The sequence below is a fragment of the Scaptodrosophila lebanonensis genome, unplaced genomic scaffold, assembly GCF_003285725.1.
Source record: "Scaptodrosophila lebanonensis strain 11010-0011.00,11010-0021.00 unplaced genomic scaffold, SlebRS2 tig00000089-arrow-pilon, whole genome shotgun sequence".
In the NCBI taxonomy this organism is placed as follows: Eukaryota; Metazoa; Arthropoda; class Insecta; order Diptera; family Drosophilidae; genus Scaptodrosophila; species Scaptodrosophila lebanonensis.
Genome location: NW_022060565.1, coordinates 1,947,612 through 2,228,565, shown reverse-complemented (window position 1 = coordinate 2,228,565; position 280,954 = coordinate 1,947,612). Strand labels below are relative to the sequence as shown.

At 37.1% G+C, this 280,954-nt stretch overlaps 21 protein-coding genes and 1 pseudogene across 46 annotated transcripts; 8 read left to right on the top strand and 14 right to left on the bottom strand.

Annotated features, from left to right (window-relative positions):
• The first annotated feature begins 20,765 nt into the window (after positions 1-20,765).
• LOC115626970 (putative odorant receptor 92a) lies at positions 20,766-22,104 on the top strand. Its single transcript, XM_030522485.1, has 3 exons — positions 20,766-21,571; positions 21,631-21,829; positions 21,892-22,104. The coding sequence occupies exons 1-3, from the start codon at positions 20,766-20,768 to the stop codon at positions 22,102-22,104; spliced, it is 1,218 nt and encodes a 405-aa protein (XP_030378345.1).
• A 38,818-nt stretch (positions 22,105-60,922) lies between these two features.
• On the bottom strand, positions 60,923-61,839 carry LOC115626850 (annotated as a pseudogene).
• A 3,293-nt stretch (positions 61,840-65,132) lies between these two features.
• On the bottom strand, positions 65,133-66,411 carry LOC115626729 (S-phase kinase-associated protein 1). The gene is made up of 2 exons (XM_030522175.1): positions 66,170-66,411; positions 65,133-65,849 (listed from the first exon to the last, which is right to left on the bottom strand). Exon 2 carries the CDS (start codon positions 65,833-65,835, stop codon positions 65,347-65,349), a length of 489 nt encoding a protein of 162 aa, XP_030378035.1. The 5' UTR covers positions 65,836-65,849; positions 66,170-66,411; the 3' UTR covers positions 65,133-65,346.
• A 285-nt stretch (positions 66,412-66,696) lies between these two features.
• LOC115627010 (histone-lysine N-methyltransferase Suv4-20) lies at positions 66,697-78,207 on the top strand. Of its 3 annotated transcripts, XM_030522532.1 has the most exons (4): positions 66,697-67,585; positions 69,902-70,658; positions 71,212-72,964; positions 76,509-78,207. In XM_030522532.1, exons 2-4 carry the CDS (start codon positions 69,915-69,917, stop codon positions 76,802-76,804), a joined length of 2,793 nt encoding a protein of 930 aa, XP_030378392.1. In that variant the 5' UTR covers positions 66,697-67,585; positions 69,902-69,914; the 3' UTR covers positions 76,805-78,207. The 3 variants fall into 3 exon arrangements, with proteins under 3 accessions (XP_030378392.1, XP_030378390.1, XP_030378391.1); XM_030522530.1 differs by lacking the exon at positions 76,509-78,207 and having other exon boundaries at positions 71,212-75,734; XM_030522531.1 differs by lacking the exons at positions 66,697-67,585; positions 76,509-78,207 and adding an exon at positions 68,681-68,800 and having other exon boundaries at positions 71,212-75,735.
• Positions 78,208-78,939: 732 nt separating this feature from the next.
• Positions 78,940-79,916, bottom strand: LOC115627012 (RING-box protein 1A). The gene is made up of 3 exons (XM_030522533.1): positions 79,758-79,916; positions 79,632-79,659; positions 78,940-79,518 (listed from the first exon to the last, which is right to left on the bottom strand). The coding sequence occupies exons 1-3, from the start codon at positions 79,836-79,838 to the stop codon at positions 79,298-79,300; spliced, it is 330 nt and encodes a 109-aa protein (XP_030378393.1). The 5' UTR covers positions 79,839-79,916; the 3' UTR covers positions 78,940-79,297.
• Positions 79,917-80,256: 340 nt separating this feature from the next.
• On the top strand, positions 80,257-81,972 carry LOC115626906 (60S ribosomal export protein NMD3). Its single transcript, XM_030522416.1, has one exon. The coding sequence runs from the start codon at positions 80,328-80,330 to the stop codon at positions 81,885-81,887; it is 1,560 nt and encodes a 519-aa protein (XP_030378276.1). The 5' UTR covers positions 80,257-80,327; the 3' UTR covers positions 81,888-81,972.
• Positions 81,973-82,262: 290 nt separating this feature from the next.
• On the bottom strand, positions 82,263-83,869 carry LOC115626909 (exopolyphosphatase PRUNE1). The gene is made up of 2 exons (XM_030522420.1): positions 83,709-83,869; positions 82,263-83,637 (listed from the first exon to the last, which is right to left on the bottom strand). Exons 1-2 carry the CDS (start codon positions 83,754-83,756, stop codon positions 82,450-82,452), a joined length of 1,236 nt encoding a protein of 411 aa, XP_030378280.1. The 5' UTR covers positions 83,757-83,869; the 3' UTR covers positions 82,263-82,449.
• Positions 83,870-84,043: 174 nt separating this feature from the next.
• On the bottom strand, positions 84,044-86,749 carry LOC115626908 (cytochrome P450 4ae1). 2 transcript variants are annotated; one of them, XM_030522418.1, is made up of 6 exons: positions 86,620-86,749; positions 86,193-86,262; positions 85,618-85,843; positions 85,098-85,554; positions 84,506-85,035; positions 84,044-84,419 (listed from the first exon to the last, which is right to left on the bottom strand). In XM_030522418.1, exons 3-6 carry the CDS (start codon positions 85,781-85,783, stop codon positions 84,076-84,078), a joined length of 1,497 nt encoding a protein of 498 aa, XP_030378278.1. In that variant the 5' UTR covers positions 85,784-85,843; positions 86,193-86,262; positions 86,620-86,749; the 3' UTR covers positions 84,044-84,075. The 2 variants fall into 2 exon arrangements, with proteins under 2 accessions (XP_030378278.1, XP_030378279.1); XM_030522419.1 differs by lacking the exon at positions 86,193-86,262 and having other exon boundaries at positions 85,618-85,799; positions 86,620-86,740.
• A 114-nt stretch (positions 86,750-86,863) lies between these two features.
• On the bottom strand, positions 86,864-88,845 carry LOC115626907 (cytochrome P450 4d2). The gene is made up of 5 exons (XM_030522417.1): positions 88,671-88,845; positions 88,215-88,601; positions 88,088-88,157; positions 87,461-88,020; positions 86,864-87,325 (listed from the first exon to the last, which is right to left on the bottom strand). The coding sequence occupies exons 1-5, from the start codon at positions 88,828-88,830 to the stop codon at positions 86,994-86,996; spliced, it is 1,509 nt and encodes a 502-aa protein (XP_030378277.1). The 5' UTR covers positions 88,831-88,845; the 3' UTR covers positions 86,864-86,993.
• Positions 88,846-93,068: 4,223 nt separating this feature from the next.
• Positions 93,069-94,883, top strand: LOC115626645 (cytochrome P450 4d2-like). Its single transcript, XM_030522050.1, has 3 exons — positions 93,069-93,258; positions 93,322-94,344; positions 94,420-94,883. Exons 1-3 carry the CDS (start codon positions 93,096-93,098, stop codon positions 94,761-94,763), a joined length of 1,530 nt encoding a protein of 509 aa, XP_030377910.1. The 5' UTR covers positions 93,069-93,095; the 3' UTR covers positions 94,764-94,883.
• A 3,383-nt stretch (positions 94,884-98,266) lies between these two features.
• On the top strand, positions 98,267-100,059 carry LOC115627007 (probable cytochrome P450 4d14). The gene is made up of 4 exons (XM_030522525.1): positions 98,267-98,437; positions 98,494-98,950; positions 99,012-99,583; positions 99,638-100,059. The coding sequence occupies exons 1-4, from the start codon at positions 98,275-98,277 to the stop codon at positions 99,973-99,975; spliced, it is 1,530 nt and encodes a 509-aa protein (XP_030378385.1). The 5' UTR covers positions 98,267-98,274; the 3' UTR covers positions 99,976-100,059.
• Positions 100,060-100,066: 7 nt separating this feature from the next.
• Positions 100,067-100,658, bottom strand: LOC115626720 (NADH dehydrogenase [ubiquinone] 1 alpha subcomplex subunit 7). Its single transcript, XM_030522164.1, has 2 exons — positions 100,508-100,658; positions 100,067-100,423 (listed from the first exon to the last, which is right to left on the bottom strand). Exons 1-2 carry the CDS (start codon positions 100,568-100,570, stop codon positions 100,175-100,177), a joined length of 312 nt encoding a protein of 103 aa, XP_030378024.1. The 5' UTR covers positions 100,571-100,658; the 3' UTR covers positions 100,067-100,174.
• A 131-nt stretch (positions 100,659-100,789) lies between these two features.
• Positions 100,790-101,699, top strand: LOC115626705 (ribosomal RNA small subunit methyltransferase NEP1). Its single transcript, XM_030522139.1, has 2 exons — positions 100,790-100,957; positions 101,024-101,699. Exons 1-2 carry the CDS (start codon positions 100,790-100,792, stop codon positions 101,612-101,614), a joined length of 759 nt encoding a protein of 252 aa, XP_030377999.1. The 3' UTR covers positions 101,615-101,699.
• Positions 101,700-102,106: 407 nt separating this feature from the next.
• On the bottom strand, positions 102,107-103,524 carry LOC115626707 (28 kDa heat- and acid-stable phosphoprotein). Of its 2 annotated transcripts, none has more exons than XM_030522141.1 (2): positions 103,431-103,524; positions 102,107-103,372 (listed from the first exon to the last, which is right to left on the bottom strand). In XM_030522141.1, the coding sequence occupies exon 2, from the start codon at positions 103,243-103,245 to the stop codon at positions 102,622-102,624; it is 624 nt and encodes a 207-aa protein (XP_030378001.1). In that variant the 5' UTR covers positions 103,246-103,372; positions 103,431-103,524; the 3' UTR covers positions 102,107-102,621. The 2 variants fall into 2 exon arrangements, with proteins under 2 accessions (XP_030378001.1, XP_030378000.1); XM_030522140.1 differs by having other exon boundaries at positions 102,107-103,349; positions 103,431-103,517.
• Positions 103,525-104,150: 626 nt separating this feature from the next.
• LOC115626934 (homeotic protein female sterile) lies at positions 104,151-130,259 on the top strand. Of its 8 annotated transcripts, none has more exons than XM_030522443.1 (13): positions 104,151-104,618; positions 105,448-105,790; positions 110,030-110,361; positions 110,454-112,318; positions 113,580-115,002; positions 115,100-115,258; positions 116,882-117,001; positions 117,110-117,241; positions 125,148-125,200; positions 126,191-126,326; positions 126,431-128,690; positions 128,751-128,916; positions 129,409-130,259. In XM_030522443.1, exons 4-13 carry the CDS (start codon positions 111,032-111,034, stop codon positions 129,472-129,474), a joined length of 5,802 nt encoding a protein of 1,933 aa, XP_030378303.1. In that variant the 5' UTR covers positions 104,151-104,618; positions 105,448-105,790; positions 110,030-110,361; positions 110,454-111,031; the 3' UTR covers positions 129,475-130,259. The 8 variants fall into 8 exon arrangements, with proteins under 8 accessions (XP_030378303.1, XP_030378307.1, XP_030378308.1 ...); XM_030522447.1 differs by having other exon boundaries at positions 110,454-112,333; positions 113,595-115,002; XM_030522448.1 differs by having other exon boundaries at positions 110,436-112,318.
• Positions 130,260-134,080: 3,821 nt separating this feature from the next.
• LOC115626969 (protein giant) lies at positions 134,081-135,625 on the bottom strand. The gene is made up of 3 exons (XM_030522484.1): positions 135,574-135,625; positions 134,400-135,498; positions 134,081-134,357 (listed from the first exon to the last, which is right to left on the bottom strand). The coding sequence occupies exons 1-3, from the start codon at positions 135,623-135,625 to the stop codon at positions 134,081-134,083; spliced, it is 1,428 nt and encodes a 475-aa protein (XP_030378344.1).
• A 23,560-nt stretch (positions 135,626-159,185) lies between these two features.
• On the bottom strand, positions 159,186-160,514 carry LOC115626920. Its single transcript, XM_030522429.1, has 4 exons — positions 160,356-160,514; positions 160,185-160,278; positions 159,922-160,127; positions 159,186-159,852 (listed from the first exon to the last, which is right to left on the bottom strand). The coding sequence occupies exons 1-4, from the start codon at positions 160,422-160,424 to the stop codon at positions 159,604-159,606; spliced, it is 618 nt and encodes a 205-aa protein (XP_030378289.1). The 5' UTR covers positions 160,425-160,514; the 3' UTR covers positions 159,186-159,603.
• A 3,058-nt stretch (positions 160,515-163,572) lies between these two features.
• Positions 163,573-165,573, bottom strand: LOC115626863 (40S ribosomal protein S12, mitochondrial). Its single transcript, XM_030522370.1, has 2 exons — positions 165,355-165,573; positions 163,573-164,036 (listed from the first exon to the last, which is right to left on the bottom strand). The coding sequence occupies exons 1-2, from the start codon at positions 165,404-165,406 to the stop codon at positions 163,669-163,671; spliced, it is 420 nt and encodes a 139-aa protein (XP_030378230.1). The 5' UTR covers positions 165,407-165,573; the 3' UTR covers positions 163,573-163,668.
• Positions 165,574-165,696: 123 nt separating this feature from the next.
• On the bottom strand, positions 165,697-167,053 carry LOC115626671 (transcription initiation factor TFIID subunit 8). The gene is made up of 4 exons (XM_030522097.1): positions 166,746-167,053; positions 166,251-166,685; positions 166,066-166,194; positions 165,697-165,996 (listed from the first exon to the last, which is right to left on the bottom strand). The coding sequence occupies exons 1-4, from the start codon at positions 166,891-166,893 to the stop codon at positions 165,728-165,730; spliced, it is 981 nt and encodes a 326-aa protein (XP_030377957.1). The 5' UTR covers positions 166,894-167,053; the 3' UTR covers positions 165,697-165,727.
• A 63-nt stretch (positions 167,054-167,116) lies between these two features.
• LOC115626670 (multivesicular body subunit 12A) lies at positions 167,117-172,499 on the top strand. Of its 4 annotated transcripts, XM_030522093.1 has the most exons (7): positions 167,117-167,462; positions 169,769-169,873; positions 169,938-170,234; positions 170,320-170,478; positions 170,553-170,913; positions 170,981-171,190; positions 171,570-172,499. In XM_030522093.1, the coding sequence occupies exons 3-7, from the start codon at positions 170,011-170,013 to the stop codon at positions 171,687-171,689; spliced, it is 1,074 nt and encodes a 357-aa protein (XP_030377953.1). In that variant the 5' UTR covers positions 167,117-167,462; positions 169,769-169,873; positions 169,938-170,010; the 3' UTR covers positions 171,690-172,499. The 4 variants fall into 4 exon arrangements, with proteins under 4 accessions (XP_030377953.1, XP_030377955.1, XP_030377954.1 ...); XM_030522095.1 differs by lacking the exon at positions 169,769-169,873; XM_030522094.1 differs by lacking the exon at positions 169,769-169,873 and having other exon boundaries at positions 167,118-167,462; positions 169,941-170,234.
• A 1,075-nt stretch (positions 172,500-173,574) lies between these two features.
• LOC115626853 (rho GTPase-activating protein 15) lies at positions 173,575-176,714 on the bottom strand. 3 transcript variants are annotated; one of them, XM_030522353.1, is made up of 5 exons: positions 176,590-176,714; positions 175,134-176,517; positions 174,220-174,325; positions 173,972-174,154; positions 173,575-173,804 (listed from the first exon to the last, which is right to left on the bottom strand). In XM_030522353.1, the coding sequence occupies exons 2-5, from the start codon at positions 176,338-176,340 to the stop codon at positions 173,711-173,713; spliced, it is 1,590 nt and encodes a 529-aa protein (XP_030378213.1). In that variant the 5' UTR covers positions 176,341-176,517; positions 176,590-176,714; the 3' UTR covers positions 173,575-173,710. The 3 variants fall into 3 exon arrangements, with proteins under 3 accessions (XP_030378213.1, XP_030378214.1, XP_030378215.1); XM_030522354.1 differs by lacking the exon at positions 176,590-176,714 and having other exon boundaries at positions 175,134-176,524; XM_030522355.1 differs by having other exon boundaries at positions 173,705-174,154.
• A 12,473-nt stretch (positions 176,715-189,187) lies between these two features.
• LOC115626846 (sodium channel protein para) lies at positions 189,188-262,236 on the bottom strand. 10 transcript variants are annotated; one of them, XM_030522344.1, is made up of 31 exons: positions 261,719-262,236; positions 258,040-258,128; positions 257,730-257,920; positions 253,590-253,622; positions 248,673-248,828; positions 248,356-248,561; positions 243,775-243,903; positions 240,012-240,103; positions 239,599-239,872; positions 239,127-239,436; positions 237,853-238,161; positions 232,409-232,471; positions 229,863-230,043; positions 228,992-229,203; positions 228,821-228,920; positions 228,687-228,755; positions 219,220-219,497; positions 218,946-219,119; positions 217,135-217,297; positions 215,931-216,118; positions 215,336-215,579; positions 212,337-212,518; positions 211,452-211,934; positions 210,159-210,332; positions 205,388-205,510; positions 203,196-203,318; positions 202,090-202,284; positions 201,209-201,454; positions 198,178-198,448; positions 192,678-192,982; positions 189,188-190,283 (listed from the first exon to the last, which is right to left on the bottom strand). In XM_030522344.1, the coding sequence occupies exons 3-31, from the start codon at positions 257,877-257,879 to the stop codon at positions 189,240-189,242; spliced, it is 6,477 nt and encodes a 2,158-aa protein (XP_030378204.1). In that variant the 5' UTR covers positions 257,880-257,920; positions 258,040-258,128; positions 261,719-262,236; the 3' UTR covers positions 189,188-189,239. The 10 variants fall into 10 exon arrangements, with proteins under 10 accessions (XP_030378204.1, XP_030378197.1, XP_030378196.1 ...); XM_030522337.1 differs by lacking the exons at positions 258,040-258,128; positions 261,719-262,236 and adding an exon at positions 234,846-234,863 and having other exon boundaries at positions 189,240-189,560; positions 189,651-190,283; positions 212,337-212,548; positions 257,733-257,879; XM_030522336.1 differs by lacking the exons at positions 205,388-205,510; positions 258,040-258,128; positions 261,719-262,236 and adding an exon at positions 209,357-209,479 and having other exon boundaries at positions 189,240-190,283; positions 211,452-211,859; positions 212,337-212,548; positions 257,730-257,879.
• Between the last annotated feature and the right edge of the window lie 18,718 nt (positions 262,237-280,954).

Here is a 280,954-nt window from a genome sequence, read left to right as displayed (position 1 = left end):
ACGATACAGAAAAATCAATATGTTTGCCAATCACTTTGGTTGGAATCAGTCTGCATGAATTATTAGCGACATGATGGCAGTGCAATAAGATTTAAATTGCTTGTTGCATTTTGAGAAACTCAAGGCTGGTGGCGTGCTTGCCGCATTGCGACAAGTTGCTTGACAGGCCTCCCAACCAGCCCATCCGGCAGCGACGTCCTGCTCATTATTGGCGATATCAACTGGTGTCCAATTTGTTATAGGCAGAGGAGTTAAAAATTGCGATACGCGGGCATCATAAATCAGAGCGTCTGTGGGTATCCTGTACGCGATGGCGGTGTCATTGTAACCGTTTGTCAATTATATTTCGCATGCAGTTAAAATGTAGCACTTCCGGCGCCAGGATACGGCGACCGTGCACCAGCACCAGCACCAGCTCGAGCTCGAGGACGACGATGGCAGAGACAGAGACGGAGGCAGGAACAGCGATGGCAATGGCAAACAATGGCGTGTTCTCCAAAACAAAGCATAAGCTTTCGCTCTCTCTCTCCCTCTGCCTCTGCCTCTATCTCTGTCGCTCTCTTACTGCCTCTGCCGCTGTCGCCAACACACATCACCACAGAACGCTCGCCTTGCTCCGCTTGGCCCACTTGGTCAGTGTAGTCTGGTTGCCGGAAGTTTGCGCTGACATTCATTACCATAATTCACAACAGCTTAAAACATTTATGTGGCCCAGTGCTGGCGTCCAACGAGCCAGGAGCAACACCAACAGCAGCAACAACAACAACATCAACTTGACTTCACGTTGCAGTCGGTGTTGTTGTAGCTGTTGGCCGTGTTGTTTGTGTGTTGGATTATATGCACAAGCATGCAAAAAGGTATAATAAGGAAACTTGAAAATTTGTTGCAATTATTTTAACTGCTTGGGAATTGTTTGACGCTCTTAGCCCGTCGGGTTGCCTGTAAGTGTAAGCTGAGTATATGTATCCTGGTGTCGATTTGTGTGTGTGTTTGTGTGCGTGTGTTGCACTTTACAAGCTGTGTGTTTTGGGCCAACTTGTGTTGCAAGCTAAGCCAAGCAGCCGCAATTTGTCAAAAAGGAGCAACAGCACACAAAAGTGAGCACTGAAAAGTTTTTAATGCCTTGCCCGTAAAGTTCATGTCAATTTTTGATGCCTCACTATTCAGTCAGTGATATGAACATGCACATTCAAGTGCAATTTATATAGATATGTATACACATGCACTCGTTACTTGCTAAAGTATTAACAAAGTAAGACACATGAAGATTTCTCTTGACGCCTTCTGTAGCCACAAGCCAAAGTTTTTCGTTAAATCTTTAATCTTTATCTTCTTTATTATAAAATCTCTATCAACAAGGTGAACCCCTTCCATGACATGTTTACAAAAACTAATTTTTTACTTAAAGTTATAGACATTTAAAGTAGTTGCCAAAAAACAAAAAAAGACCTCGTTATATTGAAGAATTTTGTATCCAATCTAATACCATAGTAGTGTGTTAAGCACTATTTTTCATTCACGAAACATATCTAAGAGTCTTCTTTTCTAAGAGATTTGTATTTTTAAAAATCATTTTTCTTACTACCAATGTGTTTGTCTCCTAAAAAAAAAAAAAAAACAAATTGGAAAATATAGTAAGTAAAGCCAGAGGGTAAGCGAGAAAAGGAAACACTGTTCCGTTTCAGAATTTTTTTGACGCTCATTGAATATTAGTTTCGAAATCAAAGTTCTTATTTCAATTCATTGGGTTCTTTTAGGTACAAGGCGATCAAGATCGATTCGCATTGTTCCAGAACTACTCCACCAGATATAGTACAGATCGTGCCTGTTATCTGGTATAGAGTATGCACCTTAAAAATTGAAGTATAGAGTTTAAAGACTCTTCGTTGCTTATCATTTTTTGAACAGCTGTGAAGGCTCTCAGTGGATTTGTAAATATGGGGAAAAAACTGATCATCTTTATGTGCAACAATACTTCTTTCAATTGAAAATTGTCGGATTCTGCTCAGATTCAAGTGTGCTCCTTTGTTGAGTGGCAGAGTTTATACGGGGTTTACCAAATGAGCCACAAGTGGTCAAGAAAATGACCGCCAACGGAAAATGCACCATATAGCAGAATTAAAGGGCATTTTAAAAGAGCGGTTCATCCCATATTGACAAACAATTGGGAGATCAGAAGGCTGTGCTGTCACAAGTGTTTTGGCCATTTTCGATTCATAACCATGAATATAATATGGGTTCATCAAGAAGGAACAATGGACGGAAATGGAAGAATTGTGCAAACTCTTATTGGGTGATACAATAAAGAAAACCCGGACGCACTTGGTAAACGAGAAGGTATTGTTTTATTGCAGTTTTATAGAATTGAAATTTTATGCTAATAAGCAGGTATACAAAAATGGATGTTTCTAATTTAATTTTTTGTTTTCTCTTTAATCAAAGCATTGAAGCCGTGCATTCAGATTAGCACCTTAACAATACATATTTACAAATATAAAATAGCCCAACCTCTACATAAGGCTGAGGGGAAGTTTGGTTATTCCAGCTCTTGTACTTCCTGAGATCCTTGCGCTCGTACAAACAAGCGGGCCTGTCTTCTCATACTGATCTAAAATATATATACACCTAATTCTTTTTTTACACGGTTTGAAAATTTAATTTTTTTTTATATGGTTACACGACATTATTCCATTTAGGACGATTTAAAATAACATGATCAATGTCTTTTTACAGGACTTTTTCTGGAACCATTCTATCGTGTAAAAACAGAATTAGGTGTAGTTTGTGGGGTCTGCCACGCCCCCTTCTGTCACATATAACTGCACTAAACTATACCCTTTGCTAAAAAACTAAAACTTTTCCTTTTGAGATCCTTACAGGGACAGGTCTATATAGACTGATCTCGTGCTGCTGATGAAGCAAACTACAAAGCGCGCTAAACTTTGCTGAAATTCTTGTTCGTTGCTGCCACAACAACGCTGCCCAGAATGTATTACAGCTTATTTATGTAGCATGGATCAGAGTGCCAAATTCGTTGAGAGGATCTATCCGTTCGTGTCCTTTAAGCATGGCCCACTTAACTGGCTAGCTGTCTTACACATACTCGTACACATTCATTTTGCAACATAATGTTGCATCCAAATTAACGGAACGCACTAAACAGCTCGCATTATGTCCTGTGGCTGCGAGCACAACACAGAGCACTTAATGGAAATGCTTCCTGCACCGACCCTCGAGTGACAAGGAATTAGAAGTAATCGCAGCAATATTCTGTGGCTCGTCATCAGCGTCAACATCATGATTGGGCTGCTTCCGTTTATTATGCACATGCCGCCTCAACAGTTGGCTAAAAGCGAAAATGCGCCGAGTGTTGGTGTTTGCCTGCTCGTCTGCCAAAGGCCAAAGGTTGCCGCCCATGGAGACAGGTGAGGCAGACAGGCATTGCAAGCGGCATTCCATTAGCAGTCTTGGAGCTGGTGGAGCTGCCAGCTGACGCCTCTATTTATGTACCACAACGACTTACTCAATACGATGCAGGCGACACAGTTCTCTGTCCACTGATTTACGAGCAGCTAATTCACTAAACTAATTTGTTTGAAATTTTAATACACCCCAGGAAGAAAACACCACTCTGTGGGTGTAAATCGATGTTTAGGCTGCCTGAAAATAATGACCGTGTTGGGGGTGTGGGCGTCAATTAAAATTGCTATGACAACTTGACACTAATGCTTTTAGTTTCTTTTATTCTATTTTATTTATGTTTTCTTCTTGGACAAATCGCATAAGTTATGACATTTAAAATGTAATTTAATTGGTGCTGTTGTTCGCTCGCCAGCTTTTCTTCTTTGCCTGCTGCGCCTGCCACGATTTATGTGCGTGAGTGTGTGTGCGTGTGCCGTATCTATGAATGGTAATGCGATTATACTACTCCCCATGGGTATGGGTAGGCACTGGTGAAGAGAAAATGCAACCGAATACGCAGCCATGTTCCAAGGGAAAACTTTGCAGCATTCCCGATGTTATTTTTATACTCCTAATACAAAAGGTCTCATAATATCTGTGTAGATGCTTGTGAACAATAGAATAAGTTTATTTTTGAAGCGCCTCAAGGGATATCAGACATGCCTCAGATACAAATAAAATATGCTCCTATTTATTTATTTATCAAGCCAACAAAGTGTCGTCGTATAATAACAATGATTATTTTCAATAACGACTTCTCTCCATCCACATATGAGTATAATATGTGTCCGTCCAGTTAGCCAAGCAGCCGATAGAAAATTAGAGAATGTATTAAGTATTATCAAAAATTGCTAACTAAGCTATAGGCGTATCATTCAATTAAGTAAGAAATAGTTTTTAATGTGGGACGAGTGCCGCTAAGAACAACCAAGAGCTACTTGTATTATTTTTTATATAATTGAAGCGTTAAACCTGAAGAGGACTATCGAAGTTTAGAAGTAGAATACAAACAAGATAGAACGCTACAGTCGAGCAAGCCCGACAGTAAAATAGCCTGTACTCTCCACAAAAAGGAAAAATTAAAAAAAAAAAATTAAAAAAAAATTAAATTATTAAAAAAAATGAATGAATTAATTAATTAAAATAATTAATTTAATTAAATTAGAATACATGTTTATGTTCAGTTTAAACAGCATACATTTACATCACGTACCTATGCGTGTTCATATGCGTGTATGTATGCAGCACAAAGTTGAACAAAAGCAGCAACAACAACAACAGCTGCGGGCAGCGCTGCCGACAGAGCTGCAGGCAGCGCATGAGCAGCGATTTTACTTATGGCTATAACTTTCTTCAGAATTGACCTATCATGATGAAATTTGGCACACGGACACATTAGTACTAACTGGATGTACCTACCAAAATTGATTTTTTATAAGAAAAAATACGAATTGCGGGGGAGTGGGGGGGTGTATCAGAAAAAATAAACAAACTCGTTCTGCCTAGGGCTTATAGGAACCTTGATACCAATTTTGGTTATCCTAGCTCTTGTACTTACTGAGATCCTTGCGCTCATACAGACAGACGGACAGACGGACATGGCTATATCGACTCGTCTTCTCATCCTGATCAAGAATATATATACTTTGTGGGGTTTGCCACGCCTCCTTCTGTGTGTTACATACACGCGCACAAAACTAGTATAGCCTTTCACCCTTTGGGTACAGGCTATAAAAATGCAGATGGATCTGTGTAGAAGCAACACAGAATTATATTTTTGTTATATCAGGCACAATACGGTTCCAGAAGTCCAAAGTGTTGTAAAAAAAAACTGTGTAAAAAAGATCAAATGTTATTTTGAATCGTGCTAAAGGGAATAATGTCGTGTAACCATATAAATAAAATGTTAATTTTCAAACCTTGTTAAATCAAAACTGTTCAAAAAAGATGGGTGTACATAAGTAAATTGTATGATCTTTGATTTGTTGGATTTGTCTCCCGGGATAGACAATAGCAGAATAACTTTTAAGACTTGGAAAAATGCTTGAAGCAAATAATTCAGATTAATGTTTCTTGTTTCTCTTTAAAATGTTTACCTTTTTATAGAATGATTGCAATTCTATTAAATTTTTGGTTTTTATTGTTTTTCTTTTTAATATCTGAATGAATATTTTTCGTTTATGTTATGACAGTTATTTGCTAGCTAAATAAACAAATAAATATAATAAATTTGTCAGAATAAATAAACAATTAAAGAAAGTATCGCATACTACCCCCACTAATGAGTTAGGCCATTTCAATAAACCAGAATAAATGCTTTTGAATGAAATTTGTTTCAGATTATGCAATATACCACATACTATCTAAATAACATGCAAGGATAATTGTGACGTAGCGGATGAAGTGGTCTGACGTTCCTTTAAAATGCATTTTCCCTTTCTTCTTTGTTGTTGTTGATTCATACAAGCAAATTGGTGAAGAGATGGAAAAAGAGATGTTGTTCAAAGTTGTGTGGAGGCAGCGTCCTGCTGCGAAGGCATCACAATCAGCGAATTTCCATGCAGGATTACGTTGCGTTGCTGCAAAAGAGAAGTCTACATACTTTTTGCCGGAAATTGCCGGTCACTATGCGGTCAAAAGCTTACGGTGCCTGCGCGATGACTATGAGGGCGTGCGGCGATGCCAAGAAGCTGTGACCGCATATCAAATTGTAAAGCATGCCTTCGACATCATCCATTAGCTGACTTTGAAGAGCCCGTTGCATGTGCTCGTCGATGCCATTATCAGCTCGAGTCCGCGTAAGGACTCAACCCGCATGGTGGGGCGCCAGGCTGTGGCTATAATGCCTCTGCATCGCATTAATGAGTCAGGATTATACCTTTAGCTGGTGTTGATAGTTTCGTAGTTTGTTAACTCATTTGGCCGATACTGGTGCGGTTGGGCATTCATTCGCAAAATTATTTTTGGTTCTCTAAAAATTTAATAATAAAATGCACAAATTAGACATTGTCCCCATTTTCAATTCGAGCAGCTTACTTAAAAATACGTACAATTTTCTGGCATTAATGTTCGACATATTTCACAGCCAAGGGCGTACGCAGGGGAGGGGGGGAAGGGGGGGTCGTTGCCCCGCCCCCCCCCCCTCCCCTAGAAAAAATTTTTCCATATAAAGTCGGCCACACGTTCATTAATATGACGCACTATTTCGCCTTAAGATGGATCTGCGTTGGATTTGTTGAAGTTTTTTCATCGATCATATGCATAAATTATTTTTTAAATGCATCGGGTATTATTTAATCAAAATTTTAATTTTTTGGCCCCCCCTTTGGTAAAAGCTGGCTACGCCCTTGTTCAACGCAGTGCGTTGCCAAATGACCGTTCAATGCAGACTGGTCCTAAAACCACACTTTTTGGCATAAGTACGAAATATTAAAATATTCCAAATTTAGTTTGTAAATCGGGCAAAGGAGACTTATTAATTATGAATCTGTGTACTTTTATTAAGAGGTTGAATACTCGACAAAACACAATTAATTTTGTTATACATTCATGCCAAATAGACAGACACAAATCGCTGGACAATACGAACACACATACAATGACGTCAAAATACGGCTTGGAAATTGATTCTACATACCTTGATCATAAGTTTTCATACTTACACTTTTATTTTTACTCAAATAGAACAATTTTTATGATAAGCGAAAGTTGGCAAAAAGTTTCATCCGAATTGCAAATGCCAGGGCTGTCACAGATCAGCTGAGTTAGTGAGTTATTGTTGCCAGGGTTGCAACAAAGCTCAAAGCAAGTTTTATTCTGATCGAAATTTTATTTCATAAACTTTTCAATTTTATGCTGCTGTGGTACCATTATGTATTGTTAACTATTAAGCAATGAGCAGTTTTGTGTTAAGTTATCCTGATTAGAATATTTTGTTGATCATTTAAGTACCATAATATTCATAATTTATTTTACTTTACTTTAAAACAAGACATTTTTTTGGTAATAGTTTGGGAAAGTTTAGCATTGTCTTAGTTAATGTTAAATAGAATGTAGCTTCCAGTGCCAGGGCAGTCGCATTCTTAATCTATTTTTTTTTTCGTCAGGACGCATCTAATTCTCCATGCAAATGACCAGAGCACTGCCAGTTATGCCATGACAGTTGGACACTACGAATTTGGAGCTCCAACTTGCGGCAGGGACTGGGAGTGTTGAGATGTTAGTGTTGGTTGGCCGGCGAGCTTATCTTCCGACAAGCTGCGACATTTTTACGTGCATTTAAAACAAAAGGGCAACCACAACGTTGCTGACCATGAAGCGGCAGAGGACAGTGGAAGAAGTGGAAGAGGTGAGGGTCTGCCAAAAGGACAGACGGACAGACGGACGGACGGACAGACAGGCGGTCATGGCGGTACAATGAAAATGTTTGCAAATCAAAAGGCTGAAGTTTCAGCCTCAGCATCAGCTTCACTCTCGGTCTCAGTGGTCTCGGCCCGTGTTGACATGCCCATGGGTACTGGCAGCGAGCTAGTGTTGGGAGCTGACGGTTCATGAGCAGCATAGTAAGGGAAGGGATGGGATGGGAAGGGGATGTGGACAATACGAGTAGTTACACGTATTCATTTCAAGCGTTTTATGCGTTGCTAGGCTTTGTGCGCTCCGTTTGTGTGCAAAACGGCACGACACGGCGTTTTTTGCCTTTGCAGCCAAAGCTACGTCCACACTGGCTGACACACTTTTTGCCGTAACGCCTGAATCAGCATACATGTATGTATGTGTACATACATATACATACATACATATATATAAGTACATATGGCCTGCCGTCTGGCTGGCATGCCTGCGCGCTGACAGTAAATGCTGAAAATTGAGTGCAACTTGTCGTAACTTTATTTCAAATATATGCGGAAAGGACTAACCAGACAATGCACAACAGGCACAAGCACAGGCACAGGCACCAGTAGGCAGACATGTACAGGAAGGCAGAGCACTCACATGGCTGCCAGTGCGAAATGTGGTGGCAGGCATTCCACGTCTATTTGATGCCCAGGCGACAAAGACAAAACGATGTCAGATGGGGCTCTCATTATCCATTATTAAGCCAATAAGTCAATACATAGGAGTGTGGTGTTGGAAATTAAGCTCGACCGGGCTCAACTCTTAAATACCCAGTACCCACTCCCACAAATAAGAACAAGAGAGAACGCTACAGTCGAGCAAGCCCGACAGTGTAATACCCTGTACCCAGGTAAACTTCCGCCACTGAGTTATATGCGCCCAAAGCAGCAAAAAGAGGAAGAAGAAGAGCGAACTTGTTGCTGCAGTTTGGGGGGGTTGTACTGGCGAGAATTTGTTTCGCTAATAACTTTTCTTAGAATTGACCGAATAGAATAAAATTTTGAACAACAGTAGACAATTATATAGAAATTATGTGTGCAAAGTTTGGTTTAGGTAGCATTTGAAATGTGGACGCTATTGACGAAATTCTGTAGCGGGGGAAGGGGGGGAAAATTCAAAAAAATAAAATAAACTCGTCCTTTCTCGGACCTAGGAGAATCTGGATGCCAACTTTGGTTATTCTAGCTTTTATAGTTTCTGAGATCCTCGCGTTCATCCAGACGGACAGACGGACAGACGGACAGACGGACGGACGGACGGACATGTCTAGATCGATTTCTCTCGTCATGCTGATTCAGAATATATATACTTTATGGGGTCGGAGATGCTTCCTTCTGTATGTTACATACTTTGCACAAACCTAATATACCCTTTTTACCCTACGGGTACAGGGTATAAAAAATGTAAACTTAAAAAATTATTCGAAAAAATTTAATTAATTAAAATATATAAAAACAAGAGAGAACGCTACAGTCGAGCAAGCCCGACAGTGTAATACCCTGTACCCAGGTAAACTTCCGTCACTGAGTTATATGCGCCCATAGCAGCAACAAAAAGAGGAAGAAGAAGAGCGAACTTGTTGCTGCAGTTTGTGGGGTTGTACTGGCGAGAATTTGTTTCGCTAATAACTTTTCTTAGAATTGACCGAATTAAATAAAATTTTGAACAACAGTAGACAATTATATATAAATTATGTGTGCAAAGTTTGGTTTAGGTAGCATTTGAAATGTGGACGCTATTGACGAAATTCTGTAGCGGGGGAAGGGGGGGGAAATTAAAAAAAAAAAAATAAACTCGTCCTTACTCGGACCTAGGAGAATCTGGATGCCAACTTTGGTTATTCTAGCTTTTATAGTTTCTGAGATCCTCGCGTTCATCCAGACGGACGGACAGACGGACAGACGGACGGACATGTCTAGATCGATTTCTCTCGTCATGCTGATCAAGAATATATATACTTTATGGGGTCGGAGATGCTTCCTTCTGTATGTTACATACTTTGCACAAACCTAATATACCCTGTTTACCCTACGGGTACAGGGTATAAAAATATTGCCATAAGTAGAGAGCTATGTGTGCAATGCAGAATTAAGTTAACAGGAACAGCAACAACAAATTTACTATACAGATACCTAATCACTAACTGGAATTGACTACCAAATTCGAGTTAAAAATTCCAAGAACTAGGAGAGTTATAGAAAATCGGAATAAATTAACAAACTTGCCCTTTCTCGGGCTAAGAAGAATCTGGATACCACGTTTGGTTATTCTAGCTCTCATACTTTCTGAGAGCCTTGCGTTCATGCAGACAGACAGACGGACATGGCTAAATCGACTCGTCTTGTCATGCTGATTAAGAAAATGTGTATATACTTTGTTGGGTCTATCACGCCTTCTTCTGCCTGTTACATTTTCGCGCAGGGTACAGGGTATAAAAAAAGAGGAAGCCTAGGAACTAGGGGAGTCTACATACCAATGGTCGATGTAGACTCAGCCGTTTCTGAAATCCAGTCCATTACATTATTATTTTATAAGTTCACCTAGCCCTCGCTAAACACGAACTCTTTTAATACGAATTCGGTCTAACACGATTTAAAAATGGCTACCTTTTAACACGGTGAAGAATCTCTTATACGTTTACCAAAATCGGTTATTGGTATTTTGTCGATTGATGCGTAAATGAGATGTGTGTAGAAAAAGGGAAGTCCCTCTTTCTACACCTTCAGTGTAAAAATAAGTACATTCATAGTTGTTAAGATGAGAAAAGGTTTACTTCTTCAGACGCGCACATAGTCAGATTAAAACTTTTGTAATAAGTGAAATGGCTTAACCATTGAATGATATAAAATGGTAAAAAGTGAATAATGCAAATTTTAGTTTCAATATCAGCAAATGAAAATAAATCATACAAGTATAAGGAGTGCTACTCTGAAGTTTTAAGAGCCTTTAAACAGTCAAAAATTACTGATTCTTTGTTTCGCAAGGGGAGCCACCATATAAACAAAATGTTGATTACGAAAACGGCTCTGATTATAAATAACACCAAATGAATTTCCATTTTATTTTAATGCATACATATAAATGTGTTATCTTTTTACTTTTCAAAACTTTTGCCATTTGAATAAACCTATTTACGGTTTTGAAACTAATAAATTTAAAGACTAACTATTTTTTATGCATTTTTCGCAGTCTAGGAACGTAATCCCTTATTTTGTATGGAGTGCATGTCTCGTTAAAAACGATTTCGCTTAACACGTTTTCAAGGAATGTAACGCCTGTGTTAAGTGAGGGCTAGGCGTATACTATTTTGTTTGTGAATAATGTCTTACTATATACTATATAAAGGTTCCATCGAAATATGATATAATATTTCATAACTGCACTCATTTATTTTGAGAGATATTATAAAAAAAGTCGGACTTGCGAGATTTTTTAACGATCTATAGTATTACTTAATATTGCAACTGTAAAAGGTGGACTTACTTTAGGTAGATACAGATATGATCTGGTTTAGTAGCTGCTTGATATGGAGAGGACTTCTTTATTTAGCATAGCTGGATGAGATTAGAAGTTGTTCTCTCTGTTCTTTTGATTTTTTTTTTTACCAAATTACATATTTATATCATAACATATATATTTACAAGGGGTTAGCCATATGAATGTTTGAATATTCAATTATATGTCAACTAAATTAAAAAATAACAGGCTAAATCGCAATTTCAAAAACTATTTTAATATTTCTTCTTCTTCCAGTTCAATTTCCTGCTCAAATCGAAGTGCACGTACTTTCTTATTGTTCATGTCTAGTATAATAATGTGAAATGTGTATCTCACTTTAATATAAAAAGTGTATCCTTTTTAGTTAAAGATTGGCTTCAGCCAGCTGCTTTGGACAATTTAGCACTGTCTGTCTGTATGAGCACCTAGATCTCACAGACTATACGAGCTAGAGACAGCAAATTTTGCAAACAGATGCGTTATATAAGTACAGATCATTGGTGTATTTCAAAACTTCACGCAAAGTAAATGTATTTTATTTAAAATAAAAAACTTTTTTTGAATTGCCCAACGTTCGATTGCTTCTCATTGGCCAGTTCAAAATATTTCCAAAAAAATTAATTAATGCGAGTTACTGATGGTTAAAATGAGATTATCGTTCAACTTAAAATCTCCCGATATTCGGGTCTTATGATCAACTATGCCATTGAAAGGCCCAACTTTAGCCGAGTTCATGCCAACCATTATGGATTTGTATAACGTATGCCGCTGATATACTTTCTCCTTTAAATATTATTTATATAGTTGAGAGATTATAATTGCTATTGACGTGCGTGTGGATCCCTTTTTCAATCGCTTGTTTTTGTTATTTTTTTTGTCTCCTGTACCTGCATTTGTGTGTGTCGGTGTGTTTGTTAAGTGTTTTGCAACAAAGTTTTTGCATGCTTTTTTGCTTGAAGAATGCGCCTCCTTCTGTGGTTTCTGCTGTTGTTTTTGTTGCTTGTGCCATAACCCGACTCACTGCTTTTCGCATTGTCGTCATCGTCGTCATGGTCGTCATCATTGTAGTTGCTACACTCGTAGTAGTTGTTGTGCTGCCTATCGGACCTGGGCCCGGCAACAATGTGAGCTAAGCTTCCGGCGCTATGGCCGCTGCCATAGTCTTGCTTTATAACAACACTATTGCATAGATATCTGTACGGGAGTGCGACTATACGTGTGCGTGTGTGTGTGTGCTTGTGTGTGTGCGGCAGTCATAAGTTAACTGCAAAATTACTTACATTTTATGCCGTCACAATATGGCCGGCCATATGTACATACTTGTACTTCTACTTCTGCTTGTATATTAAGGCGTTCGCTCCTGCAATTGGACGGACACGCTCAAGTGCCAGAATCGAGCCACTTGACTTTAACTTGCTGCAACTCTTGCGCTCTCCACATGCCTCAAGAACGACATTGAGATGGGAATAGTTGTGGCAGGGTGAACCACCCAACAATCAATTGGCAATCTATGACTGCTGCCGCTGCCGCTGCTGCTCCTGTCGAGCTACATTAGAATCAATGGCCACGTCGAACATGACGGCGAGAGCGAGAGCGAGACCGGATATCGTCATTGTGTAGTGACAATAAATTGCAAACATTTCCACTTTAGCCATTGACTTGAACGCCACTCCGCCCATGGATCTGGCACTGGTCTTGACTCTAGCTGTGGCCCCGGGCTGGAGATCGGGTGTTGGCGTTCACGCTGCCTGCTGGCGTTTAGTATCAATAACCAGTCACCGCTTGTCTATGACTGGAGTGGTCGCAAGTATGTGGGTGACGGTCTATTTGTGTGCGTGTCGGTGCTTGTTTGTGTGTGTGCGTCGGCAGGTCAGTTATGCTTCTAGCTGTACTTCTGCATCTGGCCCACGCCCTACTTCATCTGCAATGGAAACGGATATGTGCAGTCAGCCATTTGATTTCATTTGTGCCCTGTACTTGCTTACCTTTAAGCCTTCCCAGCTTGGTGGCTCATCTGTCATCATTGATAAGCAATTGCACAATTAACGCATGATTGCTCCCATTGTTGCCATCCCTGGCATTAGACGAAAGGTATCTTCGCTCTGCTACAGTTTATCGTGCACTTATAACGTGTCTCAGGGGAACAGGCCAGCGTCGATTATAAAGTACCCTACATACAGAAATCATTATATTGAAACAGTATTGAATATTGAAACTGGCTTAACAGATAGCACAAATTTTGAATACTACGAAACAACTATTTCTGCAAGAACTTTCTTTTTATATTTATTTTGTTTTTATTCATTATTTTTTCAGCAACAAACAAAGCTGTTGATGTAAAAAACAATCAATACAGAAGAGAACTTTAGCTAAATAAGACTAAAGAATTAAAAAACCAATATAAATTAACCAACCAATAGACCTAACAAAAAAGGAATAGAGATGAAACAAAAAACAATAACAAATCCAAAATAAGTAACTTTAAAATTATAGTAAATTAAAATTACAATTAAAAATATAATTAAAAGGTAATTCAATTTTGTTTGCCTTTTTAGTTTTAGACAAAATTGCATTTCAATGGAAACAACAAAATTATCTCAATAATAAAATTAAATTACAAATAAAAATAAACAAAAATTTAAGGTAAAAATTGTAGAATATAGGTATCATAATTCTGGATTTAAGTGTGATAATCACCGTGCGATTTTGTGGTATGTTTCTATAACTCTTCAATAAATTCGCCAAAACATTTTTTCTTATGATTTACTGACTATAATAAAGTTTGATTTAGGTAGAGTATGTCATGTAAATGACGTAGCTTAACCCTTTCGGCACTGAATTGTAAGCCGGAATACTTTTAAAAAAATTTCTATCTATACTACTCTGCATAAGGAACGCAGATATGAATATTTAACATAAGTTACAAGCTTGCTTCAAAATGAAGAAATATGCTTTTTGTTTGGATACATTAGGAAGCCAACTTGTGGTTCTCCATATATTTAACTTGATAAGGCAAATAAAATAACGTCTGTGTGAAAGAATTTATATTGAAATCGTAAAGCTTTGTAAGTCTTTGCTCGATTGTTATTTTTCTATTATTAATTCGTATTTTCATCATATGTTTAATATTTTGAAATGATTCAAGTCTACTAGCAAAGTTTGATAGTTTCTAGCTGAGATGGCTATTTCGATATATTCCCTCATGCTGATCATAAAAGGTCATTCAGTCTACGTCTGCACCTCACATACTATTTTAGAAACATATTTGAATATCGTTTCAGCCATCGAGAACTGGCTTTAAAACGTCGTCTGTCCGCATTTTACGGAACCAAAATCATGGACCCATATAGAGTCGTACTAGGGCTAACCGATTGTGATTTTTATCGTTTGTATCTGCGTATACTTTCTCAAAATCTGTTTATTCTATAAATTATTTACCAGCCAAAAAAAAAAAATTACATTTATTGTTGCAATTGATTGAAAGAAATCGTTGCTAGTTATCGAACACTAATTTAATATTTAATCCCTTAAAAACTCGGATGAACAATGGTCCCGGCAAAATGTCAGTCCTTAAGATTTTCAGCATATACGGAATCAGATTCTTCAAAACAGTTGTGTGCGTGTAAATAAAGATTTTGTTTACCAATTGGCAATTATTCAAGCTTTTGTGAGTTCATTTTATTTAATTGCGGCTTTTAACGAACTTAAGTATTTGATTTTTTTTTTGTTTTTTTTTTTGTTTTTTGATGTATTAGTACTTGCAATCAAGTATCTGTGAGGATTCTTTGTGTTACAAGCCCAAAGTCCTCATTTGAATACGTTAGAGATAAAAATCCTTTTACAAACGATGTTGCCTACGTTTTGCCTACACATTTCCTACCTTTTGCAAATCAAACGCTCTCATAGGAGCAGCAACAAAATATGAAATGAAGCTGACGACGAAGACGAAGAAGAAAGTCGTCTCAGGTTGGCTCGCATAAAAAATGAACATTTAGCTGAGGAGAAAGACTGCTTTGAGTTTGCATATCTTTGCTCGGCAACCAATTTGAATACCAACCAAAAACTAAGTGTCTACGGCCCATACAACAAAGACAAGCCAGGATAAAGGGGGCCGATGAGGCATCACGGTGCATGCCAGGGCTGCTCTAGGCGTCTTTGAGGCTGCTTTGAAATTTAACACAGTAAGCAGTTAGGTTGGCGCGTGAGTCGTGGGCCAACTGTCTGTCCGACATACTATCCCCCCTCTGGCCCCCGTCCCCTTCACGTCTCGTCCTCTTCCATGTTATCTTGCCCACTACGCTCGATACACTCGTACATACTCGTGCTTATGTACAAGCCTTTGATAGTTAGGCAAAAGGAATTTTGCGCAGGGTATCTACTTTGAAATTGCGCTTTAATATCCATAAGCAAAACATCAATGCAAAATAGTTTCACGTTGACCCCACGCTGATCAAAAAACTTCAAAATCCAAGAATTTGCCGGCCCGGCCCGACTGCCAGCCTGTCTGCCATGTTGCATTAAATTGCTTTTTGTTCGCAAAATAAGCTCGAACTGCTTTCGCGAGCGCAGCGAAAAAAAGTTGTTTGTTTCCAAGAAACATTACATTACAAGCCAGCAGGACCTGTTGCGCGCTTGAGTTGAAAGTCAAGTCACTCAAAACTCTTGACGCACCATCTTAGCCATTGACTGTTCCTTAACCAACAGCTTTCCGACTTCACGCAAACGAAACCAGTGAGAAAATTAAAACTAAAATCAGTGCTGTCACATCAATCATACGCAACGTTGTACAAATTTTATTTTATAGGACACGATGCACTAGAAGGCCGACTATTAAGGAAATAATTCATGACTAGCACTAAGAGTTTGTTGATTGAACACACATATTCCTGCTCTAATTAGAACATCACACTTATTTGCTTTAAGTGAGGAAGTAAGACATAAAAAACATTTAAAAACAGTATTTTAGTGAGTACGAAGGTTTTTTTACTGACGCCACTAAAACATCTCAATTAACGTCTGTTTAGACATTTTCAAAGGTATGGGATTCCTGGAGATGGTGATGGAGTATTCTTGCATGCTTTGTAGCTATATCCTTTCATGTGTCCTTTTTCCTGAAGGCTCTGATAGTGACTAACTCTCTCCCTAAGATATCGAGGGGCAGCGCCACGCTGATGCTTAGTTCCGCCGATCGTAGCGTGAGAGCGATTGGTTTTTTCAGCGCTGACTACCACACCAATGGATCGAATGATGGCCATATAGAACCATTACCCCACACTAGCTGAACCCTCATCTGGTGCTAACGGCTTCGTTAAAGAAGTAGAGAGCATTTTTGGCTTTCATAACTCTCAACTTGTCAGTACAGCTTCCTGTATGGGACAACTCCCAAGTAATTTGCTTTCTTGCTAAATGGGAGACCTTACGTTGCATTGAAATCATATAAATAAATAATATTATTTATGAACATCCAAGAAAAACGTTGAATCCAAGTTGAATCCACACTTTTTGCAGAAATTACTTAAAACAATAAAAAAAAAAACAACACAAACGAATAGATTTAATACATTTGTGGGATTGCAAAAATCCCACTCACCGTATTTATATACAAATTTCAAAAGTAATTTAAGTAAATGCCATAGATATAGTGCTATGCTGCTCAGCAAAATCAAGCAAGACTAAAAAGCCATTGAGCCGATGGAAAAACAATCAAATCTCAAACAGATATCGAGGGCACCCTTACCATTTAGAAGACCTTAGTATTTATTGATCTTATAAGCAATCATGGGTATAACGTTTGAAGATTGTCTGCATTTTATAGTTTTCCTTAATCAATCAATTAAGATGAGTTCAAAATTAAATTAAATTTAAATTCCAAAATTTCAGTTTCAATAGACCAATTATCATAAAAACAGAAAAGAAAAATATACCCTTTGAAAAACATACCTTTGGCGCATGCACATAAGCTGCTGCTCTACTTTAAGTGCAAGACTGTATCCAATATAATGTAGGAGAAAAGCTTACAATCACTGAGTCATTGCAATTTTATTCCAATAAGTATACAAATCTGAGCTCAGCGACCATAGGTATATGCTGTGTTAATGTTAACAAATCTTACAAATAATCTCTTAGCTTGCAAAAACAAAGCATACATATCTAAGTATATAGCTTGCTTGTTGATTTGTTACTTTTATACAAAAAAAAGGGGGCCAAATTTTATCCTTGTCCTTTTAAACAGCCAAAAGGATGCCTACTATCAGCTGAGCAACAGGTATTCTGGAGAATGCTTTGCCAACAGCCCGACAATTTTCGTGCTCATAATTAATGAATTGTGGAACGTCAGCGAAGGATGTGCTCGAATACTGAAGTTGAAAAGTTTCTTTATACAAGTATGATTCAACAATTTCTTTTGACCCTATCGTATACCCCGAGACTCTGCAATGTGCAATCAGTTGAGTACAGGTGTGCATGTATGTATATATATACAAGTATGTATGTATAGTATGTACGAGTATAACCATTACCACGAGCAGAAAAACACAGGCAAAAAGCGTACTTCAGGTTGAAACAGCTATCCAATCAACTAATTGATGCCAAAAAAGCCTGAAGAGACCAAATTCCTGGCCAGTGCGCGCTATTCAAAATCAGCAAATACTTTCAATTTTTTCTCATTTCTGTTTCTCTTTATGTGCGAGTATTTTCTGTCTGCACTACATGTCTATTAACAAAATAGAAATGCAATAGAAAGGCATTTGCCCAAGTTCTTACTGCGAGTTCCTAAACCGACGTGTAAGCACATATGTTTGTTTGTACATATACTATATAGTATATGCATGCATGTGTAAGTATGTATGTACATATGTATGTATAAGGCCGAAGGCAATCATCCTGTCTGTTTGTTGAACCAGTGTCAGTGCGTCTGGTACTCGTATCTACTTATAGTATTTAAGCTGTCATTGTCGCGGCTAAACTAAACTTTTGGGGCGCGTCAACTTCAGCGCCCACATCCCCACTCCACCCGACCTGGATTACCATAGTTACCCCGACAAGGTACACTTAATGCTCTCGAGCACCCACTAGCACGTGATTTCCAAATTATTCTTTGATGTAAGTAGCTGAAAATGTCATAAGCTGCGGCTGCCAAAAGTTAGATTTCACTCTTGCCATTCACAATCGCATTCCCATTCCCACTCCCATCAACAATCCTCAAAGAAAAGCAATTTTGAGTTGTTGCTAATGAAAATCTTACGATATTTAATTGAATTAATTTCTTGTGTATGTTACTACAATGTACAACGTGAACGATTTGTAATCAGGCTTCTGTCACTTCAACCTGTTCAAAACTATATATGGAATGATGAAATGACGTGACTAAGGCTGTGCAAAGCACTTTCAATTAGCACTTGAAGCTCAGAATGCATAACTCAGGGCGCTTGTCCCGATATCGGTTTCTACCTAGGATGTTTCCCTTCTTCGATGTGACTTTCTCCTTCCTGCTATCTGTCTGCACAGTCTGAGGTTTTGTTACCTACTTGTATATATACATACGTGTACATATGTAGCTGCATATGTACTTAGGTACATAAGAGAATACGAGTATATATGTCAGTGCGCGGTTTCTGTGGGCGCCTGCACCGCCCCACGCCCCCTCTTGAGTAATGGTTATTGGCGAGTAGATCAAATGATGGACAACTCTGAACTATGCTTGGAGAAGCGTTTGACATGACTGCGGTTTTATTAGAATCCTGACACAAACAATGCCAACATCAACATTGAGAGATTACATTGGCTTGCGTGACAATATTTAACTTAAGTTCTGCGTCTCAGTATATTTCAGAATTTCGTGTCAAAATGGTAATAGCGTTTATCGTTCGAATTATGAGCCTGCGCTCGCAAAACTTCACCCTCACTCTCAAAGGTTCCTGAGGGTTCCCCTGTAACATAGCAGTCGACAGTGACAGAGTAGATGCTATGGTGTGGCTGGTGGTAGGGGAAATTCCCCAAGTCTTGTATCAACTGTTAGTCTTTCACAGGTACTAGAGAGGGAGAGAGTTTGGGTAAACTATTGGATAAATCTTTTATAACCATTACATTTATAAACTCATCAAAAGCAACATTAATTCCAACTGCAAGCATCCCTTTTTTAAGCCTCCCCACATACAAGTAGCTGTCGTAATCTCTTAAAGATGGATGCCACAACTTGTATTTTCATTTATTTTCCATTTACCGTACAAATTTATGAAACTACTTGTATCTAGAATACACATTTGTATATGATTAGGTGATTGTTATTACCCAATTTTCTAACCTGCACAATATTTCTGTTTGCCGCAACGTTATGTGCTGTTTTAAAAGCTGAGCAGAGAAGTGTAATGGTGGGAATTATAGGGAGGATCAACTCTACCTGAAGCATGAACTTGAATATGAAGTTCAACCAATTATAATTCATCCACGAAAATGGCTAATCAGATCACTAAAGGACTCATTTAAGTTATATTTACCCTCATCAAAGAATTTGATATGCAAATCCACGGTAGAAAAACAGAAAGTGTAGATTGTCTTTTTTTTGTGACTAGTACTACATTAATTTATAAGAACTATTCTTGTAGTACTAGGAATTAATAAACAAATAAACAAACAATAAAGAGTACATATTGTAGTAAGCAACTCTTCTAAAAGCAAAGGTTCCACAGGCTCCAAAGGTTTCAGAAGAAACTATGAAAATATAAATGTAATACAGGTACCCTTAAACAAAACGATTAAAAAGCAGAAGAATGCTTCAGTTAGGTGGCAAACGATGAAGGGGTTTCCCGCTTAAGCCACGAAGAACAACAGGAATTTGTTGCCAAACCGATCCTAATTATTTTCATACAAGGTAGCCTAACAACAAGACTAGATTCGTAAAGAATCTCCTGGCATTTGATGTAGAAAAAATATGCAATTTCATAAAACTTTTCATCCTCAGCTTGAGTTCCTAAAAGACACAAGTAAACCTTGAATCTGGCATATCTTCAAATAAGTTGTAATAAACGGGCAACAAGGACGATGTGACCCGGAAGGGAATATTTTTGTCAGACCAATAGCTTTGTTAATAAAATTCAATGCTCACCTTAAAGCTTTGTATGGCTTTGGAATACCGTGGGCCAATGGAATCCATACCTTTCAGCGAACTACTTTAAGGTGAGAAACATCAAAATTTAAATTCTGTATTAGGTAACACGTGTCTATAATTATTTAATTGATTTAGTCATAGCTTGCATAGCTAGGCGGGCGAAAAGTGAGCAGCGAAGGAACAGCAACTGGCTTACTTCCCTAATAAGAATTTTATGCACTTATCCGCAATATATCCGTAGAGCCGATGTCTATATAAGCACGAGTGCATACACTGGTCAGCACAGAGAGAAAACGTTGCCATGTTCGGTCGGAAGAAGGAAAAACGCGAGCTGCGCACTTTTAAGGACCTGACGCGCTTCCCCCTGGTCTTCTACAAGACCATTGGGGAGGATTTGTATGCAGAACGGGACAAGAACCGATTGCGTCGCTATCTCTTCCGCATCTATCTGATTTGGGGCTTTCTCAACTTCAATGCGTATGTGGTGGGAGAGATCGCCTATTTTATAGTGCACATTACATCGACGACGACACTGTTGGAGGCTACGGCTGTGGCGCCCTGCATTGGCTTCAGTTTTATGGCCGATTTCAAGCAAATCGGCATGACCGTTAATCGGAAGACGCTGGTGAAGTTGTTGGATGATTTGTCGGAGATGTTCCCCCTGACGCTGGAAAAACAACGCTCCTACCATGTGACCTTCTATGAACGACACATGAATAGTGTGATGACCTTGTTCACCATTCTTTGCATGACCTATACGTCGTCGTTTAGTTTCTATCCGGCCATCAAATCAACCATTAAATATTATTTTATGGGCTCTGAGATATTTGAGCGCAACTACGGCTTTCACATTTACTTTCCCTATGATGCGGAGACAGATTTGACCGTCTATTGGTTCTCATACTGGGGCCTGGCGCATTGTGCCTATGTCGCTGGCGTTTCCTATGTCTGCGTGGACCTCCTGCTGATTACCACCATCACCCAACTGACTATGCACTTCAATTATATAGCCGACACGCTCGAGGCCTACAATGGCGATGACCACAGTGATGAGGAAAATGTGAAGTTCTTGCAGGATCTGGTCGTTTATCATTCTCGCGCCTTGGAGTAAGTTGCCAATTATCTCATATCGCTTCTCTCATTGAGCTTGATACCTCTTCTTGCAGTCTTAGCGAGGAGGTCAACAACATCTTTAGCTTTACCATACTCTGGAACTTTATTGCCGCCTCTTTTGTCATTTGCTTTGCCGGCTTTCAAATCACCGCCTCAAATGTGGAGGACATTGTGCTGTATTTCATTTTCTTCTCAGCCTCGTTGGTGCAAGTATTTGTGGTCTGCTACTATGGCGATGAGATGATATCTTCGGTATTCTCAGTATCCCATGACAATAGAACCTTGTCTAATCTTAAGAAATTTGTCTTCTGCAGAGCTCTCGCATTGGCCATGCCGCCTTCAATCACAATTGGCTGTCCTGCAGCACCGATTACAAACGTATCCTACAGTACATCATTATGCGAAGTCAAAAGCCGGCCTCTATCCGACCACCCACATTTCCACCAATATCGTTCCAAACGTTTATGAAGGTCATCAGCATGTCGTATCAGTTTTTTGCACTGCTTCGCACAACTTATTACGGTTGAGTTTTTCCTTTTTTATTTTTTGTACTCGTATACTAATCTACACGGTTCAATAAATATTATTCAAATGATTTGTTACTGAGGGGAGTCCATTAACTAACAAATATCGGCCTGAGGCGTTCGTAGTTATAACATCAGAATAAAAACAATTTTGAAAATTGGCTGTTAATGCACATTTGTGGTATGTATTTAAATGTTAAGACACAAAGCCCTACTTCCGTCGGCTTGACTTGGACAACATATATTTTGTATTTATTTTCACAATCGGCAAAAGGACTCGAACCATTTGTGGGAGATTTATTCACAACAATTCGGGAAGAGGCAACTAAAATTAAATAGCGAACAAATGACAAATAAAACGTATAATGAATCAAAATTCGTTGAGATATTGAACAACATTGAAGCAGAGGAACAGTTACTGGAGATAAGGTAGGAAGGCAGATATCAATGTATTTATAATACAGATGCAATAATGTCTGACCCTCTCGATTATGCTCCAATTTCACACAAAGTTGAAAGCATCATAGACTACCAATTGATCAGCAATACTCGTAAAAGCTGGATCGATTAACTCGAAGCCCCAACAGTCAAATTCTAACATTTTCAATATTATTACGTCACATATAATAAAAATGACGATACATTTTTAAAACTAGCTACAAATTTTGATTGAGATCAGGAAATTAATCTGGAATCGAAGGCCCAAATTAGGCGAATGCAGAGACGTAACCAAAACTAATATCACACTTTTTTATAAACAGACGACGTTAACAGTACAGTTTGGGATTTCATTTTTCAACACTATGCATTTATTTATTTATTATTATTATTTTTAATTTTAAATGCACAAAATTGCAACATCTTAAATATGATGAAAGAAGAAATATATATTAATACTATACTAAACTAATTTGTGATTTGATTGATTGATATAGTTTTCAGAACAGCAATAACAGTAACTTTTGTTATTATTATTTCGTAAACAACTATAAAAATCAATGTGGAACGAAATCTAATCACGATTACGAAATTATAATTAACCCTTCGTATGACATTTTGTCTGACTTCAATGCGGGTTTTTCCCATTAGGGAAGTAAAGGCAAAATAATAATATAGGTGTTTTTTTGTTTTTTGAAATTTTGTATATTTTTTTACTAGTTGTACTTTATATATTAAAAAAAAAAAATTTTATAAATCCGCTAATTTGCTTGCATCCCACGAATCACAAAATTGGCGCCAAAGGTGATAATAATTTCAATTCACTAGCTTATTTCAGTGTAACCAAATTAAACACACTTAAAATACCATGTGTAGAACTACAAAATAATTGAGTTTAAGCGGTATGTTGCAGATATGCGAAGGGTTAAAACATAAACTCTTACCGAACGATAAATTTGTGTACGTTCCAGTACCCGCAACAAAAAGCGATTCGCTTCGATCTTTCATCTCAGTTGTGATCTCGAATGGTTCGACCAAAAATACGTAACTTTCCTTTTATTTCCTGCCACTGTCAAGTCAGATTCAGAATGTTTGGACGAACTGTTGTCACAACACTAATAAGACAGACTTATGCCAGAATTTTATGTCAGTTGTAATGGAACGCAATGATAGTTGCATTCCAAACATGCACTTTTCAGCTTAATCAGTAAAGTTTTGGTCGGTAGCTTTGACAACTGAGGCATTATCGTTCCTAAGTACATACATATGTATGTATGTATAGGTAGTATCTACCGGCATTAACTTGAGTTGCCGTTGATGGTTACGTTGATTGCGTTGAGTAAATCAGCAAAGGCACGCCACTTAACACATTTTTACTTAACATAATAACTGGCAATTAAAATATGCAATTATTGTTTGCCACACATTATGTGCTCGCACACACACACACACACACACACATACAGACACATGTAAGTTTGAATGCAAAGGCATGCTTATATCAATGGCAATCGCAGGACAAATTCACATTTGCTGCAACACAGAAATGATGACGGCAATTTAAAAAGAGTTGCGATAAAACTTGACAAATGTAATGTTGGCGCAGCTTAAAGCCGCACACGCACATACATATATACATATGTATATACACATATTTATATGTATGTACATATGTACATGCATGCATATTTTGGTGTGCATATGTATATGCGAGCTGTCACAGGTTTTGTTGTCTGTATTGCTGTTGCTTTAATTTTTAATTGCATATCAACAATTTATAAATATTTACACAAAACCATCACATTGAGACAGACAGAGCTACACACACACACCCACACACACAAGAGCGGCTGTCAGCACAAACAAATACAATTATGCACACTCACATGCCTAGTAACATATATGCATGCCATCATATATATGTACATACATATGTATGCACATACCGCTGGATATAGTACACATATGTGGGTACGTAAGCAAATCAATAAATGTCAAAAGCAATCACAACCAATAAAATGCCTTTGTGTGCTCGTCCCCACGTGTATGTGTGTGTGTGTGGGTGCGTGTGTGGGTGTGAGACCAAAAGTGTCATAATAATGACCACTTAGATGGTGCGTTTGTTTTTTTTTATTTTTACCCTGTCTGGCTTTGTGTGTGCGTCGTAATAATAATACCTCGGGTCATGCTCTAGAAACTCAAATTTCTGCATACGTATAAACGAGGTGGGAGTGAACCTTTTGCGTATAATTCTTTAAAGAAATTCCAAATTTTAATTTGACTAAAATCGTTTTCTATGCATCAGAACTATGAACGTCAGGTGAGTTTAATACTGAAAGATTGCTAGAAATTTCAACTATATACACATATAAAAACATCGTAATTGTATAAATTTTCTCACTTTACACAGTTGCTTGTATTAAACAATTTATATTTCTCCATTTTGTATATTTCAGTAGAAAATGCAAAGTCGCCTACACTCTTAGCAGTAGGATATTTTTTTACCTCACTTGTAAATGCCTAATAAGAAGAATTGGAAGTGGATTGGCCACGCACTGCGGAAGGACCCACACAGCATTGTAAGGATGACGCTGTGCTGGAACCCCCAAGAAAGCAGACGGGTCGCCAGACCTAAGACCCTTCAGGAATGATCCCATTAGAACATCACATGGGACACAGCTAGACAGAAATAGAGTTAGATGGAAAGTACTTGTAGAAGCCCTAAGCTCCCAAGTGGAGTAAAAAGGAATAAAAAAAAAGCCTTATATTAAAAGCTAAATAATAAATTAAAATTGAAACATATAAACATATGCTACTTAGTACATAACTAATGCTTTTGGCAGTTTATTGCTAAAGCTTTGAAACTATGGAAATATTTAGGAATCTCTCATTAATGCTATTGTGATCCATCAATTTTAGTTTAAAGTGCTTAACTTTTTCCAAGGTTTGTATATAACATGATGTCTATATGCATTAAACATTTCCAATAATGGAAAACTATTATATAGCACAGCAAAATAAGAACTTGAATATTCTTCGACTGCTCAGGTAATAAAACAATTCTATCGCTAAGAAAATGCTCTTTTGTCAACATATATTTGGAAACTGTTTAATCCACCCTCGTACTATGTGTGCACGCATATTTGCCAGATTTGCAGATTTCTTATTATTGATTTAAAATTGAGAACATCAACTGACAAACATTTCTTTTCAAAGGCTCTTTATTACATGACAAATAAACAAAGAGATGCTCGTTATGTGGCTGGCATTTGACAGCTGAACATGTATGTGTTTGTCAGTCGTTTTATGTTTAACAAGTTTTCAGTTTCAATATATGTACATATATGTATATTACCCGACACAACGCCCCATCCCTCCACCACAACACACACGCACACCACTAAATGGGGAAAGTGTATGTAGTATGTACACATGAGCAAGAAATGCTAAAATATTTGAACCGAAGAAATCAGTCAGCCTTGGATTTCTTGCCCCAAATGGACAACCATAAAGCTGTGATAATGCCAAAAGCTGCTAAGGTCTTTACAATAATGGGCATCAAATTGACGGGCATCTCTGGTTCGAGGGGCCAGACCTCGTTGTCGGCAGGATTCGGAACCTCATCGGAGAGACAACAATTTAAGCGTCGTAGCCTTGGAGCCTCCGGTTGAGTTGGTGGCTTTACGACAACCTTCTCAATAGTAGTCTTTAGCTTCAGTTGCTCTCCCTCCATTTGTTGCTCCAATTGTTTAAGCTTCTGTTTCTGTTCCTGCTCCATTTGCAGTCTTTGCTGCCGCTTCTTGTGGCTTATCAGGCCCTTCCTCAAAGCAATTGGTATATCCTTCTGTTCGGCATGCAACTGACGCAACATGGTCGCAATTAAGGCAAACTTGGCACCATAACGTGGGAAACGGCTGACGAAAATAAAGGAACGTTTATACATTGTAATTGCCAGCGAGAATGAACACGAACGGGCTCTGTAAATAGATGAATGGATTTTTTAGAAAACTTTCTCAACTGATATGTACAACCGAAAAGGCTCTGCAAATTTCGATTGTCGACTCTATGTCCTAAGACAGTTACGAAGCACCTAGCCCCACTCTAGTGCCACAACTATCCAAAACCCCAACTAAAAACTTGAAATTATTAGCTGGAAATTTATGCACCCTGGCAAACAAAATGGGAAATGGAAATGGCTGCTCTTAAAACGAAAATGTAAGTAAAATGTTGGCAGCTTATTATACTATACTTGTACTCGTACTTTGGCGGCAGCTTTCAGTTTTCATAATAATGGCAACCGCACGTTGTGTGTGTTCCAGTGGATGTGTGGCTAATTATGAAGTCAACCCACACACACACACACTTATAGTTCAAATCCCAATGCGCCACTAATTTGTGGTCGTGTTAATGTACACAATGCTCTTAACTTTCTTGACGCTATCAAAGGGTTCTGGGAGTGTTTGCGGGAATAGTTGAAGATGCCATGAAAAACTACGTATGTATGTATGTACATAAATAACTGGGAAGTACAAGCATCTCTGCATTCACTAAAAGCATCCACTGCCAAGTGAGGCAGTTATGAGAGCTTGTGGCAACCACCATCTATGTACATACATACAGGTGAAATGCCAAGAACCCCTTTAGCCCTCCCTCAACATTCCAAGCAAAAATGTGTCTTTTCTAACTTACCAAAAAATTGATCGACAAAATCCGTTTTTCAGAAAATCTGTCCCGCTTGCTTCCTAAAATAGGACTGGAATTGTTGGAATAGAGTTGCAACGCATACTCCTCGTTCGGGTTTTTTTTTTTTCAAATGTCTCCTGGCTGTATACATTACACATTCCAACTTCCAATTGGGAAAGCAAAAACAAACACTTTCTCTATTCAGAATGTGCAAAAAATAGTTCACTACGTAGAGGCGTAGGTAGGGATGTAAAAAAACATCGATGTATCGAGCATCGACGATGTTTTTACCACGATGCATCGATGTTTTCCGATGTTTTTTTGCTAACGATGCATCGTCGATCCATCGATGTTTGTCCAAACATCGAAAATTATTCATGTTTTGTTTGACGGTCACATTTCTTTGTGTGGTTTACCGAAAATGGTATGTATATTTACATATATCATAAATTATTTGATGTTTTCGTTAAAATGTGTATTTTATAATATAAATTTTAGGTTGTTAAGTATTTGATCTTCTTTTTTTCGTATGTAATGTCACACTTAATATGCCAAAGAGGTGTAGCTGCAACGCGTCGTTATTTTAAAAACTGTTATAATAAGTTTTTTTAAGTAAGCCATACAAGTTCATCAAAAGTCAATATTACGAGTACTATTTTGATTAACAACATTAAGTAAAATGCTATGACAGTCTCTTTTGATATATAAACACTTTTTATTTCAAGCTCCTCTGCTGATTAGCTCCCTAATAATAGCTTTTTTTCTATGGAAAGTTAATTTTTTAAAACATCGATGCATCGATGTTTATAACGAGACATCGATGTACATCAACATCGATGTTTTCCCTTCGACTTACATCCCTAGGCGTAGGCTGAATAATTAATCACAATATATCGATAGTTCGATCATTTTTGGCGTTTGTCAACACAACGTAATGTAAAAGCAAGAGGAACGTTGCAATCGAACAAGCCAGACAGTAAAATACTCTGTATCCACTCAAAAAAAAATTTTAAAAATATTTTAAATAGTTAAAAAGTAAATTAATTTAATTAAATAAAAAATATTCAATACATACATGCGTACATAAATGGAGACCTTTCTTTATGTACAGTTTCAACAGCATAAATTTACACTAGAATCGCGTCCACAGTACAGAATTAAGTCAAAGTAGCAACAACAGCTGTGATCAGAGCTTGAACAGAGATGTATGGTTATATCTTTCTTCATAATGGACATATGATGAAACTTGGCATACGGACACATAATCACTAACTGTAATTACCAAATTTGACTATCCAAGAATTACATTAATTCGCACAAAAACAGGGTACAGGGTATAATAATTCAAAAGCTCAATATTCCATTGAAACGGTTTCAATTTCTGACCAACTACAAGATGGGCGACGGACACGGCTTCTTAGTTCTAATTTGAATAAAATAATATTTAATCATACTGATTATTATTATTAATTGTATTTCATTATTATTAATACACTACATGAACATTGCTTATCGATGTTGCATTTTTACTATACTATACTATAGATTATTTATCACAACAATCGAGGCACTTTGTTACCATAGCTTGTTTATAGATTTTACGCCGCTGCTGTAATATTTCCAATCATATTTCGCTTGACTAAGCTATCGCTATTTCACAGGAATTGTACTACAAGTATTTCCATTTCCAAGAAATCTTTGCCAAGCCTCGTGATCGATTCCATATTGATGTATGTACATACATATGTATTTATTGGGTCTGATCTGCAACAGAACTTCTATTCAATAGTATTTGCTACTATCGGTAAAGCTTGGAAGCTCAAGATTACATCATTTCTATAAACCCTAATACTTTGAAAACATTTCGAGCACAAAGTAATGCTCGTTTCTAAAGAAATAAGCGGAAATGGTGTGACGTTTGTAGTCGCATATGCGAGATGTGCACATGAAATAAAACAGTAATAGTTGAGTAAGGAGGTTGCTGAAGCAATTAGCTATGTATATTGTAATATAAATGTATAGTTATGTGCAATTACATCTTTCATTACTTTGGTGAGTTGAGACAATGTGTTGTTGCCGCCGGCGGCTGATGGTGATGGCCACAAAAGTTGATAAATAGCAAATTTGGTGACAGTGCGGTTAAAAGTAATAATACTTGTGCATATTAGTGCTTAATAACTTCACTTATACTATTTTAATTTGTGAATGTTGCAACACAGACACACATACACACACACACACACGAACACAAAATTATAGAATAATGCCAGTGTGGAAGCACGTGCTCGACTCAACTCGATGGAGGTGGAAGCGTCCTTGAGTGGATTCATGGCAACTGTGGCTATGACTATGGCAGTGGATTCTAGGCCAGCGCACGTTTGACTGCCACATCTGAGTGCCTTTGGGGTATTTTCACATTTTAACGGATTTAATATGAAAATTAACAGCCAACCGCACACACACACACACACACACACATGACATTTAATTGTGCGTGTGTGTTTATTATTTGCGCTCATTATAATGAATCCTCTCTTGGTATCTGGCCTCACTTCACTTGCCTTCCATGCAGCGCGTGCTGCCAACAGCTGCATATATGTACATACATACATACATATGTACATGCATACGTTCTTAAAATGTTTCCAAGCTGTTCCCTGTCTCCCCGGAATCCTTTAGCCGACCCACTGTCCCGTCGCCCATAAGTTAAACAATTATTCAAGACGTGACTTTTTGGCATTTAAATATTTATGCGCGCACGTTTCTTCAAAAAGCCAACACAAAATAGCAACAGCAGTGGCAACAACAGCAACAGCAATAACAACAACAACAACAACAATGTGCACAAATGTTACATTTATGTTAAGTTTAGTCGCACAACATTTTTGCGTTTATTTTGCTAACCCCATCTCCCATCTTAACACACACACACACTCACGCTCTTGCCTTGAATAAATATTTTGCAAAATTATTATGCAACAATTGTGAATGAGGTAGAAGAAGTGGAGCATAAGATTGGGGCTCGCAAAACATACGAGCGTTTCGCCCCCTTTCTTCCAGCCGTCAGGATTTTTTTTATTTAAATGATATGCCAATTGCGTCATAATGTGCTACATGCCTGTCTGTCTGAAAGTCTGTATTTCTCTACTCCTTTCTTTAGGCGCCAACAGTTGAAATTTTGAGCTGTGGAAAGGCTTTAATATTTGGAGTCAGCTTAGGCCTTATTAGCAGATGGAATCATCTTTAAGCATTGATTTAGACAAGTCCAATCTTCCACTTCTCTTTGAAGAAGTTACCCTTTTGTGCCAATTTGAATTTGAATATTTTTATAATTAATGAGCTTAGAATACTAGCTGATAAAAACAGAACTGCTTCGAAATAAAATACGAGTAGCCCTCTGATTCAACTCCAAAACACAGTGTTACGCATTATTTCAATCCAATTATATAGTATGATTCGAGCTGGTTAATTTATAAAATACGCTCACGCAGAAACCTTTGCAGTCAAACAGGAAGGCTTAATTCTTGTATTTACCAGCTTTGAACAGTGCTTAGTCATATAACCTGGAAAATGTTTCAAGTTGGAAATGTCTAGGTTGGAAATAATGTAGGAGTATATTCAAAGAATTATTCTCTATGTGAGGAAGGCTTAATTGTTTACCAGCTTTGAACAGTGCTTAGTCCTATGACCTGGAAAATGTTTGAAGTAGCGTTAAAATAAAGTGGCAATATTTTAAGCCATTTCTAAGCCATTGAATTTTATTTTCTAATATAAGTTTGCCTCAGATACTAATAGTCGATGTCCAATTAGACACTTTAATTAACTTAAGGCTTGTTAAATTTTAAAGACGTGTTCATTGTCTTGTAGTTGATAAATAAAATTTATTGTAGGAATGGGTGATAGTAGGAACACCCCTAATCACTAACAATAATTAAGTAGTGACCGAATAGCGAAGTAGTAATAAGTAATCGATAATCGATAATAACGAATGACAGGGAAGTAAGAGGTTAATTGATATTGACCAGTCAAAGTAGGAGGACGCTGAGTGAAATTTGAATTAAACGGATTTTGTAAAGATTGTTATTTGCAATAAGCATAAGTAACATCGTTAATTTAAATAAACGGAATTAATCCAACATTATATTAAACTTTTGTGTTAATTTCGAATCAGTAAAATAAATCCTATGTCTATAAGGTTACATATATGGTAGTTAAGTTTTTAGAAAATCGGTTTTGATGCCTCCTTAAGCTGAGTTATTTATCAATTTGTTTAACATAAAAATGAAGCCAATAAAGAACACGCTCCGAAATATATGTTTTAATTGAATTTAAAAGTAAACTAAACTCAAACAAGTAAAAAAGCTAAAGTCGGGTGTCCCGACTTTGAAATACTCTGTACATATGTTTACAATAATTATAGAAAATAAAAAAAAAAATAAATAAAAAAAAAATTGGATCGATTTTACCTCTCTCGGTATTCGAACTCACGTAAAGGGTGTATAATTGCACATTTACATAGCAATTGCGTCTGTGTGAGTGTATGTATGCCTATGCGCATCAATTCGTGTCTGTGTAAGCATTTTCGCAGTCAACCAAACAGCAACATCAACAACAGCCGTGGGCAGCGTTTGAGCAGCGCTGCAGCAGCGCTGCTGCAGCAAATATATTTATGGCTATAACTTCTTGGTAAATCGGTCTATCATAATGAAATTTGGCATACGGACACATAATAACTAACTGGGGGTATTTGCAAAATTTTAGTTCGAAATTCCAAGAATTACGGGAGTTAGAGAAAATCGCATTTGCGGTGGAGAGGGGGGAGGGAGGGAAATTCCAAAATATACATTTTCTGCGTATTCACACAAGGCATCTTGGACTAAAATTTGGTGTACCTAGGTCTTATAGTCTCCGAGATATAGGCGATTATACGAATGGAAAATCGGGAAAACCCCCATAGGGGGGAAGTGGGGGGGAAAATCAAAAAAATAAAACAAACTCGTATAGAATACACACATAACGCATCTTTGTGGAAAATTTGGTGTCTCTATCTCTTATAGTCTCTGAGATCCAGGTGTTCATACGGACGGACAGACGGACAGACGGACAGACAGACAGACAGGGCTAGATCGACTCGTCTTGTCACGCTGATCAATAATATATATACTTTGTGGGGTCTGCCACGCCTCCTTCTGCCTGTTACATTTTTCAGCTCCCGCAAACCTAATATACTCTTGTACATTTCATGTACAGAGTATAAAAACTTGATTTAAATGAAGCATAACGAAATTGAAAGTATAGTTTTGGGGACGTCTGTTGCTTTTAAAGATTGAAGAATCAGTATTTCAACTACTTAGATAAAAGCTAAAAGATTGTTACCTGCGGATATGTTTCTCCTTTTTATAATAAAAAGGGAGAAAAAAGAAATGTAATAAGTATTTCAACTACTTAGATAAAAGCTAAAAGATTGTTCCCTGCGGATATGTTTCTCCTTTTTATAATAAAAAGGGAGAAAAAAGAAATGTAATAAGTATTTCAACTACTTAGATACATAAAAGCTAAAAGATTGTTCCCTGCTGATAATTTTCTAATTTTTATAATAAAAAAGGAGAAAAAAGAAATGTAATAAGTACTTCAACTACTTAGATGAAGCAAAGCTAAGCCAGTCTCCATCCATACCGGCATTAGTTTGTGTAGACAAGCAACTATCATAATTATGTTTATCTGGGCGACACATTTTTGTTCTTGCCAAGTGCAATAAGTATCGCTAAAACTTTCCAAATAAGGTTTCAATTTTATACGCGTGTACTATCGTCAGATGCATGACCAGTTCAGCCAAATCGTTTCTTATTATCTTAATGCAGTTGCCCTCACTAAGTATGTACTTACTATATACATATGTATATATATATTCATACATATAAGTATGAAATATATGTGTATACATACACGTACGTAGAATAGAAGTTGGCAACACGGCAGCGATTGCAATGTCAACAGGGAAAAGTCCCCAAATGAAAATGCATTCTAATGGCAGCCGGAGCATATAAATAAACGTAATTTCTAATGTTCAACTACGTAAATTGCAGCACTTCATTTGCGTGGCAGTTACCACTCCCACGTCCAGATTCTCATGCAGTGAACTGCGACTGGTACTACGACGAGGAGGTAAAGACGACGACGACGATGACGACGACTAACATAATTTAAGCATTTCCCGAAACGAAAAACGGCGATTTTATCTACGCTTCCGGCAGCGGGCAGGCAAAAGTCGCACGCACGCTCACCTTTGGCAACCGGCAGCCGCCCTTCCTCCTACTCCTCCTCCTCAGTGACGCCCTGTTCCTGCCCCATGATCGGGGTCACCAAAAGCGAAGCGCCAAATACATTGTCTCAACATTGCAACGTTTGCCCAGAACGCTTTTGTGGCGCTTGTGGCGATGGGGCATTAAGTTCGTTGCACTCGACATGCGAGCCAAAACGTTTGACAGTGCAAGCGCTTGAGTGGTTTTCGGGCGATAGGTGAGGAGGCGTGGCGCTTCAGTGCTGGTTGAGCCGCCCCTCCCCCCATGTTCGATGTTCTTGTACGGCGCATTCACGCGAAACGTGCATTTAACGCGCACTCACTTGGCGGGTTTAGCGGGTCTAGCGGCTCGACCACATGGATGAAGATGACCCACGGCCAATTAATATGAAAGTAAAAGCTATGCAGAAACACATACGCACACACACACACCCAAATATACATATGTACGACCATCAACTCAAATCCCTGTGCGCGCACGACTACCTAATGGTCAGCATGGAATCAGATCCAGACAGGTGAGCAACGCATATAGACATATAAGGGGTGTCTTAATTCGGAGTTTTCTTGATCCCTTAAATTGGACAGTTCAAGCAATGATATCACCGAGAAAAAATCAGATATCTGCATTGATAAGCTAGATATATTTTAGTTAGCTTGCTATAGTTCACAAACTACAAGTAATACTGGAAATTAGTCCAATTGTTTAGTTTATATCTTTAAGCATAGGTTTAGCTATGCAAGTATATCGACATAATAGATATTGCACTTATTTTGAACAACATTTTTATCCTTTATTATACAGTTTGGTGAGATGTTTGTTTGCCACAGATCAAGGCAATTTTCATTGCCTTTTCCTTAAATGGTATTAAATAATTAAAAAGTAAGCAACATGAGATTTTAAAATTTGGATTTTACATTATTTACAATTCCTCAACTCCAAGGGGATCAGATGGAAGTCGCTAGAATTGAGACATATGTCTCTAAGTAGCCAGATAGCACTACATTGGTTTTATAAGAAGCTCAATAATGCTTCCAAGCATTATGTAAAAAAACATATCACCATAAACTTAGCAGCTTCCTAAATTGCATACATTACACTACTTGTATTTTCCTTATAATATGAAGTATTCCAACATATTGGGGAACAAAATTATTTTTTACAAATTGAATCGAAGTATGATTTCTAAGATTAAATACATTAACTTCGACATACACTTCGACTGCCCAAATCAAGTTTCCATAGTATCAACAATACTACAAGCTGAGTTTTATCTGTGGGCCAACTATTTTAGCCTAGTCGAAAGCTCGATTACGAGTAACATTAACTTATTTAATTATCATCAAGTTGGCAGTTGTTTTTATAACACCACATCTTCTCGATACATTAGGTGAGATAGAGTTTTCCATTAGTTATAATTAATTTTTTTAATAGACATCAACGCATTGCTTAAATGTTTTAAAATATATATTTGATTGGTTTACCTTAAAAAGCAGTTGTATGCGAAATCTTACAAAATGTTGTCGTCACAAAGGAGCAGGACGGCAATAGATAAAGTTTAGAATCTAGATGTATTTGTAAGGATAGTTAAGTGGATTTGGAAAATAGCGTGGGTTAGTTAATCAAGTGTTGAGTGGCAAAGAAGAAGGCTGCCTGCCTAAGCAACCCAAGTAAATCAATGCCCTCTTCTCTTCCAGAATAGAAAGACAGCATTTTTAAACGCATTTCCTGAAATACTGATATACTATGTATAGTACTTTAAACTACTATTACTACTACTGTGTGGTGGTCCTTGAATACGCAATTACTGATTAGAATTATTTATTGTTATTACAGAGAGACTCTGTTGCCGGATTTGGCAATGTCAAATGCAAAAGGCACCCTTTACATAGTTTATGATGTTATGGGCGCTTCGCAAAAACAACATTTACAAAAAGTGAACGCGCAAAGGCAACACGTGGGCGTCTTGGGTTGGAATCATTAAACCGTAAGCGTCGATGTAGAGCGCGGCAACATGAACAAAAAACAATAACGACAATGGGCAAGCACAAACGAGTTCAACGTTAAGGTAGTGTTAGTCCGACTCATGCATACTCTACAGGGTGCGCCATCTTTTATGTCGGTATGCAAGCATTGAATATCCTTGAAAATAAACCACCGATTTTCAAGTATGAGATATTTTTATTTAATTTGGTTCTGTACAATTTCTTGAACTGAGGTTTTCAACACTGGTCTACTCAAGTCAATCGGTTCACTAATGACAAAGTTATTATACCGACATAAAAGATGGCGCACCCTGTATATCCACCCTCTTGCCCCCCTCGCCTTCAAATAGAACTGAGTTGGATTTGTTGAAGTTTTTTCATTGATCATATGCATAAATTATTTTTGAAATGCATCTTGCATTATTTAATCAAAATTTTAATTTTTTGGCCCCCCCTTTAGTAAAAGCTGCTCATGCCCGCTAAAGCCATTCAAATAAAATCAACTTCGTTGTACCTATCATTCCGACTAATACTATATAGTTAGCCGACTAGGAAAAACTGGAAAATACCGAATTTTGTTGTATCGATATCAAGATAAACAGCAAAGATTTTTGTTTTATTTTACCGAACTTTGTCTACATTTTTTATTATAAACTAACTAATATATAGAATGTACATATTTAAAACTCTTTTTAGCGACAGAGTTCTTAAAGCGACTAGTGCTTTAACATATAAGTAACTCGACTCGTAAGTAATAAACAATAAATAAATAAAATAATAATTGGAGTTGTGAAAAGGCATTAAAAGCAATTAATTACGATATTGTAATAAACAAAAATATTATCCCCCGGACAAACAGACAGACTAGTCTATAGCAATCCGAAGCTGGTCACATCTGTAGATACCTTCTTCCGCCTGTAACATACGTACGGTGCTCAGGCTTTCTAGTATACCCTTCAACTCTTCGGTTACAGAGTATAAAAATTGGCACGACATGTGCCTTTATGTGTCGAACATGAGCTCCACGGCTACAACAATGGCAACAACAACATTGGCCAACAGGTGGCGTCAACGGCAGGCAATGGCGCCACAGGGAAATGGCCAACAAAAAACGCATAACAACAGCAATAACAAAGAGGACAAGTCGAACTGCGCCCAAATGTGCGGCATGAGTTTGGGGAGCTTTTTTTTATATTTGTATGACTACATACACACATATGTATGTAGAAGCACAATAGTGGTCAAATAAATATGTACACATGTACGTATCAGTTATCAGCATACCTCACAATCTTTGGCTTTCCCGATCTTTTATATGATCATTATATATACATATATATATATGATATAATGACCCGTGATTTGAAAGTCCATATTTTAACCATCAAGGCTACAGATAGTATCTTAACACTTCTATGTACATCAGTGTTGCCATTTCAGCCTTTTCCGGATAGATCTGTCCTTTTAAAAATTGCTTCAGCCTAAAAAAATATCAAACAGCCACTATCCGGAAATCTATCTTTTTTTGGGGCTGACTTAGGGTTTTGCAGCATTTTTTTTTTAAATAATATTTAATTCATCCACATAAATCAAAAAGTATTCCGCCCGATGTCAATTAGACATTTTTGCAGACGATTTTGAAATGCACATAAAAAGGGATGTATACTTAGGATAAGATCGATGATATCAGTGAAAATAATATCCGATTGAATTGCGCAGATTTTGTTACCGAATTAATTAATCAGCTGAAACAAAGGTATGGGAATTGCTGTTGTTTTGTACCTCAATATAACAATTATGTATTCTTAAATTTAAGGTTACCGGAAAACTTTGAAATTTTAAATACCATTGATAAGTTTTCGGTCGAAATGTATTACGAACAATCAAAGAGCCTATTCTTTTAATTTTAGAGTTGTTTAAAATCAACAACGATGATATAGAAAAAATCTTATTACAGTATAATAACATACATTTTATAAAATGGCAAAATGTTGACTGCACCGTTAAGTTTTGATCGGAAGTAAAATCATATATGGACTCAGGGGGCAATTATCAATTTGTAGAATTGGCACCATTTGCCCTTACTTTGTAATCATTGCCTTGGTCAAATGCGGAAGTTAAGCTTGTGTTCAATCAGGACAATTTGATAAAAACAAAGCTAAGAAACCGTCTGCAAATGTAGACGTTGAATGCAATCTTGTCCATCAGGTAACATTTAGATATTACTTCATAAGTATAAGTAGATATGTATTTCATTACATTTCACCATTTACTAGATTCAGGTTACGTCGGTATGGTGCATGCTGCAATACGTATAAGCTTCGAGCTTCCAGAAGCATCATACGACAATGACGTAGACATCAATGATGCTAAATTTCAGAAATTAATATTAATAATAATTTTCTGTAACGACGCCCTGACATTCCAAACAATAAAAGGCAAAATTAATATGAAAAAGCTAGCTGTCCTGATTTTCTTTTTTTTTAATTTTTCTATCCCTTTTTCCGCTTTTTTATGTTTTTTTGTCCTTATTTTGTGGCGAAGTGCTGGCAACACTGATGTACATATATTTCTTGTATGCAGCAGAAATAAAAGCAGCTTTGCATTTAAAAGAAAACTTAAAATATTTTTAAAGAAGGTCAACTGGAACAAATTAAAATAAACAACCAGAAGGTTATTCCATGATATAAAATTATTAACACTGTGATTGTTATTAATAAACATATTTTAATGTATGTTTTTGCGCTTCAGAGCTGTTTTGTTTTCTGAAATTTTACTGCAAATTTGTTGTCCTATTTCATTTTTAAACTGGTGCCAGTTTTGCGAGTATTTTCATTTTAATTTTTTTTACTAGGTATATAAAAGTCTGTCGATTACCGAAACGAAACGAAACACTTCAAATTATTTTTAAAAAAAATTAAAGTGTATTGTCCGTTTAATAAATCTGAGATTTTCAATTATTCGGTAAACTTAGCTTTCCGCTGCTGTTCGTATTGTAGGTTTCTGTGTAGGCCCGTGCGTGTCTTTGCATGCATATTTTATACATACATGTGTGTACATACATACATGCGTAGGTATGTATGTATATGGGCCAACAGGGCAATGGACGCGTCTGCATAGTTAGAGGACTCAAAGGGTTACGGGTTATGCATAATTAAATTTTACGACGACCGGCGGATGAATGGCCGCGATGACGAGAAGCAAATGGTAAAAATCAGTGGAGGGTACTATGTACCTATGTATGTCCTAGAAACTCGCTATGATATTACCAAATGCGAAATGAGCAAGCGAAATGTGAAATGGATGATTAATTAATGCGTTCGCAACTTATACGGGCATGATGGCGCCTAAAAACACGGCAATTGAAATGAATACACAGGCCTGGTGTTCATTAAGAAAAAAAAAGTATGTCTATATGTGCCTACACGTACAATGCATGAACAAAATATCGCATAATGCAGAATATCCTTCCCATTACACTATATATGTTTTTTTTTTTTTGGTATAATGCGCGGTCATAAATTTTTAATGTAGCGTTTTTTTGAAGGAAAAAGACAACAACTTTGTGACAGTTCTGTTTTACTGGCCCCCTTCTAAGCTAAGCTGATGGAACGGGTGGTGTCAATCATAGAATTGTTCAAAGCTATTATGGAATCGATTTGCGAAGGTATTTCGATCATATTTACACACATATAGTAAGTATATAGTCTGTGTCCCCACGTGTTGTATGGCAAGGGTATTAGTATGTCGTGGTAACAGTGGTTACTTAAAAAGGCAAGAATTTAACAAAAGTAAACAGACTGTATGTGGAGTTGTCAATCTTTTTTGCTCATTTTTGCCCTTTTTCGAAATATTTGCCTTTTTCAGTCAAATTTTAGTTTTCCCATTCAACACTGCTTGACGTTTCGGACAATAACAGCGATGATTGAGAAGCTTTCAATGTAGTAGATGTTTTCAATAAAGCACGGACTTCTCAAATCCACTCATATCAAGTCTCTGCCCAAGTAAGGTCATAACTTTTTCGAGTACATTGAATGTTGGCTCAAAAGTAAATAAAGATGCGGACACGACATAAAATAAATAAGAAGGAGGAGATACTATATATGATTTAGAGGACCATTTTTTAGATTCAAAACTTAATTACCACCAAAGTATATCCAATGATTTTAGCTATATGTATATCTATATTATATAGTATATATATGTTTTAGAAGGAACATATATTTTTAAATAATTTCAGAGCTATAGATTGATTAAATAAAATTAATTGAATATTATAATTAAATATATGTAAGTTGTGAAATTTGACAACACACCATATAATTTTATGGCAGGTAGGGATTTGTCTACCTGATTTCTACACTCACATGCATTTGCGAAAAGAATTGACTTTTTGGGCCATGGTGCAGTAACAGATATTCGTTATAATTTTCACTTTATTATTCATATTATTATGGGCCAGTATCGCAAATTATTTTTCTTTCATTTATTTTAATTGATTTTCACATCATTTATCAGCAATTACAACAATAACAACAACAGCAACAAAAACACAAATTCAATTCGTTTAAATGCCACGCAAATTCTTAATCATTGGCAATGAAAATTCATGTGCATGTGCAATTTTCTTAATTGGGACAACATAATAAGTTTCCTTATATGTATTTAATCTTACATAATCTAAACATAAACATAATTCATCGTCAAAACAAAAACATTGACAGATAAATGGATTACTTTAAAAAGTGTAAATAAACTTTTAATTAGGTTAACACGTAAAATATCCCAACTGTCGGCTGGTTAGATAAAATAATGACAACCAACAAACCTAATTAATAACTTACATTGAAAGTTCGTTAGTTAAGATCTCGCATTGGACTAGTTACCTTTATATCAACCATTATTCTTCGGTAATAGATGATTTGAACTCCTAAGAAGAAGAAGATGAATTACCAACAATTTAGAAAAAGTATTTAGACCTTCTTCCTCAATCAAATTATCTAGAGAATTATCTTAAGAAACCAATGCAAGTTTTTTTCTTCTTTAAATTTGAAGTGTTAAGCAGTGGAACAATGCGCTTATGATATTGGTAATAATTAATGCTACTTGGGCTCAAGTCTTTGAATAAGCAATCGATAATCATATTGAGTATTAAGTTCTAGAGTCGCATTCCGTCCGACACCTCAGTTATTTGCCTAAATACTATCGAAGATCAATACGTTCACACAAACGGACATATGTAGAACGACTCGACGGGATCAAGATTGCATATACTTTGTGCATTCTGAACAGGTTCGTATACAGGTACAGGGTATACAAAAAAAGGCCAGCCTATATTAATTATGTATGTTTGTACACATATACAAGTATTAAACGTAATAGGTTGTGCTTACTACTCACCTTTAATTAATACTTGTTATATGCACACAAATCCAATTAGTTCGCAATGAAATTAAATTCAATTTAGTTGCCGTCAGCTTTCTAATTCAATGTGAACTATTAGGTGTGTTCATCTTCACTGAAATTGCAAAAGTTTTTGTGGGATGTTGATTATTTTTTATTGCAAACACATTTTTTGCTTCATTTAGTTTATTTACTTCCATGCTTCTGATTTCACACTTCAGTTCGCATACAGTTAGTTGTGCAGTAAATGATAATGACAATGCCCATGTCCTGCCATACCTTATCTACCAACCCCTTCCCGCCCATTAGACAACGCGCTTTCTCAACAACCAGCCGCAAAAACCAAACACAGGCAACGACGAAATGGACTCAGATAGCAACTCTATACATAAATACTTATACACGAGTGAATATGTATGTATATATGAGTTACATATATGATGACTTAGGAACTTAACACTACCGTATCTACATATCTATGTACATACTTGTATGTATGTATATGTATATGGAGATGTTTGTCTGCAGTTGCTTGCAATGGAATTAAATGAAAATTGTATATATTCAGCCCGAATCAAGGTGTGGATGTTGGGGTGAACATTAACAGTAAAACCATAAAATAATGCACATTTGTTTTTATACCCAAAGGTCATGGTTGTAGCGTAGGACGACCCTCCCTAGAATCCTTACCAAACAAAAATATAAATTAACATTTTTAGATTTATTGTCTTTATTAATAAATAATTGTTGAACAATTTTTTGAATATTCCTGGAACTAAGTTAAGTAAATATTTGATATTAAAAAACCATTCCTTTTATGGGACAACACTTTCTATTTATTATACCCTGTACCCAAAGGGTTAATGAGTAGTTTAGTTTAAATATAAGTATAAATCAGTATGACATTACGAGCTGCATAGCCATGTCCTCCTGTCCGCAAGGATTTCTGAAAGTATAAAAGCTAGAATAACCAAACTTGGTTTCTATATTCTCCTGATTCCGAAAGAGTTCAATTTTTTTGCAAGACTCATATACACGCATAAAGAACGGCCACAGGGCATTTAAAAGTTGAGCCCATTCAACTCTAGACTTCCATTCTTGTTTTTAGTCTACCAAATGCTTAGAATCTTGAAAAATAGTTGCTTACAAATATATACAAGTATGAGACATATTTGAAGCACCTACATTAGCGAACTAAAGAGTATAGTTTAGTTTAAGATAAATCGAAACTGGTATGAAACACTAATGTCCATCTAGTCCATATGTTAATTGGCTTACTAATCTTCTGATGAAATCATGAATGTAATTATGATTGTGCTGAGACGCGCGCTCGCGGTTTGTTTGGTTGTTGGCGCTGAAAAGTGTGCTTCATATTTGTAGATAATTTGAGTAAAAATGTATGGCCTGAATTTGCCACTTTAATGGTAAGTTACGTACCCAACCTTAGTGCAACATTGTGGTGCTATTCATGCGCACACACAACACACTCACACTCACGCACACACATACACATGCACATGCACAGACACAGACACAGCGACAGGCGACACCTTAAAAAAAGAAAAGGGACATGATCAACCCAGTTTTGGAGTCGTTTTATCACGCCCGTTGCCTGCCCTGCTGCATAATGTTGCACTCCAATTCTATTGGTGACTGGGCGGCAGCCGCTGGTAGACGCATGTACTGTGGTGCAGGTGTTGTGGGCCGTTGCCGTTGCCGTTACCGCTGTCGTTTCCCTTTTGAAGTTTTTGTCGACCCATTTTGCTGCTTCATGAATTGCATGACACACATGTGCCGCGCTCTCCGCCTCGCCCACCTACGCCTGAGCCTCAACTTGCCCCAACCGGTCCCACTGCCCAGCCCACCTACACAGTGCGCCGCCCACCTGCCAGTCGTTTCCTTTAAACATTTTTGGTCGCACATTGTAGCTGCCTAATGAACACATGAATAAAATATGCGATTTGCTTAACTTTGCACGCCATGGCCCATGCTCAGGTTGAGGCTCAGTCGCGCAAACTTTTTGAGATTTAAGTGAGCAGCTTGGCAATCCTGACGACCTGACATTCTAGCTGCTGCTGCTGTTGGTGCTGGTGGTGGTGCTGGTTCTGGTGCTGCTGTTGCCGCCTAGCACCAGCCTGGCCTGGCAGTTGACTGCACATCACATTGAGTGCTAGCTGCTGCCGCCGATGATGACGATGACTGCCTGCAAAGTAAGAGCGCATACCTACATACATAGATATACTATATGTTCTATAAATGTGTGTACGTATATGTATGTTTGTATATAAAAAATGCTGCATTGACTGCAGCTTTATCTCCGACCGTCTGTTGCCTGCTGCTTCCTCTGCCTTCTGCTTCCTCTGCCTTCGCCCGCCGTCTGTCACCAGCATCATCACCAAATTCAAAAATCGTTGAAAGTCACTCCAGCAGTTTAACAAAATGGTGACATATATACATACATACATACATACATACGTACGCACATACACACACAAATATATGGTGACGGTATCGGCGAACAAAAGCAGAGCGCGCATTTTATGCAAGACATATGTATGTACGTATGAATGAATGTAAGTATATAGAATCGACTAGAAAGCTAAAGTCGCACGATATCTGACTTTTGTATACACTGAAGCCAACTGCTCTATTAACAAGTCACTGCTTAGTGGACGCCTATTCCCAAAAAAGAAAACGGGCTTTTCATTAAGGTCAGATGCAGGAAATGCAAAGATATAGAAGTAGTTGTACCGCTAAAAACTCTCTTACTGTTCCGCTTTTGGAATTTGTCAGAATTGCCTCGCTAAAGAAAAAGCAGCCACATACACTCCAAGTGCGTCCTTTAACCTTTGATATGGATTAATCATGCTCATGGGTAGAAAGGAGCCGTTACTTATGAGCAGATTGTGAGCACTAAGTATGCTCATGCGCATGAGCAACCCGTGAGCAAATTTGGAAATGGGTTACCCAATGAGCAATGAGCAATGTGAACAGTTCAGTCGATACGATGAGCAAGCTCATTGAGTATGGTCATCAAGAGTTCCAGAGCAAATTTCGAAATGAGTTGCCCAAGCTCATGGATAGAAAGTGAGCGATGAGCAGTCGTTACACATGAGCAGAATGTGAGAACTAGGCAGAAATTGAGCAGCTCATCGCGTATGCTCATGCACACGAGCAAGCCGTGAGTAAATTTTAAAATGGCTTGTCCATGCTATTGGGTAAAATGTGAGCAATGAGCAGTGCAATCGTTACGCATGAGCAGAATGTGAGCAAGAAATTGAGCAAGCTCTTTGGGTATGGTCATGAAGAGTTCATGAGCAGGGATAGAAAGTGAGCGATGAGCAGTCGTTACACATGAGCAGAATGTGAGAACTAGGCAGCAAATTGAGCAGCTCATCGCGTATGCTCATGCACACGAGCAAGCCGTGAGTAAATTTTAAAATGGCTTGTCCATGCTATTGGGTAAAATGTGAGCAATGAGCAGTGCAATCGTTACAGAATGTAAGCACTGAGCAGAAATTGAGCAGCTCATTAAGTATACACATTTCCAAATGTGAGCCCTGAGCAATGTGAGTAGGCCTACCCGCAAGCCCTTTCCTGACTAATGGCATGCGGCTCTGCGTTCCTTTGTAGTAGTCAGGCAGTTGTGTACATACATACAAACATATGTATGTTTGTTGTTCACAGGTATTTTGGTTCTAGAACTCTATGTTTGCTAATGGAGTCGGCCACGCCTACTTCTGCTTCTTATACACATTTGACACTTCGACTTTTAGGTACACCTTTCGGGTATAGGGTATAAAAATGAATGGCATCGCACCATAAGATGCGTTACTGATGCTGCCGCTGTGTTTGTGTATTTGCATAATGAATGGGTGATGCATCCTGAAGCCAAGGCTGCATTGAAGTGTGTGAGTACACCAATTGATATTGCATTAGAATCAGATCGGGATGCATTACCAGAGAAATCAATGAACCGAGCACAGCATGGCAGAATGTTATTGAAAAATTACAATAACAATTTGAAGAAGGATTAACTTGCCTTCCAGAAATATCAGCAGGCAGTCAACCTTGTAATGCAAAAGTTCATTATTTATAAAATTGTCGCGTTACCCCAGATTGCAAGTTTTCGACCAACACAGTTTGGAGGCCACAAAAAGGTATTTTGAAGAAATCGTAATTCATTCACCTGTGATCAGTGCATATATTTATTAGTTAAATACTTTAAGTGCTTCAATGTCAAATTAAATTTTTATTTTTAAATACCAATAATATATCAATATATCAATAAAAATATGAATAAATATCGCCAGTAGAAAATAACACTTTCAAAGCAATTCTTAATACAATCTGAGCCAACAAAATATAATAAATCTAAAGCCAATGCCTCAATATTAAAATTAACCAAGAATACAGAATAAATACAACCTTTTCTAAAAGTGGATAAAATGTACATATGTGTTCTTCTTTCAATACAATTTGTCACCAACATATCCATTAATACCTTTTCTATAGAGCCCCACAATACGTACATAGTCTGTCGAACTTCGATCTAATGGGAAATTGAAAGCTCTCCAACGTTTTGGATGCGTAATTTTTATAGTTTTTTATTTTTAGCTTTCATTTTATAAGATATGTACAAGTATATAGCTATTAAAATAATAATAGTATTTGTCTTATATATTTTCAAACATACAATACTATATGTATACATAAATCTTATATATATATTGGCAATCACTCTAGGGATTATCGCTCAAGTTTTTAGGTCTGCTTTCTTTATAGCTGTCTTATAACAAATTTCAGCTCATAGTAAAAGTTTTGCGTTAATTCGTTTGGGTTATGGGTTTTTATTCAAATATTTGAACCAAATTGATAATATTTGAGCATGTTTAGAATGATGTTGTGGGTGAGTTTATAAAAAGAGTAGTTGTTTGTATCTCTTAAGAAATAACCAATTTGATTATCTATTGCAGTCAACACAATAATGTAATATTCATAGCCGGCTTTTGCATTTATCCTGAAGCGATACTTGATATTTGACCACAATTTTGACTGCCATGCCTGCAAATGAATAGAGAAAGGTATTTGCTTTATGAGCTTACACACTAAACTTAAAATGCTTACTTACAAATTCCATATTTTCACTTCCCAATAGCCACAAGACAAAGCGTGTAAATGAACAGCAGTGAGAAAAAAAGTGGCGCCAAGCAGCCAAGCGAAGGCATTCAATGTGCACGTTTAAACTGGAAATGGATTTCTTATAGAATTAATATCAAACCACGACAAGTGGAAGGCAGTACAGCGCGCAGAAGAAAAAAATGTATAAATATATATATGGTATATGTGTATATATATCCAAAGCAGGCAAGCGCTGACTTTTTCTTGCAATGCCAACAAAAAGGATGCAATTGAATTGCCAAGTGAAAATTTGAAAGCATAGCGTCAGGGGTGCTCACATATATTTCTATACACACACATACACTCACACACACACACATGTATGGCACACACAAAGAGAGAAAGAGAGAGAGAGAGGGAGATATTTAGGATCCAGGACGGATGCTAGTAAAGACGTTGGCGATAGGAAACGACAACGACGACAAGCCAAAGCCAAAGCCATAGTCAAGCCATGGCCAATCGCACAGAACGAAAAAGGTTAAGTGGAAAGCTGAGCTGCTGCTGCCATTTTAGTGGCAAGCAGAATGCTGAGATTGACGCAGGATATTTCGGGATTTGTAACAGCAGCGGCAGTGCCAGCGCCTTCAATTACAACTATGCTTCAAATGGCACAGATATACAGGCGTTTATACCTACTTATGTATATACTATATGTGTATGTATATGTATATGCACGTAGCTCTATATATCCCTTCATACACACACACACATAATATATATAATACGACCATCTACAAATACTACAGACATGTGTAGCGAAGCCATGTGATCCAATGACAACATTGTAGTATGGCTAAAGCACATACGGGTCGTATGAGTGATTTATTTTATGGCCATGAGCTTGTATGTAGCTTCTTTTTTTTCTAGCTCCACTTCTGCATACTCTTCGAAATAGGGACTGCTATGTTTACCCAACAACTTAAAGCAAGTAATAACATACTAGATGTAGACTTTATAAGAGTGCCCAACAAAACATGAGCTTATAGTAAGGCAACACGAATTATTCAGCTTCATGCTTATATTAGTTTATATTAATTTCGAATGCACCCAATTCTGTTTTTACACGGTAGATTGGTTCCTAAAAAAGCTGTGTAAAAAAGACATTGATCATATACAAAATGAATCGTGCTAGATAGAATAAAGTCGTCTAAACATATATAATATATTTCATTTTCAAACAGTGTTAAATCAAAACCGTTTAAAAACAGAGCTTTAAAAATATACGAACACTATATTTTTGTAAGGCCTGAAAGTAATTCTTGAAATCTGGAGACTATTAAAATTACAGAATCCTAACCTCGTGATTTACAGATTATGGCTATTTCTCGAATGCTGTATTTATCGTTGATATACTCAGTCTGCCTCTCTAAGAATTGCATTTTATATGTTGGGGGAGTATCAGTATTTTTCAAATTTCCATTATGCGCTTCAAGAGTCAAATAATTCCGAAGAGATAAAGAATTGACTTGAATATATCTGCAGAAATGCTGTTATAATTTTCGGCAGTCTTGAATCTGGCACTAGCCTAGTTTTTTGAATCAATAATCCCGTTAATGGGTATTATTCGGTAATCTAAATATTTTTGTAATAAAGAAACGCTACAAATTTACGATTTTATCATCATGCGTGTGTCCTTAAATCTGGAGCGCACCGTAGCTCTCAAAAGTTTCACTTTCAAGTGCGTAGAGAAGTTTAGGTTTTGAGTTACCACAGCTCCTAGATACTCTTTAACTGTTGCTAGTAGCTTGATGACGTCTTGTAAACACAATACTTGTAGAGCATAAACATAAACGTTGTATATTAAGTTTATAAATTTGTAAATAAATTTATAAATAAATATAGAAATTCTTTGTATTATTCTTTACTAACTTTTTATCATTTGTTTGTAATAATGCATTTGTTATAAGAAGGGAACTTTAATACAAAAATATTGTTCAAATTTGCTAATCTTGTTGCAGTTTCTACAAATATGAATTATCATTAATTAAACACTTCTTTGTAACACATTTGTTGGTAAAATAAATGAAGTTACTTAGCAAGACAATCACATAAATACTTATTAATCCTATGGCATAAATGGATTGCATGCGAATACTATACATGGGTAGGGTATTTATAATTCGAATATGATTTTGGTATTTCTTTAAAATTGTAATTTTGCTTTTATGTAGCCTATGAAGTTAAGCGCGTGAGGCACGCAAAGGCCATTGTCCGCCAACGGCGGCATTATTGTTACTGGGGCACTGCAACGATGTTGCATGTTGCACCCTGGCGGTCGCCAGCGGCAGCAGCAGCAGCAGCAGCGACAGCGGCAGCTGTTAATGGCAATTGCTGTGCTGCATTGCCACTAATTGTGTGGCAGGCGGTGTAATAAACAGTAATCAACATTGTAATAATTAGTCGATGCGATGTACGTGTACGTGTAGGCCCAATCACTTGATCTGCTGAATGCGAGTGGCAACTTAAAGTGCCTCCAAATGCTAGTCGAAGGACTGAGAAGACTCGGAGGACCTTTCACTTGCCTTCTGGCTGACTGATGGCCACACACACACACACAGGCACACAGACTGCGTCAACAGCATTCGCAGCAGCTACAATAAAATGATGAAAAAACCATTGAAAATTGTTTGCAAATAAAATGCAAGTGAAATCTAGCGCATTCAGCTGCAACAAAAGCACTGCAAACAAACTCTAAACTATTGCATTTTGCTGTTGCCGCCTTTGTTGTTGTTGTTGTTGTTGCTGTTGTTGTTGCTGTTGCCATCGTCATGCTACTCGTTTTCGCTTTTTTCGTTTCTTGCCTTTTTCCGCTGCCTTTCTTGTAGTTTGCTGCTGCCGCTGCTGCTGCTGCTTTTACTTTTTAGCCAACAGGATATCCTTGCAGCTAACAACAGCAACAAGAACAACAACGACATACAAGGAGGAGGAACAGCGGCAACAGCAGAAGAAAAAATGAAATAAATTGTTCAATTTAACAAACAAGCGAGCAACGCAATTCTGCACATCCATCGACCAGGTGAACGGACAAGCAATTCTGAGGGGGCAGGTGTGCTGGTATTGTGGAGAGCAGCCAGCTAGCCAGCTAGCCAGCCCAAGAATGGAAGACGTGTTGAAAATTTGTGGGGCTGCTGTTTTCTTTAGCCCATTTTGTTTATTTTTTATTTTTGTTTTAGTTAGGCTTAAGCTTGTTTACTGCCAACGTCTGCTGCTGAATGTCTTCAGTTGCATAACTCAACTAAAGCGTGGGCAGGACAACATAAGCTGGGGCGCTGGTCAGTGAATGCTGAAGCCTCGCCGCAGCCATCAAGTATTCCTTAAGTAAAATGTAAACTTTGACTATAAAGCAGCCCCAGTGCAGACAAATTTGACGGCGAATTTTAGACAGGACCACCCTAAGCATTGACAAACACTAGATGGATTAAAAATGCGCTTGGCAATTAGTCCTTGCATTTATTTGAATGCATATATATTTTAATAAAGAGTGCAGGCCTCCAACAGTCAAAAATATTAAAAATCAGCCCAATTGAAAGCTAAATAAACTTTAATATATTAAGGCTAAATACGATTTAAGTTTGTATGAAAATAAAAAAAAAAACTTCCTAATATAGTTTTTAAACCATCTCAGAAAATCTTCAGTCTGGATATAAGATTCTTTATATCAAATTTTTTTAATCCAGTTAGATTTTAAGGTAAATACACATATAACCCGCGAAACTTCTGTTATTATTTTTTAAGTGTATTTCATTTGGTTACACTGAAATAAGCTAGAGAATTGAAATTATGATCACCTTTGGCGCCAATGTGGGGTCGTATTCTGATTTAATAAAAAGAATACATTTTTTTAAATTTTCATTTACAGAAACAACTTTAATGTAAAAATAATATATAAAATATACAAAATCACAAAATTTCAAACATATATTTTCTATCTAATAGAAAACCCACATTGAAATCAGAAAAAATAAAGAGGGATAAAATAGCGGCATTTTGATATAAGAACAGGGCTCCCAATATACGTTTTTATAACAATCCCCTTATATTCTTGTCATACAATAATAACTCAGACCAATTGTATCGAAACATTTTAGTTGTTTTTTTTTTAATCTTTATTCTTTATTTAAGATCTGTTCTAGGATGGACAATTATTAAATTGTATGATAACTTTGACATTTTTGTAATCATGCTCTTCTTGTCAGATTGCTGTTGAAATAGGCCAATTCTATAGCCATTTCTGTATTGGACAATCCGCGCACTAGAGATAAGGGATTTGCTGGACTCAGCCCAGCAGGCTGGTCTTAATGCTTTATTTGGTTTATATCGCCAAAATAGTAAGAAGAATGAGTTACAGAATTAAATTTGTCAATTGTTTTCACCAATATGCAATTCTTCTTTTTAATTTTACTTTAATATTGTTCATTTTTTTTAAATGTATATAATTATTCTACACTTTGGTGCAAAGTTGGGGCACCCGACTTTAGCTTTTCCACTTGTTTAGTTACTTAGACTAATGGGAACAATCTCTGCATATATGTTTTTTTAAATTATTTTTATAGCCTGTACCCAAAGGGTGAAAGGCTATACTAGTTTTGTGCGCATGTATGTAACACACAGAAGGAGGCGTGGCAGACCCCACAAAGTATATATATTCTTGATCAGGATGAGAAGCCGAGTCGATATAGCCTTGTCCGTCCGTCCGTCTGTCTGTCCGTCTGTCTGTCCGTCTGTCCGTATGAACGCAAGGATCTCAGAAAGTATAAGAGCTAGAATAACCAAACTTGGTTTCCATATTCTCCTAAGACGGAGAAAGTACGAGTTTGAGTTTTTTTCGATGCACCCCCCCACTCCCCCGCAATTCGTGTTTTTTCTTATAACTTCCGTAATTCTCGGAATTTTGAAATCAATTTTGGTAGGTACATCCAGTTAGTACTAATGTGTCCGTGCGCCAAATTTCATCATGATAGGTCAATTCTGAAGAAAGTTATAGCTATAAGTAAAATCGCTGCTCATGCGCTGCCTGCAGCTCTGTCGGCAGCGCTGCCCGCAGCTGTTGTTGTTGTTGCTGCTTTGGTTCAACTTTGTGCTGCATACATACACGCATATAAACACGCATAGGTACGTGATGTAAATGTATGCTGTTAAAACTAAACATAAACATATATTCTAATTTAATTTAATTAATTAATTCATTAATTTTTTTTAATAATTTAATTTTTTAAAAAAAAAATTTTTTTTTAATTTTTCTTTTTTGTTTTATTCCACTTGGAAGCTAAGGGCTTCCACAACAACTTTCCATTTCTAGCCGTCTGTCTAGCTGTGTCCTGTGTGATGTTGTTCTGGAATAATTCCTGAAGGGTGGTCCGCCGCCAGGTTGTCGTATTAAGTCTGCCAACTCGTCTGCTTCCATGGGGGTTACTCCGGTCTAGCGCCATCCGCAGAGGAGCCATTTGGATTCGTTTGTCTTGTATTAGTTTCAATAATCATGTAGTTGGCAGTCGACCTGGTGATTGGCCAAATGCGACTTATCCCAGTGGTGGGGCTGCCAGCTGTAGCCGTTGGGGGAGTTACTGTTGTGTTCTCCAGATAGCGTGGATGTGTTTTTTTGGTGGACGTTGAAGGCATGTATTTGGAAGAGTTTTTCCCCCAATTAAAATACATGTATTTTTTGCCAATTATGCTTTTGTGGCTATGCTTTACATTGTAACTGATAATATCCTGACTGTAATATAATTGGTATACTCTGGTATACATACAAGTATACGTAAATGCATTCGCACCCTTGACTTGTTGCTAATCGGCAGATGATGAGGTGGCAACAGCATCTATTATCTCCGAATGGTGGTTACCTGTCATTCCAGCCACTACAATCAGCCCCTCCTGCGCCCACAAACCACTTCACCAACCTTGTTACCACTTTAGCGCATTCAACTGTCAGAAGCCGCGTCAAACGTTACGGAAATTATGTGACAGCCACAGTTAATACGCTGTTGCTGCGACAATGACGTGTCATAATCTGAGCCACAACCAGTCAGCCCGCAGCAGCAGCAGCAGCAGCACCAGCAGCAGCATTAAGTCGGCCAAATCCCACACTCGAGCAAAGCCGAGCCCAACACCCATGCCAACCCCCAGGAGGCGGGTGTGCGCATAATTTTCACTTTTATGTCGTGAGTGCGTGAGTGCGTGAGTCACGATGGTGGTGGCTTAATGCAAACTTCTTGTGGCTTACCACTGCGCTACGTGCTAATTTTTAATACCTGCGGTGGCTTCGCTGTCAAAAACTTTACAATGCACACACACACACATACTTACAGGTAGGCATGTGTGTATATGCACATATATATATATGCATACTTGTATATATGTATGCGTGCAGGCGCTCGGTTGGCTTTACCCTCCCCTCTCTGGACAACAGGCACGGAGTGTGGGGCCAAAGGAAGGACGCGTGTGTGTCGCTCAGCGTGTGGGCAAAACTTTCACTTTATGGCTAAGCCGCTTTGCCGCTGCTCTGTCATTATCTGCCATTGGTTTATGAATGGCCCCGACCAGAATCTCCACGAACCACCACCACCACCACCACCAGCAGCCATTAACTCTCGTTATAGTACTTTCCCATGTGCATTATGAATATTTTGAATACAAGCCCAATAATATTATGTTCCCAACTTCATTCTAGAAACAAATTTGACGAGCAGCAAGCTAAAATCGCACATGCTCGACTCTTCTATACCCTATCGGCGACACTGCCCTTTAACTAAAATCAAATTTGTTGCGACAATCGTATACTTTGAATACTGTAAATAACATATACACATATGTATTTTTTTAAATTCGTGCCAGTCTTTGTTAAAAATCTGTCCTCAGTTGGACAACTATTACATTTTTGAAATGAAACCTTGACAGATCAACAACTTATAAACTATTTAAAAGAGGGTAAGTGCAGTTGATGGATCCCCTTAGGCGGCTGAGCTGCTGGCTGTTGTCTAGCAAGCCAAAATCTTATCGTGTGGGGGCATATAAACCTGGCTAATAAACGTTCCCCTACCGGGTCAGTGATTCCCCACCACTTAACTTTTAATTATATTTTATCTTTTACTATTTAGGTATTTAATTTCTTACTTGTTTTTGGATTGTGTATTGCTATTTCTTTCTTCCCATTTGTCCTGTGAATTAGACATTTTTATATTTATGTAGATATTTATTTATTAGATATTTTTTAATTTTTATAATATCTTTCATTTAGTATAAGTTCTCTATTGTTTTAACTATTTTTTACATCGACAGCTGTGTTTGTTAATAGAATAAAACAAAAAATAAATGAGATAGAGTTTGTAATTAACTTGATCTGCGCACGAATAAGCCAATTCTGTACAATTCTATGGCTACAAGTTCTCGTTGCCTAATCGAACAGGCAAGTGTAGATGTCTATATCTATGCTTCAGTTCTGCCATTCCTTCTTTTGTCTGTTATAGTATATTTGGATGTATATTAATTTCTCCCTTTATTTTCAAGGTATAAAACAAAAGTTTGTAAATGAATCTATACACACTCATATGTACTATCTCCTATTAAAATAAATATTACTCACTCACTCACTCATATTATTATTATTATAGCTATATTGTACGGAAATATATATTCTTAAATTTTAATTTCATAGCGCGTACGATGTATACCCGATTCGGTTTGATATTTAGATATTTTTATTTCTAACACAATTAAGTTATTTGCGGAACCGATCATTACCTGAGAAAATAAAAGTAACTATCTAATATCATGCCTATCATACAAGTACGTACTAATATACGAAGATTTGTTAGAAGTTTGTATTCTTTGTGTCTACAGGAATCGAAAAATGATCAAGTTTTATTTTATGAATTAACCAATGGCTGAGTTATTTTTTATAGTTTAGAGATAATTTTATTTTTTTGTTTACAATTTCTTTGATAAACATTAAAATATATATGAAATAAAATAAAACTCCCTTTTTTGAAAAAAATACCTATTAGTCTGTCCATGAGTGTACATCTGCAAATATTCGTTTGCTTGTGTGCCCGCCCTTAAGAATGCGCCGCCGCTACGCTTAACCCGTTGATTGCACATTATTAATTATAATTATTGTTATTGGAAGGCACTTTGTGTTGCTGCGAGTATTGGTGGCTCGATATGCTCTCCCTCTTAAATAGTGCCATATATATTTCTTATGGTGGCAATTAGAAGGCAAGTTGCTTGCTGCCGGCCAGCAAGTGTCCGCTGCTCGCTACCCCATGCAGCATTCAAGCATGCCACATTTGGGTGCAGCATGCAAATCGAGCAAATGCAACCAAAATGTGGAAATACCGGAACAGACTTCAGTGGAATTTACATAACAAAAAAGTAACAACAAAAAGTGAACAGAAAAAACTGAAAGTACAAGAATTTGAAAAGGAAACGAAGCGCACAGACAATGATGGCAAGTAAGTAACGAGACGTGAGAGAGAGAGAGGAGTGGATAGTGTGCCGGGGTTGTGGGGCATGAGGCAACATGTGCTGGCAACAGAAGCAGCTGCCTGTCCGGTCGCCATTCGAGCCAAGTGGACGCACATGCGAGTAAGTTAAGCGTTTAAAGAATTGCAGATAAGCGTAGAAAAGTATTTCAAAAATTTACAGCACACTCACACACACACACACACACACACTCTACTAACCGCAAATGTTTGCTTTGCCTAACACAGACACACACGCACACACACACACACACACCCGGAACAGGATCAATAGTAGGAGGAACAGTTAAATTTAATGCTGGCTGAACGAAGCTTGTCTTTGTGCAACAAATGAAGCGCAGCCGAAGCAACAATGCGGGCGACACTCAAAAAGTATGTTACGTTGCATGTTTAATTGGAAACACTGCCGGAGGCCGTGCGAGTGATGTGAATTGGATGGATGGCCGGATGATTGGGGCGATTGGGCCCAGGCGGCAGTGGGGTGGACCTTCCCTTCCTTGAGCACAGCAAAGTGCGTGCACCAATTATCGTTTACAGGCCGTAAGATGGTTTTAAGAACAAGGGAATTGAATTTCTTCAATTAATGCTGTGACACTTCTCACTGCCATAGCCAGACAAGCCCCAACCCCCCTCCCATACACAAACTACATTTTTGCATACAAAGTATATAGTAATAATTCCTTCCGGAAGCTTCAATCAAAGGACGTTCATTAAAATTTATTAAAATTAAAATGAATTAAAATTCCGAACTGGATTTATGTGAAATGTATAGCTCACCTTTTTCCATATTCATTGCTTAACTCGTGTTAATTTTAATTAATTTTTTTGTTTGTTTGTTTGTTTATTAATTTCTAGTTCGACAAGAAGATTTCTTATAAATTAATGTACTAGTCACACAGTATGCAATTTTCTTAGATAAAATTAAAAGTGGTTTTTATAACCTACTTAACCTATTTGTATAAGATTAATATTATTAATACATAAATTTAAGGTCTTTCCTTTTTTACTTTTTAATATTATTAATACATAAATTTAAGGTTTTTCTGATTTTTTCTCTTTGCTCTTATCATTACTTAGTACAAAAGTATTGTCTAATGAATGTAAATGTATAGTATAGGCTTAGTGCTTTTTTATTTTTGTTTATTAGTTATACTTTTGAAAATGTGCTTCAATTCTACAAGTAGTTCTAAAATGCGTTTCACTGCTGATTATTTTTAAGTTATGTGGGAGCTCGTTCCACAGACGAACAGCAAAGATGAAAGAGTGCCTTTCTGAACTGGATAACCTATATCTTTCGCAAACTATATTATTGGTTCTTCTTGATGAAATAAATGAGATTTTGTTATACAGATAATTCGGTTCTGGACGATTAATGGTTCTATGCAAGGAAATTAGAGTCCTAAGTTTAATCCACGAGTTAAGGATCAGGTTAAAAATTTTACTGCATTATTAACGTGATTATGCCAGGATAGAGTCTCATTGAGGGTTATCCCTAAATTATTTGCCTTCTTCAGTTTCTCTAGATTGAGTGGGTTAATTTTCTTTTTATATAATACCAGGCATTTCGATTTTTTCGGTTTTAACTGTAGACCATTATTCTCGCCCATTCACTGATTTTTAACAGATCGTCATTACAAACACTAACACATTCTTTTATTCTATTTAACGGACGACTAACATATAACCGGACATCATCTGCGTACAAGTGAATCTCGCAATTTAACACGAAACATGGAAGGTCTTGAACATACAAGTAAATAGAAAATAACAGAGGCCCTAACACTGATCCCTGTGGGACACCACGTTTTTTTGACATAAAAGATGAAAAACTACACGAGGTGAAACTAATAATGCTAAGAGGTACAATGGCTTTCAGCTTATTCCAACCAGTTGCTGCTTGAAAGCTCAAGGTTTTAACAAATAAATATAATATTTAAAAAAAAAAAAAACAAAAATTAGCTTTTTATATTTCAGCTTATTCCAATCTCCATGAGTCTTTCTCTCAATTCTATTACAGCCAGGTAGATTGAAATATTTCGCTGAATTTTTTCTAAAATGCTAGATTTTTCTCTTATTGTTCCTATTGTCGATTTCATATCGCATAGGAGCATTTAATAAATAAATAAAAAAGAAACCTTTTTTTCAATTTGTTCCTTTTGATTGAAATCTTTTTAGAAGCTGTTTGATTCATGATGACCTATTTTGTGGCAATATTTGGCGATTAGGAATAGGGGTGGGGGGAGGGGGGCCCGTTGCCACCCCTTTAAACAATTTTGCCATATAAAGTCCACAACACATTCATTTTTGTGGCGCATGAATGAAATGGAACTGAGTTGGATTTGTTGAAGTTTTTTCATTGATCATATGCATAAATTATTTTTTAAACGCGTCGTTCATCAAATTTTATTTTTTTTATTTAATAATTAATTAATTAGAGACGCCTTTAGGTGCTCACCAGCTTATTACCTGATTATTGGGAAACAGTACTGAAACCTGACTCCCGCCTCTGGTTAGTATAGAAGATGGTTTTAATTTGAACTAGAATTTATTTTTAAATGCCAAATAGACATTCAAAAGCCTACAGATCATAGAATTTGTCAATGATGGGAAGACATACGCCACCACTGCCTTCGTTTTTGCCTTCGTATTCCACAATACTATTACCTGGTAGTCTGATCAAAATGGAAATCATTCTCTAATATTAAGCTCTTGTGCTGTGCAAGTTACAATGCCAGCCACTTACCCTGACCCTGAGTCGGAGGCGCAATCGCTTTTTAAAACAGGAAACGAGCTATAAGGTGCAGGATGAAAGGAACACAAGAAGAAAAAAGGGAAAAAAGTAAAACATTTTCGCAATTAAAAGCATTTCAAATTGACACATTGTGTTCCCAGGAAAGGCACTCGTTCAGCTCCAGGACTCCAGAGCTGCAGAACTCCCGAACTCCAGGTGAGTGTTGGCTTCTACATTCATATATGCATGCATGTATGTATGTACTTGTATGTGTGCGTGTGTAAGTGTGTATGCGTATGCGTGAGTGGCATAAGATGGCGAGCTGAAAAATGAATGAAAAGCACATGGTTGAATGAGTGACAGCCTTAATTACACAAAGATTAGCATGGGCGTCAGTTTGCCGGTTGGATGAGTGGGGTGGAGGGTGTAGGGGGTAGGGGCGAGGAGAAAACAGCGCTTGAATTCAATGTCACGTTTCAGGGAAAATGGCTACACTCGAGTGGCTGCTGCTCGGCCTCAGATAACGGCCAGGTGATGAGAGAGCTGGATGTTGAGAGTTTGGTGTAAATGCATTTGCGAGGCGACCTCCAGTTCCAGTTCCTTTACCATACTTTCCTTTTGTTTTATTTGATTGTCGCAAACGAAGTGGAAAAGCAAATGTTGTGCACACACACACACTCACACACACATATATATATATATATATATATATATATAGACAGACACACACACACACCCATACACCATACACATGCACAGTTTGCTTTGGCTGTGCAACGGAAATGCATACTAATTACTCCTTGGCAGCCCCAAAAGCAATTGAAGCACAAAAAAAAAACCCTTTTTTATGCGTCTTACAAAGCACTTTGTGCCACCCCCTCGCACCTCAACTGGACGGCCTAGTCCACAGGACAGGCCTCCCACATTCAACATTATTTGTTCTTTTTTATGCATTCACTCTTGCCAGGGCGTTTCGCCTTTGCCATCAAGTTGATTGAGCCGCTCTGGAAACCCGCAACTGAAGCCGTTCCTTTCACCCATGCTGGTGGAATCCTATTCAATATTCAATAAAAAAATATATAATAAAGAGCACCTGTGTTATAATTTGACAATTTGAAGGAAAACTTCTAAATACGAGTATTTATTACGATATCGTTGAAATCGTACTACACGAAAAAATGTATTCGCTAAGATTGTGATTTGTACACGACCTATATTATGGGTTTGTAATAATTTTGGTGTTTACATGAATAATTTAAGTTCAACTGCCAAATCTTGCGCTTCAAGCCGTCATGGCTTTAGAGATATTTACGTTCATACAGACGAACAGTCGTTCATACATACAAACGTACATGTTCTTCTATTTTCAGCTACCTCCGGCAGCATCACTGATCACCACTGCCACGGCATAGCTTGCCGGGCTGGCTAATAATCCTTCCCTAAACGGGTCAGTGATTCTACACCTTAATTTTTAATTATATTCTATCTTTTATTATTTAATAATTTCAATTTTTCTTTAGTTTTATCTAGTATATATTGTTTTACTTTTGTTCGCGCTGACAGCTCTGTTTGTCGATAAAATAAAATAAATAACATTTAAAAAATAAAATCAAATAAAATAAATAAATGTGCGATTATAGTGGTTAGTCCAAAACTTATGATACGTACACTAAGCTCTTGTGTGTAAATCCATATACCCTTCTGTTATGAAGTTTGACAAAATAATATTCTTGGCATTTTCTAGTTCATATAAATAAATTCTTAAATAAGAAATGGTTAATCGATCCTATGTAATTAATTAGCTTAATTAATTCCCAGAGGAACCTCTAAACATAAAGTAATTTTAAAAATTTTAAAATCGCAAATAAAAGATCATACAAAATTCGGTGTATCGTAGGTAAAACTTTGTATTCTTCATTTGTGTTTGTCTGCCTGTATGTTTGTACGTAAAAATGTATGTATGTCTGTATGGTAATTGAAAAGAAAACGAAGAAGCAAAATTTATTGGCCTTTGTTTGGTTGCAGCTATGAAGTGAGACCAGCGAAAGGATTCAACGATTCCCCTCCCACTCACCCGCTTTCACTCTCTCTCTCTCTCTCTCTCTCTATCTCACTCGCGTTATTTAACTCTTCAATTAACTTTTTCTATTAATATCATCATCATTTTTGATGCGTGCGTTTCGCAGTTTTATTTTTGCTCATTTCTGCTATTGTTGTTGAGGCGGGAATCATTCATCCAAGCCTAATAGAATCATGATTGGCTCTTACCTAATAGACTGGGCTTGCCAAAGAACGAGAAAATGAATAAACGAATGAGAAACTTATTGAAAACTATGTACCCTTGACGTCACTTTCAATTTGGATATAACTTGATCGGAGCCCTCTTTATTCAACGTTCTTCTATAATGCATACCTATTTTGAGAGGTTTTCAAAAACAGAGATATATATTTATGATATTTTGATAGACTTAAAAGCAGACTCAATACAAACAACTGGAAAAGATAAAGAAGGGTGCCCCGACTTTGAAATACTCTGTACATATGTGTAGCATATTTATTGAAATTAAAAAAAAAAATTTTTTAATGGAAAAATGTAACGAAATTGAAAAAAAACAAGAGAGAACGCTACAGTCGAGCAAGCCCGACAGTGTAATACCCTGTACCCAGGTAAACTTCCGTCACTGAGTTATATGCGCCCATAGCAGCAGCAAAAAGAGGAAGAAGAAGAGCGAACTTGTTGCTGCAGTATGGGGAGGTTGTACTGGCGAGAATTTGTTTCGCTAATAACTTTTCTTAGAATTGACCGAATTGAATAAAATTTTGAACAACAGTAGACAATTATATATAAATTATGTGGTTTAAGTAGCATTTGAAATGTGGACGCTATTGACGAAATTCTGTAGCGGGGGAAGGGGGGGAAAATTCCAAAAAATAAAATAAACTCGTCCTTTCTCGGACCTAGGAGAATCTGGACGCTAACTTTGGTTATTCCAGCTTTTATAGTTTCTGAGATCCTTGCGTTCATCCAGACGGACAGACGGACGGACAGACGGATGGACATGTCTAGATCGATTTCTCTCGTCATGCTGATTCAGAATATATATACTTTATGGGGTCGGAGATGCTTCCTTCTGCATGTTACATACTTTGCACATACCTAATATACCCTTTTTACCCTACGGGTACAGGGTATAAAAATAGGATTGACTGATTTACCTCCTTGGAAAATTCCGAAATACATACATATATGCTGCGTATTCATATAAGGCATCTTGGACTAACATTTTGTGTCCCTAGGTCTTATAGTCTTCGAGATATACTTGTAGTAGATGAATATACGAACGGCGTTACGGTTGTACGGTTGTTTCATGTACAGAGCACAAAAACAATTCTATTGTTTTTTAAAGACGTATTGTACTATGTTCTCGGTTGATTTTGCACAAATTTCCAAACACCTACAGTGGGGACCATTAACCCGTAAGAATAAATTGAGAGGGAGTCCAAATTAGAAGAACTGTAAGCAAAGATTTCGAGCTTTACTTGGTGGACCCGTTTACCAACAATTTGTTTTCAAAATAACCGATTACACAATATTATTTTTGTTGATTTAGAGCCCATTCTACATGCTTCGTTTATTTGTCATACAAGTAGATTAAAAAGAACATTATTTGGTAATTGATGAATTATGTTTTCTAATGTTCGTATAGGCGTGGAGAATATCGCCTCATTAGAGAGTCGACGGCAAGCTCCGATGTGTACCCGTCCGACTGAAAATGGAAGCAGGTCTTAGTTCTGCTTATTCCGCACGATCTTGTTCCTGGTCCTCGGCTCTAGGCAAATCATTCTTGATGTGAAAAATATGGCGAATCTCCTCAGAGTTCTTTCCCTTGATCATATTGGCCACAGTCTTGCAGACTAATTTGAGCAACTCCTTGATGTCCAAGTAGTTGGCTGCCACAAGCAGTCCAAAGAGCGTGGCCTGATCGACTTTGAGAAACTCAACATCCCATTCCGGAATGTCGTCTGTGCGCCTCTGCAAGTCTTCTTCATCATCATTGGGCTCCGGATCGTTCTTATGGTAGTCGGCCCAAATGAGAATTTTACGCAATATTGACGAGTGCACTTTTGGCAATGGCACTATTTCATCTTCGTTACTACAATTCATCAACATGGTTTTGAAGATGCCCGAGAACTTGGCAAAGTTTTCCTCCACTGGGAAGATTTCGCCATCAGAGGACTCGAGAAGGATTTGCGGCATCTTCAATTAAATAACAATATGAGTATATAGTATGTTATCTTTATCTATATACGCCAATTAATAAATATCTAGAAAGATTTGCGGACTAGATTTCGAGAAAACGTAACGAAATATGGGGACGTGAGCGGTTTGAAAATCCAGTTTAATGTTCTGATTCGGGCAACTATAATGTCAGCTGTGCTTCAGCTATAACAAGATAACTCACCTTTAATGATTTTCTAAGAAATTCCTCAATATATTTCACAAAATGTTCATCAGTTGGATGAATAGCGAAAGGAAATGTCTAGACAGTTAAGTCAATGGATGCTGTGATGGTCAGATATTAGTGTTCCACAACAAATGACGAATGAATATTTAAACTTTGTAGATAAAACCTTCGCACGCTGATCGCTTCAGAATCGTCGGATCTCATACAAATACAAATGATGATCCTTTGTAAGGGGAATATAATGATGACTCTGCAAACCTCTTGCAAGTGGATTTCACAGCTCCAGATGATGAAATATCAATTTAAAAAAAATATTAATGCAGAACAACACAATATTGGTATTGCAAGCTAAAAAATTAAGAATTCTCCCTCTCTCTCTCTCTCTCTCCTGTAATTTTTGTAAATTGTAATTGTAAATGGATATGCCTCTGCTTTTTTAAAATAGTTTGTTAGTCCAAAACATAGCACTGCTACATTTCCTTCACTTTGTCAATAATTTGTATCCTATTTTATCGTCTCTGCGTATGTCCTTGATAAGCTGAAATAATTCACACTATGTCGTGAGTTATCGATCCAACCGATACACGAATTTTGCAGCCATGATCGACTCATGGAAAAAATTAGTCTGCCGACTAGGGATGTATGAAAATATTGATATAGCGCGGGGACGATGATTTTTTTTTCTTGCCCAAGCATCAAAAATTTTTCATGTTTTGTTGGACGGTCACATTTGTTTGGATGGCTTTTAATTTTTTTTCCATATGTGTATTTTGTTATATATATTTTAAATTGCTTAGAAATTTATCTTTATTTTATTTAATTAATATGCTTAAAATGCGTAACTGCAAAGCGTCGGATCGATTTGTTTTTGAAGCTGAAGATAACAAGTTCATATTTAAGTAAACCATACAAGTTCATCAAAAGTCAGGATTACGATTGGTTAATAACATGAAGTTAAATACAACTATGACAGCTTCTTTAGATACTTAAACATTTTTGATTTAAAACAACTCTGTTGATTTTCTCCCTAATATGAGCCTCTTTTTCTATGGAAAGTTCATTTTTTTTAAAACTTTGATGCATCGTTGTTTTTTTGCGATGCATCAACCATGCATTGATTTTTTATAAAGAGACATCGATGGACATCCAGTTACATCCATCCAACGACTAACTTTGTCGATCTAGAAATAGACGATATAGTGCAGATATCGCCACGGTTCCTTTTATTATTAATAAAACGCTTTATTAGCTTTGTTTTGATACATCTTTTATTCATCTAAGTCATTAACTAACTTTAGTACAACCAAAAATGTAGAAAAAGGGCGGGCTTTCAACAAGAAATATATGCGTACAAAATACTAGGAAGTACCGAAAACAGTTTTTTGTTAATAATAATTTAAAAATTTGTACCTTTTGTGCTTAACAACCCGTATTTATCATTTTGGAATTGATTGGGCTAATTTTGGTAGATCACCAGGCGTTATTGTGGTCCATTCCAGTCCACAGGATCTTTTTCAGCATTTTCTTCGATTTAATATTGTAAAGGAGAAAATCACAAAGATGTTTATTTGAGATCAGGTCTAGTAGTTGCGGTGGTAATTCAGTTGATTTTTGGTATTATAAAGCAGCGAAAGCATCAAATTGTGGGCTGTATGTTTTGGATCGTTATCCTGCTGGCACCAAGCCCCAATTTCGTGGCAGTTTTTTGCAAATTTACTCGAAAGATGTTCAGGTAACAATTATCGTTCACAATGGATTCAACAAACATGACATAAGGTAATAAGCTCAATATAATTAAATTTGTAATGACTAGCGTAATATTTAAAAGTAATCCAATACTTGTGACGCTAGGATAAGGCTTATAAATAAATAAATAACATTATGAGAGGTTTGATAAATCGAGCCCCAATCCGTTATATTTCTATAAAAAATTAACGGCCATTAATTAAAAAAATGCAGAACTACCAGTTATCAGTTAAAATGACACTGTTGGAGGCTCTTTTACGAAATGTTTAGCTAAATCCATTTACTTCACTTCATTTATTAACTGCTGATATCACTGGAGGCATAATCTTATGGTATAGTTTTTCTGGTAAGTGTGCATATGTGAGCATTTATTTATTTATTTTTTATTCATTAATTAACTTATCGTAGCGTTACAAGTACAAGATTACATTTAAGTTATTACGCTAGTCATTATGTATGTATACTTCATAATTTAGCTGTTTGTATGATTTTGATGTTTATTTGTAGTAAATAGTTGTGCACGCCCTTCGTAAAGAGCTGCAGCACCAAAAACTAATTAGTTTGTGGGTATGAGCAGTCGTCCTTGCAGCAATTTTTGCTTCGTTTTGTTTTTCTCACAAGTGGTGATGCTTCAAGATGGCGCTTTGGCTGCTCTCCATGGCTGTCACTTGTGGTTCTTGTTGTTGTTGTTGCTGCTGCTGAAGTCCCCGGTTGCCAAAGTGCGCGACACTCAAAAACACACACGGTAGACGATCTTATGCTGATAGCTTCTGCGAAAATTCAATTAGCACACTAGTCAATGACTGTCACATACATATCTAAAGGACATGCATACATAAATACATATGTATGTACATATGTATATACATACATCCATACAAACATTAAATTTGCCTTGTAACTTTGCTGAATTAGCTGAAAAAGCGTGAGCGCCTGAATACCAGCTTTTTCTCTAAATCATTGAAGCTGGAAAGGTAAATGAGCATTTTTTTTCAGCCACCTTTAATTAAACATTGTGATTTAAATTAAATGCTACTAACAAAAGTTTTTTACATACTATTTTATACATCGAGACGAATGAAACGCACTCAATACCGGCAAATCTACACTCAAACTCATTGAGTCATTCTTTTTGAGTTTAATTCTTACAAGCCACTAGGTGGCTTTTATAACTCACCACGAACCGTTTCAAGGCGATCTCAATTTATTGGTACGGCAACTATTTACTTAAACCGCTAGATGGCATTCGGTTGACGGCATGGCAGCTCTTACGCAACATGCTGCCACTTAGTTGTCTTTCAATTTCTTATATTGTGCGAATTCAAGATAGCGTCAATGAATTCGATGTTCATCTAAACCGACACAACCCCATTTCACATTTTTTGGTGAATAGAAATTTAGACGCAGCTCATGTCAAAAGAAATAATAAAGGGAGAAATATTAATACAGGCTGAGCGATAGAGCTGCAACTGTATATTTGAGACAGAACTTTGGTTATCAGCCTGGGAAAAATAATGCACTAACAATATCAGCGATAGTATATGAGGTTCTTCCTCATCATGCCCGTTTTTCCTGTTAATTTTGTGATTGAAAATAATCAAAACACCAGTAAAATCTATAGAATTTTGTTGCCGATTTTTGCTTTCTGTTTTTTTCCATTTTGTAATTATTTGTTTCATATTGTTATGCATAAGTAAATTTCATCTTTTTTAATACATAAATGAGGACATTATACGAAAAATATTGGATTTTAAATTTAAAATTAATTACTAACATCATGCTCAGCCGGAGGTCAGACGGCAAACCCCGAACGCATGATTTGTTGCCTCTTTACTTCTCCTCACACCATTCATTTTCCTTGCGAACCTGCTCCTCCTCTGCCGGAGTGAAGTCCTTTTTGATGTTAAAGGTCTTGCGGATCTCCTCGGGAGTCTTTCCTTTTATCATATTGGCCACAGTCTTGCAGGTCAACTCGAGTAACCCTTTAATATCCAAGTAGTTTGCAGCCAAGATCAATTCGAAGAGTGTTCCTTGATCGACTTTAAGAAAATCGGCATCCCAAGACGAAATGTCGTCGGTGCGTTTCTCCTTGTTCTCATCATCCTCACTGGGCTGTGGGTCGTCTTTGTGGTAGTTAGCCCAGGTGAGAACCTTACGCAAAATAGTCGAATTTACGTTAGGCAATGGCACCACGGCATTGTCGTCGTCCTCCATACCGCAATCCTCCAACATGGTTTTGATAGTACCCGAGCACTTGGCAATCTGGATGTCGGTGTCAAAGATTTCTTCGTCCGAAGACTGCAACTTGATGTTAGGCATCTTATAGAAGGGTTCTGAGGATTCGATAAAAAAAGTAATATATAGTGAATATGTACATTTCGCGAATCGACGCCAATTTAAGCACTTATGTGCGTGTGTCTGCACATATAAACATGTGTATGCATGTATGTGAATGCTCCTTTGTATGTACACAAAATGAAGTATGGACATCTGCGCGCACACAAATAATATAAATAACAGCTAGATTACATGTGTGGACGCCACTATGGCGTCGTAACAAAATTATGGCAATTCTATATTTGAGTAGCGTTTATCAGACCACTACACACAAGTTTAGTTGGCTTTTGCAAATTGTGAATGCAGTGTTACTTACCTTGTTTATTTTCAAAGAAATTACAAAACTTCTAGAAGACTTGAAATTTTTTCAACCCCGTTGTCAATAGCTGAACTGAACCGAATAATGAGTAATGGATGGATGGTATATGGTAAGGTGAACCGAAACGATGCACTGCATGAAATTATCGATAATTCAATGTCGATATGGCACTGCCAACTGATATTTTTCAGGCGGCTCCTGTTCGGACTTTAAGTAACCACAAATTTCTTTTTATTTTGCCATGCATGTGATTTAATGAAATTTTCACTATTGTGAAAGGTATAACTTTTTTATTTAAATGAAAATGAACATAGAACCAAATAAAGAAGGCAAAGTGCATGCCTGCTCCAATCAAAATATAAGCAGGTGGGCAGCATTCTTTGCACAAATACGAGTATGTAAACGAGACAACTATATACATTTTACATATATATGACGTATAGCTAGCGCACTCTTGTTTTACCCCGTGCCGACGGCCGATGGCCGTGCATAAATGCTTGTTCGAAATCGCGGAGAATTGTAACGCGGAAAAGTATATAAAAATTCATTTAAATCGTTGTGTGCGTGTGCGTGTTTTTTTCTTAACTGAAACAACACTATATTGTAAATTGCATTAATTTAAATAATGTTAAGAATAATTAAATAGGCATGTGTACGCTGCAAAATGGGACGTCGCGTTAAATTAAGGAACAAAATTGGTAGACCAATGAAAAAATAAAAGTAATAAAAAGGCAAAGTAGAAGAAAAAAAGAAGGCATACAGGCACACATACATCCGCACGCTCGACGTCGCCGTTGCGAAGGAATATATGTATCTACATATGTTGTATATGTATGCGTGTTGTACACATAAATGTGGTGCTGTGTGCGGTTGTGTGTGTACGTTTGTATCGGGCAGCAGCAGCACCAACAGAAACGCCAGTAGCAAAAGCTAGACACGGCATTCGCGAGGGGGACACCGGGCGCCGACAGCAACTTTTAAGATTAGGGAAAAATACAGCATAAAAATGAAATGCCTCATCCGCGTCCTCAACAAACACAACGGCGGCGACAACGACTCCGACTCATTCAGCAGAGCCGTCCTAGACGCACACTTTAATCCAATGGAATCAAATGTATCGTTTTGAGTAGAAATGCGCTGTTATTAGCCAAAATAAATAAACCAGATCGAAATCAAAGTACGATTTGTTCTACGGCTGCCTATTGCGTTATTGGGATAGAAGAACAACAGCAACAACAGCGACCTAAACTCGAAATAATCAAGCCCTGAACGACTTGTATGCATGTATGTATTGGTTTTGTGTATGCATGTCTTCTCTGTCTCTGCTGGACGACGTCGACAAAGCACCGCCAAGAACAACAGTCGAGGAACAAGGAGACAAGCGCGCAAGGATTAGTGAATATTTTACTTAAGGTAAAACATTACTCGGGCTGAAAAAAAAATTTTTTTAATGTTTAATGCATGGGCGACGCCATCTTCCGTGAGCGACCAATGTAACAAGGCATAGGGTTGGCATTTTACATTACGATGTGTGTTTTCTGTGCTATTCACAAAGCTATAACAATTGCTTCCACTACGCAGCTGTCATGTACATGTGTATGTATAAGTGGTAAACAATTAAGGCCAAGTAATGTGCTACACAACGATTTTTGCATTATTTGCATAGTTTTTTTTTATTTTAGTTCCCTAATGACAACCCTGTCTGCTTTTTTCTTTGTTGACATTTTCAGCTGTGTGCTACTCGTTGGTTTTTTATATCTATGTATGTATATGTGCTGTGGCGCTGCCACTTGCTGACAAAGTGTAACAACAATTAATTACGTCCCAATTACAAAAGCAATTTTATTATAAATAATTATTCTGCACAATTCATTTTTATATTTAACATTATTAATTTTTCTATAAAATAACAATCTTGTACTCTCTACTCGTTTTCATTTTAAAGCATATACAAGCTATTCATATGTAAGTCTGTCTGTATGTTGTGTTTGTGTGTGTGCATACTGACATCTCTCTCGTTAACACTGCATTAAAGCATAGTGAGTGTTTATTGTTTGTTGGTGTGTGCATGTGTCTTTTATAAACAGCTGAGTGCCTCCACCGCTTTCGTCGCCTCTCCCGTGGTTGTCCGGACAATTTGCACATCAGGATTCATTCAGAAATATTGACCAGCAACAACAATTTTACACATATATATACATATGTATGTATATACATGTGGTTGTTGCAATTACCAATAGTTAGGTGTCCATTAAATGTTTACAACTTCTCGTTGCTATCCAAATAAATTGTACACTTATGTATGCAGTGCCTGGTACTTTCATACACACGCACTGCTACCACTCACACCCTCTCACCTACACCCACAACCCTAACGCAGACGCCGCCGCTACCTCGGTGCTTGCCGTCAGTCATTGTTGTAACGCCGCCAAGCCGCGCAGCTTCTCAGTCACACAATTGTTGGAACACGAAAAAAATACAAATACACGGGCGCAACGCACGCAAATCGATAGTGAAATGGCTCTTCATTTGATTTTAGATTTTATTTTACACAACATTTAAATGCATTATAATACTAAATGCAGACGCAAGCCAGGCGTTCGTTTTTTAAATATTCTTATTGGCTTTGTAAGTGTATGTATGTATGATTGTGTATTTGGTTGTGTAAAGCATGTATGTATGTGTGTACTCAAATTGCTGCCGATTCTTGGACCAAGAAAATTTCCACATTTGTGGATCGATATGACAACGTTGACGTCGACGCTTTTATTACACATGTGCTTCATGTTAATTGATTTTTTCGCACATGTGTGTGTGTATATATGTATGTACTAGCAGAGAGAAAGAGAATGCGCATTGATGTTTGTGTTATTGTCCGTATTCTATGAAAGCAATCTACCCGCAACTAAATTTATGGAACTTAAAATCAAGCTCATCGCACTATTTAAAATTTCACCCACATTGTAGAGTCGCAAATTTGAATTTTTACTATTGCAATAAAAGAGTTTTACAGAGTCTCAAATTTTCTGTTACTCATACCACAAAAAACAGCTGATTAGCGTGTCTCCTCTCTTGACTCTTGATTTGCGTTTTTGTGTGGGTGGGTATGCAACCCCCAAAATATGTGGTGCGCTTATCATCAGCAATTGAGCTTTGTTGCTGCGTCTGTGTTATTTGTGGGAAGGGGTATAAGTCTTGTCCTAGTCCATGTGAGTGCAAACCTATTGCTATCTCGCTCACTTTCATGTAAGAGACAAGCCCAGTGTAAGCTGAAGAGGTTACATTTTACGTGCCATGTGCTTCAAGCCATTAACAAACAAAAATTTAGTTGGTTGCTGCAGCGCAAATTATTTGAAATAAATTAGCGAGTAGATAATATAATGTTTATTTTTTCAAAATGATTAGGTGGTGTATAATTACATATGTATTTATATATGTATGTGTACAGCTCGCTTTTCATTTAATTTAGCCGGGCTCACATTACAAGTGTTTTATTTGATCGCTCTCCCACGCCACCCACTTGCGGCTTGGCAACGCTGCACACATTTGCAGCTGTTGCCAGATAAGAGAAAAATAACAGCCAATAAATGCGAACAGCTGTTTAATTTTCGTTATTCCGACGCCAACAGTGCATGAAATTAAATATTTTATGACCTTTGTTTAAAAAATGCAAGAGAGCTGGGCAAATGTTATTTTAATATTGAGTTCTCGTCCATTTTTAATTTCCAGACTGCACCTCAGAATGGTCGTCGGTTCGAATCATACGCGACGCAGTGAAACTGGCAGCAGATTTACAAGCGGAGGCAACAATAGCGCGCCCAGCAATATAAATAATAGCGATAGCAGTATCAACACCACCAGCGCAACGTCTTCAATAACAGTATCCTCCTCAACGGTAACGGGAGGAGGGACAGCTATACCCGCAACAGCGGCGACGGTTTCGTCGTCAATGTCGCATAAAACATCAAGTACCGCCTCCAATGCATCAGCAAACAATGCTACGCACGCTCCACATCAGCAACAGCAACACCACCACCATCATCATCCGACGAACCACCAGCCTCATCAGCATTGCGTGTCGTCCTCGTCAGCAACAGGAACAACTGCCTCCTCATCATCATTATCATCGTCATATGGCAGCTCTGTTGGTTACAGTGGCATGCTTAACGGTTGCAACGGCAGCATTGCCAATAGCGCCGTCAGTCGTCTCTCCCAATCGACGGGCATGTCGCCGCGTGAGCTGTCCGAAAATGACGATTTGGCCACATCGCTAATATTGGATCCCCACCTGGGTTTCCAGACGCACAAAATGAATATACGCTTTCGACCGCTTAAAGTGGACACACAACAGCTGAAGGCCATTGTGGATGAGTTTATACAGACACAGAACTACGATGTGGCCATACAGCGCATTTACGATGGACCCTGGATACCGCGTCATCTTAAGAACAAAAACAAGATTGCCACAAAGCGGCTGCATGATCATGTAAGTAAACCTGCTCTACGACTGCTCTACAAATCAAATGAAACAACGATAGCAAAAAATGATAATTTAAACTAATTACATCATCAAAGATCTTCATGTATCAGATTTGTAAAATATCCAAGAAAAACTTTTTAAAAATTATTAAAATAAATATAGATTCATTTGTTATTTTAATAATTTTGAAATTGAATATCAATATACGCAAGAAGAATTTTATGGGACTGATATGTTCTTTTACGAAACTGGACTTTTTCCAGAACATGTATGTACATAAATTATAGAAAGCTGTTACAAAAGAAAACATTTTTGTTAAGTGGATTGGATGGAAAACATTTGATTTCGGTTAATATTTAATTTCAATTTTACTGAGCTTCATGATCTTATCACTGGCCAATGATAGTCACCGCTTAACTATTAGCTATTAGTCACTGTCGGTTACTGGGTGTTCCTACTGTCCCATAGTTGGGGCATTGATCAAATCGTGCGACAGCATTGATTTTGTTTACTACTTTAAGCCATGCATTTTTAAATCAGCTCAAATCATTTTTTACAGATCGTGCGCTATCTACGCGTCTTTGACAAGGATAGTGGATTTGCCATTGAGGCCTGTTATCGCTATTCACTTGAAGAACAGCGGGGTGCGAAGATAAGCTCAACTAAGCGTTGGTCCAAGAACGACAAAATTGAATGTCTGGTTGGCTGCATTGCCGAGCTGACTGAGGCCGAGGAGGCGGCACTGTTGCATTCCGGAAAAAACGATTTCTCCGTCATGTACAGCTGTCGCAAGAACTGCGCCCAACTGTGGCTTGGACCAGCCGCCTATATCAATCACGATTGTCGCGCCAATTGCAAATTCCTGGCGACAGGTCGTGACACTGCCTGCGTTAAAGTGTTGCGCGACATCGAGGTGGGTGAGGAGATCACGTGCTTTTATGGCGAAGATTTCTTTGGCGATAGCAATCGCTACTGTGAGTGCGAGACCTGTGAGAGACGTGGAACGGGTGCCTTTGCGGGCAAGCACAATGGTGGCCATCTGGATGGAGGTACAGGCCTAATGTTAGGCCTGAGCTCGGGACTGGGCGTAGGCGCTGGTGTCGTTGGAGCCTGCACTGGTGGTGGCTACCGTCTGCGTGAGACAGACAATCGCATTAATCGCATGAAGAGTCGTGCCAACAGCACAAACAGCACGTCGAACAGCAACAGCAACACAAATGATTCGACAGGTACCACCGACAGCAATGCCAGTGGGGGTGGTGGTGGAAGTGGATCGATTATCACCACAAACAGCACCAATAACAAAGGTCAGAAGGATCATCTGCAAATGGCAGGTGCCAGTATTGCAGTTGCTGCAGTGGCGCTCATGGATAAAAAACCGCCCAACGTTGTGGTCTCGCCACTAACCATGAAGGAGTTGCGTCAGAAGGGCATGACAAAATACGATGCTGAAATGATCATGGCCAATGCAGCGTATCAGCAACAGCAGCAGTTTCATCATCACCATCATCACCACCACCATCAGCAGCATCATGCGAGCACTGGTGCCGATGCCACCGCAGCAGTGGCCACTGCAACGGCTATGCAAAAACCACCGCCTAATGCTACCGAGGTCAATGGTAGGGCGAGCACATTGCGAAAATCCATGCGTGTAAATAGCACGAGCAGCACCATCTCTACTGCATCCACGGACGAGGTATCATACAATGGTGCCAGTGTCAAAGCCGCAGTGGCAGTAACACCAGCGCCCGTAGTGGCCAAATCAGCGGTGGTCCTGGTGCCACGTTGCAAACCAGCGGCAGTCGCTGCTGCACTGCATCATCAGCATCAGAAGCACTTGCGACGCAGCGAACGAAAGACATCCAGTCAAAAGGACAAAAGCAGTGGCAGCACAAGCAGCAACAGCAGCGTCTGTGGTGAAGGTGGTGGCGGTGGCAATGGCATTAGCAGCAGTAACAGCAGCAATGCATCCAGCGGCTATAGCCTCAATAACGGCAATGAAATCGCGGACCTGTCCAAGCTCCGTAACAAATATATGTCGGATAGTGAGGGCAGTGATGCAGAGCAGGCCAACAAATCGTATTTGTGCAATGCAAGCACTGTCACTGTAGCACCACCCGCACCATCAAGTGATGACCAGCAGCCGCAACAGCCCCCGGAGAAACGTATAACGCGTAATAGCGCAGTGCGCTTACAGCTTCAGCAGCAGCAGAAGCAACAACATCAGAATGATGTGACAACAACTACAACTGCCCATAATAACAACAGCAACTGTAACAATAGCAGCAACAGCAAAGCAACGATTACAAATTGTAATAATAATAATAGTAATAATAGCAGTAGGCATAATCTTAGTGGTAGATTTAGTGGTAAGCTGAATGCTGCCAAGCTGAAGACGTGCGGTGAGGTGGTAACAACGACGGTAGAGGCGATAGAGATGGCGATGCCAGCAACAAGCACACCCAACCCTGAGCCATCAATCTGTTCGCCCACACCCTCGTTTACATGCTCATCCACGTCCTCGGTGGCAACAGCGACGCTAGGGGATGCTCTCGACAACCTTCAACAACAACAACCACAGCAGACGCAGGACGAACAACAACAACGGGCACAGACACACGTACAGGAGACAGTAGCGGGGGTCGGAGGCTTTAAAATAGGCAGTACAAGTGGCAGCGGCAGTCCGGCATACAAAAAGAACCTGATGGCCAGCTTCGAGCACGCTGGCTGTGGCAGACAACCACCACATGGGGAGCACACGAAGCAGAAACGCAGTAGACGGGCGGCCGCTTTAATCGCCGCCGAGCACATACACAGCGAAGCAATGGGCGGTGCGGCAGTGCAAAGAAAGCGACAACAGCAGCAACAGACTCAGCAGACAGCGACTACATCAGTAAGCAGCCAGGTAGAACCATTGCTGAAAACGCCGGAGCGGCGCTTAAAGCTGACGCTACGCATGAAACGTTCGCCCATACTCGATGAGGTCATTGAGCTGGGCACCAGTCTTAGCGACGAGGGCCAGCATGGACTGCACAATGGCAGTGGCAATGCAAATGCGGCCAATGCAACCAACGCTGATAGCAATAATCTGAACAGCAGCGCTACCAACAGCACCAACAGCAGCGGTGCAGGCATGGAAACGCCGATTGAGTATGAAGTACTGCGCATGGAAGGTATTTCCGAACATGGTAACGATGATGATGACGATGATGATGCCGATGTTGATGCTGATGCTGAGGCTGCTGCAGATGACGATGATGAAGATGTCGTGGAGGAAGCTGAGGATGGAGTTGGGAGTGAAACAGATCGCCAATATATGCACTATTTGCAACAACAGCAGCAGCAGCAAAGCAGGGAGAGCCAACGGCAAATGGTGGGGAATCGAAGGAAGCAGCGACGAAAGCCCAGAAGTAACGAATTCACTGAAATAACATCAAGAACGCGACGCAGTCGACGCACAGCGCTCGATGTGTCGCCCTCGCCTCCTCCAACAGTGCAGTCGTCGGTTTTAAGCATCTATGGAACGCCCCAGAAGAAACGTTTGCGACTAATATTTGGCAATGAGACGCACACTATAGACATTCCACCATCAACAGCCACAACAGCATCAGCAACAACAACAACTGCCAGTGGCATTGATGAGCTCAATAGCAGCGGCATCAGTGCCAGCGATGAGTCCTTTAATGCCTCCTCAGCAAGCACAACCAGTGGGGGCGGCACTAGCATGACTGTCAACACCTCATCGCAGACCACTTCATCGGCAGCATCCTCCATTGACGCCTCACCTTCGGTAGCAGCAGTATTAGCAGCCACGACAACAACAACAACTACAGAGCCAACAATACGTAGCGATGGTGGAGAAGGGGAAGGCATTAATACTGCTGCTTGTTCATCACCCACATCCCAACCCGCCCATTTATCATCAAATCCATCGACGCCATCGAGCAGCACATCATCCAACAGCGGCAATTCATTTCAATCGGCCTGCACTAGTTCCTCGACAGCATTCTTTGGACGTGCCAAGTCACCACCCACATCAACAACCGCCTCCTCAGGCAGTTCGTCATCATCATATCTGTATAACAGCCATCAGCAATATGTGTGGACCCCGGTCAATGGCAGCGGTCTGTTAGGCAGCTATAACGGCAAATACGGCAGCCAGATTTTGGAATATCAGTCCCCAGGAGCGGCAACACAGTTGAGAAAATATGTGCCTCTGAGCACGACTATAAGCACCGTGCCTGCCAAGCGTAGCCAAGCAGAGAGCAGCAGCATAATCACATCATCCACTTCCTCATCGTCGTCGTCCTCAGTGACGACAGCCACTAATAGCAGTGTTGGAGTTGGAGGCGGTGTTGGCCACGCCTTTCTGCCTCAAGCTCTGACAATGCCTAAGCATACATTTGGAACGTGCGCACTGCTTGCTCCCACAAGCTTCGCCAATCTCCAGCAAGCGAAGTCAACAGTGACAACAACCACCCAGCAGCAGCAGCCCCAACAATTCGATAGTATGGAACAGCCCCCGACTTCAATCAATCATTACCAGCAACAACAGCTTCATCACCATCATTACAATCATCATCACAATAACAAATAACCAACGAACGACTGATCTCCATGCAAATTGTTTGGGCTGCTACTCTTATGGCCAACAACAACACCACCGTTCGTTGCCCCTGCTGTTGCCTAATTTAAAAGCCTCCCAGCCCCAGCTGCAGACCACTATACCAACCAACTAACTAACCAACATAAACCTTTGCAAACAACCCCAAACAAAAATATTATAAAACTAATAATACAACTTTCCTCACACTGCGCAAACAATCGAATTTAGTTTGCCACTTCAATGAATTGTATATAGAAAAAAAATCCCTCATTTAGTGATTATTTGCACTTCAATTGTACATGATTTCGAAATTCAAATGAATTAAGCCGTACTATGTTTAGTGGTGATTCAAGTCCTAATCCGCATTATTTTAATTCCCAAGTATAAGGGCAAATCTGAATTATTTTATTTTTACATAAATATATATATACATATATTTATATATATTTATATATATAATTATATATATATACATTTGAAAATAGTTCATAGAATTAAGCTATAAAGCATATATATATATATATAATTTTTTTTATATATATGTTCTCTACCGATTACGTGTACTAATGTTACAGTTTATTTACTTTTAAACCATATGATTTTATATATTTACAAGCGTGAGAGTGGCAATTAACTGTTCAATAGATTCTAGCTTGTCTACATGAGAGGTGGATGAATTTTTCAATTTTGGAATACTAAAATCGTATGCCTCGTTAGTCTCCGGATGCCTTCTGTAAATATTCCTACGAAATTGGCAATATAGCATAAAAATTTAGCAAAATTTTCGAATAAAATTATTATTATTAATATAATTTCGACATAGCGTTTTCGAAATTTTCTTTACGCATTCACCGCACTCATGTAAGCACAACTTTTCAATATCTTCGTATCCATGGGTATAAACTTTTCTGTCCCATTTCCATAATTTCAATGTTCCAATGAATATGTCCATTGTGACCCGAACCCATTGGCTATCAAGTTCCAGCCCAAAGTAGCGTTATGCAAAGGTTGTTAGGAAAGCGACTGTTATGAATACAGGACAAAACAAATAAATACAAAACGACCCAGACCTGCGCATAAAAGCAAATATACCCCACGAAACATTTTAGCCAACAATTGTGGACCTAAATAACTTTAATGGATTGGCAGGACAAGTAGGACAGTGATACCTTTGTTAATTGCAAAAATATGTATTTCCATTATACCTTTCTTTATGCTTTACTTTCCTTTCTTTCTCTCTTGCATTGCAGATGGATGTTTAAAGCATAAGTGTAGCAAAAAAGCAAGTGTAAAGCAAATTGTTGAAGAGGCAGGAAGTGCGCAAATGTGTCTAGCAAATATGCCTAATATGAATATGAATATCCATAACAATAACAATACAATTAATAATAATGATAATGGTAATTGCGTCAAGCAAGACGACAACAACAATAATAATTATGACAACAACACCAACAGCAGGAGCATCCAAAGCAATTTGGTAGTTAAAAAGCTAAGAGTAGAAATAAATCGCATACGAATCATGTACAGTATAAACACAAGCTAACCGACATAACATCAGCAAAAAGTGGCAACGAACATCAATAACAACAACTACAGCTACAATAACAAACATTTTATTTGTATATTTTGTTAATACATACGTACATACATACAAACGACAAATGTAATTGGCCTTGAGAGTCGAATCGGAACGTTTCATATTGTAATACAAAATTTTAAAACTGTTAAACAAGAAATGTAAAACAATATTCTAAATGAAATGCACACACACACAAATAAATAAATATATACATACATCTAAACAGAGACGTAGCGCAATTAGGAGCGGTTCTTAGGCGCCTTTAAAATAAAATTAACATATTACAAATAAAATGAATAATAAATGCAAAGAGATGCAAAAGAACTTTAAACGCGTGCCTCGAAATTGAAGCGACCACGTTAATCCAAAAAGGCCAACAACAACAAACAATAGCAAGCAGCAACTAATAGCAATATACATACATAGATACTATATACATAAATATAACTCAATTTACATAGTTCTATATAGTAAGTATTGAGTATACAATTATACATATAATTACTAGATGAAAACCTCCAACAAATTTTAGTCGACGCCTCAAACAAAAACACAAAATTTAAAATGCAATTCATGTATATAAACAAGTAAAAGAGGAAAGGTATGACCGTTTAATAAATAAAGAATAATATCAAAATATGTATATTAAAACGAAACGAAAGAAAAGCTGCAACACATGCATACAAACAAACAGACAGACATAGATATGTATATGGAAATGAATTATCAATCTTTTTTTTTTTGGCCAGTGTGTGCGGTTAATGAGTTTCTGTATTTTGCACGCATTTTATTTTATATGTCAATTGATTACAGTCCTATGAAATGCAGTGTTTATAATTATTAAAGTTTGTTGTGTTGTTTACTGTACCCCCTCCCCCCATATACATACATATATATACATACATATACATTGTACTATTTATATTTACTTAAACAATTTGCACTTCATTTACTTATCAAATCGATTACAATCGGCAATTTTGCGTATGCCTAAATATTTTATTTACATACATACACACATATGTAACATTTAGTTTCATGTTGTTTTAGCATAAATACTTTCATATACAGAACTTAAAAAATGCCCCATTCTTTTTAAGCAACAATAATTCAAATAATTAGAATGCAAATATGTTTATTATTGTTATAAAATACCTTTATTTATATTTAAGTTTGGCATAATGTAGCATACGATAAAGGATACTTATACCTATCTATATATAATGCATACATTATTGTGTAACTATTGTGTATTATTTTGTAAGCCACAACAGCAACAACAACAGCAGCATCAGCAGCAAAAATCCATAATAAACTAAACAATTTAGTTTTTAAATGCATGCTTCTGTTCTCATTTCTTCTTTTTGCCGGTGAGCCGTAGGCGGCTTCGGATTGAAGGTACGTCGTTTGTGGAGCTTAATGCGTTTGATTTGCATTAAATATTGAATCTTATCTAACCTTACTAGCCTTCATCTTACTAATTCGTCGATAAATCTTATTTTAAATAAAATAAGCTATATTTCTACTTTTAAATGAATGTTGAAGTGTTGCTTCACTCCTTTGACACCTTCACACACTTTTTTATGTTGATACTTTAATCTCAATTGGCACGCTCCACATTAAAGGATGTGCTTCATAAACACCTTTTTCTCCACCCACATTCTCATATATGCTTAAAGTTGAAAGATTTCAATTTTAAAGATCAAACTGAAAAAATCATTGCTTTATATCCTAATTTATTTTCAAGTATTAGTGGCTTATTATTAGTAAATGCTGAACTGATTATCGATTTGCAGATTTTTTTTGTTATGGTCGAGATTCGCAACAATTTCAACAATTTTCAACAGCTTAGTTTAATACTTGAAGTGTTTTTTGTTTGTTACATGCCTCTTACTAATTAAGCTCCATAATTTAATAAAATCTGACATATTATAAGATTGAAGCTAATTCGCGATGGGGCACCAAGCTTAAATGGAGACTTATATTTATTGACAAATATTACTTAAAGTCCTGTACGCAATGGTGCACGCACATATATGTACATACAATAAGTATGTAATGTGCATGAATGTATCATATAGACAAATGATGACAAAATATAAACTTTCACATTTATGTGCTTAAACGTCGTTATGCGCATAGTGCCTTTTATTTGCATTTAGATCAATGATAAAGAGGTACATACATATATCGACCATTATTCCACTAAGCTAAGGATTTTAATCACTGTTCAGTAGAACAAAGGCCTAATTCTACAAGACAGATGTATGAAATGAACGAAAATAAAGTGTATCAGATATCTTCATGTTTCTGATGCCGCGAATTTTATGTATGATGTTTAATTAAATGAAATCAAATATGTGCTAAATCCATCCGGCGTGTGTTGTGTAGATTGTACGAAATATGTATAAGCGTATGTACATTCTGTACAACAACTGTTTAGAACGATATTCGCATTTAGTGTCCATACTTCTGGAAATCCCATTCACGATTGTCCAATGGGCACACTTGGCGTGTCTTCAGCCAACGTGAAATGCAGTGGAAATGGAAAGCGTGGTTGCACACGCCCCAGGCTACAGTGCACTCCTCGCTGGTGGCCGACGCTTGATTGGCCTGACACTCGATGCAAAGATCCATTATATGATTGCGACAAATGGCGCAATTGTCAACCACAATATCTAGAAACATGATTGTGCATAAATTTATGGCGTCAGTATGGTTGAAATAGCAAAGAAAACACAACACAACTTTTGCATGCCTCGTTTTCCATTTATAATGCAAATAAACTTACCCCAAGCCCAGAGCGCTACAGCATTCCACTGTTAAAAGAAATAATGTAAATATGTATGTTAAATTTAACTGTGTGGCTTGGCAAAATGACAAAGCGAAAAAAACTTTGCAAAAAAATGCCGCATACCTTTTTGACTTCAAAGCGCTTCTTCTCACCCTTGCTGCTGGAGGATGGCACTTCGAATTCTTCTTCATCTACTTCCATCATGCTATATTTTTAATTTTTAAAATTTATGTGCTGTTAGATTCTGTGCTTACAATACAGACTCAGTTTTCCATATGACAAACATTAAAATGGCTGTCGGGAAAGACAAAGTGTATTCGATAAGTTTGTAGAAGAAGTATCGATTAAATTAAAAGATATTTTTCCGGTTTTTATGTTGGTTTTGCGATTTTCTCATAGCTAGTTTTCATTTATGTACATTTATTTATGTTACAAATCCGTTTAATTCCTTTCAGTATTCTCCAGTGTTATTTAACTAATTATTCTATACCAGTCCAAAAATCGAAGTCGGGCGCCTAGGCCTTTAAAGTAATTATTTAAACTTGTGCGACTAATCGATATAAAGACTCGATTTTTTCTCAATACAAAGTTTTAAGCAATCGAACAAGTCAGCTGCACGTGTTAATTTGTGGTGATTCTACTAAGCGTTATAAAATTACAAATTGGAGAGTGAAACGCAACGGAAAAAGTATTATGGACAATTACGCTGGCGTAACGCCCTTAGGGCAGATCAACAGCACAAATTCCGATGCCATGATTCTCTGCTGTGAATGTGGCGTTACTATTCAGCCAAACCCAGCTAACATGTGTGTTGCTTGTTTGCGGAATCACGTTGATATCACAGAGCATATTCCCAAACAGGCGGTGCTGCATTTCTGCCGCAGTTGTGAACGGTACTTACAGCCGCCCGACGAATGGGTACAAGCATCGCTGGAGTCGCGAGAGCTGCTTGCTATATGCTTAAAGAAGCTGAGAGGTCTCAAGGATGTGAAACTGGTAGATGCGGGATTCATTTGGACAGAGCAGCACTCAAAGCGTATCAAAGTCAAACTGACTGTGCATGGCGAGATCGCGGGTGGGACGGTGTTGCAACAGGTCTTTGTTGTAGAGTTTACAGTGCAGAATCAAATGTGCAACGACTGCCATCGCACAGAGGCCAAAGATTTTTGGCGTTGCTTGGTGCAGGTGCGCCAACGGGCCGAGAATAAAAAGACCTTCTACTATCTTGAACAGTTGATACTTAAGCACAAGGCGCACGAGAATACACTCGGCATTAAGTCACAACATGGCGGCTTGGACTTTTACTATGCGAATGAGAATCATGCGCGTCGTATGGTCGACTTTTTGCAAACCATGGTACCAGCCAAAGTGACCACATCAAAACGTCTCATCTCGCACGACATTCACAGCAACAACTACAACTACAAATACTCGTGGTCTGTGGAAATCGCACCGGTTTCGAAAGACAGTGCTGTTTGCCTATCGAAGAAACTCCGCCATCAACTGGGAAATCTTTCGCCAGTGTGCCTTATCAATCGTGTGTCCAGCAGCGTACATCTAATTGATCCAATGACTGCTCAAATAGCCGAATTGACCTCTCAGGTATATTTCCGTGCACCCTTTGAGGCCATTTGCAATCCCAAACAGTTGGTGGAGTATGTGGTAATGGATGTGGAGGTGATCTTGGATAAAGATCGTAAAACGTACCCAGGCCAGGGTCAGTTGTCGTTTAAACACGTTCTCTGCGATGTTTGGGTAGTGCGTGCCTCTGATCTGGGCATCAATGATAATACAATTCATACACGTTCACACCTGGGCCATTTACTCAAGGTGGGCGACTCTGTCATGGGTTATAATACAGGAGAAGCCAACATTAATGATGCAGAATTTGAGAAACTCCCATCGGAGCTGGTGCCTGAAGTAGTACTTGTGCGCAAACACTACGATCGGCAGACACGGTTAGACCAGCGTCTTTGGAAGCTCCAGCATTTGGCAGACGAGGCAACGGATGAGCGCAGTAAACATGACTTTCACGAATTCCTGGATGATCTGGAGGAGCACGCTGATATGCGTGGTCATATAAATATTTATCGCGACCCTAAGAAACAGCTATCTCGCGATATCCAAACGGACGTACCTCAAATAACATTGGCTGAAATGTTGGAAGAGCTGACACTGGAATGTGAGGACGATGCAATGGGTGAGGATCAGCAGGAGGAAGTGAACGGCCAGCAGGCTGAACCACAGCTTTAGTTTGCAATGTATAAATAAATATATTTCGAAATAAAACAATGTAACCACAAAAAAGCTGAATTGTTTTGTAATAAATTATCTTTCTGTTAACTGTTAACATATAACTACATTGGCAAATATATCATAGTGCAGTCACATCTGACTGAAACCATGCCATATTCTTGAATATAACTAATTAAAGAGGAAAACATGGAAGCAATTCATGTATTTCTTATAGAAGTCATCATACCCTGTAACTAAAAGGTACACAAGCTATATAACGCACAGAAGAAGGCGTGGCAAACACCGCAAAGTTTATACTTGTATGTTCGTAAACAATATAACAAGACGAGGAGTAGATATAGCCATGTTTTCAAAAAGTACAAGAGCTAGAAGTTCACTAAAATTTGGTTTATATTATATCCTTATAAATGTATCTTAAATAAATAAATAACATTTGTATCTATTAATAGTTGCGGAACATTTTTCGTTGCGCCCACTTTGACTGGTGTTTGGTTTGTCTAAACGCACGCTGCTCCTTTGCATAGGTAGGTGATTCCTTTCTATGCATTGGATTTGCTTATCAGTCAACATCTGTAAAGCGGCTCTTGAAGAAATAGACGTCGTTTGATTGTTCTTCCTCCACTCGCAGCAGCATGCGTTTGATCACGGGCAGAATGTGCTTACGTGTGGCCTGAATATTATGCTGTTCTAAAAAAATACCACCCATGAAATCCAGTTCTTTTACGTGCGGCTTCAGGTTCAAATCTGGCGATCGTTCCCGCATCAGTGCTCGTTTCACGCGCTCCAAAAGTGGCTTATGGCCAGACAGTGAGATTATGCCAATATCACGATTCACCTTCCCCGATTGCGGGTGTACATGCATTCCCAGTAGGATGAAAAGCTTCATGCTACCACCAACCTCACGTATTGCGTCTGCAGCTCCAATTTTCTGCACATAATCATACACTAATAAGGGCATTCCTGCCATGATTACCTCATGACTTGCAGTTTTTAGGACTTTCATATCCTTGCGCAGGACTTCTGTTAGCGTGAGCATGGAAACGTCAGAGCGCGCTGCCGTAAGTTGGTTGAAGACTTGAAGTCTCAGCATCTCAATATTTTCAATTACTTGACCATATAGCGACTGCTCCAGTTGCCTGACCATTTGCTTGTCACGCTCACAGTAACGTTTTGCATCTTGTGAAAAGTTAATGGTATCCAATATGATTGTGGAACGTAACAGCTTCTCTATAGTGGTAGAGCGAGGGTTCGAATCGGCAAAGTAACGCTCAGTGACGAGTGTGGCGCAAGAACCAATCTCCGGCTCAATTTGGCGCACACAACCTGAACGCATTGGCTTTGCTGTTGGGCTATCGTCTAAAGGGCGGTGATCGAGAACTTCAATTACATTGGACGCGAAAGGACTAACGTGATGATCCACAAGAATGACATTTACTTCGCAGGGTAATTTCTGGGGCAAGTCATCACGAAAAAGCAGCATATCCTCCGGTATGTTGCACATATTGAACAAATAACCCACTTCTGTTTTCAGCATATAGTCCCCGCGCGATATGTTTAAGACCGGCACGTAATCATACTCCTTATTACGCATGGCGTAAATGTAGGCAAGCGTGATTGCCGAAACAGCCGAGTCTAGATCACAGGATTCATTGCCAATCACAATGTGCAATTTATTTGTTGCACACATTACTTTTTCGATTGGATCAGGGAGTTTCGTCACAGACTTACAGACCGGGTCAGGTAAGTACTGAAAACATACAAAAACAGAAACCCTATCAGTACATTTGACATCCAGCTCCTCCATTACAGATCACTTACCCGTCTGAGTGCGCCTCGCGCTTGTATAAGAAATCGTTCAAAAAACATTTTTCCGAGAATGGCTTCAGAAATGATCGAAAACAAAACATAAATAGAAAGCCAGCTTGATGATATTGGATTTATTAGTAAACGTTGTTATATCTGCTGCATTTTGCAAAATGCGGCTATCGAGTGAGACCTCATCAGCAAGACATCGATAACGAATAAGAAATCCGATGAGTCATAATATCGAGTAGCACCCTTTGCATTTTGCGCGCAAGAGCCAAATTTGCAATTCAAAATATTTGTATCACACAATTCGCGCGGATAATAATAGTTAATATTAGTTCAATATCTGTTTTTAAAAATCAGTTATCACCTTTATTTGCTAACTATAGCGCCGATGGCTTAAGCCAAAATTGACGCCATTACCGGAGCGTAAAACAATTTTGATTGACGGCTGCACTTCTGGACCTAGTGGTAGAAGTTCAAAATTCTGCACTATTTTTATAACCATCGTCTTGACTTCGAACAAGGCAAAACGTTGACCTATGCAATTTCGTGGGCCTGCACTGAAGGGTATGTTGCTATTAATACTATATTCATGGTCAGTTTCTTGTTGCCAATGGCGTTCCGGCCGAAAGACCAGCGGATCTTTGTAGAGCGTCTCGTCCCTTAGCAGTTGCCAAAGCAACACAATCACGTTTGCGCCAGCCGGAATGTGTGTGTTACCTATATAATCGGTAATTAACAAAAATAATCCAGATTGTGTGTTTAGTTAAAGATTTTCCTACATACATACATATGTATGTACATACCCACAATGAGATCTTTTTCCAGCCAGCGTCCCACAGCCGGTATTGGTGGATATAAGCGCAGGGACTCCTTCACTACACAATGTAAATAGTGCAGCTTTGCGAAATCCGTATAGACAACAGCGCGCTGCAAATCATTGCCAAAATGCTCGTGCAATTCAGCAAAAAGGCGCTGTTGGACTGAAGCATGTCGTGAGAGCAGATACAAGCAAAAAGATGTCGCTGCCGTAGTGGTGTCGTGGCCCTCAAATATAAACGTGCTCACCTCGTCACGTATCTGTGCATCAGTTAGCGGTGCATCATGCATCGTTGCCTTCAGCAGCGTGTCCAATAGAGGAGCACGCCGTCCCGGCTCGAATTCATGACCCTGTTGCAGCAACCGGCGCCTCTGTTGTATGATGTTGTCAGTGAAGTCACGTAAGCATTGCACACCGGTTGTCAACTTTCGATATCCACTAGGCCAGCAGAGCCGAAGTAGTAGAGGTGGTAGTAGATGTGGTCGCATAAAGCGTGTGGCCAGTACGTTAGTCACGCTGCAAATAAATAGCAGGTGAGTTTAAACAATAAATTGTTTGTTTCCTAATTAACGACCCACTCCTTAACAGCCTGCACCACATCGGAGTTAGCATTTAGCTGTGCATTTATGCTCACTCCCATTGCCGTTTCACTGATTATGTCCAGCGCTGCCAGTCCAATGTAGGGATAAATATTCACCACTTTCCTGCCATCAGACAGAGGCCGAAGTTTGTCAACCAGCACTGTACATTGTCTGTTGAATACCTCAATAAATTGTTCGAGTATGTTAAAATGAAATGTGGGCGTTATGATCTTGCGCATGGTGTGCCAGGATTCGCCCCGACTCAGCAGAAGTCCATTGCCCAGCCAGCCGCGTAAGGCTCCATAAATAGTAGCTTTCCGCACATGCTGTTGACTCAACAGCAAGGAATCTACAAATCGTGGCTCTACGGTGATGATCACAATATGACCAAAGATGGTGGCCATAAAGCTTTTTCCATAGCGCTGTACGTACTCAGCAAATTTTTCGTGCAAATCTGTAATGAGCAGCGGCCATGTAGCCATTCATTAAGAACTGAAGAACGATCTGCAATACTTACTATCCGGCTGAAAGTGACGCATTTGGAATGCGGCACCTATTAGTGGTATCGCTGAAACATTTGGCAATATACCCTTGAGTTGATGTCGTCGCTCTCGCAGCGCCAGACCCACAACCAGGCGGATTAGCCATGTAAGCAGCAAACTTCCAGCCAGTATCAGCAGCATGCTGCAGTTAACTAGTCTGAAGAACCAATTACACCAGCCTTTCTTATAATGGGTAAGTATCTATTGCGCTTACAAATACATACATTATTATACTTTAATGTATACATTTCTTATCAAATTAACGCGGAATGGAAGGTTCAGTAATTTAAATACATATGTGTATGTAGTTTATAAATATAATTTTGCATCAGTATGGAGAATTAATACTTCAAAAGAATATTTGCAGTTGGAAGAACAAGCTTGAGATTCAATAAATTGGAAAAGCCAGAATGCTAAATAAATATTATAAATAAGACGCAATTCATCATATGCTTACACAAAACCTTATTTATAAACTGCAATTAATCCGGTGGGATGAACAAGTTATCTTATACGGGCAGGATTTAGACCAGTTACACCTCTTACTCACAAATAAGAAAAAGTTCCATGCAAAAATCCCCACAATCCATTTATTTAAAATCCACTTGATTGTTAAAAGGCTGCGTGCATTACAGAAGCATTCAAAAAACCGACTGTTATTCCGTACAATTCAAAATATGAAAGTCACTCGGAAGAGTAGGATTTCAGATATCTACATGCAAAATATAGTAGTAAATATTTTTCAGATAGCAAATAATTTTCCATACAAGTTTTTAACCGTTAAAATTTACATTACCAGATAAGCATTAAATTGCATGAATTGAAACAGCAATATAACGTTCAGGAGCGTTTATTGTTTTGAACTAGGCTCTACAATTATAATGAATGTTTTCGAAGTTTCAGTAGCTACCCGAAGCCATAAAACGTGCTATATTTATTTTCAGATGCAAGTGCATTCAAGTGGAAATAGTACTTACATAAGTTTTTAGGGCTATTCAACTAAAACCCGTCCATGGAGCTTTCAGCATACATATGTATGCATCGAGAGACAAATGAAGGCGCGTCCGTCCAGATTGCTCTCAAATAACTATGTATATAGCGATTTCAAGCAATGTTGAATGCAAACTATTTTACAATATTCAGGCAATGCTATTAACATTTTTCACAGCCCCCGCCAACTAAACAGCTGAGAGGGCAGCAGAATAAAAACAAAACCAGCTGTTAAGTTTGCATTACCAATCAACCCAAGCATTAACAGAGGCATGCATTTATCTACATGCAACACAATTAAGTTAAACACACATGTTTTTATAGACAGCCACGGGATAGACGAATGAAGCCCTTAACTTATCTACGGAGCACGCAACTTCAGGCCCAAATGTACTCCATTGGCTGAACGGAGAACAAGGTTAATTTGGGGCCGAACAGCCGGGCCTAGAGGCAACAGCTCGAAGTGGCGCAGCAAATGGCTAATGGTGCTCTTCATCTCCAGCATGGCAAACTTTTGCCCGATGCAGTTGCGCGGGCCCGCTGAGAAAGGAATGTAGGCATAAGGATGCGTTTTCGATTCGTCAAGGAAACGCTCAGGCTTGAAGCTGTCGGGGTCTTCAAAATACTCTGGATCACGGAGCAAGACGTAGATGCCAACGGTATAGTTGCTGCCGGCGGGAATTCGCTTGCCACCTATCGTAGAAATTAAGGTAGATAGTGTGATTATATTAGACTCAATACTAACATTTCATATTAATAATATATGTAATGTACTTCTTGCAGATGGGAAGACTCCAAAAGCAGAAACTTGGCAATTCATTCACTTACGTATTTCCACGTCCTCGTCAAAATGGCGGCCAATCAGAGGAACTGGAGGATGCAACCTTAGCGACTCTTTTATCACACACTGAAGAAAGTTTAGTTCGCCGTAATCACGCAATGTCAAGCCTCGATCCTTGTTCTCAGTGCCCACCAATTCGTTAATTTCTTGCACCAGTTGCTGCTGGACGTGTGGATGCCTGGAAATCTCGTACAGGCAAAACGAAATAGCGCTAGTGGTAGTATCATGGCCTTCAAACATAAAGGTGTCAACCTCTTCGCGTATATCATAATTGCTTAACGGTGCGCCATCAACTGTCGATTGAAGCAACACATCCAGCAAGGCCATTCTACGCTTTTGGCCCAAATCATCGATATCTGTGTCCTGGTCGATAGTCTTACCCTCCACCAAAGTCTGACGGCGCTGTTCGATTATGTTCTCCGTGAATTCATGCATCGTTCTAATTGCCCCATCCTGACGCTTGGCTTGATCCGGCTTAAAAAGCCTATGGAGCAAATCGACCCGTTGCCAAACGTTGATGAAACGCTTAGTCATAATGTCGGTGACTCTTAAAAGAAAACAAGAATCTGAAATGCTTTACAATGTGCTAGAGATTCAAAGACCATGAAACTTACTCTCTGACAGCTTTAACGTACGGTAAATCAGGATTCATTTGTGCATTGATTTTTGTGCCCATGGCGGTTTCTAAATGATAATTTCAATGAATGCAAAAGATTGCTAATCAAATGACGAGGTACTAACCAGCTATGATATCCAATGCGGTCAAACATATTACCGGGAATATATCTATGGGTGTTTTACCATCGGCACGCTCCTTCAATTTCTGCACCATCACTGCACTCTGCTGCTCAAATATCTCCACGAACTGCTCCAAAATCTTAAAATGGAACGTGGGAGTGATGATCTTGCGTCGCGTATGCCACTTCTTGCCCGTGCTCATGAGCAGCCCTGTACCCAGCCAACAATGCAACAACTTATACAGATTGTTCTTTGTAATTAGCTGAGCGCTGCTCAAAACAATTTCCAGATCACGGGGATCGCATGAGAAAATGGCCAACTGACGAAGCACCCAGACACGATAAATCCTACCATATTTCTTCCGATTCAAGCACAAAAAGTCCATAACCTCTGCCCAAAGTCAACGAATTATGTGTTTAATAAATATATAAAGCTAGACAACAATTGAGTAACTCTTACGTTCCGCATCTAAGCCACGATAGATCAATGCATTGCCAACGAACGGAAGTGCCCTTGGACCTGGCATATAATGAAGGATATCATTTTGACGCTTGCGCGTCAGGTAGTCCCAAAGGAGCAAGCATGTGAAGCCAACGACAAGCACTGTTATAAACAACATATTGCAACGATCTACATATAAACAATAACAATCTCTAGAGGGACCACCCTACAAGTTTTGCACTCTGCCTATACTTATTGTATATAAGCTGCGCTGCGATAAGCGTTCGACGATAAGCGCGCGTCGGCGTTTAATATAGAACTAAATATGATTATTTATGTACATACGTGTCTGTTTATAAGCGTAATCGCAGCGTTTTTCAACTGTGGCACACAGCTGCCGTCTTTTGGTCATTTAGTTCAAGCCGGTTTTATATTAAATAGACTTGAACTTGGACGCAATGCAAGCCATCTACAGCCTCAATTTATTTTATGCCCTGTATGTTTGTTTACGCCACAGCGAACTTATAAATGCAATTTGAGCGAACTTTAGTTGTGCAATCAACACTTTTTATTCACTATACATATGTATATATGTACTACTCATATATGCATTTAAAATCAGCCAACGTCTTGATTCAACAAACTCGTTCTATCTGAGAGCAACATTATCATACTTTGTGGTCCATCTACCCTTTCATATAACAATTATTGTGAATGATATAAAGAACAAATGAAACAATAAAATAAATACGCTTGCATGTGCGGATGTACAAGTACATACCAACTACAATGCGTTTCATATTTGGAAGTGATCTCTAGCTTTTCTCTGACTTTTTATGCCCTGTACCCAAAGACTAAAAGGGTATATTAGTTTAGTGCAAAGGAGGCGTGGCAGGCACATGGCGAGTCGTTATAGAAATGTCCATTAAAGCAAAGATCTCAGAAAATATAAAAGCTAGTGTCAACAAACTTGGTATCCAAATCCTATGCCCGACAAAGGGCAAGTATGTTGTTTTTTCTGATGCATATTCTAATTAAGTAAATATTCCTATTCTTTAAAATCGGTCAGTCTCAAAGAAAAGCATGAAGAGGAAATTAGTTTACATATGTCCATAATAATCTGAACTACATTCAAATTGACATTATTGAACTATTTTTAGATTCATTTAGAGGCCTTATCTTTTAAGTTGAAACATATTGTAAATGTTCATCTATGTTGACAGTCCATATTTTAAATTAGACTAAACTCCTAGTTTAAGCTGTTTTTGTATTTTTCTATAAGTTTAATTTAAGTTATTGTGAATAATAACAGTTCATTTGGACTTAGCTCTAACTGTTATCAAAATATGTTAAATATATGCAAACAGTTAATCTTTATACATAGCTGAAATACGATTTATAACAAATAATAACAAGATTAAAAACACCTGCTTACGACTCAAAGTCTGAAATTGATGAAGCTACTAAATCTTATCTCTAGCAATATTTCCCGCTGGTGCCAGCTAGTTACTTATATTGAGCTCGTTATCATTACATTTACATTTAATTTGTCATGGAATCGAGAGTATAAAATAAATATATTTTTATTTATTACCTATGTACACACATCTTATAGTTTTAGATAACTTATTTAACTTGAGAAACCTATCCATACCCGGACTTAGGGGAACATGCATACCAAGTTTGCTGACTCTAGCCTTTATTCCTTCAGAAACCCATGCGTTCTTACAAGTGGATGGACGGACATGCCTTGAAAGACTTGTCTGGTTTAATCACGAGTTCTTAAAACACTTGGGGTAAAGGGTATGGAAAAACTAAACCGAATGGACAAACAAATTTGATGCAAAAATTAATGAATCATACAAGTAGTCATGACTGAAATGTTACTCCAATTAAGGAGTAGTACTCTATAATGATTAATTGTATGCTACAACTAACTTATTTGCCTACTTTTAAAATAACTCAAAGTTGTTATGCAAATTATTTGCATGTGTAACCGTGACTTAAAGAATTCCATTTAGTTATAATTGTGTTGTTGTGTCTTCTGGTTGACGAAAACTATTTCTATTTTATTATTTTTTAAGATAATTCTATTAGTATAATGTATTTAGTTGACAACCAACTTTATAATTTTTAAACGGATTCTGAACGATTGGAATGGATTGGAACGAGGAAAGAGTTAACGCTGGCTTAACACTAATTGAAGAAACTTAAAACAGAGAAATTGCACTCTTATTGAACTTCGTTTCTTAGACAGTTTAGCCCCAGAGATTATCCCACAGAATGCTAAAAAGAGAAGTCTTAAAGACAATGCATAAACAAATGCAAATGTATAATAGTATAGTTGAGCAAAATAGTTTCTTGATGATCTAAGAGGACCTAAAAAATTAAGACAACCTAAAAGGGCAGAGAGTCAACATTCACGGCAACATTCGAAGGGCAAATCGACCCAAGCATAAATAGTTAACAAGAAAACTGTTAACTAGCTTATGATCAAGTTGTAATTGGATTATTCGCGCCAACATTTATTCAATCCTCCAATCAGCTTTAGATTGAATGTAGGAGGTGCAATTTTAGCTTCAAATGAGAGTCAAAAAATTACTTAAGTTCTTCAACTATTGTCAGCCATATAAGTGGACTGAAAGGTCATGAAATAATATGTAAAGCACTAAAGCTGCATGCAGTTCAGATCATCCTGCAGAGGCAATTCATGTGGAGGGGCGTTTAAAGTTAAAATAAGTCTCACATTATTATTACTTGTATATTAAAGCAGCACGAACAGTCATTTTTGATCACACAAATGAAAATTTAAGGACCTTTTTATGGGGCTCGTTTTAATTAACAATTTCTTTCACTTCTGTTTGTGCATTTGTTTATGTTGTTTTTTAAATATTATTGCGGCGTTAATGTCGCCAATTAGTGAACAAATCTGTACACGTGCCCAGTAATCAGCAAACCATAAATAAGCGTTCGCAAAAATTTGACTGCTGAAAAAAATAGAATTTTCAACGACTGCTCCACACGAGCCAGCAGCTTCTACATATTTCTCCGATTTCGTAGTAGAGATCGGCTCTGTATAAGAACACAACACGCGTATAAGAGAGCAGCTGTTGTGCCTTTGGCTTTATTGTGCCTTGGCCTGACGTTATCAGACCCAGACGAGCCTCCAACTAGCCTGACGCAAAACATTTTCTTTATAATTATGCTATTCGGCTAGGCGAACATATTGCACCCGCTACCAGCAGAAGATGATTTATGGAGTAGACTTCAAAGAGCCCTTTTTTGATGTATCCTATGAATATCTTTGATTCTATTTCATTACATATAAAGAGTTCTTTCTTCTCTGATTCTGTGACTGTTGCAATATCTTTGATAACATTTATATTCCATGATTTTATGATTTAAAATTATTTATCTTAATTCTGTATTATTTTGAAGTAGCAGAGTGCTGCCTCATAAGCATGCCAATAAGACAACACGTGTCTAAGCTATAAAAATTGTTAACCCCCTTAGGAATAAGGCAACTCAAGCAACCATAACTCCCAAATCTTTTGGGGTAGCGCATTTTCAATTGAAAAGCTTAATGGTGGGTGTGTTCTGATTGCGAAAACAACATTATTGACATCGACATCACCGTCTAGCCAGTTTCTGAACTTTGGACACATAGCACAACAGGCACCAAAACAAGAAACGAGGTTAATGGCTGAACACCGGCATTCCCATACACTTTCCAATGCAGCACCTGTAGAAGGGCTGATATTTAAGAAAGCAAGCCCTCAAGGAATCAACACAGAAAGGAAAAAATTTAGATTCATCGTTTGATGAGTGAACTAATCCTTTATTAGTCTGACAGATTTACTAAGGATAATAATATAATAAAATGGAAAATCTTCCAGAATTTGGAACCTATAATTAACATTAGTTGCCAGATGGTAATATGAAGGACTAGTTTGTAAAAAGGGCTTTCACTTTGGAAATCCACTGGTCTGAAAGTTTTCCAAACTTCTTACTGTAGCCACTGGCACGTCTTTTGGGAAAGTGTATGAAATGTGGGTGTGCGAGCTTTGATTCTACATCTGGGTGGACTGGAATCTATGAACTTTGCACAGAAAGCAGCAGACAACAGACAGCAAAACAAAGCAGCATCCGAGATTGCGAACCAGTTTACGCTCCATTGAACTTTGTCCGCTCGGAGGCAGGCAGGCAGCCAACCAGCCAGATAGACAGACAGATTATGAGACGAATAGACAGTGTGCCTGTGGAGGCTTGTGTGGCCGAATCCGAGCCAGATAAGATTATAGGAAGATAGATCAACTGATTTTGTTGTACTGCAACGTTTTATTTTGGCATGTGATAAGGTAACACTGGGAAGATTGGGTATATAAAACTTGCTGCTGCCTGTGCTCATCATATTAGAAGTGTTAAAGAGCTCACTGAAGAAACATGTTCATCGAATTCGTGTTGACTGCCATTGGGCTTTTGTTCATCTGGGACTATTTGTATAAGCGGGAGCGCAAGGCGATTATGAGCCGAGCGAAAATATCGGGACCCAAGGATTATCCCATATTAGGCAGTGCGCTTTCATTGCGCAATCTGGACACAGAAAGTAAGTTACTGAGTGGTAGAGGATGTGGGTGGGATTTGCTCAAATAATGCTTTATTCGTTTAGGTTATATAACCAACTCCATAGAGCGTCGCGAAAAATATGGACGCATGCAGAGCTTCTGGATACTCCATCATCTCATGCTGGTTGTTGCTGATGTCAAGTATATGGAAGCCATATTGCGCAGCCAGAAGCTGATCAAGAAGAGCAGTCTGTACACCTTCATGGAGGGCTGGCTGGGCACGGGCTTGTTGCTGAGCACGGGCAAAAAGTGGTTCACTAGACGCCGTATCATCACGCCCACTTTTCACTTCAAGATTCTGGAGCAGTTCGTCGAGGTTTTCGATCAACAGAGTGATGTGTTGATTGAGAAACTGAAGGCCAAGGCCGATGGTCGCACACCCTTCGATGTGTTTCCATTCATCTGTCTGGCTGCCCTCGACATTATTACCGAAACAGCGATGGGCGTGAAGGTAAATGCCCAGTCCCAGCCAGAGCTCGACTATGTATGTGCATTGGCGGAGTGTGCGCAGATTATGGGCACGCGTTTCATCTCGCCAACTCAGCGCACAGATTGGCTTTTCCGCCTCACATCGCCGGCTAAGTATCGTCGCCAGCAGGAATGTATTGGACTGATGCACAAGTTCACGAACGGTGTTATTCAGGAGCGTCGCCAAAAGCTCCAGGCGGTTAATGCTGCCGGCAAGAGCAGCGAAGAGGAGACCAGTGACGATGTGGGCACGAAGCGACGAATGGCCTTCCTTGATGTGCTGCTGCAATCGTCGGTTGAAGGCGTGCCACTCAGTAATGAGGACATTCGCGAGGAAGTGGACACTTTTATGTTCGAAGGTCACGACACCACGACCAGCGGCATTTCCTTCTGTCTGTACGAGGTGTCCCGGCACCCAGAAGTGCAGAAGCAGCTGATTCAGGAAATCCACGATGTCCTGGGCACAGATCTTAAGCAGCCAGTTTCCATGCAACAGCTGAACGAGCTCAAGTATTTGGAGTGTGTCGTTAAAGAGGCTCTGCGCATGTATCCCTCGGTGCCGACCATTGGTCGTGAAACTACAGAGGATATACTTGTTGGTAAGTGTTAAAGTGTTAGCCCGATCTCGCCCTCAAACTCTTGACACAATTGTAAAATCTGTATCCCAATTATAGAGGACCTGCTCATTCCCGCCAAAACGTTGATCAGTCTGCCTTTCTACATGGCCATGCGTGATCCGGAATATTATCCCGAGCCCGAGAAGTTCAAGCCGGAGCGTTTCAGCAACGAGGAGAATGCCGCCAAGATCAATCCCTTCACGTATGTCCCCTTCTCAGCGGGACCCCGCAATTGCATTGGCCAGAAGTTTGCCATGTTGGAGCTGAAGAGTACAGTCAGCAAGATTCTCCGACACTACGAGCTGTTGCCTTTGGGCGAGGCGGTCCGTCCTATGTTTAATGTAACCATACGCTCCAAGAATGGAGTCCAAATCGGCCTCAGACCACGCAATCAACTGTAGATAGTTTAATAATAATACTTTTTGTTGTTTTTTTTTTAGATTTAAAGATTTACTTTTTAGTTTGTATTGTAGACACCCGAAGCTTTAAATAAATATGCGAAACCATTTACTTAAAATCAATATTTCGTTTTTTGGGACCTTTGGGATTTTAATGTTATTTTTGGTTCAAATTTCAAACATGAATTTAATAAACATAAAAATCTGAAAGATTAGTTTAGTTGCTCTCATCTCATCGAAAAGATCATTCTTCGATTGAATTATATATGCAACACCAGATAGTTGCAGTTGGCACAAAAACCAGTGGTTCTACTAATAATCAGTAATCTTGAATGCTTTTTTTTTATATAAATATTGATTATTTATACATTGAAGGCACACTCTAAGGGTTCTCCTGCGTGTCAATATCATTTGCTAAGATAAACCCGAACCAAGATTAATAGAAAAAGAGAGAGTTAGCAGTGAAGAGCAACTAATTGAAATGAAACACAATATTTAATCAGAAATTATGATATGATGTGCAAAACAATCTGTCTGTAAATGTAAACCACACCATTCCAAATATATGTATACCCTGAACCAGGATGATTGTGATTGGGAACGCCAATCCCATTGGGAACGGCAATCTTTTAACTTGAAGGAGCATATAATTGAGATTTCGGAACATTATAATTGTTAATTGTGGTTTATATGTGTGGTGGTATTTCTTATGTCTGCAGACTTGTATATAACTTTTTCGCTCCGAATGCTGAATTGAATAAAATTGTTAAATGCTCTCTGTTCTGCGATGCAAAGAATCGTGATTCCTTTAATTCATTCGAACTCATAAATTACAGAAGCAGCCAATGGAATTCGTCTTGATGTCTCATCAACCGGCAAATTCCCATTCCATATGCCCAGCAATATATCGACTTATTGATCTCTGCAGGTGCATACGTACATACATATGCACATATAGTATACATATGTATGTATGAATCGCAACAAAATTAAAATTTCAGATAAGAATAATACACAATATGTGGCTAAAACCTCCAGCGAAGTCACTTTCTTAGCTTGTTTTTATTTATTGGCATTCTAGCCCTTTTACTTATACTTTTAGATAGAAAATATGTATCAATATGTCAAGATTATATCATGATAACGATATATTTATAGATAACAAACCTGTTTAGCTATTTAGCATTGAAAAATTTTGTAGGACTGACGATCATGAATACATTGAGCGGCCGAAAATGTAAGGTGAATTAATACCAAAGATAAAGTTACATTAAAAGGCTTCATTATAACATTTTGTGAATCGGTTAAGATTACAATATTTTACATATTTTATTTCTTACAAAATTTCATGAACGCTTTGAGGATGTTGATGAAACGTACCTCATAGTACATTTTCCAAAGATTACGAAAATCTAACTCTCAAATAAATCCCAAATAAATAAATAAATTATAGTTTAGGAGATATGTGCACTTAAAGTTCACCCTTTTTTTTAGTTATCAACGATGTTCTCCATTTTATGCAAGTTCTGCATCTTTTGTGACAAATCATTGTTGTTTTGATTTACATTGCTATTGTATTAATTTTATGCATTATTTAATTAAACAGATGTCTTTTGCATTTGTAGTTTTCTAAAAAAAAGTTGTTTTTCAAACTACCTATTTTTAGAGTGTTTTTCAAAATATGTTCCCTATATATTTCTTTACTTGACTTTAAAAAAAAAACTTGCATCCGTCATGATCCGACTTGGCTTCTAGAGCAATAAAATTGTACAACTTCGCAAAAAAAGCCCGGTAGAGGGTATAAGAAGTAGAATGTATAGCAGATAGCTTCGCTGTAATAGCTTTAATTGGGTATTAAAAATAATGTATTTTGCAATTTGGTTACCAGAATTTAACTAAAGCATCCTACTTGGCCGAAATCAATCAAAAATATTGTGCAAACCAAATGATGCGTAAAATTAATTGACGTTCAACTTAATTGCAGATTTGAAACATATTCCACACTTTCCTGAGTTACATGTTCTTTGATGCATTAATTTATAAACAAATAGTGCCTTTGATAGGCAAAAGTGGTTTTGATTGCTATTGACACACCAATTATCTAGATTGCCCACATTTTTGTGAAGAAATGGGGCTTATGAACGACTTTGTAATGAAAACTGAAATATGTATTATGTTCAGGCATGAACATGCCTTAACGACCATAAGCCTTGCATTATGTTAACATGCGGTCCCACGCCCAGAAGAGTTGTGACCGAGATCGCGCAGCTGCATCGTCTAGAAGTACACTTATAGATTAGGGTTCACACAGATACTTACAACACCGTGCTAGTTTAAGATTGACTAACCAAAAGAATTACACGGCCTCATGCGGCGCCCTACAAACGCAGCATGTGGACCATCCTAATTATATTGTCCAATAGAAATCAAGTTCCACAGCGTGAGTTTGAATAAAAGGACAGATCGTGCGTCAACACGAGTAGTACGAATCAAAAACGGACGCGTATTCATTTTAAAGTGCAAAAGTATCTACATATAATTACTAGATTTTTAATTTATTTTATGCTGATTTCATATGCAATGTTTATAGACTCTGCATTGCTCTTGAAGCTTTAAATTGGTGAGTTATTTTAGTAGAGCTCACCAAAAAATGATTGTTCTGCCTATGTTTCTATATCGATTGTATTTCAAGATTTAATTGCTTAGAAATTGTTGAGTCCACATTTTGTAAAATGCTTTTTAATGCTGTACCTAAACACATACATACTTGTATGTAGTAGAAAATGCGAGACACAACATTCCTCTTAATTGAGCGACTAAATAATTATCACAATAATCCAGTTGGGCTTATCAGATACGCACGTCGAACAACCGCAAATGTTGCGATGGTTTAAAGGTCTTGGCCAACTTTATATTGCAATATCACGGTGATTTGTATGGCGACGGGTACGAATAAACTGTCGCTTCACACTGAACCTGCACTTTTCAAATAATGTAAGCTGAGAGGCGAGACGTTGACGAAACTAAAAGCTGGGACTGAAACCCTCACCTGGAACGATATACTATAAACCATTTGACAAATCAAAACCCATAAAATGAAGCAAAATAGAACCCTTCATCGAAACTTATAATTCAGTTCCAGGCTTGAAAGTGAAATACGATTCGGTTCCCCGATTTGAAAGCACATTTTCTCTGTCTCTGTGCAGATTGTCGGGTGCCTAATCAAACATTAAATAATAGCCCAAGTCGTGCTTAAATTCTTCGAGAGGATCTGCATTTAATTTTGATAAGCAGCAGAAGTGAAATTGCAATTGAATTTCATCGATTTCGAAATCCAAACCTAAATCTAAATTACTCTACTTATCTCGGACCCACAGTTCATGAATGTAAGAGCTCATAGTACCAAAAGCTCGATAACGTATGTTTTCTTATCAATTATAGCAAGCACGTTTGTGTACAAAAACGGTGCAACAGTTGTTAACATGATTTAGTTGGAAAAGAGAATTGCGACGCAATGCTTTTGGAACTACTGTTGCTGCTAGTGACGACTATATGTCTGGCGGACTATCTGTATAGGAGACGGCAGAATGGATTCTTTGAGAAGGCTGGCATACGTGGACCGCGCACCATTCCAATCTTGGGCAATGGACATAATTTAATTCGCGAGTCGCCAAAAAGTAGGCAAAGCTTCTAAATCAATTTAGATCCTCAATAACAGCTTTTTTATTTGCAGCCGTCTTTGATTTACAGCAGCGCCTGATCAATGATTTCGGTAAGAATATACGCATATGGGTGCTCCACGAAAGCGGCTTCATGACCGCCGATGCTCGCATGATGGAGGCCATACTGAGTAGTCAGCAGGTGATCACCAAGGACAGCCTCTATGACATGCTTCAGAGTTGGCTTGGGACGGGCCTGTTGCTGAGCACTGGCAAAAAGTGGCATACGCGTCGTAAGATCATCACGCCCACGTTTCATTTCAAGATTCTGGAGCAGTTTGTTGAGGTGTTTGATCAGCAGAGTGCTGTAATGGCAGAGCAACTATACGATCGCGCCGATGGTAAAACGGTGGTCAATCTGTTCCCTGCCACATGCCTGGCGGCTTTAGACATCATAGCCGAGACGGCCATGGGCGTGAAAATCAATGCGCAACGTCAACCAAATTTTCCTTATGTGCAATCGGTTAACATGTAAGTTTGGCACGCACTTAGCATATTACTAAGCAGTCCTCACGTAAACATCTAATTTCAGAGTATCCAGCATAACTGCCGAGCGCTTTATGAATCCCATTCAGCGTCTGGATGGATGGATGCGTGTTTTTTTCCCACGAGTCTATCGCAAGCTGCATGAGAACATCAAGTCCATGCATGACTTCACTGATGGGGTTATTGAGGAACGACGCGAAGCTTTACAAAAATCTATAGCCGATGGTACCCATCAGGCATCGCAATCAAACGACGATGCGGATGTGGGCAGCAAACGACGCATGGCTTTGCTCGACGTGCTGCTTCAGTCGACGGTGGGGGGCGAACCTTTAAGCAATGAAGACATACGCGAAGAGGTAGACACATTCATGTTTGAAGGTCACGATACCACTACCAGTGGCATTTCCTTCACTTTGTACCTGATCGCACGGCATCCGCAAGTGCAGGCGCAGCTTTTCCAGGAGATACGCGAGGTCATAGGTGATGACAAGTCACGACCAGTGGGCATGCGAGAGCTTAATGAGCTGAAGTATCTGGAGTGTGTAATCAAAGAATCGCTCAGACTATATCCTCCAGTACCAATGATTGGGAGGCGTGTCACTCAAGACGTAACGCTTGGTATGTCCTGAAGCAATGGGGAACCACTTGGCTACTTTAAATTTATGCTTGCAGATGGGAAATTGATACCGGCGAACACGAACATAATTCTGCTCACCTATCACGCCTTGCGGGACCCGGATTATTTCCCAGAGCCGGAAAAGTTTATTCCAGAGCGTTTCAGTGCCGAGCGCAAAGGTGAGATCAATCCCTTCGCCTATACACCTTTCTCGGCAGGTCCGCGAAATTGCATTGGACAAAAGTTTGCCATGCTGGAGATGAAGAGCACTGTGAGCAAAATCCTCAGACATTTCGAACTCCTGCCTCTTGGTGAGGAAGTCCAGCCGCAAATGAACCTGATTTTGCGATCCTCGACCGGCATTAATGCGGGCCTGAAGAAACGCGTTTACTAGTTGATTATTTGTTTAGATTTGGTTGGGTAATACTGCAAAACGTGTGAAATGTATGAATAAATTAATAATTATTAATAATGTCCACTTCGCGTGTTTTAAATTGGTTTCTATTTAAATCTTAATCGGCATTTTCAACAAGAACGCAAAAAGGGTTAGTTTAATTTCAGCCCGGCTGCGTTATTTCTTTTTGATGCTGGCATTAGTCCCAGGCGTACACCCTCCCCGGTGTGGGCAGATTAGATTTGGGCGTTGCACCAGCATCTCCAGATGCCTCCAACAGCTTCTGTTGCTGCACCAAATCGATTGGTGGAAACACCTCACGACGTCCATCGCGCAAACAATAATAGTTGGCGGAGTATTGGTGTGAAGGACCTTCGGGTATATTGGGCTGGGGCTGTGTGCGGTCTGCCACACCATCCTCGAAGCGTAGGGCGAGAGTGTGTTCGCGCTAAAATAAAAACAAACAGGAAAAGCTTACATAACCGAAACAGGAATGAGCAGACTCCAAAAATCAAAGCATCAAATTACTTACGCCCAAAAGGAAGGCACGCACACGCTGTAAAAATGGTGCTATATCGCGACGTGCGGCAGCCATTGTTCAACTGCTATTTGTTAAAAATTCTCAATTGCCAAAACCTTTCACAAAAAAAATACAATTTTAGCTGGATCAGCTGTTGATGGTGCCTATCGCTTGTGACTGGCAGCCGATAGTCAATGTTATCGCTAGCAGCTACTACACATCTCTAGTAGCCGCCGCGTGCACATGTTATTTGTTTTCGTATCGCATTTAAATTGGTAAATATAAATCAAGAATATGGGCGGGCAGGGCAAGGTTATAAATCGCAAACGGAAATTTACGGGGCGAAAGGCAGACGACCCCGAATTCGATTTAGACAAGAAACACTTCAAAGTGCTTCATGTAAATGCCAGCGAGAAACGTTTGATTATTGTGCTCGAGGGTGCGCAGCTAGAAACGGTTAAGGTAGGCATGTTACATGTATGTATGTATATATATTTATCTAACAGCATATTATATTGCTCTATACAGGTGCACAATACCTTCGAGCTGCTCAACTGCGATGAACATGCGGGCATAATGCGTAAAAATAACCGTGATCCCGGATCCTGTCGTCCCGATATCACCCACCAGTGCCTGTTAATGCTCTTCGACTCGCCCCTAAACCGAGCCGGCCTTCTACAGGTGTTCGTGCGTACCGAACGAAACGTGCTCATCGAGATCAATCCACAAACACGCATACCGCGCACCTTTAAACGCTTTGCCGGCCTGATGGTGCAACTTTTGCATAAATTTCAAATACGTGCTAGCGACTCCTCACGTCGTCTGATGAGTGTTATTAAGAATCCCATAACGGATCATCTGCCGGTGGGTTGCAAAAAGTACGCCATGTCCTTTTCTGGCAAACTGGTGACCAATTGCAGGGACCTAGTGCCACATGGTGAAGAGGGTACCGAGGCATACAACGAGCCAGTGGTCTTCGTTATAGGTGCTTTTGCCCATGGTGTCCTTAAAACCGACTACACCGAAGAGCTTTTCTCGATAAGCAATTATCCACTGTCGGCGGCAATAGCGTGCTCCAAGCTATGCAATGCCTTCGAGGAAGTTTGGGGCGTCGTGTAGAGTTGGAACCCACAATCTGTAGAATTAATTAGTATTTGTTTTATGACTAGAATATATGCGCTTCTTTGATATATGAATTAACGTATATGAGAAATCTGAGTTTGTATTCTGTTTAAGTGCAGAATGGCTGAATTTGGCGATAAAGACCATTAAGTCTAAGAAACTACTCACACATTTGTATTTAAAGACAGACCATTAAGTCTCAATGCATATAGTTCGAAAAATGTGTGATATCTTCATGTGCAACTCTAAGAATTGTATGTTTAGGTATTCCTTTAGAATTGCTTATTAAAATTGGGGTCAGGAAAGTGTTTTTATTCTATTAAAAACAAAAAAGAGATACAACAGACTTTAAAAATTTTGAATAGACGTTTATAAACAATATATTCAAACTGGTAGACGACTATCTTATAATTTATGATATAAATGCATTAAAATTCCTTTGCGACCAAACGTAGTCTCCATTAGATTTTAGCTACATACATATGTATATATAAATACATATATGCATATTTATTTATTATAATTTTCAGTTACAAAAGATTAGGATTTTAAAAAAGCTACTAAGGAATTAACTTCTTAAATAGACTTCAAAATTAACCAAATAAATATGTATTAAGCCAGTATACAAATTTTTGCCTGAATAAACTTTTTAAATTTGAAAGCATACATTTTAAACAAAAGAACACAGGCAGCATAGTCCAACTTCGTTAGAAAAAATTCTTGAAATATTAAACACGTTTAGGCCTTTTCACAAACAAATCTGAATTCACTTTGGGGAAGCTGGACTGGGATTGTAATGATAGTTAAAGAGCTTTAGACATTACTTACAATTGTGATTCGCTTACGTTTACGATAGGTTTACAATATAGCCCATTGGAAGGGATTTTGCTGCCCTATTTAAACTGATCATTTACTCAACAATTATTTCAGTTTACTTCATTTTTGTTTTTGTAACTAACTAATTGCCATTAGCCCTGCACTCCATCATCAAAATATGCTTGTAACTACTTGGCCGCCGGCTTCTTGGCATCAGCAGCTGCTTTTTTTTCCGCCTCACGTTTGGCTGCCGCCTCCTGACGCTGTTGCCGAATGAGTGCCAAACGCGCTAAATCCGCCTTGGCTTCGGTTGTCTTGCCCGCTGCATGTAGCTTCTCGTAGCGCTGTCGCGCCTTCTGTTTCTCGATTTGTTCGCGCTCACGACGTGAGAGCTCCGGCTTGGTGGAGGTAGTCGGTGCATTCTCATCAATTTTGAGTTGCGAGATTTTTTGTGTGGCCTTTTTTGTAACACGATTAGGATTCTCAATCTCGATGAGTGAAGCTACACCCTTTTTGGCGCCACGCGCTTCTGCCTCTGAATCATCTTCAGAATCCTCCTCAGAGTCTTCCTCGGACGAGCTGCCTGCGGCATTTCGCGACTTTTGTGCCGGTCTTGCGGGTTTGCGAGCTGACTGTTGTTGCTTCGGCTTTGCCGAAGAGGAGGCTCCGCCGGCCGCCTTCTCCTCACCGCTCTCGTTCTCGCTGCCACTGCTGCTTTGTTCGCTCTCCTCCTCCGATTCCTGCTGCAACTCCTCGGGCGATGTGAAGTGACGGCTGCGGCCTTTGTGGTTAACATACTTACCTCGTGGCATGATGGCTACAACGACTTTTAACTTCTGTTGCTAGTGTTGGTGTGTATCGACACGCGTTTGTGTCTGAGTGGGTATGTGTATGCGTTGTCGCCGTTGGATTTGGCCTGAAAATTGCGTTTTGCGTCAACTAATGCGTAATTATATGTTTGTAGTTCCTGTAATATGTTAACGCTTTGTCTGCCAACCTGGTATCCGCCTTGGATTTTCGCCAACACAATTTAAATCGTGATTCTCTCGTAAATGTGCTGTCCTCTGCTTCCGATAGAGATGGACAACATCTAAATACCTGTTATTTTTTCGCGAATATGGCAAACTGCGAGTCACGTAGTGCTTAAACATAAAAGTAGCAGATATGTTTGTCCAACTATCCGCAGACTTTTAACTAATAACAATATGACCTTACTTTTGAATATTTGTACATATCTAATTAGAAAATATGGAAAGGATTGGAGTTTATTGTTCTTGCGTTTCTTATTTTTCCTTGACTATGAACGCGATAACTCTTCATTAATGCACAACAATTAAAACAGCCGTTATTGTGCCTATATGTTCAAATATGTATGTATGTATGGATGTCATGTAATAAGATCATATTGAATACATTTATTTGTATGTAATGTGATATTTTATACGAATAAAAATTGTAAATAAGATAGCAACATACGCGTTCAACCATCTGCATTTTTGGCTGACTGTGCAAATGTATAAGAAATTTTCTAAAAATGCAGTTTGCTTTTGCAACTCCTGCTGTTGGACTTCAATGTTCATGTAATATGGCAACGCCACAATTACGACTGTTCAGTGATGGCACTTGAATGCGATAATTTGGCGAGCGTTAGTTAACATAGGCTCTGTTAATGCTGCAACAGTCTGTAAAAACGCTGTCGTAAGATTTTGTTGTACACACGCCGCTACGTGTTGAAATAATCACGAAAAAATGTGCTAGTCAATGCTAAAATGTAATTAAAATATTTCAAGCACTGTACACAAAAGCGTTCAAATGAATGCATAACAAATTACGTGCTTTAAACATCGCCTGTTGTTTATGAACATGGTCTGAAATCTAGCAAGGCGTAAAACATTTCCGATGCCAAATATATGCGCGCTGTCACTTTGTGGGACAGCCATTTTGTTTCGCGTTACACACACATGCACATTTAAAATTCACCACCAACTCTGCATTGCCACCACCAATGTGTGTGAAAGGTGCAGCTAGTCTTATGTGAGCGCGTGCTTGCGTGTGTATGTGTCTGTATTCGCATTTTGAGTAATTTCGAAAATTTTTGTATATTTGATGGCGACAACGACATCGACGGCTGCTTTACTCACAAGAAACGCGCGTTTGTCGAAAATTGTAGCGCGTACGTATATAGGTGTGTGGAAATTGCTAAAAAATTATGGTAAAAAACTACAGAAATTATATAAATTTATAGAAAAGTGCTTATTAAATGTACGGACTAGTGTTTGCAAATGAAACTTGATAAAAATCCAATATATTTTGCGCCAAAAATTACATTTGAAAAATGTGAGACTTCAATGGACATGACAAATTTTTTTTCTTTTTTTTGTGGTGGTACAAAGCAAGCAACGAATAGCGCGAGCAGACAGCACTGTAGAGTAAGAAGAAGAAGCAACAGCAGCGCTGACAATGTGTGTCTATATGTGTATGCGTGTGCGAGTGTGTGTGGTAGCAGTATCAGCAGTAAAAAGGCAAAGTGAATATTATATTAACAAAAAGAATACACACACAAATACAAACCCACGCTCATACTAATACAACATTATTTGCAAAGCTAAAACCGAACGCGAAAAAGTTTCACTTTGCATAATATTTTTTGTTTTATTTTTTCCAATATAATACATATTTCCTATAATTTTATGGTGGCATTTATTATTATATGTACATGAATGTATATACATACATGCATATATATGCGTGTGTGTATGTGCACGTACAGCGTTGCGTGCGTGTTTTCGATTGTCGCGCCGTCGTCGCTCTGTCGCTGCCTGGTCGTCAGTTGGTCGGTCAGTCAGTATTGTCTGTCTGTCGGTACGATATTTCGGTATTTGCGGCTTTTTATTGTTGCGCCTATTTTTTGTATAAAAAAAAGTGTTAAATATACATCTATGTTTATATATATAAAATATTCATTGGCCATTGTTTAAAACGTCAATATTTTGTTTTTATTGTTTGTTTTACAGTTACGCTTAGCAATTGTGTAGAATTTTTTTCCTGTTGTATTTTTTGAAACACATGCAACAAAAATCAATTATTTTAAACCACCAACAACAAATTACATTAAATCCCATTTTTGAAAACATAACGCGCAACAACTGCAGCAGTAATGAAATATTGTGGGATATAAATTCTTTTGGAAATTCAATTCAACTATAACATCATCGACAACAAACAAAAACAGCCTTCATTTATATTGGTACCACTACAACTCTTTTTTTTAAATAAAAAAAAATATATATTAATAAAAACAACAACGTAGCTAAAGTACGGATTTAACAGCAGCAGCAGCAAAAAACAACAATAAATGTAAGTAAATAATAATTGATAAAAACAGCATTAGGTAATGATATTTAATCTAGGATTCAGCATTTTAGGGACGGTTTAAAGTTGAATACAGTATATTTATTTGTTTGCTTCCTGTTTTTCTTTATTTTGCCGCCATTAAGTCAGTCGACTTAAAAAAAAAGCTGCAATAAGCATCAACCCCTCTCTTAATGCTGCCCCTAGACCATATCATAAAACTGGCCTCTGGCAGCTGCAACTCATATTCGAATGCACTGAGAGAAAGAAAGCATGGTTGCAGATTTCTATGGAGTAGTGTTTATTTAAATTATACAATGTATGTGTCTTGATTGTCATACTTAAAGCGCACTTCATGCTATACATATATCTGAACTATTTAAAGTATACTATATGAGTGTTAAGTCTATGTGGAAGACATTTTCGTTTCTTTTATTGTTATCGTTGCTCCCGAAATTCAATCTGTTTAATAACAATAAGGTTATTCCCCCAAAAGGCGAGTGTCACTTGATTAATCAATTAATCGAATAGAATTATTTTTGCAATGTCAGTCAAACGTTGAAATTGTGGCGGTCTATATCTTTGAAAGGGTAAACAGCTTGAAAGAGCTCCAAACAAGATATCAACAATATTTGGCCTTCAAAGGCCCTCGATGTAAACAGTTTTCAACTTTGCACAGATTTCCGCCATTATTGATGTTGTTTTGTATACATACAACGCGTATATCTTCATATGCTATTACCTTATTTGTTATCATACAAAAAAAATATATTTAATTGATGAATTTGTTTGTATTTGGCGCGCAAAGTAGTTGAAATATCTATTCATAGCATTTATGTATATAGATTGTTGTGGAAAGTGTCTGCTCGTTTTTTCGTTTGTTTTTTTTTTTTTATTTTGATATTTATTGTTATGCGTATGTACCGGGCCGGGCGTTGTTGGTGTTTGCTGTGTTGTCAGTCGCAATAATTTCATTGATGCTTTGTGAATTGCATATGCTGCTGCGCTGTCGACGTCGCAGCTTCTGCTACGATGGCTTGCGCTGCATGTAAACCGGCTTAAAATTCGTGCCACTATCAGCACGATTTATTAACCTAGAGGTGTGCTGCAGTTGCCGCATTCGTGTTGGCGTTCGTTACTCATGACGTCGCCGTTAGCAGCGCATACTTGCAGATACACAACATCAACACTAACACAACAACAACAGTATCGAGAGCAAATGCAAAAAATTTGCTGATGCTTTTTGCCGCTTGTCCTCGTTGAGTCTCGTGCCGCCGTTTGACGCCGCCATTTTTACATTTTACGACCATCGCTTATATTGTTATCTCGCTTCCTCGCACTGCAAATCACCATAGCTTCGCTCTCTCGGTGCCTTGCGTTCGAATGTGTTGGTATGAGCATGGATGTGAGTTTCTGTAGAGCATTTTTTCGAGTATTTTATTTATTTAAATGGAATTATTTTTGCGTATAGTTCAAGTGCATGCTAGTTAAAATATTAATGAATGATGCTCAGCTTGGCGAATCTGATGTTGACATGCCACCGGTATTTATTCAAGTGAAGAAACAACAAATTTTACCGCCAAATTCTAAAATTTATGTAAAACAAATATTTTTATTATCAATTATAAAAATTGTATTGCAATAGTTGTACGTATATACTAAATATATTAGGTGCAAAATTGTAAACTTCGCTTTTTCGATTTTTGTCACAGCCCGCTATTATTTCGCCGGCGCCTCTCTGACCATGCATGCCATGCCGCTGCTTCTTCTTCTGCTGCTACCAACTCGACGTCATCGTGTTTGCCTTGAATTTCACATATTGCGGTCCGTCACACACACACAAATGCAAACACGACTGCGAAGAAGAGAGAAAAAGACACGAACACTATAAATGACGACGGCGGCTCAGCCGAATCAGCACCAAACAACGTTGTTGTTGTAGCATTCTACGTAAATTGTTGAAAACTCAAAGTCGTCTACTGTACTACATAATTACAACAACAACAGCAGCACGTTTACTTCAGCTCCCTATATGAGTGTGTGTGTGTCGCCAGATATTTTGTTTTGTTGTGAGAGCAGCGCATTTGAGAGTTCCATTGCTGACATGTTTCATTTGATTTTAAAATAACAAATAATTGCGCGTTATAAAAATACATTACGCGGTTTTCGCGGCAAATGACGTAAATACCTATGTAGTTGTAATTTTATTGCCCTTGCTGCTGTTTTTGCCGTTTGCTTCTCTTCCGCTTAATTTCGCGTCACTGCAATAAAGCGGACGCGCAAATACACCAGAAAAGCAGCAACCGCAAAAAAATCACCAATATTCTTTTGCTTGGTGGCTGGCTAACTAAATGTGTGCGTGTACAGTGGGAATGTTTTTTTGTATTTAATCGGCGAAATCGATTGAATTGGTTTTTAAAACAAAATAATTGGGAGAATATTATTTCCTATAGATAAACTTATCAATATTTTTAGCTTGGCTGACCGGCCGGCCGCTGTATGCAGATTATTTATGTTAACAACTATAAATTAGTAAGCACTAGTTGTGTGGAGGGCTTTTATAGCTTAGGCTACTATATTTAATTATCCATTGTTTACTACTTGCCGAAATACCCACTGTGCGCTATAAACGTTATGTGTTTGTGGTATGCTTACATATGCATCTATATACACATACTATATACATATGTATGTATGCATATACAATGGTGTCGCCGTGAGCTCACCACAACGCCAGCTAGTTGAGGGTGTTAAAGCCAAAATTACGTATGCATTTTTCTCATATGAGGAGTATTGTATTTAAATTTGTGTATGTGTGTTGTCGCTTCTTCTCTGTGTGTAGTTGCAATGTGCAACAACAACAATCAAAGCGTCTTTTATTATGTATGAATCATGCTGAAACAGAAACCAAGTTTAACTTAAGCAAACACGCAAGCAAACGGCACCTCGTTGTCTGTGTGGTGAGTTTCATTAAATTTACCACTACATGAGCGCGCTGCCATAGAACAAAAAAACAAATTGCTCTCCGGCAACTCCAAATGTGTACGTGCATTTTATGGATAATTGCCTTCAGTCGGAAACTAAATACGTAATTAGAAATATAAATGCAACAATATAAGTATTTATGTGTACAACATATTTTGTTCGTAATTCTACAATATGAGGGAACATAACAGACAGACCATTCTAAATATTTTTGCGTTAGTAGCGCGCAAACGAGATGACTATATAAGTTATCGGGAATCTCGTGTTTGTATGTGTGCATGCCGCTCTTGCTCTCAAATTCGAAATTCGAACATTGTATTCGCCGCCGCTCTCTTTCGTTCTATGCTGTTGCTGTGTGTACGAAACGCTGTGAGTGCCAAAACAAGCAGAATACAAAAATCTAAAGAAGAAGAAGCATCTATAAGAGCAGCATTAACAGTGTGTGTGAGAATAAAATAAAAAAAAAAATATTGTCGGAAAAACAAATCCAAACGCACTTCTTGATCAAAGTGCAGGCGCAACGTTGTTGGTTTGTTGTTTTCGTTTTATGGGCGCTAAATTGATGAAGTTGTAGTTCTGTTAAGTTTTATTTTTTGCCTCTTCAGTTTCTATCACTTCTGAGATGGTTCATGTATTTTGTCATACATTTTGTTTATATTAATTACGATATGTTATGTGCAGATACCTTTAGGTCGAATGACATTTTGTTTATGTAACAATACAATTTTTGATAGTGTGCAATTTAGGCGCCACTGAATGCGCGTGCATGCGCATTTTTTTTTCCACTGTGTTTTGTATGTATGTATGTATGTTCTACACATGTATGTGCACAAATGTATTTATATTAAGTTTGAGTGTGAGAGTTTCCTTTATGGCTAGCGTAAGTTTATTAAGCAATTATAAGTGTAATGCTGGGTCGACCGGCATAAGAAAGGCACAACTCGTTCAAGATATTGATCTGAGTAGTCGAGCGTTGGCGCGCAATATACGATTGCGACAATTGACGTCGTCATGTCTGGTGGTGGATTTCGCAGCTAAATATCCATGTCGGATGTAAATACACTAAAGCTTTAGACAACCATAAATGTTTTTTGTATTTAGCGTTTTTTAATACAATATTCATTTTATTTCTGTTTATTAAACTGTAGAGCAACGGCATTAATATTAATAATAACATTCATAGATAGTAAGCAGCAGAAGCTGCTTCTTTTTTGTTGAAATATGTAATTAAAGTCCAACTTTACAACTTTTTCTTTAAAGATATCGCTGCTGGAAACAAACAAATGACCAATAAAAGAAGAAGCAACACCAGCTCGTGCCACAACAACACTATAACTCATCAACTATAACTGAGAGAGAGACTATTAAGTACTATTAGCTAACAGCAGAATTACCAACAACTACAGCTGCAAAACTAACAACTTCCAATACAAAAAACAACAAAAAAATAATAAATAAATATAATTAAATAACACTGTGCTTTTTAACAAAATAAAAATGCACAGACAACTCCGGCAAAGTGCAACTGCTGAGAACCATTGAAACCACCATATACGGAAGCACACGCCACGCCAGTGAGACGGCACGTGGTGGTAAGTAAGGAGTAACTTTTAAGATCAAGTCTCTCCTCCAATTCCCTTATTTAAAATGTCGGTTTAAATGCAAGCTTGTACTTTTGTTACAGTTACCTAAATTTGCTGAGTATGCATACGGCGTTGAAACGGAAACAAAACCCAGCAGCACCCACAAGATCAGCAGCAATAACAATAATAATAAGGATCGCAAGAACACCAATATTAACAACAACATCAATAACAAGGATAACAAGATCAATAACAGCAGCATTGAGAGGAGTTAGAGGAGAAGTTGCAGCCGCAGTAAGAGGGTGTGGTGAAAATTTAGTCAAATCAGTCCCCCAAATAAAATTGGGTGGTTGTGGTAGTCACAGAAGTAGACACAACAGTAGGCACAATCGCAGCCACAGGAGCAATTCGACTAGTTGCAGACACAGCAAGTTAACAAAAATATTGCTGCTCTGAGCACAGTCGAAAGCGCAGGAAAGCGAGGACGAGACGGCCCCGGGGATTGTGTGTGTCGGCCGTCTCTGTCTGTCAGCTTAACTAAAGGAGAGCGCTTCATTATCAACATCATCATCATTATTCATACGAGGTATTTGGCAGCAGTAGTATCAGCGACCACAAGTTAATAACCACAAACGGAGGCAACAGCAGAGGAAGTAGTAGGAGGAGCAGAAGCAGCAGCATGTCGTCCAACGACCCACCGCCACGGCATGAGCCCATTGTGGAGCCTATCAATGGTATTGTGCAGCCTCCGGTGGTACCACCACCGGAGCGACCCGGTCGCAATACAAATCAATTGCAATATTTGATCAAAACCGTCATGAAGGTCATTTGGAAACATAATTTCTCTTGGCCATTTCAACAGCCTGTGGATGCGAAAAAATTAAACCTGCCCGACTATCATAAGATAATTAAACATCCCATGGATATGGGCACGATAAAGAAACGGCTGGAAAATAATTATTATTGGTCGGCCAAGGAAGCCATACATGATTTCAATACAATGTTTAGTAATTGCTATGTGTATAACAAACCAGGCGAAGATGTTGTTGTTATGGCGCAAACACTTGAAAAAGTTTTTCTCCAGAAGATTGAATCAATGCCCAAGGAGGAGCTTGAACTGGAGCCAGTCACAGCGAAGGGTGGACGTAAAAAGCAACGAGCACCAGCCACACCAAAAGCACAGAGCGCCACAAGTCTTGGAGTCGCGAGTGCTGGTGCTGCTGGTGGTAGTGCAGTGGCCAGCAGCACTCCAGGATCGGCAACCACTAAGGCGGCACAATCCTCACAGTTGCCCGTCATGAATGCTGCACATTTAGCCGCTTCAGCGGCGGCCGGATCACGACCTCTCTCAGCCATGGGCGGCACGGTTTCATCAACGGCCGGCGGTGGCGGCACAGGCGGCGGTGCACCGTCCATACCACCGATTAGCACAATGCCACCACATACGGTGCCGGGAAGCACAAATACAACGACCACGGCCATTGGTGCCGGCGCAGCGGGTGGGGCTGGCGGCGGTACTGCAGAAACTAATGTAAATGCCGTCGCTGCAGCTCTAAAGGCAGCAGCTGGTGTTGGGAGTGTAACAGCAACAGCAGCAGCAGCGGCGGCCGCCTTCGCGGCCACCTTAACGCAGGCGGGTTATGGCGCAGGCGCACAGACGGCATCGCTGCTCGATGGTAACGCTAGTGCTGCGGCAGCAGCAGCCGGCGCCACTGGAGCGGGTACGGGCGTGACAATACCATCGGCTGCCGTGAATTCCGCCAACGCGGTGCAGGCCTATGTGAATAGTACGGCGGGTGTGGGAGTTGATGCGGTAATACCGCCTCAGCAGCCGGCCAAAATGAAGAAGGGCGTTAAACGGAAGGCGGACACCACAACTCCAACGGCGAATGCATTTGAATCGCCCTATGCGCAAATGGACTCAAAATCGGCCAAGATAGCGACGCGGCGGGAATCCAATCGTCAGGTAATTGGCAAGAAGGTAAGAGGCATTGCCAGCAGACTGCTGTATGTTGTTCAAAAAGTCGTTGTGTAGCTAATCCATACCAATCACACAGTCTCTATTCATGCACATTACATTATTTGCGATATACATTTAAATACGGCTTTAACAAATTTGTTATAAGGTCTTTAAGTTGGTGATTAAAAGGCAGATCATTCAGAACAATTCAGTTTAAGCTAAAATTCAATTCAATTAATTTGCTCAAAAATTCATCAATTGTCTTGTAGAGGTCTTAAGTTGTTAAGTACAGTTAAGGAAAGCCAGTCCTAAATAGTCTAGCTATTAATAGCAAGCATTATTATGCTGAGACTGCTTGAAAAGCAAGATTAAGTTATTAATAATAGCTACTAATGTAATGTCTATTTACAAATTTCATAATTATTTTTAAAAATCTAGAAAATGTACGCTGATGCTGAACGCTCATATACTTGGGATAAAATCTTAGGCCCATTATTGGGGTTGTATAAAACATAGACTATACAGACTACAAGTATATTAAACATTTAGATAAGGAAGGCACCAGCGTGATTTACAATAATTACGCGTACATAACAATGTTTAGGTGATTTGTTTAGCTAAATAATGCATTACCGGCTTTTCGTTTTCTGATCAGGCAGTATAACTTTTGAAATGTATATATACACACACACAGATAATACACAAAAACAGTCATCCACATAACTACACACACTACAATCATACACAAAACGCTGCCTTGCCTTTTACTATTTGTTTTAATCAAATTCAAGTGTTAGAACTCCCATAACTCGAACCTCTTGTTGCTCTCAACAAGAAATAAGAACAGGGAATGGTCATTGAAGAATTGAATTGAATTAAATTAGCATTAGAACGACTTCTTCGAGTTATGGATGTTTTCTGACTGCACTTAGCTTTAGAATAACTTTAAAAATGATTTTGGTAGTTTATACATTATTATAACGCCATGTACTGTAGTCTTCATTATGTATATTTGTACATGGTCCATATAGGTAGACATCCATACTACTGATATATAAAACATCATGAAACATTAAATGCTAACCCAATGCCGCTTTGCGCTCGTTTCTCCTTTTGTTTATCGTTTTTTATTCCATTGCACTCCACGCACAACGCACCACCAACAACCACCACAACAACAACAAAATAAATAAAAAATTGAACAAAAAATCAACAATCGATCAACCAACCAACCAATCCACCGCTCACTGAACCGCTCACTCAACAGGATCTTACATTCCAGGGCTCGGGTTACCCCATGTCACCTTTGGGCGCTGCCGGTGTTGCTGGCTTAGTTGCCGGCGGCGCTGTAGGCGTGGCTGGCGCCAAGTCCAAGGAGAAACTCTCCGACGCACTGAAATCATGCAATGAAATCCTCAAGGAGCTCTTCTCCAAGAAGCACTCCGGCTATGCCTGGCCTTTCTACAAGCCAGTGGATGCCGAACTGCTTGGCCTGCACGACTATCACGACATTATCAAGAAACCCATGGATTTGGGTACTGTGAAGCGGAAAATGGACAATCGCGAATATAAAAGTGCGCCGGAGTTTGCGGCCGATGTGCGATTAATATTCACCAATTGCTATAAATACAATCCGCCAGATCATGATGTTGTTGCCATGGGTCGCAAATTGCAAGACGTTTTTGAGATGCGCTACGCCAATATACCCGATGAGCCAGCAACTAATGCGGCCCACCATCACGGCTACACGAGCACTTCTAAGCACGATGCCAGCGATTCATCTACCGAGGATTCCAGCGATACAGAGAACGAGTCAAATTCGGATGAGGAGCGTAGTGCCAAACTGAAAATGCTCGAATCGAAGTTGTTGGGTTTGCAGGAGGAGATACGGAAACTGGTCGAGGAGGCCTCAGCCAAAAAGAAGGCCAAGAAGAAACTCAAGGAGAAGAAAAAGAGCATCGGTGGTAGCGGTGGTGGTCATCATGCGCACGCAACAGGCGCCGGCGGAGCTGGTGGTGGTCATGGTAATGTTTCAGTTACTGGTGGCGTTGCAGCGTTGGCGGGAAGTGGGCCAGCCGGCGCCAATTTATCGGCCCTGCTTAACAATTCGCTGGTGGGACCAGGTGGTGCCGGCGGTGGAACAGGGGTGCCTGCAGCCGCTGCGCTACATGCACACGATATGGCGATGGTCATGAGCCAGCTGACGGGTGGTGCTGCCGCTGCTGGTGCGGGAGTGACTGCTGGTGGCAAAGCAGGCGCTCTGGCTGGCGCATTGGCGGCTGGAGCGGCGGCGGGCGCAGGTGGTACCGGTGGCGGTGGTGGCAGCAGTAAAGGTGCTAAAGTCAAAGGTCAGCGTGGCACAAAGGGTGCTACTGGCGTTGGCGCGGGTGGTGCGGCGGCCGGTGTGGGCGCTGGTTCTGGAGCAGGTGCAACTGGTGTCGGTGCGAGCGCTGGTGGTGCAGGTGGAGCTGGCGGCGGTGCTGCGGGCGGTGCATCCAAACGCGCCAAAAGCGGTAGCGGTGCCGGCGGCGGTGGTGCGGGTGCTGGTGCTGGTGGTGCGGGTGCACGCGGCAGCAGTAAAAAGAAACCCAGCCAGGTGATGAACTTCGACTCCGAAGAGGAGGATACCGCCAAGCCTATGTCGTACGATGAGAAGCGCCAATTATCATTGGACATCAACAAGCTGCCAGGTGAGTTCGCAATATTCACTCTTAGTTGTGAATCACACTAATCCATTATTCCCTTTATCTCTTGCTCTCTATCTACCATATCCCTTATGTGGCGCAGGTGACAAATTGGGCCGTGTGGTGCACATCATACAGAACCGTGAGCCATCGCTGCGGGATTCGAATCCGGATGAGATTGAAATTGATTTCGAGACACTGAAGCCGTCGACGCTGCGCGAGCTTGAAAGCTATGTGGCGTCGTGTTTACGCAAAAAAACACGTAAGCCATATTGTAAGTTTGTAACTAAACCGAGACCACAAACAACAACAACGACAACAACAAATAGAACAACAAACAACAACAACATAAATTATAAATTAAATCAAAATCAAATCGGTGTCGTAAGCAGCACAACAACAGCAATATCCACAACCACATGGAAGGAACAACAACATCTGCGACAACAAAAAAATGAATTTCATTATTTGTTTGTTTTTAAAACTCATTAGCTGTCGTCGTTACTTATTGTCGTTGTTGTTGCTGCGATGCGATTCGATAGCGATTTTGAGTTTGTCGTATATTTCAAAAATTGAAAAGAGAACAATTTTATTGCAAATTTGTATACACATCATATCAATGGAAAAGAAAAAATGCATAAATGAAATTTGCAACATTTAGTGGTCATGTTTAGTTTACTAAACTCTCAACCAAATACCATTAAGTTTTGTTTTATTTTTCCTTCCAATTCCCCCCACTGGAGTGGGTATTCTGCTGCCTCTGTCTCTGTCTGTTTCCATTTGCCTGCCTCAATATCTGCTGCTTAGTATATCTAAGCGAATTTACCTTAACGCATGATTTATTTTCAATTCCTGTAGAATAAAATGCATGATAACCTTCATTTCTGTTATTTGGTAGATTGTAAATATTTTGTAATCTGGCTTATAAACTATTCTATGAGCATCTCATCAATGACGCTTATAATTTCAAAATTAAACTTATAGTATATTCGATCTCAACAAAATGTTTCTGAGAATTAATTTTCTAAACTGTGTAAAGTCATTGTATTGTAAGGATATATAATTGAAAATCGCAAAGTTGTGTAAATCCGAGTCCTGTCCTAACCATATCTTTAAAACCAAAATAAAAACGAATTGTGGAAATAAATAATATAAATATATGAGCTTTCGGTTGAGAAAGGGAATTCTTATTTGCGCATACAAAGCCTTATTTTATGCTTTCAAGATAAACTGTATTTAATTTAAAATTAACAAAGAATGTGCTGAGGCATATTAGTTTCAAAATATCACTTATGTGACACTATCATTCGACTTATAATATGGATCAGGGCATGATAACTTAGACTAGTCCGGAATGGGCCACAATAAACGATAAGGGACGCTCAGGCCCAGTCGTGTAATGGTTTTAGGAATATGTAATGGTATCCTTCGAAGAAGAAGATACTATGGAGGGGACTACCTCTGACGTGTGGATGCTGTGTTAGGCCCAAATTATAGAGGACCAGTCCATTGAATAAACCGAACCAAGGAGCAATCAGCGCTAAAGAATATTGGGCATTCCAATGAAACTACTAGTGGTACTAAATAAAAAGTTAGGCTATAGGTTATTTTTATTCCCAGGTTAAATCCTCTTTGGTTGCTCGATACTCAGCCCACCTTTCAAATTTTGTTCTGTAGTCCGCATGTATATCGTTGTTCGATCAGAAATCGTTCGTTTCGTAAATTGAATAATTTTTATTGGTTAAACAGATTATTGTGATTAGCCTCCAAGTATTATTCTTAGACCTCCTCCTCAATCTATCTTTGAGTTCTTTTGCTTTACTTTTTTTACAAGTGATGGAAAAATGCAGAAAATACTTATAAATTGTATTGCCTCTTTATGCAGATAAAAAGCCTTCCGGGAAATCAAAGGATGAACAGATGGCCGAAAAGAAACAAGAGCTGGAGAAACGGTTACTAGACGTGACTGGTCAGCTAGGTGCGAGCAAGAAAACAGCAAAGAAAGGTAGGTGGAAATACGAAGTCTAAATGCCCACCAAGCAATCCATACGTATCTTTATGCCATATGTGTATATATATGAACTGATTATTGTTACTCTCTTGCCCGTTCCAGATGAATCGACATCAAATAAAGTTGAAGCTGTACAGCCAGCGAATCGTTTGTCATCAAGTTCAAGTTCCAGCGATTCATCGTCCTCGAGTTCGAGTGATAGCAGTTCAAGTGACTCGAGCGACAGTGAAGCAGGTTAGGACGCGTTTTGTTTTGTTTTTTAATATATATATATATAGTTCTATATATAGATATATACTAGAAATTCGTTTAAGCTACAAAAAACAAGAAAAACTCAACGATTTACACAACACACGCAGACACAAAAAAACAAAAAACAAAAAAAAAAAAAAAACAAACACTGGTACATATATACTTATATATATATATTGCGTATATAAAACAATATTTTGTTTAAATATGATTTTATATTAAATACCATTAATTTTAAAATCAGTTTAATGAAAAAATGTGAGAGAAGAGAGAAAGCCAGTTATAAGCTAAGCTCGCTGAGCACTATAGATCAGATTCGAGATATGAACAGATCGTGAGACACACACAACAACCCCCCCTCCATATAATGGAAGCGTGAGGGGCGGGCTAGGGAGATAATTGCACAGAAAAAAGTAACTGATGAACTGTTTTTTTTCTAACCCTTAAAACAAAACGTAAATTTGTGCTGAAAGAAATGAGAAGAGTGCAGAGAACATTTCAGTTTTTGGCATAATTATTTAAAATTCTGATAGAAGTACATAATTATATGTACATACACATAGTATATATACATCTAAAATGTTTAGTTTAGTTTTTAGATTTTTTTGTTAAATTTAGGTACAAAATTGTGTAAGTGCAAAACTATTAACAAATACAAAAATTGTGTAAGAAAATATTAAACAAAACGATGAGTGTGCAAGTGTGGGAGCGAAAGGGATAGAAAGTGTGCAGGAGTGAGCGAGAGGGGGGCACGCATTTTGTTATGCAGTGTTGTTGTTTCGTTTGTTTTTTTTTTTTTATTGCCTGCAGTTTGGTAGTTTATCATTTTTATAATAACAAATTATTATTTTATAAAGAAATTAGAAAACAAGCAAAAGAAAAAGTCTCAGCCAGTCATGATTCTAATGAGTTTTGTATGCATAGAAACATATGAACGTATTTATATACCTATGTTTGTATGTATGTGCAGCCATACATATGTATGTATATATGTACGTGTGTACATATGTATATATAAGTGTACGTGCACACACACAAACACATGCACATACACACACAAACACAAACACACATACATGTACGCAGACACAGACACAAACACAAGCACACGAAAGTGTATGTTTTTGTGCGCAGAGCTTATGTTTTCTAAAACTGCTTTTAGGTTGCTAATTTTGAATTGTATCCACCTTGATATATCTATCATTCATTTCATTAATATTTGTTTATAATTAATAATGAGCCGCGATAACTAGCAGTAATTAATTTATTATTCCTTGAAGCTTTTGTGTGCTGCTGCATTTGTTGGTGTCTTTTTTTTTATAACCAACTTTCAAAAGTTTTCAATTACAATTTTCGGATGAAAATATAATCATGTGTTTTATTTTTCATATATACTATATATATATATATATATTTTTTTTTTTTTACTATCTGCGAACTAAGTTCATGATAAGTGCAATATGCGTTTGCCCAACATACAACATACATGTTACAAAATCGGGTATAATGCTGAATATATTATTATTATTTAACTTGAATAATTCTACACAATTTTAAACAGTTATGAATGGCCAAAATTTGTTCGCTGTATTTGTATTTAAAACAAATATGTATTTGCCCAAGACAGCAAATGATTTGTTAAACAACTGTTTGCTGTGTAAAAACGATTTAATAAAATTATAATTATATGCAGAGTGGAGCCTTGAAATCGAGTTATTATGTTACAATTGTTGTTTTTGTCTAATGGCGACACTCTGACACTCAATAGTTTGATGTTGGTTATGAAAACTAGCGCCAATGCCGAGGCCCAAATGCTAAATTATCGACATTATTGTCAAATGTTATTTTTATTTTCAAGCATTTTTGATTATAAATTTCGTTTATTTTAAAATAAAACTCATCTAGGTAGCTTTTGAAACACATACACAAATACACACCGACACGAAACTGCAAAACTATATATAATCAATATATATATATAGATATATAAATACTATTTAGGTCTAGTTATACGTATATATGAATATATGCTTCATTATGTAAATGCATATAGATATTGTATTTAAGCATTTTTAGGTATTAAACGAATTGTATTTTTAAATGAAACACGTTTATATATATATACATACATAGATGTGTATATATACAACCACATATATGTGTATATATGTACATACATATATATACATGCATATATATTAAATATATCTATATATGTATATATGTGTATATAGTATATGCATGTACTATTGATTCAAGAAAAAACAACAACCACAAAAAAAAAACCAACCAACAAACAATTTTTACTATCTAAATAATGCAACTGCTTGTAAAAGCAAGCTCTATTTAATTTAAGTCTTTGAAAACAAAACAAAAGCATTATTATTATCTTTATTATTATTATTATTATTATGAATATGCTGAAAAAAATCGTGAAGCAATTGTGTATTGGGGGCAGCCAATCTGAAAAAACCAAATGAACTACTCAACTCAATCAATCAATCAACCAACCAACCAACCAACCAACCAACCAACCAAGCAAGCAACCCAATAAAAACTAAACTAAACAAATGGAAAAAAAACTACTCAAAAAGACTAGTTAAAAAATAAAGTAAAGCCTCAAGTAGCGTCTAAACAATAAATATATATCTTAAACAATAAAAACCATCAATTCACATTGAATGATTAAATAACGAAGAGAATCACAATAATATGAGAGAGTCATGCGAAAGCTTGATCCTATCATGCGAAAGCTTGATCCTATCATGCGAAAGCTTGATCCTATCATGCGACAGTAGTAACATTTTGCTATGCACAACAACAAACACACTCATATACATACACATACAATAAACAACCACCCGAGAAAGCCTTAAAAGTGTACTTGTAGAATGCATTAAGTGTTGTTTTCAATCCCATTTGATTGTTTTTTGCGACATTCTTTACACAAAACTGTTGTGTGCCTGGGTACATGAACTTGTATTTGTTAGTCACACATTTCAATCAGCATTTCAAGCAAGCAATCGAACAATCATTGATGTCCTAAATGTTTTTTCTCTTGTAAATGAATGACTAATCGCTAATGCACAAGTATCCATCATTATTAATTAGACCAGCAACAAAATTTCAATAAATCATCAATCAACTTTCAATCCCAGAAAGTAAATCTCATCCTTCCTACACTCCATTTACGCCTTTTTTGAGTTAAATTTGCATTGTCATACACCCCACCAATTATCTTTCCATTTGTTGTTTCAATAAATAAGCATTTCTATTGCTGCTGCCTATGTGGTTTTTAGATAGCATTAACAATTTCTCAGGTCATACCATGTCGTATTGTTCTTGTTAGAAGAATCCTTTTCCTCTATTTTTACTTCAAATTCAATCCAGAAAATAAATACTTACATCAGTCACATTGCATTAAATACATCGTGTGTTTGTCACATTGATTGACTGCACAAAAATGTCACATTTTCGAAGTGTAATACTCACGAAAACGGGTTTCTTTTTTGTAAATAAAATCAATGTAGTGATGAATCCCCCATTAATATTATTCAATCATATCGCACAACAAGCAATTTACATTGTTTTTAACCTAATTGATGCTTTTGTTTTATTGAACATTAATGATGTATAGGAAGTGTAGGATAAGGGGAAGGAGGAAAAGAAATATAATTGCAATGATATTGAGCCATAAATGTATCCAATGTCAGTCAGTCAACTCGTTCGTTCGGTCTGCCATCAATGAATAAATCAATGAATGAAGCTAATGATTTGATGATGTAGCCTCGATGTCGTCTCTCACGTCATACCATAAACCTCAGGAGGCGGGTGGGAGGCACTACCACAAACATATATGCACACACAGTCCTATTAAATATGGTGATTGTTTTTGTTAAACTGACAGACCCAAAAAGACAGCCCCTTGAAACAGCATATGTATATAAACTACTATCTAAAATAAAATGATAAATAACAATTATAATTTTACCAGCAAAAACTATAAACAAATGCAATAACTTATTGTACCATAAATTAAATAGAAAACGAAAACACCAATTCGCATATATATCTTTAAAAAAAAAAAAAAACTACAAAAAAATAACAACAAAAAATGAGAAAAACGAAAATTGAAATACACTTGCAGACAATGTGTAAAAATGAGAAAGTATATCCAAAGTATCCGAACTAGAGAAAAGCAAAACAAACACATATGTACGTAAAAATGTAAACAAGCAACAAACTCTAAGAATGAGAATAAGCAGATGAAGAAGAAGAGCAAGGCAAGCTAGGTACAAACTGTTAACTACGCATACTACATATATACCTAACTACCAACTTACCCCTACCTACTTTAACTTATCAATTAAATATGTATATGTGCAGAAGTCTTAAGCACTGATCTCTAACCGTAAAGATATACTAGACAGGACAAAAATGAAAAGCAAAAACAAAAAAAGAGCAACCAAAAATTCCAAAAATAAAACAAAATTTAACTCTTGCAAAAAATTTGAAACGACTACAAACCTTTGATGTGGCTGCTGTTTTGGTGAACATATTTAATTGTTTTATGTTAATTTTTGTATATTTACGCATTTATTTATTGTTTAGTATCATTATTTTACATTGCAAAATCCAAAACGACTTGCCAACCATCATGGAACTACAAGTAGTAGAACAGTTATGAGAAACACAGCCCTTATAGAAGGCAACCAAGTTAGGAACAACAACAATTACGAAACGTGCAGTTAGGGATCAGTCGAAGATTATCAGTTTGCTGATTTGAAACTCAATCTCTAATCACCTTAATACACTTGACTTAGAGCTATCTAGTCTTGTGTAGTCTAGTATGCTAACGTATCTAAAAATTATAGTTTAGCGTTAAGTGTGGCCACAAGTTCTAGCTAGAACTTGACGTTTTGGCCATTTCGGTTAACCCTCGTCTCATTTCGAGCACAATATCTTGGCCAAACAGTCGTTTTTGATGTGCTAATCCAAATCTGGCTAATTAAATCTGTACTTTAAATAAGCTCGCGAGTGTTTTCATATGTTCTGAGCTCTATTTCCGTATAACAACTGGGGCTTCAGAGAATAGAAGCCTCCTATACACCAATGCCGCCTTCTTAGACTTAACACGCGTCTACAAGAATATTCCATGCGAGAATTCAAGCTTCCAATCTTAGGATTAACGACTTCCGATGCCTTGGTGAACAAACACGACCGACAGGCGTATATGATGTTTTAGTAAATAGTTAGAATAATTATATAGAAACACGATCTTTTCTTTTTGTTTGCTTGTGTATGTCCTTGTTTTATGGTTTATTCCTATCCCATTTTTTGACAACAACGGAAGACTACCAAGCTTGATACTAATTAGGTGAAACAAAAGAAGAAAAGAAAAAAACAAAAAAAAAAAAAAAACAGCAAAATGCAAAATAGTGTAAAAAATCTATAAAACAATAAAAATAAATGACAAAGAAAACACCAGCAAAAACACCAACTATTATTAACTACGTAAAGTAGAAATTAAAAAAAGTAAAAGAAGACACCAATGAACAAACAAAGGTTAGCAAAGTTCGTTCAAAAGTCTAGCAGGAACAAAGAAACTGAAGACAGCGAACAGAAGAGACACACAGACATGACACAGAGCGAGAGCAAAAGCGCGAGAGAGACTCTCCAAAAGAGAGAAGAGCAGCTCCAGCTCCCCAGACTCCAAATGTGTGTGCAGAGTTTCTTGCTCCGTATATGTATATGTATGCGCATGTACACACACAAACACACACACCAACTGCATAGTTCTATATATGTATATATAAAGGTATAACAACAAAAACAAATAATTAAATGTATTTTGAAAGCATTTTATTATTTATTTTTCGGCTGTCGGCTTTCCCCTTTACACATTGTTTGCACGTTTTTTTCAAAAAAAAGAAAAACAAAAAAAGAGAAAAAGTATGGAAAATGAAAAGAAAGCGAGAAAACAACAACAACAAATTGCATTAACGAAATTTAAATATAAATTAATTAAATTAAATTAAATAAAAGCAAAAAACAACAAATAATAAAAATAAATGAAAACAAACATATTTTTAAATCACAAATGATTTTCAAACCAACGTTAAATAAATTAAAAGGAAAAACTCATTTTACAAAAAAAAAAAAAAAAACAAACAAAAATGAAATTTTAAAATGTTGAAAATATGAGCGTGTTCTAGACAAGCTTATTATGCTGAGTTGTAATTGATAAACAAAAACAGACAAAAAAGAAGTAAGAAAAGAAACATATATTATTTATGCAGCCACGAAATTAAGCAAATATTCGAAAACTCAAATCGATATGACAACATTAAATTTTGTAAACAAGCAATTCGCTTCTTCTATTTATTTCTTTTTTTTCTAATTTACTTAGCCAGACATTGGCATTTGTTATTTATTTAAAATATGAAATAATTGAGAAACGAACGAATGCAAAATGTAGGCCGCTAAACTGGTCACTGAGCTATGCTGTGCTAGGCGACACACACATCTATTTTAGTAGCCCCGCCCAAACACCTCACACTCACCCACACACACACACACACACATACTTACACACACCTATACACATACAACACACACTCACAGCAGTGTAATCGACATTGTTTTCTTTTTTGTTATATAAGTCATTTTTAATCTACTTAGTAAAAACAAAACGTAAACGAAACAATATCTAAAAGCGAGAACAGAAATTTACATACACGCATGTAAACAACACGCTCAAAGTCTTGTAAGAATAGAACATAAAAAAGAATGAAAAAGAAAAACAACAACAACAAATATATATAGAAAAGAAAAAAAAATTCAAATGCATTTTTGGTTTCAACGAAAAGTCGACTTTCAATTAGCGCAGACGTCTCTTTCAAAATACTTTAGTAGCTATACATATAAATATGAAAATGCGTACGAAATCATAAACAAATATATAAAATAAAATAAAATGAATATACAAAGCGAATAAATAGTAAAATCTTAGCGCAAGGCAGCTAGACACACACAGACACACATATATATATATTATATATATATACTTAGCATAAAAGACTCATTATTAAGAATGAAATAAAAGGTCAGAAATACACCCACAGACACACACACTAACTCACACATACAATATACATACATATATTAAAATATTTATAGTAAAAATAATAATATTTAATATTAAAAAAAACCATCAGAAATAGAAGTGAAAAAACAAAAAAAAAAAAAAAAAAAAAAAGGCAATGAATACAAGAAAAAAGTTTATTTAAAAAAATTCCTCTGTGTATTTCATTCCAAATTCTGCAGAATTGATTTTACAGATAGAAGAAGGCTAACGTTATCCAAAACCTTTAGAGAAATTCAATAAATATACATATTTGTTTGCTTAGGCGCAGAGTATAAATGAGACACACTCTTAGCATAAGTTGAAATTTAAATGAAAAAAGAACTATAAACAAAATCAATGAAATGATGACAAGTGCAAAGTAAATGTACATATCTGCACAAGGGTTGGGTTGGGCTTGGTTTGGTTTGGTTTCCACTTACGTTTCCACCTCCACTTCGATATCCCCAGCTGCCTCCCACTACGTTGGTTTTAGATTTTCGGTTTTCCGGTATTCATGTTCCGGTTGCGGCTCTTTATGTCGCATGTTTTTGTTTTATTTTACAGCGACGATTTGAGAATTAGTGCAATCCAATCATTCACAGAATATCAAATTAAAACTCACACACAATTGCTTCATATTGGTTTCAGTGATGTCGGCTGTAAGAGGTATTTCTAATACATGTTATATATAATTTCTGACTTGTAATCGGTTTTTTTTAACTAAATTTTTCTTTTGTTTTATTGCATATTAACAATTTATAGGTGATGAACGGCCACCACGCAAGAAAAAATCACGTGATTCAAATGGAAGCAATGTGAGTAGATCCATAAATACAATTTAGCAAATAACCTACATAGATGGACACAATAAAGGGGTAAATGGGCAAACCTGCGAAAAATATTACTAAGAAGAAAACAACTTACACACACACACACAAAACATTCGTTCAGTCTTCAAATATGGCGTGCATCTAAATTAATTGAATTCCCATGTAGATCATACTTTCATTTGTTCACAAAAAATTGCCTCATCAATTTGTGTGTTTCTATTAATATGTAGTGATCAATAAAGAGTTTAGGTTATTAGACCTTTTCTACATATTTAGATATAAAGTATGTTTTTCCATTTTATGAGTGAACGGCCAGTTTTTAATATGTAATAAAAGGGGGAAAAATATTTAATCAAAAACAGATCATATATGTAGATATCAGAACAATAAGTCAATATATGCGTTCTTAAATATAAAAATTATTTAAATTGATAAATACTAGATAGAGTAGCGATGTTTTCGATAGGAAAGATACCATACTTTCAGAAACAATTCCGAAACGATATTAATATGCGCTATGAACGAAAAATAACCGATTAGCCCAAAATCAAAATGAGGGGTATAATATCAAGTCCGTCAACTTTGAAAATGATTACGATTATATGTAATTAATATAAAACATGCGAATGTGCCTTGTTTGGATTCCTATTTGAAGCATACATCTATTCTGAGATAGTTGAATTAAATCTTTGAAACTCGTTTTTCTTTAGTGAATGCAGAGGGGGAGTTTAGCGCCAAATCTCTTGGATTTCGCGGAAACGAGGGCAAGCTAAGTTAATTGCTGTAGGTTTTGAATGTTTGTAACACTGGGAAGGCTCGCAGGGGTATAATTATCGCCTGGCCCTGTCAATGTCCATGATATGACGATGTAATTGTTTGTAATGGGTTCTAAACGTCTATGTTTGTTCACCTTCCGCCCGCGTGTTCTGTTTCGATCTACGGCTCTACGCTTTGGCTCAACCCTTTCGACTTTAGGTAAATAATCCAAGCCTGAGCGGCGCTCTAGCCGGCAATCTGCCAGCCGGTGCCATACCACCGACCCTTCCACACACGACGCTGCCAAATGTGCTGACCACAGGGGCACCGGCAACGACACCTACATCACAAATGAGTAAGTACTGATGTCTGATGATTGGTTTGTGGCGCGTGACTAATTTAATCCGTGGTTTTCCACCTCTTGCCTTTTGTCCTTGTCAATCGTAACTTGTTTACTAGTGTCCATTGCGGCGGCCGCTCATGCAGCAAACCTTCTGGGCAGTGGTAATCCATTAGCGGCCATACTGAACAATAACAATAAGAGCGGGCCGGGCAACTTTGGGGCGCCAGCGACGGGCATGATGCACGGTCATAAGAATGGACCAAATGATCAGGTGGCCGGAGGCAAAGCGCCTGGCACGACGCCGCTGCCGTCGCACGGCTTCTCAGGTGGCGCAGCAACGCAGACGACTAGCAGTGTAGGTGGAATACGCATAGCCAGCAATCTGCACAAGCAGCCGCCCAGTATGGCGGCAGGTGCTGGGGCCGGTGATCTGAGCGAGCATCATGCAGCGCTAACGGCTGCGCTGTCGTCGAGCGTTAATAGTGGCAGTGGCAATACAAGCGGCGGTAGCGGCGTCTGCGTTGGTGGCAGTGTTGCCGGTCTCAATAACACACACAACACATCCCCACTCGACGGGGTTGGGGTAGGTGGGGGCGCGGGCAGTGATCCTACAGTATCGCTGGCCGCTGGCCTCAAACAAATACCACAATTCGATGATCCTGTTGAACAGTCACTGGCGTCCCTGGAATACAATGCAAACACGAGCAAATCATCGGCGCTTGCGGATAATTTTTTGATGACTCATCAGGCGCATCTAATGCAACAGCCCGGAGGCAATATGCAACAGCAGCAACAGTCACAACAGTTTGGACACCAGCAACAGCAGCAGCAGCAACAACAACAAATGGACTTAGTGTCGGAGTTGTTGGCCAAGGAGAACGTGAGCGGCATGAATGGTAATTTGTCCCTCCATTCCTTGCCCTCCTCAATGTTCAGTCTGGATATGGTCACTGCGTACCAGAAGCAGCAGCAGCAGCAACAACATGGCCAGCATCAACAAACGAACGCGCACAACAATGGCTACAATGTGTCCGATTTTGGCTTTGATAATCTCAATCTGGCTGCAGCGACATCATTCCTGGATCAGTTGACGCCTGCCATGGGTGTGATGATGGGTGGCAACAATGGCGGCAAACTTAAGGATAACACCAATCTATCGGCGAATGATCAGCAACAACAGATGCAGCAGCAGCAACAACAAATCCAGCAGCAACAGCAGCAAATTCAATCACATTTGGCACAGCAGCAGCAACTTCAACAACAGCAACAACAACAGCAGCAGCAGCATCATCATCAGCAGCAACAACATCACGGCCATCAGCAACAGCAGCAGCAACAACAACAACAGAGTGGTCAGCCCTCCAATAAAATGCTCATCATACCGAAACCAATCGAGTCCATGATGCCTAGCCCGCCCGACAAGCAAAAAGTGCTGCCGCCACAGCAGTCGCCGTCTGATCTGAAAATGTATAGTTGTGGTGGAGGCAGTGCGCCAAATGCGCAAGGCAACTTTGCACATGCTTTTAAATCGGCCGAACAAAACCTAAAGAATGCCAGCTCATGGTCCTCGCTGGCCTCAAACTCACCGCAGAATACGGCGGCTACGTCGAGCAAAGCGAAGCCGGCCATGGACTCGTTTCAGCAGTTCCGCAATAAAGCCAAAGAACGTGATCGCCTCAAGCTCCTTGAGGCGGCCGAGAAGGAGAAGAAATATCTAAAGGAAGTGGCTGAAAAGGAACAGCAGCGCAAGCACCACAAATCCTCATCCTCGGTAGCGGCCGCTGCGGCCACAGCTGCAGCAGCTGCGAGCTCTGGGGGCGGCACTGGCAGCAATATCTCATCGCAGGCTGCAACGCAAAGTGGAGAGCGGGAACGGGAGCGCAGCAGCAGCGGAGCGGATGGTGGCGGACGTTCATCAGGCAGTGGTGGTGGCAGCGGCGGTGGTGCTGTCGGTGGCAATGGCAACAGCAACAACTCCATCAACAGCAATGGGCCCGGCAGTGTCGGCAGCGGTAATGGCGCGAATAGCGGTGGCAGCGCGAGCGGCGGTGGTGGCGGCAGTTTAGTCAACGTCAGCAGTAATAGCAATAGCGGTGGCGGCGCTGTCAGTGGTGGTGGCATCGGCAGCGCCGCCAGCAGCAATAGCAACAGTAGTGCAGGCGCCACCGTTGGCGGCGCAGGCTCCAATAGTCAAGCAAGCAGTAGTGGAGGTGGTGGCAGCAACGCCTCTGGCAATGGACACCAAGGCGGTCATGCTCATGCCAAGACTCACCATGCTGCTGCAGCCGTGGTTGCAGCCACAGCGCAAGCGGCAGCAACGGCCTTAACGGCTGTCTCAATGGGCGCCTCCCCATTGGGCTCCATGGAAAGTGGACGGTAAGTCATCCATTTCATATTTTCTACGCCCAAACATTTAATGTCATTCTTTTTTTACAGTAAAAGCGTGCATGATGCGCAGCCGCAAATATCGCGTGTCGATGACATTAAGGCTTCGCCGGGCCAGGGTCAAAGTTCGCCAGCGCAGCAATCGCCGCAGGATCGTGCGGCTGCAAAACGTGCGGAACAACGGCGTGCCGAACAGGAGCGTCGTCGTCGCGAGGCGGTAAGTAGAATTACATTACTGTTATGATGTTATAGGCCTTATATATTTTTGGATTTTCAATAAAACTTGAATAGGTTTGGCAAAGAATTATTTTCGTTTTCTCACACAAATATTCCAAATAAAAAGACTCCTCTCGAAAAATCGCGTACAATAATTAAGTTAAAAAGATTTCAGTTCGAAATACCACCCTACAAACGATTCCTCAAGAGGCCAACTATCATAGCTGACTTTAAGTTTAAAAATATATTGAAAATATGGACTTTATCTCCTGAATTCCCAATTGTCTGAGTTCTGCTCCTGTAAACACTGAACAAATTTAATTTATTATTATTTGTTTTTAATTTCAAACACCAAACGAGGGGTACAAAACACAAGAGTTCAGAATGCTCTCGTGGAGCGACCCCTTCTCCCACAAACTACCTTAGTAAAGGGAGGCTTTGCTTAAATCATTGAACTGAAGCTACTTTTAATTTTGCTTGATACAACCCATAGCTGGCCGGCCAAATCGATATGAACATGCAGAGCGATCTCATGGCTGCCTTCGAGGAGACCCTGTAGGCAACGGCCACCAGGGCTGCTGCACGCACTGACGACAGAAGCGAGGGCAGCGGCAGCGGCGGCAGCAGCACCAGAACTTGCACCACAAAGTTACAACTTCGGCGCCGTCAACATGGCAAGAAAAGTGTCTGGGAATACCAAAAGAAATGATGAAAACAGCGCTTACAACACAACAACAATTAAACAAGACAGCCAAACAAAATAATATATTAATATATATATAAAATATATACAAAAAATATATTTATATATATATACACATAAAGGAAACCAACAGCAACAGCAACAACAACGACGACAATTTAAAATAATTGTTAAACATAAGCAATGTTCTAAAGCGTAAATACATACGTACATTATTAGTGAGTTACTCATAGATAATTGTATGCAGGCATGTATGTATGTACGTATGCATATATATATGCATGCATACATCATGCACACACACAAACACACACACACTTATAAATGTACCAAACTAAACAGACAGACAGAGCTGCTGGAATTGTGGTGCCAATTTGTAATGCAATCATCGTTCGACAAGCGCAGCAGCAGCAACAACAACAATAACAACATCAATAAAACAACAACAATTCTAACAAAAAAGGCATATTTCCTTTGGTTTACAATACATTTTTTTTTGTTTTTTTTTTTAAATAATAATAATTATGTTATGAATGCTTTTAAGATAAGTCTTAAATTGTAATTGTATTAAGGATAAACTTTTTTTTAATATACTATAATTGTTAACTAATTTAAAAAAAAATCACTTACAGCAAAACAAAGCAAACAAAAATCCAATTGTGTTAATTCTAATTTACTCTACATGCATATATGTATGTGTGTATATGTCTGTATGTGTATGTATATACACACATATATATACAGATATATATTATTATTATTATTATTATATTATATTATTATTATTATATACATACATACAACTAAAGTAGCTGCCTCCAAAACAATTAAAAACAACAAGAAGATGATCTACAAAACATTTTCTGTGCGGTCTTACAGACAAATAGAAGCCTAAAGATTATGGTCAATTGTATTAAAGGAAAATAAACGAAATTGTAATTTATATTTTATATTTATGTATGTATGTAATTTGTTGAGCGATGATGCAGCAGTAGCAGCAGCATGCATGAAAATGGACATTAAAAACCAAGAGTTTAGTTTTTTAAGTAGCAACAAAATTTTTATTCATATGAGACGCCACGCGTGCAAAAAAAAAATTAACAATAATTTATTATTGACTTTAAAAAAAAACCGACAACAAAATATTTTGAAGAGATTTACTTAATGTGTGTGTAAAAGTGGCGAAAATAGAATTGCACTAAGCTCAGAACTTTTTTAAAAACAAGTTAATTATGAAATTGAGTAACAATAGTTGTAAAGTAATAGCCACAGAGCAAAATGTATACTTGTCTGTATGTACATACACATGCATGCTCTGGCACCACTTAGAGAGGAGAGAGAGTGAGAGAAAGAGAGAGAAAGAGGGGGCCATTCACATTATCACATACGTAACAGTTTAATTTTTGCTGTGGTTTTTGGTGTCGAATCAGTTTTTCGAGAGCACAGATCTTAAAACGTATCCGTGAGTTTTCATCAATTTTCAGTAAGGTTGACAATACAGTTTGTTTGATCACACACATATTTTAGAGCTGTAGTGATCGGTTCGGGGCAATAGAAAGTAGCGTTACAAGCTCCGTGTCAGGTTGGCGAAGTTAAAATTTCTGAACTACAAGTTTTCCCATTTTCGAATCTTATTTGTGATTCCGTTTTTATTGTTTTTGTATATTGTAAATTGCATGATCTCTGTTTGTGACGTCATTGCATATATGTTTGTATGTCCCAAAATATACTGATAAAACACTTGATTATGTGGATAGTTTTTAAAATGCTTAAAATAGAACAAAGAATGTAATGATGTGATTGCTATACTAATAATCGTGTTAATGCACAACATTTGGAAGAAAACTGCCTAAAGTCTCAATTGGAAATGCAATATATACATACATAAATAGCTAGTTTCAAGTATTCGCAGCAATAGTAAATAATATAATGCGTACGTCTTTGTCTGTGTATGCATGTGTGATTGAGTGAGTGTGTGTGTGTGTACATACTTTTATATATACATAAATGTTCTGTTCAATAGAGTCAACTATTAGCCTTTTTTGGCTAACTGAGTGTAAGTGCTTGTGAAAAATTGATAATTTTGTATATACAGCGATCAGAATAATGTGTTGAATAATTTTGATCGATAAGTAGTAGTGTATCCATGTAAGTTTTGTGACGTAACAAATTATGCATTCGTGCTATAAATCATGTAACAACAAACAAAAATAAACAAACAAAAAAAGAAAATTAAAAATTCAACACACCATTAGTTGTTATTATATGCTTGTATCTTCACCTCTTTCTGTGTAAATTAGTTTTAAAGCAACATATACCTACTATTTATAAATAAATATGTATGTATAATACAGTATAAAAGCGAAATCATTTTTTTATACTTAATTTTAGCATTTAAATAAAAATGAAAACAGAGAAAATATATATAAAAAAAATTAAATAAAATTATACACAAGGATAAAAATGAACACAGTTTTTAATTGTACCACTAAATACCTTCAATTTACACATACATACCTACATATATGCATACAATAAGTATATATACATATATATTTATTTTGAGAGCCAAGCTAATTGGCGGCGTGAATTAAATTAACGAAAACAAAAACAAAAACAACATTTAATTCCAACATTCTCTGCATAAAACAAACAAACAACTCTTTAAAACAAATTGTCCACTTGAGCAAGAGCGGCCTAGCGATCGCATTCTAGCTATTAATTGTTGTAATTTTTGTTAAATAAAAATATAAATGAAAAGAGGAAAGCAAGCAAACCAATTGTAACATATAGCGAAAAAACACTTCAAATCACTTTAGTAAACGATTTAGCCTTAAGCGCCTACCGCTAACTCTTAAAACAAATGAAACAACTTACTAGAAGTATAAACATACGAACTAAATACCTTAATAACGAGAAGTATATTAACTGAAAGCTAAAACTGAAGCTACATACATGATGCATACATACATACGCATGTACATATATGTATGTATCGTGCAGAATATGCGTATAGAGCATATTAGTTTGGACGAACGGTACATAATACATTAAATAATATGAACTAAACATTCAGAAGCATCACAAATATAACAATTTTTTGGTAAGCGTAAATTTAAAACAAACAAACAAACATTAAGAATTCAAAAGTAACATATTTTACCTTTAATGCGTACATTTAGTATTAACGGAGGGGTTGACGAAAAAAAAAAAACAAACAAAAAAATAAAAACAAAATAAAATTGAAAAAAAATAAAAACTATAAAAATTTAATTATCTCTGTCTATTTATTTAAAAATGGGACGGCGTTCGCGATTTTAACCCACAATGGTCTTGAAATATTTCACAAAAAATCTATAGTTTCAGTCGAATGAATTTTCTTTGATGGTAAATATGAGCACTAAGAGGCTGCTCCACCCGCCTTTGTAAATGGAAATTATTTGGGCCAGAAGTCATCAGAAGCTTAGTACCAGAAGTACCCGATGTGAAGTACCAGGGTCGTGAATTTGTCTAAAGAATAAACAATGGAATAGGTAGGCAGAGTCTTCGTTCTTTAATATTTTGTTGTTGGCTGTCATTAGTGCACGTTCTCTGATTTTTTAAACACGTAAAAATTGGCAACCTGGTCCTGAAGAAGATAAATTGGATGCACAAATAAAGATCAACGTATAGTTTCCGGTTGCTAATTTGAACGCTAGGTGGCAGTATATGAAAATTAATGTGACCGTTTCTACCATCAAGTGAAGGTCACACATGGAAGAAAGCAGCTAAGAACTGCTTGCCGTATTTATTTTATTTAAAACGAGTCTACTTTTCGGCAATCTAGCAAACCCGAAAATGAGTGGCTTCTGTTTTGAATGAAGTCTGATTCAACGTATCAACAAATTATTCAGTAACAATTAATTTGTATATTCACATACGGTTTAATATAGTTGGCTTTTGGTTGACAATTCTGTAATTCTCTGAATTCCAGGTGGAAAGCTGAAAGGTACTCATAAAAATTAATTAGGGAGAAAATTGAGTTTGTTTGTAAAATATTTATTTTCTTATGGTATCAAAAAAATAGTAAATGTTCTAAAATTAATGTTATTAAATATATGTATTTATATTTTCGAAAAACTAATATAGGTATTATTTGACTGGTGAGTTTCCGAGATCCACTTAAAACTAAATTCTTAAATGTACGCGCAGCTAAAAGCCCAAAGACTTACAATTAATTGTTTAGTGCTTATAGATATGAAAAAAAAAAAAAGATTTTGATGTTCTCTCTCAATCCCATTCTCTTGTTTTGCTTGTTCGTCCCTTAGAGAAGTAATCAAGTCGGAAAGTATTCACAGATAAGCTGCCCCAAAACTAAACGAAACTAATAAGGTATTAAAAAAAAAACACTACACCTCAACACTACACATGAGCTCGCACGCGTTCAACGCAACATGCAACGATCTTAGGGTTGGTAGGACAGCTAGACAGCCGCCACCTTGGCGGTGAAGGCGGCCAGTTGCGCCTTCAGGGCATCGATCTGGCAGAGCAGCTCAATGTTCTGACGCTCCAGATATGCGGCACGTATAGCGATCTCGTCCTCCTTGATGCGGCGGCGATCGCGGGACTTCTTGGCCGCGGCATTATTCTTGCGGCGTCGTTCATAATAGGCCGCATCCTTGATCTGTCCCTGGCCGCTGGTTGAGTTGAATGTCGAGCTGTTGTTGTTGCTGCTGCTGCTGCTGCTGTTGTTGTTATTGCTGCTGCCATTGGTTGCCACAGCAGCCGTGCCTGCAGCCAACTTCTCAAAGTTACCCGCATGCGAGTCACAATCGCTGCTTTCCTCGGCCGCGGCACGATCCTCGCTCTCGCTGTTGTTGTTGGATGAGGAGCCCTCATTGACGCTGCCGCTGCGTGAGTTCGTGCGTCGCATTTTTGGATTGGTCACTGTGCGTGATCCACCATTAGAGCTGCGAATCTGTTCCAGCACTCGTTTACGATATTCAGTGTAGCGTTCGACGCGAGGATTATCGAGGAGCACATCAGTGGCGGCAAAGTTTGCGGCAATTACCAGCGGATCACGTGGAAAGGCCTTGAAGGGCCGCGTGCTCTTGACCGCATCGGGCAATGTGCTTGTGGTGCTGCTGGTGGGCGTGGTGGCAACCAAGGAGGTGGCGGTGGCTGACACATCGCTATTCTGTGCTGGGGGCGACTGTGGCGCCTCGAGTACATCGATCTGCATGGTGCTGGCATTGGATGCTGGACGAGGCGATGAGGAGGCAGCAGCGGCTGCAGCTGCAGCCGAAGCGGCGGCGAACGTTTGTAATAGGCTAGCCGTGGCTGCCTTGGGCGTACCGTTGGCCACCGAAGGCTCCTGCTTGATGTTGCCATAATAGAGCGCTGGATAAAGCGAGGCTAGCTGTTGCTGCTGCTGTTGTTGTTGCTGCTGCTGCTGCTGTTGGGCCACAGCGGCAACTGCAGCTTGGGCGGAATAGAGCAAGTTGCTGGGTATGGCGGTGGGCGAGGCTGTGGGTGAGCCACTGCCGTAGCTGTAGTTCGTCTGATAGGGTGAGGGCGTCTTACGTGGCGGTGTCTCCACGGAGTCACAACGACGCGACAGATCGAGGACTTCAGCGGCCACGGGGTGTTGTTGTTGTTGCTGCTGCTGCTGGCTCAGAGCGGCGGCAGCGGCTGCACTGCCCAGCAACTGTTGCTGATAGGCATAGGCTGTGTACAAATCCATTTTTGGCAGCGCCAAATGAGATTGCGGCTGTGGCTGCTGTTGGTGCAGATGATGATGATGGTGGTGTTGTTGTTGCTGCTGATGAAGTAAAGGCTGCTGCAATTGGTTGTGCTGCAGCTGGTGGTGGTGATGATGGTGGTGCAGCAAAGGCTTGCGATCTATTGAAGAGAGGAAGTAAGAGAGATCGTTAGTAAGTCGCTCACGCATCGGCTTAAGGGGCGTGTCTAACTTACCAGTTTTTAGGTCAAAAAATTGCCCAGTAATCAGTTTCTCGTGCATCAACATGTTGGCTAAGACTCTATGTTAATCCAATGCTAGGGTTATGCTTCAAATTACAATTTTATCGTAAATCCGAATAATGTTTTGTCAATGACAGTCCGCTTTTGCTGTCGCTAACGTCGATTTCGTTGCTTCGTTCTTGTCGCTAACGGTGTCAAGCGCAAACTGATTTGTCCACGCAATTCCCACTGCCTTTTATACGCATCCACGCCGACGCACAAGCCCGCACCGTCGGTCGTTCTCTTCATTCATTCTCCATTGCATTCGCTCCGAGCAACAACAATGGCCGAGCCGATGCCGATTCCGAGCGCATTTCCCGAACAATGTCGTGCAGGTAGGCTGACCGTAGTAAACAGCAAAGGGGTGAAGCCGAAGTTGAAGCCGAACCCTGGTCCGGTGCCTGTTTAGTGTGAGGGAAAATAGATTCACTCACTGTCCCTTTCTCTCTCTTTTTCCCTCTCCATCGTACTGCGTCTTTGAGTTGAGGAAGTGCGCCGTTCTAAGCATCAAAGGGTTTTACGAGGGTTGAGAGTTGCAGCTCTGCTGACGTCGCTGCTGATGTCTTCAACATTAGCGTCGCTTGACCCTTTTTGCATTCGATTTATGCAGTTTTCGCGAAAATTGTTACTTTTTGTATTGTTCTTTCGCCATTTAGCGTAATTTGCTGCAGTTCTTGTATTTCTTGGCTGTGGCATTTTTTATTGTGTAGTATGGTTTTTTTTTTCTTTTTTTGGGAAAGGCTTTTACATTTGTAGTTGATTTTTTTTTTTAACGAAAAGGATTAACAACAAGGATTAAACAATCTGGTCAACTGGAAGAAGGATCGGGATGTATGTCCCCCATCCGTATGAAGCATAACCAACTAATGACATTTTTCTCCAACAGATTGTGGAAATGCAAAAAGAAAGTTTGTTTCTTATACTCTGTTTAATTTCAAAAAAAAAATTTAGAATATAATACTTGATATTATATGAAGCCGCACAAAAAGTTTTCAATAATATAAGTAGTAGATCGTCAGTTACCCAGAAAGGAAAACTTAAGAACTTAGTCATAAGAGAACAAAATCAAATTTCCAAAAAATTTAGAATAAATTTAAAATTTAAATGATGCAAAAATATAAAAAATATAAATATGATAGAACACTTTTATGACATATGTTAATATAGATGTGAATATGTTTGTTTAGAAATAAGGAAATCAATTTACTATATGAGACCAGGGAGCGAGAAAGGCCAAGTCTATTAACTATTAGATTGCATTTTTTTTTACTGGAAGAACTGGAACTTGAAGAACTGCTTGTCCCAGCTAGGGTCCCAATAGACACTGTAAAAAATTGTAAGTATTTCAGGTAAAACTGTAACAGAGGAATTGGAAACATATAGTGATGAACTGATTTATAATTTGCATCATAAAAAGCTAAATATTTCTTTTCTCACTAATATGTTTGTATAAGGTTCTTTAAATTATAAAAGGCTACATTAACTAAAACGAAATCAATTCATTATAAGCCACCAATAAAACGGATAACAAATTAAAAAAAATTTAAATAATAATAAAATAATAAATGTAGTAATCAAATTCGAGCAAACATGTCGTTTATATTTTGATTTATTTTGTCTTATCAACTAAATTGTGCGTTCGTTTGTTCTCCATTAAAACTAAACTATATACGAATATATTTCAAATGAATTTATATGTGTTTGGGCATACACGTATGTATATGTAGTACATACAAATTTATTTATTTACATTACATAGTATTTATTCGTATTTGCTGCTGTTGTTGTTCCTGCTGCTGGCTCCCAGAAGAAACCCTAGAGCGATTACCAAACAACTAACACAGTTAGAAATGGCAAAACATGCCCTTGGCTTTAACGGTAAAACGCGCGCTGCAAACGCCGACGCAGCAGGGAGCTGAGCAGTGGAAGAGAGAGAGAGGGAGAGAGAGGCATATAGAGAATGAGGAGGAAGTCAGTGGAAGACAGACTGACTCACTGATTGACGGACGACTGACTGACTGACTGGCTGACTGACTGGGTTGAGACAACGCGTAGAGTAGGTGGCTAAGGGTTGCGAATGCGAATGCTAAATCCGTTTGTTTGCGCTTTTGTCTCAAAATCCTTTTGCTTATGTCCGAGTGTCCGAATCGGATACACTGGCCAGCCCAATGCCGGGCTTAACATGGTCCAACTACACACACACACACACACACATACATACGCAAACAGATAGGGTGTGTGTTTGCGAATTTTGTGCGCATCTTACACAAATGATTGTGCGTGACAAATTATGAAAATTAGGTTGGCTAGCCTTTCGCGTTAGCGCATCCTTTCCCTACCTCTTTTACGCCCTAAACGCGTACATTACGCGCCATTACTAGTTCCAGCGTCCCAAAACTAACTTCCTGGAATTTGGGCCGCTGGCCAGCAAGGACATCACCAGCAACTCTGACAGTAGCTTAACAGGCACACTGGCGGACTTACTCTAATTTCGGAGGCCAAAATTGCAAAAATGCCAAACAACACAAAGGTCATTCGATTGATTTCGAACCAGTCAACCAGCTATGTTGTTGTTGTTAGCGAAGACTACATACGACTCTGTCGACTATAACGATAATGAAATGAAAATGACAAGTGCCCATTCAAATGTTTACTTTTTGGCTGGCACATCCTGTTGTGTTCCGCTGCCCAACTCTTGAGTGTGGGATACCGACAGCGAAGCCGGTGTCGGTGCCGTTGCCATTGCCGTTGCTGTTCCCGATGTTTATGTCGATGTCGGGCACGCCATCTAAGCCTCTATTTAACTTTACTTAACTGTTTCTCTAACTGCCCGAACTGGATGGGTTGTTTTCCTTTTGGTTTATACAACGTCGCGACAGTCGAACATAGCGGAAGTGGTCATCCTAATATACATCTACTTGTATATACTTAAATATACACAACATATGTATGTATAAGGATTAAAAATATAAATTGACCGCCAGAATTGTTTTCCACTTGACAAGATCATTATCCTTCCGATTCGTGTATGGTACATTAGCAAACAAGTTATGTTGTCTATTAACTCACGAAATATGTAGCTAAATAGTCTTGGTTTCTTCTTACTAACTAAAGTTATATTTTTTAAAATTCAATTAGATGTCTGACTCGGGGCACCAGATAATGAATGAAAGGCTAAAAGTGCCTGCAACTTTACATATCCTGAATAGTTATATAAAAGACATCTACATTTGACTTTAAGTAATTCAAACGCCAATTGTAGCTAAGCGGTATACTATATTAGACCATTTTCAATGCAATTCAATCAAAGATTAAACATGGCGGATTGCGGAAATATATACATTCAGCTAATTATCTATTTCCTCTTCAAAATATAACCCAAAGTTGATCTCCGTCCCAGGTGGACGATTTAAAATGTTGACCTGTGTATATAGTATTTGGCAATTATCATACTTAATTTTCAACTGCTGTACACTTTTCACTGCTGATTCTTCTCTTTTTATAATTCAATATTTTAATATGTGTGTTCAGGAGACCCCAATATTAATCCATAGTTCCAGAAACTTAGCTTAACATCCACTCGTCGTTTCTTTGTTTATTTGTAATCCCTAAATTTTAAATGCATATTAATAATTAGATAAGTTAAAAAACACCCACATTTAATATTAAGAACTGCTACGATAAACAAATAACCTTTTAAAGTTACCTAACAATAACGCTAAAATACCAAATAAATAAAATACAAATAATTAACTATATTTTTAGCTTGTCTTCTCATTTTCTATATCGGGGGCATTATCAAATTGTTTTTTAAATAATTGCTTGTAATTTGATTTAAAAAAAGCAAGTGTGTTTGTGATAAATAATTGTTTTCATAATTTTGTGTGTACAACATAAAAATGCTTTATGAAATTGTTTATAGCAGTTCAAAAAAAAAAACACTGTATATTACTTAATTGGTCATGATTTACCCCGCAATCCTTGCTGGTCATTCACAGCAATCGACATTGGCGACCTTTCATTGAAAATAAGTGACGCAAGCAAGCAAAAATAACATTTTTCCCTAGATTCCTTGAAGAATAGCAAAAAACCGCGAGCTTATGTTAATCCAATGCTAATCCAACCGTAAAAATGGTGGATTAAGCTAAAAACGCAAGCCACACATGTACCGGCCGAGGTCCAGGTTGAGGCTCAGATTCAGGCTCATTGAGCCTTCGCTTACCTGTTGGCCATAAAAAGACGCTTCGAGCCAAAGAGTTGCCAGTTTCGGCCTCGACAGCGAATTCAGCGAAAAACTTAACCAACAAAAAATAGAAAGGCCATAAAATACTGCGCTGCTGTTGCTCATATTCCTGCTTCTGCTGCTGATTGCTGTCCGTAATAATGAGGCTGCTGACAAAGATGCAATATTTGTGCAATCCTTTACCTTTGGCCGTGTCCTTGGGCAGTTTTTTAATAGCGCGCTAGGTAACCGCGCCCGAACGGGTTGCGGCCGGCCGGCCGGCCTGCCCGCCCATAGGCAAGAGTGTTACCTAAAAAACAACAACAAAAAGAGCACGGCGAAATGTAAAATGTTTTATTGCATAATGCACATTCGACAATGTCAACGTTTCGGAGAAAGACGCGCAGGTACGCGCGCGCGTTTTTTAACGCGCCATAAAACGGACGGCGCGATGTTTTCGTGAAAAAAGGGTTTGCGAACGCTTTCGCTTTCATTGTTCGCATTTGCGCCCGAACGTCCTACGCGCAACGGACAAAGGACCATGTCGTCGACTAATTGACTGAAAGGGGTTTCTGGCCAACTAAAAAACAAAACATAAATAAAAAAGGGTGCCGAGCTTAGGTCGTGGTAAGGAGTTTTGGGAAACGCACAAGTTCTTGCTTCTTTTCTCGTCTCATTGGTTTTTATTATGGTCAATTTTTATGATTATTGCAACTTATGGTAGCCTAGTGGGCGAAAGAGTTGCAGGGCTGTGCGCAAAACATGTGGGAATGGTTTTTAAGAAATGTTTTTTTTTTTTTTTGAATTTTCAGCCTACGTTTTTGACCATTAACAACAGCGTATGAAGCGATGAAGATATAATCATCTTTTGGTAAGAATTTGTGCTTTAATTGTAATTAATAATATTGTCTATTAGGGCAGCTAATAACTACCAGTGGTTAAATACTTTAACTGTAATTGCGCGACTGCGACCGAATAGGGAAATCGATTAGTGAAAAATCTCAAGCACAATTTATGCTAAATTTCATGATCTGGGGTGGAAATGTCGTCAAAATTAAACAATCATTCCGAATATTGTATAGATGATCAAAAACTGGCTAACATCGGCTTGGGAGCTTGAGAGTATGCTCAAAATCTATCGCCGTGTAAGACGATTTGTGATATCAACCTCGCATCTGAGTAGTAGTATTTATGCTACAGTATTTAATAAAGTTGTATCCAACATACGGATCGATGTGTGTGCGTGTTTTGAGAGACTCTAACGTTTCGTATACACTGAAAACTTTCTAAACGGACACCTCCTTTATCCGGATACTGTCTTCGGCGGACACTTTTTCTAAAACATTCGATCGGTGTATAAAGTATTTAAGTATCCCCTTAAGCGGACACTCCCCTTGGGCGGACAAAAATTGGCCGACCAAGAGAGTTTTCACTGTAATAGAATTGTAACATATCGGTCCCATTGCATACTTGTACATGAACGTAGAGTCAGAAAATATATCCAACAACTGCTCTGAATGTCTTAACTCTTCCTACAGAAATCTGTTAGCAATCTAAGCCTAATCTAATTTAATGGTCTATTTGGAATTTTGTTTAAAGAAAAGCGAATAGCTTACGAATTAATGAAGGATTATGCAAAAATGTTTGTTTTTTCACATTTTATTAACTGTATTATGTTGCTATGTAAAATGAGGGAGTTCAATCATGAAAGAATCTGATTCTCTCTAGAGAACCATTCCAAGTTTTTCATCTGTTTTTCGCAGTATTGAGTGCGATTTGTTTTTTCACATGAGATGCGGCAGGCTCTTAATGGCTTAATTAACGATTTGAATTAGATAATAGCCAATTTATATACCATGTATGTAAATGTAAGCACATAAGTATGTTTTGGGCTAGGAATTAGCACGACCAGCTGTTAAATTTGTTTGCCGAAATGCACAAGCCTGGACGGGACCTGATGCCGGGTTAAGCCTATCAGCCAATTCAATTGAAGTGCACAGCTTCATGCTAATGAGGAAGTAGTTTGAGCTGTGCACTTGGCTTACGGCACAACTGCCACAGGACGACAATGGTTTGGCCAAGGAAGTGCATAAGGATTACACGTGTTCCTGTTTGCCACACAAAAGCGCTCTGCATTTTGTGCGTGTGTAGAGAAAAAGACTAGCCAGCCAAGTCCGCACTTGTTTATTTTCATATGCAAATACATATATACGAGCACACAGACGCGGCATCATAATGAAACTGGTGCTGGGTAGGGAATTGGCACTTCCGCCAACGACAAGGCACGGAAGTGCCGACCAAATAGGCAAAAAAAAAAAAACAAGAAAAAGAAAAAGTCTAAAAAGACACAAGTTAAGTACGGCGCACAAGATAATGGCAGCTTCCGTCCTCATGATCCACGTCCACGTCTTCAAATCCTTTTGCTAATTGTTATCCTATACGTATCTATCTATCTGCTTGGTGCAGCTCTTTTTTGTTTCTCCCGTCCAGACATATGCATAATCCTAGCAAATACTGCTCAATTATGGTATTTTAATTGACGACAGCAGGCAAATGGAATATTGGAAATGGCAAATGGCAAACGGCAAATGGGTTTTAGGGCTGCCCATTCATGTGGGCCCAATGAAGCGCACAGATCTGGTCTAATGATTGCTTATAGTCCTTAAATATGCTCAGAGTATTGCCTTACTTTTGCCAATTTTGTGCTGCGGTTTTGATTACCAATGACATTAGGACAGCTCAGTGACCAGGCCAGCTATCATTAGATAGCATCAGACATTTCTTTATACCTTCTTGAGAAAGTGAACTCGGACCCATGTGATCCAAAAGAGCAAGCTCTGTAGAAATTGTGAAACAAAAAATGCAATCTTTTGGAATTTTCGAAAAGTACTGAAGTATTTGTATTGCAATTGATTCATAAATTTCTCTCTTCAATTCGACAACCCCACCCACAACTGAGATGACCTTCTCACACGTCTAGTTTTCCGTCTTATCTGTCTAACTGGAGCCAGTTTGTCTGCAACGAACTGTTTTAAAAACTTGACTATCATCTATTATTTAATTTGCTTTACTCAAACATGCACACACAAAGGGCTATCAATGAATTCTTGTCAATATAGGCACAGAGGTCCAAATATTAAACTATTCCCCATTGATAGCGCAGCTAAATAAATAATAAAGAGTTCGCATGCATTCGAATTTGATTTAGGCAATCGTTCAGCAAACAGCAAGTGTGATTAGAAAGTTCACTGCCACAACACAGTAGATAATTAGACTCTGTTGGCTCATCGATCCCAAAATCCCATCGGATCACAGGCGTTTCGAGCGATACGTCTTGGGCCACCCACAAAAACTGACAGCCAGACAGACAGCCGTACAAACGGACGAGCGCATAATGTTTGTCAAATTTGAGGAAACAAAAGTAGCAATGGGCCAAGCACTATTTAAATGGGCAAAACTAACTTGCTACTTCCTTACGCCAGACGCATTGTAACTGTTGTTTGGCAATGACAACGCCCGAGGCGCAGGACCAAGCCTACAGGAGTTTGTGTGTCAACGCCCACCATTCGAAGTTGTTGAAAACTATGCGTCTCTTCCTTACTGGCATTCTTTTTAATGCACAAAGAGACGAAATTTAATGGTAGATCATACGCTCATAGTCATACTCATATCCACATATGTGTGTATGCATGTGTTGGCAGGACAACAGCCGAAGGAACCATCATCATGTACGGGGCATGGCTGGCTGCATTGTACGCTGCAGTTCGGAGTTACAGACACTGGATACAAGTATATGCACAAATGGATGAGTAATACAGATTTTAATATTTATGTTCTTGGAATTATTTGTTTGTTGCATTAGAAAAATTAGTTGATTGATCATATAGATACTTATAAAAATAAAAATTGTATATATGTTACACGACATTATTCCATTTAGCACGATTTATTTTGCATATGATCAACATCTTTTTTAACACGGTCTTTTTTAACACGACTTTTTTAGGAACGAATCTACCGTATACTGTATACTGTTTGTACCTCTATACATATGTATGTACATTTATGATCAGCAATGATATATGTACATAGATAAGACATGCCTGACTGGCTTCCGCATAATACCGAAAACTCTAAAATCAGCTCAGCACTTAGTTAGGTAGACTTGTCTTGCCAATTCGCAGACCATGTTTGGTTTGGAACCATGCATAGTCTCATTTATTTATTTATTTATGTAAGTATATAGCTGTGACAGGATTGATTAAGATGTCTTTACCAAATGCGGGGTTTCAAAGTCTTTTGCAGTATCTCACCTATCTAGTTCTTGAAGCTTTATCAAAAGCTGCTCACCATCCAATTATATAGAAACGATCGGTGTGAAAATCAATCGTAGTCCACACCACTATGTGTTAATGATATTGTGATCAAATTTATTAATGATATTGCAATCAAATTTGGTAAACAATATACATACATATGTATGTAATAATCTAAAGTTTCAGCAAAATCACAGTTATATTGGAACCATAGGAAAATTTTAGATGAAGAGTCAAGCTCGTGCAAAATGTTAGTAATAAGTATACAAATTCTAGTGAGTAGTATCAACAATTTTATATACATATGTACATGCATATGCATGCATATTGCTCTCTACTATCGCTCTTCTACGTACTGTACTTTATAACTGATTATTTAGTCAATAATCCCCAATACTCTATTGGTGGCAACAAAAGGTCACAGTATTCAATTGTAGCGCATTTCGTATGTACCGAGCATCAATAATTTTGCATGCATCATTCGTTTTGATGAACTGTCAACGTTTAGGCATAGAAGGCATTGTCTATAGAGACGGACAAACGTCAAATAGTATATGTATGTATCTTCTGAGTGTGTGTGTGTTTCCATTTGCAAGAAGAAGAAGAAGAATGTTCGAGAGTGTGTAAAAGTATTTGAAGGGGTACAGTTATGCGAATGTACAGCTATATGTACATACTCGGTACACACACACACGTAGGTATGTATGGGAACAGAGACAATTGACAATTGTACGAGTAGCTGTACAATTCGAATGTGAAATATTTCTAATAACTCAACGCGCAGGACAGTCACATGTCAGTCAAGAGAGATGAGAGACCCATAGAGACCCTTTCATTGCCTCTTTTATTGCTTCCCCCACTTTCTAACTATCTATCGACAATGCCGCTCACTTAATTTTATGCATTTTGCCGTTGATTAGCTGCCAACAGTCTTTGTCATAAACCGTTAAATGCGCGCGCGTCTGTGTGTGGGAGAGATGAAGAGATGAATGGGAATGAGAATGGGAAAGGGAAAGCAGAAATACAGAGTTAATCAAAGTATGCCCAGGCCCACATAAAAAGAGTTATATGAAGCCTGCAGCCGAACATCGATGGCATCTATCAAGCGGTTCGGGTTCAAGTATGGGCTTAGGCCTGGGATCCGAAAATTCTAACACCTTTTTTGTATAGGTATGTACATATGTATACTCGTAGTATGTATATATTTTTGTATTGTTGTCCGTTGAGCTACCGCCTACAAAACGCCGTTAGAAATTGTCTCAGGACAGGCCTTTTTGTTGGCCACACAATTGCTGTCAAAATGACAGCAGCAGCGGTTTTTGAATTTTCGCCACTGGGTAATTGTGTCAATTGTCAATTCGCACGCTCGCACGATCGCACTCGTCGTCACCTAGGACGATTCCTCGATTCCTGCAGCTCTAGCTTGTCTTTTGCGGAAGCGTGCAAGATAGCATCAATCGACCGGAAAGGCCCGGAAACCGTAAGCCTGAGCCATTCCGCATAACTCTTTTTTTTCATCTGTTAGTTGGCCAACGGCTGTTGCCGTTGCTGTTGCTAGTGAATCCTAGCCACTCGTAATATGAGCATTTAACCCTCTAAAGCCTTTAACCTCAACACAGTTGGCCAAGTTGTGCCCTTTGGCACGCCCATTGTCACAGAGAGTTTTGTGTTTTTTTCTTTTTCACATGAAACTAAAAACGCAAAGCGTGTAACTGAAATCCATGAGATAAAACGGTCTTTAAGCGGTTTAAGCCTTTTGTACAGACTCGCATGTTTTGTAGGTGGCTAAGTGTGCATTCATCGTCAGTATCAACAATGTACCGTACGCTCTTCAGACCTTGTTCGAAATTCAAACAAAAATGATGGAAAATATCATTTCATAATTTGCAACTCCCAGAAGAGTTCTCGCATAGTTTCCCCATAGTTTTTTTTTCTTCTAAATCCTACATGCGACGTATCTTTCCCAGAAGTATAAGCTTGAGCCACTGTCAGGCTCAGGTATACCATCGTTACTGACTTGCTAATTCGCACTCGCCAAGTTAATCTCACATAATATTACGTGACTATGAAGCGGGCACGTAATCTGCCACCACACAGGTGCAATGAAGTACTCTTGAGGCAAAGCTAAAGCCGCTGCGGCTTACAGAGTGCTGCTACTTGCTTTTAAAACACTGCTTAGATTAGAGCATAGAGCGTACTTAGTCCTAGTCCGGGGATTTGAACAAAGCTAAGTGTTGTTTGACTTTTGCAACCATAGCTATGTGCAAACATTATGTTTTTATGTAAAGTACGAGTGAATTTAATTTAAACAGCATCTCATTGCTTTCGAATGAATGACAGGCATAATTCATATTTTGATACTCCTTTCCCAAGCGGTGTATGTATGTAGTTCACAAATAAATATTTTACGATATACTGAACATCATTTTGTCAACCAATCCAGAAAAAGACATCGTAAATCGCCGCTTAGTCTGTAATATATGTACATAAGTGTGGTCGAATTATTTCCACTTTTTCCCGAAAATGTCTCGATTGGAGGTACACTGTATCGGGCCTCGACTGTATTTTTGGTGCTCGATTGGTGCTAAATTTAAATCAGCTATGACTAGTTGAATTGTGAGCCTTTATTACAAAGGCTCTCTTGATATACTTGTTGCTGGAACATTTTTGCAACGCCTCAGACTAAACATAACTAATTGGAATAACTGATATTTAAATTACTATTGAGAAAAGGTAGTATCTGATACGTGATGGTAAGTGCTCGTTTCCTCTGATTAAGTATTACTTGAAACTCTTTACGATCTTTGCAAGGGCTTAAGCAGCTTTTACCAAAGGGGGGCGCCAAAAAATTAAAATTTTGATTAAATAATGTACGATATGTTAAAATATTAATTTATGCTTATGATCAATAGAAAAACTTCATCAAATTCAACACAGTTCCATTTTAAGAAGAAATAGCGCTCCATAAAAATTTTATTTTATTTATTTATGACTGTTCACATAGAAGGAAAATATATAAAAAATATAAAAAGCATCTTATACAAGTAAGCTAGAAAAGCCTAAGAAGCAGAAACCTAATCAAATTACAATAATATCTAATTAACGTCTCCGACCCGGTGGGGGAATATTATTTGGTCAGAGGCGTCAATAGATCTACCGATATAAAAAAAGAAATACTTAACAGAGAGAAGAAGTTAAGAATTACTCAAAAGCTAATTTAAAAAAAAAAATAATAATAATAAAAAAATACAAATAAAATAAAATGGAACCTCAGACCCGGTGGGGGGAAGATTTAATAGCCAGTCCGGCAAGTCAGAGATTTCGGAGATAGCTGAAAAGAGGGGCTTTAATTAAAGGAAGAGAATAACGATTTTTTGGTCGACATCATATTGCGAATTTTTGTGTAGAGGTGGGGGGAGCAACGCCCTTAAATCTTTGCACACACTATTTCCATTCGAATTATAAATCTGCTTATAAGATACAGTTTACCTTTGGTTCGATCTTCAATTAATTAAGTGGTTCAGATCATTTTCATATCAGCAGACACCATTTTGAAATACGAAACTCCATTTCGGTTGCAGAATATTGCGCCATTTTGGGCGCTTATCGTAAAAATGCGCGATATCGTAAACAGTGTGTGTGTGTGTGTGTGTGTGTGTGTGTGTGTGTGTGTGTGTGCGTCAATAAAATGAAATGTGAAGCAGTTTGGTCGAGGGTTTCGACCAATCAGCGCCCCTGCAGCCACCACTACCACCACAAGCACAGTGTGCTCCGGCAAGAAAGAGGCAGCGTAGCCAGCCAGCAGCCGCTTTAACTTCATTTTGTTGAAGGGAAAATAAAAACGAATATACAAGTAGAAACGAGTTCCAAGGCAACTTCATTAAAGAGCGAGTGGTGGAGGGAGCGCACGAGATGCGCTGGCTTAGGAAAAAGTGACAGCTGTGCCAGCTGACCCTCAGCTCCGTCCATTGTCGTGTGAGCGCTCGGCTGTGGTTATTTCTATGCAAGTATATGTGATTGTGTGGGTGCATGCTCGCATTTAATAAATAAATAGCAAGAGACAGCTTCTCATCAAGTCGGGGGCAGTTTCATTATTAGACAAGCGAAAGGGTTCGGGCCTACGCCTGCTGTTGCTTAATGATAACAAACCGGATGGCTGTCCGGGTGTCTGGCCGTCTGGCGGGCTGGCAGGCTGGCAGGCATGGGTTGCCTTGATTAGAAGGGCTAACCGCAATGCTGACCGCTGTTTTGGTCACTTTTGGCAATTTCCTACAATTCTTGTCAATTCTCAGCACAGCACTACATCGCATAAGCAACCCTTGCCTGAGCCCATGGCCCATGGCCCATGCATTAAGCCCAGCGCTTGTTTGTCTGGAGTTGGGGCAGACTGTTTAGTCACTGTGGGCAATGGGCAATGGGGTTGGGGATGCTGCTGACCTTTTGTTATCTGCCTGGCTAAGGCGCATTTATCAATTTTGCGCCCTGCCTGCTGTCCAAAGCGTTGACACATTTATTTGGCAGACAGCCACAAAATTAGTTTGAAAAAATTGGGTTGCCCAAACCACAGCGGACAGGCAGGCAATCGATTTAATAGCGTAGACATGTCTAACCAGCCATGTTACTCCCACTAACAATATAAATAGCACATCTATCTTTGGTTAGTCATAGGCATATGCATACAATTAAAACAGCCAAAAACTGCCCATACATGAGGAAAGCAATGTATTAGTATGTCGTCCATGCTGATTAGCATTTTAAGCATTTCTGTCTTCTCTCCAATGGTACTTCTTTATTTGTCGAAAACTGTTTTCTACTGGGCTTTCTGAATGCTTTTCTAAATACCACCAGGGCTTCGGTCAGTGAATAATTTATTTTAAAAAAGTCGCCTTACTACTTTTTTTTTACGAATCTTTTTGAAATGTAAATTATATACATAATCTTTTAAACCAAATTGATGATGATGATTGTTGTAATATCTAGATAAAAGATTGATGGACATTTGTACTAGCTGGCAATTAGTTGGCAAATCTGTGTTACATATGTACTTCTGTTTCGATATCGATTTCGACTCAGAACTTTTCCAACTTTGTCTCAAAACCCTCAAGTTTTCATCTCAAAATTCTCTTTCAATGTCATCTTTTATTAAGAACTGAGAAGTACAAGTATTTGGGAGTGGAAGGAAGTGGATAAAAGCCAATCAAGTCTGTTTGAAACAAACATCAATTCAACCGTTTTTTTTTGCAAGAGTAAACACATATATTGTCTTATATTAATAAAAAATGTCTTGTACACCAAATGAGATCATCGCTAAGCTCATGGACTCAGTAAATATATCTGAACCGTTGTTTTATTGGGAGCATCTTAGCATTAGCAATCGGCCACTGCATTTATGCATTCGTTAGCATAATTGGTTCACAGATGTGTATTTTTTGACAAAAATCAGAAAACAATATTTTAGTATGGAATTGAAGTAAAACGAACACTATTCTATTATTTAAGGCTTCAATAATATAGCCAATATGTGAGCAAATTATTGGCTTGTCTGATCACATTTTGTCAAAAAACATTTCAAAAGTTTTAGGTAAAAATTATTATGCATGGAATGGAATGGTCTACATTAGTTTGTAGCTGTCTATTTTTTGATAGGTTGGGAAACAAATTGAGTATTTAATTGCATTTAGAGCCGGCCAGCCTACATTTTTGCGAACAAAACTTTTTTGAGTGTAGCAAGGATTCGTATATCAGAGACGCCCATCTTTGCACCCACAACACCTGTCCAGCCGACCACTGCCATTCTGCGTGTTGCTGTCATTGATACCCAAAATATTTGTCAATAAGCTAGAAACTCGAGCACATTTTTCTGTTGCCCAAGAATAAGAAAAGGCAAAGAGAAGGGAAAATATTATAAGATAATCTGAGCGAGCAAACAAATGACAGCCAACCTCAATTTTGTGGCCAAACAAGTGGAAAAAGTGCGCGATATCTTTGAATGAATGAATGACCAGAGCTGCACTTCCTGCTCTTACAGTTTCCCTTTCCCTGCTTATCTTCCTGTCATTATCATTTACTAAAGAAAAAACTCCGATCCAGTGAGCCGTTAAATATTAGCGAAAGAGTTCTTGTGCCCATGCACACAATTTTGATATTTCTGTATTGAATTTGGAATTTCTGTTAAGCCAGATACATTGTTGACTAATGTATCCTACTCATGGAAATGCTTGTATTGATTAATAATGATATTGCATGGACATAGACTTTAATGGTATAATGTTCAGCCAAAAAAAATAAATAAAAACGATCTAATACAAGTATAAAATAAAAAGAAGAGGACATCTTAATGCCAATAAATAGTTAATTTAATTATTTTTGAAAACAAATAAAATCTCTAACTTGGTGGGGAAGGATTAAATAAGTTGGACCTAGAACTTTGGCTCTATCGGGGAGTGGTCCTCCTACTCTCGACAAGTTCTTGTAATTTTTGTTGCCCAAGACAGATCAACATAATAAAATTAATAATAAGAAAATAACCTAATAACAAGCTCAATATAATTAAGTTTGTAATGACTACTAATTTAATATAATACTAATAATATTGCTAATTTTTTGAAAAAATCAACAGTCTTAAGTTTTACAATTACTTAGTATAATGTTTAAAATGTTCGGAAAAGATAAAACAAACATTTACGAATATTTGTAGAGCTAGCTTTAAGAGAAACTTTAAACTATAAAATAACAATAGAATCTCCAAAATATAGCCTTTAAGATTAATATCTGACTAATACTAATGTATCTACAGAATAAAGGAAATTGAATTCATAATCGACTCTATACTACAGTTTTGTGTTTGGTGATATAATTGTCCCTTGGTATTGCTTAAAACTAAGTAGAATTTGGAGCATGCCAGACACTTTTCTTGTTCAATCTCTTTGTGTTAGTTGTTTTTGGAAAATGTGTTCCATTTATGCCATATTGTTTCGACATCAGCGTAAGCCATTAGCTCGGGGTTTTCTAACAAATTAAAGGACAATTGCGCTGGACAACAAAAACGAAAGAATACTCTCTCTCTGTCACATATGCTTTTACCCGATCCTAATGATCTTTGGTTCCGGTTAGTGCCTTTTGCATACAATTTGCCACAAGTTGTCATGATTAATTAACGTTCATGGCATTTGCATTTGCAACTAAATATGTTGCCCTGTTGGTCCTGGACAGGCGTCCGGCTCATGTTGCGCTTTTGTCTTTGTCCTCGTAATTTGAGGCACTCAATTTTTCGACGCATAATTAGAGAACGAGATACTGAGACTAAGACTGGACCACTGGCTGTGAAATTGTGTGCAACGCTGTTGTATTTACCAGCCTAATTGACTGACTAGTCGACTGCTGTTCCTTCCAAATGGAAACTGTAGTTGGTAGCGAATGACACAAGATGCTACAAATCAGTATGAACTATAGCTAATTCAATTTAGGAATGATACAGATCTTCTAGACAATTTAACTAAACTAAACTAAACTTTAGTTTTTCTATTTAATGCTATCTTTGTTTATGTGTGACGATTCACTCGCCTTATTTAAGGAGAAGAAGGCAAATCTTTAACCCGGTGGGGGAAAATTAAATAAGTTTAATATCCGTGTGTGGTCAGAAGCTTCGTGGTCCAGTTTATAGGGAGAGGATTTTAAACTACTTGTATTAAGGGAGTTCTGTTGCGAGAGGTGGAAAGAGATCACACAAAATCCAAATTCTAATCCTCGGAACGCACATTGGAAATTGCTAATTTGCTATGATGATTGTGTTAGTTCGATTATAAAGTTTCAAATCAACTGCGCACAAAAGTGTAGACAAGAACAGTTTCGTTATATCATTAATTTAATTTCGAAATAATCAGATAAGTATAATAAAAAGTGTCTTCTGGTTTGCTGCATTACTATAAATTCCAACAAGGGTGTAGGCAGGCATTGTGCATTATTAAATCAAAATTTAAATTCTTTGCCCCCCACCGTTGGAAAAAGCTGCCTACGCCCTTTAATTCCAACATTGCAACGAAATTCCAAGCTGAATTACTTGTAAACGCTCAGAACCAAGACTTAAACATGTTTAAAATCTGTATATTTGAATGGATTTCTGATTTATGATCCATTGTCTGGTTTTAATGTCTTTTAAATTTTGCAGCTTCATGTGCGTAATTTTTATGATTTTATGGCACGTTCTTCTCCAACAATTGGCTGGATATACATATTGTTAAATTAAAGATTGATAGGTGCGTGCCAAACTGAGTTACTTAGGGCAGCACAAAGACCAAATAATAGCGAGAGTAACGGTTTGTTAATTTATAAAAGGAACAAAAATAGCCAACTCATGCTTATGAGGAATGCCGCTTAATGAGCTGAGCCTAGACGCTGTCCAGTTTGGTCAGCAGCTGAAAAATGTACACAACACATGTGGTTTAGTGAAAGGATTCGTTGTCGTGGTCATCGTTGTCGTCTGCGTAGAATAAACAAATGCCGCGCAGCCGCACATCCTCATTAATCTCGAGGGGGCGTTTTTCGTGAGCGAGCGCGTGCGCCTGCCGTGAATGAAATTTGGGCAACTGGGACTGGATTTTGATTTGGTATTGGTATTGGGTAGAAAAAGAAAACCTCACATACAATCCTAATACACAACATATTGCAACTTATTGTAGAGGGGAAAACAAAATACATAGCGAGACGGAGACGAGAAACTCGACAATAATTTTTATTGACTTGCGTTTTGTTTTTACAACAGAAATGAAGAGCCAGCAATGAGAAGAGGGCGAGTGTGCTACGAGGATACTCTACCAAAACTAACAGCATTCATAATAAGTGGGCACGTGTTTCGTCTTGGTCCCTGGGACTGCTGGACTCACAATGCATACAAACGATTTGTTTTTATATGACCAACAGGCCCTTGGGCTACACCAAGTTGGAATTTTACTACGGAGGGGTTTTGTTTTTAAAGGCAAATATTTATTTTTATTTGCTTAAGCAAAAAATTTGTGTCGTCTTCTTGGGAAACCTTATGCAGGCGCCATAGATGATGCCTACTCCTTAAGCCTTTACAGCTGCCCAAGCGGAAATATTTGGACAGCAATTGCTCACAACTTTTACATATTTATGTTCAAGAGTTTACAACATTTGCGTTCCCTAAATGATTTAGGAATGACTAATAGCAGCCGATCTTATCCAATAATATGAATAAATTAGTTATAATGCTGGGAAATTTTTGTAATGCGAATAAAACAAAGTAATTTAATATTGTGTGTCAATGCAAATATGTGTACTAAATAAATGAGCGCCCAACTTCCAAGAGCGCCTTCAACTTACAGAAAAGTTTAAAAATATCGAAAAATTGCATAAAAAAAATCAAACTGGACCTGTATATGACTAAGGGCCATCTAAATAATTCTAACACTTAGACTTTCCTGACAGAAAACTAATAAATAAGTAAATTTAAAGGTATAGCTCTAGTAGTAGTATTAGGGACCGGAATTGTAACGAACTGCTTAGCTTTTGCAAGAATTCGCATCATATCCTAAAACTGCTTCATGGCTAACATGGCTTAAAAAACACTATTTATTCATTTATATTTATGCCAAGAAACATTGACTGTTGACATAGGAAAATTCTAAAAAAAAAACCTTATAAGCTAGGAAAGCCTAAGTAGGAGACTGTCTCCGTCAGCAAGGAAATGTATACTTCGAGTACCAGGGTAGAGCTGGCTACTTCTATTTGGAACAATTGGTAAGATCTATTGCCTTTCGGGTGGGTTCGCTGAAGCGCATCTAGCGTAGCAACGCAGATATCTTCAATCTGTATATTCTAAATAAAGTAAAGCATATTTTTAATGCGAATGAGTCGTGCTGATAACAAATATTGTTATCAAAATTATAATTCCAAACCTTGATATAGTTTTGTTTATAAAACAGTCTTATTCTAAAGAGTGCTTAGTTTTTGAGGAAAGACTTGGCTTTTGAAAAAGTCTCTACCCAAATAAACTGCTCACTGTTTTGTAGATCTGTATGTGCATTTGGCTGCTCATCAAAATGATGATGATCTAGATACCTGCAACAGCAACTAAATAAGTATATACTTAGACTACGAAAATCAATCAAATTCTATAAAAAATGACAAATCAAAGGGTTATTTCGCATAGATAGTTTTTCTTATTTGTGCCACAGACTCGAATTGTTCACACAAAGCATTTAGTCCCAAGTAGCTACTATGTAATAATTGAGTGAAGTGCCTTTGAAGCATTATGTAACCCAGCCATAGATGGAATGTAAGGGCATCGGCTGAACAAATTGCGGGTCATAAAAAAACGTGCACCTTTTGTGGCTTTTGTGCGCTAGAAAAATGTAGAGCGTGCGTCTTTTGTGTTGTGGGCTGTGGTGCCGCTGCTGCGGTGGTGGTTCTGTGGTTCAAAGATATTTGCATAAGCTAATTGAGTTTAGCGGGAAAAGAGTGCAGGCCGGGAATGGACTGGCCCCGACGCGTCGGTCGTCTTCGGTAGTGTCTTGCTGTGGATTAGATTAATTTTTAAATAGAATTTCGAACTGATCGGTTCACACGTTACGGGCCTAACTGTGTGCGAGTGTTTGTCTTTGTGTCCATGCCCACGTCGAGTTGTGGGCGTGTGCTTGGCACGGATTTCACACAGCAATTGCAAAGGCCATTGGTTTAGCTATGACTGTCGTGAACGGCTCGGTCTCAGGCTCAGGCTCAGACTCAGGCTACGGCTATGGCTCAGACTCAGTAGCTCGGCTGGTCTGCTCTGGTTCTTGGCTGTTTTGCGTAGCATGACGAAAGATAAATTTTGTAAACAATTGTGCTAATTAAGCCAGCCCAATAAAAATCGGCTCATAGACGGCTCAACGCGGCGAAAGGCCGCAGACCTGAGACCTGAGTCTTGAGGCCTGAGGCCTCAGACCTGAGGCTATAGGCAGGCCATCGTGTAATAACTGTGTGCTGAATGCGAACACTTGAACTAAATCCGGTAGCTTAAACGAGTTAAAGGAACTTGAACGGAACTTAATCCCATAAATTTGGGAAAAATACAATTTTAATCAGGTTAATTCGTGTGTAACGCGCCTGTTGCATGGTCAGGCCGGTTGAGCAGGTAAAGGACTGTTTGCGTTCGACACAACAACAACAACAGCAACAGCGACGACGGTGAAAGGATTAGTCTGGCGGGGATTTAGCAAAACAGTTTTCATGGCCCCGATTATGAATGCGCGCCTGCGACATTTTAATTTAATCTCAGCTTACGCTCAAGACGACCGGGGAGCGAGCCCCGGATCAGGGCACGGCCTCAAGATTAGGCCACACGTTTGCTCGTATATTGCCAAATAATGTCGGCCGCATGCTGCGTAAAATAAGTTTAATTTATTGTTATGCACAACTTATTGCAAAAGTTTCACGTAAATCCGGCGATTAGACTAAACCGCTCCTACTTCGGGCTTAGGCAAATTTGTAGGTCAATTGAAATATTGCTCGAGTACGACACACTATATTGTCTGAGCTGAGCTGAGCTGAAGTGGTCGGTACTGACCTGCAACTGATTTGTGGGCTATGGATGGTAATTTCGATATTAAATTTAAATACACACTTGGTTATATAAACTTTATATTAATATTTAACATATATATTTATTGTATACAATTATATATTTAAAGAAGCATACGAATACAAGTATATAGTATTTAATTGCAACGAATTTTTCAAAATCTAGCAGCGTTTTGTTTCCTCCTCCACCAAACAAAGTTACTATTTACACTAAGCATTATATGATCGTTAACGAATCAGTATAAAAAGTGTTCTCCACTTTTTATTTTCTTATCAAAAGATAGTATTCAGTTTTAAGTAAAAATGTTTCTAAATTTGATCAATTCTCAGAGATTTTCAATAGATTTATTAATTTATTAATATATTTTTAACCGACTTCAAAAAAGGAGGAGGCTATCAATTCGTCTGTATTTTTTATGTTCATTCGACTGGGTCGATCGAGCTTGACGATTCTTTATGCACTTTGAAGTTGGTGGTTTTATTTCAATTTGGTCCGATTCTGACAATAGCATCCATGAGAAAAAAAACTACCAAATACTGCTGCAAATTCTATTCCTCAACAGGATGCTGTTACTTCAAAATCATCCTTCACAGACTACGTCACCTTAAATGACAAAAAAGCATTCATTGCACTTTTTTTTTTTTAATTTTACTTATAAATAACTAATTTTGAATAACCTTCAATGCTTTCCGACAAAAATTAGATAGTAAGTGCTTTGCGTATGGAAAATATACGCTTCCCGGCACTTGAAATCATTAAGCGCCTATGTACTTATTACTATTACAAACTCATATATGTATATGTCTATATAAACTGGTTCGAAACACTTTTCAATAATTTCTTGAACAGTCTTGCAATTGTTATAAGCCGACAAATAATCTTCAAAAAGAAAACCACTCTTCGAATTAGACTTTATTTCTCGTATGTGACTTTCTGATTTTACAAATCGGTTGGGTTTTTCGAATTCAATTCGTGTAACTTTAAGTAATTCCTATATGTGTATGTATGTAGCTGTACATAAAGGGGTCTTTATTTCATTTTCTGAATATTTTAATGTGCATTGTTGAGTCGAAGCATTCTTCCGAGAACTCTTGACTAATGCATGTTTCTTTTAAGAAACTTTATATTTCTTAATTGCTGATCCTGCACGATTGGCTAGGATGTGTAGTATGGCTGTACCAACTGAGCAAACAGTTGTTGGCCACGTGCTGAACGTCTGCCATAAGATCAAGCTATCGATCGTGTCACAAGCAGAAGGGATTAAGGAGATGAACAAACAAAAATTCGCCACATTCGACAGTTTGTGTGGATATGTCAACAAAAATAATAGCGGGGCATGGCAAGAATGAAATAAAAATCAGCGAATCAGATGATCAGACTACGATCACGAAATGGGGTTGAAAAACAAAAAAACAACAACAACAACATTTAAGATATGTGCATGCATGATTGACATTTTTGTCAGGACGCGCAAAATTTGCTTAACTCCTTGCTTTCACCTGCCGATCGTGCGCCTTTTCTATTGGAGTGTGCGTTACACGTGGCCCTTGGCACTCACACACACACATAGAGAGAGAGAGAGAGGGAGCGAAAGAGAGCAAGAGAGGATCGAGCGAAGATAAACAATTGGCTCGGGGCGCTGGCACACGTTCGTCCTTTGTGCGGTTAACGCCCGCCTGTTGTTTGTTGCGCTTCGTTGTCTTTATCGTGCTGTCGTCCTTTCTTTGTAGCTGAAAATTAGTTTGATCTTTCGTTCTTTTTTTGTTGTTGTTGTTGTCTTTTTTAAGGAATCTCTGCACTATGTGTGTGTGTTTTTTTTTGTTCCATTCTTTTGGCAACTGATTACAAGAAAATTATGCTGTCCATCTAGAGATAATCTCTTCTGCAGCCATCCTGTTGTGGGTTATGCATCATTATTTGACTTGACATTTAGTTTGTTCTTTACTTGTTCGCAGACAAAAGACGGTAGACAAGAACAGCACGGTAATTAAAGTGGCCTGAGGACCTAAACTGTCTTTCCTCTTAACTGACAGTCCCGCAGGAATGGGTTTAAGACAAACACTCAATCAATGTGCCGGTTATTTCATATTTTATATCTACGAGCAAATGAAGATATTTTAAACACAATAATTTGCAGAGACAACACACATGATGTTTTTTGTATCTGTACATATGTATATGAACGGATTTGAGGATGTGAAGTCACCTTAAAGCTGTAAATTCGTTAGAAGAAATTGAAACTTGAAATACTTTTTATATGTAGAAATTTACAGTAGGTTTCCAGTACGTTTGTAGTGTCTGGTAATTCAGTTCCTGGATATTTTGCCAGCTCCTGTAGTGCGTGGTGTCCGGCTGTGGATGTCAATTTTCCTGTGCTGTTAAGCTGTTAATGCGACAATTGCTGAAATATCACCCGTTTTCTATACCCACACAGAAGTAGGCGTGGCAGACCCCACAAAGTATATATATTCTTCATCAGTATGCCAAGACGAGTCGATTTGAAAATGTCCGCCTGCCAGAGAGCTAGAATAACTATACTTGGTATCCAGATTCTCCTAAGCCTGAGAAAGAACATGTTTTTTTTCTAATGAGCCGTTCGCTCCCCCGCTATTAGTGATTTTTCATAACTCCTGTAATTCTTCAAGTTCAAATTTGGTATGTACATTAGGCTAGTGATTATGTGTCCATATGCCAAGTTTTATAATAATAAGTCGATTATGAAAAAAGTTATAGCCATATACCAATGTTCTGCCCGCACACATGTAGATTCTGTACTGCACATAAGCACGCGTTTTAAGTTTTTTCTCTTCTGTGGGAATGGGTATTGAAGAGTTGAGCCCGCTCCATTCTAGCACTCCCTTCTTATTTTAATTACATCAGTTTATATACGTTTATTGTTTATATAAGTATATTAATACTTGTCGTTTTCATAGATATTCCTGTCTGGGAATCCATTTCAGTACTCCTCAAGCTGCTGTTAGCGCCTGTTCACAGTTCTTTTCTCGGATAAACGACTGTGCTGGCCGCCCGAAACCCAATCTTTTTGTAAATATTTGCTGTTTTATTTCGACTTAACAGCTAACGGACAGGATCATCATCTTTATTTATGACAATCAATGTCAATCTATTGAACCGACTGTTTTAACATTTTTAAGGTAGAATGTTGACGCAACCAATAATGCCAAGCAACTAATTGACAGAGATGGATGACATTTTTTTAATAAATCTAGAGTAACTGCATTTGGAATATATTATGGAAATATTTATGAAAAAAAACGAACAATAGACTATCTGCATATTGAGAGAAGCTTTTTAAATGCTTTTTATTGGGGGTGAAGGGAAGAATTTATCATAAATAATGTTGAGGAGGAAATTCTTCTACTTCATAGGCCGTTCGGGTCATGAATGTCTTATAATAATCTGATTTTTTTTAAGGATGCAACACTAACAATTTTTAAATGAATGGCATTGTGTCTATGCATTTATTATGTTTGATTTTTTTCTTTCAAAATATGCACAATTATATCGGATGCGTACGCCACTTAATTACTCCTTAATTAAGAAAAATATGTTGTTCCACAGATCTCACGCCATTTTGTTCCCGAACGCCATTTTGCGGGCAAAGCAACGAGGATTACGGCAGGCGCTACCAATTTCGCAAATAATTTTACGCACATAATACGAGGGGTTGTACAATAAGTGCGCGTCCACGGGCGTAAAGGGTTGAAATTGCCGAACGATTGGTGAGGGGTTGGTTGCATGCATGAAGCAACCCCAAACCAAGAGCCAAACAAAAACCAACAGAAAACGGCGACACGTGTCAAAAACTATATGAATTGGTTCGGCAATTTACACCGACGCAGAATGAATTAACTATTATAGCAGCAGCAGCAGAATTCTAGAGCGCCCGCAATTATGACCACGTAGAGAACGGGGGCTGCAAAGTTCAGGGCAATGACCAGGTAAAGCAAGTGGCCTCCCAATAGATTTTCATGTTGCACTCCAATTCCCTTGGTAGTCAGAAAGTAGAGGACACTAAGCAAATAGTAGACGAGTTTTACGCACACCAGCATATTCCAGAAAAGGCAAACAAAACTATATGCACTGATCCAGCGATGCTGCGAATTGGATGGAACAGTTAAAAATTCAAATTTTAATCCTTTTCCAACGCTTGAGCAATCACCTACCGGCTTAATAAGCGATATGATCATAAAGACATTGACATAACCATTTATCACTTGAAACCGTCCGTCCCAATCCGAGAAGCGGGGTCTCCAGATATTGGTTTTTGGTTCAGTGCCTGCAGTAGAACCGGAACCCATGCCGATCCATCCCAACCAATAGTCCCAGTAGCTATACGATGAAATTGAAGATTCTGCCGGAGCATTGCTATCTGCAATAGAGGCCATGAACCCGATTTGTCCTCACCACTATCTGGATTCATACTCACTCTCCATTAAGTAAACCAGTTCGCGAATAATCACAAGTACTGCCAGATTGTAGGCAACCAGCATGCAGCCCTTGAGCCTCTGTTTGCAGTGTACCTGGGCGCGAATGTGTGTGGGCGTATTGGATGTGTGTTGGCATTACATTGGTAGTTGGCCGTCAATTGGGAACTTACCGGAGCTATGAAAAGCCACTTGTGCAAGCGATTGAACATATCAGTTAGTAATATATTCTGCATATCCATGATAAGACTTGAAATTTTGCGCACGATTTTCTACAATATTTGCGCAGTTAAATAAAAAATATATGTATATGTGTAAATGTTGGATATTGAGATGCCGTTTTTAAATAAAATCACTAAGTCAAGTTGAGAAGTAAAAATAAATGTATGTAGATGGAAGAACGCAATGAAGTGGCGATGAATAAAGACGTAGCATAATGATGAATCCCGCGTGTAAATTAATTATACATTACAATAAATATTTTGTAAGCTGCTGTGTGTAGTTAGCTGAGGTTTAAGTCCTGGACTCCTTTGACACTAATTTTCAAAACTGAACTATTAAGCAGGGTTGGAGATTTCCCACTTTCTCTTTTCGTCTTTTTCTTTCCAACTTTCTATTTCTCTACCTCTCTTTCCCTCTTTCTTTTCCCCTTTCTCTTTCTACTCCTTACTATTTCTAATTTGTTCTTAAATTGAATTAATTTTCCTCCTCTACTTACTATTTGTTTAGTTTGTTAGGTCTATAATGTCTCTGACCACAAATCGCCGTGAATCGGGGCATAGCTGGCCAACTGGCAAATATAATTCCCCCAACGTGTCGGAGGCATTGATACAAGTAGACGTATTGTACAGCTTTTTCTTAGGCTTTCTTATCTTTTAAGTTTAGATTATAATGTTATATTAAGTCATATCTTCATTTTAATTTTTTTATAATAGATTTTAATAATTATAATAATATAAGTATCGACAGAACTATTGCTGACTTACTAAATAAATAAACGGGCACCCGTTTCCGAATTTGATAAAATAAAGCTACACCGAAATTGTTAATTGATCGGAAATTGCGGAAATGAGAACAGCTCGTGCTTGCAGTATTTGTGCAGATACTTATCTTGAAATTAATGAAACATATATAATGATACACAGTAGAAGTGAACAGTAGACCTAAATTGGAACAAAATACAATTAAAATAGCTAATACTATCGTACGATTCTGAAGCGTGAGTGGAAATCGAAGATCCTTGCATTTGCGTGTTACGCTCAAGACTACTTTATGAATCAAAATCAATATTGAATAAGTTTCGTTTTATTTCGATATTTGTAATGCAAAGAAGAACTCTAAATAGATCTGATTGCTTGTAACGAGAGATCCAATGTATCCGAATATATATTCATTGATGGTCCAAAATGGTTGCGAGAAGAGAGAATCTATCTGAAGATTTTTCTGTTACTGTTCTGGGCTCCTTCAAACATTTTATAAAATGTGTACTATAGTATATTTCTGTTATATCTTTTATTTGTTGATTTTTTATGTTTGTCGGTGGTGCTCCCTCATTTACACTAAAGAGGCAATGGCGTCTGAATACAAAGATATATAATTGTGTCCTACTAACCGCATCCTTCGTACTGCAGACCAGCCAGTCCGACTCACTAGAATAAGTCTAGCCTAGTGTAGTCTAGAAGTCTAGCCTCTATAGGAATGCTAACATGTTAATGATCTTTTCTCAAATTTTATTTATTTAAGACGGCCTGGTACAGTTATACCTAAGTTATATGTAGTATCTGATGAGAATGTAGTTGCAATTTAAACTTCTTTGTGTGGTTGGTTGGCCACAGTTTTTGCAAAGTTGCGGTGGCAAGGTTGTGTGAACGTTACAATGGCTTGGACAGTGTCCAGTTTTTGGTCGACTCATCATCTTTGAGTTCGCAAATTTTACAGTTATTACGAAAGACAAAGGCTAGGCTGCAGGAGGCAGCATTCTGCGGAAGTGCTGCAGTAGGATGATTAGTCCTTATCGTCATCGCATGTGTTTGGACAATGACATTTTTATTGATAAAAATTATGTACGCTTAAAATATGCGCAGGCGCACAAAGCGCACGTACAAAAGGATTCTGTTTGCTGTTAGCCAACTTGACTCAGCACAAAATATTCAAAGCGAGCCTAAAACAAAAGGCCGAAGAGAAGTAATTGTTGTCGTCTCTTTGCTGTCATAATGGCTCAATCAGGCAGGCAGCTAACCAGTGAGCGTCTTAGGTTAACGGTAACGATGCCCATGTCTGTCAGAGATCTTGTGATCAGCTGAAATGTCATCATGGGAGAGACATCGAGGACGAGCACGGCAACAACTATGGCGGCATACATTAAACGGACGTTCAACGTGTTTTCTTAACGGCACCAATGCATTTGTGAATGTGTGTACATATGTATATATATACATGTACATATGTATGTGTCTAACGGTAACTACCGTTGACCAGTTCACTTTGATTTGCGACCGACAAAGAAGGGTTTACACACACATCCGCTTGTACAGAACATCCTGGGAAAGCGAACGCTAGGCAAAAAAAGTTCGGGTTTTTTTCTATCATTCTGACTTGTCAGTCATTTTTTGTTTATGAACAGTTCACAAATTGCATTGTTATTATAATTTGTTCAAATTATGAAATGTTTTTATTATATTAAATCATTTAGACACAAAAAATTCAATAGAAACAAATTAATAAGAAGAAATTATAGGTATAAAAATGTAATTATTTTTAGTGGTTCAACTGGATTTTTGACTTTTAACCAAATTACCACAAGATTACCAGAAAAGTATAATACTTGTATTACGGGGTTTTGTTATTGTCTGCAAGGGAGCAGCAAAAATATGGACCTTTATATAAGCTGTTTCATAACTTGCTAATGAATCCTATATTTGTTTCCGGAATGCGTGCAGCTGAAAGGTAACAAAAACATTTTCAAAAAAAAACCACACAATTTTCTAACTAATTTTGCCACATTTCCAAATTGAGTCGTAGCCAGGTTGACAACTAAATAGGCGTGGCAGCGCAACGCCCAATTTCTAGCAATGATTATTTGGCATAAAATTTGGCAATTCTCTTAAAAAGTAACGACTACCTCAAACGGATTTGCTTGCTAAAGCGTAAAAATGCAGTTAAATCCTTTTTACTAGGTAGCCCAACACGGGGCAAAAACACAAGGGACAGACACACGCACACACACACATAACATGCATATGTACGCTTGTTGACTTAAGATTACGACAAAGACGTCGAGGACAAGGATGAGACTGCAACCCCATGGGTCACTTGTTGCAAGCGGCTACTTAAGACTAAGCCGGCATAAGCTGCATAATTTTCCATAAAAAAATAATAACAACAATATGATTCGAATGCATATATGTATATGCGCACAATATTTGAATGTTTATGCTCAACTTTTTGGCACATACCCACACATACATAACAATATACAAAAGATAACTACTGCGACTTCTTGATAACATGCGCCAGATCGTAGACACCACGCACCGCCTTCAGCTTTACTCCGGGCACATCCTGCAATCGCCCCACACGACACAGAACAATATTGTGCTCCTGCAGATTGTGACCAATGCCTGGTATATAGGCGACCATTTCTTTGCCAGTGGACAGGCGTACCAGCACACATTTCCGATTTGCCGAATTGGGCTTCTTTGGCTTCTTGATCAGCGTCTTGAGAACCACACCCTTGGCAAAGGGTTTGCCATCAAGCGGTTGACGTGGTGGACGTTTTTTTATGTGAGGTCCTGTCCGATGCATCCGCTGCAATGAGGCCATTTCCCGAACGGCGCTGAAGCCAGTTTGGAGAGCTGTAAGAGTAAAAACATAGGCTGTATTAGTCGCTCTGAACACAACTGTACTAATTAAAAACATAGGATGTCAGCGAGGCGGCTTAAAAATATTGAAAAGCAACTGCGCACATTACACACGTACACATACACGCGCATGCAGAAGGGTCAGCTAGTCAGTTGGCCAGTTGAATAAAATAAGAGACAAAGCCTTTTGTTGTGGCTAATCTCTGTGAAAATCGAAAATAATTGTTTGGCTGTTGGTGTGCGTTTTTTTTCCATTTCTGATTTGGGTTTCGTTTTGTGTGCCTTGCAAAATATGACAATGTGGTCGGGAGTCCTCGCTAATAATTGCAGCCAAATGACGTGCATGCGCAAATGTCCAGTCAGGGAGCATGGGACAATGGAATTCTAACTGTGGTTCTGGGTCAGATGTACTCAAGCCTTTTGATGATGGAAAGAGTGTGCAAAATTTCTCTAACAAAGGAGTTTCGGGGTGTTGGGAAATGAGCGACAGTTGCTGTGTACAGAACTGTAAGTGTACTTTCAATTTAAAAGAACGAAATGCCTATGGTGGAATGATACTTAGTTTGAGAAACTATAGATGGGCAGGTCCAGTTTATAGAATTAGGCGGCATACTAATGCATGTCAAAAGAGAATCATGAGGTCTTACTCTATGGGTATCACAAATTTGGAACCATTTGTATTAATTGTTTACCTCACATATAGTACTGAAGTTGGAAAAAAAAAAAAAAAAAAAAACGGTGATCTCCAAACAAAAGAGCACAAAATCGACTCTATTGTTGAATGCAGCGGCTAATCCACACCTGTGTGTGTGTGTCATGCAAATTCTCATTGTTAACGCGTGGGCCCTCCCAGCTTTGCTATTTTGCCATTTGACAGGATATTAGATGCACAATTTTTAATTAAAAACGGGACAAGCCACTGCGGCATGAGAAAATTCTAATGAAAATATTCACAGGCGGAGGGGAGGCCAGGAAATTGAAGCGAGTCGTAAGCAAGCCGGCCACGCGCTCACTCGGTATTGAAAGAGTTGAGTAGAGTCGTGTATCAAAAACAAATGCATAATACAAATCATCGTAGGCATAGGGACGACTAGACAAATATGTATGTATGTACATATACAAACTGCAGCGGCTTGGGCTTGGAAAATGCGCACTGTCATCAGTTGGGAAAAGAATCACGGATGTGGATGCGAGAACAAATAATAGAAGGCGTGCGTGTAAAGAAAGATAAGTCAGTTTTTGGCTGCAGCGCTCATAGAGAGCTAAAATGAAGTTTCCAAGTTTGTTCAGTTCGTGTACCATATAGGCTTACCTTGTGCCGTCAATTGTTTCGTAATGCTGAATGTTTGCCGCAGGAAATTCATGTTGATTTCAGTGAGAGTCTGAGTCCAGTTTCAAATAAATTTGTATATAAAGCTAATATTTTATTGAACAGCACCAAATAATATTGCAATCAAGTTAAAATAAGTGCTTAATTGCAAAAAATAGACTTCGCCAATATGAAATTATTGGCGTGCGCTTGCGGCCTCTGGTGTTGTATGATGGCAAACAGCTGTAAAACGAGGTGCTGCCACTTAGGTACTTAAATAATACGATAGGTTGTTATGCTTATCGATAAGTTTAAAATGGTTTATTTAAAACAAAATTGAAAATCTTATTGCACTAATTAAAACTCTATTTAAATATCATGCAGAAGTTTTAGTAATTTCTAAAGTTGAGGGAGTTGGCGTCGAAACCATTGTACGTGTGGATAACATGTTGGCGGTTACTCCACTGAATAATTTAGGGCGCTTCGGCAACGTAGCTGCACGGAGATATGGATTGTCAATATTGGGGTTTTCTAATATAGCTTTATTTGTCGTCGAATTGGGCTTAATCTCAAGTTCGGGCTTCTCTTCCTTTGATTTGTCCGCATCAAGGTCATCGTTTTCGCTGTCACCATCTTCGCCATCATCTAAAAATACATTTTATTTTAGAAGCAATGTTTAGAGCATGTGGCAGTCGCAACAGCAGCTAATCATACCTTTCGTTGTCACATCCTCGGTTCGATTCGCCACCAAGTAATGATACTCCAATTCTTCAAAGTCGAACACCTGATCGGTTGGATTTAAGGCAGCGACAAATGGTGGGAAGGCGGGCTTACACGCAATTACTGGAAATTATGACTTTGATTAGAAGCTGCAAATCCTTACACAAGTAAACACTCACGTGGAAACATATTGTCTTCTGTGGGAAAGAGGTTATTCGTGTCGATGGTCTTGCACAAAAACTTCGTCAGCGCTTTCTCGATGTCGCGTTTCTGGCAGGCGGCCTTCTCCCTAATGGCCTCATATTCAGTTACTGGCTGTTTGTGTGTCGGTGTCCGTATATAGGCATGTGGATCGGGCATGGGAGGAAAGTAGCCGGGAACATATGGCGGATGCACTGCTTTGCTACCCGCCTGCAACAAATTCAATTGCCGCTGTTGTGTTTGTTGTGGTGGCAGTGGTATTGGGACATGGGTTTCTCGTCTTATGTACGTATCCAGGGTGGTTACGTTAAGGCCCATGCTGATGAGCGCCAAGCCGACATCGCCTACGGTGGGAATTGTTCGGCCACTTAGCTCGCAAAAGTGGTGCGACGAATTGCCGATTTCCACAAACACTAAAATGCAAGAATAGAAGTATATGCCACGAAATCAAAGCCGTGTGCGGTGTTACTTACATGCCTGCAACATTTGAGTGAGAGTCTCCAGGCACTGGTGGCTAGCTAACACGGCTCCCTTATCTATTAACAGCTGTGAAATGGCCTTACTTAACAGCCGCCTGTAAGCGTCAATGTTGGGCACAACGATCGCCTCAACTTTTTCCATTTTTTTTGTTCCTATTTCTTCAACAACCAAAACAAACAATGACACTTCTGGAGTAGCAATATTGAGATGGGAGAATCTCAATTGAGCGATCTGGCAGCGCCCCTGTCATAACCAACATAGCATCGATTCCAAACTAATTACAGAAGTATCGTTAATCGCATGTACATCACAATAGCCAAGCAAACTTCTGTTGGCAGTAAATTATTCACAGCTGACGGTTGGTGCTGGCTGTGGTGCGCGTTTAACATAATTTTTTTTCTATTGTTTGCAGAACGAAAATCGTATATTTGTGTGTGAAAAGTGGCAAAACAAATAAAAAGCGTAGTGTTATGATTAATTTGCATTCATTCTCCGTCTTACTGATGTAAACTGGGACGTTCATATGTACCCAATTGCTTGGACTCAAATAGCACGGCAGAGTGTTTGTGTTGCCGATCTCTCCTCTTTGCGTCACACAGTTTTTCTTCGTTTCTTACAAGCTTCAAGCACAAAAAGAAATTCGCTGCCGAGACAGTACTTAATAAAAAAAGAACCACAAGGAATAGAAATAACAACCGCAGTAGCAAATGGTAATTACATATGTACATTCATGCATGTTTGTTTCTGGTATGCTTAGTAAATATGTATGCATGTTTATATTTGTGAGTGTATGTGTAACGCGGCTTTCTGATGCTGTATGGCTCATACTACACACATCCATATATATACATATGTATGTATCAAAGACCCAGCAACAACTATACGAACTTGCTGCCAGCCAGCCTTTCATTTTTTTTAAGTGGCTTGCAATTTACACTCTTAATTTGATTTATTTTCGTTCGACGATTGCGCCACTACATCGCATTGACATGTACGCACACACGCACAGCAACGTACAAATCAACAAATTCTTTTCTATTTCGAAATGCAACCTCCGCCCGCCTAGCTACAAATGTTTGCTTGTATGTATGTATGTATGTTTGGACGAATGTACATGGGAGTCCGAGTGAGTGAGTAAGCGGGAGCCACTTGGCTGCACTCTGCAGAAATACTGGTAGGGGACTGACTTCTTGTGGGGAACTGTTGCTGACCCTGCCTTACTAACACCTTGCATCTAAATGTGTACGTGAGGGAACTAGTGGTACCTATTCGGTAGTTGATGAATAGCCAGTCCCTTGTTCTAAAGGGCAGTGTCAGCTGCTGTTGATGAGAATGCGAGGTCTCTTCACAGCAGTGTCTTTATAATCGCGCACGTACTGCAGTTTCTTTGTTCTTATTATGCGCGCGCCAAAGTGTGGAAGGCCAATTGACAGACACTCTCCATACAGATGCATACAGACATATTTATTTACTATACTATATTTAACATGGACTCCGGCCTCTCTTGGCCTTTAGTTCGTTTGATTTGAGATTCAATTCAAAAGTGTGCCGGTGACTCAATCGGGCCTTCGGCAACTTTTGCAAATTCCCATCTCGTATTATTATTGTTTACTTTTGCCTTTTTTTTGCGTATGTATAGTAGTATATGTATGTATGTACATATGTATGTTAAATTATCGTTGCCTTGGGTTTTAACGTTTGGTTGTTATCAGAGGTGGGCACACATGCACCTGTATCCCAAACACATGCATATATATATATGTTTGTACATACACATGCTTGTATGTATATATTTACATACACGTATAAATTCATTCATTCTTTTCAATGCAAATTGCATGTTGCTAGAGCAGCTCTAAACACACGCAATAAAATATTTGAGGCGCCAGATCTTGAACTGTTTGCGGGTCATTGGCAACTAACACACAAACATAAAAATTTATGCAAATAAATACATGCATCTATGTACATATATATGTCTGCATACATACATATATCTATATGTACGTGACATTCGGTAGCCCGTTGTCTAGGGTTCAGGTCATTGGCTTGGCTTTCATTAAAAGCGATTCGTGCTTTGGGTTCTGTGCGCGCTGAGTGTCATCGCATGGTTCGTACTCGTACCCAGCATAAAGCAACAAGCACTTATGTTCATTGTTTTGATTTTATGTTTATCTCCCTTCCCAGTGCCCATTAACCGTCGAAAGGGGGCATATTAGCAATGTGTGGTTGGGGGAGGCAGAATATACGAGTACATGCCTGTATATAAATACCCATGTACTTATGTACGTATAGACCAAGAATTCGGCACACTTGTTGAGAAATCAGAATGTAAAAAGTACTGGAATTATACATATGTAGCTGCCATTGAAATGATGATGTGATGTGAAGAAAATTCCGAAATTCGCAGTTTAACGAGGTTATGTATGAAACGCAACCGCCATATTAACCGAGGGCTGTCTGTTCTCAATTCTAGGAATATTCCCCCTCTATTTCTTTATGCCATACATTTTGTATGCTTGTATTTCACGTTACAATTATGAGTAATTAATAAACGATTACAAACAAGAATACATTACACAGGGAGCGCACTCACCAGGGACTACTGGTCATCACTAATCAGTCCCTGCTAAATGGACTAATCATGATCACCAAATTCAGATTTAAGATGATCACTTAAAATGTATCATAAAAATAGAGTGATACATTTATCACTGTTGAATTTTTGAATTTATTATAAATGAATTTAATGACAACTTGATCAAAGTTGAAACTGAAAACACTATTCTCTGTACTGATCTTACAAGATCCAGGTATATTTAAAAAATATCGGCCATTTAACAAACAAAAAAATGTACGAAGTGATAATTAGAAGCCAATACAGGAACATTTTAGAATGCGTCGGAAAATTTTCATTCATCATTGATAGCTGTTGCTGAAACATTTAAATTTTTTTATTTTGCTATAACTAATCAAATCATCTTGCCTTTCGAATTTTATTTTTCGTTAACGCCAGCTGTTTTTGTACGCCGTGACTTACACAAAAGCATCAGTGCATTCAGCAGAATATATCAGTGATCAATGATCAGAAATTGTAGTGATCAGTAATCAGTTGTTCCTGGTGAATAATGATTCATTGCGAATAGCCCAAACAGCACCAATATCAATTGCCAATCTGGTTCCAGCAGCGATAAAACAATAAACGAACGGCGCAGCAAAACGAAGGCAGTGTGAGCACTGAAATCCGATGCCCACGATATGAATAAGGCCAGCAAACATATACAAAGTGGAGCAATGGGCCTCACTGGTGGCAATTCATCGGCGGCGGCAATATTATTGGGCTCACCCACCGCAGCAGTGGGGGGCAACCAGCCTGTGACGGCAAACGCAACAAGCCCCAAGAATGTTATTAATTCCATAATGGACTTTTTGCCAGACAATCGACCTATAACATCGCTACAAATTGTAGAAGACTTTGAGCGGTAAGCGAACACTTTCTAAATACTCGTCTCTAGTTTTCCTACGTACTAAATACATATGTATGTATGTGTATATGTGTCTTGATAGCTGCCCTAAAAACTTTAATGCCATACATCGGACATATGATCAAGATGCTGATGCAGATCTCTGGCGGGACTACACCCTACTCTTCGGTCGTCAAACCACACGCTATTTATGTTTGTCCAAATCCGAGGGCTTGCCTGAGTATGTTGTGGAGACGCTTAAGTGAGTGAATCTTACATTTCTGATTTCATGTTAAGCGTTGGCTATAACGTTTCGATATTCGTTTCTCTGCGCAGAGTGGTAGCTGAGAAAATACAACCGCCCAAGGAGTTCTCGCTGCTCTCGCGAACTGCGGACACTGAACAGAAAGCCTGGCGCAAACGTCAGATCGCCTATAAACTGTCGAAGCGCGGCACCGTCACCCATGCCGTCACTGACATAATTGTCTGCTCCAAGCTGAAAACTGCACCGAACGGCTTCAAGCTTGCCGGTGATATCAATGGAGTGTTAATCTGCTATAAGACGGGTGCCATACCAGTGCGTCAGCCACCACCCGTCCCATTGTGGGCCCCTCTGCCCTCACAAAAGACCGTTTGCGAAGCGGAACAAGCATTGAATCGTTTGAATTTGCACGGCCAAAGGGCGTCACGCGGACCGGTAAGATAAAGTTAATACACATATGGATTGCATCATGCAAATAATCCATTGAATTACGAATTTTTAGCTGCCACAACCACCAACATCGGAGCATCACGACTATGAGGAGATTCAGGCGAACTATCAAATCAATTCACCACAGCGACCCGCTCCCCCACGTCCGTCAACCATAGGACGTGGAGGCTACGGAGTCGGCACACTCGGCACCTACACCGAACTGGAGGGCGTGCCATTTGCCATAAACGGCATGCTGCAGCGCAACCAGCAAGTGACTGAAGTAAGTGCTCAGCAAACAACCAGCTGCCAGGGTACTTATAAATAATTCATTTTTTATATACATATGTTTGTAGTAGTTAGCTGATAGATATGCCTCGTTACATGCAATTCAATTTCATTTTACTGTTCAAAATTAAATGAATTTGTGCAGGGAACAGTAAAATATTTGCTACAGGTAGATTCAAACATTAAAGACCTTAAACCGCGTAAATATTTAACTGACTAACCGATGAATTTAAAGCTCGAAAGTCTATTTTACAAATTAATAGAGAGGTTGGAGAGTGAAACTAAATTTATTCTTTCTCCAGTTGGATACAATATGCTAACTTCTATTAGTTATGAATTTTAAAGTATTTACGTATGCTTTCTCTTCCTCCTAGTTGCCCACACTGCCAGAATTGTCAACATTACTGAAAACTTTGGACTATGACTTTCAACTGGAACGTCAGATCTTGTGCACCATGAAATCATCTGCCTCGAAGAATCCGTTTTTCAAGTAGCGCTACAGTATCATTAATTATCAAGTGCCCCCGAAACATGCAAATCTGTTTTGAAATTTCGAAAATTTCAACATTGAGCAATGAAAAATACTAATGTGTTAATTAGCATAAACTAAACTATTAATATATAAACATATATATACATAGCCATATGTATTATTACTTTAAGATAAGTTGAAAACGCTGTCGGTTCTATTCGCCTTAATATTACTGGTTGAACAGCAACCGGCAGCATATATCTTCGATATATATATATATATCCATATACATACATACATCATCTAGGATTTGTTTGGATTCAATATGCTCTGTTCTTAAGACCTCAGCCCAAATGTGTGTAATAATTCCTGTGCCTTCAATGTGTATCTAATTTCACGTACCATATGTGTTTATTTCATTTTATTTCTCTGTAATGTGTAATCGTTATTTATGTGCAAGTCTAGTGCCCGTCGTAGCAGCGTAATCTCATTGCATTGGGCTCTCATGTAAGTGGCGATAGTGCACAGTATTGATTATCATAAAGCATTGTGATCGAGAAGAAATGTTTGTCATTAATTTTTAAAAACAAATCGTCGAACTCAATTATTTTTGTTGTGCATATTCAACACAAATATATATACAAACCTGCGTACATACCTACATTTAAAAGATGCTTGCCTATGTCTACAAAAAACAAATTTAGCGTTAATCATAAACAAATTCAATATTTATAAGCCATATAGCATAATGTTAAAGTTGAACAAGTCTAGAAAGCGACATTGTGTAAAAGTATCGCGAGCAAATATACATACATACATATATAAACACAGACACGAAAGCATTCACTTATACACGTACATATACACCTAAATATAGGCCACTTAGCACAGCAAACCAGTTTATATATTAGTTATCACTCGAGACATGTAGACTGTAAACAAACTAGCGGCAAGTTCTTGTGAAACAAATCATAGATTCTTCCCATTTTAAACAAAAACGAAAATGCAATTGAAAATGACGACAAATATTGCGCGGCAGTTCAAATACATTTATGTATGTATTAATTAAATATATGCAAGAATAAAAATTATATACATATACAGTAATCTCTGAAAACGTCTTCTTTTATGAGCCAATTGTAAACATATCATGGGAATAGAAGATTATAGCGAATCGGCGGTAAAGGGCCATGAACAATTTTGGTGATGGGCTCAACAGCCATAACTTGACCATGGAAAGTATTTTGGCACACGCGCTAAAAAATTTTAAATCACTTCAGTTGTATATGCTCTGCTTTAAGATTTCACCTTCGTTTTGGTTACGTGACAAACTGGGTCAGAGAAACAGCAATATAACAATATTTTTTAGGGTTTATGTTGACTTTTTCATTTAGAGGACTGAACTTTTTTTTACAGTGGATTTCATAATTGGAACACACCTGAATTTAACAACAAAGATACACAGGGTGCTAATAGTCTATAAAATGATGTTCTTAAATAGTTTGTTTAATCAATTCAACGATAAAAAGAAGGTGAATCATCTTTGAATGTTTAAAGCTGGCAGGGCGCAATCGTTGTTAGAGTCTTACGTTATTGGGTTTTTATTTGAATCACGTCAGCAGCTATATTTCATTGTTTATATAGATAAAGAACTATTTATTATAAATAGGTCTACTGTTCAGGAAAAGATTTCACAGCAACTGTTCCACAATATTCAATAATGAAGTATTTTGTTTTTGTTTGAGACTAATAATAATTATTTAAAGAAATATCTGAAAATCAATTTCGGATTTTTTCCATTTTTTGTGTGTAGCGATTGTTAAAAATCATTCGCATCCACCCCGTGCAGTCGGTATCCATAAAGAAATGTTAATAAACAATGGGGGGTGTTTTGTGTATGTGCATATTTTAATTGTAAGTATAAGTATTATAATAAGGAAAAAAATATATATCGCTATATGAATAATATGTACAATACTATAATGTATACACAGTATAAGTGGATGAGTGTGTTGGGGCACACGTCAGTGGAGCTCATCGGGTTCAGAATATATTATGAAATAGTAAATCCGGTTGTGATAGCGTCTTCTTCAAGTTGCGCATGCTGAGGCGGCTTTGGCGGCGATCGGCCGTGCATCTGTTGAGTGAAGTTGGGGGGGTTTTGGGTGTAAAGTTCTTAGGACGACAACATACAAATAACAAGAAGCATGGCTAGAAGACAATCGACGACAATTGGGGACGAAGGCATGTATCAGGCGGTAGCGGCTTAGGAACCAACACCAGGCATTGTGGGCAACCACTTACTCGAATATGCGACTCTGATACTCGATCATCAGTCGGACGCAGTCGGCCAGTGTTTCACCCTCCCGGAGCAGTTGCTGTATATCCTGCATATGAACGCCCTGTGGAACGGTGTGAAAAATTGACGGCGTGACGGATATCGACAGGGTTTCGGCGCTAATCTGCTGGAGTGGCACTTTGGTCAGACTGTAATGGAAGGAAATGGGTTATGATTGGAGGAAATGGGGATCCCAAAAACTAAAATAGCTTACCGATTGAAGTGCGCAAAAATATAGTCCATGGTGTCGCGATTGATCTCTGGTAGCGAACGTATCAGTCTTTTTAGTGTGTTCAGCTTATCGGAAAGGTCAGTAAGTACTGGAGAAGGGAGAAGGAGAGAGAGAGAGAGAGGGAAATAGGAGAGAAAATAGAGTTGTATCAATATGGCGTTCTAATACCCTGTTCACCGAGAAGTTATAATAATTAAATAAATGAAATAGTTATTATAATAATCATGCCTTTCTTTTTGAATAAGTACTTGTAATGGTTTTGAAATGTCGCTATACCATTATTTATATAGTATGTAAAAGTAAATGTAGAACAGACAAGGCAATGGAAATATTTTTCAAGAAGTAGCCCATAAGTTAAACAGGGATCTACTAATGCTTCATTATCGGAGAAGAATTCTTAAGACAAATTCTAATAGTTCTGATAGTTGAAATGTTTCTCTGCTGCCACATTAAGAATTTAAGTTGCTAACACTATCTAAAAACGTTTCTTAAGAATTAGAGGTAATTGGCAAAGAAATTCAGTTCGATTGCGTATTTTATCACGAGTCTTTTACTCGTATCTATAGGGTTCTCATTTCCAATGCTTTCCGTCCAGTTTGTCGGCGTTTTAACTTAACAATTTTGGCGGTTGGGCCAGAAAACGTTATCAGTTGTTTTTCTCAATCTAAGTTATAGCCGGACACGGATCTATGATTGGTGACATTAACAGTCAACGCATTATATTAGCAATCGTATATCTTGAGACAAAGAAAACCATATAGAAAAAGGTAAGAATAATGTCCTATCTGACAGACCTATATTGTTTATGGTTTTAATGAAAATGTAATGCGATCTTCATCTCACTTAAAGGATGTCTTTTCTAAGACGTATAGTATTATAATGCATAAGATACTCACACCACTGATGCGGTGTGCCTATAAACGTCTTGGCCTCATTTACGCTCACCAAAGGGCTCTTGATTTCGCGAAGGAAGAGCTTCAGGACGCCCGTTAGTGTGTGTATGTCCACGTTCCGCTGCTGCAAGGCCTCGTAGTCGTTGGCATCGATGCTGAATCGCAGTGTTTGGATTTTGTTGTAGTCTCCACACTGCCTGTAGATGCCCTCGATTGGCTGCGGCGAGCGTCGGTATTTCTCCTCGATGAGGTCACAGCAATCGACAACAATGCGCGGCACCGTGCGATGGTGATCGTGTTTCAGCACCTGCTCCAGTTCGGTGTCGAAGCACGGTTCGTCGAAGAAGATGCGCTGTTCGCGCAGCGTTTCCACGCTGGGTCGACTCTTCCACCAGTTGGACAAATTCATCCAGGCGACTAGGCGTGAAGGACGCATCGGTGTGGTGGCCGAACGTTTTCCGCTTCGTTTCTCCTGCTGTAATTCGGCGATCGAGCGGCTCAGTTCGGCCAACTTGGACTCCAGCTCCTGGCTGTAGCTGGCCTGTGCCTGCAAATCCTGTTCCAGGGTATGCAAACGCTGTTTCAGATTGGACCAACGCTTCGTGCAATTGGCACAGCATTCACGTGAGTTGTTTCCACCACCGGTGCTTCGGCCCGGACTACCCGACGATGAGTTCGAGGACTTATCCAGGCTGGTATTGGACACCAGCATCGCTGTGGCCGTCGTTTCGTCCAGCAGCAGTCTCGTCAAGTCACGTGTGCTGCTGCTTTTCAGCAGCGTGAGTTTGTTGGGACGTGAGCGCAGCTCACGCAAGAGTACAACAGCCTCGGGGCGACCGGCGGCATCCAAGGTCTGATTGGAACCGCCGCTGGCATTCCTCTCAAGCCGCACCAGCGTGCTGTGCGACCTAGAGTATTGGCCGACAGCTGACGAGGGCGTGGAGCGATCACGAAAACAGTTCATTATTGTCTTCGGTTGCTGGCGTCGCTCGTGCGCTATGTAGCCGGCAGCCCCGATTATTATGTGCGCCGAGTCCGGAGTGCCAGGCGTTACTGGCAAGTTCGATGTCGCCGGCATGTCGCCTTCGCGTTTATCGAGTGCTTTGGGAGCCCGGCTTGCTGTTGCAGTCAAGCTTATCAATATTCTGTGGTGGTTGTTGCTGCTGCTGCTGCTGCTGATGTTGTTGTTATTGTTGTAATTGTAATGCATGTGTGCAGCTGACCAGGCACTCGCCCGTGATGCCTGGCCGCCCTCTTATCGCCACCAAGTGGTGCTAGTGTCTAAAATCTAGCTTCAATTTATCAATACGTGTGTGCCTCAAGTCTTCGATGGCAATAATTACAATTGCTATTGAAATGTCGGTGTGCGTGTGTCTGCGGTTGGAGCCTAAAGAAGGGGAATCGGAAATACTCAATATTCAGACTGATTGGCGTTCCCTTCACACAAAGAACCACATACGCTTTCAGATTGCAGCTTCGCTATTAAAATAAAAATACCCGGTGACGCAGTGCGCGCTCATGGATTAATTCCCAGGCTGCTCGGATTTCGGTTGGGGTTTCAATTTCAGTTTCCACTTCGACTGACGATACACACTGACTGGCTGGGCAGCATTTGCCAACATGTATTGAACGTCGATACCCTGTGGCGAAGCGGATGAGAGGGCATATTGAATTTTAGCGACTATTTGTGACCAGAATGCCCCAAAAAAGTAAACACTTTCAAACTTATTGAAGAAGGACACAAGGAATCAAGTCGTGCAACCATATATACAATTTTTAATTTTCAGACCGTGTAAAAACAGAATTAGGTGTAATTCATTGACATTGACATTCACAGTACAACAATGCTGGAAGACAACTACAAAAATAGTTTGTTATGAACAAATGGCCACAGAATTTGTTGATATAATGCTGATCCGAATAAAGCTTCTAATTAAATGAAATAATTTTCAATGGTTTTTATATAATTCATTACTTTTGTAATTCAATGATGTAATAAAAGTATAACTGAATGAAAAATAACTAAGTTAAGAAACTTTTGGGCTATATCGTATTCAAGGCTCTTAAAAATTGATATATTATTTTTGTAACAACGAGAAACTATTTTAAATTGTTTCATATGTGTGAAAAAAAATAAAGGTACAAAGCAAATTAATTTAATTATTTTCAAGTCGAATTCTCTTATGGGAAGCTTATCTCAAATTGTTTATAAAACCTTCAAGTTGTTAGAGGAGGGTATCTCGTAGTTGAGCAACTTGGTTTTTTAGTTCTGTGTTTTATCAAAATATGCAGCGCGACTTTTGCCAGTGATAAGATAAGAGGTCCGCCTGAATGCCTGAATGGAAACACTAAATAAAAACTCTCAACGCCTAAAATTAGCGATAATGTGTTAGCTAACGTGATGACTGGGACACCAGCCAAGTCGCAGGGCGCATGAGCCGGAACGGCTGCGACGCGATCGGTGGCGCATTATTCGCGCTATCGCATTATTTACACTAGCAGCGACTAATGGGATGGTTAAGGTGTTGTTGATGGTTTTGCACATACAGTACATACATACATACATACATAATATATACATACATAACACTATAAATGTACGTGTACATACTTGTGTAGGTCTTCCTGCCACGTTGTGATTTCGAACCAGTTTATAATTCAGTACACCTAATTCTGTTTTTACACGGCAGATTAGTTCCAGAAAAAGTCGTGTAAAAGAAGACATTGATCATACATACATACATATGTTATTTTGAATAAAGTCGTGCAACCATATATATTTTTAATTTTCAAACCGTGTAAAAACAGAAGACAACTGTAATTCATTGACTAATATGATTCTTTGAGTTTGACCAACAATAAATGGGAGTAGAACGTCATCGATTGAATGGTTAAATAATTTCGTTTTAATTAAAACAAAATCAAATTTGTTTGCTGTTAGCTACTATTTATTGCTCATGGTCCGTAATACTTAGGATATGATAACCAAGCTGGAATTGATAAACTTTAGTGGAAAAGAACAAACAGGTTTCGGAAATACAAATCCTAGTTAGTCCCACAGCTAGAACCTCCTTAAATTGGCATCCGTTTGTAATTGTGTGACAAGATATTTCCTATATATTTTTGCTATAAAATCAAGTGTGAATGGCGTGAATAGTTTGATAATTATTTACAAGTATATTTATTTAATTAGCAAGCTCTGTTTTAATTGTTATTTTAGCACGATTGGCGCAGGTTTGTTCACTCCAAAAGTTTTTGGTTTAAATTTTTTTCCTTTCCTTTCCTTTCCTTTCCTTTCCTTTCCTTTCCTTTTTTTTACTATGATATTATATTCTACATATTCTATTCTGATATTATATTCTATATTGATATTCAACATCAATGATAATATGATGATTAACTATATGTTGTGACCCATAAAATCCCAGGTTTTTTGTTAAGTTTTTACCTCAAAATACATACAAATTAAAATTTGAGATTGATTTCAAAACTGCTATTTCCGGCTAAAAGAAAGGCTAGGACGATCTTTGGTTTCAGCCGCAATTTACCTTTTGCGTGCCCTGATTACCGATCGCCACGCGAATATAATCGTGTTTCATAAGCAATGGGAATTTTTGCTCTTTCGAATAAACCAAAATCTACTTCAATCCTGTTCTACCAAAATACTTATTCGCTTTTGTGTTGGTGGGTAGGAAATCAGCGTCCATTTGGTGCACAAGTTGCGAATAATGTGAAGCTGATGCGCTAATGCTTAGTGATGAAAAAAAGGAAGTATTGATTCCATGATGTACTGATGTACTAACTATATGTATGTGTTTTCTGGACTCGGCCTTTTAGGTTTCAGTCTGTCTACGTCTAATATTCTAATAAAAGAAAAAATAAGTAACTGCAACGATTTTTCATTTGCATAACAAATTCAATTAAATCTCATTTTATTTCAGTTTTGTTTGATTTTTTTTGTTTTTTCTTTACAATTTATTAAGCTAAAGTGTGAAAAAATTTCGCTTTTAATTTATATATTTTTTTGTTTTGGTTTTTTACATTACAATATCTTTTGTTGTCTTTTTGTTTTTAAATTTGTTATATTATATTGGTTTTTTTAAAATTATACATTTATATAAATTATGCAACTTGTTGAGAACTAAAGAAGCGTAATTATTTATATTTAATGGAAATAAAAATTGTTTTGTTTTTTATTTAGGTGATGCTTGGGCTTCTTCTCCATTTATTAATATTAAATTTGTATGTTCAGTTTTTGCTTTGCTGTTCGTATTAATTAATTAATTTTTTTTTACAATTAGACATTATTGTGCAGTTTGCGTTTTTACTTTTTGGGTATGTTGTTTTGTTTGCTTGTTTTTTTTTTAATTGAATTGAATAAAGTATTTTTTTTTTGTTTGCGTAATAAACTAATTCAGGCGTTTTGTATCTTTTTTTGTTGTATTTTTAAATACATTTTGTTTGTATTTTTATTTTATATATATCTAACTTTATTTATATATATATGTATATATATATTTATATATATATATATATATATATATATATATATATATATATATATATATATATATATATATATATATATATATATTTATATAAAAACAAGTTTTGTCTGTGTTGCTGTCTGTGTATTATTGTTTTGTGTTTTTCCTTTTTTATTAGGTATTTGGTTTTGTTATTCGTTTTAATAAAAATTAATACATACAAAATTTTGTTGACGCACTGCATATATATATATATATATATATATATATATATATATATATATATATATATATATCTATATATATATATATCTATATATATATATATATATATATATATATATATATATATATTTATTTATTTATTCTTTATTTTCTACTTTGCTTTATATTATATAAAAACTGGCGCACAAACTTAATAATTTCGTAGCTTTTTAAAAAAATCGACAACAATAGATTTTTGTGTTTGCATAAACATTTAGATGTATGACAGCTTCTGTTTATAAGAATATCGCTAATAGAAGTTATGCCCATTTAAAGATCTTAAGGGAACCAAATAATAGTAATATCGAAAACGAAATGGACTGACCTACATATACACAAGTCGTATGTGTGTGTCTGAGTATGTGATGTATTCGGTTGTGTTCTGTTATGGTTCGGTGTGGTGTGGTCTGTTGAGGTGTCTGTTTGTCAAGCAAATGCACAAAGTGTCTTACTACACATACTGTTTTGTTAAATACTGTTAATAAATATACTCATAATATTATATATATATATAACTTTATATATATACAGTCAATTTGTTATAAGTAGAAAAGTGGCGGGTGTCATACTTTTAGCTCTGCTGCTTACTTCGTCACACAATTGTAGTGTACATACATATATTGTTTTTATTTGGTTTGTACAGTCATCTGAACCACTAATAATTTGTAGCCGGGGAAGTTGCTATCAAATAGAGTTGCTCAAAAACTGCGCTCTATGCTGATGTAGGAGGAGAGTGGTAGTTGAAGGATGTCTGCTGGGGTCATGTGGTGTTGCATAGGTTGCACCAAACAGGTAACAGCTGCCAAGAAAAAAAGCTAATGGAGTCGGGGTCATCAATCTATTGTGAGCAGTTCTACTCCAACATTCAATAATTTCTATACTTTATTGTTTTTTTTTGACTGTTCAATTGGCTTTTCAGATGGCTTCAAGCTGGCAACGCTGGCCAAGAAAATAGCAATTGGTTGAAGAAGTGCTCTCCATCCAAATTGGATCGACCTTGGACATTCAATAATTTCAAAATTCTGGCATGCGATTGCTCTTTGTGCTTCTCAGATTGCTAACTTAGCGATAACTGCTCCTGCAAGTGAATCATAAGTACATAGGTATGCTTGGGTCTGTTGGTTGTATGCGCTATAAAAAATATACATATATTGCTTTATAAAAAGGCATGAGTGTCTGTGTGTGTGTGTGTGTGTGTTTGTGTATGTGCGTGTGTTTCATGTACCAGCGAGAGAGACTCGGTGTGAGATAGAGCCAGAGAGCTAGGCAGATGTAGGCATATGGCAGGCATATATAAAGTCTTCACAAAGACGTCAGTTGCTTCTCACTAATATTTTGTTATTCTTTGCTTAAATTTTATTGTATAAAAAAATATGCTTACGGTGCCTGTGTCTCTTTTTGGTGTTTAGTAAAGTTGTTCATTCATTTTTCTTTTCATTTTATTTTATTTTTATTATTTTTTTAGTTAATTACTTATTATCTTTTTGTTTTAGCTGGCCTGTGTATAAATATAAATACATGTTTCTTATTGTGTTTTTACTTTAATATTTATACAAGCTTAAATTGTTGCGCTATTTCTTGTTTGCTTTAAGTTAACTCAACTGATTGCGGCTGTTGCGTGGTTGGCTTACATGAGTGTGTATGCATGTATTTGTGTGTGTGTATGTGTGTGTGTGTGTTGGCCAATGGATGTGTCTAGCTATGGGCATGTATGTAATTTGTAAAAAGCAGCTTGGCATGTAGCTTCCTAGTATGATGAATTATTTTTTATGGCTATCATATATTTTAAATAATTATTATTTAGTTTATTTTTTCAGTCTATTTTTGTTTTTTGTGTTTTTTTTTTCGTTTTCATATTTGCTTTTATTTATTAATGAATGTGATTCCTTACGGGTTGTTTCTCTATTTAGTTGCTATGCTAATTTTATATATGTAGATATATTTGTTTCATTTTCTCTTCAATATAAATAGCAAATACATATTTCGCTGGATGGCAACTTTCATAATTGTGTTGTTGTTGTTATTTTGTTTAGGCTTTTGTAACCATAAATTTTTTGTTGCTGCTGCTTCCTATTGAAATGTTTGTTTGCATGTATGTATGGGTGTGTATATTTGTTTTGATGCATTTTACGAGCGCGCTCAACGAAGTTTCAAATCCGAAAAAAAGCTGTAGCATGCTTTGCAGCGCGCAAGTCGATGTGTCTGCGTGATTGTGGGCGTGTATGTGTGCTTGTGTGTGTGGGTGTGTGTGAGTGCAACGGAAAGTATTATGTTTGAAATTGGCATGTTTTGAGCATGACATCCACGTATTTCTTCATCTAATCACCACCTCATTATTGCGTTCAACTGTAGCTGAGACTAAAGTTCGCTTCTATTAGCTATATCCATGTAAATACATATACATACATACATTTCCGATATCGAACGTCTTTTTCTTGTTCATTAATTTGTTGCGAAAGACAAGTTGTTGTTGCTGCTGTTGTTATTATTGTTGTTATTTTTGTGGTCTGGCCTTCGGTATTTCACTATTACGAATGAAAATGCTTGGCCTTTGGAAAAGACACGTTTAGTACCAAGGTACTAAGTACTCGTACATAGTATGTGCGTATGTACTTTGATTTTAACAATAATGAATACATATATTTATGTACTCGTATGTATGTAGTAGAAAAAGGGTTGAATTTTTCGATCATATTGCGAAGGTTTTTGTTGAAATACGTATATTTTTAATAAGAAGTTGCTAAAAATACATACATACATCTCATCACAACACGTTGAAACACTTATTTGAATTTGATTGAAACTTTAAATCGAAAGTAAACTTAACTTACGAGTATGCTCCCAAAGGAAATGAAATGATCGACAAATAAAAATTGAATTGCAATTAAATCTTGTTCAGTATTGAATTCAGTTTAGAATAAAAGCTTTACAGATGCTTATAGAAATTGTGGAATTTGTGTCCTAAAACAGTTTAAATAGTATTATTAACAAAAAGAAGTGAATATGAATGAAAACTTGATTGTAATATTGAAGGACTACTTATTACTTCAATTAAATTGAAAAGGAAATCGTGTCGAATTTCCATTGAATGTTGATTGAATTTAAATTGAGAATGAACACAAATTTGGTTGAAATGCATATTAATTCTACAAATATGGCTTTATGCTTTCTTAAAGCAAGCATTATAGAGATATTTATATTAAATTCGATCCAATATGGATATCGAATTATTAACAAAAATCGAACAAATATTGAAAAGTACGATTCATTTGATGAATTGAATTATTACTTAATTATTGAAATGGACACATTTTCTGAAATTCCAATAATATTTCCGTTGAATTAGGAACAAACGCAGAAGATGGAATTGAAGTGAAAACCAAATATTTTATAGAAATCTTGGATTAGATAAGTTTATATCGATCGCAAAATTGTGAAATGCAATGACTTGATATCTGTCCAGGGCTTAAAATAGATTTCCCTCTTATGCCCGATACTCGTATTCGCATATACTGCCAAGCTGTACTTTTGGTTTCATGGTAGGTTTTGTGTGTTTCTTTGTATTATCGGAATGAAGTACAAAAATAAGACGCACAAAAAACAACAACAAATACATATAATAAAAAGGCCCTATTCTGTATTAGATATTTAGAATTTGTAATATATAATATCTAATTGCATTTTCTTGTTTGTTTCTTTGTTTGTATTTTAGCTATGCATATTAACTGCCTTCTTTACATATAAATGTTTTTTGTTCATTTTTAAATTTTACATACAGTTCGTTTATGAATTTTTACTATATGCTTTCAATTTTTGTTGCTATGCGATTTGTTTTGTTTGGTTTGGTTTTTTTGTAAATTTTTTGTTATCGATTTTTTTGTTCTAGTTTTTGTTTGTTTTGTATAATTATAATTAATAATATATTCATTAGGGTTTTGCATTTATTTAACTAGACTTATGTAATATATTACAAATGTACGAGTATAAAGCTAAAGTTGTTGTCCATTTCTGTATTCTTTTTTGTTTTTTTTTTCATATTAATAGTGAGTTAACAAAAAAGCATTCATTATTAATTAACTATTACAATTTTCACGCTTTGATTTGTTTACCTAAAAAAAATGTATTTTTCTCATTTATTTTGTTTTGTTTCTTTGTTTTTTAAGAATTTCTTCTTGTTGCTGCACAATTTCACACCCGCATGTTTGCATATTTGTGCCGGCACTGTGGCGTGTCCGTCTGTGTGAGTGAAGAGAGGCGCTACAGACGCGTCTTGAAATATTGTGACGTGTTTGAAATTTGTACAGAGGTGTACAAAATTAATTGTATGCTTTTTAATTTTAAAATTCAAGCATTGTTGTACAATTGTGGTTGAGTGTTAATGATAGTGGGTGTGTGTGTGTTTAAAAATATAGGTATATATTGTATTAAGACAGAATGCACAGTGCTGGCCCAAATATTAGTCATGCAAACCCATTGTAGTTTGTATTTATTGCTCTAAATTTGTTAGATTTACTTGTATTATTGTATAATTCCTTCCATCTTCTTCCCATTCATCTTCATGTTTTCATGTTTATTCTTGTTGCGTTGTGACCTTTTCAGCAGCACAAAATATGCAGTACATTATTAGTTTGTATTTCTTCGCTTTCATAATTCAATTAGGCATATTTTTTATATATATTATATATATAATTTAATTCTGTCTAATGGCAATGATGCGCGTGTTGCTTCAAACGTAACCTCGGCACAAAAAAATGTTTATGCTAAAATATTATATAGGTTTTCTGTTCGTATCTCGCTAAAATATTTATCATTATTCGTTTATTATTCATGCTCTGGCTTTATTATTGTAATTTTACAAATGTATTATAGGATTTTTGTTTTCTCGCATTAGTTTCATAATTTCTTCTTCTTGTTTGTTTACTTCTTTGTTTATTTGTTTCTTTCTTTGGTTGTTTGTTCGTAAGCATCTTGTTTAGAACGCTTAGTTGAAGATGTTGTTGCTGTTGTTGTTCTTGTTTTTACATACATACTATATATGTATATAGGCATATATATGTATATATACACATATATTTTAATACATATACATATATGTTTGTTTCTTATTTTGTTAAAGGTTTTTATTTAATCTCGCCCCGCCCCTCATTTATAACAGTGCACTCAGTATAAGTATATATATATATTTGTTTGTTTGTTTGCTTTTGTTTTTATAACTTATGCATTTGTACGGAATTTCAAACTTAATTTTCTGTTATTAGTTAGCATGTAGTACTTTTACTTAGCATGTGTTCTATTATTTATATTTATGTGGTTTCGTATTATTTGTCAAACAGCCAACAAAATGTATAATAATGAAGCTATATTCAAGTCGTTAAACAATTGGCAATTGGCAAAGCATTTCAAAATCGCTTGAGAAAATAGCAAAAGTACAATATTTTGTAATTCTCTTGAATTTTTTCCTTTTTGAAATTTTTTTGGAAAAACGCTGTTTTGCAAAAATATAAAATGCGCAAAAATCCAAAGCAAGCAAGAGAAAGTAAACTGAAGAGTTAGTATAAGTACGTATGTATCTACATATGCAGATAGAGAGAGATAGATAGATGACGGCGAATTATTGAGCATAAAGTCTTTTGTATAACAGTAATTGTGAGGCGTTGAAAATAACGCACGCAAATCAATTATTAAATTTGGACTTTTTATTAATAATTAGAAAGGCAACGCTCAAAACTGGTCCCCATAATATGTACGAGTATTTTGTTTAGTTCGCTTTTAAATTAGATTGTGGCACTTAGCGCAAAGTATTATACAACTGCATCAGAACCGTTATATAGCACTTATGTAGCTGGCAGACAAATGCACAGCTGATATACAACGGCTATATGTATATTATGCACCTGTTATACAACTGTTATACACCCATCACATTTTGCTAATTGTTATATAACATATGACGTATGCAGATATTTTCTGTTATACAAATAATGGACTCCAATTGGAAAATGACTTTGCAATGCTTTAGATGCAACAACATCTATTCATTATACTTATCAAAAAATTAGCGGATAGATATGATAGAGGAAAGAAACCAAGTTACACGAGTAGTATAGAAAACGATATTGCCAATAAAGTAATGTTGAAACATACGAAAGTAAAAGAAACTGTAAAAGCTCAACTATTTGCATATTCGTCGGATCTTGTAGATTGAGTTTTGAATTCAATAAAAATCTTTATAAGCCTCTTGGTCTATGTACTTATGTGTGTGTGTTTTTGTGTGTGTGTGTGTGTACATGTGTTCAGAACAAGTTCCGCATTTTGTATTTAATTTGGAAGCAAAGTGTGGTTTTGTGATGGGTGGGAGGGTTCGTTATAATTTGAAAGGGAGGGAGGTGGTAGTGGTAGATTACGTGTCCTTGTGTTTATGTTTGCGGCTCAAAACCAAAAAGCGCGCGAATCTTATTATTTTTCCATTCATTTTTCTTCTTGTTGTTGTTGTTGTTGTATACTTTGTGTGTGCAAATCATTTGTCAATTGCAGTTTCCAGACTCTTAGCAAACTTGAAGCAAAAGCAAAGCACGTGTATCTATGTTTGTATAGGTATGTATGTATAACATGTGTATGTGTGTGCAGTATCTGTGTGTGCAAGTGTATGTGCGCAATGGAAGTTCATATTGTTTCTTAATTATATTAATTTTCGAAATGTTGCTTGTATTATTATTTGTTTTTTTTTTTATATTTTTTTATTTTTAAAGTCAGAATTGTAAGTGAAACATTTTGTTTCTTCATTTATTTGCGGAACAAAAAGTGAGGAGAACGGTAAATCAATAAAAAAAATCAGGAAAATTATGTGGAATAGAAGCGGCTTCAAACAAAGCTTAGCTTGGCGCAACTAAACGGAACATAGATTCGGCAAATACATACATACATACGCATACATATGTATGCAAGTACATATGTATGTGTGTGTGTGTGAAATGAAAAGCGAAGGCGCTTAAGCACTCACAATGCAGGCACGCAGTTGCTAATACTTTGTTTGAATTGAATTAGCTTTTCATTACAATTATTTATGTTATACATATATAATATTATATATGACGTAAATGTATGTATATCTATGATTTATTTATTTATTTTTTTAAATTTGCTTTGCTTGATTTTTCTTTTGTAACTCTCTAATTTCACTGCACTTGTTTTTGTTCGTTTTGGTTTTGGTTTTAGTTTATTCTTTTTGTTTTTGTTTAATTTATTAAAAGTATTTACGAAAGGAAAGAATTACATAATAGAAAAGAAAAATGAAAGGAAAACATTTTTCAATTTGTTTTTCATCCATGTTTTTCATCTTATGTATGCCCATGACACCATAGCATTTTGTTGCTATCTTTATCGTTGTCATTTATCGTTTATCATTTGAGTTTTGCTTTGCTTTTCGCTTTGTTTTAAGTGTTCGCTTTTCATTTCCTTACTAACTCATTTACATTACATGTTTGTTGTAGTAGTTGTTATTTGTTGTATTGCACAGTCGTGTTTTGCTTTCTTCAACACAATTTCACACGCGATTTCACTCGACTATTTGCATACTTTGTAGCTGCCTCTTAAGATTTCATATTTCGCTTCAATTTCATTTTCAAATTAGGTTTGCGTTTTGTTTTTCAGTTTCCTAACTTCATGCGCCCCAACTCCAAGCTTCTGTTGTTCTTTTTGTGTATTGTCTGTTTATGCTATGTGTTTGTGTATGTGTTTTGTGTAATTGTGTATTTGTGAGTGATTTGGTTGGTACAGTTGAAACGAAACACAGCTAAAGTGTGGAATTGTAAATAAGTCCGCAAAAGCTGTTTACTCTGGTCTAAACAGCCGCATCAAATGGGAATCAATTGCTGGGGCGTTGCCAACTTTCAGAGTGCAGCATTTCTGAGTGTGGCATTGCCAGCGCTGCATTTAATACATTGGGTTGCTGCCTTTCGTGTATAAGTGTTTGTATGTAGTTTTTTGTGTATGTGTTTGTGTGGGTGTGTGTATGCTTTAAGCTTTTTGCTAATTGCCTTTCGTTTGTCTCTGTGTCGTTGTATTGGGATATAAGACGGTCAGTACGAGTATAGGAAGGTTGTCGAGGAAAATAAAGAGTCAATAGACACATACATATGTATAATGCTTGAAATAAGTAAGTTTGTTGTATGGATTATTTTGTTCTTCTACTCGTAGCCAGCTCGCCAACTTGTCATAATTGTAATTGTAAATGTAATTGTGTTCGTACTCGTTTAGGTTTTTATTTTTGTTTTTGGTTTTGGTTTTCGTATTGCTTTTTATGGCAGTTCAGACGGTTTTGTAACTTGGATAAATGTAATATATGTATATGTGTGTATAAACTAGGCAATTAATTGGTGTTTTCATTTTCATTTTCATTTTTCTTTTTCGCTTTAGAATTAATTATTATTATTTAATTGTTCGTTATTTAGAATGGAATGTATTGTTATTTTGTTTGTCAGAGAGTTTGTTGTTGCACTTTTTTCAAGTAGTAAACCAAGCGTGTGTTTCTCATGAAACTTCATCTTGAATTTTTGATACACTTTTATACTCAATACATTGCAAATACAATTAATTATAGAGCTCGCTTTGTTTTTTCTTGTTGCTGTGGCTGTTGTTGTCTGTTTTTGTTTGGTTTTTTTTTGTTTTTTGTTTGGTATGGGATATACAATATGTATGGTTCTTGTTCTGTTATTGTACGAGTATACGAGTAGGTCAAAAAATTAACTGCCTAGTGAATAATAACTACTATTATAATGACCTGCTTACAAATGTAAGAGTATTTCGACTTTGTTCTTCTTGTTTCTTTGTTTTTGTTATTGTTATTTAATACATAGCTTAAATATGATTGTTGTTGCTGCTGTTGTTGTTGTTGTTGTTCGTTTTTCTTCTGCATCTGCTTCTGCTTCATCTTCTTCTTCGACTTGTTGACTCGAACTGAAGTAACTCAAATAAGTGTTTGGATAAGAATTGTTGTTGCTGCTGCTGTTGTTGTTGTTGTTGTTGTTATGGTTGTGGGTGGTTAAATGTTCGTCGTTGTTGTGTCTGTCTGTGTGTGGGTGTGTGTTGTTTTTTGTTGTTTATAGTTAATTTTTTAAATTTATATATATATACGATATATAGCAGAAAATTATGCTTGTTCGCTGTTGTTGTTGCTGTACCTGTTTGCTCACTGTTTGTTTGTTTGTTTTTCTTTTAAATTGATTTATTTTTGCTGTTTGAAATAAATATTTTATATATTCTTGTAGCGCTGCTGTTGTTGTTGTTACCGCTGCTGCTGAAGTTGCTGTTGTTGTTGCTAATACTCGCGTGCGTCTTGGAGGGGGGGGCGAGGCCTGGCTCAGACATCTGCCGTGCGCGATGTTATGCTCGGCGAGCGCGAGTGTATTACAACCTTATGGCCGTTTTTTGTCACAAATCCATCGCTCTCCACTAAAACGGCCGTTTGGCGGCCCGCGCTACCGCTGCTCTGGCCACCGGGACTGCCCGCCGCCGCGCTATCAGCGCCATCGACTATTGAACTATTTACATTGCTCTCGATAACGGCGGCGGCAGCGCCTTCAGGGTCGATGGCATCACCGATGGCCGATCCATCAGCATGTTCGCTGCCACCAGCACCACCACCACCACCAGCATCATCGTTGGCACCACCGCTGCCAGCCTCATCACCAGCCTTATCACCACCAATACCGGCACCACCGGCATTATCGTCATCATCACCACCACCATCGTTCTCATCCCCATCGGTTGCACCGCCCTCGCCGCGCGTCTTGTGCTTGCGCCACGCGTGCTGGATGAGACGAGCACAGTACTCCTCACGTTGCCGCCAGAGGGTCGAGGAGACCGGCTCGTAGCCCTCAGTGTCGGGCCGTGCCGCAATCTCACCGATCTCGCCCGTTTCCTCAATGGGATTGCCTTTGCGCGCGAAAAAGTCTTTGGTCAGTGCGTCGAGTATGTCCACACAGTACATGAGATCGCCGCGACAGATCGGTATGTCCATCGATATGATTTTGTACTTGTTGGGCTTGTGTATTTGCAGCGGCGGCTCGAGGACGTCGAGGAACTCGGAGAGCTGATCGTATCGTATGTACTGGGTGCCCTCGGGATCAAACTGCTGCCAGATCTCATAGTACATGTCGTAGTCGTCATCGGTTAGACCCTCCTGTACATCTTCGGTGGCCTGACTATAGTTCTCGAGAATGACAGCAATGTACATATTAATAACTATCAAAAAGCTTATAACTAGGTATGAGAGGAGAAACGTTATTCCAACGGTCGCTGAACCACAATTGCCCGGATAGCCTTTGTCGTTGTCGGGTGGATCGCATGCTTCCTCATTGATAATGGCGTCGAGTACACCATCCCAACCGGCTGAGGTAGACATCTGCCAGGCGCGCGTGCGCAAATACAATGAGAGAATTATGAATTTGAATTCGAAAGCGCAACGAGACGCAGATGGGCAGTTTTTAAAATTGTTCAAATTCAGATATTGTGTTTGTTTTTTTGCGGTTGGTTGGTTGGTTGGTAGGTCGTTTGATCGTGGGAACGATCGTTGATCAATTGTACGTTAGGTGTGAAGTTTATATTGATTTTTTGTTTGTTTTGGTTTTTTTTTTTTTTTGTTAATGTCGTACGGTTTTGTGTGTGGGCAGTGAAAGAGAAGTTTAAGACAGAAGATACAATAACAAGAATAGTCATTAGTCAAACGTTTTGGTAAATGGATCACTTCTTTAAGCAAACTATGTAGGGTATATAGGGTTAGAGTTAGTATATACGAGTAGAGTGTGTACATTTGTGTAGTACTTAGCATACAATATACAGTTAGTAAAATATTTGCTAGCGCTGGTTAGTGGTTAGTAAAGTGGATAGTAATGGCGGGCCCGAACTAAATCCAATAAAACATTTGCATTGGATATAGGAGCACGTACAAATTCTACATATGTACTATGCAAGTATTTTTACAGTCTCTAACAGCTGTATGGGGCCCAAGCTGAAAAGCTTTCGAAAGCGCTTTGTCCCACAATAATGCCCATTGCCCGCCTTTCATTGCCACTAAAAAAAGGGCAGCCAGACGCGCACGCGCACGCAGCTCGTATAAGAGGTTTGTAGACGTGGCGTGACGTGAAGAAATTCTGGACTGAAGTTCCAACAAAGCAGCATTGCTATTTGTGGATACACATAGACATAGACAGCCTTATTGAAAGCCTTATTGGGTTATACGGATATAATACGGCGTGAAGAGAGCAAGAGTATTAGTTGTGAGCAAGATAGATAGAGGCAGAGAGAGGGAGAGCAAGAGTTTGATAGAGAAAGGGAGAGAGGTAGATAGATAGAGAGAGAGAGAGAGAGTGCGAGAGAGAGAGATGGGGGGGGAGTAGCGTAGTTGTGTTCCTTGTGGCGTTGAAACGCACGAAAGTTCTCATTGATCATTTGATTTCGTTTGATTTGTGTCATGAGGAAACTTCAACATTTCATTTGGTGTTTGTTGAAAGAGCTGAATTAGATTTGTTTTTTGTACAATTTACTAAAAATATATGTATTTTTTAAGGCAAGCGCAAAATCATAAATAATAATTAATATGTATTCATCGGCCATACCGAAGCTAACGAAATCCTTTATGAACTTTGAACACTATAGGTATTAAAGGAATTATAAATATAAAACACATTTCAAAATAATCCTGGTGTCAGATCGATTAACTTAAGGACCGGTTAAATGGCAGACAACCAAACTGTATATGTACATATATACATAGCTATATATATTATATTATTTCATTAATTTCTACGTACTTTATTGATTCTGTAAAGGATCTCAATATGCAAACGAGCAGATAAGCAAATTTGACAAAAAAAAAAAAAACAACAAGCATTTGGTATTAGGCCAGCGTTTTGTGTTGTATGGATACGATTGATTCGATCTTTGGCTATTACTGTGCCTTTTGCACTTAAATATAGCATAAAATATAGTGGTATATTACTAAGCTGAATCAAAACTATTGTCTTAGCGGTGACGAGTTTTTTGTTGACAGCCTTAATTCTGATTGAATCGGTGAAAAGGCAGCAGTATGCTGTTCTCAACTCTCATTGGATTCTCATACCATAATTTTGCTGTTAAATTATTTTTGAATTTTTTTGTTGAACTATACTTGTAGGAGTTACCAAAGAAACTTTTCTGGACTGCTTGGAATATCGAAATGCCTTTCACGGCTAAATACAAATGCAAGTACAATAAAGGATATGCTTTGAAGGTTTTTTTTAATTGCCAGCATAATACCATGCCAAAAATTGAAATCATTTTGCATATCTTAGAACTGAAAATGTATTGATGGAACGCAAAAGTGAATCAAAAAATCGCACTAATTTAGCTTTTACCAACAACTACCGCAGCTTCAATCAACATTGTGATGTTGCCACTAACATATCAAAATAAAAATGCAGCACATAACAACAGCAATAGAGCAGACAGATCGAGCTGATCCGATACATAAGAGTAGTATGTAGGTATACTGAAATGCATCGGCGATACGGGTCGATTGGCCGAATTGGTATACTCTTACAAGTGTGCAGAATAATGCAATTGGTACGGGCCTGGTCATTGCTGTTGCTGATGTTGTGAACCGTCTGTAGGTTTTTTGGGACGTTGGACCTTGGGCCGAGAGCCGTGGGCCGTGGCCCGTGGGTGTCCCTGTGTGTTAGTGTGGGCGTGGCAACATCACCCAACGACAACAACAATAGACAACATAAACCGTTAACGGAATTGTGGCTAGTTCGCTTACCTGAAACAGCAATATCATGCTCTGACCAAACGTTTTGAAGTTGTAGACATCGTTGATGCCGCTCTTCTCTTTCACATGCATGAAGAACGACATGCCGAAGATCGCAAAGATGAACATGACCAGAAAGAGCAGCAGGCAAATGTTGAACAATGCCGGCAGCGACATGGCCAGGGCGAACAGTAGCGTTCGTATACCCTTCGCGCCCTTCACCAGACGGAGTACGCGACCCACTTTGGCGACGCGCACCACACGTAGCAGCGTCGGCGATACGAAGTATTTCTCGATAATGTCGCTAAGTACGAGACCTGTGGCGGCAGCAATTCACGTGTGTGCGTGTGTGGGTGTGTGGAGTGTGTGGAGAGCATTAGAAACAGTGTTGAATACTCGTTTATCAAATACATATAGACGTATGCAGATCGTTGTGTCTCTATATTACAAACATGGGTTCGTTTCGGTTTCGTGTTGGACTTGAGTTGGGCTTGAGTTGGTCTGGGATTGGGTTAAGTCTTGGACTGGGACTCGGACTGGGTTAAGCGCAATCAGAATTGCACAAACAAGACACTAAAAGGGCACAGCACACAATACAATACAATTTAGCTGAAATATTGAAAGCATTAGGTAAAGACGCTCCTCCAGTTCATTACAACAATAAATTCAATTCAAATTAAATATAACAATTGTGTAAAGAAATACTTAATATTGAACAGCTAGGTGGGGCTGGTTATGTTTACAGTTAACATAAAATGTCTCAAGCCAGTATGTAAATAAAGAAATTTGCTTAGCATAAATGAACAAAAATCAATTTCGGGTTTCTTTAAATAATAAATCATAAATTGGTTTATCAAAAGCTTCTCGATCGATTTTCATAAATATTCTCTTAATTGTTTGATTATTATTGAAGGAAAAACAAGTGAAATATTTACTCATGGCTGTGAGTTAATCTGAAATTGAAACTGAACTTAAGATAAGTATTTCTGTAAAATTAAGAAATGGTTGAGTTGATCGATCGTTGGATCGATTGTTTGCGATCAAATATAAAATGCAACACGCAAGAAAATGGCTCAAGGGTGCAAGTCAAAAGAAAATGGCGGATTTTTGTTTGTTTGAAAAGTGAACGTGAAGCGTTGTAGTATTAAAATATGAGATAAAACAAAACCTATTAATAATAAACTCATACTTATACCTAGACAAATACATATACATATGCACATACATAAATACACATATAGCAATTGTATTACATAATGCTTTGTAAAATATGCGCGACTCTCACACATACATAAGTATAGAAAACAAACACAAAAGGATATACACAAGATACGAGTACGATACGAACACAAAATGAACAATGAAGCTAAATCGGCAGGCACACCACGCCGATGTACACATATACGGGTATGTACAAAAATACATACATACATAGTCATAGATGTGTGTGTGTGTGTGTGTGAATACATACATAATATACAAGTATGTGTACGCAGGATAACACAACGTAGGGTACTTTTTATTTTAGATCGAAGCACAAGTAAATAAAGTACCACAACATATAACTCATAAAGGAAAATTATATAGAATTGTAAATGAAAAGTGTAACACAAATAGGAACACTGAGTAAGCAGCAATACAGTATTCAGTCGATATCCTTCTTGCTAGGCAGCGCAGGCGTACAATAAAGTTGTAAGTTGTAAGCAGCGGCAGCAGCTAGGGCGGAAGTATGTAGCAGCAGCAGAGGCGTTGGCTTAAAACCTTTCCGGTAATTTTTTGGTTTTGGTTTTCGTTTCTCTTGTTTTTCTTTTTTTCATTTTAGTTTTTGCATTCGATTTGGCCGTGTCCGACTGAATATGAAATTGTACGTCGGCGTCATTTATTTTGTTTAGATTCGTTTTGTTTTGTTTTGTTTTGCTTTATATTTGAAGCGATAATCCGCAGCATATTTTAAAAGTGCCAAATATCAGCAATGTTCGTTCGTTGCCCAAGGCGCTCATTACAATTTGGATCGATTTTGTCAATCGCAAGCAATTTGCTTTGTTTTGAAACAATGCGTTCATTGGTTTTTGTTTCCATGAAACGAAATGCGCACTACAATGTGGGCTGGGCGGGACGAAGGACGAGCTACAGAAACATTGTACGAACGAACTATTGCTAGAGTTTTGGGTAGCGACAAAGGAGCGATCAAAAGAGCTGAAGAGCGGGGGAGCGAGAGAGAGAGAGAGAGAGAGAGAGCAAGAGCTGTAGGTCGAGCTGAGACATGCCTTTGAACGTTTGCTACTTGTAGGTATATGCAGGACATAAAATATCATTGGATATGGAGCGCTAGGCGATACAATGTAGCTAGGCAGAGAGTTGAGAAAATGTTTCAAGAGAAGTAAATGTTGAATTAAACTTAGTTGTTTGTTTTTGTTAGTATGTAGAGCTGTAGTTGTTATGCAAGTAAAAAGTGTAAAAAAGAAAAGCAATAAATATTGTTCAACTAGTACATTATAGTTGATGAGGATACGTTCGCTTGATGGCGCCTATGGCGCTTCTGTTGTTGCCGTCGTCACATGGGCTATTTCTTGATAGTGCTAATCGCAACTCTACTCTAGGTAGGCCAGGTAGGTGCACTACGGGCTGGACGGGCTGGTTGTCTGCATATGCGTTTTACTACGTTCATAGTAAAGTACATAATCTCCATCGTAGATTGGACCAAAACCATTAAGAAGATTCAGGCTAGTGCCACGGTATTTTATTTGATTTCTACTTTTGGAATTTGAAATGCCAGATTCGCATAACACATAATGTGGCGGGGACAAATTATAAATGGGTAAACATTTGTGTCCTTTCGGTTATGCTACGCACTATAAGTGGGAGCTATGTTGACCTTCTGGGGTCAATGCAACCGTCGTACGCAAATGTGTGCTAAACATTTTGCACGGCCATTGCATTGGCAGGTCGCCGAGGTTTTACATTTACAAATCTGTATTGGCAATATACCGGGCAGTAGCTGACAGAGTTATGCAACCGACAATCGCACAGAGCTGTGGAATGCCCATTGACACCTAACTCTGATTGAATCTTTGTGTAGTGTACGAAATCAATTTGTATGCGTTTTGTGCAAGCCATTTGTTTTTTTCTTATTAACTTGTTTTTTAAAGTTTACGTTTTTTTCTTTGTTATTATTTCTTCTTATTTGTTTCTTCGCTGTTAAGCTGTTCAGTGTATGTGTGTGTGTGTCTGTGTGCTAGATTTTTTAAAATATTATTTATTTATGCATTGAGCTTTTATGGTTTTTCTTTTGTAGTACTTATAGAGTTTTTTTTGTTTTGTTTTTTTTTTTCTATGCATTTACAAAAGCGTAGTTTTTTCATTAATTTTTAATTTGTTTGGTTTCTTAGTTGTTGTTTGGTTAAAACTTTAAAGCGTGTATTAATATATTCGTCTAAGAGGATATCACTCGACGCTTAGTAAGTATTTGTATTGCAACACCAAAGGCAAATAATGAAGCATACTTGTAGGCGTTTAAGTTAGAAGCAATTGGGGTTTTGTGTGGCTTTGAAAACATTTGGCGTGTGTGACATAAACAATATAATACATGTATATATGTAGGTATATAATTAATTTTTGTTTTTGTTTTTTTTTTTTTTTTTTTTTTTGCTTTGAGAAGGCAAATGAAGCATTAAAGCAACTGTAAAATTGTAGCTCTTTGTATGTATTCGAAGCTTTCGAAAAATGTTTGCATATTTGTTTGAAATTGAAAAATAAAGGAGGGAAAAAGGTCACAACAAGAGATTAAAATCACACGCAGAGCTCAGTAGACAGATGAATTCGGGCAGTTTGGGGGCACGTTCGCCATACAAAAAAAAATTCAAAAAACAACGAAAAGTAGAGGAAGAGTTCGGCGGAATTTTTCGGTTTACGGTTTCTTTTGTTCATACCTTAGGCAGCAGAAATCAAAAGGGCATCCTTTTTTTACAAACAACAATGGTACAGTATAAAAAGGAAGCTTTCTGTTGCAAAATTAATGTAGTAAAGCATATTTTAAGCCATCTTTTGTACAGTGTTTTTGTTCTATTTTGTTTCTTTCTGTTTTTTTTTTTTTTTTTTTTCAAAATCACATTCGACGTAGCCATTTTAGTTTTTGATTTTCTATGTTGTGAGCAAGGGCGTAAATAGTATTTGGACATAATTTTGTGGTATATTTTTGAGTCGAAGGAATTTTAGTTTTTCGTTTGGGCTCTCAGCTATCGGTTTTTTGTGCTTACGTATGCGCAATTTCGGAGCTGCGGCTAATATCTTGAAAATGACCGTAAAACGTCGCTTGAAAAACAAAACTTTTCTTGAAAAAACTTGCAGCGAAGAAAAAATAAGTTTTTATGTAAATAGCCTATAGCTATCAAAGTCTGTTTAATAAATTCGTTCACATTTTTCTGTAAAGACTTTGATAGCTACAAAACCAAGAATTAAAATATGTATAAAATTTAATAAGACAAACATTTGCTTATCATAAGTTGAACGTCAACGACAACAATTACTTTAAAAATAACAACAACAAAAACCGTTTTTGCAACATATACCAATTACATAAACAGCAAACACACAAATCAAATAAAGAAACAACATTAATTTACACAATAGCAATAATCACAAATAATACATTGTATACGAGCCGATAACACAGTGACAAACGTAATTTGAAGGGAAACTGTCATTTGGATAAGCCAACTGTTATACGCTGTTAACCAGCGTAACAGTTGGGTATTTAGTATAACAGTTAAGCAACATCAAAGGCAGCTGTAGCTCTTAAAATTATTTACCTGTCGCTGTAAAATCTAGCTCAAGCTAACAAATAATGTAAAATACGATAAGCACAACGACATAAAATTTGTTATATAATGTAGGGTAGATTGCACGATAATTGTTTATGGTACATATACACCGGAATATACATATATATAAATATTTTGTTATCGGCAAAAAGCCACAGACATTGTGTAACAAATCATTACAAATGTTTCAAATCAAGTTTTTGTACAACGACTTGGATTACTTTGATTTATAAGTATAGTAGTAGTACGAGTATGTATGTTGGATATACAACAACGAATTACAAATTACGAATTACGATTTACGAATTACGGTAAACGAATCAACATTTAACAATTGAATTACGAATTATTTATATGGCAGCAAATTAGTAACAGTTAGTAGAAATTATTAATTGGTAAGTTAGAAAAGAGGAGCGTACTGTGTGTATACATTGAACAGAAAGTTATTGATTAAGAGGCAGTTAGAGATATAGACAGAGAGAGAGAGAGATAGGTAGAGAGAGCCATACACACACATACAGCAAAAATCGTTCGGATACTTGGGAGTTTCAAGCCATTAAAATAAATGGTTGTCGTTTTTCGGTTTTTGTTTTTTTTAGAGTTGATTTTGGTTTGGAAGTGGGGGTAAAGTTGCTTTTAAATGGCTAATAATTGTATTTATTTTTATAATTTGGCATTTGTTTGTTACTTACCTAAGATGGATAAAATGACAACTACTACATCAAATAAATTCCATGGCTCAATAAAATAGTGATATCGTAAAGCGAATATTTTTAATAGACATTCGGAACTGAAAATAACTACGAATATCGCATTGAGATAGTCAAGGACAGCATTGTACGTGTCCGACGCATCGTAACGATCGAGTGTCATGGTGAACATGTTCAGACCAATGAATAACATAATGATTATATCGAATTTCTTATCGGTAACTATTTCAAAGACTATTGCTTGTGGTCGCCACTGTAAATGGAGAAGAATAACGTCAAGTTGAAAATAAAGAAACCAAAAATGGAAAAAGACAATTAAAATGAAAAACATAAAATTGTTACAATTCAATCAAATGATAAGTTCCAACATAAAGTGGGGAATTCAAAAAAACACATTTTCAAAAAACACAATAAAGAGAAGAGAGTAAGAAAAGAATAGAAGAATTCGGTATAAGTATATTGATTTGATTTATAACGTCGAAGTTTCTTATACATATGTAGCTAGTAAGTTATTATTATTTTAAGTCGTTACATTCTCTTTTATATTTCTTTATTTTAAGTTATTTATCATCTTTGCGATTATTATTTATATTAGAATATGTAAAATATGTTACGTTGTAGATCTGTGCCAATTGCAATCTTTTTTCCATGCCATTCGGGGCCCTGCACTGTACTGCTTTGTGTACAGTTCCGCCCAGAATATGGAGCGGATAGGTATGGATATGTTTATGCCTTAAATTAGTGTAACGCCGGTGAGTCATTGTGCTTGGTTAGATAATACGAGTAGATAGATAAGTTAATAGTTAGGGTTGAGTTGCTCACTAAATATAAGTACTGTAGACAGCATACGCATACACAAGTATATTTTTCAATACGAGTAGTAGTACTTAGTTTAAAAGAAAAAACGACGTGCAGTCAGAGGTCGACGCGTTAGGTTTGTTAATTTTGTCGAGGTGTACAGTATTGGTATATGTATTGGGTGTAAGATAATGGTGCCCAGACCGTTTCTCCTCTATTGCCCACATGCCAAGTTGCAGCCAGAAAGTCTAGAACTGCCAATGGGGCTGCACCCAGATTGACGTGCCTAATTTTGATGTATCGATATTATGGTAACAATCTTTAAACATGCCCACAACCCTGCGGTTGCTCGGTTGATACACATTACTTTTTCTTATAGAAAAAACGTGCCAGTATATGTATACGAGTATATATGTATTATTTAGTTGGTTAAAACGAAACATGCAGTCTAAGTAAGTTGCCATTAAAAAACAGTGTGGAATAGAATAGTAAGTAGGTATACATATATAGTACATACATATAAGTAGAGAATATATAGCTTGTATATTTTAATTTCTTTTTGAATTTAAAATTTCATTTTCGTCCAGCTTATAAATGGCAGACATAAAAATGTTTAAGTACAGACAACCAAACGGACACAATACTTAAATATTGATATTGAAATTATTAAGTATGTATATTGAAAAAACAGTATATTAAAATCATTGTATGCTTTAGGAGTCGCTCAATGGCAATAGTAGCGTGTCGTTAACATCAAGGGTTGGACAACTAGTGTATTTATATATCACACTACTGTAGCTATTCCAACGACTCAACTTTTGCGCTTTGTTTTTAGATTCATTATTCATCTTGTCAAAATATTGCTAGAGAATAGGGCCTTGACTTTGTTAATTATACAATTAGATGGTTGGGTTCAGTTTATAGATTAAAAGGGTAATTCTTGTCGTCTGTCTTCTTTCTGTCTGGGTATCTGGCACAGAAGAATAAAAACTAAACTTCCATTTCATATTACTTTCCTAAACGTGAGAATAAATCTGAACTTATCAAAAATTTGTTTAAGTTTAGTTTCAGTTTCTGCCTCCAGAAAATAAACCAGGATTGTGCAATAGTCAGTATGACAGTTGGTATGACAGTCAGTATAAGAGTTATGTAACTGTCGGTTAAACAGTTGCGTTATTCGCTTTCGCTTCATTCAATGCAATTTAACATAGAAAAAAGTTTAATTGTTATATACATATGTTATATATACAATTTACGATTGGCACAGATTTCGCGTTTGACGGCGTTTAAAATATTTATATATTTGAGTTTGTTATATGTTTTGTTTATTCGTTTTCATTTTTATCAGTCTTTTAGTCAGCTTTTTGCAATTTCATTTCATAGGCAGCTTTTTATCTAAGTTATTATAAACACAATTTTCAAAATAAAGCCTAACTAGCCTAGCATTCAAGTACTGTTTGGTTTTATCTGCTTGTAAATAAGTAGATATACATACTCTATACATATACGAATAAGATTGCGCTCAAATTAAGAGTGTTAGAATGAGCAGATATCTTTGATTCTCTTTACAGAATAAATGAGCTACAGTTTGATTAGCAAATTGAAGAAATACAGCACTTTGCAGCTCAGGTGATCGAATTCGCACCATTCCAGGGCGATTGAAATCTGTTAAAAAAACGATGTAAAGTTTTAAGAGAAGGAGAGCTGTAAGCTGTGTTCTGTTAAGTTGAGTGAGTTAACAGTACGGACTGTTTAACAGCATCTTGGTTTACAGTTACTCGATTTTGGACTGTGTTTTATTTCGAGCTGAAACATTGCTTACAATACATTTAATATTTCGGGCTGTTACATTGACTGACACGGATCGATCTCTCAATTAACTAAATACGTACATTCTATCTTGCAAGTATAACGATGTTACCTAAAAAAAAAAACGCCCTTCGCTAATGCACAGGTAGCTCTAAAAGCGCAGTTGACTTATTTGAAACAGATAGTAGGTGAATCTAAAACTGCCGGTTAGTTTTATTTTTTATTATATTCCCTAAGAATTATTTATTTTTGTTGATCTTGTATCTTAGAGAATTTTATAGTTTTTTTTCGTTATAGACGTTAGTCAAATTTATTTCTTGAGTTTGTTAGTGAATTATTTAATTAAAGTTATTTGGGTTTTCATTTCTTTGTATAGGATTTTAGTTTTTTGTTGTTGTTGTCTTACCCTTGGTCTAGGAATGGCTTTTAATGGTTTTTTAGAGCCCATCTTTTTCATAGCATTATAGTACTTTTTCTGATCTTCTGTCATGAACATTTCTAATGATCCACCTGCTTTTTTCTTTTGCTCATTAAAATTATCAATGATAACACCAATGAACAGATTGAGTGTGAAAAATGATCCAAATATAATGAAGAATACGAAATATAAATACATGTAGATGTTCGTTTCACGAATCGGCTGCTTATCCACCTGTGGGGTTTAACATTATCATTTTCGTAATCGTTTTGGTTTACGTTTCAATTTTGTTGATCGGTGACGGTTTGCAAATTTGTTTGTTGAATTTTGTTGCAATTTTTTCATCGGTTGAGATATATTGTGAATGGATCATTTTTAGTGTTGCTCGGCAGTGTTTCAGTGTCGGTGTGGTGGGTGGTGGTTGTTTATTGTTTGTTGTGGTGGTGTGACGGTGGTTGTTGTTGTTGTTGTTGGTATGGCCATTCGTTTTGTGGTTATTGTAGTATTGTTGGCATTGTGTTGTTGTTGTTGTTGTTGTGGTTGTAGTTTTCGTTGTTTTATTGTTATATATAAAAAAGAGAGAAATATGTAGATAAAAAAAGTTGATTAATAAAAAGTTGTTATCGTAAATTTTACAGTACAATGAATAGAGACTTTAAACTATTTGGCGTTTTTGCGTCATTTTGTATGTATTTATATATATATAGTATATGTTTAATAGTAATTGTTTTAGTTTTTTCATGTTGTTTTGTTCTGGTTGTTGTTGTTGTGGTAAAGCTCATAACCAAATATACATATAGTACATAGGCAGTATAAACATGTAGTAAGTAAGTTGAAATCATAAGAGAGCAAAAACTGGACAACATTACCTCTCGTGAATCGATAGCATCGTTCATTATTTGTATCCAGCCTTTGAAGGTGGCCACTTGGAAAAGGCACAGATACGCGTTACCTACATGATCGAAATTCATTGCTGAATTCACCCACGTGTAGTTTTCGCTCTCGCATGCATTGCGATTTGGTATGATCTCGTGGCTGAGCTGCGTACCATTTAAGTCTTCACACTGTTTGTTTGGTTGGTTCGATGATGGTTCCACAAAAAAATAATTACTTTCAGTTATGGGGGGATAATTTATGGGCAATTGCATTAAGTACTACGAGTATAACTAAATTCTTTACATAATCATAATCATACATCATAATCATCATCATTATTAAGTGTTCAAAATTCAGCAGCTAATTAGCGTAATTTGGTAATTTAAATTTTCGGGCATTAGCACGTCTGGCATTTAAAATGCTAATCAATTCGGTTCGAGTGTGTGCAAAAGGCTGGACTAAATAAGTAGCTAGTACTAAAGAGTGTACTAAAATAATTTGTGCAGCTTCATGGTCGCAACGCATATGTACATATATCTGTATCTGTATCCCTCTATGTGTATTGTATACACGATGTTAATATTCATACACAGCTACATATATAGTATTTTTTATGAAATTCTTCATGCCGTTGCCACTATGTATTGCTAGATACTAAGCACATAGTAAGTATTTAAGATATGACGATTTACTCATTAGTTAGGCATATAGTATTATATTAGGTACGAGTATATGTATGTACAGTATACAAGAGTTTGCCTCTACATAAATGCTTATATACTTAAATAATAATATACTCGTATAGTAAATGGAGGAGGGCGATAAACTCTAGTTGCACTTTGCATTGATTTTAAATTTGAGATTCCGATAATCAACTATTTACGAAAAATAGATGCAAAGATACGCATTTCAGTTAATTGTTAGTTCGAGACTCATTTGACTTGCTAATTAAATGCTGCTTGGATTTGAGACTAAAAATAATGCAAATTTCCATATTTTGCAATATTTTTAGACTTGTATAATAATTGCTTGGATTTCTTTTGTTTATTTTTAGTTTCATTTTTGTTTTTGTTTTTGATTGTAACGGTTTTGCACGTACCTTAAAATATTTTCCAGCAAAAAGCTGTACACCCATTATGGCAAAAATTAGCCAAAATATTAGACACACCAATAGCACATTGAAGATGGACGGTATAGCTTGTACCAGCGCATTAACGACGACCTGGATTTGGCATTTTGCATTTCATTTTCGATAATTTGGTAATGGTTTTTCATTATTTATTTATTTTTATTTTATTTTTTTTTGTTATTGTCAAAATTATAGCACACAAATTTATCGGGTCGTCGTTTTTAATGTCGATGTGGGATCAGAAGAAGGGTTTTAGGTGATTGGGTTAAGTTTTGGTGTTGGTTTTGGTATTGGTATTGGCATTGGTATTGGTATTGACATTGGTTTTGATGCGTTCGGAACGGCATTACGTTGTGATGTACATGGTAGTTTGATGATCAATAGTTTTTGTTTTGGGAATAGAATATAATACAATAAATGCAGAGAGTTATTTAGTCAAGTTATAGTATATATAAATAGATGTATATATATATGTTAGTTATATAAGTAGGTATGGTATAGGTATTTCGTGTTATTTTGGCTACGTATAGAGCTTAGGATTGAGTGTATGCGCGTGGGTTAGTGGTGAGCTGTTTAGTTAGTTTATAGGCATGAAGATTGTAGCTTTCTTGTGTTCAATGGCATAGTACTATTTATTAACATGCAACGTGCATTTAGGACCCTGTTCAAGGGTTTCTTTTCCGTTTTTTAATGCAGCAGCAGCAGTAACAGTAACAATAGTGACAGTAATATTGACAATAACAATAAGAGAACATCTCACAACATTGCAGGCAAGCTGTATTATACATTCATACTATATATTGGAAGCGTGAATATATGTCTAATTCTAAGCGATTCTAAGTGCAGTTGTAGACATTCAGATATTGCTCGAGAGTGCTGAGTGTTTGCGATAAATACTATATATACATTAGTGCATGTTAATTTTAAATAAATATGGTATAGTTTATTTATGATATTGTGTGCTACGAGAAGAACACTTTTCTGATCATTTACAGTGACAATTTTAGATTTTAACTTGTTTCCGATTCGATTGCGATAGTATGAGCTGCCAATATCATAGCACGATTTGAATGCAGGCTAATATGTTATTAAATACTACTGCAGATGAAAGTCCGATTTCATACAAAACATTTCGTAGGTGATGTTTCAAATTTTGATTTGGCAAGTATAGCATTTAGTTCGAATGTCGGAGGAAATTGTGTGCCATAAACTATGAATATAATGCACTCCATGCACGCCTCAGTCTGATTGCGATCGTATGATTGCGTTCGGATTGAAGAGTACTTGATGCGCATGAGGTTAGATGGTAATTCAATTATTTAGCATTATGTGGGGCAGGCATATATAAGCATGTATGGAGCTAATTAGAAATCTTATATGGTAATTTGTCTACTTGATATATTTTGATATGATCTAATATTACTAAGAGCGAGCAGTTTTAGCGAGATAGAGGGAGAATAAGATGTAGCGAGAGAGAGAGAGACAGAGAGAGAAAGAGAGAGCGAGAGAAAGCGCGCATAACAGATGAGACGCAACTATTTTGTGAGAGATTGAAGTTTGAGATGTGAGAAGAGGTTATTTGGTTACTAGGTACTACTTATCAAATGTTGGAACTTAAAATTAAAGAAAATTATTTAAATGCTAAGCAATTTGAGAATGAGAAATACGAGTATCTAGTCAGTCAATAAATTACGGATGCATTTCAAAACGAACTCAAAACTCGACTGCTGCACTTTTGTGTTTTTTGTCTTTTATGACGTTTTTCTAATTATTTGACTAAATACTTTTAAAAATGTAGTTTTTGTTTGTTTTTGATTTTTGCATTAATTAACTTCTAATTGAAACGTATTTGGTTTTGTGTGTGGTTTTCGCTTGTTAGTTTGGTTACATGAATGTGTATAAGAGAGAAAGAGAGAGAAAGAGAGAGTAACAGCGAGCGAGTATAACAGTGTTTGAAATTAACAGCAACTGCAACAATATGCCAGTTGTGATTTGTACGGTAATTACGAGTATTTGTTATAAAATGAATAGCGCTGTTATTTGAATTTGATAAATGTAGTTTTGCATGTAGTTTTGAAATTTGGTTGTTTGGTATAGTTGATCTTGTTTTTTTTTTTGTTTTTTTTGTTTTTTTTTTTTTGGTTATGTATGAAAGTACGTACCCTCATGCCCTGCATACGGGACATGGCACGTAGTGGTCTCAGTGCTCTTAACGTTCGCATAGTCTTGAAGGCTTGAATACCACCAGCTCCAACAAGTGAAGCAACGAAGTTGATAAGCGATACCTAGTTTCGAATAGTTCGAATAGTGCCAAGTTTAACAATTTATATAAAAATCATAATCATATTTGGTTTTTCAGTAGTTTTGTTTTCGAACTTCTTTTTGGTTGTTGTTGTTGTTTAGTTTTGTTAGGTATGGTGTGGAGTGTTGAGTTTAGTTAGTATTTAGTCCTGTCGTATTTGCTGTTTCAAAACTTAATACGTATTAAAAATAACTCAAATAAGAACCAACACATTTTAAGCTTTTAACAATTTTCCACAATGAAAAATCATAAACTGCTGCTCGATAAACTGATACTCAGGGTAATGGACGGCGGGCCAGGCGGTCGCTCCTAACGAAACTTACTTGCTTGTACTCGTATAAGTGGTTGTTATTACTTAAAGTGACAAAAAAGAACATACTTAGATAGTAGCCTAGTATAAGGTATACGTATAAGTATAATAGTTTTTAAATAGTTGCAAATACATGGCAAGTATGTAAGTAGTAGTAGTAGTAGTAAACGCACATAAAACATGTTAACACATACATCAATATATATGTTCGAGCATTAGAAGTAGTTGTGGTTCAATATTACGCAACAAATTTTGGGGAATTATATTTTTTGTTTATTTGGTAGATTTCGTATATACTTATTTAGTAGTACATACTAGCATTTAGTATGGAGAGATCTGTAGCAGAAAAAACTAGTTTTTAGATATAAGAGACAAAAGTTAAAGGGTTACAAACACCGATCAATAAATACATAGTTTGGGACAAGAGTGAAGGGCAACATATTGTTTAAAGGACCAGCATAGCATTAGCTTATTAGAGATCATTTGGGTAGGAGTAAGTACATATATAATTGTCATTAGTCTGTAAAGGTTGGCTGTGGAAGCTCTGCTCTTGTACGAAACTGTTATAGGCAGGCATATAGAAGTATGAGAACTCTACTTTGGACGATGTAGTGGGACAGACAATTACAAAGAGGTTGTTCTTATGTGTGTCTTGAGTTTTATTAAGTACTATATTTTTTTATGTTGTATTGAATCTCACACTAAACACATGCTAAAAGACAAACACAGGCTATAATTGAGAACAAAATATACGCACCCTAATACGGCCGCACTATGCTCCACAATGGACGAATGCGGCATGCATACGTCGACAAAAATATAATGATTGATTCTGATTCTGATTCTGATTTTGAGTCTGATTCGGTCTTGATGCGCGACAGATATGCTGATGCCAACTATCAATTACAGTAGTAGGTCGATCTTAGTTCAAATACTTTGTGTTTTTACACAACATTCTAAGGTGCTGCCATTTTTATTATTTATACGAGTATGTACAATCGGCTACAAACTTACATATACGTGTACATATGTACTTCTTTATATAAAAACTGTTTGCGACTAGCGCTGCCGTATGCATTACCTTTTGGTCTATTGTGTAGCCGTGCGACGATTGGACTAGGTTTTATCATTTTTTGTTGTTTTCTTTTTAATGTTTCATTTTTTTTTTTGTTTGTTTTGGCTTTTGTCTTTATATTGACAGATTTTTGCTCAAACTTTGCTGCCGGACTCGATTGGTTTGTGGAACTTGTTGGTAGGCGTGCGAAGCACGCAATTTATCGTAGCCCAGACCAAGCGATTTAGAATTTTTGTTTTTTCTTTATGTGTATCTTTTATTTTAGGTTTTGTCAGACGATTCTCTGGCATGCGGCTTGCTTTTAAGTAAAACACTGCCACCACTGCGTATTAGCAATTTGTCAAATGATAACAATTGCATTTGTATAGCCAACTGCATGGGGAATGCAGTCGGCAGTAGTTTGTATTGAATAAGTGTGCAGTTATACAATTATATATTGGAACTATGGATACATAGATATACTTTACGTAGATCATTGAACAGGGGGTTTCTATACACTATCGACTTGGTGTCGAGAAGGTTTTGTACAGTGACAGTGCAGACTTGCATGGCTCATGGCGCATTGCGCAGCTCGGATATAACTCTTATATAGTATTTGGTGAAACTAAATTGGTTAGCTGGAGGGTCTTTGGGGTCGGAGAGGTTCTTTTTTTTTGTGGATTTCTTGTGTATGTGTTTCTGTGTAATTGTGGAATTGGGGCTGATAATTAACAGTTTTAGATATATAGACTACAATTTAAGCTAGGGGGCTGGGGGCTATGGACTAGGGGGTTTTTACTTTTCAGAGGATTGCTGTATAGTAGTATAACAGCCTAAGGGTATATCTAAACGCTAGTATTTAGTACATGGTTTTACAGTTAACAACTCTACCGATGTCCGACTATCTTTTTGAACCAAACTACATATGTATGTATATGTGTATAACAGTTATGTATATAATCTGTTGCCATTTCAATGAAAATTACAGTTTTTGTCTTTATAGTAATTTATATCCTATGTTAATTTTTTTTACTGACAATATACTAACTGTAACTGGTAAAAATATGATAGCCTGAGCCTAATTTTATTACAGTATAGCAGTTTGAGGAAAGGTTCACATATATACATATATATGTATGTATGAATATATTCGTAAGTATAATAAAGCTACATCTTTATAACGATACGGGGTATTTCATTAATCATTAAAAAGAGCAACTGAAAAGGAATTAGGAAGATTGGATTTAATTTAGATTTGCTTTTGCACAACTAAGCTAACGGACAGTAAAGCAACTCTTATACAAATATTAGCATAGTTTCATAAATAAACGATAAAACGACAGTTTAGATCAATAGCATATTAATTTGTATGTACAATACTTAAATAAAGGCATTAGAAATAATATATGTAGGTTCTGATTAAACAATGTACAATCTGGCCGGTAGCACAGTTAACAAAGGGCTAACCCAAGCTCGGTGGAAGCAACTTCTTGAAATTTGAAATTGATTATTCTTAGTATATATATTGTAATTATAACACATTTAGTGAGAGTAGGGCACGCAATATACAAAGAAATGTCACTTAAGTAGACTGAAAGTCGTCTACACGGTTTACACAGTATAACAGTTTTGAAATACAACATAGCGTTTGCGCACACATACAGCATAGGCATAAAAAACAACGTTTCAACACGTAGATCCAGCATATATATGTAATTTTTAGCGTCTTTAAACGGTTGAACGTCAGCTTATAATACAACGACGCGTGTGCCTAGTAAGTGCTGTTTTAACTATAACTGAGTATGCCGCTTCCTCGAATGTAGAAGAAATGTTTTTTTTAATAATGGACACCGAAGAGTTGACAGACAAGAGTTCATCTTGAAATGCGCAAGCAAAAGAGGCAGTATAACAGCTGGTAGAAGAAGGCTTTATCACTTGGGCTCTGTTACTGACATACTATACATACAAGTAGAGAAGCTGGCTGCCATACAATTCGCCAAGTATTAGTTTGTGTATAAGAGGTCATAGAAGAGTGGGAAATGTTATATTAATTATGTAAAAAATAAACAATACCCGCTTGTAGTAGTATGTATTGGCATTGGTTAGTAAAGATATTAGTTTTGGCATACGCGTGGCTTATCACACCTTTTTACACTAGGCACACCAACATAATTACAATGTTGACAGTAGTAAGTATTTGTAGTTAGTGTTTCAATAATAACACTTATTATAGATAGTTAAATAATATACGAGTAGATAGTTTGTGATACAACATTTAATGGCACGGCTTATTAGTATAGTTGATACAATTAATCACACCAACACGCACGCAATTACACGCACAAACACGCAGATACACGCACAGCAACAGAAAGAGAGAGTTAGAGTTAGATAGAGAGAGAGCGAGAGAGAGCGAGATCGACACAGAAACAGAGAGAGAGAGAGAATTGGAAGACTCTACTTACTTTCATGCCCTCCCAACGTGAAACAGCGCGCAATGGTCTCAAAGCGCGCAATGTACGCATCGAACGGAAGGCGGGCACATCATCGGCACCGGACCAGACCGCAGCCAAGTTAATTAGCGATAGCTAAACGACCATTACATAGGCATAAGTAGGTTTAGATGCCAATTAAATAAGGTAACAGGTTGGATTTTAATTTTGCATTTTGGATGGAGGACACAGAACTTAAAGTGCAAAATACGAGTACGCTTAGGCTAACTAAATGCTAGGCTAAAACTGTTATACGGTTACGATAGCAGCAGTATATATTTAATAATTTACATGTGGAGGACGCGTCTACAACTGGTTAAGGATCTTCTTATTAAAATACACATCTAATGTACATATTACATATGTATACATATATAATTTTGTGTATCTATAAAATACACATTGAATCACACGAAATCATAAAAAACATAAGAACATAACTCCAAAATGTTGCAATTGTTTTGTAGTAGGAAACATATTTATAGCAGAAAACGGAAAGAAATCATAATTTTAGTCATAATTGTTATTAAACCAAACATTCATATTCATTATTTTTGTTTCTTAACTTTTTTTGTTTATCATTTTTAAAACTCAGTCCACGGTCAGTGTGTCGGTGTGTGAAAAAGTTCTTATTCGTGTTGTTTCTATAATTTACTTAGTTTTTGTTTTTGTTTTTTTTTTTCAGAGTGTATGCAGATGTCCACAAATTGTTCGTTTTGATAACTTAAATAAAAGGGAGTCGAAAGCACTGGGACATGGCCAACGTTCAACTTACCATGACAATGACGAAATCGAGCCAGCACCATGCATTCGTGAAGTACACTTTGAAGCCGAGCGCCAACCACTTGATTAACATTTCCAAGAAGAATATTACCGTAAATATTCTGTCCATATAGTATAAAATATCCTGCAGTATGGGTCTTTGTGGCAGGTGTACATCTTCTAAAGCCTGTGGTTTGCAATTTTTGTGGGGGATTCAAGTTATTTAGAAAAGAGTTGTAGAACAAGTGGCTAAAATCAATACAAATACAAAAAGCTATTTATGAGTAGTATTAAGTTGTAGTTACGATTATGAACGAGCAATTGAAATGCGTATTTACGAGTATGTTCGGAAGTGAAGAAGAAGCTTTACTGGCAGTATATATATAATTTATGTAAAAGCCTTACTGTACGATTGGCACAGTAATTCTTTTTTCAGCGCAGGATAAAAGGCAACTTTAGTGAATATTTTTATTTCACTTCTTCATCTTTGTTTATGGACAAATCAAAGTCAAACGCAAGTAAAGAAAAATTTTCAAAGAAATTGAAGACAAAATTCTTGAAATTATACGCATAGGCGTCTACGAAGAAAGCTAACGCTAAAGCTACTCAAATTCCTAACTCTAAGCCAATTAAGCCAATTTGTAGGCCAAGCTTATTCTCTTGTCTATTTGCAAAAGCTCTCTTCCGCCTTGTGTCAAGACACAAGCCGTTTGACGGGGCTGTGCCTAGGCATAAGTTGGAATTTGGCTGATTTAATGACTCATTACATTTGAGTTCATCTATCGAACAGAAAAAATAATGTATTCAAGTTTAAGCCCTACTGATAGCAAAATTTAACAAAAGCTGGCCAATTTTCCGATCCGCGCTTCAACTGCAGATCTTGGTTTCATGAAACCAACGCTAAAGCCGATGTAAAGCTCATTTAAATGATAAGCACATTTAAATTTTGCTGTCAGTAAGAAAAATTAAAACGTATAAGCCTAATAATAATGAAAACTCTAAGCTAAGCTAACTTCTAGTAACCTCTAGCGGTTAACGAACAGGAACAAAAAATGAAGCAATCAACTTTGGTAAAGTTTAAGCAAGGCTTGATTAACTACATTTAGTTTTGTTCTTTTTTTTTTAAATTGGAAATTTGATATGAATTTCGAAACTTGTTCAATTGGTGTAAGCTACGTTATTGGCATTTTTGTATACATATTAAAAATGCAAATAAGAATGTAACAACAATTGTCGTAAATAAATAATTTAGTTTTGAAATTTTGAAATTTTTGTTTTTTTTTCTTTGTAGTTTTAATTGACTTACCAAAGCTAAGCTACTCATTAAAATCATAGTGATAACAGCTGTTTCAAAATATTTATTTTCAATTAATTGAAAAGTTTTCAGTCGTAAATTGCCCCATCCTTGCCAGAACGGCGAATCATCATCGCCAGCTAATATTGGAAATTTCTTATAGTACGAATCGGGGCAGCAATCAGCTGGATACTCGTCAAGTATATCCTCGTCGTGTGCATGTATTATGATATCACCGTCGAGTGGGCCTTCCTCGCATTCGCCCTCCTCGTCTAGTTCCTCGTCGAGACCTAAATCCTCTTTACTGACGTCACGCTTTTCCTCGCCTTCCATTGTCTCGGCGCTTCCTTTGTGGCTTTCATCCTTGAATGGTCGATTCTTATGGCTACCATATGAGTTTATGCTGGCAGTGTCGTCGTCCTGTAAGGACAAACCTCTATGGTTTAGCTCGTGTTCCAGTCTATTGTCTTGGTGGTTAATTGAGTTGCCAATCATCTGTATAGTTATTTGTATTTTTTTTTTGTTTTTTTAGTTTGGAACGATTTCAGTTCAAGTGTCGGGTTCAGTTGGTTGGATTGGTTGGTTGAGTTGAGTTTTTAGCATATTTTTTTTGTATTTTTGTTTTTTTTTTTTTGGTTGATTGGATTGTGGAATACACACACATAACAGTACACATATAGACAGTTATATGTAAAAAGAAAACAAATTAATGAACGAAAAAAAGAAATGAATAAATAATATAAATAAATTTGTTGTTGTTAAGAAATTAGTCTATATAACAATAAAATATATAGTAGTAGTTATATAGCAGTTGTAGAAGTAATATATATAAATATATTCAAAGAGATATACATATATATATATATTAATCAAACAGATTGGATCTGGCTTGTTTACCGTTGCGTTATTTAGATATTTGGATTTTTTCGGCTTGCTGTTCTTCATGTCGCCGTGTATTGTAAACTCCATGCCATCGCCAATGGCTACCTCCAGTTGTGTTTGCTCCTTGATCCCTTTTTTGATTAGGCCGTCAGCGAGGATCTCGTCGTGTCCCAATTCCAGTTCGTTGTCACCATGCTCTGCAGATATACAACGACAAACGTTCTTGCCTTTCGTATCCAATATTCGTTTCGATATTGATTTTTTTTTTTTTCAATATATGTATATATACGTAACGTAACATAGGTATGGATATATAGAAATATATGTATTATATTCTCAAAGATGTATGGATAATGACGATTTAGTGAAAATCATAAAATGAAATAAATTCATTCGAGCAGTTTTCGTTCGCATTACATTTGTTGTTGTTTGATCGATTGATTGATTGGTCGGTTGGTTGATTGGTTAGTTGATCGATTTGAAGTTCAACAATATGAATTATTACGTTTGCGCGTTGTTCGATACGTTGGCCAATACGTGGACAATGCGTTTAGATTGGTGGTTTGGAATTACATGTTTCATTTTGGAATTTACGATTTTTTGTTCAAAATCATGAGAGATACGCCATAATACACAAATGAAAAGAATATATTATAGATGGTTAATATCATATTAGGCTAGAATATGCATTTAATTACGTGGATACACACACAAAGGAACATAAAACACACATTAAGACATAATCTTCGAATGTACGCTTACAACACAACAGTCAACAAACCGCGCATGTGGATTATATTTAGTAAGGAGGAGTGATTATGAAGGAGTCAAGTGTTGTAGAGCCCATGTATTATGGCCTGTTGATTGAAGAGAGCACAGTGTCTGTGCATCTGTGTGTGAGCGATAGAGAGTGTGTGTGTGTGTGTTGGTGTGTGTAGTAGTGGCTAATTATCTAGCGCTTGATGTAGAAAATTAAAGTCGACTAATACAAAATTTATATGGATCGCGAAAATTGTGAGAATCGTCCTCCTATTCAGCCATAGAGACAATAAATGTTCATTTTAAAGTGCAGTTTATACTAAAGGAACAAAGAGGAAATTGATACTGGCATTTGTAATTTATCCGATTGCTTGCTTTTTAAAGTCTGTCACCATTTTTGTGCGCATAAAACCAATTCTTATAGTAAGAGTACGTCTACTAAAAAGCAAAGCTGATTTTATTGATGAAACGGCTCTATTTCGGAGCTGAAAATAGTAACATAGGGTTCAAAAGATTTAAAGAGAAATGTCAGCTTTAAATCGCCAAAATACTGGCTAGTTGGCTACGCTTTTTTAAAGGACATCACATTATCTAATTACTGTGCATCGATGCTTAATTCACTGATGTACAATATTTGAAGCTGGTTCAGCAACAAATTATTTTAACTATTGCAGATAATCAGCCTATAGCTGGCATTCCGGCTTTGAATTGCCTTTTATATACCAAGAAACTAGCCACTATTTCCCTCAGAACTGACTGAATTGAATTTTGATTGTTTTCTCACAATTTTCGGTCTTCACATAAGCGTAGTGTATTATTCGTTCTACATGAGTTCTATCTGTGCACGAAACGCGCCCACCCCTATGTGAAGAAAATTTAGATGGAAATTATAATGTTGTCTGTGGAAATGCATTTTTAAATTTTGTTCGGCGTCGTTTGTGTGCACAGATTTTTTGAGTAAGTTTACAATGTAAAGAGTATTAACTAAGTAGGCTTACTACAATTCTACTTAAGTTGTTAACTCAAAATAAATTCGATATATATATATTAGGTAACACAAATACATACGTACATATATATAGACACATAGATAGAAATGAAAAGTTCTTTACACTATGAAGGGTCAAATCCACTGTTTTACTTTCAATTTATATAATTTGATTTACGTTTTTAAATATAAAGATGGGAATATATATTTTAATGTATAATTTTTAAGTTAATCAATAATGACAGCTAGCAAAAATTTCAATTGTTTCGCAAAACCGTCTGCAATTTGCTAATTTCAAAATCAATTTTTGTTTTTACTTAGTTTCTTGCCTTGTCATGGTTTTTCATCAATTATAGAAGCTATGTCCAAAAATGTTCGATTTTTATTTAAAACAAACAGATATACAAGGTACAGGTGAATAGGTTACATAAAGCAATGTTTATGGAGGTATGGAATGGCGGTTCCCCAAACACTAACCGTTAGCTATATGAATACTATGGATACTATGGGAATAACGTTAATTGCTAAGGAGAGCGGCTGAAATTTGTTATTTAATCAACTACACAACTGTACTTATGTAGAATAGTGTTGGTAAATATCTAGGGAATTTTGTTGTTTTCTTTATACGTTTGTTTCATCTAAATACACACTAGCTATTTGATTTAAAAGAACAAATGAACGCTAAGAAAATGACTACTACGGTTCCATTGTAAAATAGATGTCAGCGGAAATGGCAAACTTAGCACGAGTTTTTCTGCCCATTTTTCAGATGAAAATATGGAATTGTCGATGGATATAGGAGAGTGCTTCTTGCCTTTTTTTTTGGGTTTGTTTGTTGAAAAAACGCATTGGAGTATAACAACAATTATGCACCTTCGTATCGAACGTAAAGAACATTGAGTTGAAATTATTACAAATAGAAGAAGAGATACGAATGTGAGGGCATGAATATGGGACGATTTGAATGAAGAGAATTTGTTGTCGCTTTAGTTTATACATGGGACGGTTTTTTTGGGGGGAAAACTAACTCAAAACATCAATATATGTATATATAAGTATACTTGATAAAAGAAAAGATAAATTGCAAATTGTCAGCTAACAACGTTTTACTGTTAACACGAGCTCTGATCTTTGGTTTGAATTCTTGCCAATTGAATTTGAATTGAAGTTAACGGACGATATATACGCAGTTAAGTCGTTATTAATATTACTGTTATTATTATATAATTAAAAGTAGTTTAGTAATTGAAAACAAGTGGATAAAAACCTTCGCTCCAAATCCAACTGATCTGGTTGGTCCTCTCACCTGATGGTTGATCACTTATTTGATTTGTCAATTTGTTACGTATTAACTTGAAACAATCAGCAATATTACGCTTAACCCAATTTTTAAATCGGCCAATGCGATTAAAGGCCTCGGCAATTTTGTTGGTATCATTGTCGGCAGTCGGTGCTGATAAACTAGATGAGCCAAAATTGGACAAAAGCAAGGCTAAGAAAAGGTTAAGTACCTGCAACGAAATACGTACATAGTATATGTTAGTAAGTTATTTGTCAATTTCATCCTCAGACTATGCCATGTTAAGTCTGGTTCGAAGATGATTTATAAATGTTAGATTTGCCTAAGTTGTTATGATAATGATATGATATCAGTTAGTAAGTCATTTACCTCTTAATCACTCTTTTTATGATTATCAATCAAACATAAATTTTAACCTATTAGATTGTTGTTGAAAAGTGTCCCAAAATGTGAGGTCTAATGGTAGTTTCTGGGGCCTTTGAAAATTTCGTTTACAAGGTATTTGTTCCAATTTGCCAGTCGGTGCCTATGTAACGTAATGTTCTGATATATGAAGACTTACCACAAGATTGCCGATGACGACGGTGGCTAAGAAGAACGGTATGCATGAGACATCGCCCACGTACATGCAGTCCCACATGGACTCGATCCACTCGCCGCATAGCACACGGAATACGATCATAAAGCTGTGCATGAAATCTGTGAAATTCCAGCGGGGCAGATCGCCATCCGGAAAACGATCTTTGTGATCTGATGAGACGCAAGAAAGAAGCGAAGAGACATCATTACAGTTATTTAGTGCTATTTAGAAGGTAGTTAAGGTGGATTGTGTTTATTTTTGTTTTTATTTATGTTTTATCTTCTAAAGCACAAATGCACAGTTAGGCACATTCAAAAGCGTGGGCAGTGTTCAGCGCAGCGGCAGCACTCAGAAAAAGTGTTGTGAAATGCGAGAAAAACCATACAGAACTAAAGGGAAAAAAGACATAAGCACGCGTTAAGGCGTTGCTTTTCCGCTACCTAAAGTGTAGCCACATACTTTTTGCTAAGTATTTATGAAAACAAAATCAAAAGAGGTAAAAAAATAGCGAGCTTTAAGGAAGTTATTTTAGCTAGAAGAAAAGGTTGGCCGCTTGCACGTCAGTACTTACAGAAGACACGAACGAGCAAACTTATCGCGTTTATGACCCCCAAATAGAACATAATTATAACTAAATTTCTTTAAATTTAAATTCGGCTCTTTTGCATTTTTAATATGTCAAATCAGAAAATATAGCACTGAATTAAGAATTGTACATAATCTAAATGATTTGAATATTTAGAAGGCAATGGTTATAAACATATATGGTATATAACCATTTGAAGGAAGTTGCGAAAGATCTCATGAAATTACCGAGAAGACGTCGAAGAAATTATCAAACATAAAATAAATAAATTTATTGCATATATTGTGAATTGTAGACAAACACACACACAAGTAAAACTATAAGATATAAAATTGCAAATTAATGAACATAAACATTTTTATTATTATTAACACAAACAACGACGAAACTTAATACGACGTATCACATAGAGAGATCATACACATGTATACATATACGATTAAGTGTACATATGTACATATGTATGTAGTGCTCCAAAGTTTTAAGGTTTTTGCAAAACCGATAACGCTCAAAGGAAAAACACAAACGCACATCGAATGTAATGTTAACCAAAGAAGTAGCGTTAGGAAACCAACGCAAACCAAGGCATCTATCACTTACCATGATAATTCTTTCCGAACAGTTGCATTCCCATCACGGCGAAGATGAAGATGATAATGCAAAGTACAAATGTCAGATTACCCAAAGCGCCCATGGTGCGGCCCATAATCGAAATGAGTAAATTAAGTGTTGGCCAAGACTTTGCCAATTTGAATACACGCAGCTGCAATTACGGATTTTGGGGATTTGCGATTCAGTTTGCGATTTCGTAGGGTTTGTTTTCATTTTTGGTTGTTTTTTTTTTTCGAATTTCAGGGTTCATTCATATATTTGTTCAATTATTCGGTTGAAATTTTAGGTAAGGTATATGGGAGTTTTTATTATTGATCATTTTTGTATTCGGTTTTAATTAGGTATCGTTTTGGTTTATAAGCCGGGCAAAGCATTAGGAATACATAAAAAACATATATTCATGTAGATTTTTATTAAAAATTGAAACGATCAAATGAAGCTTAACCGGAAAGTACGATGAAAATCAAATAATTAGCTACGAACTGACCGTAGTTGTTTGTCATTCACAGTAGTTGCCGTTGCCGTGCATATACTTCCAATGGCATTAAATACACTTTGCATACACATACCTAATACTCGTATATAGTATATGTATATAGTAAATCGGAAATAATGTTGTACATGCATTCAGCAGGCTCTGAATGCATCCTAGTCACAGCTCAGTAATCAGCCACCGTGAATGACATGCATCATATAAGTATTTACAACACTAAACAATTGACATTCTTAAGTATTTAGTATTGGGTAAGTCTAAAATAGAGTTGTTGTTATTGTATTGGGCCCAATTGGATTGTTGTTGTTGGACAACACTGTCGAACAGTGTTTTCAGAGTTGCATCGCAGCTTTGCCAAATATTATACGAATGGATAAAAGCTATTATTCCCAAAATTGAATTAGAATCTGTTTGGCGCTATTGCACTCGAATCTGCAGTGAAGCAAAAGGTATGAACATAAAAATCAAAAACCGTGCCCAAAGCATTGCCTTATTTGATGTTTCAGTTATTCATTATATTGATTTGATTTCACGCAATCGGCTAATTTGGAATTGATTGGTATATATGTAAGTAGTATATGTATGTTTAGTATTGTATGTAGGTAGTAAATAGCTATGTTTTATGTGTTTAACTAAGTTGTTAAGTAAGTTGTAAAAATTCAAAAAGTTAAGTAAAAAGTTAGAGTAAATTGCGCTAAGAAAATGCTGTAGAAAAACTGTTTATTGCACGCTAAAACTTGATTTTGTTTATTAAATGCTTGCTTGTTGTTGCTGTTTTGTTGCATTTTGATAGTTGTATCTGTTGTTGTTGTTCTTGTTGTTGGGCTCATACAATAATACCTGTATAGTTCTTGCCAAATAGCTGCATGCCCATTACCGCAAATATGAAGATTATAATGCATAAGACGAAGGTTAGATTGCCCAGCGCGCCGACAGTGCGACCCATTATCGAAATCAGTAAATTTAACGTTGGCCATGATTTGGCTAATTTGAAAACACGCAGCTGCAAGTTGGCAGGACATGGTGGGGGATACATTAACGGTTGTAACGGTGGTTTTCGAGTAGTGTTGTATTTGAGTGTGTTTGTTTGTTTGTTTGTTTTGGAATTCGGTAGATTTGAGTTAAAGTACACGTTAGTACGTTGCTTAGATTCAAGTTTAACAATTATTTAATTATTAAAATACACATGTAAATATATGTATTGGTATGTACTTAGAATAATCTAGTGTTAGTGATACTTAGGTTAATCAATTAATTTAGCTAATCTCATATCCGAAGCGGCTTTTAATGAGCCATATTTGCTTACCAAACGAAACGAACGCAAAACAGACAAGCCCTGTACACCCTCCAGACCCAGCTCCAGCAATGACAGAGCCACAATTATGAAATCGAATATGTTCCAGCCCTCTTGAAAATAGTATTTGGGACTCATGGCCATAAGTTTCATTGTAGCCTCAATCGCAAAGGTGGCCGTAAAAAACTTTCCGAAGAAGAAAGAAAGAAAAAGTTGCCCATATATGTAAATACTGTTTGTCTAAATATCATTAAAGGGAAGGCAGTTGTTGTGTTGTTGTACTCACATAATTGCCACTCTTTAGCACACGCTCCATTTCCTTGTTCATATCGTGATGATCCATGGCCATGAACATGGTGTTCACAACAATGCACAGTGTTATAAATAATTCAACAAATGGATCGAATACGATTAGTGATACCCATTCCTGAAATTTCAACCAAACCCAGCAACAGTCCCACACACAAAATACATCGATGCCTTTGAGTATCACTTCGAGCGCCTTGTCTTTAAACGTTGGTCCATCCTCGTCATCGTCTTCTGTTGGAAAATAGTAAACGGAGACTGAACCATACAAAAATTTGTTATTAGTTGTGATTTGACCAACTTTGACTCAGCCAGATTTTTAGATTTTTTAATTTTCTTTTGTTTTTGGTTTTTTTTTTTTTTTTTTTTTGTATAATATTTTTGTTAGCTTGAAGCTTCATTGCATTGGAAATTATTCGTTAGCTTTCTTTTTAACACTCATGCGCTTGGTGTGTATGGATGTGTGGGTGTGGGTGTATGTGTGTGTGTGTGTAGGTGTAGGTGTGCGCGCGCGCGCACTTTCGAAAAAGAGAGAGGCTATTTGGAAAATGAATAATACTATATATCAATTGTTACTGCAGCTAAAACGATATTTGCAACTCAACTGCACTACATAGAATGAATTTTCTTTGCTTTTTGTATACGTTTTTTAAATACTTGTTTCATTGCATTACTGAGTGGTATAAATGGAACATCCAAAATACTGTTCGTTTTTGTCTATTACGCATACGGATGTTGCCTTTTATATTGTGCGCTTACAAACAAAACCAACCAAAAGGAGCACATCATTAGTTTTACTTAATTTCTCCAATAAAATCAATATTAAATAGTATGTTGGTTTGCATAGGTTTGAATTGAATTGTCGAAGCTCTGATGCAAATCAAAGGAAGGAATGTGGTCAGTGTGCGATTTTCAATCACAAAACCGAAGCCAACTAATCACGATGTCCAATGAATGCTGGTTCCACTCATAACTGCTCAAGACGATCTTTCTGATGCAACAATTGTTTTGGAAAGACCATTGAAATCGTCGAAATAATACAACAAACCTTATTCTATTTATACACGGTATTTTTGTACACGGTTTTAATTTAACATTGATCATTTTGCATATGATCAATGTATTTTTTTACACGGTTGTTTTTTACACGACTTTTTTAGGAACCAATCTACCGTGTAAAAACAGAATTAGGTGTACAAGAGTTCCTATAATTTAAAATATTTCGCGTACGTTGTCAAACCGTGAATATAAAAGTCAACATTTTTTGTTTTTGTTTGCTGTTTACTGAAAACTAAAATATGTAGCTTATAGTGCGCTTTAATACAAATGTATACGCCTGCTAAATAGGAGAAAAAGTTTGGAGCACCTATAGCAAATAATGAAATACCCAGACCTAATTAAGTTGCCCTGTAAGATCGAATACTTTTTATATAGAAGACGCTCATTTTCCTTGCATTCATTACTATTAAGTTGTCAAAATATTAGCAATGTTTTCGGGGTCCCTGGAATGCTTTATAAGGCTTTGAAAATTTTGCTTGCTTAAAAAATGAAACTTCTATTACAATTTACTTATTTTATTAATTTATTTTGTTTCCTAGATGTTTTTGAAAATTCTCAGCTGAACAACCACGTACGAAAATTCGATTGAATAGACTTCATAAGAGTTTAGAAAATAATTTCCATTGCAGCTCAGATTTTATAAGATATTTGTTTTGGATCATTTTTGATTGTTTCTTAAAAACGAAAAAGTCGTTTCGGATAGGATCTGAATTCCTTCTATTATACAATTGGTATATAGTATCGACTATTTGAAACAGCCAAATATAGGAGCATCAAAACAAAACTATGTAGTGCCTAGAGATGGCTGGAACACCCTGCGATCGAGTATCGGTAGCTTTCTTGTGCGCTACCTACGCGCGAATCATATTCCAATACATAAAGTTAAGCAATAATTAGTCTCTTTATTTCACTTAAATTTTAGTAATTAGGCAGTAGGCCAACAAATCAATAGCGCTATAGATAAAAATTGTTAGTAAGTTTATATTTGCGAGTAAATCAAATAAAAGTCTGCATTAATTATATTAAGGTAGTTTTTAAATTGGACTTGAGAAGAATGTATTAAACAATTATGGTGAGGTGACTGTCTAAAATAAACTACAAAACTACTTAACTTTGTCGAAGTTAACGTTTAACAAATGCATGCGCGCTAAATAGTATTCAAAATTCAATTAGCTGAGAACGCAAACAAACTACAAATAGATAGAACTACTTACTATACGAATACGTATTAGAACAGAGTAAACTAGAAGAAAGCAAATTGTCTGAGGAACTACTAATGCAACTACTTATTAATAGAAAATACAAGGACTTATTTCGGTCATGCATTCAAAGTCAAATAATTCAAACAAGAGGAACAACAAAAGAAACGTACAATTTTTTAAAAACGAAAAGAAATCGAGAAATTTGTAATACATTTTGAACAAACGCTTCAAACGAAGTGAACCTCTCTGTTTTTTGTATGTTTGTGTTTTTGTTTGTTTCGTATTTGTTGTTTGCTTTGGCTGTGGCTTCCGGATTGCTGCCTTTGACGTAAACTGTAATCTTTGTAGTGGAGTGTGTGGGTGTAACGTAGTGATGGGCATGGGCTAGACTTTTTCGACATGATACAACACGACTCGACACGCGTGGCGATGATGCTTCATAAATTAGTATATGGATATAGGAAGAATAATGTGTTTCACAGAGAGTGAACATTTTGTGTAACTATATCGTAGAAAAGTTCTAATAAGTGCTCTAAAAGAGGCAACATTTTCTTTTGGATAATTACCAAAAAAAAAAAAAAAAATGAATTACGTGTATTTTACCGGAAAGTATTTTAAACATAGACATTTAAGACACTATTGTAAATTAATAGAATATTAAAGTACGTGTCCGCATTTTTAGGGAATTTGGTAAAAGTAGAATACGTATAGTATGTGCAGAAAATTTTTTGTTCGCGTTACTTTCGTGCTGTTCTCGTGCCCGGCACGACCAATGCCCACCTCTAGTATAGACGACAGCGTGCTGAGTTCTATATAATAGGTAGGAGTACGAGTACGAGTACGATTATGTGTGAAAGCAGCATTAAAAAAAGATGAAGCAGCTAAGAAGCTTGTTGCACGATGCACACCAGGCGCGTAGCTTTTAAAAATGGTTGCCTATTGTTATTATTGTTATTGTATTTGGACGCTGCAGCGTAGCAAGAAAATTGAATAAGAAATTGAAAAAAAAAAAATGGAAATTTAATTATTTCTCAGTGTGTGTTTGTGTGTTGGGGGCGTGTGTGTGTGAGCTTAGATTATACATAAATTTTAACTATTAGTGAAGGTGTTTTGCTTGCTGCTGTTGTTGTTCTTTTTTTTTATTCAATTTCTTTGTTGTTTGTTTTTGTATTTTTTTCTTCTGTTAGCATCAACGGCATTAAATAAAATGGACGAGTCAAAGAAGTCATTCATTTTGGTTATATATATATAAAATAGGTAGAATGTTTATTTTTATTATTTTCTTTTTTCTTGAAGTTTTCTTTTTTTTTTTGTTAGAGAAAAAAACATACAATGAGAATACAAAATATAGTTGAAATATTTATAGATAATCATAAAAAAATGTACGATAGAAAAATATGATTTGGTAGCAAATATTTTCATGGCGTTTTTTACATGACAACATGAGGCTGAGGCGCGTTCAACACAAATGCATAAAATTAATTAAAAAATAATGATAATAACGATATAAATAATTAAACAATTAATTCATTTGAAATCAATGCACAGGCTTATGCTCCACATGCAGCACGCTAGAGAAAATTTCAAGCCATCAATTAAACAGTCAATCAATCAGTTGGCAGCCGGCATACGACACGGCATGGGATTGCCGCACTCTTCGAGACCATCACAAAATGCATGCTTATGCGTAATAATAATAATGAGCATGATAATAATAAAACTCATAAGTGGTTAAGTTTGCGAAATCAATAATTCATATGCCATTGAGATTAAGGCCAAACAGACGTGGGAACAATAGCATGACTGATTCGATCGATTAAAAAGAACATTAATAATTCACTTTAAAAACACGAATGCATTTAAACGGCAGTACAGATTGAGCTAGTTTGGGCATCGAACATATGAATTAGTTAATTAATTTTTCAGGATTCTTTCTATTAATACTAAGAACATCTATTACAACATTTGAGCCCTGACCAGATACATAATATTTTAATCGCAAATGGATGAGAACATATCTTCTATATTATGATCTACAGTCACAATATTTAGCGCTTATATAGGAGCAGAACTTCGAGTTATGAGTTGGTGAGTTACAGCAGAAGGCATAGCTGTTTAGATAGAGGCAGAAAGAAATTCTAAGTGTATTCTGCTTGTGTCTAATTCAGAAATGAAACCAATATCAAGCTCTCGTTTATGATGGACTTGCCTCTATTGGGACTTGTCTTTTCCCGCTCTAAAGATTTCACTCGTATGAAAGAAAGCATCTGTATTATTCTCTAGATTTGATCTTTACATTTTAAGAAAAATTGAGTCGAATAAAAGGGGCGGGTTTTCCAAAGTGCGCGTAATGCGAGTAAGTGATCATGTTCAGAAATAATCTGCTACTATTTTTCACATAAAAGCACTCCTACTACCAGCATACTCATATGTTCGATATCTTAACCGGCTCAGCTGAACAAAATTAAATGAAAAAGTACAAGATTTTATATAGTACATACATACATAGTACATGAGCGGAAGCCCGTTTGTCACATGAACAAAATTTACGGCACTTATTCTAATCGTTTTATAGCAAAAATTAAAAGATATAATTTTGTATTTACATGAAGTTCTCAATTCTGAAGGAGAGAGAAAAAACAAAAACAGTACGAAATAATGCACATGTTAAGTTTGTAACACAAGAAACAAAAATGTACAGGACGATATCTGTATGTTGGTTAAAATTTCATTGTAAAAATGTACAAAATGTATTAAATGAGGGCAGATTAAGGTACACTTACCACCGCGATCACTAGCTCGACTATGCCGACCAGCGGCTTGTTCTATAATATCATTCAGGACCATAACATCTGCAATGGCAGACCCTCAGTTGAGCTCGAATACTTATAATGTTGAGGCTGCCCAGCGCACTTACCTTTCATGTCGACCACCGTTTGTGTCTGGACGGGCTCGATAAAGGATTGTCGTGATGTTTGAGCTTGCCAGCTTCGTCCGTGCACTCCAGGCCGATTTCCTGTTTTTAATTCAAACAAGAAACAATATCAGATCTAAATGCTCCTCTTAAAAACTGAATATGGCACTTACATAGTCCCGATGCTCTACCTTGTGATTGGTGTCCAGGCAGGTGGTGCCGCCATTCGTGGCGCCCACTGATTGATTGCGTGTATTACGATTACGCAACTTGCTCTCTTTGGTCATTGTGCTGACGCCCATGACGGCCATGCCGCCCAGCAGATCGCCATGTGAGGTATACGATATTCTGGACTGATGCGAGGTATACGATGAGTGTCTAGAGCCTGTCGGAGTGCCAGAAAGGAGTTCGTTAGTTTTTCATACATAACGTACGCATGAATTTTTTTACATGTTCGCATGCCATTTCTCTCTTAAACATTTCATTTCATTACTTAACATTTTTAGGATGAATCAATTTTGTTTTGTTTTCTGGTCAATCAATTTTCAATCTCTATTATTATAATTATTATTGGTTTTCTATTAAAATATTGCATCACTGTGTAAAAAAATACGCTATTCTACCATTTGGCGCAATATGTTAAAAATAAATGAATTTCATTTTGTCACTTTTCTAATTAAAGGTGGTATGGAATTTTTGATTTGGTTAATGATTGATTTCATTTGATTTCAGCGATTTAACAAAACTTATCTTTAGTTTTGGGAGTAAATTTTATGTCTAAAGTTTCAATGTGGACACATTTATCAAAAAACATTTCTAAATTGGAAAAAACTTGATCAGAAATTGAATTAAATATTGCTCGAACTTGAAGCATACAATAATATGGCCTCGATGTTGGCGACACAACAACAAATATTTACCAAACATATTCGATTTATAATATCGACATCTACTTTTTTTTGTTTGAGTGCCAAATTATTAAATTTGTAATAATGTTCAGAAATGGTAACCGTTCTTAGAAGGTAAATGCTAAATGGCCTACCTAAATTGCCATAATAAACGGGCACTATAATGGCACCATTCTCCTCGGACATCGGTGTGACGGCGTTCGAGTCATCGCATATGGCAGATGTTGTTGTGCATCCTGATATGTTGACAATACCAACGGCTTACGATCGCTACCGGGTATACCAAACCGGCCACGTCCATTGCGCATCGTGTACTGAGTTGGTTTGTTGGTAGAACTTTTGGTTAGTAGTGGCTTTATATGGTTTACACAGTTTAGTAGCAGAAGTAGTAGTAGAAGTAGTAGTAGTAGTAGTAGTAGTAGTAGTAGTAGTAGTAGTAGTAGTAGTAGTAGGGTAGTAGTAGTCAAAGTTGTGAGTAGTTTGCAAATATCATGACATAAAGATTATTATTTTAAATTATAAGCCAGAGATCTTCATGATTGTATGAGCGTTATAATTAATACGTTGATATGTGAAGGAAAAGAAACACGAAAACAAACCGAAGGACAAATAAACGAACCACAAAATTACACAACTCATATGCACTCGATTCTGTTTTGGGGAACACAATATACATATACATACATATATTGGGCTGTATCGTACAGTAGACATTGTTCGACATCAGACTGACAGATTAGGTAGACAAAACAAAAATGCAACAAATTCTGTACGAGTATGTGGCTGGAGTTTTGAGTCTACAATGAAAGTTGCAATAGTCGTAGGGGACTGGTGTAGTACTTAGTTAGTTATTGTTTTTTCTTCATTCTTTTGTTTTGTATTATGGTAGACGGGTAGTGGGCGCGTCAGTGGGAGTGCAAGATAAGACTCGCAATAGTATGAGCAGGGCAGTTGGACAGTTAGTTAGAAGTTGGTCAGTTGATTTGGAATTGGCGCGTGTGTGTGTGTGTGTGCCAGCTTGAAATAGTTCACAAAAAAAACCAACAAAAAAAACACAAAACCGAAAACCTACAAAAATACACAAACATACTTCATGTATGCTGTAGACCAATAATTATCCAATAAATACTCATATATATTTATGTAGATATAAAGTACATCTAAGTATTAGTTTGGTCACACTCTATCGGCAGTTACTTTTCAACACTAGACATTTAAGACACTATTGTAAATTAATAGGAATATTAAAGTACGTGTCCGCATTTTTCGGAATTTGTAAAAGTAGAATACGTATAGTATGTGCAAGAAAATTTTTTGTTCGCGTTACTTCGTGCTGTTCTCGTGCCCGGCACGACCAATGCCCACCTCTAGTATAGACGACAGCGTGCTGAGTTCTATATAATAGGTAGGAGTCCGAGTACGAGTACGATTATGGTGTGAAGCAGCATTAAAAAAAGATGAAGCAGCTAAGAAGCTTGTTGCACGATGCACACCAGGCGCGTAGCTTTTAAAAATGGTTGCCTATTGTTCTTATTGTTATGTATTTGGGACGCTGCAGCGTAGCAAGAAAATTGAATAAGAAATTGAAAAAAAAAAATGGAAATTTAATATTTCTCAGTGTGTGTTTGTGTGTTGGGGGCTTGTGGGTGTGGAGCTTAGATTATACATAAATTTTAACTATTAGTGAAGGTGTTTGCTTGCTGCTGTTGTTGTTCTTTTTTTTTATTCAATTCTTTGTTGTTTGTTTTTGTATTTTTTTCTTCTGTTAGCATCAACGGCATTAAATAAAATGGACGAGTCAAGAAGTCATTCATTTTGGTTATATATATATAAAATAGGTAGAATGTTTATTTTTATTATTTTCTTTTTTCTTGAAGTTTTCTTTTTTTTTTTGTTAGAGAAAAAAACATACAATGAGAATACAAAATATAGTTGAAATATTTATAGATAATCATAAAAAAATGTACGATAGAAAAATATGATTTGGTAGCAAATATTTTCATGGCGTTTTTTACATGACAACATGAGGCTGCGGCGCGTCAACACCAAATGCATAAAATTAATTAAAAATAATGATACTAACGATATAATAATTAAACAATTTAATTCATTTGAAATCAATGCACAGGCTTATGCTCCACATGCAGCACGCTAGAGAAAATTTCAAGCCATCAATTAAACAGTCAATCAATCAGTTGGCAGCCGGCATACGACACGGCATGGGATTGCCCGCACTCTTCGAGACCATCACAAAATGCATGCTTATGCGTAATAATAATAATGAGCATGATAATAATAAAACTCATAAGTGGTTAAGTTTGCGAAATCAATAATTCATATGCCATTGAGATTAAGGCCAAACAGACGTGGGAACAATAGCATGACTGATTCGATCGATTAAAAAGAACATTAATAATTCACTTTAAAAACACGAATGCATTTAAACGGCAGTACAGATTGAGCTAGTTTGGGCATCGAACATATGAATTAGTTAATTAATTTTTCAGGATTCTTTCTATTAATACTAAGAACATCTATTACAACATTTGAGCCCTGACCAGATACATAATATTTTAATCGCAAATGGATGAGAACATATCTTCTATATTATGATCTACAGTCACAATATTTAGCGCTTATATAGGAGCAGAACTTCGAGTTATGAGTTGGTGAGTTACAGCAGAAGGCATAGCTGTTTAGATAGAGGCAGAAAGAAATTCTAAGTGTATTCTGCTTGTGTCTAATTCAGAAATGAAACCAATATCAAGCTCTCGTTTATGATGGACTTGCCTCTATTGGGACTTGTCTTTTCCCGCTCTAAAGATTTCACTCGTATGAAAGAAAGCATCTGTATTATTCTCTAGATTTGATCTTTACATTTTAAGAAAAATTGAGTCGAATAAAAGGGGCGGGTTTTCCAAAGTGCGCGTAATGCGAGTAAGTGATCATGTTCAGAAATAATCTGCTACTATTTTTCACATAAAAGCACTCCTACTACCAGCATACTCATATGTTCGATATCTTAACCGGCTCAGCTGAACAAAATTAAATGAAAAAGTACAAGATTTTATATAGTACATACATACATAGTACATGAGCGGAAGCCCGTTTGTCACATGAACAAAATTTACGGCACTTATTCTAATCGTTTTATAGCAAAAATTAAAAGATATAATTTTGTATTTACATGAAGTTCTCAATTCTGAAGGAGAGAGAAAAAACAAAAACAGTACGAAATAATGCACATGTTAAGTTTGTAACACAAGAAACAAAAATGTACAGGACGATATCTGTATGTTGGTTAAAATTTCATTGTAAAAATGTACAAAATGTATTAAATGAGGGCAGATTAAGGTACACTTACCACCGCGATCACTAGCTCGACTATGCCGACCAGCGGCTTGTTCTATAATATCATTCAGGACCATAACATCTGCAATGGCAGACCCTCAGTTGAGCTCGAATACTTATAATGTTGAGGCTGCCCAGCGCACTTACCTTTCATGTCGACCACCGTTTGTGTCTGGACGGGCTCGATAAAAGGATTGTCGTGATGTTTGATCTTGCCAGCTTCGTCCGTGCACTCCAGGCCGATTTCCTGTTTTTAATTCAAACAAGAAACAATATCAGATCTAAATGCTCCTCTTAAAAACTGAATATGGCACTTACATAGTCCCGATGCTCTACCTTGTGATTGGTGTCCAGGCAGGTGGTGCCGCCATTCGTGGCGCCCACTGATTGATTGCGTGTATTACGATTACGCAACTTGCTCTCTTTGGTCATTGTGCTGACGCCCATGACGGCCATGCCGCCCAGCAGATCGCCATGTGAGGTATACGATATTCTGGACTGATGCGAGGTATACGATGAGTGTCTAGAGCCTGTCGGAGTGCCAGAAAGGAGTTCGTTAGTTTTTCATACATAACGTACGCATGAATTTTTTTACATGTTCGCATGCCATTTCTCTCTTAAACATTTCATTTCATTACTTTAACATTTTTTAGGATGAATCAATTTTGTTTTGTTTTCTGGTCAATCAATTTTCAATCTCTATTATTATAATTATTATTGGTTTTCTATTAAAATATTGCATCACTGTGTAAAAAAATACGCTATTCTACCATTTGGCGCAATATGTTAAAAATAAATGAATTTCATTTTGTCACTTTTCTAATTAAAGGTGGTATGGAATTTTTGATTTGGTTAATGATTGATTTCATTTGATTTCAGCGATTTAACAAAACTTATCTTTAGTTTTGGGAGTAAATTTTATGTCTAAAGTTTCAATGTGGACACATTTATCAAAAAACATTTCTAAATTGGAAAAAACTTGATCAGAAATTGAATTAAATATTGCTCGAACTTGAAGCATACAATAATATGGCCTCGATGTTGGCGACACAACAACAAATATTTACCAAACATATTCGATTTATAATATCGACATCTACTTTTTTTTGTTTGAGTGCCAAATTATTAAATTTGTAATAATGTTCAGAAATGGTAACCGTTCTTAGAAGGTAAATGCTAAATGGCCTACCTAAATTGCCATAATAAACGGGCACTATAATGGCACCATTCTCCTCGGACATCGGTGTGACGGCGTTCGAGTCATCGGCATATGGCAGATGTTGTTGTGCATCCTGATATGTTGACAATACCAACGGCTTACGATCGCTACCGGGTATACCAAACCGGCCACGTCCATTGCGCATCGTGTACTGAGTTGGTTTGTTGGTAGAACTTTTGGTTAGTAGTGGCTTTATATGGTTTACACAGTTTAGTAGCAGAAGTAGTAGTAGAAGTAGTAGTAGTAGTAGTAGTAGTAGTAGTAGTAGTAGTAGTAGTAGTAGTAGTAGGGTAGTAGTAGTCAAAGTTGTGAGTAGTTGCAAATATCATGACATAAGATTATTATTTTTAAATTATAAGCCAGAGATCTTCATGATTGTATGAGCGTTATAATTAATACGTTGATATGTGAAAGGAAAAGAAACACGAAAACAAACCGAAGGACAAATAAACGAACCACAAAATTACACAACTCATATGCACTCGATTCTGTTTTGGGGAACACAATATACATATACATACATATATTGGGCTGTATCGTACAGTAGACATTGTTCGACATCAGACTGACAGATTAGGTAGACAAAACAAAAATGCAACAAATTCTGTACGAGTATGTGGCTGGAGTTTTGAGTCTACAATGAAAGTTGCAATAGTCGTAGGGGACTGGTGTAGTACTTAGTTAGTTATTGTTTTTTCTTCATTCTTTTGTTTTTGTATTATGGTAGACGGGTAGTGGGCGCGTCAGTGGGAGTGCAAGATAAGACTCGCAATAGTATGAGCAGGGCAGTTGGACAGTTAGTTAGAAGTTGGTCAGTTGATTTGGAATTGGCGCGTGTGTGTGTGTGTGTGCCAGCTTGAAATAGTTCACAAAAAAAACCAACAAAAAAAACACAAAACCGAAAACCTACAAAAATACACAAACATACTTCATGTATGCTGTAGACCAATAATTATCCAATAAATACTCATATATATTTATGTAGATATAAAGTACATCTAAGTATTAGTTTGGTCACACTCTATGCGGCATACATACATATTTACAACACAAATATGTAAAGTTTAATTTAACTAAAGATATATATATATATATAGAGTTAATCGAAATAATAATATACATACGAGTACATCATATACGGAAATCTGCGTACTGAGTGACTGTGGTGTGTAACGATTATTTATGCATATCTGTGTGAGTGTGTGTGTGTGATGCTGAGTGGGAGTGATAGTGCTCGAGTGCGCAAGTGTGTGTGTGTGTGTGTAGGTGTGTGTATGCGTGGGCACACCCTTTAAAGAAGTCAGCATAGAACCAAAATGAACAATATATACTTCTGCCTTGGGGCTAAAGTAGCCCCTCAGGGGTCGGTTTCAATTGGTTGCAGATGGACTACTGTGAAGAGCAGTACAGAACATAAACGATATGCGAGTACACAACAGTTAAGTTCTAGAACGTACACCGCTCAACATAGAACAGGCTCACGTACACACACACACACGCACAACCACAACTGATAGTTAGTTACGAGTATATGTTATAAGTTTGTTCGAGTAGTAAATAAGTAGGTATAGATAGGTGGTATGTAGAAAATCAAGTTAGTTACACAAAACAAGACAAAAGTATTGCTTTACGGCATTATCGTACTAATCATATTGTTGAAGTGTATGCGATTACGATTAGTGATATGATAATATTGATAGACATGTACGACGAGACATAAGTTTCTGCTTTATCACAGTAGTATGTATATATATATATATATATATATATATATATATATATATATATATATATATATATATATATATATATATATATATATATATATAGTACGAGTAGTACGAGTAATAGATAAAAACATATATTGAAAACGAGTTCTTAAAAGTGAGTGAAAAACCTCTTATAAATGGCACGAAATTTTATGTATACGAGTATATGTGTGTATGTATTATATGTATATGTGTATGAAGTATGTATGTACTATATATACGTACTATATGTATAAAGGGGTATGTGTCACTATAAATGGCGAGACTATAATAAACTTATTTACATTATTAACTAACAGCTGAGTTTATTAAATTCTCTGGAGTTTCACAAACTCTTCAATAAACTGAAATATTAATAAATACTTGTATATAGACTGATATACGCAGATAGTACTATGTGTATTATATGGATGAATATGAGGATACTATATATGACGAAATATTCAGCACATACATATGTATATACTATAGAAATTAGTATTTGAATGTAAGACTCTCTGTTTGACTCTATGACTGAGTGTGTGTATGTATTCATATTAATTTGGTATTTGAAATGCATTGTAGAAAGTAAAAAACGCATTTTCAATTTTCTTGTAATTTTGAATATTTCGTTGTTATTGTCGTTGCGGTATTGTTCTGGTTGATCAGGAGGTGCAGCACCAGATCGGCACTGTCAGTTGATGTTTATGTGTGTGTGTGTGTGTGTGTGTGTGTGGGAGGGGGTGAGTGTGTGTATTAGGCGCTTACCTTGTGAGAACTACGTGATCCCCTGCGTATGTTAAACGGTGAACCAGGTAAGGATAAGGATGTCTAAGTTTGGTATTTTGTTTTTTTACAAATAAAATATAAATAGAAGAAGAAAAAGAAAAATGAATCAAATAAAATATATTTATATTTATATTCCTGCTATTCATATAATATTGTTGAAGTTATAAAGGAAAAATTTGTTGTATTCAAATTGTATTGTGGTTATAAATTGTTCACTTCTGTGAATATGTGTCTCTGTGTTTGGATACCGGTGTTTGAGTGTCGGGTGTCGAGTGTTTGGGTGTAGGTGTGGATGTCTAAGTGTTGAGCGTAAGTGACTAGAAAAGGTTGATCATAGTTTGAGCAAGTTATACAATATTTGGTTGTGTAACTTTAGCTTGAGATAAGCGCAAATTTGAATATGATTCAATAACTAATTGTTAGCTACATTTTCTATAATTTTTAAAACTTTAATTACTCATTTGCCATTTTAGCATATGTGTATAAACTGTTTTGTGTGTTTGAATGATATATTTATTGTTTTTTGGTTTTTATTATTATCATTTCAATCAGCTATAGCGCAGCTATTGAAGAAACAAAATTTGCATATTATATCATCTAATGACTGGAAAAGTACTCTACATTATGAAAAAAGAGAGAATGCTAAAGTCGATCAAACCCGACAATAAAATACCCTGCACCCATGCGTTGTTACATGCGCACATATATGTAGAAATATCCAATGGACTGGCATGTTGACACAGTGCTGAAATAAATCACACTCAGCACGTATAAGTAAGTAAGTATGTATATGTTTGTATGATGCCAGCTAATTAAAGCGTTCGTTTGAAGGAAGTATTACAAAAGCCAAAATAGGAGGTAGAAGAGGATGCGCTGCTGGATGCGTATTACTACGTTTTGCTAATACCTTTATTTGAGAGAACTACAAATCATTATATTGTCTTTATGAGATTCTGTAGCTGAGCAAAAGATGGAGTGATTAGGAGAGTATACATACCAAGTTTGGTTAATGCGGGTTCAGGCGTTTCGGAAATACAGACGTTCATCCAGACGGACGGACATGCGTAGACCGATTTGTATTTTGTATAAATCTAATATTCTGTTCTCACACTTCAGGTACAGGGTATAGAAATACTTAATTGTAGTTTTTGCCAACACAAACAATTCTTTAGTAATGATACAATGATGATACAAAAGCAATAGCTTTCGTTTTATCTTGTTGAAAACAAGTAAATATGGCTCTGAAATAATTAAGGGCCATGGATTATTTAGACCCTCCAATATTTCTCAGACACCGTCGAACGAATTACTGTAGTTAGTGTAATTCGCAAGAATTTGCAGTCGGTCAGAAAAGCATATTGGAAAGATTGTGAAATGGGGAATCTCAAATAAGCGCCTTACATTTAAATTATTGAAATGCGCCCATTTTAATCAATTTAAAAAATAACAAAAAATAATCATAATTAAAATACCACTACGTCACTTAACGTCAATTGATTAATAACTCAATTTCTACGGGCATAGTGTAATTCCTTTGCCAAACTCTTACGGATGCATTTCTAATTTCAAATTACAAGACTACGGTTGGAATGCCGCGTTCTTTACGAGTATATCTACGTATTTAATATGCAGAATTTAATGGGACTGAAGGAACTTTTAACGTTAACTTTTAACGTATAATAGGTAAATCGATGAAAACTGGAAACTGAAGTCGTTAACAAAAAATTTGTGCGGTAAAAAGTGTTGGCCTTTGTGTTAAGTATGTGTAGAATGCTCCCTTATGTTCCATTTAGTAGAAGCTGCGCTACATTTTCAAAATCTAAGCAGTTTTTGCGCCGCACTCTTTCCTGTTTTCTGCTATCCACACTCTTTACTTCTCGCATCTACCAATTTGTGTACGCATGTTGTTTTTTCAGTTTACAGTTTTCTGTTTGTTGTATGTACTAATAATTATTATTATTAATTTTTTGATAGAGTTAGTTAGATAGAGAGAACATTAGAGGGAACCTACCTGAAGCGACTTGTTGGAGCTAAACTCAGTTAGTTTTTTGGCGTAAAAAATAAATGAGTTTGACTTTGGCTTTGGCTTTAGGCTAATGCTTATGCTTATGCGTATGCGTATGCGATTGCGTACAAAACTAACTGAATTTGTAATTTGTAAAAAAGGCTCAGAGCAATTTATGGGCTTAATGCCCCGGTAGTATAGTATAATACGAATTAAGAATGAGCTTGCGGGCGAGCGAGAGAGCGAGCGAGAGTATTTAGTGAGCGAGAGATTCATTGATTATATTCATACGTATTTGTTATTGAATATATAGCATGTATGTTTGTGGTAGTAATAGGGGTTTATGGCGTATTTAAATATATTGAAATGTAGTTGATTATAGGTGATTGCTCATAACCTTTTCACACATACTTTTTGATAATATGCGAACTGGACAAAAGTAAAAGAAGGAAGTACATCACAGGTTCCAGGTTGACTTGAAAAAAATAAATAACTCAAACTGGGGAAATTTAAAAGAGAAAAATGGCCTTGCCAAATTGTTGCTGTTGTTGGCACCGATTTGGCTGACAGCTTGCTATATGTGTGCCTTTGTGTGTGAGAGTATAGGTGTTTCTGTAGGTTTGTGTGGTTGTACAGACAAATTGTTCATCGAGCATGAATTGCAACTTCTCATTGCGTTTTCTCATGTGCCAAAGAAAAGTAGCAGCATGTGCGCAAAGCGTACGCCGGCTCATAAATATTTATTAATAGGTATATGGTATATGTATGTATGTTTGTTTATAAGTATATACACAAATAAAACAAATTAAATTACTGGCAAATAAAGGGAAACTTAAACAGTAATCGTTGTACTTGTAAAGGATCAGCATTGTAGTGTTGTTAAGAACTAGCTAACTTTTTGCTATGCCATTCTGCTCGCACATGCCCAAAATATTATAAATAAGTATGTACCCGATCAGACATGTCAATGTTTGTGTATGTGTGTGTAATTTAGTGTAATTATTTCTGTGGTTGTAGGTTCCTTCTACTGTTTATATGCAGGCAAGCTTTGCCCAACTGCTCGACTTTAAGGAGACAAGGCAAAAACTGTTCAAGTATTGCTTGAGTTTTAAGAATTCGTTTTTATATGTAATTTACTGGGCAATAATAACATATGTTTTTAGTTTCGGATCTTTACATAACGAGTATAAACATTCAAAGAGAAATGCAACTACTATTAAATGCATGCAAATGTAAATGCAGCCATGTATGTACTTCAAAAAATCAAATAAATAACGTAATAGTACACAGAATGATCAATAAATATAACGAATGTGTTCCTATCTCAAATTTTTCAGCCAACGTATAAATAACCATTTTTCTCCACGACATGATTTTTTTTTCTCATTGCAGCCCAAATGCTCCCTCGTACCTGTTTTAAATCCAGCAATAACAATTTGTTTTAAAACTGATTTAACTTTAAGTATTTACCCTAAATTCTAATCATAAATGTGCATTTTTTAGCACTGTGTGTCCAAACTTGCATCGTAGTGCATGCTCCGACAATCTTCCTATGACCATTCTTCTGTGGCATGATCAATCATTTATGTCCATATATTTTTAATGACTAAAAAATGTCTTCTTTTCAATATTATAACAAATACTAACATAACTAAAAGAACACAATTAAACCCCACCTTTTCTACTCTTACTGTTGAACAAATTAAATTATACCAACTAGACACTAGACAATTTTTCCTTCTAATTTATACATTTGTTGAAAATTTTGAAATTTTTGCACGCAAGTTCAATGCAAATGTATGTATAAACAAAATCAATCTTCCCCCATGAATTTTGTATGTATGCATAGATTTAAAAACGAGCAAATAAAGAAGCGTAAATACGTAGGTCAATCAGTTAAAATGTTAGGCAAGATGATTTGAAGGTGCTTCAAAGCAAATAGACCTATTACTGTAGGTACTGTGGCCCGGAGATACGTTTGCACTATGAATTAAAAATTTTGTTTTTGTACAGCTTGTGTCTATTTGAAAAATAATGAAAACTGAAAATGTATAAGTATAATTAAATTCAAATTCCAATTTTGAGAAAAAGAACATTGTCACCTAAAGCATTCCGAGCAATGAGCCAATAAGAAAAGAACAAAATTTAAGAATATACTTATATGTAGTTTTCTCATAAGAACAATAAAAATTTCTATCCAGCTGCATGAAATAAACTATCGAGAATATTCAACCCAGGTATTCGCAGAGATGAAGAAAACTCATTCACACAGAAACACACATTCAAATGAGATACATGCAATAACTTGATAACGAGCTTTTTTTGAATGAGAAAAAGAGGCAGCGATACAGATAGATACGAGAAAGCTACGAGATAGCTTTAAATTAAATCAGTGGTGCGTTTTAAAATCTTGATATGGAGCAACTGCTTGACTGCCACAAAGGCGATGTATGTACAAACACATAGTATTTAAAGTAATATTCAAAGCAAGATAAGGGCTTTCAAATTTCTATCGAAATCATATCAAGAATAAACATTTGTTAGCTTCCCGAGATAATCAATGATTTTTAGAATACATTTTATGTATTTGCACTTCGACAATTAGCTTTTATTAATGAAAACATTAATTAAAATTTCAAGGCTCAAGTAATAACACATTTAAGGCGGACCACTGATTCAAACTGTAATGGCATATGCAGATAGGTAAACCATAGCTAGGCTAATAATCATATTAATAAGCATTCAAATTATGATATTATTATTAACGATTATTGTATGAATCAATAGATATGGCAACTAACTCAGGATGAATAATTTTTTAAACATAGGCAAATTAAAAGCTTTATGCGCAAATGCCATCCATGGATTTATATAGATACCGTAAAGTATAGGAACATAGCGATTTAGAGAGGGACGGGTGCACAAGAGCACGAAACAGCGCTCAAAAAGAGAGAGGAAGAGAGCTTCTGGCAAATGCCTTGCATATTAAACTCGCAATGCGTATGCATTGAGATAGAGAGAGAGATAGAGAGAGAGAATGATCTTAGCTGTTTCATAGCTGCGATCTTTTTGGCACTTTTGCATGCAAGGACAAAGCAGCGAGTATGATTGACGTTAGCAGCGCGCTATGCGTAAAAGGAATAAATGTTGAAAAATTAAACGTCATAAATAGAAAACAGAAAATGTTGGGAAATTGATATGCAATTGAATCATAAATCAAGGCATGTCAATCATTCATACAACACTTAAAACTAAAAATGTTAATAGGCCAGCAATTTAGCTGCATACGACAAAATCAAAACCAAACCGAATCACCAATTCTTTCAGTATTCCCATCAGTATCACAAATAATAAAACGATCACATTAAAAACAATAACGAAAAACGAAACAAAGAAATGTTGCGCTCGGAATACTTACCGTGCTCGGTTTACGAACTTTGGTAGCTTGGTGTGCTGTGGTAGGTGCTGGTTGTCTTTGTATAACGCTCACCGACTCCGACTCCACTTCGACGCTACGTATGGACATCTTCTCCTTGTTGTTGTCATCGTTGCCCTTCTCACCGCCCACGAACAGCTCGTAGCTAATGCACGAGTATGTTGGACTCTTGGCCATTTCGGGATGCAGTGCAGCCTCTTCAGCAGCTGCTGCGTCAGCGGCGGCCTGCGCCTGCGCATTGGCGCGTTCCTCCAGCTTGGCAGCTTTCGCGGCGGCCGCTTCTTCTGCTTCCTATAATGACATACACACAAATACCAATATTTCTTCTTCTTATACATGGTGCGATGGTTCGTCAATAGCGACTTAGAGAGGGGAGTGTGATCATAAACAACAGAAGACAAACTACTTCATAACATATTGTACAGTGCTGTGCATTGGAGGGGAAGGGACAGGCAATTTTTATAAAAGTATTAGGTACTGTACTGTTTTTTTCTTCTTCTTTTGTTCATTGCCTCTTGTATTTCATTATTTTATTACATTAACGTGAGCTTAAAATTTAGTTTGAGAGAAAAAAGTAAAAGTGCACTAAAACAAAAGTTGGAAGAACTAAATAGTTGGCTATATATGTACATATATAGTGAATATTAGTTAAATTTGGTGGCCAGATTTGATAAGTTGTCTGACAAAGCTTTGATATTTGAATGATAGCAGCATAACAGAATCAAAAGGTAAGGTCTTTGACTTTAAGAAGAAAGTATACGTTATAATAAAAGAAATGGCATTAATATGTTTTCAATCTTACGTACATACATATAAGTATTTACATACATTTATGTATATGGCATACATACATATATGCAGTCAATAGTTAATAGAAAGTTATATGCAGTTATATAGTTGTTATTATATGTAGATATATAGTATGTAGTAAGTATATGCAAGTAATACGAGTATCACAGCTACAAAATCGTACAAAACAGGAATCGATCATGACATATGGTCAGACGATACGATACGATACGATATGATACGAATACGATACGAGTATATTTTGACAGTTATATAGGTACAGTTATACACATACAATATGTAGTTTGTTGTTAATACGTACAAAAGAAAAAGCAACTCTGTTGTTCAAGTAAATATTTTCAATAGTCAATCGCACAAATTGACATTGAAATTATTTACCATTGGCAGTGGCTTATGTGAGTGGTTTATCCGTTTCGCTTTTGTGTACAATTCGGTTCTCTACTTACACGTATCGCCTCCTCTTCGGCAGCCTCCTCTTCTTCGGCCTTCTTTTGCAATTCGTCATATGACATGGCAACAATGGCCAAAATCAAATTCACAAGATAGAATGAACCTAGGAAGATGATGACTATAAAGAACAGCATGTGCCAGGGCCCAGCGGCTCGTAACACCAGCTGGTAGAGATCCTCCCAGAAATCTTGGGTCATCAAACGGAATGCGGATAGAAAAGCCCAACCAAACGAATCGAAACTGGTGTAGCCATAGTTCGGGTTCGGTCCGAAACCCTGTAGACACACATAATCGTCATCGCATTGGCTGTGCAATGAGACAAAGAGCAAAGAGACAAAAAAAAAAAAAGAATGGCAAATACCATAGGTGCATCAGGTTGTGAGTGCCAGATCGATCTTATATATATGTATGTATGTGTATATGTATATATGTATGTATGCATCTGTATAGTATGATTGCGATGCTTACCCAGCGCCGGAGATATTACCGCATAACGGATATGATATACCATCTTCTGTATACCAATTCGAACTGTTATGGTTGTGATAGGCCCAATTTTCATCGGTCAAATTGCCCCATGAGCCATCCAATGGAAACTTCTTGACGCACTTCTGCGTCAGCACACCCATGTAGATTTGTAGGCCCATCAGCGCGAACACCGACAGCGAGAACATTGTCAAAATTATCACATCGCGCAGATTTTTTACTGATTCGATGACAGCGCCGACAATGGTTTTCAAGCCTGTTTATTTTATTTTTTGTTGTCGTATATATGGGGAGGAATTTTTATTAAAATATTTCAGTAAGTATAATAGCAAAATAGTAAAACAGTTTTGAATTTTTAAATATTGCACAAATTATATACTATACTACATTCATACCTGGCACGATGGCTACGGTTTTAAGCGCTCGCAGCACCCTAAATGTTCTCAAAGCTGCGAGATTACCTAAATCTATACCCATGGTCACATAACTGTTGATTGTTCGCAATCGTCGATCATTGTTGTTGCGGTTCATGTAGTTCGGAGGAAGACGACGAAAAATAAATATACATACACATATCATTAAATAGTTTTTTTTACGTATGTATGTGAATAGTTAGTTTAAGTAAACGTTTATTTTGCTTCTTTTTTTTTGTTTGTGTTTTTGCTTTCAAAATCGAAATATTAATATATGCTGTCGTTAAATATACAAATGTTATCAAATATATGTTGGAGTAAGAAGCATTTGCTTTACGTTTGCAATTAATGTTTAACTTGAAAATGAAAAGGTCGTTGTAGAAAAGCAAAATACAAGTAAATACTCGTATATTTAATAAATGTGTGCCATGTTTGAGATCAGTGCTTAGTATGGTGTGGTGTGGTGTGGTCTGGTGTGGTCTGGTGTAAGTGTGAGTGCAAGTGTAAGCATAGAGTTATGTTAAGCACGACCGAGACTCTGCTCTTCCCATCCCAAAAAATATTTCAATTTCAAATGTATGCAATGAATTTAGCTTTCAGGAAAGTGAGAAAGACATAAAAATAGCGACAAACACACTTGGGTGGGGTCTGGTCTGTACGTCCAACGAGTTTATTATTCATTTTGTAAATGAGCTCGAAGCCCCAGCAGCAACAGCTGGGGGACACCAACACAAACATGCGTTTTTACATGGAAACTGTGTTTGTGTGTGTTTTCGTTGGCGCTGGGGGTGCACACCTGTGTAGGTGCAGCCACTGTCAGTCAAATGATCAATACAAAAAGTGTGGCGTGGCTTATGCTATAAAAATATTTATACACGCACACAATCATCGCATGAAAATAGCAAGGCAGCTTCAAAGCTTCACACACACACACACATACTCCTACAAATCAATACACTCACACACACACCCACACAAGCACCTGCACATTAGTGTTGCTGTGTCAGTTGGTCGCTATCTGCCCGGAATGTCCGTTTGTTTGAGTTGTGTGCGTGTCGCGTTGTACGTCATCCTCTGGGAATTCATTCTTCCTTCTGCAGCCACGATTCCCATTTATATTTCATGAATATTTATCGATTTGCCTGCCATTTATGCCGACTAATGCACAGCACACATACAGAGGCCAATTGAGGCGCCAACCTACTATTTGCATGCAGTATGGCTATATAATTGCTGTCGTCATCGTCTCGTCAAAGAGCATTAAAGCAAATGTTCAGTTATTGCCGCTGCACGTATGCAGATATTATATACATTATCTGTTACGTTCGGTTTTTCCACACAATAGGCAACTTGATTTTACGTATGTATAAATCCAATTATGTAATTAATTATTTATTCAATTCTCCATACCTTTAATTTACAACCACCTCCACATTCAAAATATAGTATATAGAAAGTATTTATTGATTTGTGAATCAAACAAAGAAAAAACGGAAACTTTCATTCAAATTATTTCAATCCCTAAGACTTGTTGGCGACTCTGAACTGTCCCGCTGAGCACATCATCCGAAAATTTGTTGATGAAAATGCTTTTAGTGCATATTGGCAAATCATTCTCATTCTCGACAACAATGGATTTCAACATTTATTTAATAAATGTCGAATAAATGTCCTTTCGCAAAATGTTTTGTTGACAATCCATTGACTCAATTTCTTCTAACAATGCATTGTTATCGTCGATTGGTTCTTTATATTTTGCAATTGCCTAATTGCAATTGTAAGTTTGTGCTGTCATGGAAAATTAATTAAAAAGTCCATTTGGAAAACAAGTTTGCTGAGTATGACAATTTTCATATTGCAATGTGAAATATAAATACTCATGTAAGTATATCCTAATACAGTTGATGCCATTATTCAGAATTGTATGGCATTAACTTTGTGTCATCTAAGCCGGAATTCATAGTAATGCTTTCTAATTGTCGTGTTGCTAACTATAGCCCAAATTGTTAATTATTTCTGCTGGTGCTAGCTGCGCCTAAGAAAGCACGCTTTACATTATACATTAGTCGAAATCCTAGCATACATGCACACACACACACATACATATAGACCCACACACACACACATGCGCGCAAATTCTTGACTTGGCATTGCCCTCAAGGCTAAAGCGGCAAAAGCAGCAAAGTTAACATTAAGCCACGTCTTTATGGCGCCGTCAAAATGTGCTGCACGAAAACAACAACAACAAGACCAGTTACCAGGCAGCCATCCAGGCAGTCAGTCAGCGGGTAAGCGCCCCTTTGACCCCGTCACGCCCCTGTCAAGGAATGGTTAAAATGGAGCACAAAGCAATGAAACGAAATGAAATTGTCACGAACCCAGCCTAACAACAACAATAACAACTACAACACACAGAAAACAAGAAACAAAAAATGAGTCGCACGATCAAATAAAAGACCAAAAATTTGTTTATGACTTTTGGCTCGTAGGTCTTCGAGCGTGTGTGTGTGTGTGTGTATGTTTATGTTTGGTTTGGTATTGAAAACAATGAATGCAAATCCTAATGGCATCTGCGAGCTTAGTGTGTGTGTGTATGTTCTAGTCCCATCATTAGAAACGGCAAAAATAAATCAATAAATACATTTTCAACTACCGCAACTCCTGTGAGCCACGTGGCGTATGTGTAACTTTAGTGTGACTGCTTTGCGTGTCGTTTTTGTTGTTGTTTTCGTTGCTGTGCACTGGCATGACATTATATTACGTTGGCCGACTTTTTTCCACATTCAATTTTCCTTTTGCATTTAAGTATGTACAATTATTTATTTATTGTGATTTTTTTTAATGCTTTATAATTATAAAATGACATTTCGTGTTCTGAATTTGATAATGATTCGTTTACTTTGGTTTTTATTTATAATGTTTTCATTTAATTAAGTGCTCAATGCCCTAACGCTAATTATGCACACACACACATATACTCACACATTTATTATTGGCTATGAAAGTATGATTGCAATTGGTGTTAATTTGTTTTGCGAATTCTGTTCATTTGTTGTTGTTGATGTTGCTGTGGTTCTATATATTTGTACCAAATTAAAATAATAATAAATTAAACATACATATGTGGCTTGTTTGCACTTGTTTGGACATATGTGTCGTTTTTATTCAATGGAATTACAGCTAAATATTTAGTCACAATTTAACCGCTGTTGTAAAAATATAATAAAAAATTAACAGAGACGACTGCAGCTGAAGTTTTAAAGCGACGTCTAGTATAAAATTAATGATTATATGAATGTGAGATTATATGTACGATTATGATGAATATTAGTTACTACGCATGTATTTATGTGCATGTTTCTAAATCAAAAGGGAGGTAGGAAAAGGGGACAGCTTTATAAAATCTGTATACGGCAAGTAGCTGCGAACAAACGATTTCCGAATGCTACGTCAATTAACATTTGGGAATGGATAATCGCCATATAAATTCTGACGTGCCTTGGCTTCAGTTAACTTAACAATTGCAATAACAATTGACGTAGAGCTATGGAAATCGTTTAGAAACGCTCATACGATAATAAACGCAATTGATGTACCAACAAAAAAGGACCCAGTATGTGAATTACATATAAATTAATTGTGATATTTAAAGGTTGATATATATAGAGTAAGTTGTGGATAAATGTATGAATGTACGTATATATGTATGTATGGTAGATAATATATTTAATATAATATAACTCACGCTAAAGCTATTACTACGAAGTCCAGCCAATTCCATGCATCTCTAAGATACGTAAACGGGCATAAAATGAAACCTCGTGCCATCACTTTAACAGCTGATTCAAATGTGTAGATTCCGGTGAATATCACCCTAAAAACGAATTTCGAATGCAATTTGTTGCATATTTGTAATATGACTTGAATTTACTTAATTAACTTGGAAAATATCGTGTACATAGATGTGAATCATATTTAATTTAAATTTTATTGTCAATTGGATTTTTCCCATTTGCAACGTCTTTTGCTTCTGTGAAACCTCAATTATTTGTTTGCGAAACTTAAATATAGCAAAAAGTTGAACGAAAGATAGTTTGCAATAAAAATAAACAAAAATTGAAAGATATATTGTATATATAAACAAGTACGTATGAATACAAGTAGTATATAAAATGTTATACTCTAAGTAGTTGGGATTGAAATGCAGTTCATTCTCGCTGCGCTTAAGAGTATGCTACAACGTTTTTATCTCCATGCGTCTTCTATACCCTTGGCTCGGCCGATCTATCGTTGCCGCTTCCGATAAGCCGTAAATTTGTAAAGTTTTTTTTACATTTACGAATAAATTCGTATCAAGACTTAACTGAATTTTAATTACTCCAATGACATCAAATCTCGATGGAAACATTGCTATAGATATGGAATTTCCAATCCGGCATTAGGCAGTTTTCTATGATTCAGACTAAAAATATATTACACAACTTAAAGAAACAATCGATGGGAAAATGGTATATATTCAAAAAAAATCACGAATAATTTATATCCAAGGCAAGAGTATAGAATCTTCAGCATACCGAAGTATTTGCATTTGCAAATTTCGTCACTTAAAACTAACTTAACTTCTTAGTCTAAGCTTTCTTAAAGACACCTCAATGTGTACACAAATGGGTTTCTTTCCTTAGTCATTATTTGCAGGCCATTATTTTACACGCTTTTACAAGGTCATTTAGTTTTTCCCTCTCCAGACCTCATCAATTGCTGCCCTGATGCATCATCAAGTCGAGACGTAGCTTGTAGTTAGTTGTGCTTCGATTCCGCAAAATGCGCTTTATTCCATCTGCCTGCTTAACCATAAACCGATTTGTAAGTGACAAATAAAACTCGACGCTGAGATCATTGCTTGGCAACTGTGACACATACTAGTACATACAAACGCAATTAGGTGCATGTTGTTGCATAAGCGACACCATCATAGTACCGTACCATCGCCCCACCTCACCACAAGCCGACAAGCCATATTGAGGGCGAGTTGGCCCAAGCATTGTGTAATAATTTGCACATTAAAGTCAACAAACAATGTTAGTTAAAACTGGCAACGGACTGACTGCACATCAAAGCGCAGTTGTGAAGTGTGAGCCGCTTAATTATTGTGCTAGAGATGAAGATAGACAGACTGGCAGGCAGAAAAGCAGGCTGGCAGACTAGTGGGCTAGTAGGATGGTAGGCTGAGCAATTGTCAATGTCAATAATGGTTAATACTTGATGGCCCGATGCTGCAGAAATTGTGTGTGGGCGTCAGATCAATATGCCGACCTTCAGTGGATTGCAAGCGCCTGGCGCTGTGCTCTTTGTGTCTTGGTAAGTCATCTGACAGATTTAAGTCCCGTTTGCATGTGACAAGCGAACGGACGGATAGACAGGCAGACAAACAGACAGAGATATATACAGACAGATGGGGGGACAGGCAGCGTCCAGTCGCCTAGGACTTTTACTTTTTCGCCTGTAACTAGTTCAAAGGCGGGCATGTGTGGGTGTGTGCGTCTATGCTTGAGTGTGCGTCTGACCTAGGCCCCAATGCCTGTGAAGGACACTTCAGTTGTGTTTTAATTGCAGGTATTATGTCTTTCTGGGGCCCACAAGTGCCCCAAGCCCCCGCACACTGACACACACAAGCTACACTCAAATATATATAATATATATATATATATATATGTACACAGCAGGCGACCCACATAGATGCAGGCCGCAACTACTTAGATAGACTGCCTTTATGTATTTATGTAGGTGTGTCAATATGTGTGCGTCTTAGCCTGGTGTGCGTGTTACAAGTTATGTGGCTGGGCACCTGCTGTGCCTTTTTCGGTTAAACGCAACCGCCGCCATTGTCAACAAAGATGCCTGCCTGCCTTCTACCTTCTGCCTACTTGCCTAACATCCTCCCTCCTTGAGTTCTTCAGTCTCTCGCTCGCTCAATGGTTCACTGGCTTGGTGTAGCGCTCATTCGCTCTTTACTTTTGCTCGCTGTGTGTGCGTTTCAAGTTCAAGTGACACTTTCGCTAGCTTTTGTCGCACCTACACTCTTGCAGCCACAGTTTCAGTTTCAGTCGCAGTCGACGACCGCGCCAACGCCAACGCCAGCGCAGCGCCAGCGTCATAGTTGCAGCAGTTCTCAGCGAACACCTAAAGTTTTGTTCGCCCGTTTTGGCTCTGCACACATACAAGGTATAGATAGCTTGGATATACATAGATAGAACGTTATGTATGCGCTTTTGCATTTGTTAGGGTGCTCCATTCTGATACCAAATCTGCGACAATAATTTTGATATCAGCTAAAAAAATGACGTAACTCTTTTCACTTTCCTTTTGCTTCGAATTGCTGTACATCGCACGCTCGTTTCGCTAGTTTTTATACGTTTCTTTTGTACTCTCATGTTTTTCTTTTTGAGCTACTTTGAACTGTACAGATAAATATAACATGTATATATATATATGTACACAGTACACACTAAAAATCGAGTTACTCATGTTCTACCACATACTTTTGAATATGGTCATGTCTATGTATACGTATGTATGTATATGTATGTATGTAAGTATTACATTTGTCTAAGTACGCATGTATGTACATATACAAGTATGTACATATGTGAATCGAAACACTATTGTTGCTCTTCAGGTTTTTGGTTATACAATGCAGATGTTAAAGGCTTCAAGATTCTATAAATTCCATCTACTTTCTATATATACTCGTAAATATGTATTTTCAACGTTTTTTACATTATTACATTATACACTAAAAATGTCACCTAGTTTTTTGTTTATAAAATTATATACCAAAGCAAATAGCTCTAAAATGCTATTTAATCGTTTACGTTTACGGATTTTCTCAAGTCCGTTGCCAGTCGTTCTCTAAAACTCAGGCAGCAGAGCTTGCAATACAGAATATGTTTTACAATTGGGCACAGTTACTTAGTTGTACGTATCAAGTATACATGTATGTATTTATAAGCCCAAGTTTTATTTTCAGCTTACTAATAGTCTATGAATATATTGGCTAGATTACTACAATTAAAATATATATGAAATGACGCTAATTACGCATATGTTTACTAAGTATATATTCATTATGTATGTAAGACTAATACAAGTATGTAATGCTACATATACTTGATTGATATGGAAATGGCGGAGGGTTTTATATAGGTTTGGGACACCACCTACTTATTCAATTGATACATTAGACATGTATGTATGCATTTATGTATTGCCTAAATACGTATGTATGTATAACTACTACAACAAGTTCGATTAAAGGTTTTACTAACTGCAACAAATTAAAGCAAATATATTGAATTTCTGGAATCTTCTGATACGAAACGTGAACAAACCAAAATCTGGTTTCGCCAGCATAGTTTTAGGTTCTTACGGCCCATGTTACTAAATGCATATCGAAATTTTAGAAATTTACAATGAGCATTGATGTCAGTTACTAAGTAAGTATAGTTGTTTAGTTTTGTTGCATTGGACAATTAACAATTGTATAATGCAGATTAAGTAATAATGTACAGAGATGCCCTCAACAATTTTTGTGTGCGGAGGACTCACGAACACCCACACAAAAGCTGTTGAGTATGAGCTGCTGCCAAATGCAACGCTGGCAAATGAGTTTAATAGCAATGAACTTTCAACTACTACACATGTTTGAATTGATTGAAATTAGAGTTAAATCGATCTCGATATTGATATTGACATTGAAATTCAAAATTAGTTTTGTACAAGTTCCTGGCGTTTATGACGTCACTAAAAATTCTTTACCTTGCAGCAGTTGCAATTAACAATTACAATTCATTAAAATTTGGTTTATGTACGAACGAGTATGGGTAGATATAGCACTTTGGTTTGTTGTGGTTTGCCATATAGAATAAACGTAATTTATTTATTTTTTCCTGTTTTTTTTTTATATAAAATATATTTGAAAGAAAATTAAATTCGACCTAAATACAAGTCTGCATAAATATTGGAAAAAATTACATTTAATATAAGGTAGATTATATATATGTATGTATATATAAATATCTATATTGTGTATATATCGCTTTTCAAAGAGAGGTTAATTAATAAAATTGACATTAAAATCCATTGAAAACGAAAACGTAAAGTATAAAAAACAATTAGAAACGAAACTATAATACGTACATATATTGAAATAATAATAGAAAATGTAGGCCATAATAAATATTTGCTAGGGATTCTCTTCCCAATAATGCCCAACATTATTTTATATGTCTGTAGTATGTATTGAGGATGCTAGCCAGCCAGTACTTACTCAGTGGACTCAACCGTGGGCGTTGTCGGCATTATCATCAAAATGCAGTTGACGAGAATTGTTGTAATGATAAATAACGAAAATAATGGATGCACTAAAATGTAAATGGCCACACGACGAATCGGATTGAATGGATCGAGCAGCCACATTGCTTTTGATGCAGAAAAGCGAAATATATCTTTTCCTTTGCTTACAACTACGAACGTCTGTAAGAGAGTAATTATTACAATCGGACAACAGATTGAGATGACAATAATACTCTATTTCGATGGGTAGATGAACAAGAAAATTGCTTGTAAAATATGAGGGTTACCTACCAGTATATTGCTGTAGTAAGGATCGATATCCTCGAGAGGAGTGGAGGCCAATTCCGGCGGGAAGCTGCCCTGCAATCGAACAGGTATTGGCACACCCTGTTCAAGTGTAGGATCCGGTTGTGGACCTTCATCCTCGTCCTCGTCATCATATCGGATCTGTTTGGGCACGTTTGGCGAGTGCGTGTTGTGTGAATAAAATAGAAATTATGCACATTTATTAATATAACTGTCATTTAAGAGTTTTTAAATGCACATAGACACACACACACAAGCAATTAGTCCATGTAATTTTTTTCACAAATTTCCATTTAATGTTTAGCCTAATTAGTACAAATCGAAAACCAGCATTTATGCAAGTTTTTGACCTGAAACATTAATTGTTTTTTTTTTTTTTTATAAGGTTTACATTTTTGCATATCATATATAGTGGAAGAATTTGGAGTAAGTGGCACAGAAGGAGTTATTGTACGAGTAAATAGTATAGTTAATAGCGTAGAAGGTAAGTACATATCAGTTATGGTGGGTTTTTTGGCTGATTGGTTGCTTGATTGGTTGCCTAATTTATAGATCAATTGGTTGCAACAATATGCAAAAGATAAAACCAAATGGACCGAGGCCAATTTGTAAGTATTTTGGGGACTAATTAGCTATAATATTTATTTTTGTTGAAGTCTGTTTAGAAAGCAAACAAATAATGGATTTAATTTTAACATAAGCGTTCACTTTATTAAATATTGAATTAATATAAAATTAAGAACATACCCGAACAAGTGATTTGAATTGATTTAAATAAATAAAAACAAACCGTATTATTGCATGCCAAAAAGTTTGTGATAAGAAGTGTAGAAATCGTAGTCCAAAAACGTGTAAAGAAAAATGTGTAGGTACATATATTTTTGTTTTAATTTCTTTTCAATTTATTAATACGTACAAGTGCAGACAATAAACAATATATACTATAGTTTTTTAAACAACACACACATCAATTGTACGTAAGGATATAACATAGAATGTCTACGAATTATTTTTGGATTGGGTTTTTGTTTTTGTTAACCACAAACATTCAAGTGTCATTCCAGTGACCAACTTTTACACACTTTGAAAGGAGGGAAGGAAGGACTGCAGCAAAAGTTTTCCTACCTCGGCATCACTAAAAATTCCACTATACAGTAAGTATGTATGTAGATATGTCTTTTGATATTTACTATTTCGACTATTCCTAGCAAAGCAATTTGCTAGTGGCCTGGACGCAACTTTGCTGCTTTTTCCTATTTAGTTTTGCCCATTGTGGCACGATATACTCGTACAACTATACAGCCATGGCTATGGCTGTTGTGCATACATATATCGATTTCGACATAAAAACAGCAGAAACAGCGGCAGCGGCAGTGCCAGTGGCAGCAGTAAGAGCAGGAACAACAACTAAAACAGACCTGCCAGACTGCGGGCTTTATGTATGTACATACTTATGTATATACATATGTATGTATATAAGTATTATAACTATTGTAGTTAGTTTTTACTTTCCGTGGACATGAACATGCAATGCCAAAAGCAAAAGTAAAGCAAAAAGTCCAGCGTCACGTCATGAAAAATGTTGTTTGCTATATGTACATAGTTCTGCTTCTGCTCTATACATACAAACATGTACATATATATGAGAGGAGCAGCGCGGAGCGAAGTGAAGAACAAAAAAAAAAAAAAAAAAAGAAAATGCCATAATAGTTGGCTTGCAGGCTTGGTTGTTTGCTTGGCGTGACAATTAGATTGTATATGGAGGGCGGTACATTGGAGGCCGAAGCTGCCGCCACCAAGCAACATGGTCGCGTCGCAGGTTTGACGCAAGTGCGGCCCCGAACGGGGCCTTTTTAAACAGGCCAAGTCAAGTCTATATTTAAACTAATAAAAGGCAAGCCGCACGATAAAAAGCTCACAGCGACCGTACTACCGACCGACTTCATTGGAGCTAAAACCCAAGAGCCGAATGCGATTGCGATTGCGAATGCGGCAGGGCAACGTGTCGGCTACGCCATGCGGTTGGTGGATGTGGCAGAAGGACGACGACATGACGACTCAAAACGAAGCAGTTTCAACTGGACATGGCTGGTCTTCATTTTGTTTACGAATTTATGACGCATAGGCACCAGAAACAACAACAATCATTCGATAGTTTAATGTGAACTTTTGCCTTCTGGTAGGGAAGTATGGGGACTGAAGAGTGTGTAAGGAGTAGTTACAGGACAACAAGAACAACATGCACAATCATTCAAACAAGCCAGAACTACGCACTGCAGGGATTGCTACTTAAGGTTATAAGGTAACTAAGCACATCAAAAATTATAGCTTGGGAGTTATAAATAAGTAGCAATTACTACAAATAATAATTTTCCAATTGCCTGTATAATTGCTTAGCTTGGTTTTTTCTTTTTCAACTCAATTCTATTGGCTATTTTAGCAATTATTTTCTTTTTCGCCTTACGCATATACATTTGTATGGATATAGTAAGTAGTTTGTTATTATACCTTTGCTTTTCACTTACTTTTCTTTTCTCTTCTCTTCACTCGCTTTACCAACTTACAAAATTTCCTGTCTATTCGATCGACGCAAGCCATGGCTTGATTTATCGTTTCATGCTTATTATTTATTTATGCATACCTATATATACATATATATTTAAACACTATATATAGAGGTATATAGGTAGGTATGAATGGGTATAATCAATAGATGGCGGCACTGCAAAATTTGTGTCCTTATTTTATTTTTATTTTTTTACATATATTTTGTCTTGGATATGGAAAATTTTGCAATTGGCCGCTCATAAATCATCAGACATCTGCATAGTATGGTCAAAAGAAACGAGGCCGCCCAAAGGAGCACCACTACAACAAACTGCTCCAAGCTATATGAACTGGCCCTGGCCTAGCCTAGAAAAGATTAACTGGGAACTGATCTGAAGTCGACTACCCTCTTCCTACATGGCTATATGAAGGTACCTGACTGGCTTTAGAGTTACAGGTTAGGCAATACGAGGGAAACATAATACACTTATTAAATTATATTGTACGGGTAATATATAAGGGCATACGTATAGTATTTTAAGAGCAACAATTACACAGACACACACATACATATCAAAACATTTATATTATTATAGATAGATAGGTATACAGAGTACAGAGGACATGGGATATAGAGTACAAAGTACATAATTGATATCAGCGCGTACATATATTATTTATATGTGTATATGTGTAGGAATAGCTCTGAAGCAGTAATTGCAAATAAGCAGCTTTAGTTTTATTTCCTGTAGGAACATTTTTATGAAGACAACCCCTAAAAGCTACTGCAAACAAAACTATAATTTAAATGATTTGTTGTTCACAGGCTAATGACTGCCTATACAGACACTACTAACTCCTTGCGAAATAAAAGAAAAGAAAGCAGAGATCGTTTTAGAAAATGTAGTCCCATTTTGGATATAAAACATTATTTAAAATAACAACAAGAACGAGGAATTAAGGGATTACTTATTGAAATGAATATGCAGCAACATATTCTTTTGTTTATTAACTTTATTTATTTATTTCACTGTTGTTATTGTCATTTCGCACAAAACAATTAATATTAATAATGAAACTTTCCTCAAGTTTGAAAACGTTTAAACCGCAGCCTGATTTAGGGAATTATTATTGTGAAATTCTTTGCATCACCCCATTCCAATGAATAAATGGTAATAAAATTACCTGATTAGAGAGAGATTTTAGATGTCCTTAAAGCTGTCTGTATAATACCTATTATTTTTGGGCGCAATAGTTCGGACAGTTTGGAAATATATATCTATTAGATTAGCATTGATTTCTTTTAACTTACAACTCCTACTCGATGGCTTCTTAAATTTGGAAATATCTTGAATTTTGCAATAGCTTACAGGGCTGCCCACATTTTATGCACTCCCATAGAATAAGAAACTTTTTTGGCTTTTAATCAGCGCATTAGCATATTAAAACAGACTATTTGTAGGGATTAATTGTTGATAACATTCCGTTATCTAACTGTAATAATTAAAAACTAAGTCTGTTACGAGAAAATGTACGTCAGGGGTTTTGCAGCCACGCCGAGATATCTTTGGCATAATATACAATATATATATATATAGTATGTATATTAAATTAGATTGATATTAAAGTTAGATTAAGAAAATAGTTGTTCATAGTTTTATGTGTATGTAATTAGATAGGTATTGTAGTGAAAGTAAGCATAATATAGTTAAAGTAGAAAGAAAGTCAATTAAAAGCTGCATTTTGCTATATACACGTGATATTTGCTGTCATTGTTGCAAGTGACGACCAAAAATTGCTCGGCCATGACTTGAGTGGTAATTATTTTGATCGGTGATCGCAGATATTGCATCAGCAATATAGAACTAAGAGCAAAAGAGCTAAGGAATACGCTTTAGCTTAAGGTTATCAGGCTCGGCGGCAGCTGCACAGTGACGCAAATGAAGGCAAAACCGAAATTTGTATCTTGAGCTCAAGCACGCTGTTACAAATTAAGATAAAAAATAAGTAAAGGTAGAAGCATAATTACAAAATATTGGTTGTTGATTGCTCTTTAAGGGCAAGCGTTACACCAAACGTTGCAAAATAATGTTCTTTAAATTTACAATTACAGATACAGTTACTTTTAAAATGTTTCACAGCTAAATCAAAACTTAAATTTGGCATTTAACTGAAAAGAATTGAATTGGCAATAAAGTTTTAAAAAGTATAAAAATTGCAAATAAATATTTTGTTACTTCTTGAAGTGAAAGTAAAAGTTGTTTGAATTGTTTGGTTTTTTTTTTTTTGGTTGGTTGGTTGTTGTTTTTTACGTTTTTGCGTTTGTTAGACTAAAAGTTCTGACAAAAATCTTACTTCTTTTTGTTTTTTCTTGCGACCATATTGCGGCTGAAAGAAGATTTGAATTTGGTTTTTGGTTTAAGACATTGTTTATGAGCATTTAGTTTATGTTAAGTTAAAAGGAGGAAGAAAATGGTTTAGTTTATTGTTTTGCCATAGTGCATTGGCAACAAACAATTTGGTTCATTATGATCGTTATAAGTATTATTATATTATTTGTAATTTGTAATTTTGTTTGGCGTTTGCGTTTTTATGTCCAGACCGCAGCGCACGCAAAAGTTTTATTGAGAGCGTTAAAGTAGAGAAAAATAGTAAACATAAAAGAAAAAGTACACGAAAAAAATAGGAAAAATATATATGTATGTGAAACGTTCAGCATTTCTTCAAAATTAGATGAATATATCATTGTTCGATCAGCATATTCGGTATGTATTTTATACTATCTAAGAGTGACAAATCCTATAATTTCTATCCTAAGCCTAACCATGAATGTTATGACTACAGATTTCTACAAAATTCAAAGTGAGTTTGTCGCTGTATTGACTGTTATGTGACTTATGTGTTTAGGTTAGACGCGACAGGGCTTAATAGCTACATATATATATTTAAATATATATATATAGGAAGAGAGAGATATATGTATGTATGGTCAGCTAGAAAGAAGGAGGGAAATATAGCGAGATGTGAGATAGTTGGAAAGAGCGATAGACGATGAATGCTTATTTGGTATATTTTGGTATAGTAAAGATTTAAAGATAGAGAGGAAGAGCTTGAAATTAGGTGTACGGATGATGATTGCTACTGGCACTGGCCTCAGGCTCAGATTGTGGTTAATTGTGTTCGTTATTGTTTTAAGCACAAACACAGGTGGTGATTGTGTGGCTGAGTGTGAACGCAACGCATGTCTTGCAGTGAAATGATTTGTTAGTACTTATTGTTTTTAATAAATATTACTCTTTCTAAAATAAGCACTTAATTAATATTAGTTAGCTAATTTAAGACTGGCTACAAGAGCTTTGTACAGGTTTCTAGAACAAATGAAGGGAGAAAACCAATAGGAGCGCATGGTTTCGCAGCTGTCATGATCAGCGATAGCATCACACAATTTCGTAGCAAAAAACTTTTGTCTTAATACGCTTGCCAGACCGAAAGCTGAGAAAAACATGAATTTTTTGAATTTTAAACGCTGCAACGGCTAATAATTTCTTTTGTGGGCTGCTCTGGAATATTCTTAAGCTTAGAAAATATAATTTATATTTGCTCTCTTTGTTATTTGATATAATTTGGCACTTTTTTGTTATTCGATTTAAGTTTGATGATTTGATAACGAGATTTTTGTATTGAAAATAGTCACTATGAGTCGCAATAGGTGCCTAGGAAGAAAAGACAAAATCAAAAGAAAACTCAAGAGATAATGAACACAGCTATGTGATTGGTTAGCAATGGTCTTAAGTGTCTGATACGATTTCTAATAAAAATTAAATGCATATTGTTTGCCGCGCTCTTTAGATGGTTTGAACTTTAAGGCAGTTGATTATGATTGGAACATACGAGTACATATACTCATATACGTATGTATGTATGATAATTATTTACACAACGAGACGGTCGTGATGGGTGACACAGTAACGGTTGCAAAAACAGTTACAATTATGACCAATTGAAGCATTTTACCCATGGTCAACTTATTGATGTTGTTGTTTTTTTAATTTATCCAAAATGACTTGTTAAAAAAAGTAAAACACAGTTTGTAATTAACTGAACAACTTTTTGCCTTTTTAAAAGATAAACATATTTTTTCGCTACTTGAATCAAATAAAAGCGCATTTAGAAATCAACTCAAGAACAACATTAAATATTACATAATTATTTAGTTAAGTACATTTCAACACATTAAGAAGCCAATAGATAAAATACACATTTCTTATTGTCAATAGTTTAAACAATGAAACAAACGAACAGACAAACAAACATACAACGATTATGGCAGATAAAGTTTTTCGCTTTTGAATTCTGTTAATAATATGTTCAATATATACGCATAGTTACGAATTGGGCATAATACAAAAAACGAATAAATTTGCTGTAGATATTTTTTTAATTTTGTTTAAACAAAGCTAAAAAGATGAATTAAAAATGTCAATACTGTATACGAATTGCAATAAATTGAAAATTATACAAAGATATGGACATGTTATTTTAAAAGGATCTTTTCATTGTGGCACATATAGTGTTGATTCAGAGTCATCAACCAATTTCTACGATTACGGGTACTGCAACAATTCATACTTGTTGTGACTTGATCAATGCAACGAATTCTTAAAACTATGGAATTGCAAGAGTATTGAGAATAGGAAAATTGTCTGCTTGTGTCGCATTAGTTAAGGAGATAGAGCGCAAATAGAGAAAGTCCTAAAGTAAATAGAGTGGGCGGGTGAACTGAACTTTTTGAAAAATACAACAAACAATATTTTATAACAAACAAAACGTATACATACAAAACATAACTATAAAGAAGGACTGCACGACAATACTATTCTTTCAAAAAAAGAGCTTATCCTTGGAATTTATTAGAAATATGCTGGGTACTCTTTCTCTTGACAGGAAATATCGCAAACTTCTTGAACACAAAATTAATCTATTACTGCTACTAGCCTGAGCGGCTAATTTCATACATTTCTTCAAATCTTAGACATTTTAGACATTTTTCACTCTTCAGCCGACATTTTGAATTCTTTTTACTACTTAGTTCTTATGCAACCCTACAACATGTGACATAAATACATTTCTTGAGTAATCTACCAATTAATGGTTTTCATTAATCCTTATGGGTTTCAGTATATACTGTGGTTTCTTTACCTGCTTTTAAAGTCGATCGTTGCAAATAATTTTAAACGTTTAATTAACTGAACAGAAATTAGGTGATTGTTGTGCTATTTCTTAAAATTTTGGATGAAAAAACATTTTACGCTACCGGTAGTTCAGTGTTTACCTTCCTATTTCAGCATTGCTTTAATGGAAACTAATAATTACTTTAAATAAATTAAAATAACGAAATTTTAATTAAAGAAAATAAACAAGAAGAGACAGATTTATAGGGGGTTTGAAGGCTGCTTTCAGAGATTCAATGCAAAGATTTTGTGTAATAAAACACACAAACAATAGACGGGCATCAGCAACAGGGGCTCTGCCAGAAGACGAAACACCATAGAGAGGCACTGTTCTTAGCTAAGGACGATAACAGCACACAATCGGATGGATTGGGAGACAGTGATGATCACTTCACAAGTGCACTAAAGCAGCGACGTGTGTGAGGCAGGGAGAGAGAGAGAGAGAGATGTGTGCAGTGAAGCGATTCAATGAGCATGGAATGAGCTGCTCAGAGAGCACAGCAAGCGCCATACAGCCATAGCCAGAATGGAAATAATTGACTGATTATGTACAGAGATGCATTAATTTTTCGTCCAGCTTGAGCTCGGCATGTAAAGGCTGATGGATTGATGGTCTAAGCTTTATAATTTTACAGAGCATTGAAAATCGCTTAAGAGACAGACAGAGAGTGTGGGGGGGGGAGGGGAAAGAGAAAAGGAGTAGAAAGAGTATAGAGCATGAAAGAGCGTGAGAGCGACTTTTAGCATTAAATAGTTATTATTACAGATCTCTTGTCACAGGTATGCACGATATATAGTATTAGAGTATGTACGTGTCTATATATGTATGTATTTAGAAGGTAGTATGCAATTAAAGTACATATGTATGTATATATGTATGTATGTAGACTAATGGCTTGGTCGAATGGAAATTGGCTTTTACTTCACATTACAGACACATTGTACGGTAAATAGTATGTATGTAGTTAGTTAATAGCTAGCAAGTATATGGAGCTTTAATTATACATAGTGTTTGGAATAGATGTATGTATGTATGTATTTATATACACGCACGAAGAAATATATGTTAGTAGTAATAAGTAGTAGTAGTATTAGTTGACTTGAAGTATAAGTATTATTATAAGTTAGTATACAATAATAGACGTCTAAGCACAAAATAAGCGCACAGTAGCGTTAATCGTTAGTTTCACATTTGTATTTTTTTGTTTTTTGTTTTTTTAACGAGAGGAAGCGCAAATAGATATAGGCGCATAGAAATAATTACCACCTCTCCCTCGGCTCTCTTTCTTTCCAGCTCCTTTTGCTTTTCATGCTCAGCGGCAATACGTTGTTCAATTTGCACCAATGATTCGCGGGTAAAGGGACGGAACAAACTGCGTTCTTCCTCAGATATCGAGTCGGAATCTTCTGTCATTGTCTATGCGGCCAACGATGAGAGCCTTAGATTTCCAAGGCCTGGAAGTAGGAGGATATAAACAAAAGCAAATCAAATACAAACATCTCATTAGTAAAATGCCAGGACCAGTTTTCGATAGTCTTCTTTTGATCCTTAGCTTCCTTAGCAAAATACTTACATGAGGCACATGGATGTCGCCTGCTACATTAGAGCTACAACTATATCCGAGGCGCCATGTTCGAGTAGCGCCCGCCGCTTGACACGATGCTGCAATTAAAGAGCAATTGATTATTGACGTTATCAGGTTAGTCAGTTAGACGAGCAGCTGTAGGCGGAAGCGAGGGTTGAAGCGGATGGGAGCTCGTGTTCAGTGTACGTTGAACTCGGCGCGTTTAATTGGATTAGTGGCGACTCGAGTGCATGATAGTTTTATTTAAATGCAATGCAATCAAATGGCTTAAAAGATACCAGAACATCGACAACATGGTGCAACACAAATAAAATGAACAATCAATACTCATACTACAGGTTTTAAAGCCATAGAATTATGAGTTCATCACAATAGAGTGGTTTTAACTGCCCATATATTTCATTTATTAAGAATCATTTAGTTACGTTCTGTAGAACTGCAAATACATTTTGCTGTAATCGCTGTTAAATTATATTTAATGGTAAGTAGGTAACAAATTTTACAGCAATAAGTATTGGTTTCAGTTTGTAAACGATGTATGCCCATCTGAGTGTCTACATCAACTACCTCTACAAAGCATTTTTCCAACTTCTAAATAGTGTAGGCTTATCGAAAAAACTACAAAATCGTTATTTGCTATTATTATTAAAATATTCCAGTATTTTAACATAATTTGTCCGCCCATTTATGTTATACGTACAAGTATATCATTGGGTTCGTCTGTCTGTATCTCAGGTGGAGTTTTTAAACTGAGCTTCTGTCCTATTTTGATTACATTTAAATTTACTAAGCGTAGTCAATTGTTGAATTATGGGTAGAGCTATCTGTATATTTGCATACCCTATATACATGATTATTCTATATTATTATTTTCTAAATGTCACTTTTCAGACCTGCTACTAGTACTTGTAAAATCTGCAATACATATACGAGCACATATGTGCATATGTGCATATGTTTGGAGAATGTCAATAAATGCGACCCTAAAGGCTATATGCTGATCCATCGGCGAAATAGTTTGGCCATTTTGAATTTTGTGCTAGCTTATATAAGAGCAGGCAGCTAAGGTCAAAGCACTCTTGGTCAGTGGAAATAGCAACGTGTAAGCTCTTGGTTTTTGGTGTAGCACAAACACACACTCGCGTACACTTATGTATAGATATGTATGTGTGCATATATACAAATATATACACGCGCACACGCACGCACACTAGCTCATATTTGTGTACATCTAAATGGCCATGTGTCTGTGAGTTCGAGTTGAGCATAAAAGTAGGTCAGTTCAATAATTCGCCGTGTTTTTGTATATATATAATATATATTTATATTTATTTATGTATTTTCATATATGCAATAAAAATGATTGTATTTGGCCTTTTCGCGTATTTGCTTACTTGTTTATTGGCCATGTTGTGTAAAATCCAATTTTTTATTTTTCCCACTCGCAATTAAAAGAGGCGATGACTCATGCAAAATGTTCGGAACTTAATTCCATGAGCACACAGGCCACAAATGTGTCAATATGCAAATATACAGACGAACACGCACAACACAAACACACACACATACAAATGTACATATATATATGCTTCAATGATTGTTATGTGTACATGCGTTTGAGCAATTTTGCAAACGCTCGAAAGTGTGCAATGAAAGGCAATCGCAATCGAAATCGAATTCCCAGCTCAAGAAACAGACCAACAGGACGCGAATGCAGTGATGTAAAATAAGAAATTATATTACAATTTAAGACACTTATTCCACATAACATGTTCACATTTGGGAAAAGTGATTATGTATAGATAATGCTCCACTGCGATTATTCTAAAAATTGTATTTTTGTGGGTACAATTACTGAACGAAAGCCACGTCCATTTGCACGTTATTATTCAATGAATTTAACATAGAGTGAGGAATGCAGAGCGCCTGAAAGGATGAGAAGAAGAGCATGTGAATGGGAGAGCGCGCGCGCTTTTACGACACGCCGTGCTCCTTGACAAACCATAGAGGGCGAGAGAGAAATGTGAGATGAGAGAGAGAGAGAGAGAGAGAGAAAATGCGCGCACATTAACTACGCTCCGCTGTTTCCTTTTTATCATTATTTTGCTTAACGAAACGTTTGGCTGGCAGCTGCTGCTGCTGCTACCGCTTCACCTTCCGCCTCCGTGCCCTCTCCCATCCACTGACGCATGTTAGCTATGTGCTTAGGAATTTTTGTGTTGCCCACTTACAGGGGCGCTGCTGAACATTTGCCCTCCAAAAGAAAGGAAAAAGGTTGTAGCGAAAGGCACGAAACGCATGAAAGCCAAGAGCAGAAGCAGCAGCAGCAGCAGCACCACCACCACCACCAGGGGAATGAAAAAATGAGCAGAGAAATGAAAGGCAAAAAGAGCAACAGCTACAGGCTGATGTGCACATCAGTAATAAGATACAATGCGATTGCACGACATTGCATTAAAAGCTCTTGATTCATATCGAGTAATCCAATATACTTGTAATTATTGAGCAGAGTCTATTCATATGCCTATTCATTGAGCATAAGTCAGTGGCATAATTGAAAGCTTGCGAGCTGCATGATCTAAATATTAGTCATTCCCTCCGAGAACGAAAAATCGCATACTGATTACACATACACAAAATTCACAGAACAAGCATTAAAGAGCTAATAGCTGTATAGTTGATATTCAATGTATATTCAAACAACGTGACTGACTATCTCCATTTAACATTCTTGCATATTATTCAACAACAGAGTATTGTAATTAAGTACTGCTATTTCCTCAGAAATTCTCTCACATTTTGGGGTAAAATTTGTAAAATGAATGACCTGGACTTGGACTGTTGACGGACAACAGCATCACACATGACCAGAACTGTATATTATTGAAACTAAGCTAAGTCTCAAGGAAATGCAAGTACATATGTTGGGCTTAAATTCGATTTGTTTGAATTACAAATTGCAAATATAACGTCGTGACTGCTTCTATTTACTCGAATGTTTACAAAAATAAGGTCTTTGTGAGGCCCATTCCCGATGATGTCTCAATTTGTATTCATCACCTCCGTATTTAAAAGACACATCTGTCCAGGAGGGAATCGCTCTTTTTAAATACAATTATGTATTTTATTTAATTGATTCAAATATGTTTCATTTTTATCTAGGATAATTCTAACTAGCTTTGTGAGAAGTGGATTAGATGAAAACTTTATTTGAATTAAAATTTATAGATTCTCTGCTCTTTAGCGAGTAAATGTGAAACTATTCAAAAAGAACCATTCGAACAAATTTTTACATTTATATCTATATATAATAGATGGAAAATAATTAATGTCTTATCATTTTTTTCTTGGTATATTCTTTAATACTGAAATACCCTGCCTAAATAACTTTAATAAATAAATAGATGCATTTCTTTATTCTTTTTCAACGACAATTACTGAAAAGTAGGCAAGATCGGACCATTAAATAACATATTTTTTATCAAATTTTATCTATTATTTTTGATTTTTTTCCAATCTTGTGACTCAAAGTTCATTAATTATGAAAAGAATGAACATTAAAATTGTTTCTATTTTGTTACAAACTAATATTTGGAGTGCCTTTGTATAACATTTTAATTAAATACAAAAATAGAGTTTTATGTAAGAAAAGAAAATTTTAACTCACTGTAAATCGATGTCAATCGATGTTGTGCTTCTTCCTGTTGCTGATTCTCCGGTTGTTGTTGTTTTTGTTGTGGAATGCAACTAGCTGCTGTTGTTGCTGCTGTTGCTGTTGCTCTTAATGTTGATGTTGTGCAATAAACTGATTGGTTGGTGTTACAATATTTGTTGTTAACTATTGCTGTTACGGAGGCTGTGTTGCTGTTGCTCCTGTTGTTGTTTTAGTTGTATTAATTGTTGTTGTAGCTCACACAATTTGGACAGACACCAACACACACGCGAGACACACACACATGAAGATACAACACGACGCGCCAAATACAAGCTCTGTGCTTTTTGCAATTATATTTTCCTTTTGCGTTGCTTCGAAATTTGTCCAAAAAATATTTCGCATAAAAATTCACACACGCACACAAAAAACAACAACAAAAGTAACAACAATGAACTATTCTGCTGCTCAAACTTCAGGGCTTCAGGCAAAGCGATGTGTAGAAGAAAATGACGACGAGGGCGCACACAAAGACGAGGGCAGAGACGATGGCGACGGAGGTGATGGCGACGAGTACAACGAGGTAACGGTAACGTGCATGTGCGTGTTTATTATATTATGTCGTTTCGTGTCTGTATATGCGTGTCTGTATGTGTGTGTTCTTTTAGCCGGCGCTAGCGTTTTTGGTTTTGGTATTAGTATTGGTATTTATTGTAGCTTTGATTTGACTTAAGTTGTTGCTGTTGCTTTTGCTGTAGATTGCAGTTGCTGTTTTATTTGTTGTTGTTGTTGTTGCTGCTGCTGCTGTGATTTCTCAATGTTATCGATTTGTAATATTGTTGCTGCTTTTAGGTTGAAATTTCTTTTACTTTGATTTTGGTTTCGGGGTGTGGGGATTTTTTATTTCTTTTCTATTCGTTTAATATTCAAGTTGATTGATTTTTAATTTATTTTCATTTGTGGTATTATTTAAAGTATTGTTTTGGATTTTTGTTTCTTAATTTGTTTGCATATACATATACATATATACATATATATTTATTTTCCTATATTTGTTGATTAAATTTTTTTTTTCTTTTTTGTTTTTATTGTATTTTGTTAAAATTATCCACTACTATGCTCTGCTGCTTCAGTTGTTGACGTATTGCACTAACTTTGCACCCAAAAGGAAGTCGACGAAATGCGCAATGAAAGTAATAGTATAATAGTCACACATACACAAACACACTCAAAATGTGTGTGTGTGTGTATGTGTGTGCACTTTTCGAATTTATATAAAGATATTGCTGGCCACTTATTTGGTTTTGACTTTCTTACGAGTTTTGTTTCATCGTTGCTTGGCACACGAACAGCAAAAAAAATCAACACAGAACAAAATAGCAATTATGAATGTTAATGTTTATGCAACACACACGCAAGCACACACACACACACACACACAGACATAACGCGGACACGCACACTTTGCCGCTTTCATTGCACAACACTGGCGCATAGCGTAGCATACTTTTCGGCGCACGTGCAACTTTTCATTAAACACTTTAATTTAGCTCACATTTATTAAGCGTATTCACTTGCTGTCCAAAGTTGGGTATACAGATTGGGAGCGAGAGAGAGCCACACACAAACAAAAGGAAATGGAAAAACAAACGAAAACACACGCAGCAGAGTGGCAGCGCAACAAACATGAAATTAAAACGCAAAGGCACAAAGGCAAAACGCAAAGATAAAAGGCAATCCCAAAAAGGCTGCAAACCCGTTTTTAATTTTTTTTTTTTTTTTGTGGTTTGCCTTGCTTTGCTGCGGCGAATTGAGTCCTAAAGCCAAATTCATTCGCCGCAACGGTTACGCGCCACTCGCGTCGCACTCGTTTCGGCCCCGGACAAGGCCCAGCTGCTCCACCACACTCTCTACTCGTTGTCAACACAACTTTTGTTGTGCTACTTTCCCATCATCTCTGTCGCCGTCGACGACGTTTTCGTTGGCGTTGTCGTTGTCGTTGCCGTCGTGTCCGCTGTTCGCTGTTAGCGATGCTCGCCGCATGCCTTTGTGACTTATGCTATTTTTAGGTCATCAAATTGTTCGCTTTCTCGCTGTTTCTGGTACTGCTCCTTCTTTTTCTACTTCTGCAGCGGGGCCGCGCCTCAGTCCTTCGTTCGACTTGGATTTGTGAATGTGTTTGTGTGTCTGTGTGTGTTGCGCGCCACATTAGTTGCCACAACAATAGCAAATTTGAAAGCGTTTTGAAACATTTGGCACCGGCCTGACTAGGCCACGCCGAACCATGCCGTTTTTGTCGGCTTCGTATTGTGGGCAGCTGTCCTAATGCATTGCATATACTACATGTGTATATATGTATATGTACATATGTATGTACTTGTTTATGTGTTTGTGGTTGCCTTCATAAGTTATGTCTTTAAAAATAGCACACAGTGATTATCACAAATCATTTTGCCCCCCTTTTTTATTTGGTCAGACATGCGACGACTGTTCAATAGACCAATTGATGTTTTTCAACGCAGTTGCACATACACACACACACACACATCCACACTGAAAACATACGTTTAAAAATATATATGTACGTATGTATTTAAATGCAGAAAGTTGGCATTAGCAGCAGCAGAGGCAGAGCCACAAGAAACAAGTAGGCTAAGATATTTTACACATATACTCGTATGGTATGTATGTGAATACATTTTGGCAAGAACATGCCATCTATTCTGCATGAATAGTATACGAATCCTTAAAGCTTCTTCCGAATTATTCCAATTCAACAGTACATGTTTCGAGATTAATAAAAATGATGTTTGTGTAAGGAAAGAAATTTCATTTCAGTTCGAGTGAAGTGTGTAATACCTTTAGAGATTACAACTGCTAGATTACAAGGAATTTGTCGTTGCTTACGTCAAATTATTATTAAATGTATCTGAAAGGTATATCTTATTAAAGCAACAAAAAGAGCACACTAACGACTCCCATAAATACTACTTCAAATATAAAGGCTCTTTGTAACTACAACACAAACCAATCTAAGCAATTAATCATTAATGTTCTCAATCATTTAATACTATTTACTCGGAACAATTGTATGAACATTTTTATACCCTGTACCCGTAGGGTAAAAATGGGTAAATTAGGTTTGCGCAAGGTGCAGGCAGAAGGAAGCATCTCCGACCTTATAAAGTATATATATTCTGAATCAGCGTGTCGCGAGAAATCGATCTAGACATTAATTTTTTTGAATTTTCCTTCTTTCCCGCTTCCCCCGCTATAGAATTTTGGCACACATAATTTATATATAATTATCTACTTTTGTTTCAAATTTCATCAAAGCCGGTCAATTCTAAGAAAAGTTATTAGTGAAACAATTACACTCCTCATCATTTTCGTACATTTTAGTTACGAGAATATCTTAATGTTTCTAAGAATCAGACGGCAGCTATGAAAATATTCTAGGCATGCTAGAAATTGATATTTCTATGAAGTCAAAGCCGAGAACCCATCAATCGAACAGTAATAAAGGCGACAAACATAATTGGAAAGCCGATTATCGTGTTTAAATCAACGCCAACTGAATTGTCAATGCATGAATTATTGAGAATACTGTTACACTGCGTGTACTGATATATCCGCTCGAAGATATTTCCACGAAAATTCGCAAAATTTTGCAGATTGAAAATGAAAAGTAACTCCCAGTAGTCAAGTCTCTTTCTATGAAACGTTGAGTGAGGGCCATTGGTTTTTGACTGAAAGAAGATTAGCTTTTGCTAACAAATTTCACAAAATCCACAAGATTTTGACTGTTCGACTGTACTAGATAGGTTTATTTATATACATGTACACGCCATATGTACTTCTTCTGTACATACACAGACACATAGTGTATGTGCATATGTTGTGGGAAATAAAGCAATGCATACATTAGTGAGTGTTGTGTGCGGGAGTGAGTTTGTGTGTGTGTGCTTGGGCACACGTATTTAATAATTTATTTATGCGGCATTTACGTTATGTAAATTTGTCCAACGCGAACACAAAGCAAACGCAAAAACAACAACAACACACGAAAAAATAAACAACAAATGTCGGCAACAACTGCGACCGCAGCAGCGACCACAGCAGAAAGGAACCAATTGAACACAAACAATGAAAGGCGCTATATAAGGAAATGGGCACTCATACACATGCACACGCACACCACACACACACACACACACACACAAGCACAAACTCAAGCACGCATATGCACACGGACACGCGGACATACACACACACACACAGATACAGACAGAAAACAAATAAAATTGTTTAACGTTGGCCCCGACAGTTGGGCGCGTAGGCTAACCCTTGGGCCCTGACCAAGCTTCAAGTCAAGCGACAAAGTCATAGCTGTTGTTATTATTGTTGTTGCTGCTCTTTCTTTATTGAGTACATATTTTATCGCCCAAAAGTCACACAAACCCACACCCGTTTCATGACATTTAAGCGGAATTATTAAGTATATATATATATAAGTATAAGTATATATATATAGTATGTGTTCTTTTGCTGTGTCAACAGCAAAGCCAACGCACAATATCAGATATCTGTAGAAGTACATATGTACAAAATCACAATATATATATTTATAAATTAATAAGTATCAATTTTATTATTGCAGATCGCAAGTAAGCTTAAATCTATTGCACAGGATCGCAAACCTACTACCCATCGGCAGAAAGTATGGATAACAGGCAAACTATGCAAGTGCCATGTCAAAGCTTAATTCTTGAAAAACTGCTAGCGATTGTTGTAATTTTGTTGTAATCGACACTCCCATTAGCGCGACTCCCATAATTTTAATTATTAATGAGCATATGAGCCATGTGATTGGCTAACAACAAGTTAGTAAGACTTAATTTTAAAGAAACAGCAGAGCCTATTTAACGGTTAAGAGTTGATAAATCAATTCTATATACAGGTAAGTAAGGTTCTATTTAGTTACTTCTGTAAAATATGGCTGCTTTTTTCGTTTATAAAATAATAATAAACACGCTAAGATGCAAGATAAAAGCTTAATTTGTTTTTATAAAATCATTAATTGACAATCCTTCAAAATTTTCAAAAATTTGCGTGCCAAACACATGCCCAACAAGATTAGGTTTAGGACAGATTTTAAAAAGGTTACAAGCCTACAAAATTCATATTTCATATTTATATTTCATCTGCTAAATTAGGCAGTCAAGAAAATAATTTAAAAGCCCAAGTCTAATTGATGCAATCAATTAAAACCGACTTTCTAAGATGTAAAGTTTTTAAGTCATAGACTTAAGACAAATAAATTAATATTAAAAAATATTTTAGCGGTTTGCGGTGTTCTATTATTGTTTACAAGGAGCCACAATAAAACCTGTAGGAATACTAAAGTTATATCCGGCACAACGGCAATAATATTTTGTAATATGTAAAAATGTTGAAAAGAGAGCAGTTTTATTAAGAAAAGAATCCAACTCATTCAAGACTAAATAGAGATAAGAAAAGCTTCACATTCGAATCGATTAAAATTGAAGAATAGAAACCCCATTTAACGTTGCACGAAAAGAAATGCGCTTGAATTTTGCAGGACCTCACGGGATTGGAATCATTTTTGAGTGACGGTACGTTGTTTTTTCGGATAAGAAATGAAATTAGGAAGGACAAGAAAATAAATTTGTGTTGTGGTCCGATAGACTCTGCTCGCTTTTCTAAATCATAGATTGAGTGTCAAAATCTGAGCTTAATGAAGTGGCTGATATGATACAAAATGTGTGTGCGTAAAGTGTACGAGCTTAGAGAACAGAACTATGTTTCAACAAAGCAGAAATGATTGAAGGCAAGAAGCGGGCTTCATCAGCCATTTCTCTAGAACATATTGGAAATATGTACGAGTAGCTTCGCAAACGAATATATGAGGATAGATTCATTAAAACAAGTTTACAGTTAAAAATGTATTAATATTAGCTAAGCATATGATCGACTATAAAAAACACTGTTTAAAAATTATTTTAATTATACTTTTTGGCTGGAATGTTAACCCGATGACGCACTATGTATTACAATATCAAAAGAAATTTTAGCAAATAGTAAGTAACTCGAAAATATTTCGAGTTTTTTTTTTTTTTAAACTATTCAAAATAAGTAGAAATAATGTTTCGGATAACCACTAAAGAACAACTAATTATATACGATATTCTCATACAGGATTTGCAATTCAATATCTGATTCCAATTTATTTTCAAATGAAAACGTATTATACAACATATGTGTCTGTATAAGTGTAATTTTAATTTGCGACCCCCTTAATTAACCCTCTAATATGCACGCCTCACTAAATAGCAACCTGAAGCAAATAAAAATAAAAACAAATTAGAAAATTAAGTCAAGATATTCGTAAGCACACACAGCAAAGGGCGCACATGGCGTATGAGTAATATTTATGGCACTCAAAACCTAAGTGGAAAGTCTACAGAGTGTGAGATTAACATACACATTTCAGCTTCTACTCGTACTTCAAAAAATGCGAACAGCCACACACACATACACGTACTCGTACGCACACAGTCACTCGTTTTGAGCTGAGTGCTTCAGCTACGAATTTTCGCTTTCAACTTCATATCAGCAGCAAGGGAAAGGAAACATTCACTTCGCGTTTTATTAACACACTTGAATACTCGAAAGTCAAATATGTATGTGTGTGTGTGTGTGTCTATGTATGGATGTGCGTGTGTTAAGCTTTCATTTTTAGCACGCCTTTGTATGCGAAGCTAGGCGCTGCAAAAATTCTTTTGCATTTTGTAGTCAGCATTTGAAATATGTTGAGCCAACAATTGTAAGCGAGAACTGCAACAACAATATGGCAGCCGGCAGCCACAATAACAACAACTGCAACAACAACAATTGAATACAGTGCTTAAGCACACATAGTCAGTCAGAATGAAAAGGCACTTCACGAAAATTGTAGTCTTAGTAAAAATGGAATTGAAGAAAACAGAACTGAAGCATACATTTGTACTGAGGCTTTTAAACGAACATGTTAAATGGGACAAAAGCTAGGTAGAGGTTGCTTCATGTACACATATACATACATATATGCCTGAATGCCTGTGTAGCCAGGTGTAGGCAGCTCCTTTCCATGCGTGTGTTGCATGTCTAAGCCTCAGTAGACAAGCAAACAACTTCAATTACAACTATGTGCCATGCAAATGCATTGCACAATTCTTTCGAGTCTATTTTGCTGTTGTTGCTGCTTTGTTGGCGTTGCAAGCAATGCCTAAGAGTGGGCAACACAGTACAAATGAAACGAAACGTAATGCCTGAACCAAACATCCAACCAACCAACCAGCCAACCATCCAGCCAGCCAGCCAACCAACCATACAACCAAGCCAACACTAAGGCAATACAAATTGTGAAGCAGTTGCTAGCCATGGCACTGCTGACTGTTGTTGGGCGCCCGCGTCCGTGTCCGTGTCCCTGTCCCTGCCCCAGCCCAGCTCATGCCACTGGGCCTCGTGCTTGTCGCCGCCGCCGCTCGGCTTTTTTGCGCAAACAACACGAAACGCGATGTGGCACGCGCGCGAATTGCCGTCGCTGGGTTGGCTAGGATAAGTAGCAGGATGGGTTTTGGGTGCAATGTATGACGAAATGCCTAACTGAGTGACGGAGTGAGTGAGTGTCTGAATGAGTGAATCGGTGGATGAGTGAATGAGTAACTGACTAACTCACTAATAGACTGTTTATCTAAAAAACGAACTATCTACCTGCTTGATTCACTCATTATTGACTGAACGAAATTAATAACTAACTGACTGAGCGAATGGATAACTGGATAGTTGACTGATTTACTATTTTACTGATTGATTGACTGACTAAAACAACAATGGATGATTGACTGCTTGACAAACTAAAGATATAGTCAGACACGCAGATAATTCGTAAGTTTGCTGAAATCGTGCTGTCGATCAGAAAATCAACGATAACTAGACTAGAATAGTTTGATCAATAGTTTGAGGTGATTCTTCTTCTGATTAGTCGGGCATAGCTGATTAAATAAATGCAAAATAAAATTAGTTTCTGATGCAACTGATGTAACAACCTTTAATAAATCAGAGCAGCATTTTTTAGATTATGAAATGAAATGAAATGAAATTACGAATAAGATATTGCTACTGGCTCCGAATACTTCCTTCTTTCAAAATGTAATTTTAAATTCATTTTGATGATTTTAATTGTCGACTACACGTCCATTCACATTGAAAAACAGCCAAGCCAAGTCGATTCGAGCGGACACTAAAAGTTTCTGATCTGCTTGCAAAGATAGAATTTTCCGTTCATTAAAGATCGACTAAATTTTTTCCAACAGAACTGATCCATGTATGCTGATCAAAGTACCAATTACCTACATATCTAATTGCACCCTGGACTTGCACGCTAAATGACTGACTGGGCAAGAAACCTACACATTGAAGACTGACATACGTAGTGATCGATTGAAAGAATGAATGACCGACTGACTGACTGACTGACTGTTTGGCAAGCCTCGCGTTGCTTCGCGTTGCTTCGCATTGCTTCGCGTTTGTTCGTTTCGTTTTGTTCCTTTTTCATTTCGTTTGTTGCTTGTCTTCTATATATTTTTCGCCCGTTTCATATTTTTTGTGTTAGTTCCTAAACATTTGCTTGTGTTTGTGTGACTGTTCGTTGTTGTTTTTGTTCGAGTTGAGTAAGTTCAATTGTGTTGAGTTGAGTTTCGTGCCAGCGCAGACGTCGTTTTCGTCGTCTTCGTTGGCATTGCCTTACATACACATGGCATATGCGCGCTCCGAAAGGACATGCCAGATACACATAACCTAAACAGCAGGCAGTTAGGTAGTCAGTCAGGCAGGCAGGCAGGCAGGCAGGCTGGCAAGCAGGCTAACAAAAGGCGACTGGCAAGCGTGCAGGACAACAAAAAAAGGCCAGGCTGAAGGCACAGCAACAGCAACAACAAAAACAACATCAGCAGCAATAGAAACAGAAACAGAAACAGCAACAACAACAACACTTGCAATGCGCAACCAAGTCACGAAAAATCGAAAGTCCAATTTTTGTGTGCGCCGTTTTCTTTTTCGTGTGTTCCTCCTTCATTTTATTTTATTTTCTGCCTTTTATTGCTGGTTCTATTTAATTGTTCTTGTTGTTGCTGTAGAGACTATGTGGCATGCGTATGTGTGCCGCACAAATCGTACATTTAGGTTACTAGCGTTTTTGTTGTGGTTGTTGGTCTATTTGGCTTGCGCAAATTTTCATTGCATACTTATGAGCGCTTCCCTTTAAATATCCTTAAATACTACCGAAAATTACTGAGAAGGGTGGCGCTTGCACTTTTCGATGCTGCTGGTCAGGCTGTGTGTAGCCAAAAAAAAAAAAAAAACTGTGTGTGCGGCCCTGGCTGCGTAACACGTTGTGTGACGCACACACACACACACACGCATACATACGTACACGAACACGCATGCAACGCACCAAAGTGTTACAAATGCCTACAAACACACACACATACACGCACACACACACACGCACACACATATATATATATACACAAAAATCGTACACAGACACATAATATACAAGTAGTAGAAGGGGCGAGCGAGTTACATGTACAAGGCACAACTAGGCGTATACGCAATCGTATGCCGTTTGCAAAGCAAAATTAAGTATACGCCACGTTTTGCACGCACAACTATCACATATATATGAATGTATATATACATATATGTGTGTGTTTTTATATACATATATATAATTGTATATATATATATATATATATATATATATATATATATATATATATATATATATATATATATATATATATATATATATATATATATATATATATGTATTTATTTATACATATATTTATTTATATATTTATGTATATGTTTGCTGCTTTTCTACTGATGCTGATGCTGCTTCTTCTTTTCACTGCTCTGCTTACTCGTCTTTGCATTCGTTATTCGCACACGCGTCAAAATGTTTGTTACGCCAAACAACAACAACAACAACAAAAAATACAAAAAGAGGAAAAAATTGCGTTACGATTTGGCTTTGGCACTTGAAAAAAAATTGCAAAAAAAAACATACCATATATGCAAAGAATATATATGTATGTATATATGAGGCTATGTACAACTTTTTCTTCTTTGCGCACTGCGGTTTTCCATTTCGTGTGTGTGTGTTTATTTTTTACTTTATTTATTTATTTACTTATTTTTTTTGTGACAACTTTGGCAACATCAATAGCTTTATATATTCATATTATTTGCATTTTCTTGTGCTTTTCTTTTTCTTTTTGGATTGGTGCTAAATTTTATGTTAGCCCTGTCTATTTTTTTTTTTTGGGCCGCTGGCTGTGTTACCCGTAATCCGTTCGTCTCCGTGGTTCACTGAAACTGTCAGCTGCCGCAGCGCGTGTGCAGCCGCAGAGTGCGACTTTCGTTGAGTTCGGCATGCATGGGGCACGAGACACGAGCGCACAGTCGGCCGAGCTTCGGCGTGTGCCAGTTTCCATGCAGGAGAGGAGACAGAAAAAGCAAAAAGGAAGAGAAAGAGAGAGAGAGAGCGCGCACGCTGCCAAGAGTTGATGGTGACGGCGGCGGCGACGGCGATGGCAACGCTACGTGTGGCTCGACACTTGGTCATTGGGACAACCCCAACAACAACGACGATGGCTCACGAAAAAGGACGCGAGAACGACGATGAAGACGAGGACGTTGATGATGACGATGGCAACAGCAACGGCGACGGCGATGGTGACGGTGACGGCGAAAGGCGAATACCAAATAGCGAATGGGCGGCGAACGGTGGCGCATGAAGAGCGCTAGGAAATTTTCACCAATGGACACAAAAAAACAAAAAACAAATTGTGGACAAAAGTGGCATACGCTTGTGCTGCATACGTCAAAGCAAACGCAAAAGCACAGCAACAATGGCAGTATCAACAAGGACAACAACAACAACAACAGCAATTCGTTGCTCTTGCAAAGTCAGCCGCAACCGACAGCCCCAGCGAATTTGATTTCATTTTGTTTTATTTTCTGCTTTTGCCCTTTAATTGCCTTCCACTTCTTTGCGTTTGCGTTTCAGTTTGTGTTTCACGTTTTGTGTTTTGTGTTTTGCGCCGCGGTGCGTGTGCACCTGGATTCGCCTGCAGAAGGCTATTTATAGTTGCATTTTTCAATTTATGAATGAAACATTCTTGAAAAAAATTTGAAATTATGCAGAATAGGCGAAATAAATATATATTTTCAAAATATATTGACAAAAACATATGTATTTCCACTCAATTGGGAATATATTATTTTCCTCTCTAACTTTGCCAAACCATTGCTCATATTTTTACTATTTCTTAATACATTTTAATTTTTGTAAATATTTAACGATGTGAACATTTGTCATCATACTGCCGTGCGTTTTTTCTGCAAGTAGATTTCATTGAAACAACCTCCATTTTTAAAACAATGCTTTAATAGATTGAGGCAGCATTTGCGATAGCCATTTTATCAAATTCGTTTTTTTCTGTGCACTTTATGCTTAATAAAATGAAATCATTTTGGCTGCGCTTGTAAATATTGTGACGCTACTATATGTACATACATAGTATATGTATGTATATCTACATATACTCTTGGTATATGTAAATCAGCGTTTCAATAATCGAGTTACTTCAAGGGAAATTTACACAATCATGAACAATTTCCTTTTTACTTAAGCAAATTCTTGGTCATAATTAAATAGTCAACGAATTGGATCATTATTAAATGTACACGTATGTAAATGAAGAAACAAAGACAAGATTGACCCTTAATTTTCAACTAATGAATAACACTTCATTAATGCATATGTATATATGTATATTCATTACCAAAACAGTACAAATATGTTTGCTGCACTTTTAAATTCATTTTCGCTTCAAACAAAAGACACGGAAAAGTGTTTACAAGAATTTTATATTTTTGAGTGCTCTTCACATAAATTTCACCATTCATGTCTAAAGCTATATATTCAATAACAATAGTTAGGAGAATCGAATAGAGTTTTGACAATTTCACTGTTGTGGTAAAAAAAAAGGTTGGGTTATTGACAAGTTGTGCGGAAAAAAATATTTTCCATGACCGAAAGTTAAGTTGAATTTCAAGTACCACTTGAACAAACGGACCATCGTTGTATGTATAGTATGTAGTCCTCTTAAGAAATATTCTCACAATTAGGGTATTCTCAATAGTGGTTGAAGATTTAATTTATGGTCTGCAGGATACAGCTGCTCTAATTAGGGAAAGTAAGGGTAGGTTTACAAATTGTTTTGTGTAGCTTGATGTTGTGAAGTATTCTTGCTGCAAATGTTTCATTTATTTATCAAATTAAACATACTTTATTTATGTAATACTTAAAACAAAAACCAGCCGTAAATAATACAACTCGAAATAGTTCGTTCCGTTTCCTGTTTGTTTTGATTTACTTCAAACAAAATTGCATTTTAAACAACAATCAGGATTGCTTCTAATGCAAGGGAATGATTGCCAATTTCTGAAATAGAAATAGCAGTACTCGTGCACATTGACTTTACCAATAATATGCATAACTAGCACAGACTAGGATTTACAAAGTTGCACTTTGATTGCCAACATTGGCCGGCGGTTTTGGGTGATGGCCAGCATTACAATGTTGGTTGCAATTCGTATTCGATTGAGGGGTCGTTTTCGAATCCGATTCATCAGGTGGGAAGTGGCCCTTGCAAGATAAATAAAAACCAGTACATACATACTTATGTAAAAACATATATATTTCATTTACGGTACTTCTGGCTCAGCTACATTCTTAGTGCACATTGGTTGAGAGCACATTGGTTGTTAGTTGTTTATTTTGTACACCCTACTATATGAATACTTATATATTGCGTCATCAACTGGTCTTTCGAATTTCAGAAGTAATATCAACAAATAAAAAGAATTCTTATGCACAACAAAAACTGTGGCTGTAGCCTAAGCGTTGACCTATCACTATGCAAGTGACCTAATTTGGTTTAACAGCTCCAAGAACTACTGGAATTTGTAGAAAATCAATAATATCGGAGGAGTGGTAGAGTGGATCACACCAAGTTTAGTTAGTTTAGCTCTTATACTTTCCAAGCCAGGACATACAAGTATATCGACTCAACTATTCATAGTAATAAATAATTCATATACTTTTCATATACCCTTAATATGAATAAACACATGCAGTGTAATGCAATATGCGTATGTGCATGCAGAGGCACAAACAACTAGAGCTATATCACGACGTCTCTTGAATATATATGAGAACATATACATATAAGATTGTATCGACTTTCCTTTTAGTTGGCGGTAATATGAACAATTTCAAAATAACCTTTCCATTACGAACACAGTGTCTAGGAAAATCGAACGGAATTATTCGTCCGTGCATGCCACTGTAGGCAAAATTACGTAGAAATTTTACAAGAAAGTGCACAGCAAATCCCTGCAGAAGGCCTCTTGTGTCGGGGCGGTGAGAGGTACTATAAATGTGAAATAAATAACGTAGCTCTTGAATATTATAAGTATTTTAAGAAAAATGTGCTTTGGTATGGAGCTGGGACCAGTGTGCTATGGTTGTGAAATAAAACGCAAAACTGACACTTGAGACTGCCGCAAAGTGCAGCGCATGCCGAAGGGGCGTACGAGGCACTGATGCGGAGCTCTTTGCAAAATTAAAGTGCCAGGGTGCGACTGCTTGATTAAACATGCCATGACAGCTCCACTGAGATGCGGTTTTGTGTGGAGAATACTTTGACTAATGCGGCGTAATGACACATGATAATTGCAATTAGTTGCCAACTTTGCAGTATCTGCTAATGCTTGCAAAAACAGAACAGCCAGGCCCAAAAAGTAGGCAACGGCTTTTTTTAATTCTGAAAACTATTAATGAACTTCTTCATATATTCATTCTAAAACGAATGCTGTACAAAACTTGAAAGCTTGAAAACATTTTTTCAATGTGATTGTCTCTACTGAAGTCATTTATAAAATTTGTTTAAGAGCCAGTTTTCAAGTAACAGATGAATGAATATACATACATACATATGTGCACAATACATACTCTAATATACACGAGTATGTACGTTTGTATGATAAGCCTTTTATTAGCATTTGGGCACTATATGGTATATGGAGGATTGTGTATAAAAATGTATCTGTGTGATGCGTGCTGTCCAATTTTGCGTATAAGCAATGCGAACAGCGCTCCCGCACACACACACACACACACACACACACACACACGCACGCACATACACACAAACATATAAGTGGCAATATAAACTGACTGCTACTTCATGGTTGAAAGGCTGGATGATGTCAGCGAACGGAACGAGCGAGAAAGAGGAGTGTTGGTTAAATGTGTGTCTGTGTGTCTGGGTGTGTGTGTACACTTATACATATGTAATTTGCTTAGCGGAAAGTACAAAAACAAAACGTGTACATGTATGTATGTATGTACATACATATATGCGTGTCATGCAACAGCAACAACAGCAACAATGTCGCACGTACGTCCTCGCAATGTCCTCGTGCATAAACTAACACAAGCACACAAACCCATTCTGCTCTTTTTGTCCATTTTGTTTGCTGCTGTTGCGGTTGTTCTTGCTCTTGTTGTTGTTGTTGTTGTTGTTGTTGCTGCTGCTGGTGTTTGGTAGAAGAAAAAGGCGCACATTTCATGAATGGACAATGACGACATTTTGACAGTAAAACATGTGCAGGCGGCTATGGGGCGATGTGTGTGTGTGCGTGTGTGCGTGTGTGTGCTGTTGGTACCTAGTGGGCGGGTCTAACAAACCCTGTCAGGGCCTTCTGCTTTTAGGTGCAGCTGTGCTCGCTCTCTGGTCTGTCGTCCATCACTTTTTGTACAAGTACCGCTCAAAATGTCCGTACCTTTTGTTCACAAGCTAACACGCATCCACACCCTGTTATCTGCTGTTTTTTTTTTTGTCGTGTGTTTATGTTGTTGCTATAGTGTTACTGTTGTCACAGGGAAAAGCCTCTCTCGATCGGCCAATGCATGGAGGCACAGAAAAGTCAATGGCAAACGTATGTATATGTCACGCCCAATGACCCCCAAAGCTGCAACTACACCCCCATCGAAACGCCCCAAAAATAACCCAATTCGACAGCACGCTTCATTTTTAAATAATGACCTTTGTCGTTTGATTAAAGATATAACACCAAATTGAAAATTCAGCCATTTTAAAAACTTTTCCCTTAAACTTTAACAATTATTTTATATTTGAACATAATTTCATTACATCAGAAATAATAAACAGTTAACAGGCGAGGCTTTTTAGCTTGAGGGCAAATATTGTTTGGGTTAATGTTTGCATACTTTAAGAGCATTCTTTTTATACCGATAAGATAAATGTTTTTCTTTCTTTTAATTATTTGCAATATCTTCTTTAAGCTCCACTTTATTTATACCTAAGATAAAGATTGTTAAAAAATTTAACATCTATATCGAAAAACTGTTATAGACCCAAATGAAAAACAATTTGGATTAAGAAACGTCATCTAAGCTTATTTTCTTTATTACTCTCTCTCTTAAAAGTATTTATTTGATCTACCTTTTTTCTTCATTTAATTGAGCTTTTCTAATTTATTGACAAATTCAAAGTCAAAAGACTTCTTCCATTACAGAACGATGTATTTTATTTGTAACCCAAACGTAATTTATTATTTCGCTGTCAGCAATTGTCGAGCGAAACGTGAAGACATTCGATTTTCCCACTTCAAAAATAAGGACTCGGCAATTCAAAAGCAGTTCTTGGTAGGTGTAAGAAGGAATTATATCTAATTGCGTTCGATGTAATTAATAATCTATTTGGAAAATCGTAATGTGGTTTCGATGAATCTTAACTAATTATTATTATAGTATTGACATTCAAACAATCTATTAGTGTGGCTTACTAGCTTTGCCATTTGACGTAACAGAAACATAAATTGTTGTTCTTTCTACATAGCTGAAGAATCCTCTTCAGGAAAAAAACAAATATGCAAAATTCAATATGCAATTTTTAACAAATTGTTATTTAGTGTTATTGTTGTTCATTTCTTACCCTAAGTATTTTAAGAAGTATGCTGCTGTCAGTACTTTTAAATAACACCACCTGAATATTATTATTTCAAAATTTCAATATTGATTATACTCTGTACATGAAATGTACAGAAGTATATTAGGTTTGCGGGAGCTGAAAAATGTAACAGGCAGAAGGAGGCGTGGCAGACCCCACAAAGTATATATATTCTTGATCAGCATGACGAGACGAGTCGATCTAGCCCTGTCTGTCTGTCTGTCCGTCTATCCGTCCGTATGAACACCTCGATCTCAGAGACTATAAGAGATAGAGACACCAAATTTTGCACAAAGATGCCTTATGTGTGTATTCTACACGAGTTTGTTTTATTTTTATGATTTCCCCACCCCCCACTTCCCCCCTATGGGGGTTTTCCCGATTTTCCATTCGTATAATCGCCTATATCTCGGAGACTATTAGACCTAGGAACACCAAATTTTAGTCAAAGATGCCTTATGTGAATACGCAGAAAATTTCCTCCCTCCCCCCTCTCCACCGAAAATCTCTAACTCCCGTAATTCTTGGAATTTCGAACAAATACCCCCAGTTAGTTATTATGTGTCCGTATGCCAAGTTTCACTATGATAGACCGATTTAACAAGAAGTTATAGCCATAAATATATTTGCTGCTGCAGCGCTGGTCAAGCTCAAGCGTTTCCCAAAAATTAATTGGATTATGGGAGGTGGGTTTCACAATTGGAAATATTACATTGATGGAATGAGAGAAACATGTCTTAAAATAACAAACCAAAATTGCGCCTCGCTGAAAAATTAGTCTTATATCTTGTTAAGATTGAATATAAGAGTGTTATTTAGTTTTCCAATCATAAGCCATTGTTTATTGGTTGGTTGGTGCCAGACGCATACAAATTAAAAAAAAAAAAATAGTGTATTCCTGCTGTCGTAGTAAAGTCCTGTAGCTTATTTTGTGCATGCTATTTTATTTACAGAAACACCAGCATCTCCGTGCTCAGTTCGAGACCATCTATTACAGAACCGACAGGCATAGGCGAATCGCCCGGGAGGAGTTTGTCAAAGGCGGGACTTAACAAGGCAAGTATGTCTTTGCTGTGTCTGCTAAAATTGCTTAAGTAATTAGTGCGAAGAGTTCTTGGAAATGGAGCGCTCAAAATTCCACTGAAGACGTATTCTGTTCGAAGTACGCGTGCAATACAAAGCACGAATCGAAATCGAAGGAACTAAAAGCAAATGAGAGATCCATATCCATTTCGAATTATTTAATGATTTTGGGAGAACTTGTGTTCCAACAACAAATGACCTTTGTGTTGCGTCCAATTAAATTTAAGCCCACTCCGTTGTGTTGGCTTAAGTACAAATTGTGCTGAAAGTTCGAAAGTGAGATAAAATTGAGGGCACTCGTCCTTGTTTATTAACCGTCTTGCTCTATCAGTGTATACGCGAACACACACACAAGCACACACACTTTTTCACATAACGTTAAATTATTTAAATGCTTGCCTTATTTTGCATTTGCTGTTGTTGTGAATAGCGTTGTTGTTGTTATTGTTGGCGTGAGCGTAACTGGCTTGATGGCATTTACATAAATTTGGTTTATGAGTCGCGCGTGCTTTGCCGCCCTCTTCCTGCCTCCGCGTTCTCTCCTGCTGCTACACTCAAAGAAAAGATAAAAATCGAATGCTGTGAATGCAAAATTTAAAAACACTGTACACCCACCCCAAAAAAAAATATACAAAATGGGACATATTTTTTAATGGCATCAAATTGCAAAGAGCTTTTCGTCTATGCTTTTGAGTGCAATTCAGTGCTGAACTAGATCAGTAATACTTACTATATTATACACTACAACAACAAATTTAAAAGAAGAAAACTAAGCTTTAAGGTTAGAATATTTAGGTGAAAATGTATGCCATGTTTTGTGATTCTAGCTGTCATCTGGTGATTCTATACATCCCGAGATCCTGGCGTTCACACATATGTGTTTGACTAGTCTATCGACGCGTCGCCTTATACTGATCAACCATATGTTTTAGACACTCTGTGGAGCCCTTCTGTGTGTCTCATACTAAGGTAGTATTCCCCTTTATTCATTTTATATATTATCCTTAAACCTTTACCAAACATTTACCATTTACTTGATTATAGACCGTTTAATTCCCGATTAAGTGCGCGAATTTATTTCACTACTCTACTTGATTTCGTTCATTGAAAATCCCACTTGGGACTTATAATTAAATCAAAGTCAGTTATTCAAAAAGCAGCCGATACTAAGAGCCACTCATATTGATTGCATCTACTATATTGCGTAGAATATTCATTATTATTGCTATTATTACCAAGCTTGTCTTAATTTAAACATAAATGCTTCTAGATCTTTGGTATTAATTCAAATAAATTGATCTTAAACTTATAGATGAATATAAAAGAAATTGTTCTCTTCTTTCGTATATAGTTTTATGGCATTGAAAACGAAAAACGATTTCGGACATATGGCCGCCACAAGACAGTCTGAAGAACCGTGTTAGAGATGACATTTATTTTATCTTTTTTTTAATCAATTAACGTCAGCTTTAGAGTCTACAATCGATGCTGAAGTCGTTCAGCGACGTCAGATCATACAATCTTAATTTAAATGCTTATTTTTTCGAATAGCAGACTTAGTTGCCAGAAGCTATTGGAGTGCTGTCACATTTCCAAAATTCATGTTAAAAGGAAATAAAACATCTCGTTGGTGGTTGATGAAATAATAATAATAGTCATTTCAATCATAGGCGGCGATGAAATTAAATGTTTCTAGCAGTGTACGGTTGCCAATCGTGTTGCTGTTGTTGTTGTTGCTTATGTGTTGACAGTTAGAGGGATATCGACGGCCACTACAACAAACACCGCATAATGTAATGAGGCTAATTGTGTGCACGTCCCTGCACTTGGCGCAATAATTACGCATAATTATAAATAAGTTAATATGAGTATAGTATATAAATCCGCTGCTTTGAAGGCTCAGGCATGAGAAATTGCTGCTTATCTTGCAGCTTCCGCTAATGTTATTGCTGACGCTTCTGTTGTTGTTGTTGTTATTGCTGTTATTGCTATT

Bases quoted from the DNA above. Each gene is read 5' to 3' on its own strand.
- LOC115626645 (XM_030522050.1), top strand. From the start codon at position 93,096: ATGTTCATCGAATTCGTGTTGACTGCCATTGGGCTTTTGTTCATCTGG. The intron at 93,259-93,321 runs GTAAGTTACTGA...TTATTCGTTTAG, and splicing joins GCGCAATCTGGACACAGAAA to GTTATATAACCAACTCCATA. The intron at 94,345-94,419 runs GTAAGTGTTAAA...TCCCAATTATAG, and splicing joins TACAGAGGATATACTTGTTG to AGGACCTGCTCATTCCCGCC.
- LOC115626863 (XM_030522370.1), bottom strand. From the start codon at position 165,406: ATGAATTTCCTGCGGCAAACATTCAGCATTACGAAACAATTGACGGCA. The intron at 164,037-165,354 runs GTAAGCCTATAT...TTACTCTTACAG, and splicing joins GAAACAATTGACGGCACAAG to CTCTCCAAACTGGCTTCAGC.
- LOC115626907 (XM_030522417.1), bottom strand. From the start codon at position 88,830: ATGTTGTTTATAACAGTGCTTGTCGTTGGCTTCACATGCTTGCTCCTT. The intron at 88,158-88,214 runs GTTAGTACCTCG...ATTATCATTTAG, and splicing joins CGCATTGGATATCATAGCTG to AAACCGCCATGGGCACAAAA. The intron at 87,326-87,460 runs GTAAGTGAATGA...TTTCTACGATAG, and splicing joins TGACGAGGACGTGGAAATAC to GTGGCAAGCGAATTCCCGCC.
- LOC115627010 (XM_030522531.1), top strand. From the start codon at position 69,915: ATGGTCGTCGGTTCGAATCATACGCGACGCAGTGAAACTGGCAGCAGA. The intron at 70,659-71,211 runs GTAAGTAAACCT...CATTTTTTACAG, and splicing joins CAAAGCGGCTGCATGATCAT to ATCGTGCGCTATCTACGCGT.
- LOC115627012 (XM_030522533.1), bottom strand. From the start codon at position 79,838: ATGATGGAAGTAGATGAAGAAGAATTCGAAGTGCCATCCTCCAGCAGC. The intron at 79,660-79,757 runs GTATGCGGCATT...TTCTTTTAACAG, and splicing joins AGCGCTTTGAAGTCAAAAAG to TGGAATGCTGTAGCGCTCTG. The intron at 79,519-79,631 runs GTAAGTTTATTT...TCATGTTTCTAG, and splicing joins TGTAGCGCTCTGGGCTTGGG to ATATTGTGGTTGACAATTGC.
- LOC115626920 (XM_030522429.1), bottom strand. From the start codon at position 160,424: ATGGATATGCAGAATATATTACTAACTGATATGTTCAATCGCTTGCAC. The intron at 160,279-160,355 runs GTAAGTTCCCAA...ATTCGCGCCCAG, and splicing joins AGTGGCTTTTCATAGCTCCG to GTACACTGCAAACAGAGGCT. The intron at 160,128-160,184 runs GTGAGTATGAAT...CCTCTATTGCAG, and splicing joins ACTGGTTTACTTAATGGAGA to ATAGCAATGCTCCGGCAGAA.
- LOC115626670 (XM_030522095.1), top strand. From the start codon at position 170,011: ATGAATAAGGCCAGCAAACATATACAAAGTGGAGCAATGGGCCTCACT. The intron at 170,235-170,319 runs GTAAGCGAACAC...GTGTCTTGATAG, and splicing joins ATTGTAGAAGACTTTGAGCG to CTGCCCTAAAAACTTTAATG. The intron at 170,479-170,552 runs GTGAGTGAATCT...TTCTCTGCGCAG, and splicing joins TATGTTGTGGAGACGCTTAA to AGTGGTAGCTGAGAAAATAC.
- LOC115627007 (XM_030522525.1), top strand. From the start codon at position 98,275: ATGCTTTTGGAACTACTGTTGCTGCTAGTGACGACTATATGTCTGGCG. The intron at 98,951-99,011 runs GTAAGTTTGGCA...ATCTAATTTCAG, and splicing joins TATGTGCAATCGGTTAACAT to AGTATCCAGCATAACTGCCG. The intron at 99,584-99,637 runs GTATGTCCTGAA...TTATGCTTGCAG, and splicing joins CACTCAAGACGTAACGCTTG to ATGGGAAATTGATACCGGCG.
- LOC115626908 (XM_030522418.1), bottom strand. From the start codon at position 85,783: ATGCTGCTGATACTGGCTGGAAGTTTGCTGCTTACATGGCTAATCCGC. The intron at 85,555-85,617 runs GTAAGTATTGCA...TGCTCATTACAG, and splicing joins GCGTCACTTTCAGCCGGATA to ATTTGCACGAAAAATTTGCT. The intron at 85,036-85,097 runs GTGGGTCGTTAA...ATTTATTTGCAG, and splicing joins GTGGTGCAGGCTGTTAAGGA to CGTGACTAACGTACTGGCCA.
- LOC115626853 (XM_030522353.1), bottom strand. From the start codon at position 176,340: ATGCATTACAATTACAACAATAACAACAACATCAGCAGCAGCAGCAGC. The intron at 174,326-175,133 runs GTGAGTATCTTA...TCCCTTCTCCAG, and splicing joins AGGCACACCGCATCAGTGGT to TACTTACTGACCTTTCCGAT. The intron at 174,155-174,219 runs GTAAGCTATTTT...CTTCCATTACAG, and splicing joins ATTTTTGCGCACTTCAATCG to TCTGACCAAAGTGCCACTCC.
- LOC115626729 (XM_030522175.1), bottom strand. From the start codon at position 65,835: ATGCCTAACATCAAGTTGCAGTCTTCGGACGAAGAAATCTTTGACACC.
- LOC115626934 (XM_030522443.1), top strand. From the start codon at position 111,032: ATGTCGTCCAACGACCCACCGCCACGGCATGAGCCCATTGTGGAGCCT. The intron at 115,003-115,099 runs GTGAGTTCGCAA...TATGTGGCGCAG, and splicing joins GGACATCAACAAGCTGCCAG to GTGACAAATTGGGCCGTGTG. The intron at 115,259-116,881 runs GTAAGCCATATT...CTCTTTATGCAG, and splicing joins GTGTTTACGCAAAAAAACAC to ATAAAAAGCCTTCCGGGAAA.
- LOC115626909 (XM_030522420.1), bottom strand. From the start codon at position 83,756: ATGTTTTTTGAACGATTTCTTATACAAGCGCGAGGCGCACTCAGACGG. The intron at 83,638-83,708 runs GTAAGTGATCTG...GTATGTTTTCAG, and splicing joins CGCGAGGCGCACTCAGACGG to TACTTACCTGACCCGGTCTG.
- LOC115626671 (XM_030522097.1), bottom strand. From the start codon at position 166,893: ATGGAAAAAGTTGAGGCGATCGTTGTGCCCAACATTGACGCTTACAGG. The intron at 166,686-166,745 runs GTAAGTAACACC...CTTGCATTTTAG, and splicing joins CACTCAAATGTTGCAGGCAT to TGTTTGTGGAAATCGGCAAT. The intron at 166,195-166,250 runs GTGAGTGTTTAC...CATAATTTCCAG, and splicing joins AGAAGACAATATGTTTCCAC to TAATTGCGTGTAAGCCCGCC.
- LOC115626707 (XM_030522141.1), bottom strand. From the start codon at position 103,245: ATGCCACGAGGTAAGTATGTTAACCACAAAGGCCGCAGCCGTCACTTC.
- LOC115626906 (XM_030522416.1), top strand. From the start codon at position 80,328: ATGGACAATTACGCTGGCGTAACGCCCTTAGGGCAGATCAACAGCACA.
- LOC115626705 (XM_030522139.1), top strand. From the start codon at position 100,790: ATGGGCGGGCAGGGCAAGGTTATAAATCGCAAACGGAAATTTACGGGG. The intron at 100,958-101,023 runs GTAGGCATGTTA...TGCTCTATACAG, and splicing joins CGCAGCTAGAAACGGTTAAG to GTGCACAATACCTTCGAGCT.
- LOC115626970 (XM_030522485.1), top strand. From the start codon at position 20,766: ATGTTCGGTCGGAAGAAGGAAAAACGCGAGCTGCGCACTTTTAAGGAC. The intron at 21,572-21,630 runs GTAAGTTGCCAA...CTCTTCTTGCAG, and splicing joins TATCATTCTCGCGCCTTGGA to TCTTAGCGAGGAGGTCAACA. The intron at 21,830-21,891 runs GTATTCTCAGTA...TGTCTTCTGCAG, and splicing joins GCGATGAGATGATATCTTCG to AGCTCTCGCATTGGCCATGC.
- LOC115626846 (XM_030522344.1), bottom strand. From the start codon at position 257,879: ATGACAGAAGATTCCGACTCGATATCTGAGGAAGAACGCAGTTTGTTC. The intron at 217,298-218,945 runs GTAAGCAAATAT...CCGTAATTGCAG, and splicing joins TTTTGCGTTCGTTTCGTTTG to CTGCGTGTATTCAAATTGGC. The intron at 198,449-201,208 runs GTAAGACAACAA...CTCCATTTACAG, and splicing joins AAGCCATTCCTAGACCAAGG to TGGCGACCACAAGCAATAGT.
- LOC115626720 (XM_030522164.1), bottom strand. From the start codon at position 100,570: ATGGCTGCCGCACGTCGCGATATAGCACCATTTTTACAGCGTGTGCGT. The intron at 100,424-100,507 runs GTAAGTAATTTG...TTTTTATTTTAG, and splicing joins TGCGTGCCTTCCTTTTGGGC to CGCGAACACACTCTCGCCCT.
- LOC115626969 (XM_030522484.1), bottom strand. From the start codon at position 135,625: ATGTTGATGCACGAGAAACTGATTACTGGGCAATTTTTTGACCTAAAA. The intron at 135,499-135,573 runs GTAAGTTAGACA...TCTCTTCAATAG, and splicing joins ATTTTTTGACCTAAAAACTG to ATCGCAAGCCTTTGCTGCAC. The intron at 134,358-134,399 runs GTTGGCTGCAGG...CAATGGCAGCAG, and splicing joins CATGCGGGTAACTTTGAGAA to CAATAACAACAACAGCAGCA.